The 288,358-nt window shown below is 46.0% G+C and overlaps 6 protein-coding genes across 11 annotated transcripts in view; 2 read left to right on the plus strand and 4 right to left on the minus strand.

The window, feature by feature from the left end:
- PDZRN3 (PDZ domain containing ring finger 3) overlaps positions 1 to 34,559 on the plus strand; it is a 397,145-nt gene extending 362,586 nt beyond the window's left edge. Inside the window, exons 5-12 of the mRNA XM_068100558.2 lie at positions 12,578 to 12,668; positions 13,533 to 13,631; positions 16,932 to 16,994; positions 23,373 to 23,474; positions 26,816 to 26,932; positions 28,553 to 28,792; positions 29,463 to 30,201; positions 33,181 to 34,559. Coding sequence (XP_067956659.2) covers positions 12,578 to 12,668; positions 13,533 to 13,631; positions 16,932 to 16,994; positions 23,373 to 23,474; positions 26,816 to 26,932; positions 28,553 to 28,792; positions 29,463 to 30,201; positions 33,181 to 33,638 — 1,909 coding nt within the window. The 3' untranslated portion in view covers positions 33,639 to 34,559. The remainder of the gene's footprint in view (positions 1 to 12,577; positions 12,669 to 13,532; positions 13,632 to 16,931; positions 16,995 to 23,372; positions 23,475 to 26,815; positions 26,933 to 28,552; positions 28,793 to 29,462; positions 30,202 to 33,180) is intronic.
- Positions 34,560 to 57,927: 23,368 nt separating this feature from the next.
- LOC137437550 (glucoside xylosyltransferase 1) lies at positions 57,928 to 89,478 on the minus strand. The gene is made up of 6 exons (XM_068131968.2): positions 88,869 to 89,478; positions 87,969 to 88,100; positions 82,973 to 83,224; positions 66,692 to 66,815; positions 65,014 to 65,186; positions 57,928 to 62,824 (listed from the first exon to the last, which is right to left on the minus strand). The coding sequence occupies exons 1-6, from the start codon at positions 89,046 to 89,048 to the stop codon at positions 62,636 to 62,638; spliced, it is 1,050 nt and encodes a 349-aa protein (XP_067988069.2). The 5' UTR covers positions 89,049 to 89,478; the 3' UTR covers positions 57,928 to 62,635.
- A 32,760-nt stretch (positions 89,479 to 122,238) lies between these two features.
- Positions 122,239 to 165,273, plus strand: SHQ1 (SHQ1, H/ACA ribonucleoprotein assembly factor). The gene is made up of 14 exons (XM_068100556.2): positions 122,239 to 122,346; positions 122,683 to 122,979; positions 123,062 to 123,126; positions 128,243 to 128,371; positions 130,260 to 130,303; positions 130,438 to 130,542; positions 131,115 to 131,227; positions 131,330 to 131,439; positions 131,692 to 131,846; positions 132,051 to 132,104; positions 132,285 to 132,408; positions 142,531 to 142,651; positions 163,930 to 164,047; positions 164,233 to 165,273. The coding sequence occupies exons 2-14, from the start codon at positions 122,837 to 122,839 to the stop codon at positions 164,527 to 164,529; spliced, it is 1,578 nt and encodes a 525-aa protein (XP_067956657.2). The 5' UTR covers positions 122,239 to 122,346; positions 122,683 to 122,836; the 3' UTR covers positions 164,530 to 165,273.
- An 11,684-nt stretch (positions 165,274 to 176,957) lies between these two features.
- Positions 176,958 to 216,156, minus strand: LOC137415002 (band 3 anion transport protein-like). 4 transcript variants are annotated; one of them, XM_068100555.2, is made up of 10 exons: positions 215,984 to 216,132; positions 212,520 to 212,668; positions 197,499 to 197,693; positions 196,710 to 196,916; positions 196,240 to 196,329; positions 195,369 to 195,538; positions 194,883 to 195,136; positions 183,246 to 183,415; positions 178,677 to 178,850; positions 176,958 to 177,697 (listed from the first exon to the last, which is right to left on the minus strand). In XM_068100555.2, exons 2-10 carry the CDS (start codon positions 212,649 to 212,651, stop codon positions 177,581 to 177,583), a joined length of 1,509 nt encoding a protein of 502 aa, XP_067956656.2. In that variant the 5' UTR covers positions 212,652 to 212,668; positions 215,984 to 216,132; the 3' UTR covers positions 176,958 to 177,580. The 4 variants fall into 4 exon arrangements, with proteins under 4 accessions (XP_067956656.2, XP_078622183.1, XP_078622184.1 ...); XM_078766057.1 differs by having other exon boundaries at positions 212,604 to 212,668; positions 215,984 to 216,002; XM_078766058.1 differs by lacking the exon at positions 197,499 to 197,693.
- An 11-nt stretch (positions 216,157 to 216,167) lies between these two features.
- Positions 216,168 to 235,242, minus strand: LOC144888361 (anion exchange protein 2-like). Its single transcript, XM_078766060.1, has 7 exons — positions 235,088 to 235,242; positions 229,835 to 230,015; positions 228,251 to 228,386; positions 228,027 to 228,141; positions 219,613 to 219,697; positions 219,299 to 219,483; positions 216,168 to 216,728 (listed from the first exon to the last, which is right to left on the minus strand). The coding sequence occupies exons 1-7, from the start codon at positions 235,187 to 235,189 to the stop codon at positions 216,447 to 216,449; spliced, it is 1,086 nt and encodes a 361-aa protein (XP_078622186.1). The 5' UTR covers positions 235,190 to 235,242; the 3' UTR covers positions 216,168 to 216,446.
- Positions 235,243 to 267,406: 32,164 nt separating this feature from the next.
- The window catches only part of RACGAP1 (Rac GTPase activating protein 1), a 59,057-nt gene continuing 38,105 nt past the window's right edge, over positions 267,407 to 288,358 (minus strand). For all 3 annotated transcript variants that reach the window (XM_068131975.2, XM_068131972.2, XM_068131973.2), the window contains exons 10-17: positions 281,624 to 281,788; positions 280,444 to 280,539; positions 280,076 to 280,274; positions 278,966 to 279,071; positions 277,380 to 277,512; positions 275,305 to 275,428; positions 270,326 to 270,440; positions 267,407 to 267,999 (exon numbers count right to left, since the gene is read on the minus strand). In XM_068131975.2, the coding sequence (XP_067988076.2) occupies positions 267,915 to 267,999; positions 270,326 to 270,440; positions 275,305 to 275,428; positions 277,380 to 277,512; positions 278,966 to 279,071; positions 280,076 to 280,274; positions 280,444 to 280,539; positions 281,624 to 281,788 (1,023 nt within the window). In that variant the 3' untranslated portion in view covers positions 267,407 to 267,914. The remainder of the gene's footprint in view (positions 268,000 to 270,325; positions 270,441 to 275,304; positions 275,429 to 277,379; positions 277,513 to 278,965; positions 279,072 to 280,075; positions 280,275 to 280,443; positions 280,540 to 281,623; positions 281,789 to 288,358) is intronic.

Genomic DNA, 288,358 nt, shown 5'->3' on the forward strand with positions numbered 1-288,358 from the left:
ACACCCGTGACTCGCGGCTCGCTCGGCTCCTGTCTGAACACCCAATATCCCTCTACCCAAACTTCCACGGAGCCGCACGGCGGAAACACAGGTTTGTACCACACTTTAGTTAAACGAACATTGCCAGGATTCTCGGATAGACGTTTAATTTCACAACACACATGACAAAAATCCGATTTAAATTCAGAGATCGCCGATCGACCTGGCACAACCATCTCAACGCGATGACGCCACGCCGCCCCCCCGTCTTGGCGCGCACCCTCGTGCCTCCACACGAATCCCAACACTCCCTGCACGCCGCTCTATTCGCGTTCGCGGCGGGGTTTACCTCGCGTTGGGACATGCAGTCGGCTGTCATAACAAAGTGCGAAAAGCTGTCATAACAAATCTGCGACCTGACATGTGAGCTGTCAGAACATTGAGCTGTCAGAACTCATCCCTAGCTAACAGGATCTCCGACGCTTGACCTCTCTGACCCAAAATGCACTATATGACACCAATTCCAAAGGTGAGCTGCCTCAGCGATACATCCCACACATACAATACACAATATCTGCCATTGAATGAACTCTTCAATTCAAGTAAAACACACATATTGATTCGAATTCTGCAACCATCTCCAAGAAACCGCTTCATATCAACAGTAAATCGACAAGGGCACTCCGGGTGCTTTCCTGACCCGATTTATATCAATTCGCTTCCCAAACAACTCCCAAACAGATGAAAATCCGGACTCAGTTCAGGACCTCGCCTGTTCTCTCGGATAGACGTTAAAATGGACATTCCCGGCCTGAATTTCCCCCAAGTCGAGCAGATCGCTTACAAAGTTTCACACCGAAACCCTCTGCTTTGCACATGACACACAGACAAACACATTGGCCAGACACACACGTCAATTAACATCCCAATATACATTCATTCCTCATTCATATACGAGTGAGTCTCCCATTCTTCGCGCGAAACTCAGATCGACTCAAATCATGCCTTTCTCCAGCCACTCCCAAACAATCTTTGCTCATTCATGTTACGTCTCTCATTCAAGGAAAAGGATTTTTGGGACGGGTTGGACGGGGGTTGGTTGAGGTGAAAGAAAAAAAAAAAAAAAAAAAAAAAAAAAAAAGGGAAGGCAGGGCGGGGTGTTGGGGTGTTGCCTAGAGCCCTGGGACTGAGCTCAGGTCTTGGGGGGGTGGGGGGTCTTGGTCTGGTATCTGGTCCAGCGGCATCACTCGCTGATTTACTTGTTTAACTACCTCCTTAATTGTTTTGTCCTGAACTTTGCTTCCTGAACTTGCTTCCTTTGGCTCTGAAGCTTCAAATTCCTACAATGCAGCTCCTGCTTCAATTTTCAATATTTCAAAACCTAACCTGTCCTTCTCACCCTGTGGCCACCTGGCCCATTTCCTGTGAGCTTATTTATTTTCTCTTGTCCACCAGATCCTGGCCTGCTTTATCTGGACCTCTTGTCTAGAACTTAGTCTAGAGCTTCCTGGCTTGACCTCGTAGTTGTCACTACCTTCTTGTCAAACCTACCTGGTACCTACGCATTTCACCCTTCCTGGCCATGTCCCTTTGGCCGTCTAAGTTTAGCCACAGCCCTTCGTTCCCTGGCATGCAATGGCATACCCCATCTTGTCTCTGGGCTGTTCCTTCCTGGAAAGTTCTCGGCCTACTCAACCTTTACGGCTGTCCGACCTCACTTTCCCCCTCGTCCTTGTTAATTATTACGTTACCCTTAAATAATATCCAGCGCAAATATTGTAACGTTACTCTTAAATAATATCCAGCGCTAAATCTATCCTTAGCTTTACTCTTAATGTTTATCCAGCGCAAATATTGTAACGTTACTCTTAAATGATATCCAGGTGATTTCAACAAAGACACGTCATTCTGTGGCCTGAAATGAGCCTCTACTTACAATTTCTGTTCGGAGAGCAGGCAGAGCAGAAGGCAGAAAGGAACGGGCTGAACCCGCTCCAGGAAGGAAGGTACGACGTGCCGGCGTCCCGGCGTTCGGACAGCCTTCCTTCTGTCGCTCGGGGTCCGCTCTCTCTGTCCTCTGTCTGCTGCAATCCGAGTCACGGCACCAAATGTCAGAATCTGTCTTTCTGATCGAAGTAGAGTTCCACCAACAGGCTTGAGAATGACGAGACCTTTATTAAAATAACACTTTATACGGATCCGGAGGAGACAGACATCTACAGCAAGCTACAGCAAGAACATGCCAAGTCAAGCCTTCCTGAAAACACATTGATTCTCATTCATTTATATATGAATACGATTATCAGAAAATCTCCGAGAGAACAAAGCGACTGGCGAGAGTCCCTCCCCGTCATTCCTAGCCCCCACCGTTATCCGCTCTGTCATTCGGGGGAGTGCAGCCCGCACCTTATCATTCGGACCAGATGTGATTTCAAAACTCCGACGAGGCAGAAAATATAACTCATTAAAGGGAGGGTGCATTCTTGGCTTCGACAAACCCATAAAGTATATGGGTTTGTTCAAAATGAGTAATTCAGAGCATGTTTATACAGAGTCAAGCGTCGCTGTGATTAATACAAAATATATATGGTTCACGATAGGTTTTATGTCTGCAACCTAAACATTCTGCTAGTGTTACGCAAAATCACGCGCATGTGAGCGTTCTCCTGCCCGCGGCTCGAGGCGCCGTCTGAGAATCATGATAGGGATTTTACGACCGGCCTTATCTAGCCTCGAAAGTGCACACGTATACAATTTGTCCAACACGACTGAAGCGAGCCTTTCCTCATTTTAAATGAAAGCGAAGCAAAAACCTCATTGTAACTCAGGCGTCACTGTCATTAAACAAAACAGTTAATGTTTTTGGCAATTTATCAAAGGATTTATGTCTACGATTCAAGCAGCCTACCTAAGGTTCGAATACATTTTATTAACTCATGAAATAACATTATAGAACAGCATTTTATAACATAGCTTACGTGGTAATACGTCAGTCAACCGGCATTTATAATTGAGCATTAAGCAGTAACAAATCTGAGGCCTGACACTCTCACTCGCACACCCAACCACGTGCCTCACTACCAATTCCAGCGTGCATTCCCACTCACGCTCTACCATTCCAGGTGTGCATCCTTCCATTCCAGGTGTACATCCTCGCTCACCTGTCACAACCAACTCACGCTCCGTGCCACTCTCACTACTCTCACCTCCACTCTTGACAACGCACTCGCCCTTACTCTTGACAGCGCACTCTTTCCTCATGCACCCGTCCGTTACACACCTCTCTCGCGCACACTCTTGCGCACACTCTCCCGTCACACCCTCTGTAACACTCACCACAGGCGTGCATTCTTCCTTACTTTTGACAGCGCACTCTTTCCCCATGCACCTGTCCGTCACACACCTTTCTCGCGCACACTCTCCCGTCACACCCTCTGTAACACTTACCACACCGCGCTTCCATGTGCTCCCTCGCACACGCGCTACGACCGACTCACTCTCGACAGCACCCTCACTCCTTGGCACGCACTTTTTCCTCACACACCCCAGAGTCGGACTTTCTCGCACACCTCCTCTTTCGCACACCAGACCTGTCGCACACTTCACCAACGGCCTCTCACGAACACCCGGGTCCATCTCGACCCCCAAGCTTCTTAAATCACCTGGCGCATCATACGCACGACCATATTGGTCACCACTTACACCGGGTCCTCTTCCTCTTCGCTTCTCCTCCATCACCTGCGAATCCCTCATCCGGTTAATGAGCACATCATCACGATCCGAACACAGACTTTGGACCAATTCTTTTACTTCCTCCTTTATCTCTTTCTTATCCCCTCTCCGTCGCTTCTTAATTTTGCTCACCCCTTCTTCCACTTCTTCTAATTTCTGCTTCACCTCTTTTATTTCCCGGTGCGTCTCCTCAAGCTCGTCCTCTAAGGCTACCTTGACCGTTTCCATGTGCGTCCTCACCTGCCGGTCCTTCGTCTCCATTACCTCTATCACCTCGTCCAACCTCGTTGTCAGTCCCTCACGTACCATCTGCCATTCCCTCTTCGTCGCTATCAAGTCGTCTTTTAGTTCTTTCTGTGTCGCTTTTAACCCTCCTAGTACCGCAGTGTTCCTTTGTACCTGCTCCACTAACTCAGTCTGTCCCACCGTCAGCTGTTCCACCTCCTGCGTCAGGTCCTCTATGCCCCCTTGTAACTTTACAGTCCCCTTTCTCACCTCCTTCTCCATGTGCTCCTTACAGTGCCTCACCTCCTCGCGCACTCCTCCGACCTCCTCACTCACACCTCTTCTGATCTCTTCTCCCATCACTTGCATCTCCTGCCCAGATGCCACCCTCATCTGCTCCATTTCCTCCCTGTGAGCATCCAGTTTGGTTTCTACCCCCATTCTGACCCCCTCTATCTGCTGCCCCATTTTTTAAACTTCCCTTTCCGCTTGGTTCCTCATGTCCCTCAATTTGCCTTCCATACTGTTTTCTAACCCCTCTAACCCCTTTTGCATCCCTTCCATTTGATTCTCTTGAGCGGCCATTCTGTTTTCTACCCCCATTAACCCATGTTTTAATCCCTCACCGGTACCCCTCGCTTCGTCCCTCATTACCCCCATTTGGCCCTCCAATCGCTCACCCTGAGCTTCTATACTGTTTTTCAAACCTCCAATTTGGTCTCCCATTTGTCCCATAAGGGCCCTCATTTGCAGGAAAAAAAAGGTTTGAATCCACCAACGGCGCTGCTACGGTCGCGGGCGCGGTCGCCGTGGCCATGTGCGAGGCGCCATTTTGCGCGCCCGTAACCTCGTGCGCGACGACGCTATTTTGCGAACCTGCCACCCTCACTGCTTCGCTCTCCTCATGTCCCTCAATTTGGTCCTGGATCGAACCTGCCTCACTCTCCTCTACCGGAACCCAGCCGTCTTGATCTGCCATAGCGCGAATTTCAAAATTCGTGTTTTTATTTTTGTAAAACACAATCAAATTTCGGTCACTTATAATTTTGAGCGCTTTAAGCGCGCTTCGGGTCCGATCTCACTCCTCGACACCAATTGTTACTCTAATAGTACAATTGGTGTTCCAAAATTTGGGCCTAACAAATTTAGTCCCAGGTCCGAATCCCACTCCTGACACCAATTGTTACAGACGCGGTGTTAGATGTTAGTTTACCGAGCGGTTTGGTATTACCGCGTCCGCACAGTTACTCCCCGATTAGAACCCTATCCCGCCCGATTCCACTCGAACGTTGGCCAAATCGCGCTATGCTAAATCAATGAAGGAAAGGACACAACGGCTGGGATTAATGTAACGACACAAGGGGTACAGTTCTCAAGACCTCCGGAGGAGGATATAATTGGTGATGCAGAAACGGGTAGATTACACGGTAAGAGGTAAAGCACAGCAAGATGGGCACTTAGACACAGTCTTATCTTATTCCCGACAGACCACAGACAAACGGGACAAGACTGACTTACACGGGGATTGATGGCTGGGAAGGACAGGCAGTCGATAGCTCAAGGTGCACCTTGGCTCAGGGACAGGATACAGCTCGGTCCAGTCCAGAGATGCGGGGAGGTATTCAGCGCTTGGAGGTGGCATCCTTCTCTCTCCAAGCTGAGGCGCATCTGACGTCACATCCGTCTTCCTGCGCATGCCCAGCGGGGAGTGACACGCCCTCGGCTCGTTAGCTCCGCCCCAGATGGAATTGGTCCGCCGCTTCTTATTGGGTGCGGGGGGTTACCGGGCTCCGCCCTTGACGAGGAGCTGACAGCGAGCCCCTGCATGGTAACCCCGTCGGAGCACATGTTCAATGGCGGCTAACCAAGCCGGAGTGAGGACGCACACTCCCCGCGCCGCCGCCGCTGTTGTTGTAGTTGTTGTTGTACCATGAGGAAGAGCTGCGGGGAGGTATTGGGAGGTCCTAAACTTTCTAACGGTGCCATACAATCACATTCTGGTGCAACGAAGAGTCAGAATTAATGGAAACGAGTCCTTAACTGACATAGACTAAGAATAACTAGCAAGATGTCCTATAGTTGTCTACGTGAGATGCGGTGAACCTGGGTGCGACATTTAATGGGGGAAATAGGGGAAGGTCGGGGCTACAGAGTGTTGTTTACAGAAAATGGGACTAGGGAATGGGGGATTGGGGATAGTTGGGGAGTATTGGGGAAATAGGGGAATATTTACAAGCGGATATGGATGGAGGCCAAATCCCATATCCGCAACAATATATATATATATATATATATATTTTTTTATTTATTTTTTTTTTTTTCCTAATGTGGATCAGCTCGCTGCGCTCGCCTCACCAAGCTTCGTTACTGAGGGACGGGATTGTTTTAGCTGAGGATAATGACTTTTTTTTTCTTTTTTCTTTTTTTCTTTTTTTGTATACAAGATCGAGGCTCGTGAAAGAGCTAACATTAATCACACAAAAAGTGAAACCGACACACAAAACACAAAAAAATAAGGGGAGCGGCATACAAGATGGGGAGAGAGGGGGAAGGACACAATCACAACATTTGAGCGCAGGGACAATGGGAGAAATGTGGGAGGGGGAGGGCTTTGGGGGAGGTGGGAGAGGTATAAAACATATGAACACTGCAAGGACTTCCAGGAAAGAAGTTGGAATTTCAAAAACAAAAAAAACAAGTATCTGGGGTGAATTAGCAGGGGGAAAAAAGATCAAGGTTTTGGATGGGGAAAGATAAGAGATGGTGGTGAATAGCTGTTTTAAAGACCTGGAGGGAGGAGTGGGATTTAAGGGAGTGGGGGAGTTTGTTCCAGAGGCGGAAGAAAAGGGGAATGAAAGAGTGAAGGTGAGCAGAGAGCCTAGATTTTGGCAGTTTAACCATAAGAGGGTTGCACGCAGATCTTGTGCGACCTGAAGGAATATTGGGGGGACAGAGCACAGAGAGAGCTGGGGGAGCAAGGCCGGAGATGAGTCGGTAGAAGACAGAAAGACCACCAACCTGACTGCGGTGAGTGAGTGAAAGGCCCTCAGAGTTAACTTCATCGCAGGAGATTCCAATGATTCTGAAAGCTTTGGTTTCAACAGCGTGAAGCCGAGCTAGGTGTGAGGCAGGAGCACCGGCCCAGAGCGGGGAACAGTATTCCATTGAGCTGCGGATGAAAGCCTTGTATGTGGAGAGGAGCTCAGGTGTGCCAAGGAAGGACTTCGCACGACGGGGGATGCCCAGTCGGCGACTGGCTTTGGAGGCCAGCTTGGAAATGTGGTTTTCCCAAGAAAGATCATGGCAGATAGTGAGACCCAAAAGCTTGAGTGACAGAACTTCTTGGAGAGGATTGTTGAGAAAGTAGATGGGAGGGTTTTCCAGTCGGTCCTTTCAGAGAGACATTGTAAGAGTGTGCGATTTGTCGGGATTGAAAGACATGTTCCACTTGTTTGACCAGTCTGTGATTTTTTCCAGGTCTGCAGAGAGTGAGGAGGCTGCAGACTGCCGATCTGAGGGATGAGGAATGGAGCGGCAGATAGTGGAGTCATCAGCAAAGAGATAGAGAGGATTTTCCAGAGAGTCGGAGAGATCATTGATGAAGACCAGAAATAGCACAGGGCCCAGAACACTACCTTGGGAAACTCCAGCCAGAACAGGAAGGGGAGATGAGAGAAATCCATTCAGGGCCACACGTTGCCTTCGACCAGAGAGGAAGTCCGCAAGCCATGAGTGGAGATTTCCATGGATACCATAGGAGGAGAGTTTGGTGAGCAGAGCTGGGTGCCAGACCGTATCGAAGGCACGTGATATGTCAAGTGAGACAGCTCTGATTTCCTGTTTGGCATTGAGGACCTCCATCCATTGTTGAGACAGCAGAAGCAACATGTCCAGAGTAGAATGACCTGGTCTAAATCCAAATTGATGATCAGAGATCAAGCCATTGGAGAAGAGGAAGGATTTGATATCCGAAGCAATGATGGATTCCATGACTTTGCTGATAATTGGAAGCAGGCTGATTGGTCTGTAGTTGCAAGGAACTGTTTTTGCACCTTTTTTGTGTAAAGCGGTAATGTTTGCTGATTTCCAAGATGCTGGCAGATGACCTTGAGCAAAAGAGAGGGTGAAAAGAACAGAGAGAGGGTGAGATAGAGCGGTCGAGCAGGATTTTAGGACCCGTGGGCTGATGCCGTTTGGTCCAGTTGCAGAATCAGAGTCGAGGTTTGACAGAAACCTCTCCACCTTGTCAGGAGAGAAGGACACAGAGTCCAGGAGCAGTTGGGTTCGACTGGGAAAGGTGGGAACAGAGAGTGATGGGTTTGGGCCACAATATTTTGAGGCAAACACAGAGTTGAGGCATTCGGCTTTGTCACGTGCAGTGTCAACTGTGTAGCCATTTGAGGTAAGGGAGGGGATGGAGGGGGAACAAACACCAGAAACGGATTTGACCAGACGCCACCATGATTTGGAGGAAAGAGACAGGTTTGAGAGTTCAATCTTGAGTGTGGAGAGATAGTGCTTCCTGGCACTCCTGAGGGTAGACACACACTTGTTCCGAGCTTGGTGGAAGGAACTGAGATTGCCTTCAGTTGGATTTGCCTTCCACGAGGCAAAGGCAAGTTGTTTCAGGGCAACTGCCTCACCACAAGATTCAGTGTACCATGGATGGGAGGAAGGGTAAGACAACTGAAGACGAGATGGGATAAATCTGTCCATGAGAGAGAGCAGTTTGCTTTGGAAGAATTCCCAGGAAGAATTTATGTCAGAGGCAGTAGAGATGGTCGACCAGTCCAGATGATTAATGGCTGCTTGCAGACCGTGCCAGTCAGCCTGAGTGAAATGCCAGACTCGTCGGCGCTGAGGAGGCTCTCTGAGAATGGCCAGAGAGATGTCCACTTTAACAAGCACATGATCAGAAGAACCGATTGGAGCAGAAGAAGAGCAGCAGACATTTGCAGGGAAGTTAGTCATAACCAAGTCCAGAAGAGAAGATACTCCATTGACTGAGATCCGGGTCGGGAAATTGACAGATTGTGTCAGTCCCAATGAGTCGCAGAAGTCCTTTGCTGAGGTGCCATGGCTGGTGAGAGATGAACCCACACCCAGCCAGCTGGCATGATGACAGTTGAAGTCGCCACATATGAGGAAGAGAGAGTTTGGATGAGTTGATAGAAGTTGGTCCATGTTGTCCGACAGCGAAATGTAAATGGAGTCATCACTGTTTGGAGGACGGTACAGAACACATATGAACAAAAGGTGTGAGCGGAGAGGAAGCCGTAGCCAGAGGTACTCCTGGGTGTGGGGTGGAGAGAGGGCAGTGCAAGGAGAGTGAGGAAGAGAGTTTTTGATAAAGATAGCCACCCCACCACCAGGACGAGGCTCAGGTCTCTCATACCGGAGGAGGGAGTAACCAGGAAGAGATATTAAGGAATCAGAGACATCTTGAAGGAGGAAAGTTTATGTTAAGCAGATCAAGTCTGGATTGTCAGAAGCAACCTGAATGGAGAGATCAATCAGGTTTGAGCAAAGGCCCCGGATGTTTGAGGTCCATACCGTTAATGAGGAGAGAGGGGGAGCATCGGGTGCAGGACAGGGGAGGAGAGGGGTAGGGTCAGATGAAGGATGAGGGGGAGGTAGGAAGAGCAGTTGATAGTGTGGCAGAGATTACAGAAGAGTTACAAGAAAGGGAAGGATGAGGAGGACGAAAGGTTTGATGGTGATGGGATGAGGCACAGTGAGGGGTTGTTTGAGAGGGGGAAGAGGAAGGTCGAAGGTTGGGGGAGGTGGAGGTATGAGATAGAAGGGAGATGAAGTGGGGAGGAGGCAGCTTTGAGAAGGAGGTGGGAGGAGGGAGAATTTGGGAGGGATGGTTGGGGGGTAAATTTGAAGGGGAGGGGTTGGGGGGGAGTTTTGAATGGGAGGGGCAAGGGGGGAGTTTAGGAGGGGAAGGGCAAGGGGGGAGTTTAGGAGGGGAAGGGCAAGGGGGGAGTTTAGGAGGAGAGGGGCAAGGGGAGAGTTTAGGAGGAGAGGGGCAAGGGGAGAGTTTAGGAGGGGAAGGGCAAGGGGGGAGATTTGGAGGGGAGGGGCAAGGGGGGGATTTGGAGGGGAGGGGCAAGTGGGGAGTTTTGGATGGGAGGGGCAAGGGGGGAGTTTAGGAGGGGAGGGGCAAGGGGGGAGATTTGGAGGGGAGGGGCAAGGGGGGAGATTTGGAGGGGAGGGGCAAGGGGGGAGTTTAGAAAGTGGATGATTAATGAAAGATGAACATTTATAACAAATTGGGTTTGTTGTGATTTTCAAGTTAGCGATCCATTTAAAAACGATGGAGGAGGGGTGGAATGAATTAGAATTTAGAGCATGTAGTGAGAAAGAATTATGAGAGATTGAATATTTTTTTGAAATGGAATGAGTTGAAGAGGAAATTGAAAGGAGCCTTTTAAATAGGAAGAAAAACAGCGTGTTGTGATAAACCAATGAATAAAACACTGAAGGGGAAAGTTTCAACATATTTAAACATAACCGTGAAGAACAATCTTATATTCACAAAAATACCAACGGGGAGAGTGAGGCGAGAGGGACACCACGAGTCACTTGAACAGGGCAGAAGGTGGAGGCAAGGGGATAATGGGGGCGGGGCGGGACAGCGCACATGGACAGAGGCGCACGATGGAACAAAAACACACGAGGAGAAAGGGAAATAAAATTGGGGGGGTGGGGGGGGGTTACAACGTTAGACAAAGAGTAGATGTTTGGTGAAGTTTGGGGGAGAAGGGAAAATCAAAAAACCTAGCAAAACAGCGAAGGAAGGAACAACCTTCGATGGGGGAAGCCTGAGGCTGCAAGGCCTCGCTCGCGACGCGGCAAACAAACGCTTAATTTATGAAAGATAAACACTGAGAAACTTCCAAGGGGCACACTATAGGTTCCCACACCGAAAGATAAATACAGTTTATACCGTGTGGAGCTTCAAAAATCCCTGCAGTCGTCTCCAAGATCTCGTGAGATGACTGTACCTGAGTTGCGGTGTTGTCATGATTTACACCAATCATAATATCATAATACAAACATTTATTTTGCACAAATTTATTTGTAATATTCATGATATTACATTTTTATAAGCAATTTAAGTTGAAGATTTAGACGGCACTGCACCAATTTAAGTGGTTCAGTGACGTGACGCGACGTAGCAGACGGCACTGCACAGATATGCGTACCATATATTAAATACTTTATCTCATCAACACGTAATTCAAAACACCTCAACACCAGAAGCAAACACCTCACCACCAGAAGCAAACACCAGATAATTCAAAACACCTCACCAACAGTTACACACCATGTTATCAAAAACACCTCACCACCACATTATTAAAACATTCTCACCTTCACATTATTATCCACTCCCACTGTGCAATTCAAAAAACGTCATCACACGTCGCTATAGAGATAGACTTGTTTTAACTGAGGATAATGACTGTATGTGAGTTGCTGTGTTGTCATGATTTATACCAATAATAATACAAACTTTTATTTTACACAAATGTATTTGTAATATGTGTGATATTATATTTTTATAAACGATTGAAGTTGAAGACTTAAGTTGAAAAAATTTTTTTTCAATTAACTTCAAATAAAAAACCTTCGGACTTACATACTGCAGAGGTCGGTGCTTACCAGAAGTAGGATACAATTTCGAATAAGTTTAAGGGAGCAGTTCAGTGACAAGTCAGGACAAAACAGACACTGCACAGATGTGTGTGTGTGTGTGTGTGTGTGTGTGTATATGTATATATATATATCTCCCAGTCCGTCACACCTTTCTCCAAGGTCCCCCCCCCCCCCCCCCTCCCTTGGTTCTGGAACATTTTGGACGATTGGGCCAGAGGGCAGAAATCTTCCTGCAATAATTCTCTCCATGTTCCAAAGACTAACCCAGATGCCCCAATCCGGCAGAGGGCTTTATATTATGTAGCGTAGGCCGATGAGCGTCCAGCTGTAAATAATTTATGTTGGTGTGCTGGACCTCGAAGCTACCCTATTTGTCAGATGACACAATACAAGGTGTCCAGGAGTAGGTTGCAGTGCGTGGCAGTCCAAGACACCCAGCACGAGATCGGTGTCATCATTGTCCTGCTCACCCATTGATCGTCAGTGCTGGATTTGACTATGTGCTCATTCTATGCCAAAAGACTTGTGACTCTAGACTTTTTGATTTAACGTTTTGGTAATTTATTGGATGTTGCTTGGTCCAAATCCACGTTATTGCGTCATCCGAGCTTGCGTTTTGCACTTTCCAGGTTTTAGGGGAATCATTTCATTTTTGCTTGTCCAAGCTCGAGTTTTTGTAATGAATAATTTTGCCATTTTGCATTGTTTTAGCTTTTGTGTTCATCGCTTCATGTTCTCCTGTTATTCTGTACTGTTCGTATAAAACTCTACCTCTATCCCTTTCTCTCCTCTTTTCTTTTACCATTAATGCATATACCACCTGCTTGTTTGTGTGCTTCCCCACTATCAGTACATTACCCTTCTACACTCTGTCACTTGTCTTCCATGAGCCTAGATGGTGTAAAATAAAGTAATATCAATATCTGAAATGTTCTTCTGTAATAACCAGTCAATGAAAACAGCATTTTAAATTCAGCCACCAGGTGCAAGATGATTACTTTGAAGACATTGACTGCCTTCCAAGCATGCACCAGGATGTGGAGAGAACTGAAGACCAAGAGTATGAAGTAAGAGATGACCTAAAGAGCAGCTCTTGTTCGATAAACAGTTCAGTGATTTTCCTGTAAACTTGTCTGATCTGTTTCATGGCTGAGAGGGTGTTTTGATATTAAAATGTGGAGAGAACGATTTCCACATTTTCACATACACCGATCACCTGACTTATAGGGCTTTGCAACAAAAGAAACCCAATAGCCCCAAATGCAGTTGAAGCAGCGTTTCAGTCTCTTTTTAATCTTTTGTAAATCTTTATAAAATGGCTATCTATTTATTACATATGCAAATGTTGCAAAAACATTCGTTCCAATCTTTTCCCTCCCCACTCCACTGGTATACTCCATAAAAGCCTCCTCCCCTGACTTCCATTTCCTCCCATGATTTTTCCCATATATCGGCACTCGTCCCACACTTGCCTGACCTTGATATTTCTATCGTCCTCACTTCTCTTCGTTTTCTCAATTTTAGTTTCCTCAAATCTGCATGTTTCAGTCTAGTGTGTGAACATTAATGAACTCTGAAGCTTAAAATAACATTCCCATAATATAACGCAGACAAATTTTCAAGTAATTTGGAAATTAATTTCAATTTGCTTTTTAATGCCCTTTCATGCCACATGCTGAAATAGTGAGCACATTATCTTCTTTCCCACCACAAACTATTATAATTCTGCATGAAGAGGAATTCCTTATTTGTAGCAAATGCTTGTGAATTTGTAATAAATATTCTGCCTTATTGCACCACTGCAGAGGTTTGTCTGTGAGTAGTACCTGCATGTTACTCTTACCTGACTTCGGGGTTAAGGAATGAAAGTCGTTAATTGAGTTTTAATAGTTATTTGCACTGGCTTACGCTTTGACTTACCCCACTCGCAGGAAGTTGAACTTTATCGCATGTTTAGCCAAGAGAAGTTGGGCCTGACCGTTTGCTACCGCACAGACGATGAGGAGGATTTGGGAATCTACATTACAGAGGTGAGCTTCTGCATGCTTGGTCTTTCTCAAAGACAATACTCTTAAGCTGTGCTTACACCTGCCAACATGTTATCCACAGCAAGTCACTAAGAGTTGTGTACATCATTTGTTCTACACAAGACAGGCTTTGGCAGAGTTTACCTTGGCAGAGTTCTCCACCCACGAAACTGCCATGCAGCTGAACTCCACATCCTATACCTTTAGCCAATGCCCAATGGTGCTTACGCAGTTTACCCATTGGCCAAATAACCAATGCCCAATGGTGTTTATGCAGACTACACATTGGCCAAATAACCAATGCCCAATGGTGTTTACGCAGACTACCCATTGGCCAAATAACCAATGCCCAATGGTGTTTATGCAGACTACACATTGGCCAAATAACCAATGCCCAATGGTGTTTATGCAGTTTACCCATTGGCCAAATAACCAATGCCCAATGGTGTTTATGCAGTTTACCCATTGGCCAAATAACCAATGCCCAATGGTGTTTACGCAGACTACCCATTGGCCAAATAACCATCGCCCAATGGTGTTTATGCAGTTTACCCATTGGCCAAATAACCAATGCCCAATGGTGTTTACGCAGACTACCCATTGGCCAAATAACCATCGCCCAATGGTGTTTACGCAGACTACCCATTGGCCAAATAACCAATGCCCAATGGTGTTTATGCAGTTTACCCATTGGCCAAATAACCAATGCCCAATGGTGTTTACGCAGACTACCCATTGGCCAAATAACCATCGCCCAATGGTGTTTACGCAGACTACCCATTGGCCAAATAACCAATGCCCAATGGTGTTTACGCAGTTTACCCATTGGCCAAATAACCAATGCCCAATGGTGTTTATGGAGACTACCCATTGGCCAAATAACCAATGCCCAATGGTGTTTACGCAGTTTACCCATTGGCCAAATAACCAATGCCCAATGGTGTTTATGCAGACTACCCATTGGCCAAATAACCAATGCCCAATGGTGTTTACGCAGTTTACCCATTGGCCAAATAACCAATGCCCAATGGTGTTTATGGAGACTACCCATTGGCCAAATAACCAATGCCCAATGGTGTTTACGCAGTTTACCCATTGGCCAAATAACCAATGCCCAATGGTGTTTATGCAGACTACCCATTGGCCAAGGACATATACAAGTAATGGTGAGATATTACATGTTGGACTTGAACCATGGCACACCACCAAGGTCCATGGTATATGTTGCCGAATGGCATACACTGAACAAATTTGTCTCACATGACACAAAAACTATATGATGAACTAAATAAAATTCATATACAGTACTCAAATCCAAATCAACTACTCATGCTTACACTTGTTTTGATTTTGACTTCACAAGATTAATTGATGCCAATCCTTCCCATGCCACGATAATGTTATCATATTAAAAATCATTCTCCCAAGTCGGATTACTTCAGACAATGCGTTAAGCCGACAGTATTACCTACTCGTATTAACTGAAGCCTACTCTGTGTACATGTATAAACTAGAACGGCACTCGGTAGAGCACATAACTCCGCCAGGCTGAACAGTTTATGTTTTGTAACCCACTGATAGGCTGAATCTGGATCTGGACCTGAACCAAAATCTATTTGGCTTGTTGTTGTCACCTAACCAAGTCATCCACCAAGTTTAGTCATGACTTTTTTAATATCATGTTATATATCGCTTTTCGCCCGATCTCTCAATGGTGAAGAATCACTGAAAAATTAAATAATTCTGGTATCCGAATCCATATTGAGATCTTCACCAAAATTGAATATATTTGTCCTTGTCACATACCCAACCTCTCTGCCAAATTTTGTCCCAATCCGTCCACAACTTTTTGAGATATCTTGTTCAGAGACAGACAAACAAACAGACAGGGGTGAAAACATAACCTCCATGCACCTTTGGTGGCGGAGGTAATTATCATCATAAAATCATTGAAAAACAGGAAATTTTAATGATGCCCTTCACAGCAACATCAGGTCCTCCAATGCTCTCCATAAGCTACAGAATAATAGCTTTCACTAATTATTTTTTTTTTTTAAATATTTGAGGCTGCTTACACAGGACAGACTGTGGCGGCCATGACTGAAAAAGAAAACCTGACACTTGTCAAATCAAAACTAGGATTCTGTGCCATGATGTGCTGAAACAATGGACATTATTTTAATTGGACATTGCAATCCATTAATGAATTATTTATCAGCACTCAACATTCTTCATTTACTGGGATATCACTTTGTTTTGTTTTCCCTGCCAACATATGCCATGATGTCTTTATAATGGATAACAAGAAAACCTTCATTCTAAACTGCTACTCCATATCAAGCTATGTGCGGTCTAGCCTGGGTTCGAATCGTGACGCAGCTATAAACTGTCACCCCGGTATTTCACAGGCATGGTGATTCAGTGTGTGTGTGTGTGTGTGTGTGTGTGTGTGTGTGTCTCTGTGTGCATGCCGTCCCTCTGATGGATGTCAAACTGGGTGTCCGCATTAGTTGGTAGATGTTAAAGATCCCACGGCATCCTTCGTGAGCCATCGCCGGCATCAAAAACAAGTTCCAAGTTCTTGCCCTAACTACTGCTGGGAGAGAGATGGCAAACCACCCAGCAGCATGGCCCCAGGCCAAGAAACGGCTTCGGCCGATCCAATGCTCTGCAACAGAGTATGGTACATCAGAACTTTATTTGTTTACACAGTCGATAGGATGGCTCTAAGGTAGCGCATTCATCTTTAAGTTGATTCGTTTCCGTAACAAGTTCTATCTGTCTTTAAACTAATTCCCTGATGCTTCGCCGGCACCACCTTGCATATCTTATCGTACACCGTCATTTATGGAGGGACGGTAAGCAAGCTGTCTCGTCTGTGAGCACTTATTGGTGGTCATAAAAGATCATGTGGTGCCTTTCAAAAAAATGTACAACTATCTGCTGGTGTCCCAGCCATATTCCAAACTGTTTCCTAAGCCACAAGCGAAGAGGAGATTGGCACCGGCAATGTTCGTTGAAACCCGTCAATGGTCACAGTAATGGTTACGGTCAATGGACAGACAAAGACAGATCACTAGGTATTGTCCTGATCACCTGAATTTGTCCACCGATGTACAATATTGTCCTGCTGAAATGTATCTGATTGATTTAATCACTCACTGCTGGCATACCTACCATTTGTGCTCTCCGCATCATCACCTTCTTACGGCTTTGTGCTCTCGGCATCATCACTTTGCCAACATCCCATCTTCAATACATACAATCCAATCATCATGCTTATTAGATTTGCCTCATCTCTAGATCGACCCAAGCAGCATTGCTGCTAAAGATGGACGCATCCGGGAAGGAGACAGGATAATGCAGGTAAATGAAAGCTTATATGATGTGAATTTACCACTGTATTGAATTGTCAAATACTGAGGCCTCCACATTTCCTGAATCTCCATGAAATACCCCTACAGGCTGGTTGTATCTACATCACCACACCGACGGATACCCGTCATGGGACACACAATGAAAGAAAGAAAATCGTTGACGAGGCGTTATGCGGAATATATATTTTTAATTTTGAATCTTGATTTTTCCCACATGGATAAAACATTTCTGAAGTTAGTCGAGATAAACATGACCTCCATTAGAAATGCCTCTCTTATAGGTTTGCAATGCTAACACATGTGGCTAAAAATCACAAATGAAGACAATGCCAGGATCACTGCTCACCTGCGCTCATTTGTTCCTCTTTTTCCCTCCTGTGGATTCAACTTCCACATCCTCATCAATCTCATTCTTCCCTCCAGGTCTTCAAGACAGATGTTTACCACCATCTCAGATCATCCCCAATCCAAAGCCATGATCTTTTCTACCCTTGTTAACCCCAACCCCAATCCCTCCTCCTTTTCTAGTTTTCCCTCCTGGGAGTTTCCTTCTGTGTCCATCTTTTCCACCCCATGCGTCCTCTCCTGCCGCCCATTCCTCCCCACACCCATTGTTTGTCCACCTCCCTCTGTCTTGGTGTTCGGCTCTGCTGTTGGTGTTTTCCCTTGTCTCTCACTACTGTTTATTTTGTCCTGTTTGCATCCTGATTCATTCAGTGTACTAGTACTAGCTCTACGAGCCTCGACTATGCATTTACATACACAAAACATGTTCAATAAACAGGATCATAATCTTTTATTTTCCTTATTAAAAAGCAATTTCCTTTTAATTGATCAAAGGCACATAAGAAGCTTATACATTGACTACTTACAGAACAAGGCTAATGGAAGGCAACTTTTACTCAAATGACAAGGACATTAGTAGACAATGACAAATCAACAATAGTATACATGGAGCTTGGCCCTGGGATTGTATCTCATGAGATACATGTTTAGACGCAGTTGTGAACAGGCCAAGCCAAATAGCCCTTGTGAGCCAGGCCCCAAAATTCTCATCATCGGTATCAATCAGATGGAGCAAGGCTATTTGTGATTTTTAGCAAAACTATGGTCCCTCGAGATGTAAAATGTATGATAGCAGTGTGTAACTCTCGGCCTTCTCTGTTTTATCACTCAATATACAACCTTGCCCCTAAGGTCGCAGGTTTCAGATTTCGCAGGTTTCAGATTCCAGATTTTCCATCCAAAATGTATCGGGTCATTGAGTTTATGATGTATAAAGAATGTTCACAAGTATTTTCACCAAAGCTTTGTATCTTATTGGCAATGACATTAAATTCCTCAAATAATAGTATAAAATGTATACACCAGTGATAAATATAATGGCCACAATGAACTTTAAAATATGAAATAAGTGCCCAAACTGCTCAAAATGAGGTTTTTTCAATCATATAGTTTTACATTTAATTACTTAAAGACATCATGCACCCAAATAGCATCATTCATCAATAATTAATTTGTCCCAGGAGACCTTTCCCAACATTTTAATACCATTTGCAATCTTATCTGATGTATGTTGACAAGTATGTGCCCCACTTCATACACTGAGCCTCAAATTGTGATTCTTGCCAATTTTGTGACTACCATTGGAATGCGATGCAGATGGCAATGTTGATTCAAAATTATTAAAAGTTTGGTGACCCAATGAATCGTTGCACTAGTCGGCTATCATATGGTGCACAAAGGTGGTGATTCCAACCTCAATATTATGCTACATTTGTGCTGAGACCAGGATATTTCCAGAAAATGACAATCAATTTGTGTATATCAACACTGTGTGTAAATAACTCACACTTATCATAGTTATTCTTTTATTAATGGGTGCCAGGGAATCATATTGCAATAGGTAAACAAGAAAGAGCAATCAGAGATTGCAAACCCTCACCAGGATGTATTTTCAGTGGTTTTTAAGGCTTTTGTGTTAAAACAAATATGGCGGCCGAACCACGTGACTGATGACGTCATCATTATTATTTTTCCGAACTAATTTATTCATAGATTATGCTCAAGAAATTTTATCTTGATCGGATGAAGTGTTGCACTTGTCGAATTATGACGTCATAATGGAACACATCATCATTAACATATTTTATTCCCCATGGAGAGTTCTTTACAATGAGCGATGTCTCAATTTTTTCTATTCAGCGCTTTCAGAGATATAGAAGTGCAAAGGTTTTCGGTTTTTCCAAGATGGCGGCTGAACCACATGATCTATGGCGTAATAATTATCATTAAAAAATTACACAGTTGGAGTTGCACCTATGGTGAAAATTTAATGTCAATCGGACAAACGGTTGCAGAGAAAATCATATTTATTCTGTGCGGACAAACAAACAAACAGACAAACGGACTCAAATGCAATACCCTCTCCTCTGGCGAGGGTAATAATGCACAAACTCCTTTTGGATGAAATATATATTTCACGAAATACAGTGGATGCATACTTCATTTACACTATTTCTTGCAGAAGCATTAATTGTATGGTTATAGTGTATATGTGCATGTAAAAGTGACATTTATCCTGATTTTAATATTTATATCTGTTTGTACAGTAATATATCTGTTCAACACAATACATGGATAGACATCAGTGGTAAAATATATAAATATAAGTTTATAAATTAAAAAGTAATAAATAAATACTTTAAAATATATACAAAATATATAAATTAATAAAGAAATACTTAAATACTATACATTCTTTATACACCATAAACCAACCATGACCCTAAACATTTTGGATGAAAAATCTGGCAATTCTCGACCTTTGGGGTAGGGTTGTATATGGAGCGATAAAACAGAGAAGGTCAAGAGCTACACACTGCTGTGACATATTTTCCATGTCTAAGGACACTAGCTAGCTTCGTTAAATAATCACAATTAGCCTTGCTTCCTCTGGCGGATACCGAGCAACCCCATTGGCTTTAATTTTAAAGGTTCTCCTTGAAACCTGTGAAATCGCAAGTTCATGTATTATTCATATGATTCGGAAAAGAGATTGATGTTGCAAAACAAGGGTCACCATCATCAGTGAGAAGTTTTGCCACTTTGAGTGGCTGGCCGTTATTGAGACGTTATTTGTGGAATGGAAGTTGTGGAGAGAAAATGCATGTCATTCGATTTATTTATTTTTGTGTGTCAATCTTGGTTTGCTGCCAGTGCTGTCCAGGAAGGTATCAATGTAAATGAGTTTCATCTAAACAGAGTGCTGTAGAGGTTCATTCACTTGATCATAGCTAAATAATCTACACCAAACAAAATATACGTATCGTTTATTATATGGCACTAGCTTACAAAAGGACGACAACAATATTTTAATGTAATTTTATGGGTCTAGACAAGAAGCAATGAATCTGTGGATTACCCTCAAGAAGGTACCTGGCATCTTCCATAAACCCACAGCTTCATCGTTCAGGTGAAATTCCAGGTTTGGTCTTATTACTACAAAGCTATTGATAATTAGCTCTTGCATGGGGTACTGAAATCAAAATTGGATTTTCCAATACTGTAGTTATTGCAATCTTGCAAGTTGCAAGTTGTATTGCAATCTGGATTCTGCCAAAGTAGTGGGTGGAGTTTTTTCTAAACCTTCAACAATTTTAAACCTTCCGTTACGTCCTGATCCGTTCAGTGTGCTCGCTCTTCCACGAGCCTGGACCATGTATACAAAAAAGAATTGACCAATTTAATTGCAGCTCAATTTGTAAGAGTTTCATGTCGACTTAACTTTATGAATAATCCAGAATCACCAACTTGTGGTTGACAAAGCACCAAAGTGTATTTCTTCCATACATTCTAAAATAAGCAGCCATTCCTTTCAAGCCGTGAGGTGCATGGGGGTGCCGAGGCCAAAAAATGATTGGTTTAAAAAATTGGCTGAAGAGTACAATTCTGGACGGGTTGCCACTCCGATGCAGGATCCTCGAACGGTATATTACCCCAGTAATCTGGTACTCATTTTGCCGAGCTCGGAAGGATGACAGGCTAAGTCGACCCACCTGATGTTATTTCAATAGCACGACAGAGGCTCAAACTCAAGACCCCAACATCTTAAGCCAGCCACCTTAACTGTTAAGCCAACGCCAGACTTTCGTCCAAGAACATGTTTGGTATCTCCCGCAATGAAGCTGATTCTGAGAGCCTTTCACTCACTCACCGCAGGCTGGTTAGTGGTCTTTCTGTCTTCTACCGACTCCTCTCCAGCCTAGCTCCCCCAGCTCTGTCTGTGCTCTTTCCCACAAATATTCCTGCAGGACACAAAAGATCTGCCAGCTACCCTCTTATGGTTAAACTGCCAAATCAAGACTCTCTGCTCACCTTCACTCCTTCATTCCTCTTCTCTCTCGCCTCTGGAACAAACTCCCTCACTCTCTTCAATCCCACTCCTCCCTCCAGGTCTTTAAAACAGCTGTTCACCACCATCTCTTGTCTTCCCCCTTCCAAAACCTTGATCTCTTCTATCCCAATAATACACCCCAAATCCACCTCTTTCAATCGCCAACTTCTTTCCTGAAATTCCTAGTAGTGTTCATTGGCTTTATAACGTGTACCCCTTCTCCCCTCCCCCCAGCCCTCTTCCCTCCACAGATCTACCGACGTCCCTGTTCTCTACTGTTGTTGTGCTTGTGTGCTTCCCTCTCTCTCCCCGTCTTGTCTCCTACTCCCTATATTATATGTTTTATATGTCCGTTTATGTTTTTTGTGTTTTATGTTATCTCTACCACGAGCCTCCATCTTGCATACAAAAACAAGACCAAAAGTCTAACTAGTAACAGCAGCGTAGCCGGGCTTGTAAAATATTCTAAACCACAAACACATATGATTAGCTTTTTTAACAGTCGCTGATGGTGCTTATAACATTAAACAAAGAAATTTGGAGGAATCTCGACATCCGTGAGGTAAGTTTTACTTACAGAACTGAGCGAAGAGCTACTGTGATCTATGTACCCCACAAGAGTTGGAGGTGTGCTCATTTACCAAGCAGCTAGCTTGCGCTTGCCAAGGCAGCTGTTCCTTAATGGTTTTGAATGGAGTGCTTGCTCGAATGCTTAAACCACTCGGCAATCTCTCCACAAGAAACTTGGTAAATGAACACATACCCAATGTTCTTGAGACCCGACCATATATCTACTGTAATCTATATACCCTAAAGAGGATTGACCCTTCCTGCCCCTCCCGTAGTGAGTGGGTGTTGGCCTACCAGTTAATTAAAATGTTGGTCAGTGGACTCAGCCGTCGTAATGACATCATAGACGTAATGATGTAACGGACACAAAACTGATATATTTTAACTTCCAGTAAGTTTGCAGTCACTACGAAGGGATTAGTGTTACGATTAGATTTACTATTATACTAACGTTACGTTATCATTATTTCGAAAATAGTATTACCATTAAAAACCGAGGCCAATTCCCTACTTCCTCGGTTATTAATATTGGTGCCGAACACTGCTTAGATCATTGATCATGAACCATACACCGCTTCAATCCATTAACTTTCCATTCACGACATTGGGACTAAAGTGGTATGGTTATATATACTATATTATTATTATAATTATTATTATTACGAAAACGATACGACTGAAACGACACACTACTGTATTAAGAAACCTGGGCTTAATTTGTCCGAAGCGGTCCGAAGATGAGTCATAATGCCTAAGGCCTATACGTACCATACCGTATTGTTGGAAGAGACGTAACGTCTATGCTTTCGATATTTCATGATCATTTTAACAATCGGTTTGTTTGTGTTTCACACTGAATGAAAAACATAAAGGTAGAGCATGGCGATTGTGATATATGACAGGTTCGACGAGATGTTCCGCATGAACGGCATATAAATCAAAATGGCGGAATGTGGAGAGTCAGCCGCCGTAATCGTAAATTTTGTATGTGCTATAGTTTTCAAATTATGATCTTGGAGCGATGTGGAGAGTCAGATGACATCAGACGTAATCACATCACCCTGTCATGTGACCATATCCTCAGCTCTGATTGGTATACATTTGAGGGGACATACATACGGATGGACAAAAACTGTTCTAGATGGCTTCGCCCGATGGGCTATGCCATAAGAAAAGAAAAAGAATAGAACATAACAATTTTACAAATCATAGAGTCGAGAGTGGTAATGGACTGAGTCTTGTGACACAAAATTTCACAGCTCATGTACTCCCTTTTGCCTACCTTTTCAACTGAAACGAACAAATTCATTTCATTTATCAAAAGTTTATCTTTCTCCATCCCTTCACTCATCTTAATCTCATATTTTCCTGACATTCTCTCTCTGTTCATGTGATGGGCAGATAAATGGTGTGGAGATCCAGGACAGGGAGAAAGCTGTTGCATTACTCACCAAGGAGGACAACCAACATGTGTCTCTTTTATTGGCTCACTCAGAAATGCAGGTGCGCAAGATAATCCTTCTGCATCTCATGTATGGGCTCAAATTATTTCCATATGGCCTAACACACAAGTAGAAAAAAAAATCAAATAATGGTGATTGTTGTTTTGTAAACATTAATCACAACACTGCTAATGAAATAAATGCTATCAACAGTCTTTTGAAGAAATCGATCCTCATATTAATCAATGTTTTTGATCTCTCAGTCAGCAATGTCAATATCTTTATGAGAATAAAATTCTGTTGGATGAATTAGCTAATAAACAAGCTTAAAATTTTGGCAGTACAAATCCTTTTATAGGAAATGGGCACGCTTTATAGCTTTTTCATTTCAGTCTAGAAAGTGTGCACAAAAATATTTATTAAATTATATATTTGCATCCTCTTGATGGAAAATTATCGACTAACCAAAAAGTATACTCTCCATAAAAAAAGAATATGTAGAATTGATAATGTGATTGTTGGAGAACAGTTCCAGCATTCATTGCAAGTGCTTTTTTGGCACGAGGGATGTGTAGAACACCTGATTGCAGGTTTCCATGTCATTTCATTGCTTCGTGCAATAATAGTTCACCACGTGCAACTCATACACCCGTAGCTTTTTAGAAGCGACACGAGGCATTCTGAGCAGATTCGAAACAGTCTTTCCGAGACACCAGCGTGTGGATCATCCAAAAAACACTGATTACATTATTTAAAAATCCATCACAATGCGACGTGTGTCCGAAAGTGAGAGGAATCGAATCATTGGACACCTTCAAATAAGGTCTTCCATTAGCCATGTTGCAAGGCTCTTTAACATGAGGAGAGTAACTGTTTATGACCTCAGAAGACGTTATCAAGCCACTGGATAAACACGAGATATTCCAGGAAGTGGATGACCCATGAAAACGACTCCCCCTCATTACCCATACATTTGCATGACCCATCTACGCAATCAGTTTCAAACTTCCCAGAGTACTGCAAACACACTCCCTGGACTTTAATGCGGTGATTGCAGCCGCAGGTGGACATACCCTATGTCAAGATTGTTATTTCCACATTGGGTCCTGATGTGAAAACATTTGCCACAATGCAACATGACATAATTAGGCCACAATGAAATGGACGTGTAATTCTTCAGCATTTTTCTCTGTCAGAGGTTTGCACCCCATCTGTGTCACATGATGTCACATAAATAAATCTCATTCACAACAATCACATGTTCAGTCTTTTACGCAAAGACTTTATGATGGAATATGAAAAGATTTACCTTTACATGCTCTTAATGTAAGATAATTATCAATAAATTCAAGATGAGGAAAAGAATAACATGAAGACAAGAACATTGGATGTGCCACAGCATGATTGGGGGTGAGTTGCGTGTGAAAGGGGGACATAGGGATAGCAGCACAAGCTCAGATTTACGAATGGGAGTGTACATGAGGTGGTAGTGGACAGTTGACGTGAAATCTTGGAGGGAAGAGCTCGAGACAACAGTCTCAGTAAGACAGTTTGAGAGGGTACATGAAAGAATGAAGGCGACCATTATGCTTAGATTTGAGAAAGGTAACAAGGTAAAGGGATTATAATATAAATCTTGCAACCTGGACAGCAATGATTGGACAGGGAGACGAGTGCAGGAGGAGCAAGAGCAGAGTAGTTAGTAAAATACTGCAAGGCAGACGACGAATAGCTGGACATTGTTTAGTGAACCTCGAGCTGAAGGGCTGTACATACCGTGATCTTCGACTCTCCATCTTACCTGACCTATGTAGTGATGTAATTTTAGGCCAGGATTTCATGAAACATCATGAGAGTGTTACTGTGCAGTTTGGGGGAGATAAACCACCACTCTCTGTCTGTGCGCTAGCTACCCTCTCCATACCACCTCCACCACTTTTCGCCAATCTCACTCCCAACTGTAAACCCATTGCTGTTAGTTTTGTTTTGTGAAAAGTTTTGGCAGAACCTCTGCATTGAGCATGACGCAGACCCTTAGACTCAGCCTCCAGTCACAAAATGCCAATGGCCAGGAGGCCCTACATTACACTTCCTCGAAGGGCTGTAGGGGGCTGAGGGGAAACAGCAGGACCAGTCTACAGGGAGAGCCATATTCCATGACACTTCAGACAAATACCTTCCGTACTATTATAAGTTGGGTACAGCAAAGGAATAATTCCAAGGTGGTACAATTTCAAATTTTAATTTGGGATTGTAAATATGTAATTATTTGGTGCACCACCCTTATTTGATTTGTGTCCTCATTGTAAACAATAGTTTGCTTTCTATCGGGAACCTAAGGATAATATTATTTAGTGCTTGGACATGAAAGAGAGCACGAGATTTTTGTGTTTAAAAATAAGAGAAACTGCTCCCCTTGTCCATCAGGAATTTTGCTGGTCTATGTGCGGTACGTATGCTAACCAGTCTCGCATCAGGCAAAGCTGATACAAACTCAAAGCTTCCCTTATTGTGCCACTCCATTTTTCTGTTTGTCCATTCCCGTAGCTGTAATGACATATTGTATATTTTGAGAACAGAATATTGTCGGAACGTCAAACTTCCCAGACACAATGGTTGTCCCATGGGGAGTGTCGAGAGGCTGGGGGCAATTTTGGTGGGTTTGGAGGGGGTGTTTTTTTTTAACAACTTACTTGATCGCCAAATTTAGCACAGATAACGAGGAAAGATGGAGAGTAAATATGAGGGTAGTAATTTTAGGTTTTCTACAATCGGGTCTTTATTATTAGTTCCCTACCGGTTTCACCGGAGTGGACTTTCGGTTTGCTCTCGGTCTGTCTGTCCGTCCGTCCCACCTGTGGTTGTTCAGACTTTTTTTTCCCATACCCTTCAACATATTCAACTGAAACTTGGTACATGGCTTTGTTATGGTAAGTTACAGAACAAGTTCGAGTTTCAGGGTGTTTCGTCAATTTTTCTTAGAAAATATCACATCGGTAGGGGACATGTATTGCAAAGCAATTCTCGCTTTTGTAAACATCAGCCATATAGGCCGCAATGCAACCAAACGTGGCTTACATAATGGGAACCAAGTGGGGGGTTTTTAGTGAAAAAAATGAAGTTATTAGCTTTTATATATTCTTTTATTTAGGGGGCATTCTGAATAGGGGGACCTAGATGTCTGTAACGGTTTGAGTGATCATGACCAAACTTGGTAGGGATAGTATAGGCCCCATGGGAGAATGGGGAGGTGGAGGTTTTGGGAAGGAGGTTGTGTTTGTTGCTTGAGGGTGTAGCATGTGAAACCCCCTATTGCTTGGCACTTGTTGCAATATTGAACTACTTCAAAAACGAAAGTCTCCTATTCCCTTTCGCCTCTATCCCGATTGTTTTTGATCGCAGCTGGATGAGGGCTGGATTGATGAAGATCACAACGACTTTCTTGAGGACCTCTGTGTAGACATGATAGAAAAGCAGCATGACCAAAGCCTACAATCGACAACACCTTTACTAGATACGGTATGGGCAACATTGTTTTGTGTATCTCCAACAGAAAGAAGTTTATTTTGGCAAATGTTCACTTCTTATTTTATTTCGTAAATTTTTCTACCCTTTCCGACAAATGCCATGAGAAACAATTTTATTAAATTCATTTTGAACAGCCTCTCTATGTCTACACACCTTAGTTATAATTTGGGTGCTTAAATCCAATGTCAATTTATTGATAGGATGGAGGTGGAATTCTCTACCAATCATGGCATAGTGTGTCCCTGAGTTATTCCATATATTGCTTACAGTCACTCTTGCAAAAATCAGGTGAATCAGGTGTATTATTTTTGGTTGGCTTAACGGTTAAGATATCTGTCTTAAGATCTTAGTATCTTGAGTTCGAGCCCCTGTTGTGCCATTAAATAACACTAGGTTGGTTGACTCAGCCTGTCATCCTTCCGAGGTCGGCAAAATGAGTACCAGCTTACTGGTAACAGGGGGCAAGGAAGGGGCAGAGCAAAGCAGAGCAGAGGACAGAGCTTAGCTACGCTTCCAGAAATGATGGAACTAGTAGCCACATGCAGCATAATAAATAGAAATAACAAGAAAGACGTCATACAGAGCACGTTACTTGCAAAATCCACCTCTTCAAAAAAAAAGTTGCCATGGATACATCAAATTGTCCATTTCATTAAGATTAAAATTGACGGTCTTAATCAAAGGTTGGGTCAATTTGATTAAAATGGATTATTTTTCAGATGAAAATTTATGATATTAGAAGTTTGACCTTGAGTTGAACTTTGACCTTTTGACCTCAAAAAATAGTTGGTTTTCCAATTCAATGATGCACTATGCAATTTTCTTCCATCCCCAGGTTAATCGGATGAAAATTGATGATTTTAGAAGTTTGACCTTGAGTTGACCTTTGACCTTTGGCCCAAAAAAGAATTGGTTTTCCAATTCCGTGATGTACTGTGCAATTGCTCTTTAATTTTCAGGTTAATTTGATGAAAAGTGATGATTTTTCTGATGAAAATTGATGATTTTAGAAGTTTGACCTTGCATTGACCTTTGCCCTTTTGACCTTAAAAATAGTTGGTTTCCCAATTCAATGAGGCACAATGCAATTGCTCTTTAACTTTCAAGTCAATCAGATGAAAGTTGACGATTTTATCGATGAAAATTGATGATATTAGAAGTTTGACCTTGAGTTGACCTTTGGCCCCAAAAATAATTGATTTTCCAATTCCGTGATGTACTGTTCAATTGCTCTTCAATTTTCAGGTTAATCGGATTAAAAGTGACGATTTTTCAGATGAATATTTATGATTTTAGAAGTTTGACCTTGAGATGACATTTGGCCTTTTGACCTCACAAAAGTTGGTTTCCCAATTTAGTGACTCATTATGCAAATGCTGTTCAACTTTCAAGTCAATCGGATGAAAAATGACAATTGTCGAAATTGTCCTTATGACGAACTGTACCATCTGGTGTAGTTTCGTGAAGATCGGATTAAAATTGTGACCTGTAGGCGATTGACAGACAGACAGACAGACAGACTAACGCACAAGACGAACCAATATACTTGAAAAATCTTGGAATTTGCAAGTAATAATCTACTGTTTCACAATACCACTTTCACCATTACAGAACAAACAACCAGAGGAAGATACTGTGACGAGCTCTTCCAACCAACTGGAGAAGGATAGTGGCCTCGGACGTACGGATGAAAGCACTCGGCTTGAGGAGAGTTCAGACGGAGGAGAAGAAGGAAGAGGTGTGATGCAGTGGCAGAAAGATCAAGACAACTCCTGTGATCATGAACCCTCAACCCCTATTAATATAAAGACGGCGGTGAACACTGCAGTTGAAGAATGTCGCCACTTTCAGGTTGATATAATATCGTCCCTCTTTTCAAGATATACCGTTGATAGTCAACCTTCCGTTTACCTAATGTTGAGGATCCTACCGATGATAAATTCATTAGTAGAGGTTGTAGTTTCCCTTTGTAGCTGAAGATGCTCGCTCAAATGTGACATGTGAATAGTTGTCGGCATGAACTTGTTCACAGTCTGGGAGTTGCAGTCCGCACAGCAAAGACACTGAGACAGCAAGCAATGTCACCACCTGGTGTCAACGAATATCCAAGAAAACCAAACTGTTTGCTACCTGTAATTTCGTGCGATTATTTGTAATATGGCAAGTGTGCCAGGGATAACTCGCCCATTCTTCCCCAAAAACGCTTTATAATCTTTAATGTCCACCAGCTAATCTCCAACTCCATCTTAACATCCATCTGAGGGTCAGTGAACGTTGTGATGTAACTGCGTTAAAGCACCAATTTGACAGTTTATAGTCAGGTTGGGAGTCGACCCAGACTTGACGGCTCGAAGATAAATGCATTACTTCTGCATCAACCAGTTGGACCAGTGTTATATAATGTGCTTCTGATGAATAATCTAAAAATGACAGAGCACTGGGTGATCTACTGTATGCTGGTGATATTTGTACCTATCTACAGGTGTATGTGCTTAGGCAATATTGCGTTCTCATCCGGCAGACTCTCCTGGAGATGAAATGTCGAGGCCCAGCCAATGGAGACGCCTTTCCTTGGATTTCTTCAACAAAGAATGCCGTTTTAAAAGGAGACAGTGACCAGGACCTGTCGCTCTTGCGTGAGGAACTACGGAGTCTCCGGCTTGAGTGTCGTAGCTTTGTCGGCCGTCGTAACGGCTGGGCATTCCGGCCTTCTGGAGAATGGCCCGGCACTCCAACTGCGACGCCCAGCAAAGCTGAACGTTCTGACAAAGACACTTCAAGTGCCTACAACACAGCGGAGAGTTGCCGCAGCAGTCCAAGATCTCCTCACTTGTTGCCCTTGGATGTTTGTAGTCGAGTGCTGCCCCTGTCCTTATCCGTGCAACCAGGACAAGATGCAAACATGAACTCTGTGCAGATGATTGAAGATGGAGAGATGTTCGCTGAGGATAGTAAGAAAGAATGCGTAGAACCTGTGGCAAAACCCCATACCACATTGGGTGCGTGGCAGTCACCATACCCCCATATGCACATCCCAGTGCATGCTCGTCACTACCGTAGCTACATGCAGCTGGTTCAGCAGCGCTCAGCTGTGGAGTATGCCCAGAGCACAAACAGCCTATTGACCACAGCAGGAAATGAGCGAACTCTTCCAGTTGCTGGCAATGGGATGGAGATGCGGAGTGAGTGGAAGGTAAAGATTCGCAGCGACGGGTCACGATACATCACCAAGCGGCCTGTCCGGGATCGCCTACTCCGAGGTAATGCATCCACCTGCACCATTAGAGCAATAATGTTAAAGGTTTTATTTTTATCAGCAGAAAATGTTAAGCTTCTTCTTCTTTGTTGGTTAGCTTATTTGTTTGTGTTAAACCGGCGATAAAGTCCTTCGCAATTTATTTGTCCAAGTTATTACAGGATTATATACTACTGTTGATCGAAAAGAAATAATCTACCCTACATGGCTGTCTCACCGGACCACACTTGGCAAGTGTGACGAGTGTGCGAGTTGAGGCCTTCCTCCTGCAGTGGAGTGAAAACAAGCCGAGATGTTGTAATTGTTACCAGCAGACACCCGTTGAAAAATCAATGAGCCTAGATGCTTTGAATAAAGTAATTTGAAATTTATAGGAGAAGAAAAGATAGAAGAATCAGTATGAAAACCTGAATAGAATAAACCGCTGGATAGAATAACTTGAAAACTGGATGTTATCGCTAAATAATAAATCAATGTCCCGGAAGTTATACAACTTGTCTGGGAGAAAAAAAATACTCCCTTTCCGCTCCGATAAGGCGCCGGTGTTTGTAGTAAATTGTAGTAGATCATCACAGCAGATTTCAGTCGATCACCGACTATGATGACTGGGACACGAAAATCGAAATATCGCGCTCCGTAGCAGGCAAGCCCCCCGGTTCTTTGAGACAGGTTGCGGTGAGCGAAAGACGGTGGGGAAGGAGTTTATTTTGGTTAACCGATAACCGTGCACTTTTTGCACATTATTATATAGATTATTATTATTGTTGTTTCATATACAGCACAAGGCTGCGAGGTAGCATCATTCATTTTTGGTGGAGGGTGCGGCTGTGCTGCTGATGCAATTGTGTAGGTTAGGGCAAGAGTTTTAAATTTTGGCCAGGATGCCGGCAATATAGTGCACTCAGAAAGTATTCAGACCCTTTCACTTTTTTCACATTTTGTTATGTTGCAGCCTTATGCTGAAATCGTTTAAATTCATTTTTTCCCTCATCAATCTACACTCAATACCCCATAATGACAAAGAGAAAACAGGATTTTAGAAAGTTTTGCAAATTTATTAAAAAGAAAAAACAAATATCACATTGACATAAGTATTCAGACCCTTTGCTATGACACTTGAAATTTAGCTCAGGTGCCTCCCATTTCTCTTGATCATATTTGAGATGTTTCTACACCTTGATTGAAGTCCACCTGTGGCAATTTCAATTGATGATGATTGATGAATCACCCTGCCTGTGAAACATCGGGATGACATTTTATAGCTGGGTCGGGATTCAAACCCAGGCTAGACAACTTAGAGCGAGTGTGCATATCTCACGGCCATCCTGCCATGGTGTGGGGATTCATTGCTTTGTAGCCACTGAAACCATTTTTCAATTCTCTCTTGAACTCATAGTTCACTTGTTGCTTTACCGCTAAATTATAATCCTCTAATTTATTTTGCCTTCCTAACTCTGGGGATGTCCCCATGGAGAAAGAGCCTCGGTATCGCCATAGAAACTTGTACAGATCGAAGCCTGAAGAGTGCTCACCAATTGGCGTAAGCACTTAAGCAAGCACTCAAACTAAACAGTTCACCCATCGCTTAGCTGAATATGAAGAAGGAGGGATCTTTCTCTTTTTTAAGTTTGATGGACTTTTCAGAGCCGCCAAACTCTATATACGTCACACGCCCAGTCATAACAGCAGTGAATGAAGGAGCCTTTATGTGATCCATAATAATATATGGATGTCCTACTCTCTTTTAAAAATCTCAGAATTGCCTTGCAGTCAGGAATGCTTCTGGTACAAATGGCCAAAAATGTTCGGCAGATCCGAGACACCAATCCCACCTATTTAATACTTTGAAATAGACGCAATCTGGATCCGTCATTTAGAGGGAATTTTAAAAACAGATGGTTCAAATATTTTGGTTTCCTTCAAGTATCGCAAGTCCCAATAGAGTGATACGCTATCCTATGGGGGTATGATTTAAGACAGCAGAGCAGGAGGTATGACAGCCTCCCTTAAATAAATACACATATATGTACTTAGTTATAAGAATCAGTATTTTTTTTTTAATTTTCAGATTTCACTCCATATTTCACAGGTTATTTAGTACACCAGCTCTGACCCTCAAATCAGAAGACATATACTGATTATATACTTTAATTGGTCCATGAGAGGCCATCATGGAAAATCACTTCATATAAAGCATAAAATTGCTCCAAGCTCATAATTTGAAAACTATCGCACATACAAAAGCGATGGATGCAGCGATTCGGAGATTTGAAGATCAGACATTTAATGATGGGAGTAATGAAAGTGAAAAAGTAAGGAAAAATACATTTTGAGCACTTCATTGTGCAGAATGAGATGTACCCTACTCTTTATTGAGTGTTGGTGCTGTCAAAGCTGTTTCTTTGCCAGGGTTATTCTGGGTAGTTTGCCATTGCCTTCCTAGCGGTCAATGAGGGAAGAATTAGTCATTTCTTCAGGGTGCCAGCAATAGCTCCACTATTCTTTGTGAAGGACACACCATGGGATCATCAACACCCACAGGCTAATGCTTGCAGTCGGGACGTCCAGTTTAGCGTCCATACATTGATGTCTAGCTCTGTCCACACTAGGATGACGGGTTATAGCTAGGCCAGGCTTCAAATACAGGCTAGACAGCTGAGAGGTGTGTGCATGCCCCTAGGCAATCATACTAGCCAAATAATTTATGTGAAAGCAACCATGTCTTGCCTTTGTGGTTGTCTGGCTATGTCGTTCTTTGGCTTTTTGGGTTGAAATGCTTATTAAGAATAACACGTTTTAGAACTCCAATCAGAGACCCACAAAGGCAAGACAGGGCTGCTTCCACATAAACTATTGGCAAGTGTGCATACCTCTCGGGTCTAGGCTATCCTGTGAGATAAGCATATCATTAAATTAAGTTGATGGACAAGAATGCATTCTAAAGATCACCTAACACTCCCTTTCCATTTTGATCAATACTCAGAGCGTGCCATGAAGATCCAAGAGGAGAGGAGTGGGATGACAACAGACGACGATGCCCTGAGTGAGCTCAAAATGGGCCGCTACTGGCCCAAGGAGCAACGCAAGCAGCATTTGAGCCGTGCACGAGAACAGCGCCGCCGCCGCGAGTTCATGCAGAGGAGTCGCCTCGAGTGTTTGCGAGAAAATCCGCATGAGGGCAGCGCCGGAGGCGGTGGGAGCAGCAGCGGTGGCGCTTCCGAAGGCGGTGGTGGCAGCGGAGACGGCGGTAGTGGTGGCAACAGGAGTGGCCAGCAGCGCGAGGTCAACATCATTGAGCTGAGCCATCGCAAGATGATGAAGAAGAGGAGCAAAAAGATACTGGACAATTGGATGACTATCCAAGAGCTCCTAGCCCACGGCAGCCGCAGTCCTGACGGCACTCGCATTTATAACTCCCTTCTTTCTGTGACAACGGTGTGACCTTCGAGCGGATTTTACAGATTTTGCCATCAGGGGCCACACACACACACACATACACAAACAAAAACTACTTACTCGGTGAGTTTACGAACTTTCACAAAATTTCACGGTGAGAGTGGACATCACGAGTTTGTTAGACATTTTATGCCACAATGCTTGGCATCGCATTTGGAGATCGCCAAACTCTTTTTGGCCTTATAGTCAGCATTTGATGTCAAGATTTTGTAACTGCATTTTTTCACAAGACTCATACTCTTGATGGATCGTCCCATTTTGAGCTCCAAGCCAAGGGTTTGCACTCTTAATGCTTCTCACGAAACAACCAAACTGCAAACTTTTTCCTGTTTTCAACTCCAGTGTTAAAAGCAGGAATCAGGGTATTGGGTGCAAAGTGAGCCTTCTATTTGTACGATTTGCTTAGAAAGTGTTGTGAATTTTTAATGGGTGGTTTATTCACAAGGATATTAAGTGTGTTTGTCATGTAAGTTAAGTAAATTTTGTACCATCATATTTATATATACTGCATCTTTCTAAACACTGCAAAATATACACATAAACACACACACACACACACACACACACACACACACACACACACACACAAACTGTCTCAGTGGCATGTATACAGACTTTAATATTTCAGAAATAATCATTAAATAGCAGAGAGAGGGGCGATGTTGAGTGTTACAAATATGGTAAGTAACAGCTGACTTTAGTGTGTCATCAGGCAGCTGTTACCCAAAATCAGTGCAGAATAACACGATAATATAGTTTTCGATATATAAAGTCTGTATTTTAGTGAGACACCCTGTGTCTGTGTGTGTACATATACATATATATATATATATAATTATATATATATACACACACACACGAGTATATATATGTATATATATATATATATACATATATATATATACACACACACACACACGAGTATGTATATATATATATATATATATATATATATATATATATATATATATATATATATATATATATATATATATATATAGGGTGAGCCAGAAATATGGTAAAGGTAATAAGAAGTTGTATTTCAAAATAAATTCTTACAAGAAAGTGGAGTACATAACATGCCATTTATTTGTGGAAAAAGAACAACGAGGAGATGCGCATCATTTCGTCTGACACATTCCTCCAATCTTGGACGCCAATTATTCATGATGTTCTGCAACATGGCCAAGCATTCCCTCACAAAAATTATTCAATCTCATCATCTTGGTTTAATTCCTGGACAGTTTGAATTTTATATGGATAAAAGTTTAAATCCTTATGCAATATGCGGCGTAGTGGCGTGTGAGAAATTATTTAGGCTGATGCATGCTTTCGGCTGGAGCGATGCGGACTTCTCAAAACTGACTCCCTTAAACGCTCAATGTTTTGTGCCGTTCTTACTAATTTGGGTGCTCCCGGCGGTTTCTCTTTTAAAGTTGGGCCGGTCCTCTCAAACTTCTGAACCCATAACTTGATAGCACGAACAGACTGCATTTTCATGACGTTGAACTTTGAAATGGAGTTTGAATTGACATTGTGCAGCAGTTGCACCATCATTATTCTTGTAAAAAGCTTTGATAGCGAAAGCGCGTTCTTCACCCAACGAGTTCCACATGGTCACAAGTGTTCTGCCTGTAAAAAAAAACAACTAAATATGTAAAAAATAAAAATAATAGAAATGCATGTTATGTACTTCAATATCATGAATGAATTTATTTTGAAAATACAATTTTTTATTTCCTTTACACGAATTTAAAAAATGACCATATTTCTGGATCACCCTTTATATATATATATATATATATATATATATATATATATATATATATATATATATATATACATACATACATACATACATACATACATACATACTGTGCAAAGTTTTGCGTGTCATCTGTTACTTTAAATAAACTTGTGTTATTCCATGAATAATGCAACACGTGAACACCAGCCAAAACAACAATCAATGCGATTTTTGAAATAATTCATTTTACACTTCAACAAAGTTTTTTAAATCTTCCCGAGACATTGTTGCTATTTTGTATCGATGTGACGTCGTGTTATATGGCCTGTGTTGTAAAACTTTGTTGGATATCTTAATAAAGTTGTTTTTAATGAGCATTGATTGCCGTTACACAATTGTCCTTTGCTAGAGTAAGTTCATACATTACATGCCATATACAGTGCATTCAGAAAGTATTTAGACCCCTTCACTTTTTTCACATTTTGTTATGTTGCAGCCTTATGCTGAAATCGTTTAAATTCATTTTTTCCCTCATCACGGAGGGAGAGACGGAAGCCTCTCCTCAGTGAAAGACACATGAAAGCCCACTTGGAGTTTGCAAAAAAGCACCTAAAGGACTCTCAGACTGTGAGAAACAAGATTCTGTGGTCTGATGAAACCAAGAATGAACTGTTTGGCTTCCGTCTGGCCACTCTGCCATAAAGCCCAGATCGGTGGAGTGTTGCAGTGATGGTTGTCCTTCTGGAAGTTTCTCCCATCTCCACACAGGATCTCTGGAGCTCAGTCAGAGTGACCATCGGGTTCTTGGTCACCTCTCTTACCAAGGCCCTTCTCCCCCGATTGCTCAGTTTGGCCGGGCGGCCAGCTCGAGGAAGAGTCCTGGTTGTTCCAAACTTCTTCCATTTAAGAATTATGGAGGCCACTGTGCTCTTGGGAACCTCCAATGCAGCAGAGATTTTTTTTTGTAGGCTTCCCCAGATCTGTGCCTTGACACAATCCTGTCTCTGAGCTCTGCAGGCAGTTCCTTCGACCTCATGGCTTGGTTTTTGCTCTGATATGCATTGTCAGCTGTGAGACCTTATATAGACAGGTGTGTACCTTTCCACATCATGTCCAATGAATTGAATTTACCACAGGTGGATTCCAATCAAGGTTGAGAAACATCTCAAAGATGATCAAGAGAAATGGGAGGCACCTGAGATAAATTCAAAGTGTCATAGTAAAGGGTATGAATACTTATGTCAATGTGATATTTCAATTTTTTCTTTTTAATAAATTTGCAAAACTTTCTAAAATCCTGTTTTCTCTTTGTCATTATGGGGTATTGAGTGTAGATTGATGAGGGAAAAAATGAATTTAAACTATTTCAGCATAAGGCTGCAACATAACAAAATGTGAAAAAAGTGAAGGGGTCTGAATACTTTCTGAATGCACTGTGCATGCCCCGAGTAGCTGGCAAGTAAAAAGGTCGGCCTTTAAAACAGCTGTTCACCACCATCTCTTATCTTCCCCCATCCAAAACCTTGATCTTTTCTACCCCCGCTAATTTCACCCCAATTCCACTTTTTTGAAATACCAACTTCTGTCCTGGAAGTCCTTGGTGTCCTTGTGTTTTATACTTCTCCCTCCCTCCCCCTTCCCACGCCTCCTCCCCCCAAGCCCTCTCCCTTCCACACATCTCCCTGCTCTCAAATGTTGCGTTTGTGTGCTTCCCCTTCTCTCCCCATCTTGTCTTCCGCTCCCTCTTTTTATATATTTTGTTTGTCTGGTTGATTTGTTTGTGAAGTAAATGTTAGCTCTTTCATGAGCCTCGATTCAGTATACAAAAAAAAAGAAAAAAAAGTGGAATCCAGTGTTTAAGAGACCAATAGATTTGTTTTTTTAACCTCCTAACTTCAGACGAGTGAGCCTCCTTTCTATCTCGAGCAGACCCCGAGTTTGAATGAACCAGGGGGTGCTCCATTCTATCCCTCTTAAAATGCCCCCTAACCCTTTTAAACTCCCTATCCCTGCCCTTCTGAAGCTATGCCCTACACTCTGGAAATACTTAGAATACCCTGAATAAAGTTTATTTATTTCCAAAATGTGATGAACAGGTGGGCTTGATTGAACCACCTTTAGAGGCCATTTTTCCCCGCAGAGCAGGGGTCGGCCTTTTTCGGGCACCCTGGTCCCCTTTTTGAAGCAATGTTTTATGGCCGGATGCCCTTCCTGCCGCCAACCCTGTTAGTCACGTCTTGATGTCAGTGAACTGGAGCTCAATTTGCCCACCTCAGAAGGATGACAGGCTGAGTCAACCCCCCTGGTGTTAATTACAGCGATCGACCGGGATTCTAACCCAGGATCCTAGGATCCCAAGCCGGCACCCGAACCGCTAAGCCAACACCAGGCTAAGACGAGCTTGATTGGAAGATTGTTAAAGAGCCAGCTGAAGTGTGCATGGACCTCGAGGAAGATGGAGTTGCGAAAAGAGCAGGTATGTTGAAAGATCGAGGCGAGAGAAGAGGTTTGCTCCAGTTGAGATGGGAAGACTATGTGAAGATAATTACAAACCTGGAGGTGGATGGAAAGTCGAGAGAGATGGCTGGTGATATAGGACGGTAGAGAAGTCTTGTGGACAGAGCAGAGCAACATCTCAGTCCCAGTCGGCCTCACCCATAGAAAGAGATTTTAAGGAAGAACTACAAAATATTTCTAAATCCCACCTGGACCTCCTCTCATGCGATCGGCCATTTTGGATAATGGCCTTCAACTGTGTCAGCAAACTGGCTCTGACTGTTTTGAACACTTTGGATGAGGCTCGACTCATGGATGCACTCGTGCATCGGTGTTGCCATCTGCCGTCAGCAGAAGTGTATCTGCCTCGACCAAAAGCGGTCACTCATGTTTGTCTCTCGAGTCGCTTCGTCCCTTTTGGTGTCGCTTCCAAGTACCCGTGCAGATTGCACTCCATCACCCCGTCGTTTCTTTTGTTTCGCTCTTCCTCGAAACCTCGGCTAAAGCGTACAAGTCCCTCTTCATCCTCTAGGCCCACTGCAGTAGGATTCGAGGTGAATTATGAAGCGTTACGTTTTTGGCAGGACTTTTCGTTCACAATGACGGCAAATTCGATATGAGGTCAACACGCAGGTCGATATTAGGCATGATGACAAATAAGATCGACATCAATTTGATTATCATCCCCAGCCAGACAATCGATCATTTTAATGGCTCTTCCAAAGGTCCAGTTATTAGGAGCAACGGGAGGAAACCGAATGCAAACGTTTTGAGAGAAAGAGAAGGGAAACAAATAAATGTTTGTAGCGGAAACCTCTGACCTTTAATCTTCCAAATCGTTGCCTCAGTCCCTCCGGGTTACAAACGTGATATTGGACAAACCCCCTCCTTGTGAACCACCCAAAATCCAGGCTCACTGCTCACCTCCACACTCACCTCCACTCCTCTGTTACCATCTCTCCTCCAGGACTACTCGTTAGCAATGCATCACCACCTCGAGTTATTCTACATCCCTCTCTGTGATCTTTTCTATCCTAATTACCCCATCTACAGTCCCCTCTCCCACCTTGCCCCCCCCCCCAATATACTTGTCTATCTCTCTCTCTGTTTCCCTCTGTCTCTCCCCCCCCCCCCCCCCCCCCCCTTCTCTGTATTTCTCTCTGCCTGTCTCTGGCTCTCTGTCCATCTCCATCTCTCTCTTCTTCTTCTCCTCCTGCCCTTTCATCCCATTGCTGTATCAACATGTTATCCCACTGTAACTCCCTCCCCACTCAGTGTATTGCCTTCTTCCCTCAATCAATCGCCTTACCCTTCCGTAAGCCAAGATTTGGTTATATCAAGGTGTGTTTACCTCCACCCCCAAAGGTGCATGGAGGTTATGTTTTCACCCCTGTCTGTCTGTTTGTTTGTCTGTGAACAAAATATTTCAAATAGTTGTGGACGGATTCGGACGAAATTTGGCAGAGATGTAGCGTATGTCACAAGGACGAAATGATTCGATTTTGGTGAAGATTCGGATCCGGCTACTAGATATTTAAAGTGATTTTTCACCATTGAGAGATCGGGCAAAATACGATACATAGCAGGATATCTCAAAAAGTTATGGACGGATTCGGACGAAACTCGGTGGACAGGTTGGGTGTCTGACAAGGACGATTTGATTCAATTTTGGTGAAGATCTGAATATGGATTCGGATACAATAATTATTTATTTTTTAAGTGATTCTTCGCCATTGAGAGATCGGGCGAAAACCGATATATGGCACAATATCTAAAAAAAGTTATGGATAAGTTTTGACTAAACTTGGTGGACGAGTTGGTTAGGTGACAATAACAAGCCAATTCGATTTTGGTTCAAGTCCGAATTCGGATCCGGCCTATAAATGGGAAACAAAACATACACTGTTCAGCCTGGTTTGCTCCTTTTATTAAAAAAATAAATAAATAAGGGCCTTGTGCTTTTCATTTTGTTTGGATAGATTCCATCCCTTTGGCATTTTCACACCACATTGATTCTCCTTCTCATGGACTTTGACAGGGCATCGGTTGTCGCCACTCCCACACCTGAAGTCATTACAGCAATTTTGAATTTGTTCAAGGTGCGTTGGTAGCTTACCTCGTCTTCACGAGAGACACAGTTGGATCTTCAACGTGTACCAACTAATGCCAGCAGAAGGGATGCCCAATTTATCGTCCATCCGAGGAACGGCACATGCATTGTTGAATCGCCAACATGAGGGGCTGTCGCTGGGCAGAGATAGGAATTCACTCTGGAGATCTTAGAGGAAAGTATGCGCACCTCTCGGCCACCTGCCAGCCACGCTCTCCTGCTCATTATATACTCTTTTATAGTGGGGCAACTTAGCATAACAATTGTGCATTTGTGAGGAAAGCACCAAATTTGGCACACGAGTAGACTATCCTATTATGAACAGATTTGGATATTGGGCCATCTCAGATTGGATTTTTTTTCTTTCTTTTTTTCAAGCCATTTTCCAAAATGGCCGCTAGCGGTTACTATAATTTCACAAACCCTTAGTGTACCAGTCGTTCAAAGGATACTAACACTAACATTGGTCTGAACATTTATTAAAAGCTGAATTAAGAAAAGCATAACCTGTAGCCACCTCAAGTTTAAAGATAGCCGCCATTTTTCAAGATGACCGCTAATTATTTGTTGTACCGGACGACTATCTCACTCATAGAAATTGATCGAGTTGTCTGATTTAAATGATTTTAGTGTCAATTTGCCAATGTTAGACTATTCTAAAACATAATATTTTAAAACTTGCATGCCACTAGAAAATCAAAGATGGCCGTTTTTTTTTTCAAAATGGCCGCCACTCATGGCATCAAGTTATTCACATACTAGTGAACATCTGTTTACTGTTTGGTATGATATCGGAATTGTTCTGAATCAGTGACACAGTCTGCTCTGGTTTTCTCCTCACCCATAGTCATATTGCGAATGGACCAAACCATTCGTTTTTTTTTTGTTTTTTTTTGGCAAGGAACGGGCACCCACGTACGGGCACGTCCTAGCTTATATATAGTACGGGCATGCCCTAGTAGTCATAAATACTATTGCCACTTCTACTACCAGGTGCCAAGCCAATAGTGCTCTGTATGTTTATCATTGGTTTTCATTCAGAATCTGTGTCTTAATTAGACTAATTAGTTCACTTTAACTTTTTTTCTCAACCAAATCAAATTGTCACTTTCTTTGACCATTATTGGACCTTTATTAGTAAATAAACCTTCACTGTCAACCTGCATTCCCCTCCAGTAAAGCAGATATGTATCATAACAGTAACCGCTGGCGGCCATTTTGAAAAATGGCTGCCATAGCCATCAGGGGCTGAATCTGAGATGGCCCAATATCCAGATCTTTTCATAATATGATAGTCTACTAGTGTGCCAAATTTGGTGCTTTCCTCACAAAATGCACAATTGTTATGCTATATTTAGCTTAGCTGCCGGACTATTAGGCAAAAATCCATATTCGACAATCCTCGAGTAAAAAAAAGAGTCTCACATGATGCTGAACTGCACACCTCCATCCTCTCCTACATATTTCCCCCAGAACCTGAGAGATGATTAACAAACGATAATTAAATTATATAATATGGAAAAGCATTCCTCCTCTAAATTAATGAACACATCAATTGCAAATTTCAGCAACAAATCAATGCTGTGTTGGACTTGCAGTTCTTCATGTTGATTCTGTAAGTGACAGCATTCATTTCATTCGCTAAATCGTCGATTTTAATCACTACTACCTACCTTAAATGAATCAATACTGTGATGAAAAGAAACTTTCAAAGTTTAAAATCCCCCAGAGTATAAAACACACATTTCACAGATTTCTATGCAGTCAAGCATCGATTCAAACTTTCATGGTCGGCAACTTATCTCCGGTAACCAGTTTGTAATACATAAGACTTCAGCAGGTTACAGATGTTAAGAGTCGGCACTTTACACGTTCAAACGATTTTTTTTTTCCAGCTGCGTGTACAGGTGAAGTCCGACCAGGCCAGCTGCATTGCAACTTCTCTCAGTGAGCTTGGTCTCACATAAGCACCCATCAGACTCCTGTGTCCACAGACCAAGCTGAGTGATGTTGATTATAGAAAGGTGCATGCTGTTAAACAACCCAATGCATACCAGCAGCTGCCAGCCCCGGCAAGGCGAGGTGTCCGTTTGGCGTTACATTTCACTCCATCGGTCGCTTGGCCTCCTCCTGAATCCGATGATGTTTTATATGTTTCATGCAAGGTCAACTAAAAAAGACCTGGCGTCTATACGTCTGCATTCTGTTGCCTCGGTGAATGGTAGAGCTTTGGTCCCGTCCAACTTGCTCTATAACACACCTCTGCCCCAGTCGATGTTTCTTTCTTGTGCAAATAGAGCTCAGACATTTTGCCTAATCACAGCTCTGTCTGCACCAATCAACGTGAATCAAAGCCCCCACCATCCCTTTATCACCACATTCCATTTCTCCCTGGCCAAGTCAGAAGTGCCTAATCTGAATGGAATACTGCTCTCCCCTCAATAGAATACTGCTCTCCCTCTGGGCTGGTGCTCCTGCTTCACACCTAGCTCGGCTTCACGCTGTTGAAAACAAAGCTTTCAGAATCATTGGAATCTCCTGCGATGAAGCTATCTCCGAGGGCCTTTCACTTACTCACCGCAGGCAGGTTGGTGGTCTTTCTGTCTTCTACAGACTCCTCTCCGGCCTTGCACCTCCAGCTCTCTCTGGGCTCTGGCCCCCAAATATTCCTACAGGTCGCACAAGATCTGCCTGCAACCCTCTTATGGTTAAACTGCCAAAAATCAAGACTCTCTGCTCACCTTCACTCCTTCATTCCTCTTTTCTCTCACCTCTGGAACAAACTCCCTCACTCTCTTCAATCCCACTCCACCCTCCAGGTCTTTAAAACAGCTGTTCACCACCATCTCTTATCCTCCCCCATCCAAAACCTTGATCTTTTCTACCCCTGCTAATTTCACACCAAATCCACTTTTTTGAAATACCAACTTCTTTCCTGGAAGTCCTTGGTGTCCTTGTGTTTTACACTTCTCACACCCACGCCTCCTCCCCACAAGCCCTCTCCCTCCCACACATCTCCCGATGTCCCTGCTCTCAAATGTTGTGTTTGTGCGCTTCCCCTTCTCTCCCCATCTTGTCTACCGCTCCCTCTTTTTATACATTTTGTTTGTCTGTTTGATTTGTTTGTGTGATAAATGTTAGCTCTTTCACGAGCCTCGATTCAGTATACAAAAAAAGAAAAAAAAAGTGGCCTTGAAAACACTCAAACAGCCGAGGCTTATACTGAGGGATTAACGTTCACTTTTAAAACCCCTTTTTACCACAGTACAACTTTTAACCTGCACCGGCTTCCCTTAAATTCACATTTCCATTTAAAATGGTATAATATTCATAACAATATTATGATGCAAAGATGAACTGATTAGATTTTAGGGTCAAAGGTCAGAGGTCATATTAAGTTAGAATTATTTCATTACCACGATAACTTAAAGGCTGCGGGGATCTAAGTCAAACTTGGTACAAGTATGTATAATGACACAAAGATTAACGAATTAGATTATCGGGTTAGGAGGTCAAAGGTTGGAGGTCCTGTTAGATATTTAAAATTCTGTTACCGAGCTAACTTGTGAACCAGTAATGGGATTTTGACCAAACTTGGTACAAGTATATATTATGATGAAAAGATGAACTGATTCGATTTTGGCATCAAAGGTCAGAGGCACCAGTGGAGTTTGGGGGGGGGGGGTGGGGGTGGGGAGGCAATGCCCCCACCTTTATTTTTTTTTCAGTAGTTTACAATTAAGATAAAAACATCCCGGATTTAAACGTGAGTAACAATAATGAACGTAAACTGTATTTGTGATTTCGCGTACACTGTAACTACACTAACAAACGGTAATTTTGGAAGTCAGACCTAGCTCCCCATTATTAATATTAAACCCTTGCCCCCCACAAATAGAGAAGTCAAACTACACCTATGGTCAGACGTCATTTCAGGTAATATGTGATACTTGAGAACAGCTGAAGAGCTTTAAATCAAACTTGGTACAAGTATACATATAATGATGTAATAATGTGGACGGAGTCATAATCGGTCGACGTCTCGACGTAGAAGAGTTCTGTTATAGTTATGTACAAGGTCTAAAGCTCGTAATGGAGCTGCCACTCACACACAGGGTGAAGAAGAGGCCAATGATATATAGGTATGTATGATGCTGATTGACACTGCGTTTTATGGTGATCAATAAAGCCTTAATCTCTGAAACTGACTCAGTCTTCTTACTATAGTGTATAAAGGCGATCTACAAGACTGCTTCAGTAGCGCAAAAGTTCTTTTTTTTTTTAACCATCTTTAAAATAAATTGATATACGTGGGAACATGAAATGCCCAGTCATGGTCTGGGCATGTAATTTTCCCACATATATCAATTTAATTATTTAATCCTGTTCATTAATCTGAGGTTTGAAATAATTATTTTATTAAAATTTAAGTATTTACTTCAACACTGCACCGGGTATCGTGTTCTATGAACTCTCTAATTGTGTATAGTTTTTGTCACCAGGTCTCAAGAAGGATGTAGCTACCATAATGAAGGAGACAAGACCTTTAACATTCGATAGATGATTATGACATGATCTGCGAGAGATGTTTTGGATATAAACAAAATATGTGCAGAGTATTTTTTCAGTAGAATGGACAGTGACATGATTAGGGGCCACAGCCTGAAAGTAAATGAGAGTTAGACATCAAGAGAGTCTTTCACTCAGATAGTTAATGCATGGAAAGGTAGTGGCAGCAGAAACAGTAGCTATGTTTAAATTTGAGTTAGATAGGGACCTCAAAACATTAGGGATGGAAGGGTACATCGATATTGGCAGGAGTTTTTGGTATATAGTGTGGGTATAGATCGTTAATTGTGTACGTGTTACGATTGTGATGTGTGTGAAGGGTTTCATCAAAACGTGGATGTGTTGTCAGTGTTTGGTCATTCCTCATCCTACAATAGTCTTCATAACCACCCTCGATTCCCCCACTCAATTTTTTTTTTAAGCACCATGGTGATACCCGTGTCCGCCCGTTCTCGGTATTGTCCATGGTAATATTAGGCTCTGCATACAAAGCGCAAATCTCTACGATCGAGGGACTACGTAATTTCTTACACTGTCGAACACGAATCGGAACACAAACCTGCATTTTAGCAGTAGTTTGGCAAATTGTATGGGATCTCATCCTGATCGCGCTTGCACACAGAGTAATGTAATCTTTTTTTTGTCTGCCCCAGGACTATGGTTTTCCCCCCTGTCCGTGTGTCCGTCCGTGCGTCCGTCCGTGCGTGCGTCCGTTCGTCTGGTGTGTGGGTGTATCTAGGCATAAGGAAGAACGCTATTGAAAATTGGGTCGCCACGTCAAAATCCAAGATGGCCGCCTTGCGTCTTCCACTTTGTCAACTCACATCACTTCACCGACGGGGGACCTAGGCGTAACGCTTGTTTTAATTGTCTGTCTGGCAGACAAAACAAAATTGAAAATTCCAAACGGGAAACTTACCGTTTTTAGGGACGTCATAAAGGTTACAAACAAGAGGCACGAAGAACTAATTTAACGTGTTAATATGGTGTTGTAAATGACGGTGCATCAAAGGTGGTAAACTTCAGAAAAAATACTTTTTCTACATTTTAAAACTTTTATTTTATTTCTATTTAATTATATATTTGAACAAGATAGAAAACAAATCGCATTTTAATTACCACTCCCAAAACCTCAAATTTTGCAGTAATAATAAATAAGAGCGAGAGTTGCTTTGCAATCAATACGTGTCCCCTGCCTGTGATATTTTCCAAGTTCAAAAAGGGCATAATCTTACTATAATTCACCAAATGTCTGTCCGCCTGTCTGTCTGTTCCCAGGTACCGCAAAAACGGCTGAACTGATCGCAACGAAATTTAGGTTGGGTAAGCCTGGGACCCCCTGGAGTAAAATGGCTATATTGTTTTTCCAAATTTTCCAATTTTTCCAAACACGATGGAATAATATTTACCGATATGAACAGTGATGTGGCTTTTATTGAAATTCTACAAATACTGTTTAGATTTTGATGATTTGTGTGTGATATGATTTAACGGATGTTTATATGAATCGTTTAAAATAAAAAAAGCCTTAAATTTCTGATATTTTGCCTTTTCATTTGGGCCTCCCAATTGAAGCCCACCCTGAGGGAGGGTACCGTTGCTAGTTGTAAAAAATTGACGAAAAGTCCTGAAACTCAAATTTGTTCTGTAACTTATAATAATAAGGGCATGTACCAAGTTTCAGTTGAATATGTTGAAAGGTATGGGGGGAAAGTCTGAAAAACCACAAGTGGGATGGACAGACAGACATACAGAAGGACGGAGATAAAAACCTATAGTACACTCCAGTGAAACTCGTAGGGGACGAATAACCATTTCTTTCACACTTTGGGGCACGTAGGATTTTCGAGGCAGTTTCCTTGGCTGAAGAGCGCAATCCTGGACGGGTTGCCACTCTGATGGAGGACACTCAAACAGCTTATTACCCCAGTCAGTTGGTACTCATATTGCCGACCTGAGTCAACCCACCTGGTGTTAATTCAACGGCACGACGGGGGGGAGGGGGAGGCTTAAACTCAGGACCCTTTATACTTAGGCAGTTAAGACCGAAAAATAGGGCGTATCGTTCATTTTTTCAGGAAAGCACCAAATTTGGCACAGATGTAGTATGGACCTATACAATTGTTTTCCTGAGGGGCGCCCAAAAATTCACAACCCCTGGTGACCGCCATATTGAATTTCAACATGACCGCCCTCTGTGACCTATTTCCCTCAATAATTTCTATACTATGAGCGATAACACCACACTTCCAGTGTCTTACCCCATGTTTTCATGGTCTCTGAATCCAATGGGATCAACTCCAACTTTCTGTCTTGCACCCATGCATCAGACATTGCCTTTACAGGCCCTTGCAGTTTCGGCACGAAGAGGTGTTTTGGAAAGCCATCAGCAGGCAACACACTTGTGTAGGTTGCAGGGAGTGGTTGAATTTGTTTGGGTCCCTCTTTCGATATTATCAATCTTCCACGGTCTTCTCCAGGATCATCCTCTGTTGGGTGCTGGCAGAGCGATATCGCAGTTCCATGGAAGGAATCCTTTGCAGTCACCGAGCTGGGATTGTGGTCGATATTATCTGCTTGTGCTGTCGTGAAAACGCCAGAGCGTAGCTTGGGAGGACAAACAACACCATCGGCTTCAAACTGTTGGATAGCAGCATTTGCAGCACTCGCTGACAATCCCAGGATGCGGTCGTACGACACACACAGTCCTAGACTATAGAAGCGATCTATGAGCTGCCGACTGCGCGTTTCAGAATGTACTTTTAATGCTATGTAGATTGGTACCGGATTTTCCCGGTCTCTGTTGTGGCGAACGGTTTCCCTTTCCTTTGCTGCTGATTTCACACTATTAAATGCAAGCAACTGTGCAATAGTCCTACCTGCTTTTGCAACTGACTCCTCTTTCCCTGTCTGATGCACAATGCTAGGACCTTCTAAAATCATGGTCACCAGAGCTAAGAGAGAACTTGGAATGCTGGCATCTGCGAAAGTCCCATCAAAACAATAATTCCCTTGAAAGATCTGTCTTCTCACTATCTGTGCTGCCCTGGCCAAGTTAATAGCTGCAGCATCGAAGTCGCTTTCGCAAGCTCTCTTCAGAGCATCCCCAACATCAGTGTCAAAAGCTAGCATCACATCATTACCCTTTTTACTGGCTGACAGGGATGGACAGTATGACAGTAAGCTGTCTTTCAAACGTGTGGAATTCACATTCACATCCTCTCCAACACCAAGGTCTATCAGTCGGTCTTTGTAGATGTTCACTAAATCTGCTAACCTAAAGACAGTGGCAAGACCCTGCTCACACTTCCGTGCCTCTTCAATGTAAGACAATAATTCAGCAAAGGCAATGCTACGACACCTTTGATCCTCTTCCCTGTCTGCTTTGTTAGATTGATGACCTAAGAACACTTTAGTTGTAAAGTGCACTTAGACACCGCTTATGATACCTAGCCTCAATAGCCACCATATCTCCTCCAGCAAGTTTTCTTAGCAAGTGAGTGTCTTTCAGCATTACAGCATAGCGTCGGACATTTTCGTCTAAACCAAATGTAGAAGCCCTATGGAGTCCAGCATCTCCACCCAGTCCATCACAAAATAAACAAGTTGGTTCCGATTGCTCACTAATGTGCGACAGATTGATGAGACGACGTGTTTTCACTGGACTACCTCCCTGCTGGGCTTCTGATCCATCTAATGTCCGCTTCTTGGCAGAGGCATACCTATCAATTTTGGAGACAGAAAGTTTACTTCTGCAGGGAGGTAGCTTATGCCATGCCATGATGCCATGATGCAGTGTTCGATATCAATGTGATTTCAATGCCATTGCCGTCATCAATGCGATCGAGGTCGATCTTGAATGGATCGTAGCCCTTTTCCTGTGCTAACTTCAGCTGACCATCCAACAACTTGTAGCTCACATCAGCATCCAAGCGTGTGCCCCTCTTTGGCTGTTGAAGCGATTCTGATGTCGTCTCTTGACAAAGGACACGTAGACTCCAGTCAGTTGATGGGATGTCTGGTGGATCATCATGGCTCCCACTAGGGCGAGGTTGAACCAGGGTGAACTTCTTGAACATTTTCTCAATCTGAAAGAAAGAAATAGGACTTGAAAAAAAATATATAATTCATACATAAAATAAAAGTGACATAATGGACATGTATTACACACAGATAAAGTATTATTATTATTGATTAGATTGTGATTAGATCAACTAATTAAATAATGGCAATCAAACGCTGTGGCAGACATGTCTTACATGGCATACGATAGTATCAAAACATTACATTTGGTGCTAGATGTAGTATGGACCTATACAATTGTTTTCCTGAGGGGAGTTCCAGTGTCTTACCCCACGTAACTTTGATTAATTAATACCATTCCATTGTTATCAGAGACCAATAAAACAATGTGTACCACTTGGAATTGAAATTTTACCTAAAATACTATGAGAGATTCAAGGAAAATGGAAACACCATGGCGGCCATCTTGAAATTAAAGATGATGGATGCCAATCTTTATGCAATTGATCCCATTGGATTCAGAGACCATGAAAACATGGGGTAAGACACTGGAACTGTGGTGTTATCGCTCATAGTATAGAAGTTATTGAGGGAAATAGGTCACAGAGGGCGGTCATGTTGAAATTCAATATGGCGGCCACCAGGGGTTCTGAATTTTTGGGCGCCCCTCAGGAAAACAATTGTATAGGTCCATACTACATCTGTGCCAAATTTGGTGCTTTCCTGAAAAAATGAACGATGCTTCCTCTTAACTGGCTAACTATTAAGCGAGCCACCTTAACCGTCATAAGCCAACACCAGGCTTCAATTTTCCAATACATGGACAAAAATTAAACAATTTAGACCAATCGAATTTTCCGCTTTGGGAAATATCGAGATATCGTTGGGGAATATCGTTGGGGAATATCGAGACTCAGACAAAATTGCGGCTCAGGGGAAATAGGGATCTTGAACAGAAACAACCAGAGGTTAAAAAAAACCCGAAGGGTATGCGAGACTATTGGTGTGTGTGTGTATGTATGTATGTATGTATATATAAAATTGTATGTATGTGTGTGTGTGTGTGTGTGTGTGTGTGTGTGTGTGTGTGTGTGTGTGTGTGTGTGTGTGTGTGTGTGTATCCACATCTATATATTTTTGCTTTAAAATGTTTTTCTCTACAACCGCCTGTCCAATTGATGCAAACTTTAAACATAGGAGGGACACCCCATGGAGAATAGTTTATTCCTAACTCTGACGTCATAGGTCACATGGTATGGCAGACGTATCGAATTAACGAAAAAAAATGGGACATAATTTTCTCTGAAACAGCTCAACAAAACAAATTGAAACTTCGCATATCTCATCAACTCCCAATGGGGTATCTCAGGTGATAACGGTGATGTCATCAGTGAAGTGGTATTACAGGCATAATGGGTTGAATTGAATTGTCGCGCGTTCAGTTACCGATGGTATTTTGGTTCAGAATGAACACGCGAGGCGAGACTATGCTCTCTACGAGTGCAGTTCTCGTTTTGACTATTTTTGGTGCATGTTTTAAAATCATAGATGTGTCTGTCGTTTTAAAAGTGCAGCAAGTAAACTGTTAATACAAGTTAGAAATTACACGAAAAACCAACCCGAGTTTATATGCTTCACAAATTATAACGTAATGAAACATCAGTCACATGAGTATGAAAGTCAGTCATTACCATCAACTTCATGTCTATTGATCGTCCTTACAAATCAGCTTTTAATTTATTTCACATCCACCTTAGCATGAAATGACTTCTGAGGACATGGCATCAATCATTGCACATGAGCATGTGGAAGGTGATCTTTAGAATGACATAAGTTGTTTTTGATGTTTAATGGGGCCACAATTATCCTATATTCTTATGGGGTTGGCCAGAGAAAGTCTTTCATAAACTCACTGGCCAGGCATGATGTTCAACCAAGTAGGTGAGGGCAGGAATTTGTAATTTGTTCATGGTGCAGCTCTTCGTGAAGGACACCATGGGATACATACCCTGAGCTAGTTAACATGCCCCATTCCTCGTAATGGGGACGAAGATACACCTTAATCCACCATCCGGGCTAAACAAATTCCCTACTTATTACATGGTGGTTCTTCTTCTTCACGACAATCGGTGCACACTAATCTATACAAACCTACCTGGTCTAAAATCATCACTGCCTACCCCCTACAAACGTAATAATATATATAAAAAATATGTGGATATATATATATATATACACAAAGAATTAAGTTAAGCACCCCTACACAACGAATTAAGGTAAGCACCCCCTAATATATATTCTTTGTGTATATGTATACATTGGCATATATTCTAAGGTATGTGAGATCAAATAATGATTGGTATGACATTAGCAATTATCCATTGATGAAATGCAGATGAGTGCACTCGTAGGGTTGAGTTGGGTTGAGTAGTGATCCGATCACGTGGGTCCTACACACGTTATTGACGCAAAGATCGCTAGAGGTCTTCTCAGAACAATGACTGTACGTTAGAAAACATAAACGTCATCCACACTGTCCGTGATGGACCTATAGCTCCATACTTAAATTGAGGTGAAAATATGCCTAAAATTCCCAAAAAATTTCACCTTAAATTATTCGGAATAAAATATTGAAAACGGCATGATTGTTATGTTTTTATGTGACCATAATATCACTTCTCCAGAAAATATAGCAATATCATGGGTATATTACACTGTTTTGACGACAACAAACTTGTAATGTGCGAGGTTGTAAAAAAACGGGGGGGGGGTGCTTAACTTAATTCTTTGTGTATATATATTGCGGTTTTAGAACCCCTCACTTGTAAATGCTTGTAAATAATAACTCTTGTAAATATTCTATCATTTAATAAGGTCGCACCCATAGTTAGTCCACAAGCAACACGTAGGACACCATAGGACTTTCAGTTATTTCCGTAATATGTGTTTCAGATAAGGCTGTGTTCCCAATAGTTGAATCTGCGTTGTATTAATTAAAGATAGGCCCCATTCCGTTCATTTTGCACTCTCTCTCTCTAAATTGGTTATACGGCCTTGCCAGCAGCGTTCGCTGCATTGAGCCTTCACTGCCTTAAGCGCTCGCCCCGGCCCCAATTACGCACGCGGTCAAGCTGGAGAAGAAGGGGGGCGGAGCGCCCAGAATGAGGCGTGGCCCTGTCAACGAACCAACCAGGGCTGAGGTGAGCTTACTGGTGGGCGTGGCGTGGCTTGATCTCTAAGCGCACTATATAGGCACACACGCCAAGCCCTTTCACGGACTGCGCGGGGACGGCTGATTGTGGAAGGACTGTGCAGCAGGGAGCGATCGATTGTCACGGACTTCTTTCAGCAGGCTCCGGTTTCATGAACTCGTTTGAAAGGAGAGAGGGAGAGAGGGAGAGAGGGAGAGAGAGAGACGCACATATTACGTATGCAGCAGTCCAGCCCTCGCATATGTAAAGGTCCGGTCACGCGCCAACGACACGCGAAGCTGCCGGCCGTTCTTCGCCGCGGACGCGGAGCCGGACTCGAGTGGACCGGAGCCGGATTCCATCGCCTGGACCATCTGCTTGGACCTTCCTCCCCTACCCATCACCATCCCGTGTAAGTCTGTCTGTTTGTCCTGGGGTTATGTAAGACTGTATAGATAAGCTTGCTCTGTGTCCTGCTTCTTCTTCTTCTTCTTGTACATTCTTCCCTTTCGTTTCCTCTTCTTTGGTTGTTGTAATAAATCCTTTGTTCTTCCTTACCTTTTGGTTTCCTCTCCATTCGATCGTCTTCGTCCTTTCTCTCCATTGAGTACCTGTGGCACGATTTGGGAAACCGCTCAGGATCGGGTTTAGTCCTTTGTTAATGGCTCGGGCTTCGGATTGCTAAACCGCTCGGGCAATTTCCATCTTGTCCGCGGTCCGAGCGGGAGTTATCTTCCTGCTTTGCGGTCGGATTGGCACTCAGGTATTTGGGACTCCATTGACCAATCACCCTGGCCAATCTCAACCGGGAAGGAGCGTCATAATTTCCAGGATTAGGGGACGGCCAGCTTACAAGACAAGGGGACTAACCCCCCCTTGATAAGGGGAGAGCCGACCCCCGAATATATTTTATATCTATATATATATCTGTGCAGCGTCTGTCCTGTGTTGTGTTGAGTTGTCCTGTGTTGTCCTGTGTTGTCACTGAACTACTTTCTCAAACTTTTGTGAAACCGTACCAAACTTCTGGAATGCACATATCTCTCCCGTCGGTATGTCCTAAGGGTATTTTTTTTGAAAAATCTTCCAACTTTTTTTTTTTTGGGGGGGGAATCTTTTTGGGAAAAAAATTTTTTTTCAACTTCAATTGTTTATTAAATGTGATATCACGTATATTACAAATACATTTGTGCAAAATAATTGTTTGAATTACGATTGGTTTAAACCATGACAAAACGGCAACTCGGGTACAGTCATTTATCTATATATCTACACATCTGGGCAGTGTCTGTGTTCTCACTTAACGACTCCCTCAAACTTTTGTTTCTGTGGTTGTGAAGTGTTTTTAATAACGTTGTAGTGGTTTTGAATCACGTGGTGGTGAGGTATTTTGAATTATGTAGTGGTGAGGTGTTTTTAAATGACATGCTGGTGAGGTGTTTTTAAATCACATGGTGGTGAGGTGTTTTTAAATCACATAGTGGTGAGGTGTTTTAATCACATGGTGGTGAGGTGTTTTTAAATCACATGGTGGTGAGGTGTTTTGAATTAATTGGTGGCGAGGTATTTATAATTACGTGGTGGTGAGGTGTTTTTAATTATGTGATGGTGAGGTGTTTAGAATTAGTTGGTGATGAGGTGTTTAGAATTAGTTGGTGATGAGGTGTTTTGAATTACTTGGTGGTGAGGTGTTTTTAAATGATGTGGTGGTGAGGTGTTTTTAATTTAGTGGCTGTGAGGTGTTTTTATTACGTGTTTTATGGCTGTGAGGTGTTTTTACTTTTGTGGTGGTGGTGTTTTTATTACGTGTTTTATGGCTGTGAGGTGTTTTTATTACGTGTTTTATGGCTGTGAGGTGTTTTTATTACGTGTTTTATGGCTGTGAGGTGTTTTTATTTCGTGTTTTATGGCTGTGAGGTGTTTTTATTACGTGTTTTATGGCCGTGAGGTGTTTTTATTTTTGTGGTGGTGAGGTGTTTTTATTATGTGTTTTATGGCTGTGAGGAGTTTTTATTATGTGTTTTATGGCTGTGAGGAGTTTTTATTATGTGTTTTATGGCTGTGAGGTGTTTTTATTACGTGTTTTATGGCTGTGAGGTGTTTTTAATTTCGTGGTGGTGAGGTGTTTTTATTACGTGTTTTATGGCTGTGAGGTGTTTTAAATTACTTGGTGGTGAGGTGTTTTAAATTACTTGGTGGTGAGGTGTTTTGAATTACTTGGTGGTGAGGTGTTTTGAATTACTTGGTGGTGAGGTATTTTGAATTACGTGGTGGTGAGGTGTTTTGAATTACATGGTGGTGAGGTGTTTTGAATTACTTGGTGGTGAGGTGTTTTGAATTACGTGGTGGTGAGGTGTAATCGTCCCAAACTTCCAGTCTGCACCTACCCCTCCCCTATGTATGTGCAGAGGGGTTCTTTCTTGAAAAAAAAACATTCAACCTAAATTGCCTACAAAAATGTAATATCACAAACACAACAAATACATTTGTGCAAAGTAATTGTTTGTATTATGATTGGTGAAAATCATGACAACACAGCAACTCAGGTACAGTCATTAGCCTCAGTTAAAATAAGCCCGTTCCTCAGTACCTGCACGAGCCGAGCCAAGCTAGTATATATATATATTGTTACGGATTCGTCACTTCCGTTGTTGTGGTTTTCATCCACTGTAAACATTTTTGATTCCATGTTCTATTATTGTTGTCCTAAGGGATAGAGATTACTATTTTCAAAAGGTAAAAAGTTAATGTTTTAAATGAAACCGGAACCGGACGACGACGAAGAGGAAGAGGAGAAAGAAAAGGCGGAGCGAGTGATTCGGAGAAGAAGCCGAGCTGCTTCAAGGTCTGGAGCGAACGATTGGCGAACGAGAGTCACGAGTGAACTTTGAGTTTCCCAGGAAAGGGATTCCTGCGACAGAGGTGTTATCGCTGTGACAGATCAACCTGCGTGTCAGGTTTTGCGGTTGATTCCGAGGAGAATCATCGTAGTGCCGTTACGCCTCGAGAACGGGCCATCGGCCATTTTGACCCGCGCGCTTTGCGCTTCGCTCAAGGTTTTTCACTTCGCTTTAACCATTTTTCACCGCATTCAGACGTTAATCTGGTGTGCGTGTGTCACGTGACTTTTGAGTGGGAAATCTGCGGTTCGCCGATTTGGAGCCATGGAACATCCATACCCGAGGGTGTGATTTCCCAGTCACCTTGAGGGCACCTTTGCTCAGCTTTGGCAGCGGGACTGTGACTGTCATCCAAACGGGATTCTGGTCTCGATAGGACATCGTTCTGACGATCGCTGGAGCGGATCGACTTTGGCTGGTTGTGCCGGAATAGAGACATTGGGGAATGTTCTTCTTTTCACTCACTTGGAGCACAGTGAGTTATATTGTACGAACCTGATGGTACCATCATAGGAAATATATATTGGTTGTACAATTGATTACTATTGTTGTTGTACTGTTATTCTTGTGTGATCCTAATACAATATTTGTTTGTTGGTAACAATTGGTGTGGCTTCACCATTGATCTTTGACCTACAGAATAACACATCTTTCTGCCGTGACTCCTCTCGGGGCTCGGATGTACACCGTGACCGGGGTTTTGGGAGGAGCACGTAACAATATATATACATACAGTAACGTGAAAAAGTAAGTACACCCCATGTAAAGTTTTGACTTTTTCAACATATTTCAACATACAGCTATTTGATCTTCATTTCAACAATATTGATAGAGGTGATATAATATGACAAATATCATGAAACATTTACATTTTGTAGTCCATTGTATAATTTAAATAAACATAAATGCAAATTTCGCATGTGGAAAAAGTAAGTACACCCCTACATTTATCACTACGTCAAATACCTAAAATTAGAATCAGGTGCACCAGCTCAGGTGCAAATGATTAGAACATCGTTAGAGAGGATCTTGGAGGAACCTGTCTTATTTAAACCTCAGACATTTAGTTTGGTTTGCTCTTTGTTGTTGAAGTGTGCGGCGTCACCATGCCTAGATCAAAAGAGCTCTCTGAGGCCTTCAGAAAGAAGGTTATAGATGCCTACGAGTCTGGGAAGGGATTTAAAAAGATCTACAAACAATTTGAAATTAATCATTCGACTGTCCAGAAGATCATCTACAAGTGGAGAAGATTCCAAACAACTACCAACTTGTTCAGGCCAGGCCGCCCCAGCAAGTTCAGCCCGAGAGCAGACCACAAGATGCTGAAAGAAGTCTCTAAGAACCCCAGAATGTCATCACCAGACCTACAGGTAGCTCTTGCCACTGTTGATGTCAAAGTGCACAAGTCTACCATTAGAAAGAGGCTGCACAAATTTGATCTACATCAGAGGTGCACCAGGAGGAAACCTTTGCTGTCCAGAAAGAACATCAGGGCAAGACTAAAGTTTGCCAATGAACACCTAGGCAAAGACCAGCACTTTGGAACAATGTGCTCTGGACAAATGAGTCAAAGGTAGAGCTATTTGGCCACAGTACCAGAAGACATGTTTGGCGAAAACCAAAGACAGCATTTGACCACAAGAACCTGATACCAACTGTAAAGCATGGTGGTGGAAATATTATGATTTTGGGCAGCTTTGCTGCATCAGGGTCTGGGCAGCTCACCATCATATAATCCACTATGAATTCTTCATTGTACCAGAGGGTGCTTGAGGATAATGTGAGGCCATGTGTCAGAAAGTTGAACCTCAACCGAAGGTGGACCTTGCAACATGACAATGACCCTAAACATACCAGTAAATCCACCAAGGAATGGCTGAAAAGAAAGAAATGGAGGGTTCTGGAATGGCCAAGTCAAAGCCTGGATCTAAATCCCATCGAGATGTTGTGAGGGGATTTCAAACGAGCTGTGCATGCAAGAAACCCCTCAAACATCGCACAGCTGAAAGAACTCTGCATGGAGGAGTGGGCAAAAATTTCTCCCAGTCGATGTCAGAGACTGGTAGACAGTTATAAGAAACGCTTACTTGAGGTTGTTTCTGCCAAAGGGGGCAATACCACCTATTAGAGCCAAGGGTGTACTTACTTTTTCCACATGCGAAATTTGCATTGATGTTTATTTAAATTATACAATGGACTACAAAATGTAAATGTTTCATGATATTTGTTATATTATATCACCTTTATCTATCAATATTGTTGAAATTAAGATCAAATAGCTGTATGTTGAAATATGTTGAAAAAGTCAAAATTTTACATGGGGTGTACTTACTTTTTCACGTGACTGTACCTACAATAGGGGTTTTTCCAGGACATGCAATCATACTTTTTCATAAGCAAGCTGTATTTAAATAAATTTATCTTTTATAGTGAGGGAGAATAGTGGAGCCAATGTGCCCTCAAAGATGAAAGACCTGCTTAAGCGGATTGAGGAGTTTTTAAGCTTCAAGAAAACGTCTTGACATCAGGGAAATGTCATCGACAGCTGTAATGACATCAAGTTGAACACTAATCCTATTATGGAGATACTGTTAGGTTTCACATTGATTTAATGAGAACATTTACAACAAAACACGATTGTAAGTGACATGACACACAATCGAAATATCCGCATTGCCTAGGGATCTCGTTTTGGGTGATGTGCTTGATGGCCTTGATTTTTGGACACATTTCAGAATGTTATTTATTGCAGATACATAAATGACATGGAAATCTAGACACTGCTGCTTCACTACCAAAAGTAACTGAAATATTGACCATCACCAAAACATATGCCGAGAGGATTTATTTTTCGTCTTTCTATGGGAACGTGTGAGGCTATGAGGTCGTCCACCAGCTCAAAATGTGACCAAGACTGTCCATGGGCATTTGTCGAGCCTAGAGCCAGATGTCCGCTGCAAGGCCTGAGAGAAATACTGCAAATTTTGTCTCAAAACTATTTTTTTGTGGTCGCAGACGCTGTATTACATTTAATTGGTGTGTGGACTCGCACACCCAAACACTCGCTCTCTCTCACCAACAGACAGATTACAACAGTCTCACCCATCACTTCGGGAATGTGTGAAGATAATAAGCAGGTATTGCTAGGCCAAATCCATCTTTCATATATTTCTTTCCCCACGGCCGACGTCTCCTGCATGGTGAAATGAGAAGAAAAAAATAAAACCACGCATACAACTAAAACGAACCATATTTTATTTACACTACGGAAAAACAAATCAGTGCTGCACAACCACAATAAATCAACCCATCATTACAAATCCTTAAAAACAATATGTCATGTCACTATGTTGCTGTGGCACAAAAGACCAGCACAGCAAGCTTTATTCAAAATTGGATGCACAACAACATTTTACTATCAGCCCTAGATTCGTCCAATATAAATGCATAATGCATCTTGAACTGAAAAGTGAGTTTAAAATGCTGTTGCCAAATTGGCAATGTCCACATCTATTGTAACCAAGACAGTCCAGAGCAGAAATGTGCTCAAAATGCAGATTTACTCGATTCAAGTATTTCAGGCTTGTAGTTGGTGAATTCCCTTTTCACGCTCACACACAAATTGTTGAATGAAATGAATGAATGATCGTTTTAAGGCCATTTTCCCCGCTAGAGCGGAGGTTAGCCTTGTAGCGGCCCCATGACAATCATGGTTCCCTGTTTGAGGCAATGTTTTTATGGCCGGATGCCCTTCCTGACGCCAACCCTTGGTCACGCTCTTACGATGCGCAAGGATACGGTGTACCTATTCTAAATCGGGGTACACACCGTGATCATTCATCCCAGCAATCTGGTACTCAATTTGCCGACCTCGGAAGGATGACAGGCTGAGTCAACCCCCCTGGCGTTAATTCAGCGATCGACCGGGATTCGAAACCAGGATCCTAGGATCCCAAGCCGGCACCCTAACCGCTAAGCCAACACCAGGGCATCACACACAAATTGTTAATAAAGCATTTTATTATCGACACAAAATGTCGAATTTTCATCTTCTGTGATGACATGAATGTTTAAGTCTTACAAGAGCACCTCAGAACAGAAAAATGGATACCTTTTGTTCTCCTGACAAAGGTGATAGAATACTTATAAAATAAAATAAAAAAACATGTTGGTTAGCATGCATATGCGTGCACATGACATGTTGGTGTGTGCGAGCACATGAGTACGCACGACTACATACAACCTCAAACCACCTTTCCATCACCAATGGCAGTGGTGTTACATCAGTGTTTGGCACCTGTGCATGAAGCACACCTTTCCCGTGAAAGGAATGTAAGTTGTTCATATCAAAAATGGCGCTAGCTGTGCAAAGGTTATCAGCAAACTTCAGGAGTGAGATCAGGGATCTGGGGAAGCGGGGATGAGGCCCTTGGAGAAGGAGATATGAGTGGGAGTAAGGAGTTGCGAGGAAAGAAGGGAAAACAAAGATTTTAAGAAAGGGCTTTGAAGGAAGTAACAGGAAGCACGTGCACACACTCTCTTCCCGTTCCAGGCCCCACACAGGTGCCGTTCGAGGCCCCACACAGGTTCCGTTCCAGGCCCCACACAGGTCCCGTTCCAGGCCCCACACAGGCTTGGCTACTGATTGCAGCTAAGGATCCAGGTAATGTAGCAAGTTTACGCCCCCGTGAGTACGTAGGTGCGAGAGCAAGAAGGTGCGAGACCAGTATAATTTCTGGCTCCACCCCTTAGAGCCCTGGTGCAGGGTCACAAGGTCAAATACCAAAATATGCAATTATGGGCACATTTTCATATATTTATTAAACTGTTTATGCAATAAATGTTGGGGAACGAAAAAAAGATGAAACTTTTTTTGCATTTAACCCCTGGTTCATGGCCCAGCGTTTTTTTTTTTTTTTGGTGTACTGAATCGAGGCTCATGAAAGAGCTGACATTTACTTCACAAACAAATCAACCAGACAAACAAAATATATAAAAAGAGGGAGCGCAAGACAAGATGGGGAGAGAAGGGGAAGCACACAAACACTTGAGAGCACACAACATTTGAGAGCAGGGAGATGTGTGGGAGGGAGAGGGCTTGGGGGGAGGAGGCATGGGAAGGGGGGGGGGGTGGGAGAAGTATAAGACACAAGGACACCAAGGACTTCCAGGATAGAAGTTGGTATTTCAAAAAAGTGGAATTTGGGTGAAATTAGCGGGGGTAGAAAAGATCAAGATTCTGCAACTGGACCTAACGGCATCAGCCCACGGGTCCTAAAATCCTGTTCTTCCGCTCTTTCACTCCCTCTCTCTGTTCTCTTCACCCTCTCTTTTGCTCAAGGTCAACCGCCATCTGCTTGGAAATCAGCCAACATCACCACTTTGCACAAAAAAGGTGCAAAAACAGATCCTAGCAACTACAGACCAATCAGCCTTCTCCCAATTATCAGCAAAGTCACGGAATCCATCATTGCTTCAGATATGAAATCTTTCCTCTTCTCCAATGGCTTGATCTCTGATCATCAATTTGGTTTCAGACCAGGTCACTCTACTCTGGACATGCTGCTTCTGCTGTCTCAACAATGGATGGAGGTCCTCAATGCCAAAAAGGAAATTAGAGCTGTCTCCCTCGACATATCACGTGCCTTCGATACGGTCTGGCACCCCGCTCTGCTCACCAAACTCTCCTCCTTTGGTATCCATGGAAATCTCCACGCATGGCTGGCAGACTTCCTCTCTAGCCGTCATCAACGTGTGGCCCTGAATGGGTTTCTCTCATCTCCTCTTCCTGTTCAGGCTGGAGTTCCCCAAGGCAGTGTTCTGGGCCCTGTGCTTTTTCTGGTCTTCATCAATGATCTCTCTGACTCTCTTGAAAATCCTCTCTATCTCTTTGCTGATGACTCCACTCTATGCCGCTCCATTCCTCATCCCTCAGATCGGCAGTCTGCGGCCTCCTCACTCTCTGCAGACCTGGACAAAATCACAGACTGGGCAAACAAGTGGAACATGTCTTTCAATCCTGACAAATCTCACACTCTTACGATGTCTCTCCGAAAAGACTGACTGGACAACCCTCCCATCTACTTTCTGAATAATCCTCTCCAATAAGTTCTGTCACTCAAGCTTTTTGGTCTCACTATCTGCCATGGTCTTTCCTGGGAAAACCACATTTCCACGCTGGCCTCCAAAGCCAGTCGCCGACTGGGCATCCTCCGTCGTGCGAAGTCCTTCCTTGGCACACCTGAGCTCCTCACCACATACAAGGCTTTCATCCACAGCTCAATGGAGTACTGCTCTCCCCTCTGGGCTGGTGCTCCTGCCTCACACCTAGCTCGTCTTCACACTGTTGAAACCAAAGCGTTCAGAATCATTGGAATCTCCCGCGATGACGCTATCTCCGAGGGCCTTTCACTTAATCACCGCAGGCAGGTTGGTGGTCTTTCCGTCTTCTACCGACTCCTCTCCGGCCTTGCTCCCCCAGCTCTCTCTGGGCTCTGTCCCCCAAATATTCCTGCAGGTCGCACAAGATCTGCCTGCAACGCTCTTATGGTTAAACTGCCAAAATCAAGACTCTCTGCTCACCTTCACTCCTTCATTCCTCTTTTCTCCCACCTCTTGACCAAACTCCCTCACTCTCTTCAAGCCCACTCCTCCCTCCAGGTCTTTAAAACGGCTGTTCACCACCATCTCTTATCTTCCCCAATCCAAAACCTTGATCTTTTCTACCCCCGCTAATTTCACCCCAAATCCACTTTTTTGAGGTGACTTTTGACTTCTTTCCTGGACGTCCTTGGTGTCCTTGCGTTTTATACCTATCCTGCCTCTCCCCAGGCCCTCTCCCTCCAAAAACATCTCCCGATGTTCCTGCTCTCAAATGTTGTGTTTGTGTGCTTCCTCCCCTTCTCTCCCCATCTTGTCGACCGCTCCCCTTTTTATATACTTTGTTTGCTTGTTTGTTTGATTTGTTTGTTTGATAAATGTTAGCTCTTTCACGAGCCTCGACTCTGTACACAAAAAAAAAAGGAAAAAAAAAAAGGTTTCGGATGGGGGAAGATAATTAGAGATGGTGGTGAACAGCTGTTTTAAAGACCTGGAGGGTGGATTGGGATTGAAGAGAGTGAGGGAGTTTGTTCCAGAGGTGGGAGAAAAGAGGAATGAAGGAGTGAAGGTGAGCAGAGAGTCTTGATTTTGGCAGTTTAACCATTAGAGGGTTGCAGGCAGATCTTGTGCGACCTGTAGGAATATTTGCGGGACAGAGCCCAGAGAGAGCTGAGGGGGACATAGGGCCACAGGTGTCTAAATAGAAGCATTTTTAAACTCCAAATTTGATATTGGGTCATTTCTGGTGGAACATTTTGGCATCTTTCAACTTTACTGTAGGTGGGAGGCGTGGGGATTTGCGATGGCGCGCCATCGACTTCGCTCTGTTTTTAAGGCCTTCTCTCTTGATTCTTGAAGAGATCAACTTATAAAATGGGTCGTGATATCCTGATGTCCGTCTGTTAACTTTTTGCTCTTTTTGCTACTCCTCCATTGTCACCGGGCTGATTGTTCTGAAACTTGACACATAAATACAAGACGGCAGGCCTCACAATCGCTCAGGCTTCGATATTTCGATTGCGGATCATGGGGACTCCCAGGGGGGGTTAACATCCAAACTTCGGATCCCTTATTTACCAACCAATTGCTGAAACCCGATACAGCCCTTCTACTCAATGGTCCACAGGATCGCCCGGTGTTAGATGTTTCGATTTTGTATCAGGGGGCCTCCCAAGAGATCAAGGGGGCCCCCCAAAATCAGCAGTGTTCTGAACTACAACCTCAAGAGATGACAGTCAGCCCACGCGGGGCTATTTGTTATTTTTGTCATGAGCAGAGATAATAACAAAAACAAACCCATCAGCCTTCAAAACATGACTGTTTTGCAAAAGGCCTCAACTTGTGGCCTAAACTTTGGAGACATCCCCAAATACGTCTCTCCGGCCAAACCATCCGGCCCTATAGCCCACGATAGTCCGGCGCAGACCCTGGGTGAACTGAGCTGACAACCGACCACACTGCGTGTTCTCTGCAGAAGAGAGTGCTTGGTCCAAAGGATCCAGGAGGTCTTGCACAACATCTCCACCCCAAGGAAACTGTACAGATGCACAAAGATGAAGAATGAAGATTTCTTACTGTGCTCTGGCAACAGGAAACAGCTGTGCACCACACTTTGAAAAATTACAATCACTTTGCAGTCTTGAGATAAAGATTAGCAAAAAGAACATTAACACACACTTGGAACACAGTGGATAAAAAGACACCTTTTGTCATTGTTTTTGCTTGTAGAATTTACCTGTCCGTTTAAACACGGGACAGAGCTTACCTCTTTCAACAAAGCAAAATCAAAGAGTTATCAGTTTAATATTGCTTTTAGATCCGATTGCTTCACCACATGGCATTCAAATTGATCGAGCAACACTTTAACCCAGAAAATGCAATATTTTGAGCGTTTAAAAATATAGTACTCCTCGGAACCAGATACTATTTGCTCAACTTGAAAAACATCGACACCTCAATATAGTCAACATAGTCCTCATCAATGTACCATACTCTTTGCAGAGAGTCACTACTGCTGAAGCATTGCCTGGGCAAGGGTTGCTTTAGGTGGTTTGCAGTTGCCTTCCCAGCCACAATTCAGGGCAGGAATTTACAATTTGACCAGGGTGTCTGCGAAACCTGGCCTACTCTGTGCAAAGGACACCATGGCATCTTTAACATCCACCATACTCATACTGGCACTGAAGCGCCTTACCCTTCCATGAGCCAAGATTTCGTTATATCGGGGTGTGTTTACCCCCGCCACCAAAGGTGGATGGAGGTTATGCTTTCACCCCTGTCTGTCTGTTTGTTTGTCTGCCTGTGAACAGGATATATCGATATATCAAAACGTTGTGGACGGATTCGGACAAAATTAGGTGGAGAGGTTGGGTTTGTCTAAAAGAATTTGATTTTGGAGAATATCTGGATCCAGATACTAGAATTTTTTAAGCGATTCTTTACTATTGAGAGATTCAGCCAAAAACGATATGTACCACATAAAACACAATGTCAGTTTGTGTGTTTGTACAGATGTCTGTCCCCCTTCATAAGGGTAGGTTTTAAAGGCCAATGTTTTAACATGAATGTGTGTTCGCTATGGTCTATTGCTGAGGATAAAACAAACTCGAAAAACATTTTCCATGAAAGAGTAATTTTGTCTCTTCTCTTGGAATTGTAGACGGAGGCTTGCAAACTGGGCCTCAAGGGCGGTGTACAGAAGAGTTTTTTTTAAAAACTGATAAATACAAGGTGCAGGGAGGTGAAATTTGCAGCAAGTGATGGGCAACATACGCAGAGTAAAACAAATGTTCATTTTCATCCATAGGATGTCTAATAAATAAAGAAGATATAAGCACACCTGTTCCCTGCTTGTCGTTAAAGGCGGCAAAAAGGGTTGGCATCAGGAAGGGCATCCGGCCGTAAAACATTGCTTCAAAAAAGGGGACCGAAAAACAACAACAACCACAGTTCCCGAAAAAGGCCAACCCCCGCTTGCGGGGAAAAATGGCCTCTAAAGGTGTTTTTTTTTTTTGGTTTTTTTTGACACTAGGCCGAGGCTTCAGACTTTGGCATGCTCAAGAAGTTGCACCATCGAATAGACTGTTCCAACCCGTAATTTTTAATGGGCGTTTTACTAGTACGGGCTTTTTACAAGTACAGCATGGTATTTCAAAAAGTTATGGATGGATTTGGATGAAGCTTGGTGGACGAGTTGGGTGTGTGTCAAGGAAGAATTTATTCGATTTGGGTGAAGATCCAAATCCAGATCGGGCTACCAGAATTTTAAATGATTCTTCACCATTGAGATATGGGGCCAACAATGATGTATATAATCACACGCTATCTCAGGAAGTAGCGGACGAGTTATGACAAAACTTGGTGGATGAGATGGGTAGGTGACAAGAACAAGCCGATTAGATTATGGTTCATGTCGAATCCAGAGCAGGCCTCTCAGTAGGATACAAAACGTAAACTGTTCATCCTCGCGGAGGTGTGTGCTCTACTAAGTGCCGCTCTAGTTTTTAGTTATTCTTCAAATTGACTGTGATAAAACTGAATCAAACCCACTGTCAGGCAGCACAGAGGCCTTGCTCTCCCATCATGGAAGATTACTTTGAGATAATTATGTTGTTTTGTATGTTAACAATTTTTCAACAAAATTCTCACCGTCTGACATCATGAAATGAGAAGCATTTCAGGAATGAATCACTATTTTTTCAAACTTATTTAAAGTGATACTTACATCTCGTAGTGCCTGATATATGGCACGAAATGCAGGATTCTTTGCATCGTAAAGCACGCCACGGTTTCCATGCAGCACGGACACTCCCTTGTCTTCAGCTGCAGGGCAAGCGCTTCCGTACATGCAGTGGTCTGGCCGATAGTTCCAGGCACAATCAAACTCATAGAGGAACTCTGGAATGCACAAGGGAAAAGCCAATGATGGAAGAGGATGTTTCCAAGTGAGTACTAGATCTGGCATCTTAAACTGTCCCCAAGTGATCGCCGTCAGTGTGATCTTAAAATATCCCGTTAGTTGTAATCTCCATTTGTGGATTTCAGAAGGTGGAACCGAGCCCTTCCTGGGCTCAAATAATCCACCTCCATTTTGGTTAGTATAGGATCACATTTCAGGAATAATACCAAGTTGATCTAGAAGCTAGTTAGGGCTAGGAGTTAGAGCTAGGAAGGAGCTAAAGCTACGAGTTAGGGATCTTTGTTCCTTTCACATTTCTTTCTACTTTTTCATATTTCTCCTTATTCATTTAAATTCTTGCTTATTTCTTTCTTTCTTTATCTACCTGTCGTTGGAGAAGTGAATTCTTGCAGATTTTTTTTTTTCTGGAAGGTTCACTTCGCTGCGCCTGGGTGGGTTTGAGGGTAGAGGAGTAGCGGCTGAAACCCGAATCATATCCAGATTCCTCCTGATGACTCAATCATTGCTCTTTACCTTTTTGTGGTTCCTTCTAATGACTACAATGCAGTATTTGGTTTTCTGTTTCATTGTGAAGTGTTTTTTTTGTTATCACAGGTTGTTTGTTCCCTTGTGGTTCCCCGTAAAACTGATTTCCTGCCAAACGTGCCTACGGCAGAGTGAGTGGTTGTTGGTTTGTATGCAGCCTGTGGCTGCTGGGCTACATCATTTTCTGGGGACGTGGCTGTGCTGCTGATGAAATGTCTCCTCCCCCCAATTACCAGTCAGTTGGTACTCGTTTTGCCGACCTCAGAAGGATGACAGGCTGAGTTAACCCACCTAGTGTTAATTCAATGAGTGGACAGGGGCTCAAACTCAGGACCCTAAGATCTCAAGCCAGCCACCTTAACCGTTAAGCCAACACCAGGCTTAGTGAGTGGATATCTCCGAGCGAGTACTGCTGTGGAATTCTTCAAAGGTGCCCACGTGAGTACTCACAGACAAATGTAAACACATTATTACACCCTAAGAACAGCATACTCTGGAAATACACTCAGTCTGAGCTATCCTGCCAGTCTGACATCAAACCCCCCACCAATCCTCCTTTCCATCTACTCTGTTCTACCAAAATACACGAATTGGCTATGGGGATGCTTTTTAGCGGCAGGGACTGAGGGACTTGTGGAAACAATGAAACAAAAAGAATAGAGAAAAGAATGAATGGAGCCAAATATAGGCAAATCCTTGAGGATAACTTGCTTCAGAGTGCAAAACATCTGTGGCAAAGATTTACATTCCAACAGACAATGACCCCAAGCATACAGCCAAAGTAACATTGAAATGGATTCAGAACAAGAACATGAACGTCCTTGAGTGGCCTAGACAAAGGCTAGACTTGAACCCTAACCCCCACCTCTTTCACATTCCTATACACCTTTAATTAATTTAAACAGATCCTTACATTTTGCTTGTCCTGGGTTGAAGTCCATATTTTAATCATTCACACCTGGGTTGAAGTGGAAGATGATGTTGATCAGGTCCTGATCACCCCATGTAATGTTGAAACGATATTTACGAAACAGCGGCCAAAGCACTTCATCCCAATGCAAGCGCAAAGGACTCATGTCAGTCTGCAAACAAAAATAAATAAATAACAATAACATGCATGCGCACAGTCCCGTAGCACCGGACACACATTTTGTTTCGTCATTTCTATCTCTAACCTTCTTATTTTTACATTTTAAGAACGGAATACAGGTGCAATAAAGGTGTACAGACATCATTTTTTGGGAGGCAATCACAGTGCAGCTACCCTCGCACAGCCAATCAGCAGCGTCTCATGACTTGTCGCCAAACCACGAGAAGCATAGTTCATGCTTACTTTGTCTGGACATTTATTGATGTGAATAATGAATGTTTTTGTCCAAAATCAAAAAAATATATTCATCCTGTACTGCACTTCACAATCAGCATGGTACCATTTTCAACTTTGTGTGATCAGTGGTTTAGGAGGAGAGTTGAAGGTAAATGGCTGAGCCGTTAAATCCGAAAATTTAAAATTTGGGCCGTTAAATCCGAAATAGAGGTGTTACTGAATATATACACATAAAATATTATATACACATGCGTGTATACAGTCATGTGAAAAAGTAAGTACACCCCATTTAAGTTTTGACTTTTTCAACATATTTCAACATACAGCTATTTGATCTTCATTTCAACAATATTGATAGATAAAGGTGATATAATATAACAAATATCATGAAACATTTACATTTTGTAGTCCATTGTATAATTTAAATAAACATAAATGCAAATTTCGCATGTGGAAAAAGTAAGTACACCCTTGGCTCTAATAGGTGGTTGTAGTGAAATCGTATTCGTATTAATGCTGAACCCAGGTGATGCTCGCTGCTCACTGACACCGCTAGGGGCGCGGCTATAAGACCCGATGCGGCCGGTGCTCAGGGGACTTCTCCTGTGACATGTTACACCTAGTAGACTCGCTAACGGTACGCCTGCATAGAATATTAAGCTTGCTTGCATTGAATGTTATGGATTGACCGATGTGATGCCAAACCTTATTCCTATTGCATTTCCTGTATTTACAGAATGATGTCAAAGGTCTTAATGGAATTAAACCAACAGATGGACTAAAGTTGTGGACTCGATTGGTTTTCCACAACACTTAATTCCATTAAAGATCTACGGACATGGCTGGCAACAAGACGCTGTTGGTCACACAATTCTGCGCCGACCCGCAAGCCTCGGACAGTGGATTGCAACTGAAGCACTGGCTGAAAACTTTGGAGAACCATTTCGCTGAGCCTGAGACCGAGCCGACGGCTGCCACAAAGCTAGCAACGCTGCACTCCAAAGTCGACTACAAGGTGTACAACAGTATTGCACGATGTGCGACGTATGACCTCCCTATTGAGGAGCTCAAGCGATTGTACATAAAGGAAAAGAGCCCGGTGTATGCTCGGCATTTGCTATTATCACGACGCCAGCAACCCAACGAGCCGATGGATCACTATGCCCAGGAGCTCCGGCAACTCCTGCTGAACAGCACCCGGGAGCCACGGACTCACAAGCAGGCTCAGGATGACCTTCTCCTAGACGCTTTCGTCGCCGGAGTCTCCTCTCAGGACCTAAGGCTCAAACTTTTGGAGAAGACCGACCTGACCTTCACGGCGGCACTCGAGCAAGGAAAGGTACACACTGAAGCGCGGTTGCAGTCGAACGCCTATGATCGCACGCGCCTCAGGGCGGGAACCTCGCTACACGCACGGCCGGAGAGTGCTACCGCCGAGGGAGCGGAACTGCTCGCGGAACTCCAGGATGCTCCGGAGGAGGATCCGGTCCTGATGGCTGCCGCTACGACCAGACCCAAAGCCGTACGCGGAGCCACATGCTACTTCTCTGGGGGGCAACGACATCTCCGGACAGTGTGTCCGGCTCGGGACGCCATATGCCATTTGTGCTCGCAAAAGGGGCACTAGGCAAAAGTGTGCCGGAAAACCGCACGTGGCTCGCGGCCGCACGCGACCTTGAATGGGCACATTGCAGAGCCCACGAGCCGAGCTCGGAACACGGCGCCTTACCCGGCTTTGATGGACAGGGTCCCTCCTCGCAGGCCCCTGGTCGCTCAATCGACCTTAGCGAGAGACACCGAACAGCCACAACAGTCTCATCCTCAATCGGGCACGGCACATGCGTCCTTGACCAGACTCCGGGCCACGCGAGGGGCTTTGGAGCCTCACCAAGCCCCAGCGGTACGTTCTCGTCATGTCTCTCAAGAGTGTACAGCGTCCACTGGCGGCGACACGAGTTCGGTACCAACTACGGTGGCCCATACTCGTCAAACGGCAATTTCGAATACTACGGAGGCCCATACTCATCAAACGGCGATTTTGAATCGCAAAGCAACGGAATGCATGGGAAAGCTCTCTGATGGCTTTAACGGATTCCCCATGAACAACGAATACTCCGGCAACGACCGCAAAACTGCAGATTGCATGGGAACACACCCTGACAACTTATAGGAGACTCCACGGGCACCCCCTGACGCCCGGAAAACTGCCGCTGGCATAGGATCCACCCGCGAGGCGAGGCCGACCCACTCGGAAGGTTCGGTCCCACTCCCAGCAGGCTCGTCCGGCCTGGCTCAAGCCCTTATTCCCCTCATGGTCGAGGGCCATTGTGTGCGTGCCTTGGTGGATACAGCGTCTACGGATAGTTTTATCGACCAGCAACTAGTGCACAGGCATGGTTGGCAGGTCTTGAGGTCTACGAGACGGATCTTCATGGCTTCCCAGGGACTTCGACTCAGCACGAAGGGGGAATGCCGATTGAAACTCATGATAAAGGGATGGGTTTTCCCAGATGTACACCTCATGGTCTTACCTGCTTTATGTGCTGATATTCTGTTAGGACACGATTTTCTTAAGCGACATGGACGTCTGGAAATGGAGTTTGGTGGGCCTGACACGCTTGTTGTGGGGGGCTGACGCGCTTGCTGTGTGTGCCCTAGCGAAAATGGAAATCCAGCCGCTTTCGCTGTTCCCCAATCTAACCTCCGACTGTACCCCTGTAGCGGTAAAATCACGGCGCTACTCTCGAGCAGACATGCAATTCATTGCGGACGAAACGGCTCAGCTCTTGAAAGACGGTATCATAGAACCTAGCCGGTCGCCGTGGCGAGCCCAGGTCTTGGTGGTGCGAAGCGATGCACACCGCAGACGCATGGTAATCGACTATTCCCAAACGATTAACCGCTTTACACAGCTGGATGCCTACCCCCTTCTGGGGATGGACGCGCTGGTGCGACAGGTGGCCCAGTACTCGGTCTACAGCACTCTCGATCTCCGTAGTGCGTACCATCAGATCCCTATCTCTAGGGCAGATCGTATCTATACCGCATTTGAGTCGGGGCAACGGTTGTACCAGTTTACTCGATTGCCTTTTGGGGTGACGAACGGGGTCTCCTGTTTCCAGAGGGCCATGGATGACCTCATTGCAAGGGAGAATTTAACCGATGTTTTCGTCTACCTAGACAATCTTACGGTTTGTGGGTATGACCAAGGGCACCATGATGCTAATTTGAAGCGCTTCCTCGAGGTCGCGCAGAGGTATCACTTAACCATGAACGAGGCTAAGTGTCAATACTCTCGACGCAAGATAGATCTTCTGGGGTACACCGTGACCCATGGCTCTGTCGCTCCGGATAAGGAGCGTCTGCGACCTTTGCTCGACATGGCCCCTCCCAGCGATCGGGCGTCCCTGAAGCGCGCCCTCGGGCTATTCGCCCATTACTCAAAATGGGTCCAAAATTTATCCGCGAAACTTCGCCCCCTTGTGGCCTGCGACACATTCCCTCTGCGTCCGGCCGCATTGGCGGCCTTTGGAGGCCTTAAGGCCGACATCGCCAGTGCCGCTGTGGCGACGATCGACGATCGCGGATCTTTCGTCCTCGAAAGTGATGCCTCGGATCAGGCCATCGCGGCGACCCTCTCCCAAGGAGGGCGTCCGGTGGCTTTCTTTTCACGGACTCTTACCTCCGCTGAGCGGAGACATTCGTCTGTCGAAAAGGAAGCGTATGCGATCGTCGAGTCTATTCGGCGATGGCACCCGTACTTACTCGGGCGATGTTTCCAAATCATCACGGACCAGCAAAGTGTTGCGTTCATGTACGACACCTTACACGCCCAGCGCATTAAGAATGAGAAAATCACTCGCTGGCGTATAGAGCTTGCCGACTTCTGCTACACTATCAAATACCGCCCGGGGAAGGATAACCAGGCCGCCAACGCCTTATCGAGACCGGTTACGTGCGCGGGTATCGCCACTTTGGAGGGCCTACGCGTGCTGCATGCCACTGCGGGGCATCTAGGCGTAACGCGTTTTGCTCATTTTGTGCGGCGCGGCAATCTACCATACTCGATTGACGATATCCGCCGTATCTGACGCGACTGCGCTATATGCGCGGAAATCAAACCGCGTTTCTATAACCCTCCCATGGGGACTCTGGTTAGGGCTACGAGGCCATGGGAACGCTTGGCGATGGATTTCAAGGGCCCATTGCCGGTGTCGAGTAACTCTCGCTATCTGCTCACTATCGTCGATGAGTACTCGCGATTTCCCTTCGCTTATACGTGCGTGGACATTTTTGTACGTACTTATACGTACGTGGACATTTTTTTTTTTTTTTTTTTTTTATACGTGTGTGGACATGACTGCTGCCACGGTAATGCGATGCTTACAGAATTTGTTGTCTATGTTCGGGTACCCGGCCTATGTGCATACTGATCGGGGTGCGGTCTTCTTGTCTCAGGAAGTGCGAGGCTATCTGCTCCAAAATAACATCGCTTCTAGTTACACCACGCCGTACAGACCCCAGGCAAATGGGCAGATCGAACGCTTCAACGGGATTATATGGAGGGCCATCATGCTCAACCTCCGGACCCTCGGCCGGGGCCTCGATAAATGGGCTTGGTCGCTACCTGCGGCGTTGAACTCGATCAGGGCTCTACTGTGTACGGCCACCAACCAGACTCCCCACGAGAGACTTTTCCACCACCCAAGGAGCACGGGGTGTATACGGTCTTTACCCAGTTGGCTCGCTGAGCCCGGGCCGGCCTACCTCAAACGGGCGGTTCGCACAAGCAAGTACGACCCCTTAGTGGACAAAGTGCAGATACTCCAGGCTAATCCTGAGCATGCTCGTGTGATGACGGCTGATGGACATGAGACCACTGTCTCCGTACGTCATCTTGCCCCATGTGGGGTCGCCGACCCTTGTAGGGAATCGGACGAACCGATCGAACCAATCTATGAGACTATGGACTCTTCTGACGCTTCCGTCGCTGAAAGTCTGCCGACCCTCCCTTCGCCACATCTACCCATGCCCGAAGGCTTGGCGGTACCCCCTTCGTCACCTGACTCCGGTAGCTCCTCCGACGCCGGGGTCTCTGGGATACGTGATGCCGTACCCGGGGAATTTCGGACGCGTGCTGGCAGAGAAATTCGCCGCCCGGACCGGTACGGTTGGGCCGACTGATACCATATTCCACACCCTGTTAATGCTGACGCTCGCTTGATTCTAGCCTCTCTGCAGTGTAATTCTAACGGTGGGGAGAATGTAGTGAAATCGTATTCGTATTAATGCTGAACCCAGGTGATGCTTGCTGCTCGCTGACACCGCTAGGGGCGCGGCTATAAGACCCGATGCGGCCGGTGCTCAGGGGACTTCTCCTATGACATGTTACACCTAGTAGACTCGCTAACAGTACGCCTGCATAGAATATTAAGCTTGCTTGCATTGAATGTTATGGATTGACCTATGTGATGCCAAACCTTATTCCTATTGCATTTCCTGTATTTACAGAATGATGTCAAAGGTCTTAATGGAATTAAACCAACAGATGGACTAAAGTTGTGGACTCGATTGGTTTTCCACAACAGTGGTATTGCCCCCTTTGGCAGAAACAACCTAAAGTAGGCGTTTCTTATAACTGTCTACCAGTCTCTGACCGACTGGGAGAAATTTTTGCCCACTCCTCCATGCAGAATTCTTTCAGCTGTGCGATGTTTGAGGGGTTTCTTGCATGCACAGCTCGTTTCAAATCCCCCCACAACATCTCGATGGGATTTAGATCCGGGCTTTGACTTGGCCATTCCAGAACCCTCCATTTCTTTCTTTTCAGCCACCCCTTGGTGGATTTACTGGTGTTTAGGGTCATTGTCATGTTGCAAGGTCCACCTTCGGTTGAGCTTCAACTTTCCGATAGATGGCCTCACATTACCCTCAAGCACGCTCTGGTACAATGAAGAATTCATAGTGGATTATATGGTGGTGAGTTGCCTAGGCCCTGATGCAGCAAAGCTGCCCCAAACCATAATATTTCCACCACCATGCTTTACAGTTGGTATCAGGTTCTTGTGGTCAAATGCTGTCTTTGGTTTTCGCCAAACATGTCTTCTGGTACTGTGGCCAAATAGCTCTACCTTTGACTCATCTGCCCAGAGCACATTGTTCCAGAAGTGCTGGTCTTTGCCTGTTGTTCATTGGCAAACTTTAGTCTTGCCCTGATGTTCTTTCTGGACAGCAAAGGTTTCTTCCTGGCACACCTCCGATGTAGATCAAATTTGTGCAGCCTCTTTCTAATGGTAGACCCGTGCACGTTGACATCAACAGTGGCAAGAGCTACCTGTAGATCTCGTGATGACATTCTGGGGTTCTTAGAGACTTCTTTCAGCATCGTGCGGTCTGCTCTCGGGCTGAACTTGCTGGGGGCGGCCTGGCCTGAACAAGTTGGCAGTTGTTTGGAATCTTCTCCACTTGTAGATGATCTTCCGGACAGTCGAATGATTGATTTCAAATTGTTTGGAGATCTTTTTAAATCCCTTCCCAGGCTTGTAGGCATCTATAACCTTCTTTCTGAAGGCCTCAGAGAGCTCTTTTGATCTAGACATGGTGACTCCGCACACTTCAACAACAAAGAGCAAACCAAACTAAATGTCTGAGGTTTAAATAAGACAGGTTCCTCCAAGATCCTCTCCAACGATGTTCTAATCATTTGCACCTGAGCTGGTGCACCTGATTCTAATTTTAGGTATTTGAAGTAGTGATAAATGTAGGGGTGTACTTACTTTTTCCACATGCGAAATTTGCATTTATATTTATTTAAATTATACAATGAACTACAAAATGTAAATGTTTCATGATATTTGTTGTATTATATCACCTTTATCTATCAATATTGTTGAAATGAAGATCAAATAGCTGTATGTTGAAATATGTTGAAAAAGTCAAAACTTTACATGGGGTGCACTTACTTTTTCACGTGACTGTATACTGTATACATATAATTACATATATACATATAATTACATATAATTACATATATACATAGTTATGTATATATGTCTGTCCTATATGTATATATGTCTGTCCTATATGTACACACACACACACACACACACACACACACACACACACACACACACACACACACACACACACACACACACACACACACACACACACACACACACACACACACACACACTGTTATGGTGGCCAGAGGTTCAAAATCCCGCTCCTGAACACCAAAAATGTTACAGCCAGGGGTTCCAAATTTAGACGGCCGAGCAACCGTTGGTACCCGCCGGGCCAATGCTAATTCTGTTACGGCCGATTGTTAACCTGTGTGCGAGCAATGGTGAACCAATGAAGGAAAAGACAATCACGGACAGAGAGAAAAGGAAACGTTTAACGATTTGATTTATTTACAAATAATTACAGTGAAACTTATCGGTAGGAAAGAAAAAGGGACAAGAAGCAGAAACTTGGCTTATTCTATGCCTTATTACGATTACAACAAATAAACACTACATGGGCCCAGCACACATTCACGGGGGAGGGGAGGGGAAAACGAACGTTGGAAACCTGTTAGCACAAAGGCCACTTTGTTCCAGATGCCTCTCCTCGCGACGGCCTTTGTCTCGACTCCACCAACGAACACTTGGCCAGCAAACGGCAGTTCCCAACACGAGCAGGTAATGGTGATCCCAGCACGGACAGGCAGGGGAGGTCGATCGTTAACACAGACTTGGGCAGATGAGGTCAATCGTCAGCACGGACTTCGGAAGGTGAGGTCGGCCGTCAGCACGGACTTGGGCAGGTGAGGTCGACCGTCAGCACGGACTTGGGCAGGTGAGGTCGTGCACACGTGCACCGAGAGGGAGTCCGGCAGCCAGCAGAGGGCAATCATGTGCAGAGGCAGAGGCCTGCGAGAGAGTTCAGTCGAGAGCGGATGCACACGTGCTGAATCAACCCGGCAAAAAGAGCCAAGAGCGAGTAATGCAGGCACGTGCTAGGTGAAACCTGGCAGAGAGAGAGAATGAACATGTGTACAATGGCTTTTTGTCCACCCTCACCGAGGGTGGGGGGGAATGTTCGAGGGTGTGTTGGCTCCTGATTTGTGGAGCCCATTACTCCGCCCCTCAAGCGCCCCTGAAGTTCCTCAGGCCCTGATTGGTGGAGTGTCGCTTCATCTCGTGGACTCCAGCGCAACAGGTAAATTTGAGCATAAACTTGGCTGGTGTGCTTTTGAGCCTGCATGCACTGCCTGGCAAACTATCCCTTATGAGGAGAGGTCCTGTCTTCCCCTTCGTTTTTACCTCAAACATAGTTGGTTTTCCAATTTAGTGACTCAATGTACAAATACTGCTCAATTTTCAAGTCAATCGGATTTAAATGCCGTTTTTAGAAATTTGACCTCCAGATGACCTTTGACCTCAAAATCAATAGGCTTCTCAATCGTCACGACCTCTACAACTTGGTAAAGTTTGATGACGATTGGTTTAGAATTGTGACCTGTCAGCGAGTGACAAACAAACAAAGACAGAATAACAAACGCAACCGACCAATATACTTGAAAAATCTTCAATTTTGCAAGTAATAAACCGAACATGTAGAATTAATAATGCAATTGTTAAAGGTCTTCCAACATTCGGTCCAAGTGCCTTTTTGGCACGAGGGATGTGCAGAACACATGATTGCAAGTTAACACCTAATGTAATTGCGTCATGCAATAATCGTTCAGCACGTGCAACTCATGCACCCTTAGCGTTGCATTAGGTGTTAACTACATTAGGTGTTAACTTGCAAATCGTTTTTTAGAGGTGACAAGAGGCCTTCTGAGCAAATTGAAAACAATCTTTGAGACATCAGCACGTGGATCATCCAAAAAACGCATCGGTTACATTACAATGCCACGTCTGTCAGAAAATAAGGGGAATTAAATAATGGACACCTTCAAACAAGACATTCCCAAAGGCCATGTTGCAAGGCTTTTTAACACAAGGAGAGGAACCACTTATGACCTCAAAATATGTTATCAAGCCACTCGATCCCAAGAGACATGCCAGGAAGTAGATGTCCCAGGATAATGCCTCCTACTCAGGACCAATACCTTCACACGACCCATTTATGCAATCAGTTTAAAGCAGCCCAGAGTACTGCAAACTCACTCCCTGGAGATCACACAATAAGTGTAAACACCATCTTGAGGTGGCTCCGTGCTCATTAACTTGTTCAGAATCCAAGACTTTCACCACGACACATCTCAGAATGCTTCCGGTGGTCATATCAGTGTGTCTGACAGACACGGGGGAAATGGACAAGTATTGCGTTCAGTGACAAATCCGGGTTTCTCCTTGAAAGGCAAGATGGCCGTGCACAGGTCTGCAGAAGACGCAATGAGCGATATGCCCCACTCTGAGTTCAGGAGGCTGAAAATTTTTGACATGGAAATGTCATGATGTGGGGCGGTATTGCTGATACGTTTCACACCAACTTTACCTGTATCCATGGCAATCTCACAGCAGAGCGATACATTAATGAGATATTGCAGTAACATGTGTTGCCGAACCCTTCCACTACATGCTCCAAGAATCATCTTTATGCATGATAAGGCTCCTGCTCACAGGGCCATTTGAACAAGGAAGGTTCTCATCAATGCAAACATTCATGTCATGACACCATGGCCTACCATCCCACCAGATTCAAATCCAATTGAACATTTCTTGGACATCATTGATCGTCATGTATGAACCATGCCAAGACAGCCATAGACCCTCAAAGACCTCGAACAGGAGCCGATTCAGGCATGGAATGCCATCCCCAGGCTCATATTTCAGTGCAATGCAGTGATTGCGGCCAGAAGTGGACATACCCGATATCGAGATTGTTACATCCACGTTTGATCCCTACATGAAAACATTCACCACAAAGTTGCATTACGATTAGGTAGCAATGAAATGGACATGTAATTATTCAGCATTTAACTACGTCAGGGGATTGCACCTCAGGATCTCGCGAGATCTTGGAGACGGCGGCAGGGATTTTCGAAGCTCCACACGGTCTCCACGTTTTTCGAAGTTAAGTCTGTTCACAATTGTATTTTGTCGAAACTGTATTTATCTTTCGGTGTGTGAAGTTATTGTGTGCAACTTTGGTTGTTTCTCGGTGTTTATCTTTCATAAATTGATCGTCTGTTTGCCGTGTCGTGTCTTGAGGCCTTGTACAGTGTGCACTGTACAACCTTGAGGCTTTGTTTTTCTCTCAGCGGTCCGTCTTTTGTGATCCAATAACTTTCGTTCTCTGTATTCCCAGGCTTTTCACCCATAGCCTACTTCCTTGTGTAAATCTCAACTCAACAAAAAAAAAAACAAAAAAAAAACATTTTCCTTCTCTGTTATCATTCGTTTATTCATTCTTATTCGTTCGTTCGTTCTTCGACCACGTGTTTCTCCCCCATTTCCCCAGATAGTTTTCACTCATTAACCTTCAATGTTTACACTTTCCCCTCAAGTTATGTATTCCGTCATATTTTATAACACCTTTTTCTTCTTCTTCTTTAAAAGGCTGCTTTCGACTTGCTCACCAAATCAATTCATCCCAAAAAAAATATCCATCTCCTATAGTGCCTTTTCTCTACATTCCCTAAACTCTCCTGCACTCCATCCTCCATCCAGCGTCCTTAAACGTATTTTTAACTCGAAGGTCACAAGCAACTCATTTTGCAATAAATGTTCGTTTCCCATAAATCGTACACTTTCAAAAATCCAATCTCACCCCTCCCCTCCAAATCTTCCCCATAACCCCTCCCCTCCAAATCTTCCCCATCACCCCTCCCCTCCAAATCTTCCCCATCACCCATCCCTTTCAAATCTCCCCCCTTGCCCCCTCCCTCCTAAACGACCCCCTCACCCCTCCCCGCCAAGACGCCCCCTCGCCCCTCCCCTCCTAGACTCCTGCCTCACCCCTCCCCTCCAAATCTCCCCCATATCCCATCCCTTTCAAATCCCTCCCCTTGCCCCTTCCCTCCCAAACTTCCCCCTCACCCCTCCCCTTCAAATCTCCCCACCCTCATTGCTTCTCAATTTCCCCCCTCTCACTCCCCCTCCTCAAAGCGTCCTCCCCGCTTCTTCCCCCTTCAAACTCTCACCTCCATCTCCCCCAACCTTCTGCCTCGCTCTTCCCCCTCCTCAAATAACACCTCATTGTGGCTCACCCAATCACCATCAAACCTTTTGTCCGCCCCATCCTTCCCTTTCTCCGAGCTATTCTGAAATCTCTGACACACCTTCAACAGCTCTCCCTACCTCTTCCACCTCTTCCACATCTTACCCTACCCCTCCTCCCCCCTGTTCTGTATCTGATGCTCCCCCTTCCTCTTCATTAACGGTATGGACCTCAAACATCCGGGGCCTTCGTTCAAACTTAACTGATCTCTCCATACAGGTTGCTTCTGTCAAACCAGACGTGATCTGCTTAACAGAAACTTTCCTCCTTTATGATGTCTCTGATTCCATAGTATCTCTCCCGGGCTACTCCCTCCTCCGGTATGATAGACCTGAGCCTCGTCCTGGAGGCGGGGTTGCTATCTTTATCAAAAACTCTCTTCCTCACTCGCCCTGCACTGCACTCTCTCCACCTCACCCCCAGGAATACCTCTGGCTACGGCTTCCCCTTCGCTCCCACCTCTTGTTCATATGTGTGTTGTACCGTCCACCAAACAGTGATGACTCCATCTACATCTCGCTGTCTGATGATATGGACCAACTTCTATCTACTCATCCCAACTCTCTCTTCCTCATATGTGGTGATTTCAACTGTCATCATGCCAGTTGGCTGGGTGTGGGTACCTCTCTCACCAGCCATGGCTCCTCAGCAAAGGACTTCTGCGACTCACTGGGACTGACACAATCTGTCAATTTCCCGACCCGGATCTCAGTCAACGGAACATCTTCTCTTCTGGACTTGGTTATGACTAACTTCCCTGAAAATGTCTGCTGCTCTTCTTCTGCTCCGATCGGATCATCTGATCATTTCCTTGTTAAAGTGGACATCTCTCTGACCATCCTCAGGGAGCCTGCTCAGCGTCGACGAGTCTGGCATTTCACTCAGGCCAACTGGCACGGTCTTCAAGCAGCCATCAATCATCTGGACTGGTCTCCCATTTCTACCACCTCTGACATCAACTCATCCTGGGAATTCTTCCAAAGTAAATTGCTCTCTCTCATGCACAGATTTATCCCATCTCGTCTTCAGTTGTCTTACCCTTCCTCCCGTCCATGGTACACGGAATCTTGTGGTGAGGCTGTTGCCCAGAAACAACTTGCCTTCGTCTCCTGGAAAGCAAATCCAACGGAAGGAAATCTCATTTCCTTTCACAAAGCCCGAAACAAGTGTGTGTCCACCCTCAGGAGAGCCAGGAAACAATATCTCTCCGTTCTCAAGACCGAACTCTCTTATCTGTCTCCCTCTTCCAAATCCTGGTGGCGTCTGGTCAAATCCGTTTCTGGTGTTTGTTCCCCCTCCATCCCCTCCCTTACCTCAAACGGCTACACAGCTGACTCCGCACGTGAAAAAGCTGAATGCCTCAACTCTGTGTTTGCCTCTAAATCTTGTGTCCCAAACCCATCCCTCTCTGTACCCTCCATACCCAGTCGTACCCTGCTGCTCCTGGACTCCGTGTCCTTTCCTCCTGACAAGGTGGAAAAGTTTTTGTCAACCCTCGACTCTGATTCTGCAACTGGACCCGACGGCATCAGCCCACGGGTCCTAAAATCCTGCTCTGCTGCTCTATCTCACCCTCTCTCTGTTCTCTTCACCCTCTCTTTTGCTCAAGGTCAACTGCCATCTGCTTGGAAATCAGCCAACATCACCGCTTGGCACAAAAAAGGTGCAAAAACAGATCCTAGCAACTACAGACCAATCAGCCTTCTCCCAATTATCAGCAAAGTCATGGAATCCATCATTGCTTCGGATATGAAATCTTTCCTCTTCTCCAATGGCTTGATCTCTGATCATCAATTTGGTTTCAGACCAGGTCACTCTACTCTGGACATGCTGCTTCTGCTGTCTCAACAATGGATGGAGGTCCTCAATGCCAAGCAGGAAATTAGAGCTGTCTCCCTCGACATATCACGTGCCTTCGACACGGTCTGGCACCCCGCTCTGCTCACCAAACTCTCCTCCTTTGGTATCCATGGAAATCTCCAAGCATGGCTGGCGGACTTCCTCTCTAGTCGTCGTCAACGTGTGGCCCTGAATGGGTTTCTCTCATCTCCTCTTCCTGTTCAGGCTGGAGTTCCCCAAGGCAGTGTTCTGGGCCCCGTGCTTTTTCTGGTCTTCATCAATGATCTCTCTGACTCTCTCGAAAATCCTCTCTATCTCTTTGCTGATGACTCCACTCTCTGCCGCGCCATTCCTCTTCCCTCAGATCGGCAGTCTGCTGCCTCCTCACTCTCTGAAGACCTGGACAAAATCACAGACTGGTCAAACAAGTGGAACATGTCTTTCAATCCTGACAAATCTCACACTCTTACTATGTCTCTCCGAAAAGATCGACTGGACAACCCTCCCATCTACTTTCTCAACAATCCTCTCCAAGAAGTTCTGTCGCTCAAGATTTTGGGTCTCACTATCTGCCATGATCTTTCTTGGGAAAACCACATTTCCAAGCTGGCCTCCAAAGCCAGTCGCCGACTGGGCATCCTCCGTCGTGCGAAGTCCTTCCTCGGCACACCTGAGCTCCTCACCACATACAAGGCTTTCATCCGCAGCTCAATGGAATACTGTTCTCCCCTATGGGCCGGTGCTCCTGCCTCACACCTAGCTCGGCTTCACGCTGTTGAAACCAAAGCTTTCAGAATTATTGGAATCTCCCGCGATGAAGCTATCTCTGAGGGCCTTTCACTCACTCACCGCAGGCAGGTAGGTGGTCTTTCTGTCTTCTACCGACTCCTCTCCGGCCTTGCACCCCCAGCTCTCTCTGTGCTCTGTCCCCCAAATATTCCTACAGGTCGCACAAGATCTGCCAGCAACCCTCTGATGGTTAAACTGCCGAAATCTCGGCTCTCTGCTCACCTTCACTCTTTCATTCCTCTTTTCTCCCGCCTCTGGAACAAACTCCCTCACTCCCTTCAATCCCACTCCTCCCTCCAGGTCTTTAAAACAGCTGTTCACCACCATCTCTTATCTTCCCCCATCCAAAACCTTGATCTTTTCTACCCCCGCTAATTCACCCCAGATCCACCTTGTTTGAAATTCCAACTTCTTTCCTGGAAGTCCTGGCAGTGTCCATATGTTTTATACCTCTCCCACCGCCCCCTTCCCACGCCCCCCCCCCCCCCCCCACTAAAGCCCTCGCCCTCTCTCAGATCTCTCGATGTCTCCATGTCTCTCGGTCCCTGCTCTCAAATGTTGTGTTTGTGTCCTTCCCCCTCTCTCCCCATCTTGTCTACCGCTCCCTATGTTATATGTTTTATGTGTCGGTTTGTCTTTCTGTGTGATTAATGTTCGCTCTTTCACGAGCCTCGACCTTGTATACAAAAAAAATAAAAAAAAATAAAAAAATCTGTGTCCCATGATATCACAAATAAATCGCATCGACAACAACCATGTGTTTGGTTTTTATGGCAGAGTCTAAAGGCTTGGTCGGGCTGGGGACAAATCGACAATATGGTAATGCTTTGCAGCACTCGGCTCTTATTACCTCCGCCACCAAAGGTATCTCACAAAGTTGTGGACGGATTCGGACGAAATTCGGTAGAGAGATAGCGTATGTGACACCGACGAAATGATTCGATTTTGATTCGGATCCGGACACTATAATTTTTTAAAAGTGATTCTTCACCCATTGGGAGGTAGGGCCAAAAACGATACATAGCAGGACATCTCAAAAGGTTGTGGACAGATTTGGACTAAACTTGGTGGACTGGTTGGGTGTCTGTCAAGGAAGATTCGATTCAATTTTGGTGAAGATCTGAATATGGTTTCGGATATGAGAATTATTAAATTTTTAAAGTGATTCTTCACCATTGGGGGATAGGGCCAAAAACGATACATAGCAGGATATCTCAAAAAGAAAACAGATATTTCAAAATGGTATATTGAGCCTTAGAGTCAACCTCCATGAGAACACTTTCAACTGACGGATATCCTCCAAACAAGTGTAGGGAATGTCATTCTGGAAGAGAAGACTACAGTCAATAGCAATAACCATCAAAATCACCTCAAGAGGGAAGATAACCATGTAATTGACTCCATGATACTAGATGGAACACATGTGACCTCTGTCACATTAAAACTCCATCGTGACAAAAGAAAGAAGTTTGAGGAGTCTCTCGGATGGCAGACAAGCACCAGTGGAGTTTGTTGAGCCTTTCATTCCATGCAATAGCCCAGAGCAGCCACACACAGGTCTGTCATCATTGTGGTCAACGCAAATGACAGCAAGGTATGGTGCAACAAACTGGCATTGTGGGGACTTCAAATGTTGAGACAGGTTTAGTATGACGAGTCTCAGCCAATTGTTAGGAAAGTCCAATTGCAGAGTCTGAGAGTTGTGGTGGACTACCAAATAAAAGACATATGGCAATGGCCACAGAATCTGGAAGGACTGGACAAACCTTGGAGACAAAATAGTGTCACATGACCTTTGGACGGGCTCAGTAATTTATACAATACTTGCATACAAAGCCATAGACCCCTGTGACTGCTCAAACAGCTGCAGCACAAAACATTAACTTCATTGTACTTCTATCATATGTCATGCTATCGACACCACATTAACCCAATTATTGTGAAAAATAATTTAGAAAAAAAAAACGTGCCCCACACACACGCATTCGCGTTTTATCAAGTCCATGCTTCAAAAAAGAAAATATATCTTGCTGGAGTAGGTAACCCAACGGTAACAAAGGGCAATACCTTGTAACTGGCAGCACGAAGGCGAGAAAGATTCATAAGCATCACACCAGAGTTCAGACCGGCACGACCATAGAAAGGGTGCCGCGCGAACCTCGCGTACCACCCAGCTTTGGGGTCTTCGTGCTCTGGCGCTAGCCCAGCGAGGTGCAGTGGGCCAAATTGGGCAAATTTAGACCAGAGCTTCTCTACAGGTTCCAAGAAAAGCACATCCGTGTCCACGTAGATAAGAGAATCTGTATCTTTCAGGAGGGACTGCACAAGGAATGAAAAGTAAAATGTGACAAAATGGGTCAGAAATCACAGAAAGGTTTTAAACCAAGATGTGATTGAATTTACTGTTTATCACATCTATAGTTTCAAGGTATCATAAAGGACATCCCAATAGTAATAATATGCTGATCAAATAATTCATGGACTTTTAAAAAGCTCGTGTAATGCAGGCAAAGTTGTGGCAATCAGTAAACTTAATAAAAGGGTACGGTATGCATGGGACCTTGGCATTTGGCCCGCAGCAGAGTACAGGGGAGCCTTGCCATTCGTGAGGGTTACGTTCTTGAAAATCCCCGTGAACCGCAAAGCACAAACTTCAGGGGTAATGAGGAAAATGGGGTTAGGAACTTTAAAATTTGTCACAACTTTTTGCCAAATTATACTCTTAATTAACATGTTCATGCATTGTTCTTGTGCTATTTATTTTCATGAATAAAAGAGTTATTAAGAACATAAAATAAAGTATGATTTTCCTGTATTAAGAACATAAAATAAAGTATGATTTTCCTGTATTAAGAACATAAAATAAAGATTCTTTTCCTGTATTGAGAACATAAAATAAAGTATGATTTTCGTGTATTAAGAACATAAAATAAAGTATGATTTTCCTGTATTAAGAACATAAAATAAAGATTATTTTCCTGTATTGAGAACATAAAATAAATATTCTTTTCCTGTATTAAGAACATGAAATAAACATTCTTTTCCTGTATTAAGAACATAAAATAAACATTCTTTTCCTGTATTAAGAACATGAAATAAACATTCTTTTCCTGTATTAAGAACATAAAATAAACATTCTTCTCCTGTATTAAGAACATGAAATAAACATTCTTTTCCTGTATCAAGACCATGAAATAAAGATTATTTTCCTGTATTAAGAACAAAAAAATAAAGATTCTTTTCTTGAGTTATTAAGCTCATGAAACTTACCTTTAACTAGATGGTATTCATAGAATACTTACCCTGCGCAGTCAACTTGGTGCAAGCCAACTCTTCTGTTTTTGAAGGTTTTTACAGCGTAGCCCATAGAGCAAAGCCGTCTAGAACAGTGTTTGTCCGTCTGTATGTATGTATGTATGTATGTATGTATGTATGTATGTATGTATGTATGTCCCCTCAAACGTATACCAGTCAGAGCTGAGGATCTGGTCACATGACAGGGTGATGCGATTACGTCTAATGTCATTACGGCAGTACGGCGGCTGACTCTCCACACGCCGCCATTTTGATTTATATGCCGTTCATGCTGAACATATCGTCGAACCTGTCATATATCACAATCGCCATGCTCTACCTTTACGTTTTTCATTCAGTGTGAAACACAAACAAACCGATTGTTAAAATGACCATCAAATACAGAAAGCATCGGCGTTACGCCTCTTCCAACAAAACGGTACGTACCCAACCGTTGTGGGGTATAATCTAGATTACAGTAGATCTTCCCTAAGTTTTGCAAGTAAAACTTACCTCACGGATGTCGGGATTCCTCCATATTTCTTTGTTTAATGTTATAAACAGCATTAGCGACTGTTTAAAAAGCTAATCATGTGTGGTTGTGGTTTATAATATTTTACAAGCCCAGTTAGACTTTCGGTCTTGTTTTTACTTGATCCAATATGGCTGTCCGACCACGAGAGCGATGACATCATAAATTTATATTCTCCAATATAATTGTTGCATAGATCACGCTGAATAAATTTCAAACTGATCAGACTAAGCATTGTTCCTGTCTAATTATGACGTCATTATAATGGCATCAATGATGTCATCGTTAACACCTATTCCCCCTATAAGAGTTCTTTACAATGAGCCATGTTTCAATTTTTTCCATAGATCGGTTTTGGAGATATAGAGGTGCAACATTTTTAGCTTTTTCCAAGATGGCGCCTGTACCACATTACATATGACGTCATGATTATCAGTCAAATATTCTACAGTAAATGCTCCTATGGTGAAAATTTAGTGTCCATCAGACCAACAGTTGCCGAGATAAAAAAATTCATAATGATCGGATAAATGTTGTACTTGTCGAATTATGATGTCATTACGAAGGCACCGATAACATCATTAACATATCTTATTCCCCATGGGGAGTAGTTGACAATGAGCCAGGTCTCAAATTTTTTCCATGGAGGGGTTTCAGAGATATAGAGGTGCGAAGGTTTTTTTGCCAGATGGCGCCTGTACCACGTGACCTACGGTCATAATCATCATTAAAATATTCTACAGCAGGAGGTCCTCCGATGGTGAAAATTCCGTGCCAATCGGACCAATAATTGCAGAGAAAAAAAAATTCATACTGATCGAATCAAGCGTTTTACTTGTCGAATTATGACGTCATCAGTACCTTAATTATGGCATCATCATAAACATATTGACGTGCGACTGCGGTTAACACCAGAAGGTCGCGGATGGACCGAAACGGATTTATTCGGAGGCAACAACCAAACACGGATTTTACTATGTCGCGCAGGAGGAAGGAGGAAAATGGAAGCTGCGCAAGCGCTTAACTGCGGACACTCCGGTCCTGTAGAGGGATTAACTCAAGCGGGCACAGGTTTTGAATGGGAAAGGAAAATAATACACGGGTTTATTGCAAAGAAAATCGGGACAGGGAAAAGCACGCGCCGGTAATATATCCTAATCGGGACGTCCCCACACACAGATTTCAGAAACAAGACACAGGAAGATGAATTAATAAAAAGAAAAACGTCTATTATGTAATTGTAAAATGTTCTGCGGATGCGGCCTCATCTTGTCTGTCGTCTTGTGTCCCCAAGCTCCGCCGCACACCATGAGGCCCCTCGCTCCAGCACCACAGCACCGCGAAGGCCCGAGCCACCGCCCACTCTGTTCGCACACGAGGACCCAAAGCAGGAAAAGCAGTGCGTCCAACGCAGGCTAGCAGCTCCAAGCGAGGCCGATCTTCACACATGATCAGCCGGCCACGTCCCAGTCAGCTTTCCCGAAGCAAACGTGAAAGAAGCCAGCGAACTCCACTCGGGCTATGACTCAACTCAACTCGGGCTGCGCAAGACGAAGAAGAGCTGCAATAGCGAGCTGCGCTAAACAAGAACCGGATGTGCTCTCTCTTAAATGTCGTTCGGCGCGCGCTAATATATCCTTTTCGGTGACGTCAACCTTGGCGCGGTACCAACCAGCGACTTCCACCGAACCTTCCAGCTTCACGCCTCTCGCACTTGTTGGCTGGAGGCTCGCGCCCAGCGCGCCGACCAATCACAGGACCGTAGCGTGGCGATAGCTCGTAGCATGTAGCATGGTGATAGCACGTAGCGTGTAGCGTGGTGATAGCACGTAGCATGTAGCGTGGTGATAGCGCGTGGCACTCGATGTGGTTAGGCCTGTCGGAGGTGTAATTGGCGGCGGCCATCATCGGCGGTGCCCCGGCCTGGTTTCTTTGCCTGTTCCTTCCGAAATCACTGTCAGGGAAGGGAGTCATTTAATGTTGCACTAAAGAGATCCTAACTAAGTGTCTATGTTGGTGTGCATTGCCATACGGGACAAAGGTTTGGCTGACCAGGTGAGACATACAGGGGCTTTATTCTTTAATCCCTAACTCTACTTATCACTCGAACATCCTGGTATGTCCACAAGTATACTTACCCGACAAAACACCTACACATGAAACTACAGACGAAGCACGTTACCTACACAGATCTATCTGGCTCTACATATCACTACCCTACCGACATAACAATATCTTATCCCCCAAGGGGAGTACTTGACAATGAGCCACGTTTGATTTTTCCCATGGAGCAGTTTCGGAGATATAGAGGTGCAACTTTTTTCGGTTTTTCCAAGATGGCGCCAGTGCCACGTGACCTATGACGTCATAATTATGAATCAAAAAATTTGACAGGCAGAGGCACTCCTATGATAAAATTTCGTGTCAAACTGACCAACGGTTGCCGAGAAAATGAATTTCTAAAATGCAGACATGCACGTACGCGACACACGCAACCGAACGCCAAACCTTGCTTTTCGCTTCGCGAGCGCAAAATAATAATGATGACAAACCTTATCCAATAATGCAATGGCGATGATAGACGGGTTAATGGAGATGGTGGTGGTGACGATGAGTCGGGGAAGTGGGCGGGAGGTTAGGAGGTTATAGTGTTCATGGTGAATAAATGTGAAAAATAGTTTGGCAATCCACAAACCTTGCCTCAATAAAATAATCATGAGAGAGTGAATCTGCGAAGGGGAAACCACGGACGGCAAGGCCCTCCTGTACGCACGCTTACTATACAGCATGCACCCAATGCTAAACGGGGAATTTTGCCAGTACAGGGTTCTGCAAGTGCACTGATTTTTTTTTCCCCAAAAGACAGTTTTTGTGCACAACAGAAAGATTGTGTGATCTTTAGCAGTCACAACAAAATGCAGGACAGTTGCCTGTAGCATGCCAAACCAGAATAGAAGCACTTTTATTATTAAATAAAGACAGACTGCATCAGGGACTACCCCCAGACAAGATAACTCAATGACAAGCATGTGATCAAATTAATTGTTATGCCACGACATTAATTCCAATTAATCAAAGGACTCAAGGCATTCGTTTTCTTACCCCCGACCCACCTCCCCAACAAGATAAATATACAAATGCTTTGTCCACAAACGTTTTTGATTGCCCTGCACTTTATACGTGGAAGTGCAGGTATTGCATCGACATTGTGAATTTTAAATAGATTGCTCTGCATACCGGCAGGAAAAGGCGCTCAGAAGCACACAGCTTGAAGAGATGTCGCCACTCTTTATCTTGCCCACCAGGGAAGGTTATGGGGTACAGGGAGGCGTTCATCCGACGTCGAAATGTGTCGGGCCATTTCTCCAGCTGGGAACCAGAATGAGCTGTTATCCAATAAATCACAAACATCACCGAACAACACTGATAATCCTGCCAAAGGCATTCATAACAAAACACAATCACACGTGTGCGCATGCACGCACACGCACAAAAACACATGCACACACAAACAAACACATATGTACGCACAAACACACATGCACACACACAAACACACATGCACGCACAGAAACACACATAAATGCACACACAAACACACACACAAACACACATGCATGCACACATAAACACACATGCATGCACACACAAACACACATGCACGTACACACAAACACACATGCACACACAAAGAAACACACATGCACGTACACACAAACACACATGCACGCACACACAAACACACATGCACGCACACACAAACACACATGCATGCACACACAAACACACATGCACACACAAACACACAAACACACATGCATGCACACAAACACACATGCATGCACACAAACACACATGCATGCACACAAACACACATGCATGCACACAAACACACATGCATGCACACACAAACACATGCACGCACACACAAACACATGCACGCACACACAAACACACATGAACGCACGCACACACACACACACACACACACACACACACACACACACACACACACACACACACACACACACACACACACACACACACACACACACACACACAGCCTATGTACTCGTACAATGTTTCATCACCGGCACAGAATCACTCCCTTTACACAATCCCACAGTTCCAACCTACCAAATCTGAGAGGCTCCTGTGCAACGATTCATCGGCAAAGATGTGCACCTTGATTGGGTGCTGGGCAAACAGCACAGCAGACTTCAGCATCGTCATTGTCCCTTCGACACGTTCACCACATGTCGCCACTGCCAGCTCCACAGGTGTAACTAACGGCAGTACTTCAGGATCACTGTACATGAGGATAGAGTGGTAAATGTATGCTGTACAAAGGCAAAGACAATATTACTCCCTAATAGAACGACTTAAGATTGAATGCTTTTCCCATTGATAGGAACTAAGCAGCATTCGTAGACATCACAAAATCGTACAACGTCTAGTTGTCTTTGGCCTTGTCCGACACAATAAAGGTGGTAATACACTGCACGTTTACCCAATATGTTGTACAAAATGAGTTTGGGTCATGCAAAAAATTGGCTCGTGGATATAATATAAATGTGTCTAAAAGTAATGGTAACACTGAACATTGCCCCTCTATTTGCTACTTAATTAATCTTTATGGTTCGGTGGATGTGTGGAGTATCGTTGAGAGAGAGGAAGACAAATGACGAATTGCGAAAGATGATGGGAATAGAGCCTGTGATTGATGCTGTGAAGAGAAACAGTTTGAGATGGTTTCGTCATGTGTTGAGGAAGGATGAAAGTGACTGGTTGAGAAGAGTGATGGAAATGAATGTAGAAGGAAGTAGAGGACGGGGAAGACCGAGAAAGACTTGGCTAAAGATGGTGGAAGAAGAAATGCGGTCAAGGGGGTTAACAAGGGGAGATGCAGAAAATAGGGCAAAATGGAGAAGATTGTCATGGGGACCGCAAGGCTAACCCCCACTCTAGCAGGGAAAATGGCCTTAAAATGCATGTTATGTTATTGTTGTCTACATGTTAACATCTGTCTACAGTAGGAGTGAAGAGGATGGATGAACTGAGGGAGGAGATTGGTGTGCAGATGAGATTGATGATATGCCACCCGAGATGGGCTGGACACTTGGAGCGGATGGAGGAAGAGAGAAAGGCAAAGAGAGCGGATAGGTTGAGGAAGCAAGGTCCGAAGAAGAGGTAGATTGCGGTTGAGATGGGAGGATTTGGTGAGGAGGGATATCAGTAAGGTATGGGTGGTTGGAGAGTGGAGGAAGTTGGCCGCGGACAGAGGGAAGTGGAGGAGCATCGTGGTCAAGGCAAGGCAGAAGATTTGTACAGTTGGACCCCTCACCCCTTATGAAGGGAAGAGGAGGAGATTAAGAAATAATAAAGTCTGTCTACATTTTATTGAGACAACTTGTAATATGTTGGTTATGCACCCGATTATGAAATGACTCCAAAGGGATTTATAAATTCTAAATCTATAATAGTAAAAGAGAGTTTGTGTCCGTCAGTCAGTCAGTCAGCCAGTCTCCTCCATAACTCCAAAACCATGAAACGTAGCGGCCCCAAACTTTGCACACACAATTATCGAACTCCGAGGTAGTGCATGAATGGAAACTGGGTTTTGGGCGAGTGTTAAAATACCCTTTTCGAAGATGATCAACGATCTTATTTAAGTAAAACAAAAAAAAAACCTTTATCCTTGGTCAATCAAACGCTCACAGGGGTTTAATGCTTTTTCGGCCTACTCAAAAACGCCTTTCCTTGGAACAGGCCAAAAAGGTTTCTGCACGATTAAGCGCTCAACATTTATTTTTTCACTTTCCTCACTCACATGATTGTATGTCTGATCTTCATACCTATGAATCGCCATATACAGTCACGTGAAAAAGTAAGTACACCCCATGTAACGTTTTGACTTTTTCAACATATTTCAACATACAGCTATTTGATCTTCATTTCAACAATATTGATAGATAAAGGTGATATAATATAACAAATATCATGAAACATTTACATCTTGTAGTGCATTGTATAATTTAAATAAACATAAATGCAAATTTCACAGGTGGAAAAAGTACGTACACCCCGACATTTATCACTACTTCAAATACCTAAAATTAGAATCAGGTGCACCAGCTGAGGTGCAAATGATTAGAACATCGTTGGAGAGGATCTTGGAGGAACCTGTCTTATTTAAACCTCAGACATTTAGTTTGGTTTGCTCTTTGTTGTTGAAGTGTGTGGCGTCACCATGCCAAGATCAAAAGAGCTCTCTGAGGCCTTCAGAAAGAAGGTTATAGATGCCTACGAGTCTGGGAAAGGATTTAAAAAGATCTCCAAACAATTTGAAATTAATCATTCGACTGTCCGGAAGATCATCTACAAGTGGAGAAGATTCCAAACAACTGCCAACTTGTTCAGGCCAGGCCGCCCCTGCAAGTTCAGCCCGAGAGCAGACCGCAAGATGCTGAAAGAAGTCTCTAAGAACCCCAGAATGTCATCACAGGACCTACAGGTAGCTTTTGCCACTGTTGAATTCAAAGTGCACGAGTCTACCATTAGAAAGAGGCTGCACAAATTTGATCTACATGGGAGGTGTGACAGGAGGAAACCTTTGCTGTCCAGAAAGAACATCAGGGCAAGACTAAAGTTTGCCAATGAACACCTAGGCAAAGACCAGCACTTCTGGAACAATGTGCTCTGGACAGATGAGTCAAAGGTAGAGCTATTTGGCCACAGTACCAGAAGACATGTTTGGCGAAAACCAAAGATAGCATTTGACCACAAGAACCTAATACCAACTGTAAAGCATGGTGGTGGAAATATTATTGTTTGGGGCAGCTTTGCTGCATCAGGGCCTGGGCAGCTCACCATCATAGAATCCACTATGAATTCTTCATTGTACCAGAGGGTGCTTGAGGATAATGTGAGGCCATCTGTCGGAAAGTTGAAGCTCAACCGAAGGTGGACCGTGCAATATGACAATGACCCCAAACATGCCAGTAAATCCACCAAGGAATGGCTGAAAAGAAGGAAATGGAGGGTTCTGGAATGGCCAAGTCAAAGCCCGGATCTAAATGCCATCGAGATGTTGTGGGGGGATTTGAAACGAGCTGTGCATGCAAGAAACCCCTCAAACATCGCACAGCTGAAAGAATTCTGCATGGAGGAGTGGGCAAAAATTTCTCCCAGTCGATGTCAGAGACTGGTAGACAGTTATAAGAAACGCCTACTTGAGGTTGTTTCTGCCAAAGGGGGCAATACCACCTATTAGAGCCAAGGGTGTACTTACTTTTTCCACATGCGAAATTTGCATTTATATTTATTTATATTTTAAAAAATGGACTATAAAATGTAAATGTTTCATGATATTTGTTATGTTATATCACCTTCATCTCTCAATATTGTTGAAATGAAGTTCAAATAGCTGTATGTTGAAATATGTTGAAAAAGTCAAAACTTTACATGGGGTGTACTTACTTTTGCACGTGACTGTACATCGCTATTGTAGGTGTTAATGTTTTCAAACTAAGCTTTTAACCATTTTATGCATTATATCATGCAATTTTTCACAACATCCTCTCACAGATTAATTAAAGTATATAATCAAATTTCTGATATTGTTAAAAGAGCGGTAAAGCTATAGAGTAATTACATAAGATAAAGGCTCCTCCTTCGGCACGGGTCGCCGACACCCACAAATGTATCGGCTTTTAATGAATGTGCTCACGAAGATGGAGGCAAGCGAGTTAGGGAAGAGGATTGAACAGAGAATATGAAATTTCTGGCAAATCAAAACTCAAATCCTGATTGCGCAGAGTATCGTGATTGGTTGCCAAGGAAATCCATCGTAAAAGTAAAGAACACCTTGGCTGCAAGAAGCTTTTAAATGAATGATGCTGTCAAAATTAGATAATTCACAGATTATATACTGTGCATGCAGGCCTAATGAATGGTACACTGAAGGTACACAAAAGCCTCCATTACAGTTGGAAAAGTTTTGTCCAAAGATGGAAAATACCTTGGAGCTTGCATATATACATATAATGAATGATATGTGGGACAAGGACAATATAAGGCCACTTACATTAGCATAAGCAATGGACAAATCCAACATTTTATGGGATCAACCTGAGATTCCAGCCACTTGAACAAAGCAATTTTTTGGAAATGCCAAACAGACCAACCCAAAATCATATTATGAATAAAAAACTATTAGGCTTTGAGTTTGGCTCTTAATTACAATTAAATTCAAACGCGTTACAATGCCAAAAAATGCTTAAGCGCCCATCGCAAAACAATTAGGCCAGTGCGTTCTGAAGTTGAGGATTAAAGTTCGCTGTTGGAACGTGGTCGGTCATCCCGGATAAAGACACAGACAGGTGCATTCAGTGTGCATACAAAAAAAAGTCTCAAAATACTTTCACCAGACACCATATCGTAACAGCTGGTAAAACATATGGTCGTTCCCATATCAGAACCAAGCTGGGAGCAAACAAGACAAGAGGTGGGCCTCAATAAATCTCAGCCTTCCGTGCACAAGTGTTTGCTTTCCTCACAATTCATTTTACATTTGCCAAGCAAGTATTTAAAAAAAGAAGCTAAATCACAAGTTCTAAACCTCGAGAATTGAGGAAATTCCATAAAACAGCCTCACACAACCTTATACTTACACAGCTATAGAAGGACATTGAAAATAGTTTGCTGAGCCACAGCTGCTTAAAATGACAGCTCAACACGTCAAGCTGCTTTGTGGCAAATTATGTGTGTGTGGGAAACATTTAAAAAAAAAAAATTATTGCTTGAAAATAGTGAAAAGTTGGATGTCTTATTAGAAATGATAAAGTAGTGTATATGAATTCGACATAAGTAAAAAATATTGTTATGTTTATTGGGTAGGGAGCAGTAGTTTATAGAACCTTTGAACCTGTATTAAGGATACGTGTTACGGATTATTGTCTGGTGGATGGCCCGCGTGACCGACAGGCTTTGTCGATTTTAGACTAGAGAGGTTAAGGATGTGCTGTCACATGTATCTTTTCCTGAACTTGGCAGAAGTTAGGAGAGAGGGAGAGAGGTGCTCTGTCCCCCACATCGATGCCACGGCAGTGTTCGTTTGTGTGTTTGTGTCTCCCCGTCTGTCTTTCTTGCCGGCTCTCTCTGACTGACCATTGAGAGGGGTATGGCACACTCCAAACCGTTGTATAGTATTTTACCACCTCCTCCATCACGCTGTCATTCAGAGAAAAACTGCCACCCCTAACTATCCTGCTTTGGACCAGTGGGCGAGAGGGAGGTGCTCCGGGTGTCCACCATATCTACACCATGGGACGCCTTCACAACCTCCCCCCCCCCCACATTTTTGGAAGAGGTGCCATCCCTTGGACCTCCCACCAATAAATGACTCCTGCTCCTCCCCCTGCTCCTCCTCCCACAATGGCCACCCAGGATTCGCAACGAGCAAATGCGCTCATGATCAGCTCCAATGCTTTGTGACATTGGCACAATCAATTGCCCAGGAGAATGGTGCTATGTATAGGCACAGCACAGTACAGTACAAGTATACACAGGCATCCAGAAAATAATACAGTTACGCTTTAAGGCGAGTAAGGAGGGGTGGGGGATGGACATCCGTAAAGATTGGAGGGGGGAGTTTAATTGCACTTTAAGCCCTGCATTGGATCGCAATAGTGCTGAACCTCACCCTGAGTCAGCTAAGCCTTTAGCAGAGGCAGTTCGGAGGTTTTTATTGGATGATGCATGGAGGGTTCAGCACCCTAAAGAGTGCGGGTTTTCATGGTGTAGATGTGTAAGAAGCATTGTCACGTTAGCGAGGTTTTATGTTAATAAGCAGATGATGAAGGATGTTTTGAGAACAGATATTCCCTCAGGTTTCTCAGACGCTGTCCTAGTTTTTAGACCAACGTCCCGGGAGTTTGGGGGGAAGGGGGGGGGGGGGGAGAGGAGGGAGTCCTTCTTATTGGGAAAAATTAAATATAAATATTCTCAGTAATACTTACTTCGAAGAAGCCTTTCTGGTTGTGTGGCAGGACCTCGTTTGCAGAAGAGATATTTAGGCAGTTAAGACCGAAAAATAGGGTGTATCGTTCATTTTTTCAGGAAAGCACCAAATTTGGCACAGATGTAGTATGGACCTATACAATTGTTTTCCTGAGGGGCGCCCAAAAATTCAGAACCCCTGGTGGCCGCCATATTGAATTTCAACATGACCGCCCTCTGTGACCTATTTCCCTCAATAACTTCTATACTATGAGCGATAACACCACAGTTCCAGTGTCTTACCCCATGTTTTCATGGTCTCTGAATCCAATGGGATCAATTGCATAAAGATTGGCATCCATCATCTTTAATTTCAAGATGGCCGCCATGGTGTTTCCATTTTCCTTGAATCTCTCATAGTATTTTAGGTAAAATTTCAATTCCAAGTGATACACATTGTTTTATTGGTCTCTGATAACAATGGAATGGGATTAATTAATCAAAGTTACACACAGTTGCAGTTTTAACTTAAAATATTGTGGGCACTTGAAAGGTGGAGGCTCTCGCACAGACGCGTAGTACTACAAGCACTGTCCATCGCAGTCACACAGTGATGTGCAGGGCAGATTTGCCCTGGAGCATTTACAGTTGCCTTTACAGGCCGACTTACAATGGCAGCTTGTAAGCTCTGAACATGCCTCCTGTATCAGTGGTATTGTGGTCCAAATTGGTGTCCAAGAAGTCCCTGTTTTCATCCAGCCCCAATCAGCTGGTGATGGAAGTTCTGGGTAGGGCACAAGTGCCTGACTCCATACGTGTCCAGCCTGAAAACATGCACGTTTTAGGTGTTGTTCGAAGGCGTCTGCTGTTGGGGGAATGTGATCAATTGTTCTTGCCTTCTTCGTGAACAAGTGTCGGCGCATGTCATTCACTGTCTTTATCTCGGTAGTCCGGTCATAGAGGATGGCAACATATCTTTCTATGCTCTGTAGTTCCATAGCAATAGCGTCCACAGATGGCCTATAAGCGAGAGCATGAAAGGTCTGCGTGATGCTGGGGTATGCCTCCCAAGCCTTCCAGGCTGTCTTTTTCCCAATTTGGGCAAAAAATGACTGTCGCAGCCAGTGAAGGCATGAAATAATGGCAAAGACTCGGACTTCCTGCGGCCAAGGCCAGTGGCAATTTTATGGATGGCAAGGTAGCGGTAGCTTTTACCAGTGCCATTGGCAATCCAGAGTTCCTCCACACCATGTGACTGGTAGGTAAAGTAGTGTGCTATTGCCAAGACCACAATATCAGAATCTACAGTTCGAATCAATACCCGTTTTCTCCCCCTTTCCGTTTCTCCCCATTACAATTGTTTTCCTGAGGGGAGTTCCAGTGTCTTACCCCATGTAACTTTGATTAATTAATACCATTTCATCGTTATCAGAGACCAATAAAACAATGTGTATCACTTGGAATTGAAATTTTACCTAAAATACTATGAGAGATTCAAGGAAAATGGAAACACCATGGCGGCCATCTTGAAATTAAAGATGATGGATGCCAATCTTTATGCAATTGATCCCATTGGATTCAGAGACCATGAAAACATGGGGTAAGACACTGGAACTGTGGTGTTATCGCTCATAGTATAGAAGTTATTGAGGGAAATAGGTCACAGAGGGCGGTCATGTTGAAATTCAATATGGCAGCCACCAGGGGTTCTGAATTTTTGGGCGCCCCTCAGGAAAACAATTGTATAGGTCCATACTACATCTGTGCCAAATTTGGTGCTTTCCTGAAAAAATGAACGATGCTTCCTCTTAACTGCCTAACTAAGATAGCTTTGTTAATTTGCGAATTTGGTGGGACAATGCGAAGGCACAAGTTGCGGTGTTCTGCCAACAGTTTCAAATGTTTACCTCAAAGCAAGGAAGAGTAGAGAAACGAGTTTTGGAAAGAGCGATTACAAATTTGCATGGAAATTTAGCTAAATAACTAGGTGTGCAGAAACACAAGCTATTGGTGGAGAAGCAATCACTTCTGAAAGAGATTGTAAATTACGAGGCAATGGGTGCTATGATTGGACTTGGGACGGATTGCTTATACAAAATAAATACACCCACGAACTACTTTTGTAATATGAAAAAGCAGTTTTCATTTTTGGTGTTAAGTCCTTACCTGGTTTAAGAAAAGAACCGCCTTTGGCCAATTATTTGTTGGCTGAGGCAAACAAAAGTCAGATGTTTATCCGAGAGAGATTCCAATCTATTGTTGCTTTTGAAGACTCTTGTGGTTACTAGGACTAGCAACGGTACCCGCCCTATGGGCGGGGCTTCAATTGGGAAGCCCAAATGAAAAGGCAAAATATCGGAAATTGAAGGCTTTTTTATTTTAAACGATTTATATAAACATCCGTTAAATCATATCACACGCAAATCATCAAAATCTAAACAGTATTTGTAGAATTTCAACAAGCGTTACGCCTAGGTCCCCCGTCGGTGAAGTGATGCGAGTTGACAAAGTGGAAGACGCAAGGTGGCCATCTTGGATTTTGACGGGTCGACCCAATTTTCAATAGCGTTCTTCCTTATGCCTAGATACATCCACACACCAGATTAGAAGTTGCTACTTCGCTTATTTTTCAAGATATTCCACTCACAAGGTTCAGACATATATATGGTGGTGGCCATCTTGGATTTTGACGTGGCGACCCAATTTTCAATAGCGTTCTTCCTTATGCCTAGATACACCGACACACTAGATTAGAAGTTGGCAGTTCGTTTATTTTTCAAGATATTCCGCTCACAAGGTTCAGACATACATGGCGTCAGACATACATGGTGGCGGCCATCTTGGATTTGGACGTGGGTTGCACCCACACACCAAATTAGAATTCGGTCCTTCACTTACGCACGCACGGACGCACGCACGGACGGAGGGGAAAACCATAGTCCCCCTTTCGCTTTGGCCGCGATATTCTTGCATAAAGTTGGAAAATATCGCATACAATTTTGGCCAGAGCGATAAAAAAAATCGCATAGAGCGTGTCAGTTGTCGCGGTAATAGTTTTCAGGCGAAACAGGCTCAAATCGTGTACTTACTACTGCTTTTGTCAGGTCTGGAAGTCGTCAAAGACGAAGCTAATCCAAACTGTAAACAGACCGTAGCCATTTTAATTTCGCTTTCACGCTTTATGGTAGCCGTGCCAATGTTTTGTGGCATTAAACGACGGCTTTTCGGCAACCACGTGTTCGCTGTCTGCAGTAGTTTCTGGATTACACTTTTTCCGAAAATGCCGCCGAAAAAGAGACCTCCGCAACCACAGCCTGATGGGCAAAGTATAAAACGATTCTTTATACTTTATAGGTACCAGCAGTAGTTCTAACACCGAGGACAACCAGGATGATCGAGCTAGTGACCGTGTGCAGGGTGAAAGCGGGACAGTGGCCATGGACGCCATAGTGCAGACAACTACTTTCGGCAAAACTTCAATAACGTTTCAAGACAGCTGGGTCCTTAAATTCGGAGACTGGCTGAAATATGATGCTGATCAGAACAAAATGTATTGTTCACTGTGTAGATCGGAGAAGTTAGTCAACTAGTCAGGTTTAGTATGTCCAGATTTAAAGTTTCGTTGGATTTTTTGGGGGATTTGGAAAACTATATATTTTTGGAAACTATATTGTATAATCAGTCAGAAAACCAATGTTGCTATTTGCACAGACACCTGTATGGCGGCCATCTTGGATTTTTCAAAATTGCCACCATAGAACTAATTTTTCTCAATATCTCAGCTTCTAAATAACATAGAGCTTTGATTCTAATGGCTAAACATACATTTTCAAGGGCCCCGAATCCAATGGTAACAAGTTCGATAAGCTAGACATGACCACAGAGCTCCTATGTGGCGGCCATCTTGGATTTTTCAAACTGGCCGCCGTAAAATTGATGTTTCTCAGGATCTCATCTTCTAAATAAGACGGAGCTTTGATTTTTCTAAATCCCCAAAACAATCCAACGAAATCTAAAATCTGGACATGCTGAACCTGACTGTGTTGACTGTAATGAGAAATACTATTCTACTGCGAGTGTTTTGCCCTTTGTGGGCCTTTGTGGCATACTGCCAAATAACACACAGATATTCCTAATGTTCATGAGAACTTAAAATCTGTTTACGGGTGGACAAGCTACTAAAGTAATGTTTGATCCCCAGGGTACAGCTGAGGAAAATAATTAGTTTACAGCGTGTGTTTTTGTATTATTTATATACTGAGCAATATACCTGATATTGTGGTGATGGTGGTAGTGTATTTGTAGCCTATTATACATCAATATGTCTGTGGTGGTGGTTGTATATATCGGTGACGGTTCCCTTTGCTTTGCTGTCTTTGCAGGTTCTACATGTCACATTATGAGTGAGATGCAACAAGATGGTGAAGGGGCGGGGCAAGCCCAGGAGTCCACGAACTGTAAGCAGTGCATTTTATGCAAGGCTGATTATGTCAAGAAAGGATCCTTGGTGTTAAACCCCAGAATAGATTCCTACCAACATTTATTGAAGACAATAGAAGAAAGGGCCAGTTTGCATGATGGCATCTACGTTCAAGTCCATAAACGACTCCAAAACAGCACAAAAGAAACACTCTCTACAGAGAAGGCAGTTTGGCATCGCACTTGTTACTCCAGTGCAACTAACAAGAGCGAGATACAACGTGCCAGAGACCGCCATGCGCATGCAGTAACAACTGGACACTATACTGCAAAAACACGCGGACAGAAGAGAGGAAGCACAGAAATGGACGAGCCAGGCTCATCAACATCTGATGCAACATCCCCGTTCACACGCTCGTGTACAGTGCCACTGGATAAAGAGCAGTGTTTCTTCTGCCAAAAAGATGATGGCCAACTACTCTACCAGGTTAGGACTGAAAATGCTGGTTAAGAGCTTAGAGAGGCTGTAGAGAAGTCCCAAGATGCATTATTGAAAACACGATTCAACACATGTATCTCACCAGGTGATGCACACGCAATTGACCTTCGGTACCACAAATCTTGTTGGAGAAGACATGTGTTCCATGTAGTATGAGACAGACCTAGCGCAAACAGAAGCAGCGCAGACAAAGAACTATTGCTGCAACGGGCAAGTCTGATTGAGATGATCAACCTGATAGATGTCAAAACACAAAACCAAGCTTATCTCTCCATGGATGACATTGAAACCACTTATGTCAATATGATTGGTGCAGAACACTTGGAAAAGCATGTACCTACATTCAATAGAAAGTGGCTGAAAGAAAGAATCGTCACTGAGTTGCCAAGCGTGACATCTTTTCTCCAAAAAGACCGAAGAAAATCGGCCATCCTCTACTGTCCAGATGCATGTGAGGAAAGCATGGTTCATTCTGCAATCACAAGTGATGGCGATGACGAGAACAACATGAAGACAATCTACAAAGCAGCACAAGTGATACGGAAGAGCATCGCAGAATTCATTAAGAAGGACCAGGAAGCAAATACCATACAGGTGTCCAGCGATATCAACGATGTTCCGGCTGAACTATACACCATGATCCGCTGGGTAATGGTAGGGCCTGTCGACAAGCTGGAAACTGAGAAGAGGACCAGTGTTGTTGACAGATCAACACTCACTGTGAGTCAGAACATCATGTATGGATTCAAATCCAACAGACAGGTGAAGTACAAACCAAGCAGCGAATCCGCAACATTCAGGCCACCCCATTCAAGAGAAAACCCCCAAGTCCTGGGATTGGCTCTGACTGTCCATCATGACACACGCAACAAAAAGCTGATGGGACTTCTCAATGCACATGGCTACTGTGTTTCGATTGTCCACGCCCTCCTCATGGAAACTGCTCTTGCCAATCCTGTCGTAGAAAACACCAGGCAGTTTGAAGGTCTGTACGTGCCACCATTCCTGAAAAGGGGAGCCTTTGTTTTCTTTGCTGCAGACAACACGGACTTTGCCGAGGATACTCCTGACGGGAAAGGAACCACTCACGCAACGATTACTGCAGTGTACCAGAAGTCAGATGTCCCTGGAGAACCAGTTGCGCAACCTCTGATCATCGGTGATGCACAGAGTCTATCGGTCACTCCATACCATGTAGATGTGCTGCACTGTGACAAGCCGAAACCACAGCTTACGAAGAGAACAGAGGAGTTTGTCATCAACAAGGGGGTCTCCAGATCCTATCAACTGACACAACTGGGATGGGTTGTTGCTTCTGCTCTATCCAGGATGAAAGCGAGGGAACACTCCAGCAAGATTCCAGGTTGGGCAGGATACAACTCGCTCTTGTCTGAACGCCAGTCCATGACTCGGGTTGGTGCCTTGCCACTACTTCCAGAGGTGGCGCATGAGTGGCCAACCCTACTGACCGTGATCATGCAAGCCAGTCAGCTAAGGATGTTGGCAGTTGGTGAAGATCATCCCACTGTAATTTCATTTGACATGGCCCTCTACGAGAAGGTGGTGCAACTGCTGGATGCAAGACCTGACTTGAAACGCACAGTCGTCCCCAGACTGGGTGAGCTGCATGTTGTCATGGCGGCTCTCCGAGCCCTTGGAGCCTCCATGGAGAACTCAGGCATTGATGATGCTTGGGTAGAAGCTGATGTCTATGGTCCAGCCACGACGCGGCAAATCCTGAAATGTACACACTACAAGCGGTTTCTCCGTGCCCATATATATTCATATGTAGCACTTTATGAAATGGTTCTGGAGGAGTTCTTGAAGGACAACCCACAAGTAAAGGATGTGTGTTTCGAGGCAACAGAGGGAGTAGAAGCTGCCTATGCTGAGACGAACAAGTGCACGAAAGCTGAATCTGTAAAACAAGCAAACACCAAACTCCTTCAAGTCTTGACATCTGATGGGGTGGTGACGACACTCGAGGAGTGGGAAGCACGGAGATCCAAAAATGCAATGTTCAAGTCAATGATGAACTATCTACATCGGGTGGAGACAATCCTGTTATTCGTGGCAGCATCACTGAGTGCTGACCTGGTGCTTCACCTCCAAGCTGGAGAAGAACTGAGCAAGTTATTATTTGCCATGGACCGGATCAAATACAAGCGGCTCTGGCCCCGATACATCGCAGACATGTATGACCTAAGAACCAATCACCCTAGGACCTGGGAAGAACTAGGAGCTGGCAATCTATCAGTAACCAAGAATGACATCCCGTTTGTATCCATTGGACCAGATCATGCATGTGAACATCTGAACAAGCTGATGAAGATTCACTCTGGACTGATTGGCATCTCTAACAATGCCAATGCTAGACAGAGATTCTTCATGGTTACACCAGAATTATCACGCCTGTCAAAAGACTTCAAGAGTCAGTTTGGCCTGGAAGGTGACAAGATCACAGAACATCATGACCTTGGTCCAAGTGCAGTCAAGAGGGAGCATGAAGCAATCAACATGATCAAGGCTGCGATACTGAGTCACAGGAATCCATTTGACACTGAAGGTGACAAGCTGCACAATGTGATAACGAATGCTTACATCCCAGACGGGTATGTACCACAGATCTTGAACATTGATGTCACTGGTCAGAAGTTGTATGAAGACTACGTGTCGGAGCGTATCAATGGAGATGTTAGCCTCTGGGCACCAGTCAAGAAGGAGAACAACAACATGTTCACGTCTGGGAACAAGAGAACCACAGTGAAACTCAGAGACAGGACTGTGGATCTGAAGGAGACTAAGGAACTGTACGGAAGGCTCATGGTCCTTGCCGAGTCAAACAGAGACGTCAACCAGAAATATGCCATGGGAAATTACGAGTTCACTGTGACACCAAGAGCACTGTTCGCTCCAGATGGGACAATTCTTCCATGCACTGACAAGTCGAAGTTAATTCATCTCCTTGACAAGTTAGCAAGAGCAGAAATTCACCCCGAAGATCAGCAGCAGACACCAGCTGCAAGTGTTCTACAAGAAGATCCAATGGACACAAGAACTATGGCATCCACATCTAGCAAACCTACAAGTCGGAAGATTGCACTGGTGGATGGGATGGTACTTGTGCATAAGCTGACAAAGAAACCAGCCACTGTAGTGAAAGTCAACGATCTGGGTGAATGCTTCAATGACAGTCTCATGTCTCTAACAAAAGATTGTGATGAGATCATACTGGTCTTTGACACGTACAAAAACGATTCTCTGAAGAGTGCTACCAGGGCTAAAAGAAGGCAAGGAAAGGATGCAGTACAGTATCAAGTCAGAGATGACACCAACATCAAACACATCCCAATGAGCAGATTCCTTTTCATGACAAAACAAAGGCTGATCTGACTGACTATCTGGCAGCGAAAACTCTAGAATACAACAGTCACTCATCCAAGTTGATCATCACGTCTGCTTCAGGGCGTACGAGGAGCAACAGTGACCTGCTCTTCGAGGACAACAACCATGAAGAAGCTGACACCCTGTTGATCCACCAGGCCGTGCTGGCATCCCAGCGAAACCCACATGATGCGCAGTTGGTGTTCTTCTCTCCCGACACAGATGTCCTGGTACTAGTCATAGCAAACTATGACCTACTGCTGAGGAATACATCCATTTCCATGGCCTCTGGAATACTTCAAATAGAGCCACTGTGGACAGCTCTAGGGGTCAAAAGAGCAAAGGCGTTGCCAGCCTTTCATGCTTTCACAGGGGCAGACAACACTGGGAGGTTCTCTCGAATAGGCAAAGCAACCTGGCTGCATGTCTACCTCAAAGCAAGTGAAGATGTCATAGACACCGTGCGAATGCTTTCAGATGCAACTGAAGTGACGGAGGACATGTTGTCCACACTAGCTAACTTTGTGTGCGCTGCTTACTCTCCAAATGGCATCCACATCGACAGCATCCCCGAACTACGATGGTATCTCTTTTGCAAACACATGGCAGAAAGTGACAGGCTTCCTCCTACTCTTGGAGCTCTCAAGCAGCACATCCTTAGAGTCCATATCCAAGCCGGAGTGTGGGGTCAGGCAAGCATTGCTCAACAGGATCCTCAGCTGAATCCCCTGCAAAACGGCTTTTACAAAGACACGGATGGACAAGTGAAACCAACCACAACTGAGGAGCCTCCAGCCCCCAAGGCCATCATTCAAATGGTTAGATGTCAGTGCAAAACAGACTGTTCTTCATCTAGATGTTCCTGCAGAACAAACAACTTGGCTTGTACAGACCTTTGTCAGTGTGACATCCAGTGTCAAAATGATGAGGACTCTCAAGATGTGATGAACGAAAGCGATGATGAGGATGATGATGACTTTACTCAATGATGAATCAAAGCTCTGTGCTCTTTAGAAGGTGAGTTACATCAGTTTTACGGCGGCCAGTTTGAAAAATCCAACATGGCCACCACATAGGAGCTCTATGGTCATGTCTAGCTTATCGAACTTGTTACCATTGGATTCGGGGCCCTTGAAAATGTATGTTTAGCTGTTAGAATCAAAGCTTTATGTTGTTTAGAAGCTGAGATATTGAGAAACATCAAGTTTACGGCGGCCAGTTTGAAACATCCAAGATGGCCGCCACATAGGAGCTCTATGGTCATGTCTAGCTTATCGAACTTGTTACCATTGGATTTGGGGCCCTTGAAAATGTATGTTTAGCCGTTAGAATCAAAGCTTTATGTTGTTTAGAAGCTGAGATATTGAGAAACATCAAGTTTACGGCGGCCAGTTTGAAACATCCAAGATGGCCGCCACATAGGAGCTCTATGGTCATGTCTAGCTTATCGAACTTGTTACCATTGGATTCGGGACCCTTGAAAATGTATGTTTAGCCGTTAGAATCAAAGCTTTATGTTGAAGGAGCTTGGGCTCCCACGTCGATCGGAAGAATGGACGCGACAAAAAGCTGGAATTCGTCCGAGTTGCTTTATTCAAACAAAACACTCAGGTACTCTGAAAAGCCCGTTTTACGGGCAGCAACATATATACACACATTATCCCAGAGCGTTTGCCCAGGAAAGGCGAGAGGGGGCGTGGCCGAGCGTCCCGACCGAGGCCTGGCAAGTTGAGCGCGGGCCTGCCCGGGCGTCCTGGACGAGCCCGGCATGGTGATCGCTCCGCGTCCTTGATAGGTGCAAGGCGATTGTGAAAACCCAGCGGTAGCCGCTACACACGTCCCCCCCAGAATCGACTTGCACCGGCAGGGTCAATTTAAGGGGGGTCCTGATGACCCGGCCGAAGCGACCCCTGGCGGGTCGTGGGGGGGGGGGTCTGGTGTGGTGGTGGGCGGTCGAGTGGGGGGCACCGTGGACGGGGAGCGGCCTCGCCGCGGCGGAAGGGCCACCCGTGGTGGTTGGTCGACGTCCACGTGCGCCGGCTTGAGGCGGTCCACCGCAATCCGGTCCGACCTGCCGCCGATGTCGATGACGAACGACTTGTCGTCCCGTCGCAGGACCCGGAAGGGTCCGTCGTACGGCGGCCGGAGTGGCCCCCGATGTGCGTCGTGACGCACAAAAACATACTCCGCTGTGTGAAGTGCTGAGGGGACGTAGGACTGGGGGTCACCGTGGTGGGATGTTGGCACGGGGGCAAACCGTCGGGCAGCCTCCTGGAGGTCCGATCGCTGGTGAGCTGCGGACCAGGGACTGGTAGCGTCGGGCACGAATTCGCCCGGGACGCGTTGCGCCTGGCCGTAGACAAGCTCGGCGGTGGATGCCTGGAGGTCCTCCTTGGGGGCCGTGCAGAGACCCAAAAGGACCCACGGCAGCCGGTCGGCCCAACCGCCGTCTTGAAGGCCGGCCATGAGCGCGGCCTTCATGGAGCGGTGGAATCGCTCGCACAACCCGTTTGCTTGGGGGTGGTAGGCCGTAGTACGGTGGAGCTTGACCCCCAGGTTGCGGGCGACCGTGCCCCACAGCTCGGAGGTGAACTGTGGTCCGCGGTCTGACGAGATGTCCGCCGGTGCGCCGAAGCGGGCGACCCAGGTGGCGATGAAAGCCTGCGCCACGTCGGCGGTGGTGGTGGAGACGAGGGGAATGGCCTCCAGCCACCTGGTGGTCCTGTCCACCATGGTGAGCAGGTGTGTGAACCCCCGTGACGGGGGGAGGGGGCCCACCAGATCCACGTTGACGTGGTCGAAACGTCGTTCGGGCACGGTGAAAGGTGCCAGCGGGGCCTGGGTGTGTCGGTGGACCTTGGCCCGTTGGCAGGCTGTGCAGGTGCTGGTCCAATCGCGGACGTCCCGATGAAGGCCGTGCCAGACGAATCGCGCCGACACCAGCTTCTGGGAAGCTTTCCGGCCCGGGTGGGAAAGGCCGTGGAGGGAGGCGAAGATGCGGCGTTGCCAGGTGACGGGCACGATGGGGCGAGGCTGGCCTTGGGAGACGTCGCAGAGCAGGACAGTGTGCGCGAAGGGGATGTCGGCCAGGCGGAGGCCCGTGTCCACCGCCCGGAGGGCTTGCACCGTGGTGTCGGTGGTTTGGTCCGCCGCCATAAGCGCGAAGTACACGCCCAGGTGGACCATGTTCGCGCTGGCCCGGGAAAGACAGTCGGCCACGGCGTTGTTTTTGCAGGCGACGTGCCGGATGTCCGTGGTAAACTCCGACACGGCGGAGAGGTGGCGCTGTTGGCGGGCCGACCACGGCTCCGTGACCTTGGCCATTGCGTAAACCAACGGCTTGTGGTCAACGAACACCGTGAAAGGTCGGCCCTCCAGGAGGTGGCGGAAATGGTGGACGGCCAGGTGTAGACCGAGGAGCTCACGGTCAAACGTGCTGTATTTGAGCTCGTTCGGCCGGAGCTGCCGGCTGAAAAAAGCGAGTGGCTGCCAAACCCCGTTCACCCATTGCTCATGTACGGCGCCCACAGCGTAGTCTGAGGCATCCGTGGTGAGGGCGATGGGAGCGTTGAGCACCGGGTGAGCGTGCAGTGTTGCGTCGGCGAGGACCCGCTTTGAGCTTTGGAAGGCCGCGTCCATTGCTGCGGACCAGGCGATGTCGTGCTTGGCCGGCTTGCCCCGGAGGGCTTCGTAGAGGGGCCACATGAGTTGAGCAGCGCGGGGCACGAAGCGGTGATAAAAATTCACCATTCCCAGGAATTCCTGCAGGGCCTTTATGGTGCGGGGACGCGGGAACGTGGTGATGGCCTCGACCTTGGTTGGCAGCGGCACGGCCCCGTTCTTGGTGATGTGGTGCTCGATCCCATGCCGTACTGCGACGGTCGAAAACGTCGGCCGCGTGAGGGCCGGGAACTCCGTGAGCAGGCGAGCAAACTCGTTCGCCGCCGGGAGGGCGCATGCCAGCTCGGTCGGCGCGGAGCTGCTCAATGTGCATACCAGGGAGCTGAAGGTTTCGGCGTTGATTAAACGACGCCGTTGGACGTCCACCAGCAGTCCGTGTGCGCAGAGGAAGTCAGCGCCTAGCAGAGCCATGGGCACGTTTGCGGTTACAAACGTCCAAGCAAAGCGTTGGCCGCCGAAGCAGAGGGTGACGTTGCGCGGGCCGAAGGTGCGGATGGCCGATCCGTTGGCCGCAACCAAGGAGGGGCCGCAAACCACGGACTGCCTGTCCTGGTCAGAGGCGGGTATGACGCTCAGTTGGGCGCCGGTGTCGCACAGGAAGCGCCGTCCGGACGCTTTATCCGTGATGAACAGTAAGTTGCCCGTGTGGCCGGCGCTCATGGCTGGTAATGAACGCCGGCCCGGCCGTTTCCCGGCCTGCCGAAGGTGCACGGGGGTCGGCATGTCCGGGCCTTCTGTCCGAACCTGGCATGATAGTAACACCATGCTTGGTCAGGTGGAGGCCCCGGTTGTCGTGCTGGAGGTGGTCGGCTCGGTGTAGCGGCCGCCAATTGCGTCGGCAGTTCGGTCGTCGACCGTGCCGGGTGCTCGGGCGCCATGGGTGTTGCGTCGGACGGTGGTGGGCCCCAGGTCGCTGCTGCGATGCGCTGGCCTGCGGCGGAGATCTTGTCGGCTTCCCTGGCAAGGGCACGGGGATCCGTGATCGTCGTGCTTGCCAGGGCGAGGCGTACCGGGCTAGGCAGCTGACGGAGGAACAGCTCCCAGAACAGGAATGCCGGAGAGTGCTCGCCGAGCAGCGAAAGCATGTAGTCCATTCGCTCGGAAGGGCGCGTGTCGCCGAGCTCGGGCAGGTCGAGCAGGTGCCGTGCGCGTTCCGCCGCTGGGAGGGCGAAAGCGTCGAGGAGAAGCTTTTTAATCGCGCCGTATTTGTCAGCGGCTGGCGGGCTCTCGAGGAGGATCAGGGCGCGGGCCGCGGTGGCTGAACCAAGCGCTGCTACCACATGGTGGAAGCGGGTGTCGTCGTCCGTGATGCCTCGCAGGGCGAACAGGGAGTCCGCCTGTGCGTACCAAACCGCCGCGTGAGCCTCCCAGAAGGGAGGCAGTTTAAGGGCCACTGCCGTGTCCATGTCGGTAGGTCACCAATGAAGGAGCTCGGGCTCCCACGTCGATCGGAAGAATGGACGCGACAAAAAGCTGGAATTCGTCCGAGTTGCTTTATTCAAACAAAACACTCAGGTACTCTGAAAAGCCCGTTTTACGGGCAGCAATATATATACACACATTATCCCGGAGCGTTTGCCCAGGAAAGGCAAGAGGGGGCATACCCGGGCGTCCCGACCGAGGCCTGGCAAGTTGAGCGCGGGCCTGCCCGGGCGTCCTGGACGAGCCCGGCATGGTGATCGCTCCGCGTCCTTGATAGGTGCAAGGCGATTGTGAAAACCCAGCAGTAGCCGCTACAATGTTGTTTAGAAGCTGAGATATTGAGAAACATCAAGTTTACGTCGGCCAGTTTGAAAAATCCAAGATGGCCGCCACATAGGAGCTCTATGGTCATGTCTAGCTGATCGAACTTGTTACCATTTGATTCGGGGCCCTTGAAAATGTATGTTTAGCCGTTAGAATCAAAGCTTTATGTTGTTTAGAAGCTGAGATATTGAGAAAAATTAGTTCTACGGCGGCAATTTTGAAAATCCAAGATGGCCGCCATACAGGAGTCTGTGCAAATGGCAACATTGGTTTTCTGACTGACTATACAATATAGTTTCCAAAAATATATAGTTTTCCAAATCCCCCAAAAATTCCAACAAAATTACATAGTGAACCTGACTAAACAGTCTAAGTCAAGGTACTGTGGCGGTTACCTTATGTGCAGGTAACCGCATTTGGCAGTTACCTTATGTGATTACCTTATTTGGGCATAATACACGTGCACGGGCCTGTTGGACTTGTGGTTGTGCGGACGTGACGCACGCGCGGTTGCCGGAGCCACGCCCTCCGAAGAGGGCTTTTGGCTTTATATAAGCGTGCTGACTTCCGTTCGAGTTTAGTGTGCTGGATCTTGCTGTTACAATAAACCATCTTCGAACCCTACGAATGGCCTCGTTCTCTCGCCTTCCGCGACTCCTAAAGTACAAATAATTTCAAAACGACAACAATAACCCGACATATATCGTCATCTGGAAACTGGTCAATGTCGATGATGATGATGATGTCGATGATGATAATGTCGATGATGATAATGGCGATGATGATAATGGCGATGATGATAATGTCGATGATGATAATGTCGATGATGATGCTGATGTCGATGATGATGATGATGATGATGATGATCAGATGTCGATGATGATCAGATGTTGATGATGATCAGATGTTGATGATGATGATGTCGATGATCAGATGTCGATGATAATGGCGATGATGATAATGTCGATGATGCTAATGTCGATGATGATAATGTCGATGATGATGCTGATGTCGATGATGATGATGATGATGATCAGATGTCGATGATGATCAGATGTCGATGATGATCAGATGTCGATGATGATGTCGATGATCAGATGTCGATGATCAGATGTCGATGATGATGATGATGATCAGATGTTGATGATGATGATGTCGATGATGATCAGATGTCGATGATCAGATGTCGATGATCAGATGTCGATGATCAGATGTCGATGATGATGATGATGATGATCAGATGCCGATGATGTCGATGTCGTCGTTGTCGTCGATGTCGTCGATGTCGTCGATGTCGTCGATGTCGTCGTCGTCGATGATGATTTGCTGTCTAAGGTTAAGAACATAGTTTCTTGTCTCATGATAACAATCTATCTTCAGGGAGGCGGACATCGTCATGTGATCAAACAACATGACTTTTGATGTTTTCAATCAGTATTATTAAATGTGATCAAATGTGCTAATTCATGGCAACTTATGCGTTAAACTTATCTGTGGCATGGTTCATCGTTTACGCAATAAAAGCCACAGGGAGTGAGATAGTCTATTTGAATACAGAAAGAAACACAAGTCTTTGTTTTCTTGACCATATTTATTTTTAATTAACACCCCGAGAATAATGAGATTTGACGAGCGCGAGTAAAATTTTATCTCCAAACAATTTTGTATAATCCCATTGTGTTTGGAAAAAATCTCATTGATTTGTACACAGGGAGATTTTCTCCCATTGATAAAATCCTCCAGGATAAACCCTGATAGAACCGTACCCACCCCGGAGCAGGGAGCCGTACCTACCCCAGAGCATGGAGCCGTGCTACCTACCCCGGAGCATGGAGCCGTGCTACCTACCCCGGAGCATGGAGCCGTGCTACCTACCCCGGAGCATGGAGCCGTGCTACCTACCCCGGAGCATGGAGCCGTGCTACCTACCCCGGAGCATGGAGCCGTGCTACCTACCCCGGAGCATGGAGCCGTGCTACCTACCCCGGAGCATGGAGCCGTGCTACCTACCCCGGAGCATGGAGCCGTGCTACCTACCCCGGAGCATGGAGCCGTGCTACCTACCCCGGAGCATGGAGCCGTGCTACCTACCCCGGAGCATGGAGCCGTGCTACCTACCCCGGAGCATGGAGCCGTGCGTGCTACCTACCCCGGAGCATGGAGCCGTGCTACCTACCCCGGAGCATGGAGCCGTGCTACCTACCCCGGAGCATGGAGCCGTGCTACCTACCCCGGAGCATGGAGCCGTGCTACCTACCCCGGAGCATGGAGCCGTGCTACCTACCCCGGAGCATGGAGCCGTGCTACCTACCCCGGAGCATGGAGCCGTGCTACCTACCCCGGAGCATGGAGCCGTGCTACCTACCCCGGAGCATGGAGCCGTGCTACCTACCCCGGAGCATGGAGCCGTGCTACCTACCCCGGAGCATGGAGCCGTGCTACCTACCCCGGAGCATGGAGCCGTGCTACCTACCCCGGAGCATGGAGCCGTACTTACCCCGGAGCATGGAGCCGTACCTACCCCGGAGCATGGAGCCGTACCTACCTCTGACCAGAGCAGAGGCAGAATTGAGTTGGAAAGGTCCAAAGGCAACGAACTGGCCTGTCCCAAGCGCGGCAAGCAACCATTCTCTCCGCGATCTTGAGGCTGCCCCGGGCAAGCCTGGTCCCGAAAATGAATGTCCGTATCTCCGGCGGAGGGAGTAGAGCAACAGGTACGCGATTATCAATCCAGCAAAGCAGAGAACGACACGAAGCGGCCGCATCGCACGAACCATGCAGAACAGAACACAAGCTCGTTAGCTCCGCGTCCGCCCCCTACGTGAAAACTCTCCCGTCCCGTCGCTCCGCCCCTAATTCTCACTGCCACGTGGCTCCGCCCCCCATTACCATCGCGCAATCATATTATGCGCGTTCAAGGAAGTGCAACAGGTTGCCACACCAGTGACACCACACCCCTTCTTCTCTGATTTCATTTGGTTATTATTCATCTTCTTCTGATAACGAACTGTTGTATATGTTCATGATTATATATATATATGTATATGGTAATTATGCGAATGTATGGGCATTATATCTGATTTAACTGTTCTTTGAATGACCCCAATGCATACCTGTCAACCCAAACCTGCTTGAAGGAGTGAGAATATTTCGTAACCAGGGTCTTGTAGGTAGCATGAGAGCGCGGGGACCTTGAACCTGCAAAGGTGGGGCAGGTTGAGACATGGTTCAAGGTGCCCCACCATAATATGTACATCTCTTACAAAGAGGCAAGAATACTCGAGCATCAGCAGAAGAGGAAGAAACTCCATACGATGGGGAATTCTACAGAGTCGAGAAAAATGACTGGATGTTTTACTTAACCAACTATTAGTAGGGTGGCTTAGCAAAATTACCGTTACACGGTGGACAAAATCACCAAATTTGGCATGAACACTCCTAATGACCTATTAATCAATATTAGCCGAGGAGCCCTCGCGAATTTTTACGCGTATTCGTGTAAAACCAAAAAATCCAAAATGGCCGCCATCCAGTAATTAAAAACACATTTCCCGGGTTATATAAGTCATGGATAGCAAAAATTGGTATCAAAATATAAATTTTTAGGACACTGAATGTGTATTTTGATATTACAATATCACCAGTAAATTTAAAGGGACATTCAGTGATTTCATGTGAAGGGCGCCCTCAATGTTAGGGGGGGGGGGGGGTAAGCTTTTGGCTTGAATACATTACTTATAACTCCAGGTCATCAATTATTGCGAATGATAAGCTGTGAACATTGTACCCTGGAAATACAACATTATCATTAGGAGTGCAAAATATCGAGCCCAAGAATTGGGCGTGTCGCTTATTGGATGTCACGCCTACCATTACAATCAGTATCCACTATAAACCAATGAGAGGTTTAGATTAAGACTTAAGACCTGTTATCATCCAGCGTCTAAATGCGACAGGGTTTCCTGTGAGTCCAATACAACCACCAGAGCCTTTGACTTTCGCGTTCTCCTGTTCATGAGCTTGGTCAAATGGGATAGTAGAGAATATTTTGCTGGTTTTAGAAAGGACCCAGTGGCATGTTTTCTCAAACTCTTCCTTGATAGGGTCAGGCAGAGACTTCATATCTCTTATGTGAACAGGCATCCATCTTGAATAGTTCACATGGTCCAGGGCAAAAAACAAAGGTGTCAGCTGCTCCAAGACATCTACATACAAAGGAAAGTTCTTTTCTCTGTGAGCCCTGATGAAGATGAGAATAAGGGTTTCGTATCTCAGGATAAGGTCCCAGTACATAAAGGTGGGACTCTTCTTCAGCATGTCATTCCTCCAAGCTTCTGCAGATTGATTGTCTTTAGGTCTCTCGGAGAGCAGGAAAGCCTTTCTTTGAAGGTTATGGAGAGTAAGGAGGGTGATTTGATGGGCATGCCTGGTTCGTGTGTTAGAAATGTGTGACATTTTCGTGTGTGACACCTTCAGAAATGAGTCGGCTATGCCAGTGAAAGCCACATCTGCCTCTGTAAGGGCGGTAGTCCAGCCAGAACTTTCCAGAATATCTCCAAGTGTGTTCCACAGTGCCATTTCTGTGTGTAAACCACCTAACATAACAACATGCACTTTTCCCCCATGAGTATCAGGCCATTTCCACTGTACAAACTTTGCCAGGGCAAATAGAGGCTGATCAAAGGTAGTGACTGGAATTTGTCCTGGGTTGAGATACTCAATCGCTTGTCTCTGGACATCCATGCCGTGCTTTATCATTGCGGCGGTGGAAGACTTTTCGTAGAACATAGGCAGTAGTGAACACACAGCTGGAGGGTCTTCTATGGGAGGTTGCTGCGAAGCATGATAGGCAGCCCAGACGATGGCATCTTCATTGGTGACATCCTCCTCTAACAGTGCTAGTGCATGTTCGACCCAACTATTTTCCTGGATAAGTGCCTCATTTAAGTAGGTCTTGGTTGGCTCTGTGTTACTCTCAGGTACTTCAATTGCAGCGGTTGTTAAAGCTACAGCAGGGACAAAAGCATAACTGACCGGGAGAGACTGCTGTGTTGCACCAGAAGGGGGTATCATAGTAGGTGGTCTGCTCTCACCAGGATCAGTTTGTGTTGGAAACTGAAAGAGACTAATTCCAGTCCCATGAAAGGAGTCATGTGAAGTGGTTGAGCTAGGGTTATGGTCTAGGTTGTCTAGGGCACCAACAGTAAACAACCCTTTCCGGAGAAAAGCAGGGCATACAACGCCGTCTTCTTCAAATCGCTCACATACAGATGTGGCAATACAGTCCTCAAGGTCCATAACCCTGTCATATGAAATGCTGATACCCATCTGATACAATTGCTGGATGAGTTTCTTGCTTCTTGTCAGTCCATGAATATTGAGACCAATGTAAATGGGGAGAGGTGGCTCACGCTCCAGAGTATGTCTTGTTTCAACAGCTGATTCAGATGGAGTTTTCTTCTTTGTGTTGTAGAGAATGGTCTGTCCTATAGTGAGGCAAGCCTGTGATTCACATCTGTCTTGATCTTTCAAGTTAAGGCCATTAAGTATAAAGGAGACAAGTGATTTGAGGCTTGGGGGCATTGAATTTTCTTGACATTGTGTTGGGAAACAGCCAGTGAATTTGAAGCATTGATGGTTGAAAATGTCTTTGCGGATTATCGTTGCAGCTTTTGCTAGAATCTCAGCGTCTTCTGAGAAATCCCGTTTTTTCAAAGCTTCCTTCAACATATTTCGCATTCCTTCTTTGAAAACAATAACCGTGTTTCTACCATCGTTCTGTTCCTGTGCCTCTGGGAAGTGTTCCAGCAGTTGACGCTTCAGCCTAGTCTTGTTGACTTCTTTGTGGATACCCATGTCCTGAAGACGATTCACATAGAGTGAATGAATCTCTGAAAGCTTAAAGAGGAAAGTCCCAGAGTCTACAGCTATCTCAATGTAGCTTGTCAGCTCTACAAACACTCTAGACTCATTCACTTTTTCATTTACATTTGGTGATTCCCGACTCAACTTTCTGACGAGACTGCGGTAACGATTTCGCAGATGGGTCAGGCATTTTAAATGATACTTTGCTTCCATCGCAATCAAATCTCCTCCAACAATTCGAGCAAGAAGCTGTGTGTCATGTAGCTCTGTGATCATGCATCGTATATTGGTATCAGCATCATATGTTAAAACTTGAGAGAGCTCACCGTCCTCATGTCCTTTGTCACAGAAGATGCACTTTGCTGTGTTTATCGTTTGGCGCTTACTTGATCTCCTTTGAGACTCGACAGTGTTGGGGACACCCCTTTTCTTTTCTTGCGTCCTTGTCAACTTGGAATTGTTATATTTCAAATGGCAAGATTTATGCCAAGATGCATGGTGGGTTACAAAATCTGCAGCAGTAACATCACTGCCAAAGTAGATGTTAGTTGGAAGTGCATCAATGTCTCTGAACTGTTCTACATTTGTCAAAAATGATGTATAAGCATCTGTCATGTCACGACTTGCTATAGGATTCTGCAAAGGGCATTTCAAAGGTTCAGATGTGTGTTGCTGACAAATGATACAACAATTCCAATCTAGATACATCTTGTATACGGGCTCGTCTCTCTTGGCACGATGTCTGAATCCAATCCGTACCAGCAGTTTCCTTGGCTTTCAATCGGTGCTCTGAAATTGAGAAAAAAGTATATATTATTCACATTAAAATAATATCAATATAAATAACTTAAGTTGAGTTTGGCAAAAATATAAATTTTACTCAAGTAATATTAATCCAGCTTTAATTTAGCATTCACAATGGATGTCCTATAATACTTTCCATATGGAAAATTTATTGTGATAACAAAGAGAAAAAAAACACATAATCAATCACATTTATTTTCAAGTCAAGATAGGACATCTGATTTTTTGTTTTCACTAATGATGTCCTATAATGTCTTCCGTAGTTTTAAAAATGGCCTGGGCAACAGCATTGTTTAACAGTTGCTTTTTATTATATTTGATTTATACGTATTAATCATTATCATGGGTAAAGTTAATAAGTGCTATATAATGCAGTATAAAAATATCTAATTAGCCAGAATTTTCTAAATTCCTGATATAGTGCACATTGTGTTGATTATTTTGCATAGGCCATTATTTATAGGAGTGTTTAAGCTTGTCTAATTATGATGATTGTTACCAAATGTACATAAACACATACTTCTGTTTAGCTAAAAAAAAACTGACTTGATCACTGAAGTTCTGTAATTAAAGATAACTAGGGCATGCCCGTACTATATCTATATCTAAAATTATATCCCCCCCTCTATTTACATGAAATGGTTTGGTTCATGAAATGTTTTGGGCTATTCGCAACGCCAAAGCGAACGGCGAACGCTTTACATGAAATGGTTTGGTGCATGAAATGTTTTGGTTCATTCGCAACGCCAAAGCGAACGGCGAACGGCTTGCGAGTACAGTGACAATCCCCCCGGGGTTTTAATTAGTTTTAAAACATCGTTTAACGCCAACATAGCGCCAACATAGTTTGCAAACGTGAAATAAATGAATACGCTCTCAAATGTGCCATCCGAGGCAGAGTGTGTCCGCCACGTTCGGCACACGCGATAGCTCGCTGCTCTCTGATTGGTTGAATCGTTTTTTGGACATAGCTCGGTAAGTAATTGTCCGATTAATATGAAACCTTGAAAAGGCACATCCTCGGGTCCCCATCAATATACCTGGCAAGTTTCAAGTATATCGGACCCGTGGTTGTCGAGAAACAGCGGTCACAGACAAACAAACGTACAAACGTACAAACGTACAAACGTACAAACAAACACACAGAGATTACTGGAATTATAGATAGATAACTTGAAAAGTTGCTTACTTACCATAAAATATGTAGATTGTTATCAAAGGAGGCCAGAAAACTTTCCACCAATACATGTGCTTAGCAGTATAGTAAAGACAGCCTGTAGTCACAATGTCGCCCTCTAAATTAGGTATATAACTACGGATACCCACAAGGGTCACATTAAGGTTAGGATAAAAGCATAATTAAAACATTCACATTATTTCCATGTTCAAACCCTTGTCTCAAGAACGCACTATCTTGAGAAAAAATAGTTTAGATCACTTTTAAATTCAATTAGTTTGGATGTTGCAGTCAATATTATGTAGTTTGATTTCTTTGATCTTTAGACCTATGGGAAATAAACAACCATGTTGTCCATATGTGGTAGGTTATTTGTGTATCTTTTTTAAAAATAGGGCTTCAATAAAAATATTCTGGTATAATATAATCATACTTTGGTGCAATTTAGCCATCGTATGACCGCTAAAAACCAAGGAAATTGCTATTTCAGCATAAATGGCGGCCATTTTGGATTTTTATGTTTTACTTTAATATTTCAGGAGGGTGACCGAACATGTTGAGGACATGGTTCTGATATTTAAGTAATATTTTGATACAATTTGGCTTTCCTCTAACAACTACAACCCAAGAAAATTGGTATTTTATCATGAACGGCAGCCATCTTGGATTTGTTTGTGTTACCATGGTTACGTACATATTTCGAGAGGGCTCCTCGGCTAAAATCAACTGATATACCCTAAGGAAGCCTCACACCAAAAATGGCGCTTTTGTCCGCCCGGTAACGGTAATCTTGAAAATTGACCCCAAGCCACCCCGCTATATTGAAGATAACTCCAAGATTGTGACAGGTGACATTTTGTCATGTGCCTTCCGCAATCCCTCACCACAGGCAGAGCCGGATTAAGCCTTGCTAGGGCGTGGTCTCAACATGAATGCCACACCTGGAGAACAGGTTGTTTGTGGTTGAGTCAAGAATCTCTCGTCTCTCTGGATTATTTAGATTTACAGTTGGAGTAATAAAACTTACTAAACTTCTCCCCCTAACCTTCCCCCCCCCCCCCCAAAAAAAAAGTAATAAAAAGAAAATAAATAAGTAGTAAATTAAATTAAGTAATAAAATAAGTAGTTGGAGTTTACGGATTAACAAAATAGGTATTTTTATTTTGCTCATTTAATTGACTACCCCCACATATAAACATGGAACTCATGGGCCCCCCTAAACCTGTTCACTCACTCGGAACAACTCATTGCCTACCTTACACTGTTCACTTGCACGGAACAACTCACAGCCCTCCTTACACCGTTCACTTGCACGTAACAACTCATGGCCTAACTTACACCGTTCACTTGCACAGAAAATCTCATGGCCGACCTTACACCGTTCACTTGCACGGAACAACGCACAGCCCTCCTTACACCGTTCACTTGCAAAGAACAACTCATGGCCTACCTTACACTGTTCACTTGCACGGAACAACTCATGGCCTACCTTACACCGTTCACTTGCACAGAAAATCTCATGGCCTACCTTACACCGTTCACTTACACGGAACATCTCATGGCCTACCTTACACCGTTCACTTGCACGGAACAACTCACAGCCCTCCTTACACCGTTCACTTGCACGGAACAACTCACAGCCCTCCTTACACCGTTCACGTGCATGGAACAACTCGCAGCCCTCCTTACACCGTTCACTTGCACGGAACAACTCATGGCCTACCTTACAGCGTTCACTTGCACAGAAAATCTCATGGCCTACCTTACACCGTTCGCTTGCACGGAACATCTCATGGTCTACCTTTCGCCGTTCACTTGCACAGAAAATCTCATGGCCTACCTTACACCGTTCACTTGCACGGAACAACTCACAGCCCTCCTTACACCGTTCACTTGCACAGAAAATCTCACGGCCTACCTTACACCATTCACTTGCACGGAACAACTCATGGCCTACCTTACACCGTTCACTTGCACAGAACAACTCATGGCCTACCTTACACCGTTCACTCGCTTGGAACAACTCATGGCCTACCTTACACCGTTCACTTGCATGGAACAACTCACAGCCCTCCTTACACCGTTCACTTGCACAGAACAACTCATGGCCTACCTTACACCGTTCACTCGCTTGGAACAACTCATGGCCTACCTTACACCGTTCACTCGCTTGGAACAACTTATAGCCCTCCTTACACCACTCACTCGCATGATTCACCCAAGTTTTCCTTGATGGCTCCATCATACCATGCTATTTTAGTTAGAACAGAACAGCTTACCAAGTTTGGACCATGTCCAAACAGCTATTTCCATTTGTAAAAAGAGAAACTGCGTAAAAACAATTTATTCACTTTTTGGGGGGCGGGGAGCTGGCCAAGATCTGGGACCAGGAGCAAATGCCCCATTTGCCCCCATTATAATCCGTCATTGCCTGCAGGTGGTACTAAGAAGGTGGCATCCATGATGAAATTCAATGTAGATCTTCGGGAATATAACTGTCAATAGCATATAATCAATCTTGGGACTTGTGTATTAAACAAGGTTTTGATGGTGACAATCTTTGCACCTCTTGCTATGCCATCTTGATTTACCATGACAGGGAGTGATACACCATGACAGCGGACAGTAATCGGTTTGGAGTCAAAGATATGTCACATTTCAATATGTTACGCTGTTTAGAGTTCACTACAAGGTTGTAATTACCTTAAATTATTGTCTTTTTTACTTAATTGCTGATTCCAGGACATGGTTCAACCTACTCCCGTCCAAGGTTCAATGTACCCCGCACACAGGGCACGTTTAACCACTTCGGGGTTTTTACATAAAACTTGGGCGTGTTGGAAAAATGCTGATTTGTGTTGCGTCTGACAGAATTTAGCTTAAAGTCAAAACATATTTTTGGCCTACAATGGAAGTAGGCCTCCCCTCCTCTCAACGCCCGAACCCTCCATTCTCCCCCCAACCTCTAAATCCACCTTTCTCCACCTAACCCTCCCCAACCTCCTAATCCACCATTCTACCCCTAACCCTCCCCAACCTCCTAATCCACCATTCTTCCCCTAACCCTCCCCAACCTCCTAATCCTACCTTTCTTCCCCTAACCCTCCCTCAATAATCAAGTAAATAACTAATATATTGTAGTGGTTATCTTATTCACATGTCGCGGTTACCTTATTCACTTGTCGCGGTTAACTTATCCGCATGTGACGTTTACCATTACGATGGGTTTGTTCTAACCCACGCACATGGGCGTTTGGTTGTGTCGTCGTGACGCACGCGCGGCTGTTGGAGCCACGCCCTCCGAATAGGGTTCTTGGTTTTATATAAGCCGTTACGACTTCCGTTCGCTAGCAGTTGCTGGAGATTTCTGTACAATAAACAACCTTTTGTACCCAACGAAATGGCCTCTTCTTGTCGTCTTCGGCAACCGCTAAACTGGTGACCCCGTTGCCCCCGAACGTATTCGGGGGCCAAATGAACACGGCAGGATTGCGACCGCAATTTCTTCCACAAGACCTAAACTCGAACTGCCGGAGTTTTAGCAACGACGAGCGGCCATGTGGTTCGCGCATCGCGCTCGGTTCCTCCTCTACGACTAGAGGGGCGAACCAGCTCCGGGACCCTCCGAAGGAACGCCGTTACGGGGCGTTGGCGGCACGGCTACTTCGTCGCCTTCGCGCACACAGGCCGAGTACTGCTGCTCGTCGCCTCCGCGCACACAGGCCGGGCACGGCTACTTCGTCGCCTTCGTGCACACAGGCCGAGCACCGCTGCTCGTCGCCTCCGCGCGCACAGGCCGAGTACTGCTGCTCGTCGCCTTCGCGCACACAGGCCGAGTACTGCTACTTCGTCACCTCCGCGCACACAGGCCGAGTACTGCTGCTCGCCACTCCTACTACTGCTCCTACGGCGGATCCCGAGGCTGATACTGCTGCAACTACAATGGCTACCGCTGCTCAGCACCCGCGGCCCGGCTCTGTTCCACCCGCGAACTACGTACACGCCCGTGGCGTGCCTTCTGGGGGGTTACCTTATTGTAGTGGTTACCTTATTCACATGTCGCGGTTACCTTATTCACTTGCCGCGGTTAACTTATCCGCATGTGACGGTTACCATTACGATGGGTTTGGTCTAACCTAGAGTCCTTGTATATAGAGAGTTGTGTCAACTCAAATTTGGACGCCATTTTGTGTCTAAGTGTGTCGGATTAGATATACATGTACATTCGCGATATGGGGTGATATATTCTAAACCTGCTAAAAAAAATTTTACTACACATATTTAGTCTTATTATTACATACAGGTGATATTTGTTTTGTCAAAAACTCAGCTATTGCCATGAAAAAGAGCTGTGTGGTGATATTAAAAGTGGTATGGCAATGCATATTACAAGCCAACACTGCATATAAGAGCTAACATTATAAGTAAGACAAACCAATGCTGTCGTTCTCTGAATTTTAATAACTTTTAGAAAGGAGTGTGGGCATATCCAATATTTTTTAAAGGGTGCCGAGAGCAATTCCGGTGTAGGACTTCCAGCCGACATATAGTCTAACACACTTAAAACAAATTCTGTACGTGGTATTGCCATATTTCTATAGTGTACAACTTTAGTTTTATCGACATTTATATTCAATTTCCATTGTAATGATTTAACAAGCTGCAAGTCAGCTTCTGTCTCTGACATAAGGAAAACGTCATCGGCATCTAGTAAGATTGAAACGTTCATTTATTACTACACCCTTGCCCAGAACTCTGATGGATATTGCCTGATCGATTAATATGTTTCATAGCTGGCGACTTAATTAACACTTAATTTTCGACTGCGCCAAGCCGTAATTAAACAGAGAAAAAACTTTTAAAAATACCTGCAGTGTGCACGGTTCGTCTAGTCGAACAGATATGGAAAAGCACAGATAAGACGTCGTATTCACCATAACTTGTTTAATTTCCCAAAAATGTCCCAAATTTGTCTTCTGACTTTATCACTTGGAAATCTATACATCTTATATTTCCCAGATTGGTTTGAACAACCAAAAGCAGAACCAGTCATTTTGTTTGGCAATAAACAACATTCCCGTACCAAGCTGACGTTCACGCACGGTGAAGTTAGACACAAAATGGCGCCACGAAATCACGTGACCAGAAATCTCGGGTCAGCGCATGGCGCAACTCTCTTTATACAGGGACTCTAGTCTAATGCTTCAGTCACATTTGGCTCGGCGGCCGTAGGGTCTAAAAAATCTACGGCCACTAGCAATTATAGGGCGGCCGCAGTATTTCCACGGTCACACAATGTAGCAGTCACATATGTTTTTATTTTTCGGGTAGCCGCACGGGGTATTTAGAAATTGTGGAGACCGAAAACGTAGGGGTGCCGTACGGTCTTTGATTTGATGTCGCACGGTGACCTTAGGGTGTCCCTGCGGCGGCCATAGAATTTTCAAGGCAGACGCAAGGTAGCCTCAAGGTGCCCGCAAGGCGACCGCAGGGGGGCCCTAAGGCGAACGTGCGGCCAGACGGACGGTAACGAGTGGGTATATATACCAGTTCTTTTTCATATGTATAACAGCACTTACAGTTGTCATGGCTACGGCTTGTCGAATTGCTACGGCCGACCTAGAAATGAAACAAGTTATAACTCCGCGCTATAATTCCACGGCGACCCCTGCGGCCTGTAAAAGATAGCCATACGCCCTAGGGCCACCCTGAGGCCACCTCAGAAACTCTGCGGCCGCCGCACGTTTCTGTCAATTTAGGGGGGGTACGGCCGCCGTATCCTAGCCGTAGAGCAAATGTGACTGAGGAGTAACCCACGCACACGGGCTTTTGGTTGTGTCGTCGTGACGCACGCGCGGCTGTTGGAGCCACGCCCTCCGGAGAGGGTTCTTGGTTTTATATAAGCCGTTACGACTTCCGTTCCGTTCGCGAGCAGTTGCTGGAGATTTCTGTACAATAAACAACCTTTTGTTCCCAACGAAATGGCCTCTTCTTGTCGTCTTCGGCAACCGCTAAAATATGTTGAATTAACTACAGACTCGGTGACGTAATGATTTTTACATCGTCTGCTCTGAGTCTGAGACTTTACAGCTTACACGGTTATTTCGCAATACTAACGCAGGCATTGATGGACCTAATGACCTTCTTTTGGGTTGAAGTTCGTTATAAAGCAACTAATAGCATGGTGCTGCCAATGCGCAGGGCATTGTGGGTCAAAATACCTCCTGTTGTGTCCAACTTCCTTAGCTACCTGGAAAATATTTACGTGTCCTCTATAGATTCGTGCAGATCTGAGAACGATAAATTTAAGTTAATTTATATACTATATATATTAATAAACAAATTAACAGCTGAGTATATTTTATAATTTTCCACAGCACTCTGAAGGAATGAATACCTTTGGTGCCACGAATTGAATGACGATGAACCACGTGATGACAGTTTGAATCCGGAAGTGAAGCGCCGCCATCCATGTGCGTGTTTGTTCATTCTGGTTTCATAACGGAACGCTCGGTGTAGGCCATTCCTGTCATGATTACGCCATTCTTCGAGCTGAAGCAGGAACCGGACTTTTTGTCTCTGTCCATCCGCGTCCCGTATTCTCGGGCCGGAGACTTCGACATCAGCGTCGATGGACACGACTTCCATTTCTACGGCAAACCCTATTTCCTCCGGTCAGTCCTTTTAAAACCGTTAACTCTGCTTGATCGTTCGTCTCATCATACGTTTTGATAACTTTACCTCATGCATTTGCAGCCTCAACCTACCTGGCCCAGTGGTGCAAGATGGCAGAGAACGTGCGGCGTACGACACGGATTCAGGTAAGGGAGGGTTTGGTGCGTCTCATCACTGACATCAACCATCACCCAACAGGGCAGGAAGACCCTCATTCCGACAAAGCTACGAAGGGATTTCCTGATTATTAAATTCGTTTTAGAAACATCCCTTTTACAAGTTCCATCAGGTGTTCCCCACAGGTCACTTCTCGGGCCCCTGTTCCATCAGGTGTTCCCCACAGGTCACTTCTCGGGCCCCTGTTCCATCAGGTGTTCCCCACAGGTCACTTCTCGGGCGCCTGTTCCCTCAGGTATTTCTCACAGGTCAATTCTCGGTCCCGATGTTCCCTCAGGTGTTCACCAGGTGTGAATTATTGCGCCTCTGTTCCCTCAGGTGTTCCTCACAGGTCAGTTCTCGGGCCCCTCTTCCTTCAGGTGTTCCTCACAGGTCAATACTGGGTCTCCATGTTCCCCCCAGGTGTGAATTATTGGGCCCCTGTTCCCTCGGGTATTTCTCTGGGGTCAATTCTCGGTCCCCTGTTCCTTCAGGTGTTCCCCAGGTGTGAATTATTGGGCATCTGTTCCCTCAGGTGTTCCTCACATGTTAGTTTTCGTGCTCCTCTTCCCTCAAGTGTTCCCCACAGGTCAATTATTGGGCCACTGTTCCTTCCGGTGTTCCTCACAGGTCAATTCTGGGTCCCCATGTACTCTCAGGTGTGAATTATTGGGCCCCTGTTCCCTCAGGTGTTCCTCACAGGTCAGTTCTCGTGCCCCTGTTCCCTCGGGTATTTCTCAGGGGTCAATTCTCAGTCCCCATGTTCCCTCAGGTGTTCCCCAGGGGTCAGTTCTCAGGCCCCTGTTCCCTCAGGTATTTCTCAGGGGTCAATTCTCGGTCCCCATGTTCCCTCAGGTGTTCCTCAGGGGTCAGTTCTCGGGCCCCTGTTCTCTGAGGTGTTCCCACGTGTCGGTTCTCGGGCCCCTGCTTTGTAATGTTTTTACCTTTGACTTGCCACTCTGTGTCCAGTCTTAGGTGCGACAGCATGCTGATGACCGTGTCATTTACATAATCATCTCTGGTCATGATGATGATGATGATGATGATGATGATGATGATGATGATGATGATGATGATTTCACTCTGTAGAATGATTTACGTCAGATCATTTGGTGTTCTTTTAATAGGATGAAACTTGATGTTGATAAATGTAAATTGATGAGCCTCACCTGTTCTAGAAACCCACCCAAACCAGCTTACACGATCGGTTCTCAAACTCTCGAAATCATGGACAATTACAAATATCTGGGCTTGTCCATTTCCAGGAATCTCACCTGGAAGCTTCATGTCGATACAGTTGTCTCGAAATCAACCAGAATGACTGGGTTTATGAGGACTTGTTAATTGTGAAGATGCCCACACGCTCATGAAGCTTTACTGTGATCTCGTTAGACCCATCCAGGAGTACGCTGAACCCCGTTTGGTGCCCGAGTATTCTCTTCCAGAAATCCTGTCTGGAGGGAGGCCGGAGGAGATTATCCCTATCCTTCCTTGGTCTCCCGAGGAGATGTATACCGGGTCATGGTGATGACAATATTGATTTATTTACCCGATCCTGTCTCGGTCTACCTTGGCGATGTATACCGGGTCATGGTGATGACAATATTGATTATTTACCCGATCCTGTCTCGGTCTACCTTGGCGATGTATACCGGGTCATGGTGATGACAATATTGATTATTTACCCGATCCTTCCTTGGTCTACCTTGGCGATGTATACTGGGTCATGGTGATGACAATATTGATTATTTACCCGATCCTGTCTAGGTCTCCCTTTGCGATGTATACCGGGTCATGGTGATGACAATATTGATTATTTACCCGATCCTGTCTAGGGCTCCCTTTGCGATGTATACCGGGTCATGGTGATGACAATATTGATTATTTACCCGATCCTGTCTAGGTCTCCCTTTGCGATGTATACCGGGTCATGGTGATGACAATATTGATTATTTACCCGATCCTTCCTTGGTCTACCTTGGCGATGTATACTGGGTCATGGTGATGACAATATTGATTATTTACCCGATCCTTCCTCGGTCTACCTTGGCGATGTATACCGGGTCATGATGATGACAATATTGATTATTTACCCGATCCTGTCTCGGTCTACCTTGGCGATGTATAACGGGTCATGGTGATGACAATATTGATTATTTACCCGATCCTGTCTAGGTCTCCCTTTGCCATGTATACCGGGTCATGGGGATGACAATATTGATTATTTACCCGATCCTGTCTAGGTCTCCCTTTGCGATGTATACCGGGTCATGGTGATGACAATATTGATTATTTACCCGATCCTGTCTAGGTCTCCCTTTGCGATGTATACCGGGTCATGGTGATGACAATATTGATTATTTACCCGATCCTGTCTAGGTCTCCCTTTGCGATGCATACCGGGTCATGGTGATGACAATATTGACGATTCCCTCAGTTGCTCCCAGCTCTTTTTGTCATTCTTGAAGAACAGGTTTAAATATTTGTCTGTTATTTTTGTCCTAGAATGTTTGTATGACAGATTTGATGTTCCATTTTAATTTTTTTTTTTTTTTGGGTTCATACAGGTGTCCATAAAGTTACATTTATTCATCACTGCTCGACAACAAAGGCTTTATATTGATTTTACAAAGGGTTTATAAAAATTCCCTCGTCTGTGGGATACTCTTCCCACCGATTTTGTGGACAGTTTTATCTTTGGTCTAAACTTTTTACGCCTCTGCTGACAGTCACCGGAGGCATCATGTTTTCGGGTTGTACGTCTGTACGTCCATATGGGCTAAACCTCGTTTTTCTCTGCAATCATATGTCTGATTGAGACGAAACTTTCAGGGTTGGAGAGACAGACCAATATGCCACCCATGCAGAATGTTTTTATGATAATTGTGACATCATAGGTCACGTGGTATGGTAGCCATCTTGGATTAAAAGCAAATAATTAAAACAAATTCTCGGAAACTGCTGAATGGAAAAATTTAAACTTGGCACATTGTCAAGTACTCCCAATGGGGAACAAAAGCATGATAATGATGACATAGGTGAAGTGGTATACCAGCCAAAAATGTTTTAATCGAATTCCTCATCCTAAAAATCTGAAATTGCATGCACATGATCTATCACCTATATGATCTATGACTCATTTATGTCATCGTCGGTTACATAGTTTGGCAGCCATATTGGATTGAAGGAAAATATTAAATAATTATATCTCTGAAACCGCTCACCCTATCGATGCGAAATTTTACAAATATCATCTAACATGATGTCAAGGTAGACCATGTTAACGTTCTAACGTTGCGTATAGTTTGAAAATGATGTCATAGGTCACGTGGTTTGGCAGCCTTCTTGGATAGAAAAACGAACCTTAACCGAGCAACACGAAACTTCACAAACGTGATCCCCTACCCATACATATGCAGAGTGATGGCATCTACCCATTGTGGGACTGCTAAGGCATATAGGCGACACAGTCGCATTGTTCTAGTTTTTGTCCCCCGTCGCACCGCGGAGCGAAAGGGGGACTATGGTTTTCCCCTCCATGTGTGCGTGCGTGCGTGCAAAAAAAAAGAAAAAAAAAAACCTTTAGAGGCCATTTTCCCCCACAAGCGGGGGTTGACCTTTTTCGGGGACCGTGGTTGTTGTTGTTTTTTGGTCCCCTTTTTGAAGCAATGTTTTACGGCCGGATGCCCTTCCTGCCACCAACCCTGTTTGTCGCCTTTTTACGACACACAGGGAATTACCAGTGAACTGGTACTCAATTAGCCGACCTCGGAAGGATGACAGGCTGAGTCAACCCCCCTGGCGTTAATTCAGCGATCGACCGGGATTCGAACCCAGGATCCTAGGATCCTAAGCTGGCACCCTAGCCGCTAGCCCAACACCAGGGATCACACGTGCGTGCATAAACGAAGGACAGAATTCTAATTTGGTGTGTGGGTGCAACCCACGTCAAAATCCAAGATGGCCGCCGCCATGTATGTCTGACGCCATGTATGTCTGAACCTTGTGAGCGGAATATCTTGGAAAGATAACCAAAGTACCAACTTCTAATCTGGTGTGTGGGTGTATCTAGGCATAAGGAAGAACGCTCTTGAAAATTGGGTCGCCACGTCAAAATCCAAGATGGCCGCCTTGCGTCTTCCACTTTGTCAACACACATCACTTCACCGACGGGGGACCTAGGCGTAACGCTTGTTTTTATTAATAACCTTAACAAGCATTGGTTGTTGCCAGATGTAAACGATCCCTCGACATAACTTTCCCAATTTGTACGTCTGAATGTAATTTCCAAGCTTTCTCCTTTTTTCATATACTTGTGCAAATTTTACATTTTTTACCTTGTATTTAATGTGTAATTTCTTTTTTGTTTGTCTAGCACCAGGAGAGCTATTCTCGTGATTCGATTCACGTTTTAGCAACCCTACAGGGGTGCAATGTACATCTTTATGTACCTGCAAAATAATAAATGAAATGAAACTAAAATCCCTTGTTACGCTTAAACAGTGATTCTCCGTTGATTGTGTTGCTGTCGTAAAATATATAAATGGAGACAAATCCAAGAAAAACAGTCAATTATTTGATTATTTATATATTTTGGTGGTGATTCGAGCATGGAACGGGACAATCCGCTAGCAAGATAACTCTGATACTGATATGGATCACACCGTCAGGGATTACAACACAGCTTAAGATTTGTGAACAGATTCCTAACGTACAACTCCCAAACGGTATGTTCCGGTGAGTCTACTTTGTGTTATTTGATGTAGCTCTTGTTATTATATGTAGCAAAGGCTGTTTTAATTAATCTCAAATCAGGATACGGCTTTGTAGTTTTGACTGTGTGGTGTTTGTTGATTATACCAAGCCTGTATTATGCAACCGCCCTGTTACGTCTTTATCCCAGGATTGTTTTGATAGATTCAGCCAAATTGTTGAGAGATTGTTAATCTCTGTAACTCGTCGATAAAACTGACATAATTGTGTGAAGTTCTCGGTTGAGATTTATTTAGCCAAGATGAAAGCACTCATCAGATTCTGATATTTTCAGGTTATCATTGACTGAAGCTGTCACTCTGTTTAATAACGCGTGTCCCGTCCTTGTCACAGGAACTTTGCATCTGAAACTGCCCAAAGCAACTCCTGGGGAGCACTTTAAAGGGTTGGACATGCTGACTGCCCTGTTGGCTCCTCGAGGGACGCGTCACATCCCATCTTTGCCCGAGGAGATCGGAGGAGGTCTTTACTTATTTGCACTACTTGTCCCAAAATTAAAATCTTCACATTCTGATATGTTGGGCCACTGTGGCCTTTTGTGGTTGCCTGAATATGTCGTGACGTCACTTCCACAAATTCTTGCTTCATTTTCACTGCAATAATCTCTCTTCTTTCAAAGTTTCATTTCTAAACCTACTTGATTTCATACTCACAAAGTTGTAAGAACCACAGCGTGGAAAATGCACAAACACAACCAACGCTTTTTTCATCACAAACTATGTAAAGCTCACGAAGTCCATCCAAGTATTGTTTTTTTCATCGGTGGAACATCTGATATGTTGAAATTACAGTGCAAAGCATATGCATTTCATGCTTTATCATGTTAAACGAGATTTCACAAGATCACATGGAGGTACGCATACTTTCCTCAAAACTGTCATCCCGGTGTTTCACAGGCAGGGTGATTTTATTTATTCTTACGCAGCCTGTGGAGCTTGGTGTTGGCTTAGCAGTTAGGGTGCCGGCTTGGGATCCTCGGATCCTGGGTTCGAATCCCGGTCGATCGCTGAATTAACACCAAGGGGGTTGTCAGCCTGTCATCCTTCCGAGGTTGGCAAATTGAGTACTCGTTCACTTGTAATTCCCCGTGTGTCGCAAGAGGCAACTAACAGGGTTGTTGGCAGGAAGGGCATCCGGCCATAAAACATTGCTTCAAAAAGGGGACCACGGTGCCCGAAAAAGGCCAACCCCTGCTCTGCGGGGAAAAATGTCCTCAAGGTGGTTCTTCTTTTTCTTCTTTACGCAGCCTGTGGCTCATTGGCTGCATCATTTTCTGGGGGCGCGGCTGTGCCGTTAATACAATGCCCCCTTACCAGCTAGCTGGTAACCATGTTGCTGGCCCTGGGAAGGATGACGTGCTGAGTTGACCCTGGGCTTTTAAGCAACACCAGGCGTACAGGCCATGTGATTCATCAATGTGTGTGCTGTCCTTCGGATGGATGTTAAACTGGGTGCACCGTCTGCCGACATTAGTTGGTGGACGTTAAAGATTCCATGGTGTCCTTCGTGAAGTTTAGGCGAGCTATCGTGGGCACCCTGAACGAATTACAAATTCCTGTCATAACAAGCAGAGGGAATTGCATCAGTTGCGTAGCCAATGATGCAACGCCGCAGCCTTGTGCTGCATACGAACAAAGATGTCAAACGAGCCACAAATAATTCTTTGTTTCGTCAAATAATTTGATACCTCACTGTTTGATATTTATCCCCACACTTTTATTTAAAAAATGGGGGGATATTGTAATCGGCTCTGTCTGTCCCACAATCTCCTCCTAAACGATTGTGCAGAAATTCACTAAACTTGGTAGTTATGATCTGCACATGACAAAAAGTGTGAGAGTGTTATCATTATGGCCCCGTCTCTTGGCGTAGGGTCAAAAGGTCAATTGCCAAAAAATATCATTTTGGGCACATTTTTGAACATTTTAAAAAATGAAACGGTATATGCAATCAACATTTGAGAATATGTGGAATATTTAACGGAGTTTTTGGATTTAACTTGCAGTTCATGCTCCAAGGGGGTGGAGACTTGGGTTCATAGGGGTCAAAACGGAGGAAAGTCTTTAACTCAAATTTGTTATTGTCACTCCTGGTGGAACATTTTGCCATCTTTCGACTTTGCTTTTGGTGGGAAGCATGGGGATTTGCGATGGTGCGCCATCAACTTCAATCTGGTTGAATGGTCTGTTGCGACTTTGAAAGGTCAGAAAAATAAATTGCTTGTCTGCAACAAAGGTGTATTCATTCAGGTAACATCTTCCTGTGTTTGAAGTGGATGACTATATTTGATGGATTTCAATCATCCGTTCATGTTCACACGCATGAAACATGCCTCTCTGTTCCTCGCCAGACATAGAAGAAGGTGCAGAATCTGAGGACGAATTTGACTGGCAGGTAAATAATAAATATGGTTTGATCTTTCTGCTACATTTGATGTTTTGAGATATGGATGAGGCCACCTTTGAAGTGACAGAGCACTTTGTTTGACATTGTTTGTCTACTGACATTCAACCTGCTGGTGTGTGTAGTGGAAGCAGGAACTCTACAATGAGCACGAAAAGGATGAGCTTTGTCTTCCTGGGTGTGGCTATGGCTTTGGAAACCTTAGAAGCGGAGTGTTTACTCGACTTCAGGTGGGCTTTCCACGGCCATTGCTTGCAAGCTTTCCTTTGTATTCTGTAGCAACAGGCGAAATAATACTATTCCTGTGAATAGGTATTTCATGTATATGCATCCATTTTAAATGGTGCTTTTCACGTTTTGAACTTGATTGCATTGAACACAGGGCTGGCAGGATGGCCTAGAGGTACACACACTCACCTCAACTGTCTAGGCTGGGTTTAAATCCCGACCCATCTATAAACTGTCGTCCCGGTGTTTCACAGACAGGGCGATTCATCAATGTGTGTGCCGTCCGTTGGATGGACGTTAAACCATGCGTCCCGTCTGCTGGCATTAGGTGTTGGACATTAAAGATCAAATGGTGTTCTTCATGAAGAGTGGGCGAGATATTGCCAACACCCTGAACAAATTACAAATTCATGCGGTAACTAGTGTTGGGAAGGCAATGGTAAACCACCCAGTATAACCCTTACTAAGAAACTTGGATAGCTCCGAGTTCGGCCAAAGCACGTTTAAATATGTTGAATGACGTTTAAAGGTTTCAAGAAAAATAATTGTCCGTGTTCGTTTTCTTTTCACCCAGGATGAACTGAGCGAAGTTGCAGATGTAAAAGACCCAGACCGGACCTTTGTTTTAGAGCGGCGTCATGCAAGGCTACAGGCAGAGGATGCCAAGTTTGATTCTGATCATTACCTGTAAGTGTACTGTGCAAGCTTTTGGTGGATTTTGTGCTGCATTTGTGCAAAATATTATTGTGATGTTATATCTTTGTTCCCCTTCTTTTGCTATCCCTGCAGTGCTGATCTTTTTGAATGCAGCTCATTCCCTGACTTGATGCTCTATGAGCCATGGTGGAAATTGTCCAGAAAGTCTCAGCTGCTTGGTTTGGAAGAGGATGAGAAACTGAGTAAGTTCCCATGTTATCCTCATTCCCTGGCGATGCTACGTAACACCGGCAATTATTGTCCTTTTTTTATGGTCGCGGATCATCGAAGAGTGATGTTGAGGTTCCTATAAATGTGGCCACAGCCAGCCTGTCAGGCAGATGTTACTTTAATAATAATAATAATAATGCATTTATTTTATATAGCGCTTTTCAGGAAGCCCAAAGACGCTTGGTGTACTTTATAGGTTTTCTTCTTAATCTCTCAAACCGTAGTCCCATTTGGAGAAGAAGAGAAGGAGGCCATGTTGAAGCTGCCACGACGAAAGCCCTGTCTTTTAGGGCAGGCTCGCCAGGAAGCTTTGCTTGGAATGGTGGACATCCTACTGGCATATGCATATGATGCACGAACCACAGAGGGAGAACCCACGGTAAGGGTGACTTATGGAATGCTGCTGATGCCTTTGTGCATGTATTTAGCATTTTTTGTACGTTCATCCTTTTTATTTCTGAAGTATTGGCGATGGAATAGTGGAATTCTTCTTCTTCTTCTATGCCCCCTTTTCTTAATTTATCAGTATTCCTGAGGGCTTTTATGTTAATTGTCAAGTCACACGTGCCGTGCTGCCTTGCAGGTAGAGTCCCCATGGACTATCCGAAAACTCAGCGGTACGCTTTGCTGGTTTGAGGTATTGTCACATTTGAAGTCGAAATACCTCATTTATATATTCCCTCTGTTGCATCACTTTGTAGTTAAGTTTGTAAAACTTTGTTGTTGTTTAACACAGAAATTTCCTGCAACTGTTATTGCGCGATATTTTGTAGTTCATTTATTTATTTATTTTGTCCTCCCGACCATTTGTTGGCAGACTTTTCATAGTCTGCATGAAGTCCTTGTGTGCTTTGTACGCCGAGTGGTTTGCTACCCCTTGTTTCGCCGCTTTGACCTGGCACTCCAAGCTGTAGCAGATGCAGCCGACATCCTCAAACTAGGTAAGTACAGTATTCTTGAAATATGGTCGACACTGGAAGTACGGAGATCTCATTTGAACCTTGTTTTGGGCAAAATTATGAATGAGTTTGGTTTATGGTTTGCCTTTCATGGTAATATCATTAAGCCCTGTTGTTTTCTTTCAACAATGAGAATGGCTCAGATCATCATGGTGTTCTGTTTGTGGAGATGAGACGCATGAAATAAAGTAAAGATTGTAATGTCATTGTTGTTGGTAACCTAATGGTGAAGATTCTGTACTGCCACACAAGAAGTAAATCATTGTAATGTCAGTTGTTGGTAACCTAATGGTGAAGATTCTGTACTGCCACACAAGAGGTTACGAGTTCAAATATGTTTGAAAGTGGCAGTTTTAAGGATTCTTCCTCGATTTCGACTTCGGCGACCAGTAACAGATGACAACTTCTTCTTTGACGATATTATTCGACGACTTCCTCCTCTTCGACGTTTATCCAAGTTCATGTTGTTAATGTGTTCATACAGCTGATTCTGGAATTGTTCTCGGTGTCACTACTTGCGACACTAGCAGGGAGGTTGGTCCAATCGGGTATGGAACGTATATGTTTAAATAAATGGGAATAATTGTTGTTGTGAGCTTCAGGAAACCGATAAGCCTTCAAAGGTGAATTACCATGTCACTATAGGACCGGCTGTAAAATCCCAGCTGTCTCGTCAATTATCTTCACGAAGGAGGAAGTCTGGCTACCCTCCTGGTCGAGCTTACATATCATGCCAGTTGACAATGTGGTTCACTCTTAATACATACAGGACACCTGGGACCTCTGCAAAGGAAGAAAAATGCCCTGAAAAGTCGAAATAAAAAAATACAAAAGATGCACACAAGGAAATCCAGACACAGGAGAAAGCCACTGACCCATGTCTGTGGGATATTCATTCTATCCAACTGGTCAATATTACCGTTCTACCTTCTATTTCAATTGTATGTGGTTGTTTTATAATTTAGAACTCTCCTTAGTGGCTGATTTTCCTTTACATCAATCATAGTGGCACCTATGCTACAAACGTACATTTAATGTTGAACTCGAAAATCACGAGGTGACTAAGAGTGCAGACAGACTATTTTTACAGGATGTATACAAAAGATGGTGTGCTTGTTAGGGTACCACATGCCTTTCAGTCTGCGGAACACTATTGTTTTAAAGACTATTCTTATTTATTTTTATGCCGTTTTTTGACTTCTTTTTTTTTTCTTCTTTGAAATTCATTTTCTCTGCAACCGTTGGTCCAATTGACACAAAGTTTTCACCATAGCAGCGTCTCCTGTATAATTTTTTGATGCTAATTATGATGTCATTGGTCACGTGGTATGGGCACCATCTTAAAAAAAAAATACTTTTCACCTCTATCTCCAAAACCGCTCCATGGAAAAAATTGAAACTTGGCACATTGTCAAGAACTCCCCATGGGGAATAAAATATAGACTTGGCATTTAATATGGAATATTTTTTTTGTGGGGGTGAACTTACTTTTCAAGATGACTTAGAACCAAAAGTTCATTGGAATTATGTTGAAATTATTCTAGATTTTGTTAATGTGACCTTTAAAAGAAACAAAAACCACATTTGACATTTCGAAGCAAATAAATTGATCCTTGAAAGTGATGTAAACTGATATCGAACTCTATTCACGGACAGTACTGTGTTAAACTTCTGTACATTTTCCAGAAGTATCTCTTTATTTTGCACATTAGCCAATTTTTTTTTCAACAAAAACAAAAGCTAAATTATGACTGGGATTACGGACAGTAAAATTACAGTTCAGTACTTCGTGTAACCCCCACGAGCATTCAGGAGAGCATGTACACGTCGAGGCATGCTGTTCACGAGATTTGCTAAGGTTTGGACAGGAATCGCTTGCCATGCAGTGACAATAGTCTGCTGCAATTCACGCACAGAGGTCGGCTGCTGGTCCAAGTGGTCGATTTGACACGTTAATTCTGCCCACAAGTTCTCTATCGGATTCATATCCGGGGACATGGCAGGCCACTCCATATGCTCCACACCACGGTCAGCAAGAAAGTGTTGGTTCATGCAAGCACAATGAGGCCGTGCATTGCTTTTTTTTTCTTCTTTGAAATTCATTTTCTCTGCAACCGTTGGTCCAATTGACACAAAGTTTTCACCATAGCAGCGTCTCCTGAATAATTTTTTGATGCTAATTATGATGTCATTGGTCACGTGGTATGGGCACCATCTTTAAAAAAAAAACTTTTCACCTCTATCTCCAAAACCGCTCCATGGAAAAAATTGAAACTTGGCACATTGTCAAGAACTCCCCATGGGGAATAAAATATAGACGGCATTTAATATGGAATATTTTTTTTGTGGGGTTGAACTTACTTTTCAAGATGACTTAGAACCAAAAGTTCATTGGAATGATGTTGAAATTATTCTAGATTTTGTTAATGTGACCTTTAAAAGAAACAAAAACCACATTTGACATTTCGAAGCAAATAAATTGATCCTTGAAAGTGATGTAAACTGATATCGAACTCAATTCATGGACAGTACTGTGTTAAACTTCTGTACATTTTCCAGAAGTATCTCTTTATTTTTCACATTAGCCAATTTTTTTTTCAACAAAAACAAAAGCTAAATTATGACTGGGATTACGGACAGTAAAATTACAGTTCAGTACTTCGTGTAACCCCCACGAGCATTCAGGAGAGCACGTACACGTCGAGGCATGCTGTTCACGAGATTTGCTAAGGTTTGGACAGGAATCGCTTGCCATGCAGTGACAATAGTCTGCTGCAATTCACGCACAGAGGTCGGCTGCTGGTCCAAGTGGTCGATTTGACGCGTTAATTCTGCCCACAAGTTCTCTATCGGATTCATATCCGGGGACATGGCAGGCCACTCCATATCATCTCTACACCACGGTCAGCAAGAAAGTGTTGGATCATGCAAGCACGATGAGGCCGTGCATTGTCATCTTAGAAGACAAAGTTTCCTCGAAAGTGTTACGGATCCCGGATTTAGAGGAGTTACTATTCATGTCATTGCTTATTAATGTTTATTCTATTAAAGGTTGTTGTGGTTAAAGGGTTAGAGAGGCTCCGGATAACAGGAGACCGGAAACGGGATAGTGAACCGGAAGAAGAAAAAGACACGAGGTCCGGGAGAAGCGGCGATCTTCTTCTTCCTCGCCCAGCTCCGACGCGAGCGGTGTCGATATTGAGCAGCGTGGGGGACGCTGCGTTTGAAAGCCCGTCTGGCGAAAGGAGTTACCTGCGCGGGGTAATTACCGATTACACGTCAAGTTGCCGTGGGTTCGTGCACGGAACCAAGCGTCCGGCACAGTTCGCCTCAACGTCTACAAGGACACGTACGGGTCGCACCTTGGGCCTCGCGCGCTTTGCAAGCCGCGCTTTGCTTTGCCCGCTTTGCTTTGCAAGGAGGTGTGCGCTGCAGCAGCTGTTCCCGGTACGCGACGTGCACGTTTGGAACACGTCAGCCAGGGGTTCGTTCAACCGCCCGTGTGCGGAGAAGTCGACCTTCACCTTGGTCTGGAGGGGCCCAGAGACATTGTGAGGGAAAGTGACCATTGAGGGGTCATGAGTGGGGAAAGGGGGGGAATATATGAGATGGCCATCTTAGTAAGATTGTTGATGGATTGTTGATTGCTGATGATGGATGGAGAATATATTATTAAGTAATCCGGATCCTTGGTGTGGGGTTTCTTATTGACTTGAATTATTGTGTCTTTCATATTGATTGCGCTACGAAAGCGTATAAATCAGAGATCTTTCTGGCGGGGTCCTCCCACGGTCTGGGGGTCACCAAGACCAGGTAGTTACCGGGAGGACCACGTAACAAAAGGCTGCACGAGCAAATGGAAGCAATGTTTCTTCCAGAATGACCCTGTACTTGAACTGGTTCAGGTTTCCATTCAGAACAACCAGGTCAGTTTTGCCCCCTGCATGAAAAGCAGCCCAAACGGTCACCCCACCACCTCCAGCTTGGACTCTTGGCACTATAGAATCTTCGTTGTGGGCTTCATGCACTTGTCTGCGCACTCGGGCGGGCCATCTTGACGATAGACCATAAATCTAGACTCGTCACTGAAGGTCACGTGATTCCAGTGTCCTGGCTGCCATTGACGGTGCTCTCTGGCCCACTGCAATCGGCGCTGGCTGTTTTGTCTGGTCAGGCGTGGCTTTCTCAGGGGACGCCTGGCACGATAGCCTGCTTGAACCAGTCGTTGGTTGACTAGCCTTCTGGATACAGGCACATTTGTCAGTTGCTGCCACTCAGCCCTAAGCCGATTAGCTGACTTGGTACGGCCATTGCAGACTAACCGGTGCAGCTGGCGATCATCTCTCCTTGTGGTTCTGCGTGGATGTATTGGCCTCGGTTTTGGAGTAGGGACACCCCTCTGAGCATTTCGTTTCAGGATCTTTGACACCTGACCTTGAGTGATGCCATACTGCCGAGCAATAGCACGCTGTTTCATGCCGGAATTTCGTAAAGCCACCACTCCATGACAAACAGCATTGTCAAGTTGACAGACCATCTTTTTATTTATTTATTATTATTATTATTATTATTATTATTATTATTATTATTATTATTACTAGGGCATGCCCGTACTATATATATATCTAAAATTATATCCCCCCCCTCTATTTACATGAAATGGTTTGGTCCAAAGCGAACGGCTTGCGAGTACGGTGACAATCCCCCCCCTCTATTTACATGAAATGGTTTGGTCCATTCGCAAAGCCAAAGCGAACGGCAGTTACGAATCGCAGTTACGATGAATCGCAAAGTAGTTTTAATTAGTTTTAAAACATAGTTTAACGCCAACATAGTTTGCCAACGTGAAATAAATGAATACGCTCTCAAATGTGCCGTCCGAGGCAGAGTGTGTTCGCCACGTTCGGCACACGCGATAGCTCGCTGCTCTCTGATTGGTTGAATCGTTTTTTGGACATAGCTCGGTAAGTAATTGTCCGATTAATATGAAACCTTGAAAAGGCACATCCTCGGGTCCCCAGCAATATACCTGGCAAGTTTAAAGTATATCGGACCCGTGGTTGTCGAGAAACAGCGGTCACAGACAAACAAACAAACAAACAAACAAACACACATACAGAGATTACTGGAATTATAGATAGATACAGAGTCGAGGCTCGTGAAAGAGCTAACATTTATCAAACAAACAAATCAAACAAACAAGCAAACAAAGTATATAAAAAGGGGAGCGGTCGACAAGATGGGGAGAGAAGGGGAGGAAGCACACAAACACAACATTTGAGAGCAGGGACATCGGGAGATGTTTTTGGAGGGAGAGGGCCTGGGGGAGGCAGGATAGGTATAAAACGCAAGGACACAAAGGACTTCCAGGAAAGGAGTCAAAAATCACCTCAAAAAAGTGGATTTGGGGTGAAATTAGCGGGGGTAGAAAAGATCAAGGTTTTGGATTGGGGAAGATAAGAGATGGTGGTGAACAGCCGTTTTAAAGACCTGGAGGGAGGAGTGGGATTGAAGAGAGTGAGGGAGTTTGTTCCAGAGGCGGGAGAAAAGAGGAATGAAGGAGTGAAGGTGAGCAGAGAGTCTTGATTTTGGCAGTTTAACCATAAGAGGGTTGCAGGCAGATCTTGTGCGACCTGCAGGAATATTTGGGGGACAGAGCCCAGAGAGAGCTGGGGGAGCAAGGCCGGAGAGGAGTCGGTAGAAGACGGAAAGTCCACCAACCTGCCTGCGGTGATTAAGTGAAAGGCCCTCGGAGATAGCGTAATCGCGGGAGATTCCAATGATTCTGAACGCTTTGGTTTCAACAGCGTGAAGACGAGCTAGGTGTGAGGCAGGAGCACCAGGCCAGAGGGGAGAGCAGTACTCCATTGAGCTGCGGATGAAAGCCTTGTATGTGGTGAGGAGCTCAGTTGTGCCAAGGAAGGACTTCGCACGACGGAGGATGCCCAGTCGGCGACTGGCTTTGGAGGCCAGCTTGGAAATGTGGTTTTCCCAGGAAAGATCATGGCAGATAGTGAGACCCAAAAGCTTGAGTGACAGAACTTATTGGAGAGGATTATTCAGAAAGTAGATGGGAGGGTTGTCCAGTCGGTCTTTTCGGAGAGACATCGTAAGAGTGTGAGATTTGTCAGGATTGAAAGACATGTTCCACTTGTTTGCCCAGTCTGTGATTTTGTCCAGGTCTGCAGAGACTGAGGAGGCTGCGGACTGCCGATCTGAGGGATGAGGAATGGAGTGGCAGAGAGTGGAGTCATCAGCAAAGAGATAGAGAGGATTTTCAAGAGAGTCAGAGAGATCATTGGTGAAGACCAGAAAAAGCACAGGGCCCAGAACACTGCCTTGGGGAACTCCAGCCTGAACAGGAAGAGGAGATGAGAGAAACCCATTCAGGGCCACACGTTGACGATGACTAGAGAGGAAGTCCGCCAGCCATGCGTGGAGATTTCCATGGATACCAAAGGAGGAGAGTTTGGTGAGCAGAGCGGGGTGCCAGACCGTATCGAAGGCACGTGATATGTCGAGGGAGACAGCTCTAATTTCCTGTTTGGCATTGAGGACCTCCATCCATTGTTGAGACAGAAGAAGCAGCATGTCCAGAGTAGAGTGACCTGGTCTGAAACCAAATTGATGATCAGAGATCAAGCCATTGGAGAAGAGGAAAGATTTCATATCCGAAGCAATGATGGATTCCATGACTTTGCTGATAATTGGGACAAGGCTGATTGGTCTGTAGTTGCTAGGATCTGTTTTTGCACCTTTTTTGTGCAAAGCGGTGATGTTGGCTGATTTCCAAGCAGATGGCAGTTGACCTTGAGCAAAAGAGAGGGTGAAGAGAACAGAGAGAGGGAGTGAAAGAGCGGAAGAACATGATTTTAGGACCCGTGGGCTGATGCCGTCAGGTCCAGTTGCAGAATCAGAGTCGAGGGTTGACAGAAACTTTTCCACCTTGTCAGGAGGAAAGGACAAAGAGTCCAGGAGCAGCTGGGTACGACTGGGTATGGTGGGTACAGAGAGGGATGGGTTTGGGACACAAGATTTAGAGGCAAACACAGAGTTGAGGCATTCAGCTTTTTCACGTGCGGAGTCAGCTGTGTAGCCGTTTGAGGTAAGGGAGGGGATGGAGGGGGAACAAACACCAGAAACAGATTTGACCAGACGCCACCAGGATTTGGAAGAGGGAGACAGATAAGAGTTCGGTCTTGAGGAAGAGAGGAAGCGGCAATAACTTTTGTAGACGTGCAGCAGTTGTTTTCCACTAATACAGAACGCAACAACCCTTATATACCCGATTGTGAAGCCAATCGTCAAATGTACCTGTCCTTACATTTTGTCACGCCACCTGTGATATAATCCTGTTATTGATTTCTTGCTGCGAAAGACAATCAGTGACATGGTTCTTTCAACAAAGACATCACCGAAGGGTAAAAGAAACTCACCAGATTGATATACTGAGTTTCAGAAAGTAAACCCAAGTCAAGGAAAAAAAAATATTCCATATTAAATGCCAAGTCTGTATATGTTGACGATGACATCACAGGTTCCTCCATTATGATGTCATTAGTTGACAAGTATAAAGCTTGATCCGATCTCTATGAAATTTATTGAGCGTGATCTACACAAATTGTATTGGAGAATTAAATTGATGACCATCAGTCAGGTGGTTCGGCAGCCATATGGGATTGAAAATGCAAATCTTCAAAATTGTTGTTCTTCAGAATGGCTTACTATATCAATGCGAAACTTTACACATATGATCGATTAACCTTGGGAAATGTATTTTGCAAACAATGAAGTCATTGGTCACATGGTCTGGCAGCCATATTGGATGTTATGCAAAAAATAAAGAATACATTTCTGAAAGCGTTGGATGGATTGTTGTGAAATTTTAATCATATGTTCGACTCCCCGTTGAGATGTAATGTTCAAAGAAAGAGGAAAAAAAAAAAAAGTCGTCGGTCACACTTATCAGGAAACTGATAAGTCTTCAAAGGTGAATTACCATGTCGCTATAGGACCTTCCGTAAAATCCCAGCTGTCTCATAAATTATCTTCACGAAGGAGGATGTCTGACTACCCTCCTGGTCTAGTTTACATATACATGTTTCAGAAATAGAAAGCAGCCACATTGGATTTAAGGAAAATATTCAAAAATTATTTATATGAAACTGCTTATCCTAGTATCGATACAAAATTTTACAAATATCACCTCACATCATTGCTGCACATAGAGGAAATTATGTCATACATTGTTTGGCAGCCATCTTGGATGGAAAAACGAACCTTATCTGATTAATACGAAACGTCACATGTGATCCCCTACCCAATCTTAGCCAGAGTGTAAGTTTTTTGATATCATTGGTCACGTGGTTGGGCAGCCATATTGGATCAAAGTAAAATAAATAACTATTTCTATGAAACTGCTTAGGCTATTGAAGCCAAACTTTACAAGTATTATCGAGGCGTCAAGGGGAATACATATTTAAAATTTCAACGTGATCGGTCACACGGTCTAGCAGGCATAATGTTTTAATTATTTGAATAAAGAATAAATAGAAACTACAATTTTATCTTAACGGTCGATGTGAATCTTGTGAATCATGTGATTGATGCTGTGAAGAGGAACAGGTTGAGATGGTTTGGTCATGTGTTGAGGAAGGATGAAAGTGACTGGTTGAGAAAAGTGATGGAAATGAATGTAGAAGGAAGTAGAGGACGGGGAAGACCGATAAAGACTTGGCTAAAGATGGTGGAAGAAGAAATGTGGGCAAGGGGGTTAACAAGGAGAGATGCAGAAAATAGGGCAAAATGGAGAAGATTGTCATGGGGACCGCAAGGTTAACCCCCGCTCTAGCAGGGAAAATGGCCTTAAAATGCATGTTGTGTTTGTTGTTGGTCGATGTGAATCTTCACGCACATTATCAATGAGTTTTGGAATATAGTTTGCTAATTTAAAGGTCATCGGTTGGATCGTTTGGCAGCCATTTTTTAAATTTATTTTAAATCTGAGTATTTTTTTGAATTCCTTTGAATTGAAATTTTAAAATCGAATTCTGAATCCATTTTTTTGTTTTAAAGGACGTCGTGGGTCGCATATCTGATCAATGCGGGTTGTATGAAAGTGGGGTTGTTTCAAAGCGTGTACTTTATAGGTGTATAGGCCAACCCCTTCCCCCCTCCCCCACCCCCCTCATAGCTCTGACCCCCACTCCTCCACTCCCTATTTGTACTTCAACTCATCAACCCCACACCCATATCTCAAATTACTCCCCTCCCCCATCCCCGACTCCAAGACCTTTATCCCGACTCCAAGAACTCCATGCCTCCCCCTCGACCCCAAACACTCTCACCCCCTCCCCTCCACCCCCTGAGCAGCCAACTGCCCCGACGCTAACTTTCTCCCCCACCCTCAATCCGAGCATATTCGTCAGGACAAAAGAATAAAGAGGAGGTTATGGGTCACATGTCCGATCAAAGGGGGGGTTCTATAAAAGCGGGGCTGTATCAAAGCGGGACGTCTTGGTACCCGGTCATCACTGCCAGCAGTTATAAAGTGGCAGTTTTAGTTTTCACCCCTCAGCCCAAATTGGGATAAGGGGTATTGTCGTCCGGGCGTCCGTCAACTTTTGGTTTCCGTCAATTTCAAGGAGAACGGCTTGTCCAATTAAATCCATTTTTGCAGTGTGTGTTTGGGTCGAGTAGAGGAAGGTTCCTTTCGAAAATGGGTGCGCTGCGATTTTCAATATGGCCGCCATGACAGCCATCTTGAAATTGGTTTCCGTCAATTTCGAGCAGAACGACTTATCCGATTAAATCCATTTTTGCAGTGTGTGTTGGGGTTGAGTAGAGGAAGGTTCCTTTCGAAAATGGGCACGCTGCGATTTTCAATATGGCCGCCATGACAGCCATCTTGAAATTGGTTTCCACCATGCATGGGCTGAGGGGTTACGCCCGCTTTGCGGTGCTATTTATTATTACTGTTATTCATTTGAAGCAGAGGAAACTAAATGAAGCAGTTTTAAATGTACTACCGCATTTGTTCAGCTCTCGCCTAAAGTTGAATACAACAGGACATTTCACGTGAATCACATCACTTGTGACGTGCAGGGCGACGTGCTTCATTGAAAGCCTTGCTGGCCGTTCATCGGTTGTTCCGGCAGAATGACCCGGCTTATATTCTCAATGACCTGTACCTTACAGAGTACTGTGTGTGGATACAGCACCTCAGGTGAGTCGTGAGACTGCGTGCCATTGTCTGTTTTGTGTATGCCATGCCTGTTTGTCAAATATTGTGTAAGAGTTCATTGAGAGAAGCATTTAAATCCCAAATTTACTTTCATAAGATCTTGAGAGCAACAAAGCATATCTGCCAACCTCAGAATATATAAAACGATAATGTTATTGTCCTTTTTTTTTATGTAGTAAAATGCTGGTTTTGTATTATTTTGGCTAATTTTATAATCAAAATATTACTCCATGATGTCATGCAATATGTCTTTCTTTCAAGCATTAAAGCAATAAGCCACGCAATATAGACACCTCAAACTTAGAACAAAACTGTATGAAATGGTTTGATTTCGGGTCTAAATGTGTGTCGTGCCCCGGAAATGCACAAACAACAAGTTCTCACACAACACCAGATCACGAGAAAGTCATAAAAAGAGCGGAGCAGACCATCGATGGATGATGTGATTTGACTTTCATTGCTTCAGGTCTGGCAAAACAAAAACATTCCTCCATTGAACTGGCGCACCGGCAGGTGACCGGAAATGGGTGGTTGCCTAAGGTATAAATAATAAAGGACACGTGCCGAGGCACGGGGTCATTTAGCCTGAGCAATCCTGCTGGGAGGTGAATGAAATGTCGCCTGAGACCGAGTCTGCTCTGGCTTGTTTATCAGCTCACATGTAACGTAGTTCTGGGGAGCTTATGGGATGCCGCGTTGTCCATCCGTAAATATTGCAACTTCTTCTCTGAAACCGCTGATGCGATTGTGACCAAACTTGGCAAAAATGATATTTGGTCATGGCATTTAAAAGGTCGGGGTTTGAGGGGGTCTACTGGGGGTCAAAATGGATCCAGGTTTTCCCCTCTCAAAATAGGAATTCGATTTTTCCTCTGGAACTACACACATTATTTCGATGAAACGTGACCACAACCGTCATCACCCTTGATGTACCAATGTTTGTTCATGGCATAAAAAAAAAATCGTGGTCCACAGGAGGGGGGGGGGGGGGGGGGGGGAGGTTATCGTGGTTTAAAATGCCGTGATACTGTTTAAAATACCTTTAGTCATTGTAGTATACTGCTTTATTCTGCTCGGTGAGCACCCAAGGGTATTGCTCCTGCTTTGATTGATTAAAGGGATGGTCTAGTTACTTTTTTTGGTTTGATGTTCCTTTCTTACTTAAACATACACACATTATTAAACTAAAACTGCTCTTCTGACCCTGAATATGACATGACACTGACGTCATACGTATATAAAAACCACCGCATCATTTCCAAACGAGGATGGCTTGTTCCCTCACCATGTTCGGGGGATCAATTCAAATACTGTACATATATATATATATATATATATATATATATATATATATATATATATATATATATATTGTTGCGGATATGAGGACTGTATATTTTTTTGATTGTGTGCTTTATTATTATTATTATTATTGTTTATTCTGCGCCCCCTGCCTCCGGAGCTGTGTAAAGGTGAAAGGGCATCCCATAATTAGTCCACAAGCATACACGTCAGCCAATAATAGAATACCCCTGTTCGATAGTTATATCTTATTCTGTGTTTTAGAGTAAGGCTGTGTCTCCCATTAATTGAAGTACTCCATTGCACCAGTGAAAGAGAATAGATCCCCTTTCATTCCCATCCCCAAAATCTCCATTTCCTTTCACATCCCCTTTCATCATTGCCGAGCCTCGATTGCCAATTACCTCCCCTCCAAAACCACCATTGAACAAGTGCTCGGGTCGGGGAAGAGGGGCGTGCCCGCCCGTCGTCATCAAGGGCGGAGCCAGAGGGTCGCATGACCAACCAGGGCCGAGGTGAGCACACCGATGGGCGTGTCCTGAAGGCCGGCGGCTTGATCGCTGGAGGCGCTATAAAGGCGCGCGCGCAAGAAGCGTTGGGTGGTCAGTTGGTTGCGTTGGTTGCGGTGAGGAGTCGGTGGTGGTGGTCAGTTGGTTGCGTTGGTTGTGGTGAGGAGTCGGTGGTGGTGGTCAGTTGGTTCCGTTGGTTGCGGTGAGGAGTCGGTGGTGGGGTTCAGTTGGTTGCGTTGGTTGCGGTGAGGAGTCGGTGGTGGTGGTCAGTGGTTGCGTTGGTTGCGGTGAGGAGTCAGTGGTGAGGAGTGAGTGGACCAAGAAAGAGTTGAGGGTTTGGACCAGACGAGTCAGACAAGTCCTGGGAAAGCAGCGGAGGCCACAGCAGCAACAACACCCAACAGCCACTTGGGGCCTGGACGGCGGTTTTGAGCAAGGCCGTGAAGGAACGGCGGCTGCTAAACGCGCCGATCGTGCTGCAGGACCCCCTTGGACCTTCCTCTCCCTCCAGCCATCCACCTCCTGCCTTTCCACCCTTCTTGTGTACGTGAGTTTGTTTTGTTTGTTCTGTCCCTGGGTTAATTAAGTCTGTATAAGCTAGTATTTGCACTGTGTCACCTGCGTCTTATGTGTTGTAAATAAACGTGACTGCTTTCTTTTTGCTTGTGTGTACAATAAATCCAATTACTCTTCTGTCCGTCTTCTCGTTTTATTCCTTTTCCTCTTTGCATTTCGTCGTTTTAGAGTTTTCCAGATTGGGGAGCTGCGGTGCGTTACGGCCAAAGTTCTGGGTGAATCGGGTGAGTCGGGGAACAACTGTTCGGTCGCGGAGCCTTCGCTCGGCAAAGTAACATCTAAACCGCGATCAGTAACAATTGGTGTCGGGAAGTGGGATTGGACCCGAAGCGCGCTTAACGCGCTCAAAATTACAAAATACCGAAATTGCTTTTGTTTTACAAAACCCGAATTTTGAAATCGCGCCATGGCTGGTCAAGGCGACGGGATGCCGGTGGGAGAGATAGACGGGGTAGAATCGACCCAGGACCTCGGGGAAATGTATGTGGAGGAAGGAGAGGAGGAGAACATTGGCAATGTGGTTGAGGGGGTATCAGGTGCACAAAATGGCGTGCTCGCGCACGTGGTTGAAGAGTCCCAAAATAGCGGCGCAGTGGAGGGCGAGCCCGCGGTGGCGGCTGGGGACGCTGGGCAAACCGGGTTTGACCTCAGATTATTCTTGACCCAACTGAATGCAAAAATGGATAGGATGGGGGGCCAAATGGGAGAGATGGGGGGCCAAATGGGGGCAATGAGGGACGAAGCGAGGGGTACCAATGCCCAAATCGGGGAATTAGACAAGAAATTTGAAGGGATGAAACATGGGTTAACGGGGGTGGAAAATAGAATGGCTGCCCAGGAGAATCAGAGAGAGGGGATGAAAAATGGGTTAATGGGGCTAGAAAATAGCATGGAAGGCAAATTGCGGGAGATAGGGGAGCAATCCGCCCGAGAAATTAAACAAATGGGAGAGCAGATAGAGGAGGTAAAAATCGGGGTAGAAACCAAATTGGATGCTCAGAGGGATGAATTGGGACAGATGAGGGTGGCATCTACAAAACAGATGGAGGAGATGAAAGAGGGGATACGACGAGGTGTGAGTGAGGAGGTCTCGGGGCTACACGAGGAGGTAAAGCGAGGTGAGAAGCGTATGGAGAAAGAGGTGAGATATGGGACAGCAAAGTTACAAGGGGGAATAGAAGATCTGACGGAGGAGGTGGAACAGCTGACAGAGGGACAGACGGAGTTAGTGGAGCAGGTTCAAAAGAACACTGCGGTACTAGGAGGGTTAAAAGCGACACAAAAAGAAATAAAAAATGACTTAATAGCGACACAGAGGCAATGTCAGATGGTACGTGAGGGACTGACAATGAGGTTGGATGAGGTGACAGAAGTAATGGAGACAAAGGACCGGCAGGTGAGGATGCACATAGAGACGGTCAAGGTAGCCTTAGAGGACGAACTAGAGGAGACGCACCGGGAAATAAGAGAGGTGAAGCAAAAATTAGAGGAAGTGGAAGAAGAGGTGAGTGAAATTAAGAAGGGACGGACAGAAACTAAGAGGGAGATAAAGGAGGAAGTAATGGAATTGGTACAAGGTCTGTGCTCGAATCGTGATGTGCTGCTCACTAACCAAATAAAAAGTTTGCAGGTGGCAAAAGAGGTGCGGAGACGAGGTGCCAAGGTGAGTGGCGATATAATCGGAAATGTACATGATGTGAGGAAAGCTTCAGTCGGCTTGGGGATTGGTTTGGATCCGGGTGTTCGTGAAAGGCCGTTGTTGAAGTGTGCGACAGGTCTGGTGTGCGAAAAAAGAGGTGTGCGAGAATGTCCGACCATGGGGTGTGTGAGGAAAAAGTGCGCGCCGACCAGTGAGTGTGCTGTCGAGAGTGAGTCGGTAGTAGCGCGTGTGCGAGGGAGCACATGGAAGCGCGGTGTGGTAAGTGTTACGGAGGAAGTAACGAAAGAGTGTGCGCAAGAGGATGCGCGAGAAAGGTGTGTAACGGACGGGTGCATGGGGAAAGCGCATGCTGTCAAGAGTAAGGGAGAATGCACGCCTGTGGTGAGTGTTACAGAGGATGTAACGGGAGAGTGTGCGCAAGAGTGTGCGCGAGAAAGGTGTGTAACGGACAGGTGCATGGGGAAAGAGTGCTCTGTCGAGAGTAAGGGTGAGTGCGCGACCGAGAGTGGAGGTAAAAGTAGTGAGAGTGACACGGAGCGTGAGTTGGTTGTGACAGGTGAGCGAGGATGTACACCTGGAATGGAAGGATGCACACCTGGAATGGTAGCGCGTGTGTGGGAATGCACACTTGAGTTGGTCGTGAGGCACGTGGTTGGGTGTGCGAGTGAAAGTGTGAAGAAGCAGCTCTTCGTTTGGAAAAGAAATCCACAAATAGCCTGAAAAATGACGCAGCTTTTTATTAAAACCAACTTATACAGATCCGGAGGAGACAAGACATCTACAGCAAGAACCAGCTTCATGCCAAGTCAAGCCTTCCTGGAAACACATTGATTCTCATTCACTTATATATGAATGCGATTATCAGAAAATCTCCGAGAGGACAAAGCGACTGGCGAGAGTCCCTTCCACCGTTATCCCTAGCCCCCACCGTCATCCGCTGTCATTCGGGGGAGTCAGCCCTTCCTTATCATTCGGACCAAATGTTTCTCTGGGCTCCGAGAAAACAGAAATGTAACTCACAGAGAGAAGAGTGCATGCTTGGCCAAACAAACCCAGAGCAAATATATGGGTTTGTTCACATGAGTAATTCAAAGCATGTTTATACAGAGTCATGCGTCGCTGTGATTATATGGTTTTAACGATAGGTTTATGTCTGCAATCTAAACATTCTACTAGCGTTACACAAGATCACGCGCATGTGAGCGTGGTTTTACGACCGGCCTTATCTAGCCTCGAAAAAGCACACGTATACAATTTGTCCAGCACGACCGAAGCGAGCCTTTCCTCATCCAAAACTAAAACGAAGCAAAAACCCTTTATTAACTTTATGAAAATAGCATTTTTAAACAACATTTAAATCATAACACATTAGCAACCAACGTCTATAACTGAACTTTAGGCAATAACAAATCTACAACTTGACATTCCTTCCTCTTGTCTCGTCGAGACAAAGTATCTTAAGAGACAACGTGCCACATCGGGCTTTATTGAAAAATAATTGTGTAATGCGGGTATCTCCCAAGGGCATATCGTGCGCCCAAAGCGCCTCGCCCGTGCATTTGGCGAACGTGTCGTGTGGTGCGTGCTCGGAGCCTGAGGGCTCAGAACATGAAAGTCCATTAACGTTTCGGATCCACAACGAAGGTGTCTGGTCCAGATGAGGTTCTGCTCCGCCAGAGGGCCACCACCTCCCCTGCGGAACTTGCTCCCCCCACCCTTTGCAGACCCAGTCCTTGCAGATCTTCGAAGTTAATCAACGATCATGCCCATGAGGTCCCTCACGTGCTGCTGTTCTGGGGAATACATAATATTGTCAGTATCTTGTGTCTCAATTTCCTGGTCAGGGTACAGAGCGTAAAAATCCGATTCACTTGAAGCATTTGAACTTAATACATATGAAGCAAAGAGAGGAACTTCCTTTATGTCAAAGTCTCCCTTGGGCGCCTGGTCGGCTTGCGGGTCTAGGATATCCACGTCGGGTCCCTCGACCGCCAGACCCAGCGTCGCAATCAGATCCATAGTTGGGTTGAAAGGGGGCGTGCAGCTGTCAGCTTGTAATACATAAGCAGCGTTAGCCAGTACACGCAAGGGGTTTATAGCACAAGTATCACAGTCATCACATACACCGTTACAGGCAGCAGCCAGTTCCCACATGGGATCCACACAAGTATCACAGTCGTCACAAAATTCAATACAATTTTCTGGAGCGTTGGTCGCAACTGCCTTGTTGAAGGACCCGTTCAGGTCGACGGCCTCTGTGGTCAGAGCCATAGTCGTTGTCGGCGGCTTCTTCACTTTCCATCCTGTAAAATACTTTCTCATACAGAGGAGGACTAGAGATTTCATTAGTGCCCCCCAAATTACTACCCCGATTATCACAGCCAGTGCGGTCAATAACCACTTCACTATGGTGCCCGTCCATCCCCGGAACCAGTCAGTGAGCCAGCTAAATGTATAAGAATTTTCGCGCGCGATCCGATCGATCGTCAGGGCGTGGCTAGTTTCCCTTAGTCTCACTATTGCGGCTGACACTCCTTCAGATGGATCGGGTATGTAAGTGCAACATTTTCCCTCTATAATTCCGCATACCCCTCCTTTCTCTGCCAGGAGCATGTCCAAAGCCACCCGATTCTGCATCACCATTGTACGCATGTGAATTACCGTGTCCAATAGTATGTCATGAGCCGTAGCGGTGTCGTTTGCCACCTTTTCTAGGGTCAAAGCCAATTTGTCTATCCGGAAACTATCCATGACTGTGCCCGCTCCTGGGAAGAAGAAACCAAACACCTTTTCCCATAGACTCCCGTGTAGTTTAGTGGTTCCATCTTCGTTCATGACTGACCTCTTATAACGCCTGTCCAAGGACTTTGGGTCTAGCTCATCCAGTATCTCAACGTCAGGAAGGACTGAACCCAGATAACATGTGCCCCCCCAATTATTTGGTAAATAGGGGTAAGCCTTGTCGCCGCATATAAACATTGTCCCATGGGGTGGGACCAGGTGGGTGGATAAGCACTGGAGTCCCTTTACCACCCCATTAATCCTACTAACCCCCCTAGAGAATGTTATAGCCGTTATGTTGTGGTTGTGTTTATCTTGCAGTACTATTCGTAATGTAATCCCCGAGCTCCCTTGTCCCAGCTTCCCGGGGAGAGTGTAGGCGCATTCTGATTCTCCCATACGCAAGTGGCCGGAACCCTGGAGGCAGACCCTCCCTTTCTGTGGTTTGACCCAGACGGGGGCAGGCCTCTCGGCCACATGGGCAATCATTGGCGGGCGATAATTAAATTGTCGATTGCAACTCTTGCCGTTGTCAACCCCTTCTCTTTCCAGCGTGGTGACTAAACATGGGGAATCGATAGGTTGTGAGCAGAGGTCATTGAGGGACAAGGGTAGCACTATCATGTGTATTCCTGTGGTGCCTGCTTGGGGAAAGCGCATGCACGACCAGCAGTGTGTCCTATTTTGAATTGTTGCCACTTCCCTGGCCACTTTCCAATATGTGTTTTCACCCTTCTTTGGGGCCTTATTCTGGGGTTGTGGCGTGAGTATGTATTCGATGCATGGTATGTAGTTCTTTTCGCCACCGGCCGCGCCAGGGGTCCAGACGCTGCACCGGACCTGCATGGTCATGTCTTTCCCTAGGCGTGTGCGTGTTTGTAGCTTAAAATCAGGGGTTCCCCATTGGTATCCTGGTTGGGCCAAGGTCTTAATGCTAGCTTGCCCGTCTTCCCGGAACTCTCGTTGCTTTTGTAGTACCATGCCAACGCGTCCAGGCCCTGCCGACAGTGCTAGCCAATTTATGTTCACCCAATTTGTGTGCAGGGCTTTCTGTTCGAAACATGGTAGTGATACTCTTTGTCCCCATGTTACGGTGAGGTGTCGGGTTTCGTTTTCGCATCTATTGGAATCGGAGTTTCCCCTAGCTGCTGTCGCTATCAATAGTATTGTACCTATGATTAGGCCCATCCTTACTGTGGTTGCTGTGGTGTAGTGTCTGGTGCTTGTATGGCCAACTTACAGTGCGTGGCGTGGATCCACGAAGTCTTGCCCTCGCAAAAGACTGCCGTTGGTGTAGTCAGCAACACCTGGACTGGTCCCTTCCACCTTGGTTCCAAGGCGTTCTTGCGGGTGAAGTGTTTTACGAGCACCTGGTCTTTTTCCTCTGGTGGAACACCTGGTCCACAAGTCTCCTGGGAACGCCTGGTCTACAGGTCTCCAATTCATAGATTCAATTCATTCAATTCATAGTTTCATAGAACACCTTTTCTCCAATTTCCTTATCCACTTTTTTCAAGTGGATCCAATTTTATCCAATATTCAATTTTTAAATTTAATCCCATTTAATCCAGTCCAATTCAAATTAAATTCAATCCTTCTCTCAGCATCCCATTACCTGTTTCCAACATCAATAAAAATAAAATTATAAAATTAATAAAAATCAATCATCTCAAGTCTCAAATCAAATCAAAAAATCAATAAAATAATAAAAATAAACGAAAATTACTTCAGCTAGAGTTTCAACTAGAATTAACACAAACAAACCACCATTAACCTCCATTAACACAAACAAACCACCATTAACCTCCATTAACCTCCCCCTATTATTTATTTATTTTCACGAATAAACAAATAATAGAAATAACCTGGTCTACTTCCAATTTCAATTCTGGTCAGTTCTGGTGTCTGGTCACACACAATGTTTTCCTCACCCACTGTGATTCGCTCAAAATAGATTCTCACTGTTATGTCTGAAATTCGTCTCATGAAAACCCATTCAAGAGTCCGGTGTAACAGATAGCCAAACACATAGACACGCCGAAGACCCCAGGGTACCCATCAAACTAGCTTGTCCCCAGATCCACAACACAGCGAAACATGTAACTTTACTAAAACTAGAACGGGCACTCGGTAGAGCGCATACCTTCGCCGCAGCTACTTTTGTTGCCAAAATAAAAGACTACAAGATCTGTGTAGCAAAGCCACACCTACGTTGTCATGCGGGAAGATTTGTTTCAAATTAAACCATTCTATCCCGCCAAAAGTTTGATATTGTAATCACATCCATGACCTTTTCATGACCTTGACCTTGACCTTTGACCCGATCGATTCCAAAATCTAATCAAATGGTTCCCGGATAATAACTTATCATCCCACCAAATTTCATGCGAATCGGTTGAATACTTTTTGAGTTATGCGAATAACATACACATACACACACACACAGACATACAAATACACAGCGATCAAAACATAACCTTCCGCTTTTGCGAAGGTAATAATCACTTACTCATAACTAATACTCATAATAACTCATAATTACTTATGTAATTACTCATACCAATACTTACTTAAAATAATGTAATATCCCAATCTTCACCCCCTATGCAAATCGAAGCACCCCGGACGATCCACAACCAATATCAACCACTGTAGCCGTCTTCCCGACTCCAGGCAGCCACACGCAGCCACATACATCTCCATCCACGTCACACAAGACAACAGCCAACGAGTGTGTCCACCACACATAAACCTTTGGCAATGCAACAACCGAACTCCCAGACAACCAACAACAAAACCCAATCCATCTCCATGGCTCATCAAGCAGTTCCAACTTAATCCAGCTTCACATACCGATTTCCCCAAAAACTCGTGAAACTTCACCCCCATTCTGGAAAAACCCTGGACTAAACCCTGACACCCTAAATAACTTCAGACCCATCTCCAACCTACCCTTTCTGTCAAAAGTTTTGGAACGTGCTGTGGCCACTCAACTCAAACATCACCACTCTGCCAATAACCTGTATGAAACATCCCAATCCGGATTCTGCTCCAGCCACAGTACTGAAACTGCTCTCCTCAAAATCACCAGCGACCTTTTCTCTCCTCTGATGCCGGCAACCTCAACATTTTCATCCTCCTCACCTCAACGCCTCCTTTGACATCATCAATCACACCATCCTCCTCACCCTGTTTAGACCAGCTTGTGCCTATTAAACCCAAATCAGTTCACTCCCAAGCCTACAAGGACCACCTACAGCACTGCAAAGATGTCCTCTACTCCACCTACTACCCTCAAATTATCCACTCTGGCTCCGGAATCCCAAAAGCACTCTTCTCTACAATAAACAAACTAAATAAACAAACTTTACAACGTGAACAAACTCCTCAGCGCCCTGGATACCACCACCTGTCATTCAGAGTAGACAACAGCATCTCCTTTCTGGCTTTCAGCATCTCCTTTCTCCTTTCTGGCATCCAAATAAAATTCTGGCTTCAAATCAACTTCCTCGAACTTAACTATGATAAATCTAAATTAATCTTCGTTTGCCCAAAACCACTCACCAAACCCACCCATAACTTTGCCCCCAACATCGATGGTCATTTGAACACAAATTGAACAAAATTAATCGAACAAAACACTTCCATTAACTCGACATTCTTTTCACAGCACAAAGTTCACTTGAACATCTTTTTCCTGGATACTCCCTCTTTATTTTTATACCATACCATGCTTCTCCACTTGCAACCCAAATATTTTCCATGAAATAAATAAAATGAATTTTATGAATCTTCTCATTATTCGAAAGTTTACAAAATGTCCCAAATCTGTATATTATTTTCTACTGTGGTTATATTAAACCATTATTTTACAAAATCCAACTTTCAATAAACTGAAAAATGCTTCGCCATGGAATAGTCCACCACTCATATAAATAATCATAAGAGTTCTGCGAAACATCTCCATCTTTAAAACTTAGCCAACCAATTTTAAACCACATGTTTTCCCCCCAAAAAACAAGTCACATTCTTGGTATATTGCCAACATTGTTCATCGTTTAAGTATCATCCAGAACTAAATTTTTATAAACCATCAACTTGTAGATGCATTTATTTATATCCCATTAACCCAAGAACTCTCAATTGCTTGGTTATATTTTAGTAATGTCATATATCCATATTTCTTTTCCAAAATGTTCCTGATATACACATTAATCCCATCTGTCTTTGTTTCCAGATGAACTCAAATCAGGAAATCAACACAAATCCTTATTACCTCCAATCAATTCAAATTAAATCAAACAATTCAAAACCAGATCGGATCAGCGATCAAAAATCACTTTTCCAATCAACAATTCATTCAAAGACCAAGCTTAAAAACACAACTCTCATCTTACTGTGACAAATAAGCAACCAACCTACTTCACACTAAAACAAATAACTTTTCATCACCCCTTTCTTCTCCACCGCCTCTTACACTTAAACAGATCATAATTACTCACTCATACACTGTTGCCCATCACCCAGTTGCCCCAGACCCAAACACAGGTTTGAAATCCCAGTAGGTTGTTCTTCAATCCCAACCATCATGTGATCCCAACATCTCTCCATTTATTTCGTTCCTCATGGGGTTGGTGTTTTATGGCCTTTACCTCTTACCCAATCACACTGCACATCATTCCCCGTCCTTGATGGATAATTTTACATCCAGATGGGCACAGCATCCCATTTTTGGCGACCCAGCCCTGAAACAAGCCCCTGGACTCCTTGCAGGCTGGACCAAAACCCCTGGACGAGGTTGCATCCCAGTACTGACTCTGCTGCCTTCTTGCAAACCACTTCAACTCCATGAATTTTACATGTTTCGTGAACAGAACAAAGCCCTCTGTAATCGTCAGATTGAACCTGCCCCAAACCCGTCCATATAAACTCCATTGTTGTCCTGTCCATCTCTCTGTGTTATATTTACATTTTGTGACTCACAGCTCCACATCGCAAAATGCTAGCTTCTACGAATCCAACAACCGTATAACTCCACAGACAGGCAAACACAACCACATCCTCCTCGCGCCCACACCTTGGCACAAGCCAAGCCACACCACATACCGACAGTTGAAACTGAACGTCCGACTTCCTCGGATAAGCGTTTTGTTGAAAACGTGACATTTCTGCTCAAATTATTGAATTTTAATAACTTAACCTTACCAGCATCGCTCGCCAGCAAACCCTTTGTCCGGCGCATCGATCAACACAAATCCTTCGATGCATCTTCCAGCCGCCACTCCGCACTGTACCTCACTTACTGTTACTGTATGAACAAGACTTCCTGTTGGAACTTGTCACCGGAAATTAATTACTCTGTCTTGAAATCGTTTATTTTAGCGTTTAGAAAATCATTCTAGAAATCGAATTTAGTTTGGAAATCGTTTCTTCCCCTTATATAAATCCATTTTAAATAACGTATTCCTTTTGTGACATTGCATGGCATGTATGTCGCAGGTGCCCACTATTCTGACATGGCTCATGACTCATGTCTAATTCTGACATGAAGATGAAGGACAAGAAGATGAAGGATGAAGGACATGACATGAAGAAGAAGATTCTGACAAGATACTGACATGAACGTCCGACATCCAGCAAAGTCGAAATGACCCACAATGCATTTGGGCACACATCCTCCTCTGAGAGTGGGCGAGTTATCGCCGGCACTCTGAGCAAATCTCATACAGCACACCCGTGACTCGCGGCTCGCTCGGCTCCTGCCCGAACGCACAATATCCCTCTACCCAAACTTCCACGGAGCCGCACGGCGGAAACACAGGTTTGTACCACACTTTAATTAAACGAACATCGCCAGGATTCTCGGATAGACGTTAATTTCACAACACACATGACAAAAATCCGATTTAAATTCAGAGATCGCCGATCGACCTGGCACAACCATCTCAATGCGACGACGCCACGCCGCCCCCCGTCTTGGCGCGCACCCTCGTGCCTCCACACGAATCCCAACACTCCCGCCTCGCGGTTTCCTGCGAGGCTCGTAGCCGTGGCAACCAAAACTGCGCGCCGCTCTCGAATGAGGGCCGTCATAACAGTGAGCTGTCAGAACTCATCCCTAGCTCGTAAACATCGCAAAAAAACAGGATCTCCGACGCTCCACCTCCCCGACCCCAAAATGCACTATATGACACCAATTCCAAAGGTGAGCTGCCTCAGCGATACATCCCACACATACAATCCACAATATCTGCCATTGAATGAACTCTTCGATTCCAGTCAAACACACACTTCGACCCAAACTCTGAACCTCCAGTTCCACAAACTCCAAACCTCCGTCCGACTGCCGCTCGAAAGACAAAGCAGCCCATCCTGCAACCATCTCCAAGAAACCGCTTCATATCAACAGTAGGTCGACAAGGGCACTCCGAGTGCTTTCCTGACCCGATTTATATCAATTCGCTTCCCAAACAACTCCCAAACAGATGACAGACAAATACCTTGGCCAGATACACACGTCAATTAACATCCCAATATACATTCATTCCTCATTCATATACTCATATAAGTCTCCCAGACTTTGCGCGAAACTCAGATCGACTCAAATCATGCCTTTCTCCAGCCACTCTCATGTACAATCTTTGCTCATTCATGTTACGTCTCTCATTCAAGGAAAAGGATTTTTTTTGGGACGGGTTGGACGGGGGTGGGTTGAGGTGAAAAAGGGAAGGCAGGGCGGGGTGTTGGGGTGTTGCCTAGAGCCCCGGGACTGAGCTCAGGTCTTGGGGGGGTGGGGGGTGTTGCCTAGAGCCCCGGGACTGAGCTCAGGTCTTGGGGGGTTGGGGGGTCTTGGTCTGGTATCTGGTCCAGCGGCATCACTCGCTGATTTACTTGTTTAACTGCTTACTTACTTGTCCTCTGGCCAGGGATTATTTAAATCTTTAGTTAACACAGCCCAGTCCTTTAATGGTCTTACCGCGGCAAAATGATGCCTCTTAAACATGAAAGATGCCGGGGTTCCCTTAAGGGGTTCCCCTTCTTTCATTAGCTTGCTTCCCATCTTATTGCTCTGGGCTGATCCTTCCTGGAAAGTTCTCGGCCTGGCTCAACCTTTACGGCTGTCCGACCTCACTTTTCCCCCTTCCCTTGTACCGAACGTTATCTTCACCAATATCCTGCGCAAATCCTTTTACTGGCCATGTTTTTATGGCCCTTCTAAGTTAGCCACAGCCCTTCGTTCCCTGGCATGCAATGGCATACCCCATCTTGTCTCTGGGCTGTTCCTTCCTGGAAAAATCTTGGCCACCTGGCTTCAGCCTATATGGCTGTCCGACCTCATTTTCCCCTCCTGGTGCTAACTGTAACTTTAAGCTTACTGTTAAGTCCTTACTGGTATCCTTACTTGTTTATCCTGGCTTTAACAAAGCCACGTCATTCTGAGGCCTAAAATGAGCCTTTACTTACAATTTCTGTTCGAGTGCAGGCCGCGCGGAGACAGGGAGACTAAACCCGCTCGAGGGAGGAAGGTACGAATTTGGAATAATAGCCCTCTGATATAAAACAACTCCCACCTTTAATCAAATCCGCGTGCCGGCGCCGGCCTCAGTCAGCCTTCCTCCTGTCCCTCGGGCTCCGTTTCCCGTCGTCCGGTGCTGACCCCACTCCTGGTACCATCTGTGAAGAAGCAGCTCTTCGTTTGGAAAAGAAATCCACAAATAGCCTGAAAAATGACGCAGCTTTTTATTAAAACCAACTTATACAGATCCAGAGGAGACAAGACATCTACAGCAAGAACCAGCTTCATGCCAAGTCAAGCCTTCCTGGAAACACATTGATTCTCATTCACTTATATATGAATGCGATTATCAGAAAATCTCCGAGAGGACAAAGCGACTGGCGAGAGTCCCTTCCACCGTTATCCCTAGCCCCCACCGTCATCCGCTGTCATTCGGGGGAGTCAGCCCTTCCTTATCATTCGGACCAAATGTTTCTCTGGGCTCCGAGAAAACAGAAATGTAACTCACAGAGAGAAGAGTGCATGCTTGGCCAAACAAACCCAGAGCAAATATATGGGTTTGTTCACATGAGTAATTCAAAGCATGTTTATACAGAGTCATGCGTCGCTGTGATTATATGGTTTTAACGATAGGTTTATGTCTGCAATCTAAACATTCTACTAGCGTTACACAAGATCACGCGCATGTGAGCGTGGTTTTACGACCGGCCTTATCTAGCCTCGAAAAAGCACACGTATACAATTTGTCCAGCACGACCGAAGCGAGCCTTTCCTCATCCAAAACTAAAACGAAGCAAAAACCCTTTATTAACTTTATGAAAATAGCATTTTTAAACAACATTTAAATCATAACACATTAGCAACCAACGTCTATAACTGAACTTTAGGCAATAACAAATCTACAACTTGACAAAAGCACACCTGTGATTGTCACAGAGGAGGTGACCGAGGAGGGGGCGCGAAGAGGTGTGTTGGTGAGGTGTGCGAGCGACGAATGTGTGCCAAGGTGTTCGGTGGTCAGGTGTGTGACCAAGTCTGTGAGCGGAATGAGTGTACCGAGGTGTGTAAGGAAAGGTACGAGGAGCATGGGAACAGCTGGAGGTATGAGCAAGAAAGGGGTAGCGTATGCGTGTAAGCATCCAGGTGAGGCATCGACGGTAACCGGGTTAGCGGTTAGAGCGACTTATAGCCGAATCGGGCCCTCGGTGCGTGCCGGGCTTCGCGTGCCACGAGAACCAGCGGGGATCCGAGCCACGGCGGGTTCGAAAGGACCGCCGTACGCGATCCACGCTGGGCCTCGCTTGGAACGGCCGCGTCCGTGCTCAACTAGGCGGAGCGGGCAGCTCGATAGGAAGGGTCGTCATGGCGACCACTTTTTGTTGAGACGTGCCGGCAGGTCGAGATCGGGACATTGGATGGCTCCACGCCGAGGTGGTGCGTGGGATCTCGGCCCGGGTAAGCCCCCGTCCCTGCCCCGAATGCGGGACGTATCCAGCCGCTGGCACAAAACAACCCGCGTTCATTGCTCGGCTGTACGAAGCCGGGCTGTAGACGTGAATTGGCGCACCGAGAGGATCTAATAAGTAGACGGGTGATGAGGATAGTGTTTTGGACCCAAAATTAGAAAAAGGCGAAATTTGATGATTGGTACGGTGATTAGCGGTAAATGGCAAATTTTTGATTTGTTGGATTTGGACGAGCGAAATTGATAGTAGGACCTCCCCGATGTGGTGGGATGGCAAATCCACCATCCCTCACAGACGCGGGGGGCAAAGGAGCAATAGTTTATGGGGTGTATGGCAGTGAAAACTAGCCCGGGTGGGTTAGGATATTGTGTGTAGGGATCTAGAAGAGATGACATTAGGTGACGGTAAGATTAGTTAGTGACTGACACCTGTAGTGGGGACGCAGGTAGAGTAGAGTGGATTATAATGACGTGGGAGCGCAATAGTTTAAAGGGACGACTGGGAAGCGCAAGTTTCAGAGGGGAGTAGTTAGCTGAGATGATGCCGTGTGTTTGAGGATTGAACAGGTATGATTGCACAGGTGTGCAACTGAACAGGTGTGTGGAGCAGTGTATGAGTGAGTGATGGTGATGTGTGTTGTGTTGACCAAATGGTCCAGGAAGAAAGGAGGGTGCAGGTGGCACCAGGTGTGAGTGCACAGGTGTGCACCAACAGGTGTATGGAATAAATGGTATGGAGTATTGGAATGGATGGTCGTGGAGTGAGTATGATGGAAATTGTGGAGTGGAGCGGATGGTGCGGAGGTGTGAATGGGGGAAGAGTGGACCCCCATCACGGATACCCGGGGCGGGTAGTGTAAGTGTTAGGTAGAGGGTATAGGTAAATTGTGGTTGGATATTGGCATCTGTGGTGCGGGTGGAAAAATGGTGATTGGATGGGTGCATTAGTGTTGTGGAAATGGCTGGGCGTGTAGCCTGTTAGTGTGTGTAGTTGGTTTGGGCACTCCACCACTGTGAGGATGTCGGCCAGGTGAGGCCGCAGGTGGGCTCTGGGAGCCGGTAGTTGTGGATGGGGCCCGAGGATCCGGAGGACGGACCCGGGTAGCCCAGTGCCAGAGGGCACCAAGGGGTGACAGAGCCAGGAGGGGCCTTCCCAAATTAGATAGGTTAGGTAAGGAGCTAGGTAAGCTCGGGTGGCAACTACAGTGGTGGAGGTGTGCAGATGGGTAGACCTGCTGGGAGAGCTACACGTCGCAGCCCAGAAATTGTGCGAGGGCACCGGGAGATGAATCGGGGGAGTGAGACCCCAAATTGAGAAGCACCACAGTTTGGTCAATGGGAATTGGTTTTTAGAACCCATAGTGTAAGTTGGCCAATGGATTGGCAGGGAAAGACCCCGGGTAGTGTAAAGTGTGTTAAAGTCATTTAGAGGATAGTTAGGATTGAAGTCTCCTCACACCATCTGCATCCACTCACCTGAGGTGACAGGAACTCCACACCATGCCATGTTTTGATTATTTTTTACAGTGCAAATGTTTGGATTGTGAGACGCATCATGACGTGGGTGTGACATTGTGCTTGATGTTCCATCTCTTCCTCCTTATGAGGATTGATGACGAATTGGGTGATGGCAAATTTTGGATAGAGGGATTGTGGTGACGAATGTGGTATAGGAGAAATATGGGGAAGACGTGACAGTAGTGACGAATTGGTAATGTGTAGATTTTGTACATATGGGGTAAGGGCAAGGGTAGTGTAGGTGACAGGGGGGTGACGTACGGTAGGGACGAGCTTTCTCACTTCGCCCTCCGTACGCATTTCGCCTTGCATTGCCTTATTGATGTGTACCCTTGTGACCTTACCCCTCGCTCAATTGTCTCTTTTGTCTCCCACATGACCTGTGCGCCATTGGGCGCCGAGGGGAGCGTGCGTGGGTCGGCCATTGTGCGCCCGAAATTCCCAGAACCAGCTGTCTGCATCGATGCACCACATTATGGACCACATGCCGGTGGCCGAGCACCACTTATGGACCCCATGGGTTGGGGCATGGCCCCTCTGCTGGAACCGGCCATGAGGGCCCGAAATCTTGCTGGCGGACCTTGGCCACAGGGCACCGATGCCCCACAGGTGAACCACACGTAGTCGGCCCTGTGGGCCATAAATAAAGATAAATAAAATGGACACGTTTGGGCAAGCTTTATTGCAAATAGGCCGCCAGTAAGAAAATGAAAGAATGACAACATCTGGAAGACCAAATAATAATAACCAGCAGAGGGAGCCGAAGAGCAAGAGATCACCTGCAGGGTTAGGGGTTGTTGATTTTATTTTTATTGAACATGCATTGAACACTGATGAACTATGGTGACTGCACCGATTGGTGCTTGGGTGTGTATTGGTGCGTTTTTGGGTGCTTTAATGGTGCATTGATGCAGAGCAGACTGTCTCCCCCCCAGAAAGAACAATCACAGGTCCTGGGTTAGTTTTGTAAATAAAAATAGCGTCATTGTAAATAATGCTTCCCACCGTCAGTGTGTAGTTTGAAGACCATTCCGCAATTCGGTTAACTGTGGGCGTAAGTCTGTTAGGCAGGGTGCAATGGAGCAGCGGGACACATTTATTTATGTTTTAAAACTGTCGCACTCAGGGTCAGGTTAAAAGTAGAGGGAACTACACCTACGTGTCACACTAAATAAAAGAAAGTTGTAGGCCCGGGACGTGCCTAAGAGGAGGAGGGTGCAGTGTTGCGGATATGAGGACTGTATATTTTTTTGATTGTGTGCTTTATTATTATTATTATTATTGTTTATTCTGCGCCCCCTGCCTCCGGAGCTGTGTAAAGGTGAAAGGGCATCCCATAATTAGTCCACAAGCATACACGTCAGCCAATAATAGAATACCCCTGTTCGATAGTTATATCTTATTCTGTGTTTTAGAGTAAGGCTGTGTCTCCCATTAATTGAAGTACTCCTTTGCACCAGTGAAAGAGAATAGATCCCCTTTCATTCCCATCCCCAAAATCTCCATTTCCTTTCACATCCCCTTTCGTCATTGCCGAGCCTCGATTGCCAATTACCTCCCCTCCAAAACCACCATTGAACAAGTGCTCGGGTCGGGGAAGAGGGGCGTGCCCGCCCGTCGTCATCAAGGGCGGAGCCAGAGGGTCGCATGACCAACCAGGGCCGAGGTGAGCACACCGATGGGCGTGTCCTGAAGGCCGGCGGCTTGATCGCTGGAGGCGCTATAAAGGCGCGCGCGCAAGAAGCGTTGGGTGGTCAGTTGGTTGCGTTGGTTGCGGTGAGGAGTCGGTGGTGGTGGTCAGTTGGTTGCGTTGGTTGCGGTGAGGAGTCGGTGGTGGGGGTCAGTTGGTTGCGGTGAGGAGTCGGTGGTGGTGGTCAGTGGTTGCGTTGGTTGCGGTGAGGAGTCGGTGGTGAGGAGTGAGTCTACCAAGAAAGAGTTGAGGGTTTGGACCAGACGAGTCAGACAAGTCCTGGGAAAGCAGCGGAGGCCACAGCAGCAACAACACCCAACAGCCACTTGGGGCCTGGACGGCGGTTTTGAGCAAGGCCGTGAAGGAACGGCGGCTGCTAAACGCGCCGATCGTGCTGCAGGACCCCCTTGGACCTTCCTCTCCCTCCAGCCATCCACCTCCTGCCTTTCCACCCTTCTTGTGTACGTGAGTTTGTTTTGTTTGTTCTGTCCCTGGGTTAATTAAGTCTGTATAAGCTAGTATTTGCACTGTGTCACCTGCGTCTTATGTGTTGTAAATAAACGTGACTGCTTTCTTTTTGCTTGTGTGTACAATAAATCCAATTACTCTTCTGTCCGTCTTCTCGTTTTATTCCTTTTCCTCTTTGCATTTCGTCGTTTTAGAGTTTTCCAGATTGGGCAGCTGCGGTGCGATACGGCCAAAGTTCTGGGTGAATCGGGTGAGTCGGGGAACAACTGTTCGGTCGCGGAGCCTTCGCTCGGCAAAGTAACATCTAAACCGCGATCAGTAACAATATATATATATATATATATATATATATATATATATATATATATATAGATAGATAGATAGATAGATATAGATATATATATATATATATAGATATATATATATATATATATATATATATATATATATATATATATAATATATATATTATATATAGTATATTATATATATATACGTATATATATTTATATATATATTATATATATATATATTATATATATATATATATATATATATATATATATATATATATATATATATATATATAATATATATATATATATATATATATATATATATATATATATATATATATATATATTGGCACCCTTGCACTTTTTAAAAAAAAATGCACCATTTCTTCCAGAAAATTGTTGAAATTAAAAAATATTTTGGTATCCACATTTGTATTTCTTTGGTTTGCAGTGGAACAAAGCAAAAAAAGCTGAAAAAATTACTAAACTTAGTTTATTCCACACACAAATCCTAAAATGGCCCAGACAATATTATTGGCACCTTTTAGAAGTTGTTAAAAATTATTAGATTTCAAGCAGGTGATTCTCCTTTACTTTGGAATTGAAATCACCTGTGGTGAGTTGAAAAACCACTCATTCAACCAGTTTGAAAAGAGAAAAGGAGTCATTCTGCTGTTTTGTGTCACTGTGTGTTCCGCAATGAGCTTGGAGAAAAGAAAGAAAACCAGAAAATTGTCTGAGGAGGTCAGACGCAAGATTGTAGCCAAACATGGACAATCTCAAGGCTACAAGTCCATCTCCAGAGACCTTGATGTTCCTGTGTCCACTTACGCAATGTTATCAGAATGGTTAAAGCATCTTGCCAGCACCCTATATTTTTTTTTTTAAGATAAATGGAGAATTCAACCAGCAAGGAACAAGATCTACTCTGCTAATCTAGTAATAAACAAGCAAGAGCAGATGCAGTCTCTGGCGATGTTCGCTCACTTCCCAGCTGACTTCCTCAGGCCTATAGACCCCGAGCCTTGGCACATGTCCGCTTTTATTCCCAAGGTTGCAATTCGTTACTGGTCACGTGTCGGAGTGAGAGGTCAATTGAGGAGCATTTTTATTTTGCCGAACCTTAAGTAACAAACGTCAGTCACATCAGCGATGGTCTGCTCTGCTCTTTTTGTTTTTCACTCGTGATCTGGTATTGTGTGTGTGGGCATGTGTGCTCGTTCTGGTGTTTGTGTTTCCTGGACGCGAACATGGCTGGGTTCATGTCCGGTTGGACTTGGCGACGTGTGGGTTGCATGATCGGTGTAGTTTCCTTCGGGTGTTCTGCAAGTCTGAGCGTGATGTTGGAGACAGTGTTGTTGTTGGTTTTTTCCCCTCAACTTGTCCAGCTGTTTTACCCTTTGTGTCTAGCAGTGTATTGTGGTTGTATGTCATACATAACAATAGTATTGTGCTGATCATGGTGCCTTGATCATACAGTTCCAAAAGGCTGAAGAGCTTTGGGGAGGCTGTGAGCTCAGAACAACTGTGCAAGGAGGAGCTGGGATTTGATCTCGAGTTACTGGAAGCAGCAGGACTTGCCACTCTGCATGAGCAGGTGAGTCCAGTGACCTTTATACCTTGATGCATCCATCTGTAAGTTATTCCATTTCAGTGCAGGGACTGTTGGAGAGTTTGAAATCATCTTCACTTACACTGTAAGTAAGGTATTTGGACAGCAACTAATTTTTGTCACCTTTTGAAGGCATTTTGTTTGGCGATGTCGAACTTTTTTCTCTGCAGGAGCAAGGCTTGAGCAATGAGGCTGCTCGTCTTCAGACGAGCCAAAGTGGAACACCTCCGAGTGATAGTGATGAAAGCGATTCTGATGAAAGCACTAGCAGCGACGAATGCAGTGACTCGGAGAGCAGCAGTGATGGAAATAGCGACCCTGAATTGACGACCAAAGTTTCCAGCAACAATGATTGTGATGACGTCACAGCTGTTTTAACGCAGCTCCAGCTGGATCGTCCTGGAGCTAGTTGTGCAGCAAGTGATGAAGCCACAGCAAGGAAACCTCTCATTGAAGAACTGGATTGATACGCAAGTACCAGGTGTTCATTTTCAACATTTTCCAGAGAATGTCACTTTTATGATGCCGTTTGTGACGTTTCCCTTTCTCCTGGCTGTTTGTGACTCTGAGAATGACAGGTAAACTCACATGAAAATTCTGATCATTACATTGTCAAAATAAGAGGCGAATCATGTGTGCAATGTTAACCATGCCGTGACCTATCAGAACAAGGAAAATACTTGGATGAGTCCATGTGAGAATGTTTTATGTTTGTGGAAGCAACAGCTGACTGCACACAGCTGCTGCTGAGGAAGATTGCCTTTCAAGGTAATTACATGGGCTTTGTTTCTGATTACATTCCACAAACTCCACCACAACTAACCCAGCTTACATTTTACCACTGAGACCCAGCAGAGACGGGGGATGCATAAAGCTCGACTTCTCGGCCTTGAAAGGCAGAGTCAGCTGACTTTTTGAGGCAGTGGAGTGGGTTTGAGTCATCACGACATTAAAACATATCGGGAAACGTTTTTTTTTTTCCCCTCCGGGAAAGGTTTTCCTGAGCAGATAACAAGAGTTTCAAGAAAAGGTGTAATGTTTAAATAAAATTATATGAAGTCTATGCTCGTGATTCATAGGACAGGGGTGGAGACTGGGGAAGATAATGCTGTGACAGTATGGCAGTTGAGATTACATGGATGCAACAAGTTAAGGGATGAATGAACTGGAGGAGGGAATATGGAAGTAAATATCGCAGCCTATTGTTAAAATATATATATATATATATATATATATATATATATATATATGTTGAAAGCTCCAGTCACGGCCTATATAGTCCTCATCGAGGCCAGGCCTTAAATAAAAGAGCTGAATTGATAAAGGTGAGGAGTAAAACTGAGTAACAAAGGTGTTTGATTGAGGTTACACAATCGTGACGAGAGAAACAAAGACGTGGACCCCTGGATTTGGGGAGATTGACATTAGCGTTACATTGAATCGCTAAAGTGTTTTCGTATTGGCCCCCACAAGCTAAAGACAACCATCTTAGTTCGGGGGCGTGGAGACAACGTCAAAGTTTTAACTCGCTTGCCTCTATCCTCGTAAGAGTGAATAAGACATACTGTCTCGCATTCAGAAGTGTTGCAACTGCCCTGAAAGATGAACAAACTGTCGTTTTTGTTCTGATCTTGTGCGGTCATAGACAGGATAGCTAAATCTTTTGGTTTGGTTTTGAGATTTTGAGGCCAATTCTGAACAGCAGCATAAGATCCAGTTGCAAACTGTCATCCTGGTGCTCAGCAGGCAAGGTGTTGTAACATCAAGTACAATGTTCTTGACCCATAAAGTGCTGCATTTACTGGTTCGTAGCACAGAAATGCCTATTAGATCGAGGGGGTATTTGCACATGAATGTTGCATATTTGGCCCGACTCGCTTTATGGGTTAATTTAATAAAGCTTGCTATCTTGGCTGATAGTCAGGATGGCTTATGGGTACTCACACTAGCTTCAAAGCCGTCTAGCCTGGGTTCGAATCCTGACCCAGCTATACACTGTCATCCTGATGTTTCACAGGCAGTGTGATTCATCAATGTGTGTGGGCCGTCCCTCGGATGGACGTTAAACGGGCATCCCGTCTGCTGGCGTTGGTGGACGTTAAAGATTCCACGGTATCCTTTGTGAAGAGTCGGTGAACTATCTCCGGCACCATGAACAAATGACAAATTCCTGGCCTAACTTTACTCGAACGTCAGACCTGGCCAGCCTGTTCGTGAACGACTTGGGCCAAGCTTCCCCCGGCCATCCTGACAATAACATGGGAATAATAGTTTGCCATAAAAGAAGATCTCATCTGATAGCACACATTGGAAGTCGTATCGTGGACTTAAGGTAATTCCTGCTTTGTACTTACACTGGAAAGGCAATGGCGAACCAACTTGTATAAAACATTACTACAAAGTTGTCGGGATAGTGGAATTGTAGGAAGAACATTGGACTGCTATCCGATTGTTTGTGAGTGCAGATTCAACTATTAAGGAGTTGGATTATCAGTCACCCAACTGGCTCACTAAACACCTCTGGGGCAGGCACTGGCATCACTAGAGGGGTGCGGGGGGTGCGGACCGCACCGGGTGACACTATCAGAGGGGGTGACACCAAATTTTAGCAGAAATTTATTAATGTTTATAAAAATATCCCTGTAGTTAGTTATAACAACAAAAACATTTTCCGTAAGCCCAGCTTACATGTATCAATATACCTACAAGGCTAAAACTCTATGCTAATTTACTTTTTGAACCTTCTAATGCGCTCCGGTCAGAGCGGTCATTATTACCCAATTACAATGACGCTTCGAATCACGTGGTTTCGTCTGCACTCAATCCATGCACGTGCGGTTTTCGTTGCCGCTGGTGTTTTTATAGTCCTGCTTTTGTCAAATTTTCTGGTGTTTTAGCTAAAATATTGTGGTAATTAGTATTTGTGAACCTATATTGGTTCACGAGTTATCAAACAGAGTGACCACTATATTCGGTGTGTGTGTGTGTGTGTGTGTGTGTGTGTGTGTGTGTGTGTGTGTGTGTGTGTGTGTGTGTGTGTGTGTGTGTGTGTGTGTGTGTGTGTGTGTGTGTGTGTGTGTGTGTGTGTGTGTGTGTGTGTGTGTGTGTGTGTGTCCGTGTCCGCAGCATAACTACCCGATGATATCATCCGATCCTGATGAAACTTGGGTGGGAGGTTGATATCATGATCTAGTTGTGTCCTGCCGAGAGTGGGCATATTGCGCCCATTGTGGGCGGAGCCACGCCCCAAAAAGATGTCTTTTTAGGGGGTAATCGAGTTCAAGCTACATCTTCTCCGAGGGAGTTGGTGGAATCTGACAGGGGTTTTGGTATTTGGTTAGGCCAATGTCACGTGTCTAGTCCCACGGAGCTCGGTTTTTCATTTTTGGTCCAAGGTCACAAGGTCACGAAAATTAGAAAAGTCGATTTTTGATGGTTTTATTACATTGTTCGCTTCCTGATGGGGTGAAATGTCGTACATGATCTTATATTATCACATACATCATGAAATACAAGTTTCCCAACAAATTTCAGAATCTTCGACCTTTGACCTTTGAAGGTCACAAAGATCAAATTTTCGAAGTTGTTGGAATCGAACCGAATTTTCGGTATTGTGTAGCTAACTAACCTCATAACTGATTATACATTATTTTCTATCTCATTTCAAGGTCAGTAACCTTCGTTTTGATATTTCAAGGTCACAAAGGTCAAATTTTCAAAGTTGTCGGAATCGAACCGAATTTTCTAAATCGAACCGAAGAATACCGCTCGCTCGTGAACCATCGTCGTCTCCTGACTTGTCAATAACTTTTTTGAGAATGAAGTAGTAATTAACGGAAAAGAAGGAGTAATAAGAAGGTGTAATTTAAATTTTGCGAGTTGTTTATGTCACTACTATTGCCATTACATTCAGTGATATACGGGGACTTACGATTTAGGTGTAACATTAGTACAAAAACATTACTAAGGATTCTGTATGGTCTGGTACGGGAGGAGGTCCATGGGGGTGGGGGGTGGGGGGATGACACCATGAGTTACCGCACTGGGTGACACCAACCGTAGTGATGCCACTGGGGGCAGGGCTAATCCTGCTCCCTGTTGAGGTGGTTAGTTCACATTTCCTGGTTTACTTTACCTGCTCCGACATGGCAGTGCAGCTTTGGATGGGTATTAAAGTGCTGCTTGCACTTTGTTGCTTGCACTTGCACATAAGTGAGTATGAGCTGGTTTAGCAGCATTTGCCCTTTTACCAAAGAATGGGACAGATCACGTGAGAATGTAGATCCATTGACCTGACTGTGCTTATGGGTGTGACCGACATTGAAGTTGAACACTCCCTTGTTAAACCAGTATATGCTCAACGTTTATGGGGTGAAAATACTTTTGTAATTACAGATTTTGAAAAATTGCTCATGCTCATGTGATGTTGATTTTGAAAAATTAATAAAAACCCAGCTTGTGATTATTATTGCTCATGTAATGTTGAGTACCGTGTATTAATAAAACTTTTATTTTTGTTTTTGAAACATTAATTAAAACCCAGCTTGTGATTATTGCCCTCGCCAGAGGAGAGGGTATTGCATTGGAGTCTGTTTGTTTGTCTTTGTCCGCACAGAATAAATGATTGTCTCTGCAACCGTTGGTTGAAACCAAAAGTTGAAACCAGGGGACCAAAAAAACAACAACAACCACGGTTCCCGAAAAAGGCCAACCCCCGCTTTGCAGGGAAAAATGGCCTCTAAAGGTTTTTTTTTCTTTTTCTGCAACCGTTGGTCCTATTGACAGGAAATTTTTACCAAAGGTGCAACTCTACCTGTAGAATTTTTTAAATGATAGTTATGACGTCATAGGTCACGTGGTTCGGCCGCCATCTTGGAAAAATCGAAAAACTGCACCTCGATATCTCAAAGTGCTGAATAGAAAAAATTGAGACATGGCTCATTGGAAAGAACTCTCCATGGGGAATAAAATATGTTGATGTCATAGCTGCATCCATTATAATGATGTCATTCGACAAGTACAAAACTTTATCCGATCAAGATGAAATTTCTTTAGCATAATCTAGGAATAATTAGTTTAGAAAAAAAATAATGATGACGTCATTGGTCACGTGGTTCGGCCGCCATATTTGTTTTAACACAAAAGCCTGAAAACCCACTGAAAATACATCCTGGCAAGGGTTTGCAATCTCTGATTGCTCTTTTTCTTGTTGCTCATGTAATGAGTACCATGTATGAATAAAACTTTTATTTTTTATTTTTGAAAAAATAATAAAAACCCAGCTTATGATTATTATTACCCTCGCCTGGGGAGAGGGTCTTGCATTTGAGTCAGTTTGTTTTTTTTGTTTTTTTTGTTTGTTTGGTTTTTACTTGTTTGTCTGTTTGTTTGTCCGCACATAATAAATTTGATTTTCTCTGCAACCGTTGGTCCTATTGACAGGAAATTTTCACCATAGGAGCAACTCCACCTGTAGAATTTTGTAATGATAATTATGTCGTCATAGGTCATGTAGTTTGGCCGCCATCTTGGAAAACCCGAAAAAAAAATTGCACCACTGCATAGAAAAAAATTGACATATGGCTCATTGTAAGGAACTCCACATGTGGCATAACATCTGTTAATGATTGTCATAGGTGCCTCCATTATGATGTCATAAGTCGACAAGTACAAAACTTCATCGGATCAAGATGAAATTGCTCGAGCATTATCTAGGGATAAATTGGTGGAGAAAAAAAATGTCATCGGTCATGTGGTTCGGCCGCCGTATTTGTTTCAACACAAAAGCCTTAAAACCACTGAAAACACATCCTGGCGAGGGTCTGCAATCTCCGATTGCTCTTTCTTGTTGCTCATGTAATGTTGAGTACCGTGTATAAATAAAACTTTTATTTTGTTTCGAATTTGATCTGATTATTTTTTCTTTGCAGATAAAATCTTTGCAAATCTTTCCTCTTCTCCAATGGCTTGATCTCTGATCATCAATTTGGTTTCAGACCAGGTCACTCTACTCTAGACATGCTGCTTCTGCTGTCTCAACAATGGATGGAGGTCCTCAATGCCAAACAGGAAATTAGAGCTGTATCCCTCGACATATCACGTGCCTTCGATACGGTCTGGCACCCCGCTCTGCTCACCAAACTCTCCTCCTTTGGTATCCATGGAAATCTCCACGCATGGCTGGCGGACTTCCTCTCTAGTCGTAGTCAACGTGTGGCCCTGAATGGGTTTCTCTCATCTCCTCTTCCTGTTCAGCCTGGAGTTCCCCAAGGCAGTGTTCTGGGCCCTGTGCTTTTTCTGGTCTTCATCAATGATCTCTCTGACTCTCTTGAAAATCCTCTCTATCTCTTTGCTGATGACTCCACTCTCTGCCGCTCCATTCCTCATCCCTCAGATCGGCAGTCTGCAGCCTCCTCACTCTCTGCAGACCTGGACAAAATCACAGACTGGGCAAACAAGTGGAACATGTCTTTCAATCCTGACAAATCTCACACTCTTACGATGTCTCTCCGAAAAGACCGACTGGACAACCCTCCCATCTACTTTCTGAATAATCCTCTCCAAGAAGTTCTGTCACTCAAGCTTTTGGGTCTCACTATCTGCCATGATCTTTCTTGGGAAAACCACATTTCAAATCTGGCCTCCAAAGCCAGTCGCCGACTGGGCATCCTCCGTCATGCGAAGTCCTTCCTTGGCACACCTGAGCTCCTCACCACATACAGGGCTTTCATCCACAGCTCAATGGAGTACTGCTCTCCCCTCTGGGCTGGTGCTCCTGCCTCACACCAAGCTCGTCTTCACGCTGTTGAAACCAAAGCGTTCAGAATCATTGGAATCTCCCGCGATGACGCTATCTCCGAGGGCCTTTCACTTACTCACCGCAGGCAGGTTGGTGGTCTTTCCGTCTTCTACCGACTCCTCTCCGGCCTTGCTCCCCCAGCTCTCTCTGGGCTCTGTCCCCCAAATATTCCTACAGGTCGCACAAGATCTGCCTGCAACCCTCTTATGGTTAAACTGCCAAAATCAAGACTCTCTGCTCACCTTCACTCCTTCATTCCTCTTTTCTCCCGCCTCTGGAACAAACTCCCCCACTCTCTTCAATCCCACTCCTCCCTCCAGGTCTTTAAAACAGCTGTTCACCACCATCTCTTATCTTCCCCAATCCAAAACCTTGATCTTTTCTACCCCCGCTAATTTCACCCCAAATCCACTTTTTTGAGGTGACTTTTGTCTTCTTTCCTGGAAGTCCTTGGTGTCCTTGCGTTTTATACCTATCCTGCCTCCCCCCAGGCCCTCTCCCTCCCACACATCTCCCGATGTCCCTGCTCTCAAATATTGTGTTTGTGTGCTTCCTCCCCTTCTCTCCCCATCTTGTCGACCGCTCCCCTTTTTATATACTTTGTTTGCTTGTTTGTTTGATTTGTTTGTTTGATAAATGTTAGCTCTTTCACGAGCCTCGACTCTGTATCCAAAAAAAAAAGAAAAAAAAAGCCTCTTATGGAAGAGCTTGCACGTTCAATATTAAAATGTAAGCTAAATAAAACAGCACAACATGACAAAAGCTAGAGGCTGTTCTTTCACATTCTTCCTTCCAGTGGTTCAAGCAGGCAATGTATGACCTACAACCTCAATTCATCTCCCCATCCTGACCCATGATTCAATTACCCTGATTAACTCTTCTTACCACAACCCTCTTACTTGCTGGTGTCTGTGCTTCCTTTATTCTCTTTCTTTCTTTTCTTTCTCTCTTTTCCTGTTTGTTTATCCCCTTACCAGTTGTGCCCAATTGTTGTCTCGCTACCCCACTGTCAATTTTGCCTTGTTCTTCCATGAGCCTCTCTCAGAGAGACTGAGAAACACACAAAGACAAAAAAAAAGAAGCAGTTAAGTAGGCCAAAGTCTTCGTGTTATTGTTTTGACGCTGCCCACGTCTGCCCTCTGTCAGACTTGTGAGGGTACTGACATCCTTGGGTCCAAGCTTGGCCGGACCACTAAAGTGAGGAGAGGAATACACGGCTGTCATGTTGGAGAAAATTGAATTCCTTGTCACTTGCCTGCAGGTCACAATTCCAAACCAATCGTCACGAAACTTCAAGTTGTAGAGGTCGTCACAATTGAGAAGCCTATTGATTTTGAGGTCAAAGGTCACCTGGAGGTCAAATTTCTAAAATCGCCATTTTTAATCTGATTGACTTGAAAATTGAACAGCATTTCCACATTGAGTCACTGAATTGGGAAATCAACTATGAGGTCGAAAGGTCAACTCGAGGTCAAAGTTCTAAAATCATTCTTCATCTGACAAATTATCTGACTGACTGATTATCTGACAAAGTATTGACATGGGCATTGAGGAAGTTAGGAGTGGAGGAATGGTTGATCAGAGTAGTGATGGCAATGTACAAAAGAGCACGCACAGCTGTAAGGACGAAGGACGGGAACAGTGGTGAGTTTGAGGTGAAGGTGGGAGTGCATCAGGGGTCGGTACTAAGTCCACTACTATTTGTAGCTGTGATGGAGGTGCTGGCTCAGAACGTAAAGGAGGGTTTACTGTGGGAGTTGTTGTATGCAGATGATCTGGTGTTGATTGCGGAAAGTATGGATGGACTGAAGGAAAAGATGAACAAGTGGAAGGAATGTATGGAGACAAAAGGTCTGAAGGTGAATATCGGAAAGACAAAGGTGATGGCAAGTGGTAAAGCATGTGGTGAGGTGGAAAGAACTGGGAAGTGGCCGTGTGCTGTGTGCAGGAAGGGTGTCGGAGTGAACTCCATTCAGTGTACAATGTGCGCTGAGTGGGTTCATCAAAAATGTAGTGGTCTGAGAGGGTCATTAACCAGTGTGGCAGCTACATTCAAATGTAAGGTGTGCGCAGAGGGAGCTGCAGATGGAGGAAATGTTGAGTTGGATCTTGGAGATGGCGTGAAGCTGGAAGGTGTGAAAACATTTTGCTACCTCGGAGACATGCTGAATGGAGAAGGTGGATCAGACTCGGCAACGGTTGCTCGAGTGAGATGTGCACGGAAGAAGTTTCGGGAACTGAGTGGCATGCTGATGAGGAGAGTGTCGCTGAAGCTGAAGGGAAAGGTGTATGCTACATGTGTGAGAAGTGTTATGATTTATGGGAGCGAGACATGGGTAATGAACGTAGAGCAGCAACGAAGGCTGGAAAGGGTGGAAATGCGAATGGTTCGATGGATGTGCGGAGTATCGTTGAGAGAGAGGAGGACAAATGATGAATTGCGAAAGATGATGGGAATATTGCCTGTGATTGATGCTGTGAAGAGGAACAGGTTGAGATGGTTTGGTCATGTATTGAGGAAGGATGAAAGTGACTGGTTGAGAAGAGTGATGGAAGTTAATGTAGAAGGAAGTAGAGGACGGGGAAGACCGAGAAAGACTTGGCTAAAGATGGTGGAAGAAGAAATGCGGGCAAGGGGGTTAACAAGGAGAGATGCAGAAAATAGGGCAAAATGGAGAAGATTGTCATGGGGACCGCAAGGCTAACCCCCGCTCTAGCAGGGAAAATTGCCTTAAAATGCATGTTGTTGTTGTTGACAAATTATCCATTTTCATCCTATGAACCTGTCGGTCGCTGAATTAACGCCAGGGGGGTTGACTCAGCCTGTCATCCTTCCGAGGTCGGCTAATTGAGTACCAGTTCACTGGTAATTCCCTGCTTGTCGTAAAAGGCGACAAAAAGGGTTGGCGGCAGGAAGGGCATCCGGCCGTAAAACATTGCTTCAAAAAGGGGACCGAAAAACAACAACAACCACGGTCCCCGAAAAAGGCCAACCCCTGCTTTGCGGGGAAAAATGGCCTCTAAAGGTGGTTATTTTTTTATTTATCCTATGAACCTGAAAATTAAACGGCATTTGCATAGTGCATCACTGGATTGGGAAACCAAGTAATTTTGAGGTCAAAGGTCCAAGGTGAAGTCAAGGTCAAACTTCTAAAATCTTCAGTTTTAATTTTAATGAAATGGACAATTTGATGTCAACTTTTTTCTGGAGGGAAGGGGGGGGGGGGTGGATTCTGCAAGTATTGTGCTCTGCACGTTGTCTTTTGTGTTATTGCCTTCTCGATGAAATATCTCAAGTCATGCATGGTTTTTGTAAAATTACACTTTTCTGCAAAGGCAAACGAGAGTGAAGTCAAACGAGAGTTCAAGACCGAACTCTCTTATCTGTCTCCCTCTTCCAAATCCTGGTGGCGTCTGGTCAAATCTGTTTCTGGTGTTTGTTCCCCCTCCATCCCCTCCCTCACCTCAAACGGCTTAACGGCTGACTCCGCACGTGAAAAAGCTGAATGCCTCAACTCTGTGTTTGCCTCTAAATCTTGTGTCCCAAACCCATCCCTCTCTGTACCCACCGTACCCAGTCGTACCCAGCTGCTCCTGGACTCTGTGTCCTTTCCTCCTGACAAGGTGGAAAAGTTTCTGTCAACCCTCGACTCTGACTCTGCAACTGGTCCTGACGGCATCAGCCCACGGGTCCTAAAATCATGTGCTTCCGCTCTTTCACTCCCTCTTTCTGTTCTCTTCACCCTCTCTTTTGCTCAAGGTCATCTGCCATCTGCTTGGAAATCAGCCAACATCACCGCTTTGCACAAAAAAGGTGCAAAAACAGATCCCAGCAACTACAGACCAATCAGCCTTCTCCCAATTATCAGCAAAGTCATGGAATCCATCATTGCTTCAGATATGAAATCTTTCCTCTTCTCCAATGGCTTGATCTCTGATCATCAATTTGGTTTCAGACCTGGTCACTCTACTCTGGACATGCTGCTTCTGCTTTCTCAACAATGGATGGAGGTCCTCAACGCCAAACAGGAAATTAGAGCCGTCTCCCTTGACATTTCACGTGCCTTCGATACGGTCTGGCACCCTGCTCTGCTCACCAAACTCTCCTCCTTTGGTATCCATGGAAATCTCCACGCATGGCTGGCGGACTTCCTCTCTGGTCGTAGTCAACGTGTGGCCCTGAATGGGTTTCTCTCATCTCCTCTACCTGTTCAGGCTGGAGTTCCCCAAGGTAGTGTTCTGGGCCCTGTGCTTTTTCTGGTCTTCATCAATGATCTGTCTGTCTGTCTGACTCTCTTGAAAATCCTCTCTATCTCTTTGCTGACGACTCTACTCTCTGTCGCTCCATTCCTCATCCCTCAGATCGGCAGTCTGCAGCCTCCTCACTCTCTGCAGACCTGGACAAAATCACAGACTGGGCAAACAAATGGAACATGTCTTTCAATCCTGATAAATCTCACACTCTTACGATGTCTCTCTGAAAAGACCGACTGGAAAACCCTCCCATCCACTTTCTGAATAATCCTCTCCAAGAAGTTCTGTCACTCAAGCTTTTGGGTCTCACTATTTGCCATGATCTTTCCTGGGAAAACCACATTTCAAATCTGGCCTCCAAAGCCAGTCGCCGACTGGGCATCCTCCGTCGTGCGAAGTCCTTCCTTGGCACACCTGAGCTCCTCACCACATACAAGGCTTTCATCCACAGCTCTATGGAATACTGCTCTCCCCTCTGGTCTGGTGCTCCTGCCTCACACCTAGCCCGTCTTCACGCTGTTGAAACCAAAGCGTTCAGAATCATTGGAATCTCCCGCGATGAAGCTAACTCCAAGGGCCTTTCACTCACTCACCGCAGGCAGGTTGGTGGTCTTTCCGTCTTCTACCGACTCCTCTCTGGCCTTGCCCCCCCAGCCCTCTCTGGGCTCTGTCCCCCAAATATTCCTACAGGTCGCACAAGATCTGCCTGCAACCCTCTTATGGTTAAACTGCCAAAATCAAGACTTTCTGCTCACCTTCACTCCTTCATTCCTCTTTTCTCCCGCCTCTGGAACAAACTTCCTCACTCTCTTCAATCCCACTCCACCCTCCAGGTCTTTAAAACAGCTGTTCACCACCATCTCTTATCCTCCCCCATCCAAAACCTTGATCTTTTCTACCCCCGCTAATTTTGGTCCCCTTGTGTTTTATACTTCTCCCACCCCCCCCCCCCCCCCCTTCCCACGCCTCCTGCCCCCAAGCCCTCTCCCTCCCACACTTCTCCCTGCTCTCAAATGTTGTGGTTGTGTGCTTCCCCTTCTCTCCCCATCTTGTCTTCCGCTCCCTCTTTTTGTATATTTTGTTTGTCTGGTTGATTTGTTTGTGAAATAAATGTTAGCTCTTTCACGAGCCTCGATTTAGTATACAAAAAAAAAAAAAAAAAAAAAAGTCGATGCCGCCTCATCACAAAGCCACACGATTCCCACCTAAAGCAAGGTTGAAAGATGGCAAAACGTTCCACCAGGAATGACCCCTGGGGCATGAACCAGAAGTCAAATCCAAACAAATGGTGGAATATTTCTTGTGTGCTCAAATGATTATTGGATATACAAAATTTCATTTTAAATGTGCCAATAATTGCATTTTTTGGCATTTGTCCTTTTGACAGTCGTGCATGGTTTTTGGGTTGGCGGCAGGAAGGGCATCCGGCCGTAAAACATTGCTTCAAAAAGGGGACCAAAAAAACAACAACAACCACGGTCCCCGAAAAAGGCCAACCCCCGCTTTGCGGGGAAAAATGGCCTCTAAAGGTGGTTTTTTGTCCTTTTGACGCCTCCCCAGGAGCCGGGGCCAAAAATGACATTGCGCTCGCACCTTATTGTCATGCCATAGACAGAGAAGAATCACATGTACCAAGTTTGGTGAATTTATGCACAACTGTTTAGGAGGAGATTAGAATATCTCCCCTTTTTAAAAAGTGTGGCGATAATGATGCAGGAACCGGCAGCATGGAAGCTCTTGGTAATCATTGTTTAAAAGTTTTGTTTTATTTATTTTAAAATCCCCATACGAGTGGAGCATTCAAGGAAATACAAGAAACTTTGACAGGAGGGGAGGCCTTTTGGTCCATCGCTCGGCTTTTTTATTTTATTTTTTCACAGCTGCTATTAATATAGTAATATGATTACAGACAGATCCAAAACGGCACATGCACCATATATAAGCCTACTATGTATGATTGTATGTCCAGGAGTGCAAATACAACAGGCAGCTTGCTCCAAGTACATTTCGAGCATTGGAACGCTGTCAACCGCCCAGGTGAAGATATTTGACACCATTTGTCCTTGTACATGCGTTTTGGTTTGCTGTACACAGGACAAAGAACGTTCGACGAGCAGCCTCGGATCGATGTTAACGCAAACGCCACAGGGAAAGGACAATTCAAAATGCAACAAAGAGTACAATTGATACAAGATCGTAAATGCGGAAACGGTTCATCCAGAGCAAGAAGAGCAATAGTTGTATTTAATTTGTCGTATTAAACCTTCAAATTTCAATCAAACGTAAACTGTTCAGCCTGATGAAGGTTTGTGCTCTACCAAGTGCTGCAAAACAAGACGATTTAGACAAATGGTTTGTGGAACATTTGTTTGTGATATGGAGGAGTTTGTATGTGTATGCATCTACCTATAACAGCATTAGACATTAACTCCAGCACAGAGAGTTAAGATAACCCAAAAGCGTTACTACAGTGATGTCGGTAGTGCAGTTTTCCTGCCACCGTCTTGTACATACATTGTTCGAAGCTTGTGTTGTTGCTCAGCATCTTCATCAAATGTAAGGCCCATATCTTCCCCGTCAAGCTGTAGGACCAGGATGAAAGATCGTGGATGAGTGGAACGTCAAATGGAACAGGTTATTCCTAAGTTTCTCAAATTGAGCTTAGATTTTTATTCTGATTTTTCTCTGGAAGAGATCTTCTTCTTCTTCTTTTTTTGTGTGCATGCCAATCTGAAAACACCCACGTGCCTATCCGACTACCAGACCCTCACTATACTCTCTATTCGTCTTTGTCCTTCCAATTATTAAATCCTTGTTATTAGTCCCCTACCGGTTTCACCAAAGGGGACTATAGGTTTGCTCTCTCTCCACCTGTCTGTCCGTCCCACCTGTGGTTTTCCAGCCTTTTTGCCGTTACCCTTTAACATATTCACCTGAAACTTGGGACATGGTTTTATTATGGTAACTTACAGTACAAGTTTGAGTTTCAGGACGTTTCACCAACTTTTCACCGAGTTATGGCCTTTTCTGACTTATAAAATATCACGTATTATATATATATATATATTTTTGTTGTTGTATACTGAATCGAGGCTCGTGAAAGAGCTAACATTTATTTCACAAACAAATCAACCAGACAAACAAAATATACAAAAAGAGGGAGCGGAAGACAAGATGGGGAGAGAAGGGGAAGCACACAACCACAACATTTGAGAGTAGGGAGAAGTGTGGGAGGGAGAGGGCTTGGGGGCAAGTATATGGGTCAGTTTTCCAGATTTTTCACCTGTAACTGTTTTTGCCGTTACCCTTTAACATAGGATTAGCCCATTAACAGAAACTGCAACTTATTCTGCAGCTTTGCAATCCTAAAATAATTTGTCCTACTGTGTATGGCTCACGATTGCTAAATGCTTGGAGCAAAAACATTCATTGGGACCGGTAGGGGGACATGTATTGGAAAGCCATATTGTCCCTCTTGTTATGTTACATTCTCTACATCCCTCCCAAACATCATCGTTGATTTCATTGAAATGAAGCAGGTGAATGTTCCGAGCTGCTTACTGCCTCGAGCTCATGTGATGAGTAGAACCTCGGCAGGATCAACCATCGTGCGGGAATGGTGAGGATGAGCACCAAAGGAAATGCAATTGCAGCTGGGGAGAAACTCATGCCCGTCAAGATGGCCACGAACAAAGCCTGCGCCACCGTGAACATGTGCATCCTGATGGTCTTCACCTGTAACAGGTACAACCAAGGAACGAATTAAGATCTTATTGGACGAAGCGATCATGAAAAAAAAACATTTCCGTTTCAGATCAATTTTGCCCTAAAATTATTTTAACCGTAAAAATCTGTTGTTACCTTCGCAAAAGCGGAAGGTTATGTTTTGATCGCTGTGTATTTATTTGTATGTCTGTGTGTGTGTGTGTTAATCGCATAACTCAAAAAGTATTCAACCGAATTGCATGAAATTTGGTGGGATGATTGGTTATTATACGGGACACATTTGATTAGATTTTGGGAAACAGATTTGCTCAAATTCTGACTATTTTTAACTCGATCGTATTTCACTCAAAGTTATGAGCGACTGAAGAAGAAGATGTCCATCCAGGACGTCATCACTATAACGCGATCTCCCGCGATCATTTCAACCTCAAAAAAAATTATAATTGCAGATTTGACAATAGATGAGGCATATTAACAAACGAATGAAACAGATTTGCTCAAATTCTGACTATTTTTAACTCGATCGTATTTCACGCAAAGTTATGCGCGACTGAAGAAGAAGATGTCCATCCAGGACGTCATCACTATAACGCAATCTCCCGCGATCATTTCAACCTCAAAATAAAATTATAATTGCAGATTTGTCAAGAGATGAGGCATATTAACAAACGAATGAAACAGATTTGCTCAAATTCTGACTATTTTTAACTCGATCGTATTTCACTCAAAGTTATGAGCGACTGAAGAAGAGGATGTCCATCCAAGACGTCATCACTATAACGCGATCTCCCGCAATCATTTCAACCTCAAATGAAATTCAAATTGCAGATTTGTCAATCGGGGAGGCATATTAACAGACGAATGAAACAGATTTGCTCAAATTCTGATTTTTAAAAATCGATCGCATTTCACATAAAGTTTGAGGTACTAAAGAAGAAGAAGATTCGTTTAGCTTCTCAGATAAAATAAATAATTCTGTCTGCAATTTCAGGTTAATTACCTTCGCAAAAGCGGAAGGTTATGTTTTGATCGCTGTGTATTTATTTGTATGTCTGTGTGTGTGTGTGTGTGTATGTTATTCGCATAACTCAAAAAGTATTCAACCGAATTGCATGAAATTTGGTGGGATGATTGGTTATTATACGGGACACATTTGATTAGATTTTGGGAGCAATCGGGTCAAAGGTCAAGGTCAAGGTCACGAAAAGGTCAAAATCGTATTTTTGTTGTTCTGTTCCCTACACTCCCATGCCAAGTACAGAACAGTAGCTGCGGCGAAGGTATGCGCTCTACCGAGTGCCCGTTCTAGTTTTCACTTGTGATGCTCAACCTTGATTGTTCGTCATTATATCATGGAAGCACCTGAGGCTTTTGCGAGACAGCAGGTCTTGGTAGAAGGAGCTGCAATGAACATTCTACCTGGGGAATTGATTACCCAACCCAGACGTGTTTAAATAACTCCATCGCAGCTGGATCGAACTGAATGAATGGATCTAACTGATCTCATGCTGAATGGAGAAGGTGGATCAGACTCGGCAACGGTTGCTCGAGTGAGATGTGCATGGAAGAAGTTTCGGGAACTGAGTGGCGTGCTGATGAGGAGGGGAGTGTCGCTGAAGCTGAAGGGAAAGGTGTATCCTGCATGTGTGAGAAGTGTTATGATTTATGGGAGCGAGACATGGGTAATGAACGTAGAGCAGCAACGAAGGCTGGAAAGGGTGGAAATGCGAATGGTTCGATGGATGTGCGGAGTATGGTTGAGAGAGAGGAAGACAAATGATGAATTGCGAAAGATGATGGGAATAGAGCCTGTGATTGATGCTCTGAAGAGGAACAGGTTGAGATGGTTTGGTCATGTGTTGAGGAAGGATGAAAGTGACTGGTTGAGAAGAGTGATGGAAATTAATGTAGAAGGAAGTAGAGGACGGGGAAGACCGAGAAAGACTTGGCTAAAGATGGTGGAAGAAGAAATGCGGGCAAGGGGGTTAACAAGGAGAGATGCAGAAAATAGGGCAAAATGGAGAAGATTGTCATGGGGACCGCAAGGCTAACCCCCGCTCTAGCAGGGAAAATGCCCTTAAAATACATGTTGTTGTTGTTGTTGCAGCTGGATCTAACGTATCAACATTGTCCTTGCTGCAAATGATCATCTTCCTGAGTGGTTGGTAGGATAACCCAGAGGGATGCACACTCACCACTCAGCCGTCCAGCCTGGGTTCGAATCCCAACTCGGCTATAAACTGTCAATCCCGGTGTATCACAGGCAGGGGCGTTCATCAATGTGTGTGCCATCCATCGGTTGGGTGTTAAACGGGCGTTACGTCTACCAGCATTCGTTGGTAGGCATTAAAGATCCCACGGTATCCGAGGTGAAGCACAGTTGAGCTATCGCCAGCACCATGATCAACTTACAAATTACCGCCCTAACTACCACTGGGAAGGTGACGGTAAATCACCTGGTATAACTCCAGCCAATAGACACATGGCAGCACCGATCTTCTGCAACAGAGTATAGTGCATATTACCCTTTAAATTTTATAATCGCCCTTTAGAATGATCCTTTAGAATTACCATTTAGAATGATCCTTTAGAATTACCATTTAGAATGATCCTTTAGAATGACCCTTTAGAATTCCATTTAGAATTACCCTTTAGAATTACCCTTTAGAATTACCCTTTAGAATGACCCTTTAGAATTACCCTTTAGAATTACCCATTAGAATGACCCTTTAGAATTACCCTTTAGAATGATCCTTTAGAATTACCCTTTAGAATGACCCTTTAGAATGACCCTTTAGAATCGCCCTTTAGAATCACCCGTTAGAATTACGCTTTAAAATTACCCTTTAGAATTACCCTTTAGAATCACCCGTTAGAATTACGCTTTAAAATTACCCTTTAAAATTACCCTTTAGAATTACCGTTTAGAATCACCCGTTAGAATTACGCTTTAAAATTACCCTTTAGAATTACCCTTTAGAATTACCCTTTAGAATGATCCTTTAGAATTACCCTTTAGAATCGCTCTTTAGAATCGCTCTTTAGAACTAGAACGGGCACTCGGTAGAGCGCATACCTTCGCCGCAGCTACTGTTCTGTACTTGGCATGGGAGTGTAGGGAACAGAACAACAAAAAATACGATTTTGACCTTTTCGTGACCTTGACCTTGACCTTTGACCCGATTGCTCCCAAAATCTAATCAAATGTGTCCCGTATAATAACCAATCATCCCACCAAATTTCATGCAATTCGGTTGAATACTTTTTGAGTTATGCGAATAACATACACACACACACACACACACACACAGACATACAAATAAATACACAGCGATCAAAACATAACCTTCCGCTTTTGCGAAGGTAATTACCCTTTAGAATTACCGTTTAGAATCACCCTTTAAAATTACCCGTTAGAATTACGCTTTAAAATTACCCTTTAGAATTACGCTTTAAAATTACCCGTTAGAATTACGCTTTAAAATTACCTGTTAGAATTACGCTTTAAAATTACCCTTTAGAATTATGCTTTAAAATTACCCGTTAGAATTACGCTTTAAAATTACCCTTTAGAATTACGCTTTAAAATTACCCGTTAGAATTACGCTTTAAAATTACCCTTTAGAATCACCCTTTAAAATTACCCGTTAGAATTACGCTTTAAAATGACCCTTTAGAATTACGCTTTAAAATTACCCGTTAGAATTACGCTTTAAAATTACCCTTTAGAATTACGCTTTAAAATTACCCTTTAGAATTACCCTTTAGAATGATCCTTTAGAATTACCCTTTAGAATCGCTCTTTAGAATTACCCTTTAGAATGACCCTTTAGAATGACCCTTTAGAATGACCCTTTAGAATGACCCTTTAGAATGACCCTTTAGAATGACCCTTTAGAATGACCCTTTAGAATGATCCTTTAGAATCACCCTTTAGAATTACCCTTTAGAATCACCCTTTAGAATCACCCTTTAGAATCACCCTTTAGAATCACCCTTTAGAATGATCCTTTAGAATTACCCTTTAGAATCGCTCTTTAGAATGACCCTTTAGAATGACCCTTTAGAATGACCCTTTATAATCACCCTTTATAATCACCCTTTAGAATTACGCTTTAGATGTGGTGACCTGTCGTTCATGCTTGTATTTTACTACACATTTATTTTACATCAAACAAATAAATTGTACACACGTTGATGGGGAAAAGAACATAAATTGATCAGACGACCTTCGCCAAGCGGTGGTACAGTTTTAATCATGAGCAAAGCACATTTTACTCAGTTGTGGACAAGGTAACAAAAACCACATGCAGAAGGTTCCATTCTTGGAGAGCCACTTTAGAATCCCCTACAACTGAGTTTCATCGGCGTAGTATATAGCAGTGCTAATTACATCAGCATTACCTTGGAGGTGAAGGGAAAGTCAGGATGGTACTTGGCAGGTGTGAATAAAAGTAGCGCACGCTGGAATAGCTGCACCCCACTTAAGGAAGTAACTCCCATGTAGAAAAAGATCCCAAATAGGACAGCCAAAGGGATCTGCTGCAGCACAGTGCCAAGAACCACAGAAAGGCCTAGGAGGACAGAAGGAAGCACAGACGGTCATGACACAAAGTAAGTGTGAGACGATCATGTGCACAGAAAGAGGCTGGAGTGTATGAATTTATCTAACTGGTATAAAGAATGGTTGCTTGGTGAATTGGTCCTTACAAATGCTGCTTTTGCACCATCAATGGGATGCTTTTTGGGAGTTGTTATCAGACCACGTGCTCACCATCTTCAAGACCGTAAGTCATGTCTTCACTTTTTTTTTGTATACATAAGGCAAGGCTCATGGAAGATCTAGTATTGAATGCAACAGGACAAAAGCAACAGCAGAGAGAGGGGGGAAACACCAACAGCAGAGCTGAAGCCTATTGTTGAGGAAGACTCAGACAACCAATGGATGTGGAGGAAATGGGGGCAGGAAAAGACAAGACGGGTATAGAAAGGAAAAAGAGGGAACAAGTAAACGAAAAAACGTGTTTTAGGGATAAACAACAACAAAACAACCACCTTTCGATGCCATTTGTCCCTGCAGAGCAGGGGTTGGCCTTTTTTGGGCACCTTGGTCCCCTTTTTGAAGCAATGTTTTATGGCCGGATGCCCTTCCTGCCACCAACCCTGTTGGTCACCTCTTGCAACACACAGGGAATTACCAGTGAACTGGTACTCAATTTGCCTACCTTGGAAGGATGGCAGGCTGAGTCAACCCCCTGGTGTTAATTCAGCGATTGACCGGGATTTGAACCCAGGATCCTAGGATCCCAAGCCAGCACCCTAACCGCTAAGCTAACACCAGGCCTGATGTTTTCGGGATACACACTTTAATTATTTTTTTTTTCAAGTTTAAACTTTTTAAAAAAAATTAAATTTTGATAGATGAAAATGTACCAGAAAAGAGGACCGTGGGCTAAATTTCAGCTCTCTAGGACTAGTGGGGGGGCCAATGTAGCAGATTGAAATGCCCGGTGAAATTGCTTGTTAATTTTTGGACACTGGTTGGGCTGTCTTTAGGGATGATATAAGTTCTAGAAAAAATATGTCTCCAATTGTTTCAAGTTCTTTATGGCGGCCATTTTGGATTTTCAAAATGGCGGATGTCGAAAACGTAAAATTCCATTATCTTGGCTTCTAAATGACCTAGAGTTTCGATTCTGGTGTCCAGTTGTACATTTTTGGGGATAGAGAATTGAATGAAACCTTCTTTAATAACCTACAAGGGATAAAAATAGGTTTTTATGGCACAGCCGAACCAGTGTCCAAAATCTAACTTAATGCACATCTATCTTAATTGTTATTTGTTCTTTGTATGTTCCAGATTCGTGACCCTGAGCTATGATGGAGCCAAAAAGCAAGAAAACCAAGAAAGAAACTGATTTCACACTTTGCATTCAGTGCCAGGATCCCCAAGGTGCACTAGTGACTGAGCCAGCACTGGGCTCATATGCAAAGTTTCTCCAGTTCATCCAGGAGAGGGCACGCACGATATGGTGATGCCGACTTCAAACAGATCAGCGAACGATTAAGCTGTTTCACTGCCACTGACTTGAGGAACAATAAAGCAAAGTGGCACCGGGCATGTTATGGATCTACATGCAACACTGCTCACCTGGAGCGTGCTAGAGTTCGCCACCAGAAAGCCTGCGAACATGGCGACACCCAGCATCTTCATAAGAGGTGTGGACGTCCTTCTTCTGCACCTGCCGCTGCAAGTACCTCAGGTTCTACGCAAGACGAGACTCTTCGCTTCACACGTTCATCATCAACTCCATTCAACAGAGACCTTTGTTTCTTCTGTCAAGAGGTCACTAAGGAAAGTGTACATGTTGTATGCACGTTCAACGCAGGTAAACAGCTGAAGAAAGCTGTTGAAGAAGGCAGCAACCACAAGTGGAAAGTTCAGCTGAGTGCTGCCATCAATGCACATGATCCTCATGCGATCGACGTCAAGTATCATCTCCCATGCTGGGTGCAGAATGTCCAACGTGCTCCCAAGAGTGGGACATCAAGTGATGACAAAGAACACATACTGCAAGAAACTAATGTTATCAAAATAGCCGCAGACATTGAGTTTGTCAGCCTTGTTCGCTCTCTACTCCAAGCTGGTGAAATTCTCAACATGTCTGACCTGAAGTCGGTTTACTCCAGGATTCTTGACAATAATGGTGTGCACAATGTCCCATCACCTACTACCCAAGGCATGAAGGAGAAAATCAACTCTCACATTGATGACGTTCACTTCATGAAACCAAAACGTCGAAACGAGTCAGACTGTGTATTCTCCACTGCCGTGCGTGATGCAGCTGTCGAAGATGCAATGACGAAGACAAATGAAAAAAACATCGAACAACTGTTTGAGAGTGCCTCTGTTCTCCGCAGTGCCATTGCTTGTCAGAACAAGCACCCATGGCAATTTGAAGGAGAAATGAACACTGATGATGCTGAAAAGCATGTACCCAAAGTACTCTATGCTTTCCTCCGCTGGCTACTGGAAGGACCAGCCACGAGCATTGAGCCAGAGACTATGCGCTCAGCCACTATTCATCGAGATGTTATAACCATCAGTCAGAACATCATGTACGGCTACAAGTCAAAACGCCAAGTCACGTACAAGCCCAAAGAGCCAGATGCACCATTCCGCCATCGCTTAGAATGGCCACAGCAGCTTGCCGTTGCCATTGTAGTCCATCAGTCCACCAGAAACAAGAAGCTTCTGGATTTCCTGCATGGGTTCGGTCTGTCTGTTGATTATAGTCGGATCTTGCGGTTGGAGACACAGCTGGCCAACTCAGTCATAGAGTCTACGACAGAACAGGGTGTATACTTTCCAAGAACCATGCGCATAGGGACGTTTGTCTTCTTTGCAGTGGACAACAGTGACTTCAATGAAGACACACCTGATGGGAAGCGGACACTCCATGCTACAGCCTGGGCACTCTACCAACGACGGGAACATGCACCCTCCACAGATGAACATAGAACACTGACACTACATGACCGAAAGGCCAGACACCGCTCACTCAAGGTTCTGACTGCTCCAGACTTTGTTCCTTGCCAAGCACCAAACAAACAATCTGCCACAGGTACCACGTATAGCTTCAAGACACGGTCAAACCCAGATGTCACCAAGCCGTACTCTGCGACGGACACAGTGTGGCTACTTTCACGCACAATCATGCGAACAGCTGAAGCTGAGGACGTACAAGACGACATCATCCCACCAGATGACCAGCTGCAAGCTGCAGAACCCCAGCATGCTGACCCTGTTGGGTCACTCGTCCACGATCCAAAACAACCACCTGGCAGTAGGATCAAGCATCACGATATCCCAACTTGGACAGCCTACAACTCACTGCTCTCCTCTTCGAAGCCTCTGACAGAGGTCAACGCCCTGCCATTGGTAGCAGCACCAGCCCATGAATGGCAAACACTGATAACAGTCTTGAAACAGACACAGCAAATCAACTGCATGGTCATGGGTCCCGATAGGAAGACAGTGATCACCTTAGACATGGCCCTGTATGAGCGAGCCAAACAGCTGGAGATGACCAGAGATGACTGCAAAGGCAAGTGGGTACTGCGACTAGGGGAGATGCACACTGTGATGGCTGCACTGAGGGCTGCTGGGAATGCCATAGAGGACAGTGGTCTTGACGAGGCTTGGTCTGAGGCTGATATCTATGGCCCAACAACGACCAGACAAATACTGGAAGCCAAGCTCATGAAGAGGGCTTTGGAGGCCCACATCACCACTGTCCAAGCCCTCTTCGACCTCTATGTGGACGAATTCTTCCAAGAGCATCCCCATCTGAGGGGCCCATGTACCCAGTCAGCACAACAGGTTGCCCAGAGCTGTCATCTACACAACCGAGAGGAGATGACAAGCGCGCAGAACAACATGCTAGCTGTCCTCGAGTCAAACGAAGTCCTGGAGGCCATGGCAAAGTTTGATGAGAGGAAAGAAGCCAAGAGTCCACTGTTCAAGTTTGTGCGACGCTACATGCGGATGATAATGCTGATATACACATTCATCCGTGCCACCCGTGATGGACAATTTGAGCTTCACCTGTCTTCACTGGATGAGATGTGCATATACTTCTTTGCACATGACAAACAGAAATATGCCAGGCTGACTCCCCGGTACCTTGCAGAGATGAAGGCCCTGAAGATGACAGATCCAGGGATCTACCAAGAGTTCATGGATGGGAACTTCAGTGTCCATAAGAATGAAATCCCCTTCTGTGCTGTAGGTGTGGACCATGCACTGGAGCACATCAACAGGATCATGAAGGTGACAGGGGGTATTGTGGGCATTACCCAGAATGCCAGTGCCCGCGAAAGGTTCTTTCTGACAGCACCAGAGCTGAGTAGGCTTGCTGAAGAAGCCCGTCAGATGGCTGGCTCACAATCAGCTACACGCAAGGAGCACCACGACCTATCAACCACAGTCTGGGCTCGGCAGGAAGACAGCATTCGTCGACTGAAGAATGTGATCAGAGAGTCCATGAATCCCATGACGCATGAGGGTGAAGACCTGACGACTATCATCACCAAGGTGGTGATGCCAGCTGAAGTACAGAAGGATGTCTGCAACCAAGATGAGATTGGTCAGAAAGCGTATAACACGTTTGTTGCAGAGCGCATCAACACAAATGAAATCAACCTTTGGGCCAGAATGGGAAAGGTCAAACTGAAGATGTGGAAGAGTGCCAGGAAAGCTGTGAAGCACAAACTGGCAGACAAGGTTGTAGAGCTGAAAGACGACAGGTCACTGTTTGCGCGCATGCTGATCGTGGCCCGCTCACGACCAGAGATCAACTTGAAGGATGCCATAGGTCAATATGAATTCACCGCGCTTCCACGAACCCTCTTTGCAATGGCTGGGACACTACTACCATGCACAGACAAAAGCAAGCTCATGGGCATCCTAGAAGATCTACCCAAGAAGTCAACTGGCACTGGTCAGCAGCCAGACGACGACAATCCTGAACATACTCCACCCCCTCCCAAGAAGGTGACTGTCATAGACGGCATGGCATTAGTGCAAGCAATGGGTAAGCCACAATGGGTCAAAACATGTGCCCAGTGGGCTGGCCATTTCAATGCAACACTGGACTGCAAGACCAACGGGTATGATGAAGTCCACCTCGTGTTTGACCGATATGATCTGCCAAATTCACTGAAAGAGGCCACACGGGAGAGGCGCCAAGGTGGCAAGCCGCCCACTGCTTACCACGTTCAAGACAGCACCCCGATTGGGAAACTGACAGCAAAACAGTTCCTGTCGCACACCAACACCAAAGATGAGCTAACTGTCTATCTGGCAAAGAAAGCTCTGTGTCACTTTGAGGGGACTACCAAGGTCTTCATCGTCACTTCAAGGCAGGATGTCTTCTCCAACTGCATGGATGTACAGCATCTCCGTAGCTCCCAGGAGGAGGCTGATACGAGGATCTTTCTTCACAGTCTAGATGCCGTCCGAAGAGGTGCAACACAGCTGTACATTCAGTCACCTGATACTGATGTATTCATCCTAGCACTCCACCGGTACCATGAACTATGCAAAGACACATACTTCATCACGGGTGTGGGGAACAAGAAGAGGCAAATCTCACTGGAACCAATAGTACATGAACTTGGTGTCAGGAAGGCTGCAGCCCTACCAGGATTCCATGCATTCACGGGAGCAGACCAGACTGGTCGGTTTGCCGGCAAGGGAAAGCTCACATGTTGGCAAGCCCTCAATAGGTGCTCTGTTGAGGTGGTATCTGCGTTTCATGACCTTGGGGCCTCTGAGGAGCTGAGAGCTGACACAGAAAGTGACATTGAGGCATTTGTATGCCAGCTGTATGAGCCTCGTACTACAGTTGTGGATGTGGGCAAGCTGAGGTGGAGACTGTTTACCAAGAAACAGCTAGAGGCACAGAAGCTGCCACCAACACGGGGAGCTTTACATGAAGCCATTGCTCGTGCACATTTCCAGGCCATGGTGTGGCATCAGGCTGATGTACCGGACCCCCAGCTTCCACAACCAACAGAACATGGATGGAGAACAGAAGGAGATCAGCTGGTGCCCATCACAACCAAGGACCCTCCAGCCCCAGCTGCCATCACACATCTAATCAAATGTAACTGCAAGAAGACCCAATGCATGTCTCACTGCTCATGCAGGTCTCAGCATCTCAACTGTTCTGAGATGTGTATGTGTGGGGCAGATGAAGAGGTGTGTGGTAACACGGGTCAGGAGCGCCCCATGGGAATCGATAACACTGATGATGAGGAGGATGGAGATCCTTCAATGTAACAATGAACACTGCCAACTAAAAATATTGCACAAAGACATTATAAGTGTACATTTGAACACTAAAGTCCAGCCTTTATGTGATTTAGAAGTGAAAATGATGGAAAAAAATATATATATGTGTTGGCATAAGTGCGTGAAAATCCAAGATGGCTGCCATAAGAACCCTTTTGATCATATGTAGGTGTATAAATGTGTGTTTATTGGATTAAGTATCCGCAAATATGTACATTTGGACACCAAAATTAACACTCTAGGTCATTTAGAAGCCAAGATAATGACAATTTCGGTTTTCAACAAACGCCATTTTGATAATCCAAAATGGCCGCTATAAAGAACTTGAAAAAAATGGAGACATATTTTTTCTACAACTTCTATCATCCCTAAAGACAACCCAACCAGTGTCCACAAATTAACATTTGAATTCAACGGGAAAACATTGGCCCCCCCACTAGACGTATGGGACCTATAAAACGAACGGCTCAAAGATTTGAAATGGGACAAACAAACAAAGTTCAGATGAATTTGAATAAAAGTGTGTAATAATAATAAAAATAGAAAGCGGCAATTCCAACGGGCTCACCTCGTAAAATAATTAAATAATTACTCATTGTTCCCGATCAAAAATATTTTTGCGCCTGCGAAAAACCGAAAAAAACCATGATGGGAAACCCGCGAATACGCGAACCACAGAGCCGCGAATGTAGAAACGGGTCAAAATTTGACAACAGCTAATACGAGGTGTCCGAGAATGTTGAACCAGCAAAGGTTGAGGTCGAACAGTATTTAAAAATATATATGAGGGTCCTCTGGGTCTTAGAGGTCTTAAGGGTCTTGGAGGTCATTAAGGGTCTTCAAAGGTCCAAGCCCTAAGGGGACTCAGCAATCTAACTAAAGGGTTGAAAGGTACATTCCAATAGCACGTAATTAATAGACATTATGCCACTGAGTCCAAAGAGTATGTAATTAATAGACATATAGTCACACAGCTGGATAAGATTACCAGGCAACCACTGGTAAGCGTGAATAATCCACAAAATAAGTAACAGAGAAGAAAGTAAATACATATTTTGGGGATAAACACCTATTATTATTTTCATGCCGTGAACAAACTTTAGTACCTCATGGTTGATAAAGGTTGTGGTCAAGTTTCATCGGAATTGTGTGTGTAGTTTTGGAGAAGAAAAAGCAAATACCTATTTTTGGGGGGGTCAAACCTTGACCCGGTAGAACCTCTTAAACCTCGATTTTTTTTTAATGCCGTGAACAAACGAGTTGTAACACACCAAATATCATTTGTGCCAAGTTTTGTCACAATCCCATCAGCAGTTTCGAAGAAGTTGCAAGTGTTTACGGACTGACGACGCGCCATCCCATACGTTCCCCGGAACTACATCAAGCTGAGCAAGATGTGAGTCAGGGGGGCCAGCCCAGAGGAGAGAGCAGTACTCCATCAAGGTGCGGATGAAAGCCTTGTAAGTGAATAGGAGTTCAGGTGTGCTAAAAGGAAGGACTTTGTACGATGGAGGATGCCCAGTCGTGGTGTACCCCCGCCTACCATCTACACAATCTGGCTTTGGAGGCCAACTTTCGATTGTGGTTTGCCCAAGAATGCACTTAACCTATTTCTTTGCTCCAGAAGAATACTTTGCTGTCTTCATGCACTGAGAAATCCCCTGAAGAATGTTGCACACCGCTCATTTCCTATGCCATGTCCAGGCGCTGCATAACGTCATTGCCGGGCACCGAATGGGACTCGGCAATGACGCACGCTGAAAGGGAGTACTCAGTTTTCACTCTGGTTGTTTGTTTGTTTGTTTGCTTTCTTGTTTGTCCGGGCGATATCTCAGCCATCATTTGAGCTAGGAAGGTGAAATTTGAGCACAATAGTGAGCAAGTACTTTGTCAAAAACGGTATTTTTGTTTTTTGATTAATCAATTAATTGAGTAGTTACTTAATTACTATCGATTAATTAAGTACTTATATGGTACTTATAATTAAGTACTTATTAATTAAGTATTTTAAACCTGGTGTTGGGCTAGCGGCTAGGGTGCCAGCTTAGGATCCTAGGATCCTGGGTTTGAATCCCGGTCGATTGCTGAATTATACGCCAGGGGGGTTGACAGCCTGTCATCCTTCCGAGGTCGGCTAATTGAGTACCAGTTCACTGGTAATTCCCTGTTTGTCATAAAAAGGGTTGGCGGCAGGAAGGGCATCCGGCCATAAAACATTGCTTCAAAAAGGGGACCAACAAAAACAACAACAACCACGGTGCCCGAAAAAGGCCAACCCCTGCTTTGCGGGGAAAAATGGCCTCTAAAGGTGGGTTTTTTTTTTTGGTTTTTTTAATTTTAAATTAAGTACTTATATATTTCCTTTCTCGTCTGGGCAATATCACAGGCACCTTTTGAGTTAGGAAGCTGATATTTGGACATACCAAAGACCAAGTGATTTGGCTGTAAAGGCTATTTTAGATTTATTGATTAATCAATTAATTATTTAATTTTTTCGATTAATGACTTATTTAATTAATTTTCAAAAAGTTACAGCTTCGGATGAAGCACTGGTGGTTTAGGTATGCTATGAGACAATTGTTTTTTATGATCATTATTTCTTGATTTTAATTTTGCAATTAATCAATCAATTAATGTACACCTCTTCCTCCCAATACAGTCTCTATGCGCTGCATGGCAGTATTGCCGGGCACCTAAGGCGCCCCGGCAATGCCGCGCTACAGTATGTTATTTATTTATTCGGCACGGGGCGGTGAACTTGAATGCATCTGTACTTGCTGGTGTTATTGTATAGTCCTGTACAGTTCTCTTGAACAAGCCTGCAGCACGGAGACAGCTGGTTGATCTCCTAGGAGCACCCAGAGATCCTCTACATACAGGATGGTGTACCCCCGCCTACACAAAATCAGAGTCACGACAGAGTTGGAGAGAGAGAGACAAGAGGGAAAGGGCTGATCAGCACTCTGGCCGTGATCGCGGTGATCTGACGAATCCAGGAAGCAGGGAAGAATGGGGAAGATTTGGCCTCGACTTGCATTGGGGGGTACAACCACCGCGAAGAGGCATCCCTGATACGTGTTGTACCACTTCGTAATTCAAGGTGCTTTAGATCACTATATCCAGTCACGTGAAAAAGTAAATACACCCCATGTAAAGTTTTGATTTTCTCAACATATTTCAACACACAGCTATTTGATCTTCATTTCAACAATATTGATAGATAAAGGTGATATAATATAACAAATATCATGAAACATTTACATTTTGTAGTCCATTGTATAATTTAAATAAACATAAATGCAAATTTCGCATGTGGAAAAAGTAAGTACACCCGTGGCTCTAATAGGTGATATTGCCCCCTTTGGCAGAAACAACCTCAAGTAGGCGTTTCTTATAACTGTCTACCAGTCTCTGACATCGACTGGGAGAAATTTTAGCCCTCTCCTCCATGCAGAATTCTTTAAGCTGTGCGATGTTTGAGGGGTTTCTTGCATGCACAGCTCGTTTCACATCCCCCCACAACATCTCGATGGGATTTAGATCCGGGCTTTGACTTGGCCATTCCAGAACCCTCCATTTATTTCTTTTCAGCCATTCCTTGGTGGATTTACTGGTATGTTTAGGGTCATTGTCATGTTGCAAGGTCCACCTTCGGTTGAGCTTCAACTTTCCGACAGATGGCCTCACATTATCCTCAAGCACCCTCTGGTACAATGAAAAATTCATAGTGGATTCTATGATGGTGAGCTGCCCAGGCCCTGATGCAGCAAAGTTGCCCCAAACCATAATATTTCCACCACCATGCTTTACAGTTGGTATCAGGTTTTTGTGGTCAAATGCTGTCTTTGGTTTTTGCCAAACATGTCTTCTGGTACTGTGGCCAAATAGCTCTTCCTTTGACTCATCTGTCCAGAGCACATTGTTCCAGAAGTGCTGGTCTTTGCCTCGGTGTTCATTGGCAAACTTTAGTCTTGCCCTGATGTTCTTTCTGGACAGCAAAGGTTTCCTCCTGGCACACCTCCCATGTAGATCAAATTTGTGCAGCCTCTTTCTGATGGTAGACTCGTGCACTTTGACATCAACAGTGGCAAGAGCTACCTGTAGGTCCCATGATGACATTCTGGGGTTCTTCGAGACTTCTTTCAGCATCTTGCGGTCTGCTCTCTGCCTGAACTTGCTGGGGCGGCCTGGCCTGAACAAGTTGGCAGTTGTTTGGAATCTTCTCCACTTGTAGATGATCTTACGGACAATCGACTGATTGATTTCAAATTGTTTGGAGATCTTTTTAAATCCCTTCCCAGACTCGTAGGCATCTATAACCTTCTTTCCGAAGGCCTCAGAGAGCTCTTTTGATCTAGGCATGGTGACGCCGCACACTTCAACAACAAAGAGCAAACCAAACGAAATGTCTGAGGTTTAAATAAGACAGGTTCCTCCAAGATCCTCTCTAACGATGTTCTAATAATTTGCACCTGAGCTGGTGCACCTGATTCTAATTTTAGGTATTTGAAGTAGTGATAAATGTCGGGGTGTGCTTACTTTTTCCACATGCGAAATTTGCATTTATGTTTATTTAAATTATACAATGGACTACAAAATGTAAATGTTTCATGATATTTGTTATATTATATCACCTTTATCTGTCAATATTGTTGAAATGAAGATCAAATAGCTGTATGCTGAAATATGTTGAAAAAGTCAAAACTTTACATGGGGTGTACTTACTTTTTCACGTGACTGTATGTATATAATTTTTTTTTTCATTTAAATGCCGAATTTGGTCCTCATTGGTAAGATGTTTAGATGTCTATACAGTATGCCATCCTGATGAGGGTAAATAACCCCGAAATCCGGATCGGCAGTTGTGTTTGATGTTTAACCAATTACGACCAAAGAACTAAACGTTCCACATGGTTGATTTGATCTCTGCCGATCACAGCACACCCCCTGGTTTTGGTTTGCAGTGATAGGAACGATGGTATGGGTGGCAGACAGGCTGTTCGTTCTTTGCGGATTATGCAGTTTTTACCGTGTGAGACATAATCCATGGCTGGTGCTCACCATTTAAGCCAGAAGGTGCTGTTATCAGTGGAGGGTGGGGAGCCAATAATTCCACCATCTTTTAATGCAACGTGTTTTACAAGAAACATGGTGGTGGTGGGGTATTCGTGATGAAACCTTACCGAGAAGTAGTGATACAATGAAAGCAGTAATGCGTTGCTCCTTGATCTCTCCATCTGCTGGACGTTCATCTGGCCTGGTACGTTGATTTGGCACCTTGAGGGCATTGAGGTGTGTGATTGTGCGGATGGCAGCTGCTGTGAGCCATGGTAGGCCCAGCAGGGTGCAGGTACCACCCATGAGAGCGAGCAGCAACAGGTCCAAGTGGATTCCAGAGCCCTTCACAAACGGTCGGCTGCTTTTGCTGACGATGAGACTGGTAATGAAATAATGAAGGGTGTGAGGTGAGGAGAAAGAGGCAGAAAATGTTCCCCGGCTGACTCAAGGTGGGAAAAAAAGAGGTCTTTATAAAAAGTCACATGTGCATTGCTCTCACTGTTTCCCACCCGACATATATGACAATATACTTAGGCTGGGGATGGTAACTGATTGCTTGATGTGGCATGGTTTTTTTGTGAGAGTGTGCCATTGCACTGAGTATCACCTACGCAGTAATTTGAGTCTCGATGAATATCAAGATGAAGACGAGAAAGGCAGGTATGATGGCAGCCATCATCATCCACAGTGGAAAGTTCTTGTCCCGTCTACCCCTGGGATCAATGAACCAACCACGTATTCCTGAATCTGTAAGCTGGAATCCAGTGGGAACTTCCAGCTTCTGCACAGAGCAGCACAACACACCAAATATTGAATCTTTCCAGAGCAAATGGTACCTTGATGAACCTTTCCACACTTCATTGTATTAAAAACTAGAAAGTAGAATTTGAGGGGAATCCGCCAATGGATTTTCCTCCGCCTGTGCTAGATGTCAACCCGCTGTTACACATGATCACAATTAATGATCACATGAAAAATTTAAGATCCCTTGAGAGAGATTAATTTTGCCGGGAAGGTAACATGAGATTTGGACGCAAGGACCCTGCCTAAATTGTCTCAGACTGCATCTGTGGTTGCTTAGCAACCCATCATGCCGTGGACATATCTGCGGCTCATTACCTTCAGGGTCATAGGTCAGGAAGCGGCTCTGAGAAGCCCCTCGCGACCCAGACCGGCGGAACCTGTAGCAATATATTTAATCTTCGTATGCAAAATTGAGGCTTATTAAAGTGCGAGGGGATGGAGGAGTAAGGCAACGGAGTGAGTGAGTTGGAGGAAATGCACCGACAATGACACCACTAGTGGAAGCAACAAGCAGGGAGATGAATGGACAGGAGAGAGGGAGAGATGTAGTGACGTGCAAGTAGAGGTAATGAGAGTAGAAAAGAGCATGGATAGGGATGGAAGATGACCTGTGATGTTATGATAAAAGTATATTAAATCTACTACCCATTCACCATCAATGAATGAACTTCCACTTGCCTGCAGGAACGTGTTGGGAGCAGCTTTTGATATGAATACCATGAAAAGAATAGCAATAGGAACTCCAAAATCACCAACAAGCCTTCGCATCTGCATCCCGCACATCACGTCACAAAATGGCCATGCCCCGTCATGCTGAATCTCAAGGTGAATTGTGTGCAATGCAATGTGACGATACCACATGATGTGACGAGTGGCATCATAAACCACATGTAATTGTGTCTTCTGAATTGAGAGTACATTGAAAGTAGGGGTCACACTACCATACAATTTGTGATTCTGAAGGTTCAAATGCAGCAACATGCTTTACCTGTCAGGCTAATACATGACCTACCTGCCGACCAATGTGACTGCTATATTCTCGGAGAACTCCTTGTCGATGCGCTTAATGGTCACAGGCATTAAAAAGAACGAGAGGTGGTGCTGAAAAATCAATACTGGGAATCGAGGAGTGCCAGCCATGGACTTGCCTTTCCAGGCAGGAAGTGGCTGTTTTTGAAGGAGCACAGATACAGTGCAAGACAGAAAGTCCCCACAGTGAGAGCAGTCGACAGCAGCGCCGTGTTTGGCTGCGGTGTTGCACCAAGCGCTGGCGTCGAGTTGGTAGCACTTGTGAGGTTAGGAACTTTTCCGGAGGTAAATGAATAGGATGGCAGCAATGGGTGATTTTGGAAAATCTATGAAGGAAGGAAGGTGGAAGTTAAGTTTAAACTTGTTTCAAGCAGAAGATCCTTACCTGTAGCTTTAGAGCAAAGGAAGCTTACTCCAATGGTGAACGTCTCTTATCTTCACCTTCCCTTCTTTAACTCTACCTGACATTATAGTCGTTAATGGTTATCCTTATATCGTTGTTAACGGAATTGCTATTGTGTGTAGGAACAAGTTCCGTAGCAAATATCTGCTTCAGCAACTTGGGTATGATAACTGTGGTTAACCAGACTCCCTTGTGAGAGGAAACTATCTTACTTTTAAGGATGTTACCTTCTCACTACTTTCCTTCAGTATGTCAGTAGCAGTGATTTGGTTCTTCAATCCTTGGTCGCCATTCCCAACATTCCAATATCAATTTTATAAATTAATGCTACAAAAGACTGTTTGAGATTCCTACACACTAAAAAAAAGTAGCTCCCAGGTTCCGCTGGTTCAACAAACTGTTGATTTTCCCATTGTCTTGTCACGTGATACAAGTACACGCTGCACCTTGAACATAAGACGTGAAAACAACGTTCATGAACAGCTCTGAGGCTGAGGTACTGGACCTGATGTAACTTGGCAAAAGTCTCATAGATGAAGATGATGGAGATAAACGAGGAGAATATCTCTTGGGTAAAGCGGGAGATGAAACGGACAAGGATGCTTCCCTCCATTCCGACAGAAACCACCGCAATGAGTGCCAGCCACAACCCAATCCATACCCGAGCGGTCAGGTAGTCCACACCTTGATCCTTGCAAAACTACAATATAACAATACTCATTGATGACAAGTTTGGTGTTTAGAAGTATTGGACACATTGTTTGCTTTATCATTTGAATTTCTCAATTTAAAACATTGTATGTGGAGCAATCAAAAGTTTCTATAAATAAGATACTCACAATAGTCCAAGACACACCAAAAAAAAAGAAGAATATATTATTGTGGATCTCCCGAAGCCCGTCGACGTACAGAGGGCGGGTTAAACCCCTTTTCCCCCTCGGGTCTTCGTGTCCACGAGGCCGAGTCGCCACTCCCGCAGCGAGCGTGGAAAAGGGTATCGGGTCGATGCCACACGTACCTTTGGTACCCACGCTGCCACGAAAACGGGGACCGGACCTCGCACAAGCCACACTAATCGAATACGCCCGAGCGGTGTGCATATCACGTGACTCGTGCCGTTACCTTTTATTGAACCCGATTCGAGCGGTTCTGTTAGTGCGATGCTAAGCCAATTGTGAAATGACGGGAACGATCAAATAAGAGGAAGAACACGGTTTATTTATAATGGACAGGGCGATGAGACACAGAGCAGGCACTGAAGCAGTCTTAACCCCCCAGACAAAGGGCCCAATCACTCACGCGGGGAAAAGGAGGAAGAGCAAGTTCGCGTGCCAAACGCGCCTTGCCGTCGATCGCTCCCGGACAGCTCGCCCGGCGTGGCCCTCTGGTGGTCATGGCACGTATGCAGGGAGCCCAGGTCGGAGGTCGGCGGCGTAGATGGCTCCGGGATGGATAGTCTCCACAAGCGCGATTAATACAGCCGCAGAGCACAGGGCACAGGGCAGTGGGGAATTCGTGTACAGAGAGGCAATAACAAGCAATTCAATTCAAGCACTCCGACTCGTTCAGGGGCTGGGCGACTCTGACGCGTTCTGTCGATTCCTACTTGTCTGCTTGGGGGGTTCTGAAACGGGGGGCTCGGGGCAGGGTTTTATATGGCCCCTCCCCGGTCTTACCCGAATGTTCCAAGCCCCTCCTCTCGTTGCCGTGGTGAGCCACTCCCCTCGAGCTCTGATTGGCGGCTCGCTGCTTACCGGCCACTCCCTGCAGCTCCTCCCTTCGGCCTTGCCAGACTTGTTCCAGGCCGAGCACACGGCATTCTAGCCCAATTGAGGCCTACCCTTACTGGCCTGCTCAATGCAAACTAACACAGGAAAGGAGACTACGCTTACATTTACTAAGAGATAACTGAACTACAGCGAGGCTACATGTTGTGGTACGTCTACCTATGAGGGGGGGTCATCCTTTATTCCCACAACCGCAACACGACACCCCTCTCTCACCAGACTCTGCCCGAGTCGACCCCAACAATGGAACGACCGGTAGAGCCTGGCATGCAAATTTAACCATTACTTTTAAATGTGACACGTAGGTGTAATCCCTCTGGCATTTACTCTGACCCATATGTGCGACATTTTTTTAACACTAGATATGTCCCCCCTATTGTGTTGAGCAGCTACTCCAACAGATTCACACCCACAACTACCCGAGTATTTCCGTAATTTCAAACTAAACACATAGGGCACAATGGGCACATTCTTATCTATCTATAATTCCACTAATCTCTGTGTGTATGTGTGTGTGTATGTATGCGACAACGATTTCTCGACAACTACCGGTCCGATATACTTGAAACTTGCCAGGTATATTGCTGGGGACCCGAGGATGTGCCTTTTCAAGGTTTGAAATTAATCGGACAAGTACTTACCGAGCTATGGCGATTTAGCCGTTCGCCGTTCGCTTTGGCGTTGCGAATGGACCAAACCATTCCATGTAAATAGAGGGGGGGGGTTCTGTGGTCGTTGCGAATGGACGAAACCATTTCATGTAAATAGAGGGGGGGGATTGTCACTGTACTCGCAAGCCGTTCGCCGTTCGCTTTGGCGTTGCGAATGGACCAAACCATTTCATGTAAATAGAGGGGGGGGATATAATTTTAGATAGATATATAGTACGGGCATATATATAGTACGGGCATGCCCTAGTCTATCTATAATTCCAGTAATCTCTGTGTGTATGTATGTTTGTTTGTCTGTGACCGCTGTTTCTCGACAACCACGGGTCCGATATACTTTAAACTTGCCAGTTATATTGCTGGGGACCCGAGGATGTGCCTTTTCAAGGTTTCATATTAATCGGACAAGTAGCTACCGAGCTATGTCCAAAAAACGATTCAACCAATCAGAGAGCAGCGAGCTATCACGTGTGCCGAACGTGCCGAACAGACTCTGCCTCGGACGGCACATTTGAGAGCGTATTCATTTATTTCACGTTGGCAAACTATGTTGGCGTTAAACTATGTTTTAAAACTAATTAAAACTAATTTGCGATTCTTTCGCTTTCCTGCGCGTTTGTGCACGCTATGGCGATTTCTTTACCAAACTCCGCAAGCCGTTCGCTTTGGACCAAACCATTTCATGTAAATAGAGGGGGGGGATTGTCACCGTACTCGCAAGCCGTTCGCTTTGGACCAAACCATTTCATGTAAATAGAGGGGGGGGGATATAATTTTAGATATAGATATAGTACGGGCATGCCCTAGTATTTACAATGCACATAACTTACTTTATTTACAATGCTATGACCCAGGACCTGTACTTTAGGAAGAGAGAATTGGAGGGGAGAAGAACACAACACACTCATAAATGGCACTTGCTGCTTGCATCTTGCATCTTGCTTCTTCTGTGTGCGGCTAACAAAACCGGCTGGCCCTGACCGGCATACAGGCCATTTGAAGCATCAGGGCCATCTAATCTTACACATCTTCGTCATACCTAGCACACAATAGTAAATAATGCTTTTGATTGGCCAGCAGGGCCACTCCCACGTGGTCCAACTGCGTGGCATCAGTGCCACTCAACAAGTGGTCCGAAGGTGCAAGATGATTTTTCAGCAAGATGCTGCACAGCAGAGGTGCAAGGCCACAAGGCTTGTGGTCCATAAGTGTGACAAGGTGCAGCAAGGTCGTTTGTGGCAGCAAAAATGCTGCACAGGTCGGCTGCACAGATGTAATAAGGGTGCAGCAAAAGGACTGGCAGCAAGGTGCTGCACAGTTCGGCTGCCCAGGTGTAACAAGGGTGTAGAATGGATGCTGCTCAGGTGCGATGGTGCTGCACAGTTCGGCCTCCAAAATGGTCCTGGGGCGGGGATTGAAGACGAAGCGCAACAAGCAAAACGGAAAGGACACAGTGGCACACGAAAAACAAGGCGACCAGGCACCACCATGCCTGGTGCGGTGCGAGGGACGCAGTAGAGCGAGCAGAGCAAACTCGTCCCTAACCGTCCGTACCCCCCACCGTTGGCTACACTGCCCTAGCCCCCCTTGTATTCACAATCCGTCTCTACGTCTTGTCTCCCATATCCCCCTCTATGCCAAATTTGTCCCCAACTCCCTCCCAGGAAGGAAGGGATGGAACACACACAATGTCTCATCACGTCATGATGCGTCTTACTACTCAATCGGCTTGCAGAGCCCTGATGTGAAGCTCGTCCTCCTCTGTGACTGGCTGTGGATGGTGCGAAGGGATTTCTCATTCTAACTACTCTAATGACATTACACATCTAAACTACCTGGGGTCATACCCTGCCAATCACTTTAAACTATGTGGTTCTAAGAACCCGAATTCCCATTGCCAACACTGTGGTGCCCTCCGGGTTTGGGTCTCACCCCCACAAATTTTCACACTGTGCCCTCGCACAATTTCGGGGCTGGGTCGTGTGGCCCTACCAGCAGGTCTACCTACCTGCGCACATCCGCCACTGAAGCCGCCTCCCGAGCTTGCCTGCTCCTCACGACTACCTAACTGGGGAAGGCCCTCCCTGGCACTTACCCCCTCTATGCCCACCTTGGCATCGGGCAACCCGGGTCCTCTCCTTGGATCCTCGGGCCCCACTCACACTCTACAACTACCCTAACCGGCTCCCAGAGCCTACCTACGGCCTCACCTGGCCAACAAACTACCAGTGGCGGAGTGCCCCAATAACCATACTCACCAATTAAGCCACACGCCCAGCCATTCCACAGTCTTATGCACCCTACAAAACACTTCTTTTCCACTACCCGCACCACAGGTGTCAATATCCATACAATTTACCTATGCCCTCTACCTGGTTTGACAATTCCCCCCCCCCTCCCCCCCCCCCCCGGGCTTTCGTGAATGGGTTCCACCTCCCCCCATTCAGTCCTTCGCACCATGCATTCCACACCACTTACTTCCACACCAATACTTTCACACACCATTACACAATTCCATCCACACTACTACACAACTCCTTTTATCTTCCACACACACTTCCTCAAACACACAGCATCATCTAACTAACTACTTCCCCAACTCTCGTGCTTCCCCGTCGTCCCTTTAAACTACACACACCCTTTATTAACATCCACCTAAACTCTCTACATCCCCTCTATAGTTCAGGTGTCCCTACTTAAATCTTGGTCCCTAAGGTCTTCTAAATCCCCAACATTATCCTAGCCCTCCCTCGGCTAGCTTCGGTGCCCCATGGAGGCAGCCATTGCTGGCCCCTCCAGGGGGCCTAACACTGCCATCCTCCTAAACTAATGCTCATGGGCCCCCCCATGTGAGGAATGGTCAGTACCATTCCCCCACGGGGGTACACTACTCTCAGTCCTCTACACTACAAGCCCCTCCATGTGGAGGTATCTTGTCACAGCTCGGCCTCAAAGGGCCGAGCGATCCATGCGGGTGGTTGGTCACCTGTTTGGGGTGTCCGTCCGGCATTTTTGATCCAAGGGGGGAGGGATTGATGGGCCCAGGTTCAGGGCTCCATCCCTGCGTGGGGCCTCGCGGTCCCACGCACGATGACCCAACCGGCCACGGTCGGAGCACCGCACCCGCTAGGGTGCGTGGCTCCGAAAACTTCTACCTCCCCTTGAACCCGGCCGATCGGCCTTGCCGCCATACAGCGCCAACCATACTGTGCGGGGGCCGGAGGCACGAATCATGCACGCCGGTCCTTGCGAGACCAACGCGGCACCGATCCCCTCCGGTCCCTGCAGCACACAACTCACCGGGGGCTCACGTACGCTACCCGTCCCGCTACGCGCTACCCCGGTCGGTGTCGATGCTTGGCCGCGTCCTCACACCTCGCGACCCAGTCCACACTCGCACACCCAGGCGCACACGCGCCCCCTACACACTTCGTTCTCGCACACTCCGGTGCACACTCTTTTCCTGCACACTCCGGTGCACACTTTTCCTCCACACACTCGGCCATCGCACACTCCGGTGCACACTCGGACCTCGCACACTCTGGTGCACACTCGGACCTCGCACACTCAGGTGCACACTCGGCCATCGCACACTCTGGTGCACACTCGGCCATCGCACACTCCGGTGCATACTCCTCTTTTGCACACTCAATCATCGCACACTCCGGTGCACACTCTTTTTCTGCAAACTCCGGTGCACACTTTTCCTCCGTTACACACTCAGCCCTCGCACACTCTGGTGCACACTCCTCCGTTACACACTCGGCCCTCACACACTCCGGTGCACACTCTTCCGTAACACACTCTCGCTCCACGCACTCCCTCTCACACCGCACAATGGACCCTTCGCAAATCGTACCACCCTCATTCGTACACCGTACAATGGGCCCATCGCGAACGCCCGGGTCTCGCCTCTCTCCCAAGCGCGCCGAGCACCCGTTTGCGCCAAACACATTCGCGCCATTTGCGCTATTCACCCCGGGGCCCTCCTTCTCTGCCAGAACCTGCAAACTTTTTATTTCGTTAGCAAGCACGGCATCACCGTGTGAACACAGACCGTGTTCATGCAAAATAACCTCCCTCCGTGATTTATTTTCTGTTTCTCCCATCTCTTCAGCCCCAATTGTTTCTTCTTTTTCCCTGGTTATCTCCTCTAACTCGAGGATCGTCAGCGTCCCCAAAATTTCCTTTTTCCAACCCCGCCTTCGCCAGCGCCCCCAAAATTTTCGTTCTCAATTCGACGATCGTCGGCTCCTCTACACCCCGCGTCGCGACTCCCATAGCCCCGGTCAACTTGGCTGCCCTTCGCTCAAGCTCGCTCCCCACGCGTTCTCCGCACCGGGTCACCTCATCGCGTACCACCGCGACCTTCCCGCTCAGCCTGCACCCAATGTCCTCCCCCATTGTGTCCCTGTTGCACCTGGATTTGTTTATTTTGGTGGCCATTTTTTCACTCATACTGATCATGTATTCCCTGCATTGTGTCATGAATAATTGCATGTCTTCAAAACTCCCTTGCACAACGGGTTTGGCCTCCGCCGCCACGTGCGAGGCGCCGCCATTTTCGTTACCAACTGCTGCACCCTCTTCTACTGCCTGCACTACCAACTGTCCCTGTTCGTCCTGGGCCATTAATTCCTCATCTAATACTTCCACCAGCATTTGACCGCCTTGGCCAGCCATCCGTCGAATTTAATTTTGATTTTACAAACTACATTTCGTTCGCTCGTAATTTTGAGCACGTGAAGGGCACTCTAGGTCCAATTATCCCACTCCCAGACACTAATTTGCTGCGGATCTCCCGAAGCCCGTCAACGCACAGAGGGGGGGCGGGGGGGTTAACCCCTTTTCCCCCTCGGGTTTTCGTGTCCACGAGGCCGAGTCGCCACTCCCACAGCGAGCGTGGAAAAGGGTATCGGGTCGATGCCACATGTACCATTGGTACCCACGCTGCCACGAAAACGGGGACCGGACCTCGCACAAGCCACGCTAATCGAATACGCCCGAGCGGTGTGCGTATCACGTGACTCGTGCCGTTACCTTTTATTGAACCCGATTCGAGCGGTTCTGTTCGTGCGATGCTAAGCCAATTGTGAAATGACGGGAACGATCAAATAAGAGGAAGAACACGGTTTATTTATAATGTACAGGGCGAAGAGGCACAGAGCAGGCACTTAAGCAGGCGTAACTTTTCCCAGACAAAGGGCCAACTCACTCACGCGGGGAAAAAGAGGAAGGAAGTCATCCTTTATTCCCACAACCGCAACAATATATATTGTTACAGACGTGGTTTTAGATGTTAGTTTACCGAGCGGTTTGGTATTACCGCGTCCGCACAGTTACTCCCCGATTAGAACCCTATCCCGCCCGATTCCACTCGAACGTTGGCCGAATCGCGCTACGCTAAATCAATGAAGGAAAGGACACAACGGCTGGGATAAATGCAACGACACAAGGGGTACAGTTCTCAAGACCTCCGGAGGAGGATATAATTGGTGATGCAGAAACGGGTAGATTACACGGTAAGAGGTAAAGCACAGAAAAGATGGGCACTTAGACACAGTCTTATCTATCCCCGACAGACCACAGACAAACGGGACAAGACTGACTTACACGGGGATTGATGGCAGGGAAGGACAGGCAGTCGATAGCACAAGGTGCACCTTGGCTCAGGGGCAGAATCAACACGGTCCGGTCCAGAGATGCGGGGAGGTATTGTAGCGCTCGGAGGTGGCGTCTTCTCTCTCCAAGCTGAGGGCGCATCTCACGTCACCTCCTTCTTCCTGCGCATGCTCAGCGGGGAGTGACACGCCCTCGGCTCGTTAGCTCCACCCCAGATGGAATCGGTCCGCCACTTCTATTGGGTGCGGGGGGTTACCGGGCTCCGCCCTTGACGAGGAGCTGACAGCGAGCCCCTGCGTGGTAACCCCGTCGGAGCACATGTTCAATGGCGGCTAACCAAGCCGGAGTGAGGACGCACACTCCCCGCGCCGCCGCCGCTGTTGTTGTTGTTGTTGTTGTTGTACCATGAGGAAGAGCTGCGGGGAGGTATTGGGAGGTCCTAAACTTTCTAACGGTGCCATACAATCACATTCTGGTGCAACGAAGAGTCAGAATTAATGGAAACGAGTCCTTAACTGACATAGACTAAGATTAACTAGCAAGATGTCCTATAGTTGTCTACGTGAGATGCGGTGGACCTGGATGCGACATTTAATGGGGGAAATAGGGGGAGGTCGGGGCTACAGAGTGTTGTTTACAGAAAATGGGACTAGGGAATGGGGGATTGGGGATAGTTGGGAAGTATTGGGGAAATAGGGGAATATTTACAAGCGGATATGGATGGAGGCCAATCTCATATCCGCAACAATATATTTGTTTCTGTGTGAAGCCTTTTCTTTAATTATTATACAAATCCCATATCCCGAGGTCGATTGACCGAAATTTGTTCCACCACATTATTGGTCAACATCACATTAAAAAAAAATCACGTGCTGGGAGAACATTACATTAAAAAGACAATTGATAATCAAATCGATGTTAGAACAAGAAATAATGCCTCCCTCTCCGATTGGTGGGTGGTAAGTGGGGAGGAGCTTAGCTTATACGTCAGCACTTCCATGTTGCATTTGAAGGTGAATTCTTTGTCAGGAATCAAAGCAATGGAATTTAATGATATAGATTCCGTATGCAGAATGGAAATTAATATACAAAAGGTGCACAAACTCCATGGGACGATACAACGCACAAGTAGTCATCACACGATCATATACGACCTCAAACAAGGAAATGAGACCATTTGGCCCATCATTGCCATGTTGAACTGCCGGGTTTATTTTTGCTGCAGATTTTAACATCAATTCTTGATTTTTTTTGCTAAAGTCTAAAAAAAAACTCATCTTTGTCAGGTGACACAATTTGTGGACTGATATATTGAAAAAAATAATTGGCGTATCTCAGACCATTGGGATTATCTCCTTTCTATAATAACCATTGAAACCCCCTCCCCTCCTCCTCCCCATGTATGTATATATATTGTTGCGGTTGTGCCATAAAGGCAAACCCCCTATAGTCAATTGCACTACAACATGTAGTCTGCAGTAGTTAGTTATGTCTTATTGAATGTAAAGATTAGCCCTTTCCCATTGTGTAGTAATCAAAACCAAATATGCGTTGAGAGTTAGGCTTCCAAAAGGATAAGGAAGAAAGTGAAGATTGACGAAATGCAGTTTGGATTTATGCCAGGAAGAGGAACGACAGACGCGCTTTTTATTGTGAGGCAGTTGCAGGAGAAGTACATGGAGAATAGGAAGAGGTTTTTTCTTGGGTTTGTTGATCTGGAGAAAGCAGTCGATAGGGTTCCACGTGAAGTAGTGACATGGGCATTGAGGAAGTTAGGAGTGGAGGAATGGTTGATCAGAGTAGTGATGGCAATGTACAAAAGAGCACGCACAGCTATAAGGACGAAGGACGGGAACAGTGGTGAGTTTGAGGTGAAGGTGGGAGTACATCAGGGGTCGGTACTAAGTCCACTACTATTTGTAGCTGTGATGGAGTTGCTGGCTCGGAACATAAAGGAGGGTTTACCGTGGGAGTTGTTGTATGCAGATGATCTGGTGTTGATTGTGGAAAGTATGGATGGACTGAAGGAAAAGATGAACAAGTGGAAGGAATGTATGGAGACAAAAGGTCTGAAGGTGAATATCGGAAAGACTAAGGTAAGGGCAAGTGGTAAATCATGTGGTGAGGTGGAAAGAACTGGGACGTGGCCGTGTGCTGTGTGCAGGAAAGGTGTCGGAGTGAACTCCATTCAATGTACAATGTGCGCTGAGTGGGTTCATCAAAAATGTAGTGGTCTGAGAGGGTCATTAACCAGTGTGGCACTGTGGCAGCTACATTCAAATGTAAGGTGTGCACAGAGGGAGCTGCAGATGGAGGAAATGTTGAGTTGGATCTTGGAGACGGCGTGAAGCTGGAAGGTGTGAAAACATTTTGCTACCTTGGAGACGTGCTGAATGGAGAAGGTGGATCAGACTTGGCAACGGTTGCGAGAGTGAGATGTGCATGGAAGAAGTTTCGGGAACTGAGTGGCGTGCTGATGAGGAGGGGAGTGTCGTTGAAGCTGAAGGGAAAGGTGTATGCTGCATGTGTGAGAAGTGTTATGATTTATGGGAGCGAGACATGGGTAATGAACGTCGAGCAGCAACGAAGGCTGGAAAGGGTGGAAATGCGAATGGTTCGGTGGATGTGTGGAGTATCGTTGAGAGAGAGGAAGACAAATGATGAATTGTGAAAGATGATGGAAATAGAGCCTGTGATTGATGCTGTGAAGAGAAACAGGTTGAAATGGTTTGGTCATGTGTTGAGGAAGGATGAAAGTGACTGGTTGAGAAGTTGATGGAAATGAATGTAGAAGAAGGTAGAGGACGGGGAAGACCGAGAAAGACTTGGCTAAAGTTGGTGGAAGAAGAAATGTGGGCAAGGGGGTTCGGGTTAACAAGGGGAGATGCAGAAAATAGGGCAAAATGGAGAAGATTGTCATGGGGACCGCAAGGCTAACCTCCACTCTAGCAGGGAAAATGGCCTGAAAATGCATGTTGTTGTTTGTTGTAGTTAGACAGGATCTTCAAACCTTCGTTGGGTAAGGGAAGCCATTACTAACGGGCAGGAAGGTGTGGCCAAAAGCACGGCCCACGTGACCAATGGCGAGCCGGGAACCCGTCGCCATGATGCGACAAGCCTCAGCCAATGGGGGGCTGTGGAACATTTTTGCATGCATGGGCGGATCTGGTAAAAGCCCACGCGGACCGCATTTTCGACCTCTTGGATTTCGCAGCGCACAGGACGACATCTCTCTTTGCTTTGGGATTTTCCTGCTCTACGGCCTCCTGTTCTGAAGTCTTGCATTTCGCCTCACCATGTGGACGACACCCCTCCTGGACTCTGCCTCGCCGACCATAGTGCTCTTGCATTTTCGCCTCGCCACGTCGACGACCTCCTGCTCTGTACTCTCTTGCTTTTTTGCGGCAACGCCCGAGACCCATCGCTCTTCGCCGATCCCTCTTGCATTTTTCGAGGACACTCCTTTGCATTGGTGCTTCGACGACGCCTCCTGCTTGTCCAACCTGTGCTGAAGTTCGTCTGTGCCGACTTCGAGGCGGTGGTTCGTCCTTTGGACCTGACCTCGTCCAGGCTGCACGTCACGATTGTGCTGCGAGCTGCGCACACCAGACCACGTGGCCCACAGCGAGGCAATCCAAGCACGTACATCGGTACGATAATAACCAGTGTCTTTTCCCCTGCGTGTGTGAGAGTGTGAAGGTGCCTGTGGGGTTTATTATTAGGTAAGAATTGATAAGCTGTATCTTTTGTCTATTCTCTGTGCCTTCAAAATAAAAGGCTGTACATTTCGTTGTTGCATTCCAACCTGTTCGGCACGTCCTTTCTCCATTGGCCTAGCATCATCCGAGACCGAATTTGGCTCGAATCGGGTTCATAAATCACGTAAGGTAACGCCGCTTTCCACACCATGCAAATCCGCTCGGCACGCAATTGAATAAGGTGTGTGAAAGCGAGGGTTCGATCCCCGGTTTCTCCGGTCATGTGTCTTGAAGGTATTTGGGAATATTGACCAGTAAACTCTTCGATGCGTGGCTGGGAGATTGGCGATCGGAATTGCTTAGCAATCCGTCAACCACGAGTTTTGTAGTCGTGGCCGGCGGCCTCAGTGGACCCGGAGTTTGAGGGGGAGCGGGGCATAAACCCCCCTTAGTACATCGACGAACCCGGGATCCGCAACAATATATATATATATATATATATATATATATATATATATATATATATATATATATATATATATATATGTATATATGTATATATATATGTATATATATATGTATATATATATGTATATATATATATATATATGTATATATATATATATATATGTATATATATATATATATGTATATATATATATATATATATGTATATATATATATATATATGTATATATATATATATATATACGTATATATATATATATACACACACACACACACAGTGGCCTGCAAAAGTATTCACCCCCTACTAATAATGCCACATTTAGATCAATTATGAATTATGCAAAAACAATTTTTCCAAATTAACTTCGTTATTCATAACTGAAGTGATGAAACATTGTTGTGATGATAAACAATGTTATGGCAGAAAGAGGTTATGTGTCAGGAATACCTGCAAAAAACATGTACGAATTAAAATTCACTGGTTGAAAGGTTTTCACTAAATATTCTCTTGTACTTTGCACCATCCATTGTCCCTTCTATCCTGACAAGCTTGCCAATCCATGCTGATGAAAAGCAGCCCCATATCATGATGCTGCCACCACCATGCTTGACAGTCGGGATGGTGTTGACTGGGTGATGGGCAGTGTTAGGCATGCACCAGACATAAAGCATTGACTTTAGACCAAAATGTTCATTTTTTGTCTTTTCTGACCACAAAACCTTTCTCCACATACCTGAAATATCATTAAGATGCTTTTTAGCACACTCCATACAAGCTTCCAGATGCATCTTTTTCAGTAATGGCGTCTTTTTGCCACTTATCCACAGAGGCCAGCTTTGTGAAGCGAACGGTATATTATTAATTGATGGACACTGACCCCCATCTCAGAATAGAGCCTTGCAGATCTTTCAATGTCATTGTTGGATTTGTAGTGACATCCCGAACTAGTTTCCTGCTTTCCCGGGTGCTAAGTTTGGATGGGTGACCTGATCTGGGTAGAGTCTGGGTGGGATGATACGTCTTCCACCTCTTGATGATGGATTTCACCGTACTCAAAGGATAATGAGTGACTTTGAAATCCTCTTATAGCCCTCCCCTGAATGGTGCTTCTCCACCACTTTATGTCTGACTTCTTTGGAAAGCTCGTTGGTCTTCAGGTTCGTCTTGTTGGTTGACCAAGTGAGTTGTATCTTTACTCATTAGATAAGTGGGGAGCTTAAAGTTAAACTTAAGTTAATTTACAAGTTAAACCACTGATTACATACATGTGAAACCTATTACACTTATTTCGTAACCTTTCAAACAAAGAAAGTGCTCTTGAAGTGATTTAGGGTTCATTAGGTAAAGGGTTTGAATACTTATGCAACTGGGAATCATCTGATTTTCTCTGTTAATCTAACGTCTAACTTATTCACTTTTTATCTGCATTTTTAGCTTTATCACTTTGGAGTAGTTTGTGAAGACTCCATATATTAAGTTTGATTTGAAAGCATCATGAAATAAGCTCAGGTGACATTAAAATGTGAAAACTTTGGAAGGGGGGGGGGGGGGGTGGCATACTTTTGCAGGCCACTGTATGCATATATGTAAACACACGCACCTTCATGTCAAACCCCTAACTTTATGAAGCAGCATAGATTGAGTCCCATCACAGCACTTTCTGCATGACCTGTTAGTAACAAGAGTCATCTGAAACACAAACACATTGTCTCTGCCCTGCTGATCACCAGTTAGGAGGTTGGCGGTCACACTGACCCTCACGTCCACATAATTTATGTGTACGACATCAGTGCCATGTCATAGGGTCAGTGTACACCTTGTGTTATATGTATATGTATATATATATATATATATATATATATATATATATATATATTGTTATGTCGGTGGGGTGAAGATACTTTAGACCAGGTAGATTTGTGTAGGTAACATGCTCCGACTATCGTAAAGAAGAAGAACCACCACCATGTAAGCAGTAGAGGACCTGTTTAGCCCGGATGTCGGATTAAGGTGCATCTTCGTCCCCATTAGGCCACTTAGGCTCTTGCTCCAGTGGCCATTAGGAGGAATGGGGCATGTTAACTAGTTATAGGGATTATGTTAACTATTTACCTGTTCGTCGTTCCCTATGTGATTGATCCTTTGTCCCTTATGGCACCGCAATAGACACTAGTGAGAATGGCCATTAATCCACACTAAATAATAAAACCAACTGGAAGCCAGTTCTGAGCAATGCCGATGGGACGGCAACCAGCTACATCACCACGAAGGCCGAAGACACGCCCGAGGAGCCGTGATTGGCCAGGGCGGAGCAAGAAGGCACTCGCTGATTGGTGAAACAACGGCGAGCAAGAAGCGGCACGCTGATTGGTGGAGAGCTGGACAATGTAGTGGTGGCCTGCGGGGATTGGTGGAGAGCCACAGATGACGTCATGAGACGGTCACTAAAAGAACGGTCTGACAGGCATTTTATTGCTCTTGCTCCATGGTCGTTCTTGCGCTCTGGTCTTCTTCTGCTGTTCTCCTGATGATCTTGTGCCTGCTCACGTTCTGGGTGATGGACGGCAGTGCGCTGACAATTCTCCCCCCTTGTATTCACGTTCGGGACCTCGCGAGCGATTTTGCGTGGGTGAGTGTGGCTTGACTGGAACACCATGAGGCTGGGGTGAGCGAGATGCCCGGTGAGGCCTAGCAACGCGCGAGCGAGGCAGACTCAGGCCTACTTCCCGCCAAGGCAGGGACCGCGTCCGGATTCCCGCGCAGGAACGGGGGCCTGAGACGGGTCTTGACAAGGTGCCGGGACAGCCGATTGAGCTAAGTGCACGATAACCCCACATATTTATTTTCATTTATTCTTCCCTTCATCTGTGTTCACGTCTGGTGTGGGGGACGTCCCGTTTAGGAATCTAGTTTACCGTCGCGTTTATCAGCATTCCATTTTAATAAACCTGTTTATTTTTGTACATTTTAGACCTGTTTTTCGTTTGAGATATTTTCTTTGCAGGCTTTTGGACTGCCGGCGGACAACAGGTAAGACCCTTCATCTTCCCCTCCCCTTTCTTCCTCCGTAATAAAATCCGCATTTGATCAGTCGCCTCGGAGTTAAAAGCTTGCTTTGGCTATCCGTGATCCCTGTGGTGTTCACCTGGGGAATCACACGACAATATATATGTGTGTGCACATACCTACAATTTCTGAGCATTTTTAATACAGTAGAGGATTTAAAAATCTTCAATTCAGAACATTAAAGCTGCAACTGTTATGCCATCCACTCTGCCATACTGTAAAGAATGCCTCTTCAAAAACAAGCAGAGGCCCAGTGAAGCCAACAATAAGAAGAGGCTGGGCAGAGAGAAAAGCCATCACCAAGCCCTGAAGTGCTGTCGACATGATGAGTTCAGAGACCCCAATCATGTTCTTTGTTTTGTCAGCTGTGGAAAATGGATGGCAGGAGAAAGCAGAGTTTTCATTTTATGAAAGGTGGCGTACATGCACGAGTCATTTGGCTGCATGCGTTACGGCAACCAAACAGTTACACGCTATCCAATGCAGCAATTAATGATTCTATATTATGTTGAGGACATGATCAAGTGAAAGCCATTGGTATCTGGTTGTAATCGGACAAGGGGGAGCTGAGGGCCAGATATGGTTTGGGGAAAAGTAAGAATAACGTGGATGACAGGTAGTACATTGCTTCACGAGCATCGATTCGATTCTATTGTCATGCTTGACTTATTCCTTTATAGTTTATTCATTGACACTTTGGCCTAGCACTTTATTGTAGTGGCCTCTAAGGTCTTTATTCTACAACTAGCAGAGTTATCCGGCATTGCCCGGAAAATAAATAGTCATTTACATGTGTAGTGGGCTTTTTATAGTCAGAGGAAGCCACGTCCCTTGGTCGTGCCCCGCCCCTTGGGCACGCCCCGCCTCTTGGGCATGCCCCTCGTCTAAATCTGATGCGCCCATGTTTTTTGTCGTGAAAAGTAACGCCCCATGGATCCCCTCTTCCCTCTCTAAGTCACTTCATTAGGCTCTCCATGAGGCACAACCGAACAAACGGACGTTCACAAATAGGATAATATAGATTATAGATGTAATAATTACATTAAATAAGTAAAATTTGAAAGTTTTTAAAAGGCAATCATAAAAAAAACAAAACACTTCAGCTCCAAACATGCAAATAATTTTAAATATTTTTAGAAACAGCATCCTTCATTTTGTACAAACTATCTGCCTAAGACTGCAGGGTCCAAAGAAGAAGAAAAGGAACCATTCCTTTCATGTATTCAGACGCATTGGGCAGCTGAGGAAGTTTTCCATTGCCTACGGGACAATCCTGGTTGGGTGACCACTCCAATACTCGAATGGCTCATTTTTCCCCAGTAAGCTGGTACTCATTTTGCCGACCTCAGAAGGACGACAGGCTGAGTCAACCCACCTGGTGTTATTTAATGGAATAACAGGGGTTTAAACTCAGCACTCTCAGAAGAGACATATATCTCATCTCCTCTTCCTGTCCAGGCTGGAGTTCCTTAAGGCAGTGTTATGGGCCCTTGCTTTTTCTGGTCTTCATTAATTAATGATCTCATAATTTCTACCTCAAATTGAGTGCTACGTCGCATAATGCCAGAAATGATTTCACATTGATAATTTCACTGGGAATCACTGGGTTATTGGATTCGCTGAAACCAATAATTTTATTAATAGTTTACAAACTTTCCTTCAACATTTTCCTTCATTCCCACAACTGTGTACTACACTGGACCTTTAACAGGGAATGGAAATACATGTAATACTGAAAAAGGAAGGGACACCGAGTTAATAATGTAAAACTAGTGGATTACAGCAAAGTCTTTCCATCGAGTTTTCAAATTTCTGGTGAAAACTTTTTCAAACTTCTGGGACGGATTACAGCAAAGTCTTTCAAACGCATCCGGGCACATCCAGGTTCTCCAAGCTCGGTTGCCCCGAATGGTGATGGCGGACAACCTTTGTAATGTGGCCATCTGATTTGTATGCGCTGAATGGGGAGCGCACAGTCCATTTGGTAGATGTAAGCCTATGTTATTAGATTTACATCGATAGCATTTTAGCTCACCTGGACTTTAGTCCGGTGAGCTTATGTGATTGAGCAGTGTCCACAGGTAAGTCAGTCAGTGAGTGAATCTGTAAACACTTCAGTCATTATCACTGAACCAAACACGATTTTGATGAAACTTGGCCCCAAGCTTAATATCTGATGCCGAAATAAGGTACCGCATCAAAATCTGCGCTCAATAAGGGGGTTAACGGAGGGGAGGGGGGTTTACCCCCACCCCAAAAATAGGTATATTTGCTTTTTTTCTCCGAAACTACACACACGATTTCGATAAAACTTCACCGCAACCTTCATCACCCGTGACGTACCAAAGTTTGTTCACGTCATAAAACTGATGCTTGGACTAATGCGTGGAGTGATGCGCGGACTGATGCGTGGACTGATGCGCAGAGTGATGTCCAGACTGATGCGCGGACTGGTGCTCGGATTGATGTGCAGACTCGTGCGTGGACTGGTGCACGGACTGATGTGCGGACTCGTGCGCGGACATGCTCGGACTGGTGCTCGGACTGATTCGTGGACCGATGCGCGGACCGATGCGTGGACTCGTGCAGGGACTGATGCGCGGACTTGTGCACGGACTCGTGCGTGGACTCGTGCATGGACTGGTGCATGGACTGATGTGCAGACTCGTGCGCGGACTCGTGCGTGGACTCGTGCGTGGACTGGTGCGTGGACTGATGAGTGGACCGGTGCGCGGACTGATGCGCAGACTCGTGCGTGGACTCGTGTGTGGATTAGTGCGCGGACTCGTGTGCGGACGCTTGCGCAGACTGCTGCACGGACTGATGCTTGGACTGGTGTGCGGACTCGTGCATGGACTGATGTGCGGACTCGTGCGTGGACTGATGCGCAGACTCGTGCGCGGACTGATGCGCAGACTCGTGCACGGACTGATGTGCGGACTCGTGCGTGGACTGGTGCATGGGCTTATGTGCGGCCTCGTGCGCAGACTGCTGCATGGACTGATGCTCGGACTGATGCGTGGACTGGTGCATGGACTGATGTGCGGACTCGTGCGTGGACTGGTGCACGGACTGATGCTCGGACTGATGCGCGGACTGGTTTGTGGACTGATGCGTGGACTGATGCTCGAACTGATGCACGGATTGATGCGTGGACTGATGCGTGGATTGATTAGCGGACTGATGCGTGGACTGATGCGTGGATTGATAAGCGGACTGATGCGTGGATTGATGTGCGGATTGTTGCGTGGACTGATGCGTGGACTGATTAACGGACTGATGCATGGATTGATTAGCGGACTGATGCGTGGATTGATTAGCGGACTGATGCGTGGACTGATGTGTGGATTGATTAGCGGACTGATGCGTGTATTGACTAGCGGGCTGATGCGTGGACTGATGCGTGGATTGATGCGTGGACTGATGCCCGGACTGATGCCTGGACTGATGCGTGGACTGATGCATGGACTGATGCGCGGACTGATGCGCGGACTGATGCTCGGGCTGATGCTCGGACTGATGCTCGGACTGAGGCTGCTCCTTTTAGTAATAGAAGATACAGTAATCACCAGAATATTGTTCTTTATAATCGGAAGCATTCAGGAAGGAAAATTAATGCACAAAACAACAGCAAAAATGAAATAAATTATATTGTTTCCAAGGAATAAGATGTTCCTCACCAAGAAGACCACCGAACGTGATGGAGGAGGAAAGAGCGGCAAAGTACACAAAGATGGAGACAGCCACACACTGGATGCTGAGACCATTTCGAAGGCTGCTCAGGTACTTAGGATAACACCTGGCCACGTCACGCAACAGGCCCCCAAAAGGGCGTCTGGCATGTGCAAGTTGATCATCGGGTGAGGGAAACAAACAACTGGGATACGGTTGAGATGATGCTTCTGTGGAGGCTATGGTGATAAAGGATGAACAGAACAGAGATTGGTATAAGATGGTTTAAATGTTCCTGAAATATACTTTTAATAATGCACAAGTTTGGATCATATTTAGAAGAAAAAACAAATTTAGGAAAAAAAGTGAAGAAAAATAAGTGTGGCACGTGATATCGTCATGAGTGAAACTCCAGCGATTTTTTTTGTTTGTTTTTGGAGACAATTGTCAGGATTGGACGGTGGGTAAACATCAGGTAGGTTGGTGAGCAAATGACGCACAAACGGGATCGGACACTGACGGAGGATACGTGAGGACGGCAGGTATCACTTTGACATCGGTGAGCGCTTCTGGGTTCTCAGCAGGTTCTTGATACTTGTGTTGCAGTGCACGGCGTGGGTTGTAGACGGGATAGAGCACTTCACTTCTGGCCTCGAGTCCTGATGACAGCAGCAAACTGTAGTCCAAAAACTCAACCAGGGCTGCCGTCAGGTCTTTTTGATTGCTTACCTTGTATGCTGCCAACTGGAATGTCTGGAACATGGCGCGCAAGGGATTGGGCATAGTGATGATCAATAATGATGTGAACAATAGTGATGCTGAAGAGCATGGAAATCAAGAATAGCAGTCATACTACATGATGCATACACATGGATCACAACTTCCATCGAGGAACCAAGATAAACTGACAGACATTCTGCCCTGAAGGAACTTGGCAAACCTTCAATGTGCATGTTGGGTTCAGGTGCATCAACACCCCGTTTTGAAAATATTCTAATATTCATCTAGTCAAATGCTGTTTTTTTCACATTAGGCCCATATAGGATTTCTGTAAAATATTTCGGATTTTCGATTTTGTTTCCACCCCGGGCAACAGGATCTGGTGAAAATTGGGTACCCTCGCTAATGGGCACCATCTGCTGCACCTCAGCTGACACCTGCTCATACGCCGGACAATATGGACTCTCTCAAGGCAAGAACACTGATGACAACGCAACAGGCCAGTGTTGTGTTCTGTCTGGGCAGCGCCATCAATAAGGAGGATGCACAGGTAACAGGAATACGTATCCCAATCTTCCGTCAAGTACTTCCGTTTACTACTTAGATCAAATACTACTTCCGTCAAATACTATTTCCGTTTCCGGTCCCTCGAGCAAGGAAGCGACCGACCTCTGCACAGCATCAAAGTTAAAGTATTTTCCCATTTGTGTCTTTGTCAAATTTCCACTAGTTATTTTATTGTGTATGTGTTACTGTGTGTTTCTAGTTAGTGTTGGTTTGTAGTTCGTGCAAACTTGTGTATAATTAATCGTTTTCTGTTCGCACCGCGTGCGCGGCCAGGTAACTTGAGGCTTCCCTCCCCCCCATCGGTGTTTTGTAAAATTAAGTTGTTTCCTTCGCTGTATTGCTTATTTCTTAGATTTTCTCTTCTCCCCCTAACTTCCCCGAACATCTACCCTTTGCCTAACGTTTTAAATACAAAAAAAAAAAAAAATCTTCCTCGCCCATTCAGCTTCTGAACACCAACTGCAAGATGAGGGAGATCCCGGCCACGCGTAGATCAACCCCGGACACGCTCGCCACGCTGCAGGCCATGGAACAATGACGATGTGACCTTCCGGTTGTGGCCGGCCAACATTGAGCACCTGGTTACAAACCCAGAGGATCGCCTGTTCCTACAGTCGATGAAGACTGACCGCGTAGCATCTTTCAGCACCTACGACGAGGTCCTGTCGCAGATGGTGCACGGTCGCCAAGTTCGTGAGCAGGCCGAAGAAGAACCAATCAAGCGGAGGGTGCAGAAAATTGGTGCTGCTAGTTCCATCATTTTGTTGGCAGACAACAGTGAGGCGGCAGCCAGCAGCAACGATCAAAGTGATGCGACCGCCTCTCAGATGACTATTGTGACTTCCACTCGGAGCCATCATCGCAACGAGCACACCGGAACTCCAGGGTTCATCCCCCACGATATCCTACGCCATCCGAAGTTGGTTTCCCTGGCCACTCAATTCAAGCTGACACCGACACAACAGGCCAGCTTCACGAAGGCCATCATTTATGAAGCCGGGTAAATCCCACCAATGTATCAACTTGTCATGTTTCAAAGAGAGAATAATAAAATATTTGAAAAATTATTCTTTTTTTGTTTGTAGATACTCAATTACTCAATTTCCCAAAAATTGAACTAACATTCTTTCAAATTTTGATCACATCACCTTTTCGAGGCCATTTTGGAATCAGTGACCCTGAATTACTACAAGAAAGTGTTCTTACTTTTATAAAGTTCGAAAAATCTCACATTCGGCCAAAGCAACTCATTAGTGGGAATGCCCAATTTTTACCCGATCCTGGTGGGTAGGGAGGAGGGGGGTGGAAGGGGAGGGGAGGGGTTGAGGGGGTAGTCTAACAAAAACAACGTATGACAAGTTCAATATGAGAATATTTTCTGAAAACGGGGTGTTTGATGCACCCTAATGTTGAGGATGGTTTATTTCCTGCCAAAGTTTGATAAACATGATTTTACAGTCAGGGATTACTACAAATGGCATGACAAAAATTTTGAAGAAAAATATATCAGAGATATTTGTTATTCTTGCAGCGAGTGGGAATAAGTATTACGCAGAATGTCTCACAGGTACATGGCTGGGGCGACAAAGCAGGTAGCATTTTTTTTACGTGCTTTTGCTGCGGTGTGGTCCTACCTGCCTTGTGTATGGCCCTTACTCTTTCCAATGACCTATTCCCCTACCGCCCCATTTTTTCACCTTTTATACCGATACTATAACCAGATTACACCAATCAATGAACAGCAACAACCTGCCGCTGTCAGGATGTTGGTGGAAGTCTTGGATTTGTGATGTGCTGTTTTGGAGTAGAAATGCACATTTTCTGGTGATGTATTAAGTTGAGGATGCAGCACAGACAAGATGTGGCTCGAATTGCCTTATTTTTGGATATCCAAAAAAATCCTTGTCAATATATTTCACTTATTTTAAATTGTTTTGTTGATTTTTTTTTTCTTCTCAAAAGAGTGTTCCTCTTAAATAAGTCTCAATGATATATCATGCGTTGTGAAGACCAGGTGCTTTAAAACAATGATGTACCTGGTCGGCGAGCAGGGCAGCCATGCAGCGCCCAGCCTCATCATAATCGAGGTTGGCATCCATCGGTCCCATGAACAAAAAGAGGAAGCGCAGTGGGATTGGAACCTCAATAAGGGCTGGAAAATGGCAGCCCTGACCGAGACGCACCAACACCATCACCGGGTGCGACAGGAAGGATACGCAACCTGCAAAGTCATCGGTGACACTTTCAGTATTTGTGACTATCTAAATGAATACAAGAAAAACCAAAGACCCATTTGTAAATCTACAACTCCTTCCTGCTTCTCGTGCACATTTCCTTGCTCCTGATGTACCTATGAGAACCAAAGCTGCCTCGGATCTTGAGAACGTCTGGAGGAAGCGCGACCTGGTTTCCAAGCCAGAAAAGCTGCGATAACGCTGCACACACAGCACCAAGTTAGAGGAAAACATCTTTCAGAAGAATAATTTGTACATTTGCGGGAAGGGGATTGCGTCAGACAAATAGAGACAACAAAATAGACGATGCAAACGCCAATTGATGCAAAGGCCGATAAAGTAATGCAATGTTACTTTTAACATAACCAGAGGTACGCAAGATACCTGGGTCATCCAACAGGTTATTAATACATCTGAAAAGCATAAAAGCTGGAAAATGTGATTTACTAGCAAATAAGGAAGCAAATATCTCATTCCCTTAATTGTCATCCAATAAGTATCCTTCAAATAATGAGGTTTTGGGGACTTTTGTAACCACTTGTCAGTATCAGATGTCATCTCTTCTCAATCTTCTTCTATCACCGACTACCAATCTATGTTTAAATGTGGTCAATATATGACTTGGAAATGCAATTATTCCCGACTTAGCAATAATTGCAAGTTTGCTTTGGATCACAAGGAAAATATGTGATTTTAATTATTTATTTTTGGACAGTGTGCCATGCCATCCTGTTCTTGCCAAACAACAACGAGCGATTGCTGAGGGTCTCTTCCTCATCTCATCCTGTTCCTGTTGTAGTTCAACGAGGTCCTTTACTTTTGATTAATTATATTAATAAGCCGTTGAAAACTTTTCTAGCAGTCTGTTGGCCTTCAAGGAATATTGCACTCAACTTTCTGTTGTTTTCAGTGAATCTGAAAAAAAAAACCATCTCTTGCTGATTCACTCAACTTGTATCTTGAAAATATCGTTACTTTCATGGCAGAGGTCAATAGTTAGAAATTAAGGTCTTGGCATCGATTGCGTTTCGATAGCTTATAGGTGTTTGTGTAGACTTTGAGCGTGTGCTAAGGACAGTTGGTAGGGATAATCGTCACGTATCTCACGTTGAACCCAGGTGAGAGTGAAGCGATCTGGGTGTGCGCCATATTCACACGAATGCACTGCAGCTCATGGGTGTGCACGTCATGGAAGAGGAAGAAGTACTGGCCCTTGAACCCCCCCATCGGTGAGGAGTGGGTCCTCCCGCATTGCCACTCATGTTTGGCGGCCATATTGCCCATTGGTTCTGCAGCGGCATCATCGATTGGCTGAGGCCAGTGCCCATTTAATGTGGGGAAGGAACCAATAGTCCATAATGATGGTTTATCTGGGACTCACGTGCTCTCTGACTTTGACTGCCCCTCGAGAGGGGTACACAAAGTCCCCAAGCCACTCCATTGGGAACTTCACCACCTCCAGCATCATTCAGGAATGAAGTGCCAGCCTGAATCACATGTATAGTTGCGGTTAGTTCCTTCATTATCTGTAAAGTATCGTCTTTAATAATCATGTCTATTTTGTGTTTGGGATTTAGTGCTGTCCTGTGTTTATGAAATTATTTAGCTTTATTAAGCCACCTGTGCATGTGCGTTCCTTCCATCTCTCCCGTACGGATGATTTATTTAATTGAGAATCCTTGGAGGGAAATAAATTAATTCGGGTAATCGCTTTGTTTTGCCTCTTGCATGTGTTAGATACATATGAGACTAGACTAGAGGCTTCACACAACTACCGCATAGGTGGTGCAAGTTGAGCCTAAAGTCAGTAAATCTCGTTGTGTGTATTCCCCACCTTTAATTGATTGCGGGGCTGCACACGTGACCATATTTGGCCTTCTTCATGGAAAATGTTTGATTCAAATGTAAACTTCTTGCCATTTCTTCTGCATAAAGAGACTGAGAATCCAACTTCAGATTGATGCTGAATTAAGTATCAAGTTTCCTGACATTGCGTGATATTGCCCTTTGTAGTGGCATCTCTTGGAATAATCATATTTCAAAGCTGGAAGCAAGTCGACTTTTTGCTATTTCTCGTTGGGGCAAATATTTTCTTGAATAAAACGGTCTTTGTTGTTTAGACAGAATTAATCCACATTTGAATTATCTCTCTGCCACCAAAGTTGGACGGATGTTGTTTTCAGCCATCATTGTCTGTCTATCTGTTTGCGAGAGGATATCAAAAAAGGTTGTGGACCGATTCAGACGAAACTTGGTGGATAGGTTGAGTGTGTGACAAAGATGAATTGATATAATTTTGGTGAAGATCTGAATATGGATTCGATTACGAGAATTATTTAATTTTTGAAGTGATTCTTCATCATTGAGAGATCGGGCGAAAAGCAATATCTATCTATATATACATATAAATGTGAACGTGTGGCGTACACGAAAGCCCACTGGTGTAGTGACATCATTCCGCGCACCAAGTGGGCGGCGGCCACGCCCAAGGGGTAGGCGTGGCCTCAGGATATCCGGGCGCGCAGCCCGGAGCACGCCAGTGCTACAGTGACCTCTTTGGAATAAAGAACTATAAACTTACCGCGTTGTCCGTTTCCTCCTTGGTAGCAAGTCGCGCGCGTAGCACCGCGTGCTACATTGGTGACCTCCGACATTCGAGTCAGCCGTCGCTGACTACCCGAAACCGCCGCAACAATGGCTACCAACGCGGTCTCCATCAAGCTCCCCGAATTCTGGGAGTCACAAGCCGAAGTTTGGTTCCTGCAGGCGGAAGCCCAGTTCCGACTTCGAGGCATCACGGTGGACGAGACCATGTACTGCCACGTGGTCGCCGCCCTCGGGCCCGGCACGGCGACCCGCGTCGTATCGGTCCTAAGGGATCCACCTGCCGACGGCAAGTACGAGGCGGTCAAGCGTCTCCTCCTCGCCACGTTCGGCCTTACGGTGGACGCACAGGCCGATCGCCTCTTGGACCTCCCCGAGATCGGGGACACGCGACCGTCGGTCCGTATGGACCATATGCTGGCGCTCATGGGCGACGAAACCCCGAACGCTCTATTCCGGGCGTTGTTTCGACGCCAGCTGCCAGCACGAGTCCGCCTCGCTTTGGCTGGTTCTGCGTTAATGGAACCCCGTGCGCTCGCTGCTGAGGCCGACAAATACTACGCGGCTTTGGACACGCAGGCGAGTCTTGGCGCGGTTGCCGCTCCCGAGGCTTTCCCCGATGCACCGCACCTCGTGTCCGCCGTCACGCCCCGCCCACCACCACCGCCGCCGCCGCGAAGAAAACCGCGGCCTCCGACGCCGCAGCTGCCCGCCTGGTGTTTCTTCCACGCCAAGTTCGGCCACGAGGCTCGGCAGTGTCGCCCGCCGTGCTCATTCGGCAGGTCGGGAAATGGGCGAGCCGGCGCTCGGTGGCAACGGTGAGCGCCGGCAATTCAAACAGCCTTCTGTATATAACGGACACCTTGTCCGGGCGCCGTTACCTGTGCGACACGGGGGCGCAGGTGAGTGTCGTTCCTGCCGGTACGTCCGACAAGCACACCGCGGGCCGAGGTCCCGCGCTGCTTGCGGCCAATGGTACGTCTATACGCACGTACGGAAAACGCTGTCTCTCCCTGCGGTTCGGAGGTCAGGTTTTCCGTTGGTCGTTCGTTACGGCCGACGTGCCCATGGCACTGCTCGGCGCGGACTTCTTATGTGCTAATGGCATACTGGTCGATGTAAAGCGCAGAAGGCTTGTCCAGGCTGAGACGTTCAGCTCGCTCGCGTGTGCGCTGCCCGCCTCGTTGAGCAGCTCACAGAGCGGCTCGCCGAGCGGCTTGCTGACCGGTTCCATTCCGGCCAGGTTCATCTGTACGCTTCCGGCAGCGGACGAATTCGCCCGCCTCCTCGCGGGTTTCCCGGCCCTCACGCGGCCCACCTTTTCGGCGGGGACCGTCAAGCACGGGGTGGAACATCACATCCCCACCGCCGGGCCACCGGTCTACGCCCGGGCACGCCGCCTCGAGCCGACGAAGCTCGCCGTAGCGAAAGCGGAGTTCGCCACGCTGGAGCGGCTCGGCATCGTGCGGCGCTCCGAGAGCGCGTGGGCGTCCCCGCTCCACATCATACCCAAGCCCGGCGGGGGATGGCGACCGTGCAGGGACTACCGGCGCCTCAACGACACCACCACCCCCGACCGCTACCCCGTCCCCCACATCCAGGACTTCTCCGCCCGGTTGGCGGGGATGTCCTTTTCAAAGGTGGACCTCGTACGCGGCTACCATCAGGTCCCTGTCAGGCCGGAGGACATCCCGAAGACGGCTGTCATCACGCCGTTCGGGCTTTTCGAATTTCTTCGGATGCCCTTCGGTTTGAAAAATGCGTTTCAGGCGTTCCAGCGCCTCATGGACAGCGTCTTGCACGGCTTGGATTTTTTGTACGTCTACCTGGACGACATCCTCGTCACCAGCGCGTCCCGCGAAGAGCACCTTCGTCACCTCCGCACGCTCTTCGAATGTCTGGGCCAGCACGGCCTGATCGTGAACCCCGCCAAGTGCCGGTTCGGTGTCGCTGAAATCGACTTTTTGGGGCACCGCGTCACCAGGCACGGGGCCGTCCCCCTACCGGCCAAGGTGGAGGCGGTGAAGGGGTTTCTGTGCCCCCGCACGATCAGGGGGCTCCAGGAGCTCCTGGGCATGGTAAACTTTTACCATCGGTTCCTGCCCCGCATCGCCCAGCTCCTGCGCCCCTTACACGAGGCCCTTCGAGGGAAGCCGGGCAAAGGTGACGTTACCTGGATCGAGCAGATGGACGCGGCGTTCTCGGGCGCGAAGCTCGCCTTGGCCAACGCCACCATGCTCGCGCAGCCGCCACCCGATGCACCGATCGCCCTCACCACCGACGCCTTGGACTACGCGGTGGGCACGGTGCACGAGCAATGGGTGCGTGGTGCTTGGCAACCGCTGGCGTTCTTCAGCCGGCAGCTTTGCCCGCCCGAACGCCGGTACAGTACCTTCGACCGTAAGTTGCTCGGGCTCCACCTGGCGGTCAGGCACTTCCGCCATCTGCTCGAGGGCCGTGCGTTCACGGCCTTCGTCGACCACAAGCCACTGGTTTTCGCGATGGGCAAGGTCGCCGAGCCGTGGTCGGCCCGGCAACAGCGTCACCTCGCGGCCGTGTCCTAGTACACGACGGACATCCAACACGTCGCGGGAAAGGACAACCCAGTGGCCGACTGCCTTTCCCGGGCCGTCGCCCACGCAGTCCACCTTGGCATCTAGTATGCCCGGATGGCGGCGTTCCAGGCCACCGACCTCGGGGTCCAGGCCTTGCGGACCGCCGTCACGGGCCTCCGCGTCACCGAGGTGCCCTTCGACGGCGCGGGCACGGCCCTCGTTTGCGACGTCTCCCTCGGGCGGCCTCGCCCCATCGTGTCCGCAGGCTGGCAGCGCAAGGTTTTTGACGCCATCCACGACCTGTCCCACCCGGGCACGAAGGCCTCCCAGAGGTTGGTCGCCGACAAGATTGTCTGGCATGGCCTCCGGAAGGCCGTCCGCGGTTGGACCAGGACTTGCCTCGCGTGCCAGCGCGCGAAGGTGCACCGGCACACCCAGGCCCCCTTGGCCCCGTTTACGGTGCCGGAACATCGGTTCGACCACATGCATGTGGACCCAGTGGGACCTCTGCCCCCCTCGCGGGGTTTCACCCATGTCCTTACCATGGTGGACCGCACCACCCGGTGGCCGGAGGCCGTGCCTTTGGCGGCGGCAGACGTCGCGCAGGCGTTCATCGCCACCTGGGTCGCCCGGTTCGGCGCCCCCTCGGACATCTCGTCCGACCGCGGCCCTCAGTTCACCTCGGAGCTCTGGGCCGCGGTCGCGCGGGGGCTCGGGGTCCAGCTGCACCGAACCACGGCCTACCACCCCCAGGCAAACGGCCTGTGCGAGCGATTCCACCGCTCGTTGAAGGCCGCACTCCGGGCCACCCTCCGCGACGGCGGCTGGGTCGACAGGCTCCCCTGGGTCCTGCTGGGCCTCCGGACGGCGCCCAAGGAGGACCTGCGCGCATCCGTGGCAGAGTTGGTCTTTGGACAACCGCTGCGGGTACCGGGCGAGTTCCTCCCCGACCCCACGGCATCTTGGTCTGCGGCGCAGGAGCGTTCTGCGCTGCAGGAGACCGCCCGGAGGTTCGCCCCGGTGCCGACGGCGCACCACGGGCACCCTCCTACACACGTCGCCCCGGAGCTTCGCACCGCGGAGTACGTCTTCGTCCGGCACGACGCCCACCGGACACCACTGCGGCCCCCGTACGACGGGCCTTTCCACGTGCTGGAGACCGGGGTGAAACATTTCACCCTGGACATCGGCGGCACTCCTGACCGGGTCTCCATAGATCGCCTCAAGCCGGCCCACCTCGACGTGGACCACCCACCGCCGGTGGCTCGGCCCCCGCGTCGGGGCCGCCCCCCTGCGGGCGGACCCCCGGCACCGCCCAGCACCGCAGGCACTCCGCCCCCCGGTCCGGCACCCATCCCGGGTACAGCCGGGGGCATCCCACCTGGCATCCCTGCACCCCGGCCGCCGCCGCTCGCCAGAGGGCGCTTCGGCCGGGTCATCCGTTTGCCCCGCAAACTGGCCCTCCAGGTGCGCGGGAATTCTGGGGGGGCGCGTGTGGCGTACACGAAAGCCCACTGGCGTGGTGACATCATTCCGCGCACCAAGTGGGCGGCGTCCACGCCCGAGGGGTAGGGGTGGCCTCAGGATATACACCGGGCGCGCAGCCCGGAGCGCGCCAGTGCTACAGTGACCTCTTTGGAATAAAGAACTATAAACTTACCGCGTTGTCCGCTTCCTCCTTGGTAGCAAGTCGTGCGCGTAGCACCGCGTGCTACAAACGTCTGTTTGTTCGGGTGTGCCTCATGGACAGCCTAAGGAAGTGACTTAGAGAGGGAAGAGGGGATCCAAGGGGGGTAGCTTTTCACGACAAAAAACATGGGCGCATCAGATTTAGACTAGGGGCGTGCCCAAGTGGCGTGGCAGCAGGGCTTGCCCAAGGGGCGGGGCAGCAGGGCTTGCCAAAGGGGCGTGGCAGCAGGGCTTGCCAAAGGGGCGTGGCAGCAGCGCGTGCCCAAGGGGCGTGGCAGCAGGGCGTGCCAAAGGGGTGTGGCTTCCTCTGACTATAAAAAGCCCACTAGACTAAATTGCGTGACTGACTATTTATTTTCCGGGCAACGCCGGGTAACTCTGCTAGTATGACATATTTTCAAAGTTGTGGACAACTTATGACACAACTTGGTGGACGAGTTGGTTAAGTGACAAGAACAAGCCGATTCGATTTTAGTTCAGGTCCAGATGCAGATCCGGCCTAATCAGTGGGATACAAAACGTAAACTGTTCAACCTGGCGGAGGTATGCTCTCTACCGAGTCCCGTTCTAGTTGAACATGCTTCTCCTCCTTGTTCAGGGGCACTGGCTGCTTCTCTAATACATTTACAGTTGGTTTATGCCAAGACAATGGCCATCATTTGGAATGATCTTCGCCGTCTTCTGACCGTCTTCGACCGACCGTCTTCTACAGACTCCTCTCTGGCCTTGCCCCCCCAGCTCTCTCTGGGCTCTGTCCCGCAAATATTCCTACAGGTCGCACAAGATCTGCCTGCAACCCTCTTATGGTTAAACTGCCAAAATCAAGACTCTCTGCTCACCTTCACTCTTTCATACCTCTTTTCTCCCGCCTCTGGAACAAACTCCCTCACCCTCTTCAATCCCACTCCACCCTCCAGGTCTTTAAAACAGCTGTTCACCACCATCTCTTATCTTCCCCAATCCAAAACCTTGATCTTTTCTACCCCCGCTAATTTCACCCCAATTCCACTTTTTTGAAATACCAACTTCTGTCCTGGAAGTCCTTGGTGTCCTTGTGTTTTATACTTCAACCCCTTACCACGCCTCCTTCCCCCAAGCCCTCTCCCTCCCACACATCTCCCTGCTCTTAAATGTTGTGTGCTCTCAAGTGTTTGCGTGCTTCCCCTTCTCTTGTCTTCCGCTCCCTCTTTTTATATATTTTGTTTGTCTGGTTGATTTGTTTGTGAAGTAAATGTCAGCTCTTTCACGAGCCTCGATTCAGTATACAAAAAAAAAAAATCGCATGGGATGTTCATCCTCATCTCCTTTTATCTCATCATAAACTTATCCAGGGCCTGTCTATTCCAAATTGTTTTACTTGTTCTCCTTCAATGTCATCAGTCAACCAGAGGCTGTTTTGAGAAGTGGATGTTCTCCTTCTCTCCTTTCTTGAATCTCTTCCCGGCTCATATCTCATAAATTACCTGCATTCCTTCACTTCATTGCCAGTTATCAACTTACTACTCCCTCCACAATCTTGGGTAGGCAGCATGCAATTGTCCCCTGAACCACCCAGATAATCATTGGCTTACAGGAAGCTATTTGGTAGAGACTGCGTTGACTGAGATATACAATATATGTATTAAAGAGCATGTTTATGGAAGGAGATTATGACAATGCGAATATCCTTAATCGATCGATACCTGTCCAGGTTGCTGGATGTTATGGTTATACAGTCGGTGCCAGCTGTCCAATGTTGTCCGGAACGAATTGAATGCCAAAGGAGCAAATTTTGTACCATTGCTGACATTGGGAGTCCTGAAAAGAGCGATAAGTATGGGACTTGGCAAGTGCTTTTGGATTATTAATTAATTTATTGAGTTCGACGAAACGTGTGTCGGATGTTGATGTGATGCATCAAGCTTACGTGTGCGATAACAGCAGTGCGTCAAGTAATGCTTTTCCTTCAACAGAGTTCAAGTGCTGTGACGTCTCCAGTCCTTCGACCATACGCAATGCAATGCTGGCAAAAGTTCCAGGCCTTACCTCCAGCAACAGGCAATCTAGTGGGGATTGGGAGGTGTTCAAATCCATCCCATTCTGGATACAGTGTTACCCGATTGGTGAGTGCATTCCTCTAACATCACAGACATTCTGGATTGAAATTCAGCTGAAAACAGAATAATTCTATTAAATATGTGGATGGAAGCTTCTGGAAAAATTTAGCTATTCCAATGGGACTTACCCTGTTCTATCAGATCGTCAGTTGAAATAAAAACTCATCTGAATTATCTTACTACTGTATAATTCACCAAATGTCTGTCCGTCTGTTCCCAGGTACCGCAAAAACGGCTGAACCGATCACAACCAAATTTTGGGTGGGTAATCCTGGGACCTCCTGGAGTAAAATAGGCTAGATTAGTCAGGTTCACTATGTTAACAAATATAATTTCGTTCAAAATTTTGGTGGATTAGCAAAACTATACATTTTTGGAATATTCAGAGCATGAGGAATCCAAAAATCAATGTTGGCATTTGCACAGACACCTGCATGGCCGCCATTTTGGATTTTGAAAATGGCCACCATAAAATACATATTTTGCGCGATCTCGGCTTCTAGTCAACCTAGAGACTTAATTAAATATGCTAATCCTATGTTTTCTGGGTCAAGGAATCCAATAAAGGCCTCAAAATAGTGCTCAGGATTATAGAAAAGCAACAAACAAAGGTAATTGAAAACCATTGTCTTTATATTTGTGATATAACTGTATTACATAATACATGATATTGCAAGTCCTTTGAAGTTATAGGTTGTTATAGGAAGTTATAGGTAGTATCAGATTGAACAGGATCTACGAGGTCTATACCGTTCAGGAATATGCTTTTACAGATCTTCATCACTGTCCTGAGTGTCATTTTCGCAAAGGTGTCTACGCAAATGTAAACATTAATTTTTGGATTCCTCATGCTCTGAATATTCCAAAAATGTATAGTTTTGCTAATCTACCAAAATTTTGAACGAAAAAACATAGTGAACCTGACTATATTGTTTTTCCATTTTTTTTCAAATTTTCCAATTTTTCCAAACATGATGGAATAATATTTACCGATATGAACAGTGATGTGGCTTTTATTGAAATTCTACAAATTCTGTTTAGATTTTGATGATTTGCGTGTGATATGATTTAACGGATGTTTATACAAATCGTTTAAAATAAAAAAAGCCTTCAATTTCTGATATTTTGCCTTTTCATTTGGGCCTCACAATTGAAGCCCCGCCCGTAGGGTGGGTACCGTTGCTGGTTCATATAATTGACCTTTTGGGAGGAGGTAATCTGGTTTGATATAGTGGCGGTGAACCCTTTCGTGGCCCAAGACAACTTGCAATCGACACCAGAATGCGAGGAAACACCTTTACAAAATTCCACAAACCAAATATATATATATATACTCTTGGATTACATCATGGTCTCTCATTCCACACAACAACAGCTCTCTCAGACCTTCTTACCAGTGGCAAAATAGTGGTGGAGCTTCAACAGGGTGTCGAAAGACAACGAAGCAACACGGCGTTTGCGCCACCTCCTTGTTGCCTCATCGAATACTTCTTCATTCTGAATCCACCTGCCAGCCTCATGCCAGCCACCCTGGCCTTTGCCATCCAATGACAGCCGGTTGAGCTGCACGAAGAGCTAAAGCGGGTAGGCGTTTGGATGTAGAAGGGGAAGAGCTTCAATAAATATCGACTCAATTTTTAAAGGTGAACAAATACATAAATTTAAAGGCAGATGCAATAAATTTTTCATACAAATTCGTTGTGATAATTTCCTGAAGAAATCCATTGTGAAATTCACCAACGTGAGAGACAGGAGGATATTGAAAAAGCTGGTTTCAAATCATGGTGAACAGAACACACACATACATACAGTCACATGAAAAAGTAAGTACACCCCATGTAAAGTTGACTTTTTCAACATATTTCAACATACAGCGATTTGATCTTCATTTCAACAATATTGATAGATAAAGGTGATATAATATAACAAATATCATGAAACATTTACATTTTGCAGTCCATTGTATAATTTAAATAAACATAAATGCAAATTTCGCATGTGGACAAAGTAAGTACACCCCGACATTTATCACTACTTCAAATACCTAAAATTAGAATCAGGTGCACCAGCTCAGGTGCAAATGATCAGAACATCGTTAGAGAGGATCTTGGAGGAACATGTCTTATTTAAACATCAGACATTTAGTTTGGTTTGCTCTTTGTTGTTGGAGTGTGCGGCGTCACCATGTCGAGATCAAAAGAGCTCTCTGAGGCCTTCCGAAAGAAGGTTATAGATGCCTACGAGTCTGGGAAAGGATTTAAAAAGATCTCCAAACAATTTGAAATCAATCAGTCGACTGTCCGGAAGATCATCTACAAGTGGAGAAGATTCCAAACAACTGCCAACTTGCTCAGGTCAGGCCGCCCCAGCAAGTTCAGCCCGAGAGCAGACCTCAAGATGCTGAAAGAAGTCTCTAAGAACCCCAGAATGTCATCACGGGACCTACAGGTAGCTCTTGCCACTGTTGATGTCAAAGTGCACGAGTCTACCATTAGAAAGAGGCTGCACAAATTTGATCTACATGGGAGGTGTGCCAGGAGGAAACCTTTGTTGTTCAGAAAGAACATCAGGGCAAGACTAAAGTTTGCCAATGAACACCGAGGCAAAGACCAGCACTTCTGGAACAATGTGCTCTGGACAGATGAGTCAAAGGTAGAGCTATTTGGCCACAGTACCAGAAGACATGTTTGGCGAAAACCAAAGACAGCATTTGACCACAAGAACCTCGTACCAACTGTAAAGCATGGTGGTGGAAATATTATGGTTTGGGGCAGCTTTGCTGCATCAGGGCCTGGGCAGCTCACCATCATATAATCCACTATGAATTCTTCATTGTACCAGAGGGTGCTTGAGGATAATGTGAGGCCATCTGTCGGAAAGTTGAAGCTCAACCGAAGGTGGACCTTGCAACATGACAATGACACTAAACATACCAGTAAATCCACCAAGGAATGGCTGAAAAGAAAGAAATGGAGGGTTCTGGAATGGCCAAGTTAAAGCCCGGATCTAAATCCCATCGAGACGTTGTGGGGGATTTGAAACGAGCTGTGCATGCAAGAAACCCAATCCCCAAAGTTTTGGGGAAGGGGGGGGAGGGGGGGTGGAGGGGGGGGGGGGGGGGGGAGGGGAAGGGGGGGGGGGGGGGGAAGGGGGGGAGGGGGGGAGGGGGGAGGGGGAGGGGGGAGGGGAAGGGGGGGGGGGGAAGGGGGGGAGGGGGGGAGGGGGAGGGGGGAGGGGGGACGGGAAGGGGGGAGGGGGAGGGGGCGGGAAGGGGGTGACGGGAAGGGGGGGAGGGGGAGGGGAGGGGAGGGGAATGGGGGGGAGGGGAGGGGAGGGGAATGGGGGGGAGGGGAGAAGAGGGGGGAGGGGAGAAGAGGGGGGGAGGGGAGAAGAGGGGGGAGGGGGAAAAGGGAGGGGGAGGGGAGGGGGAGGGGAGGGGGAAAAGGGAGGGGGAGGGGGAAAAGGGAGGGGGAGGGGGAGGGGAGAAGGGGAGGGGTAGGGTGGAGGGGGGAAGGAGGGCGAAGGGGGAGGGAAGGGGAGGGGGAGGGGAGGGGAATGGGGGGGAGGGGAGAAGAGGGGGGGAGGGGAGAAGAGGGGGGGAGGGGAGAAGAGGGGGGGAGGGGAGAAGAGGGGGGGAGGGGAGAAGAGGGGGGGAGGGGGAAAAGGGAGGGGGAGGGGGAAAAGGGAGGGGGAGGGGGAAAAGGGAGGGGGAGGGGAAAAGGGAGGGGGAGGGGGAAAGGGAGGGGGAGGGGGAAAGGGAGGGGGAGGGGAAAAGGGAGGGGGAGGGGGAAAAGGGAGGGGGAGGGGGAAAAGGGAGGGGGAGGGGAGAAGGGGAGGGGTAGGGTTGAGGGGGGAAGGAGGGCGAGGGGGAAGGGGGAGGGAAGGGGATGGCCAGTCAACAATGACGTTGCAGTTCTCATGGTCGGAGAGCAGCACAACAATCGGACATAGTCCTGCATATTCGCAACAGCACGAAGCGGATTTTGGAGACTCACCGATCCTGTGACGTCCTCCAGTACCGGCGTTGCCGGGCGGGGGAAGGGAGACCCGTACATTCCCAACCCGTACAATCGCCCTCTCGCCTCAAGCTCACTCGGACAAAAGCCTCGGACAAATTACACCGTGAAGGCCCAATGGTCATGTCTATGCCACAAATCACGGGCGCACTGAATTGAAAATATATAGAACGCTCATACTCCGTGAAAAGTGAAGCCGCCCTGTCGCCATCTTGGTCAGCACTACTCGACCAACTCGCTTCGCGGATCTCGTTTTGTGCGGCAATAAACTGCTCCAATCGGTTACGGAAGGGTTGTGGAAAGACGTTTCACAGCTGTTTCAAAGACATTTAATTCATATCGCACAAAATCGATACAAAACACGATCGCATAAAAGGTGAAAAACGTGTGACGGGATGGAACATCACGTGATCGCTCTGAGCGAAACGGCTCGACCAACTCGCTTCGCGGATCTCGTTTTGTGCGGCAATAAACTGCTCCAATCGGTTACGGAAGGGTTGTGGAAAGACGTTTCACAGCTGTTTCAAAGACATTTAATTCATATCGCACAAAATCGATACAAAACACGATCGCATAAAAGGTGAAAAAACGTGTGACGTGTGACGGGATGGAACATCACGTGATCGCTCTGAGCGAATCAGTCTGGCGGCGGAAATGGAACATCACGTGATCGCTCTGAGCGAATCAGCGAGCTGATCTGGAACCGGCTGAGATTAGCGGGTACTTCGCTGAAATGCGCTGAGGTAAATATGAATAAAAAATATGGATCGTCAAATATTTTGAGTTCGGCCATGTTCGTCCCAGGCTCAATGGCCATGTCTATGTCAAATATCAAGCACGTAAGCCTCTCCGTTTAGGAGTCTATCGGTAACATTACACACACACACACACACACACACACACACACACACACACACACACACACACACACACACACACACACACACACACACACACACACACACACACACACACACACACACACTGTGTTTTATAAATATAAATATGTCATAATTTGACAGGGACAACACTTAGTCTGATCAGTTTTAAATTTATTGAGCGTGATATACTCAACAATTATATTGGAGAATCTAAAATTATGATGTCATCGCTCACATGGTCTGGCAGCGACATTGGATCAAAGAAAAAAAACCTTCAAAAACAGAAGAGTTGGCTCGCACCAAGTTGACTGCACAGGTTAAACATTCTGTGAATACCATCTAGTTCTGAGAAATATGGACCATGTTTGTTGAGCTTGTCAGAGCTTGCTAGCTAACTTAACTGCACACATTACGTACATACATCAGTACATGTACATGTCATGTCTTGCGGCGTGAGCAAGCGTACTTACAGACAAGATCAATTTAATTTGCAAGAGTGCTAGGCCTATAGGGACCGTGAAATAATTATTGGTCTGGGTCCCAGACTCCAGCAACAAAAATAAAAGAATATATATTTTTTGGGAGATCTCGACAGAAAATAGTAAATATTTTTTTAAAGGAAAATGTCAAAAATGAAGTGGGACGAAAAGATAAACTAATAATTTATTTTACTTGGCCGAAACGCTCTAAACATCCCCAACAGCTATCGTGCTTTCTCACCAGAACTCACCAGAACACCATATAGCTCACCAGAACAAGAGTCTGAAAAACCACAGGTGTGATGGATGGACGGACAGACAGATAGAGAGCAATCCAATAGTTCCCTCTGGGTGGGGCACTAAAACTGTATTGCAGATGCACAGGGATTTGTTGATCACACCATGTGTCTATGGATCTGCCGCACGGTGTGCCTGACGACACAATCAGTTCAAATAATCTTTGGCCACCAAGATCTCCTCATCTTTCACCTCTCTATTATTTTTGTGGGGAGCATGAAACCGTGAAGTGTACAAAAACAATCCCCACACTCATGAGGAGCTCAGGGAGGCCATCATCAATGCCATCCACAATATCTTGCAACTTGAATTTTGAGCCGTGATTTTAGGAACAAAACAAGACGACTGGTCGGATACATGTCTGCAAATTCGTGGAGACCATTTCCAACATGTACTGCAAGCAGAACAAGCTAAACAAGAGGGAGAATTTCTTTGCAATACATGTCACCGACAAAGTTTCAGTTGAATATGTTAAAGGGCAAGGAGGAAAAAGTCTGGAAAACCACAGGTGTGATGGATGGACAGACAGACAGACAGACAGACAGAGAGCAAACCTATTGTGACGGTTAGACAGACACACAGATAGAGAGCAATCCTATTGTGACGGGTGGACAGACAGACACATAGAGGGCAATCCTATATTCCCCTCTGGTGGAACTTGTAGACTAATAAAGCCATGTACCATGTTAAAGTTGAATATGTTAAAGGGCATGGCAAAAGAGTCTGAAAAAACACAGGTGTGATGGACGGACAGACAGACAGACAGATAGAGAGCAATCCAGTAGTTCCCTCTGGGTAGGGCACTAAAACTGTATCACAGGGATTTGTTGATCACACCAAGTTCATGACAGAGCAATCATTTTTCTCCCATCACTACATCAACTTTAAGGTCGTCTCCAGTGGCTCGAACTCAGGTAAGTCATGGGTGGCAGCGAAACCAAAAACATATAGCTCACCATCAAAGGCTTCCTCACCTTAGTGCAGGGGCTATCCATCCAAAGCAGGGCACCACAGATGGGGACAGCGAAGGCACGGCAAGGTAAGAAAAACAGGTCACCTTTATACAATCTCTCCATGGTTTTCTACGGCACATTGCACCACGCCAAAGACACAAGCACACCTTTGTGCCCACAAATGCATCGAGAAACAAGATATGCCAGCAGGATGTGAGCAAACAAATGCGGTCGTGCATGGCCACTGGCAATGCACAAAGGTCTCCATTGTCCCACACGTGGCAAGGAAAATGCTATTAGATTCCATTGCAATTCCCAACAGGTAAATGAAATTCCACAATAAAAGGTCCTCTCCTTTTGGGGATTCTTGCTGCCGTGGTTTATAATCTGGGTCCGATTCCTGGATGGATGGAATCCAGCGAGAAACAAAACAGAGCATTTGTCAATGCAGAGCCTTGCTGGGGTACCGTATGTAGATTACAGTAGATCTGAGCTCACAACAATCACTGTTACAATAGCTTTTTGTGTTCATTAAGCAGCACACGAAGCCAATGTTATATAAATTCCCACATCCATATATAATATATATCATGAAAAATACATTATTGCTTCGTACACATCTCTTTTTTTTTGTATACCAAGTGAAAAGATCATGGCAGAAAGTGAGTGAGAGCCAAAAACTTGAGTGACAGAACTTCTTCGAGAGGATTGTTGAGAAAGTAGATGGGAGGGTTGTCCAGACGGTCTTTTCAGAGAGACTGAGTGAGAGTTAACTTTTTATCAATGACTAGCTGAATGCACTCGGCGTTGCCCGGGTTCTTTTTGAATGAATTTAATATTCTGTTATAGCACTGAAATGCTCGGGGCTGCGCGCCCCGTGTATATCCCGAGGCCACGCCTACCCCTCGGGCGTGGCCGACACCCTCTTGGTGCGCGGAATGATGTCACCGCGCCAGCGAGCCATCGTGTCCACCACACGCGCCCCCCCAGAATTCCCGCACACCTGAAGGGTCAGTTTGCAGGACAAACGGATGACCCGGCCGAAGCGCCCTCTGGCGGCTGGCGGCTTCTGGGATGCCGGGACGTCATCTGGGATGCCCTCGGCGGCACCTGGGATGGGTGCAGGACCGGGGGGGGGGGGGGCGTGCCGGCAGGGATGGGCGGTGCCGGAGGTCCGCCCGCCGGGGGGCGGCCCCGACGCGGGGGCCGAGCCACTGGCGGGGGGTGGTCCACGTCGAGGTGGGCCGGCTTGAGGCGGTCCACGGAAACGCGGTCAGGAGTACCGCCGATGTCGAGGGTGAAGTGTTTCGCCCCGGTCTCCAGCACGCGGAAGGGCCCGTCGTACGGGGGCCGCAGCGGTGTCCGGTGGGCATCGTGGCGGACGAACACGTACTCCGCCGTGCGAAGCTCCGGGGCGAGGTGCGTTGGCGGGCACCCGTGGTGCGCCGTCGGCACCGAGGCGAACCTCCGGGCGGTCTCCTGCAGTGCGGAGCGCTGCTGCGCCGCGGACCATGGTGTCGGGGAGGAACTCGCCCGGCACCCGCAGCGGTTGTCCGAAGACCAACTCCGCCGCGGATGTGCGCAGGTCGTCCTTGGGCGCCGTCCGGAGGCCCAGCAGGACCCAGGGGAGCCTGTCGACCCAGCCGCCATCACGGAGGGTGGCCCAGAGCGCGGCCTTCAAGGAGTGGTGGAAGCGCTCGCACAGGCCGTTGGCCTGGGGGTGGTAGGCCGTGGTGCGGTGCAGCTGGACGCCGAGGCCCCGCGCGACTGCCCCCCAGAGCTCCGAGGTGAACTGGGGGCCACGGTCGGACGAGATGTCCGAGGGGGCGCCGAACCGGGCAACCCAGGTGGGGATGAACGCCTGCGCGACGTCCGCCGCCGTCGTCGCCACCAAAGGCATGACCTCCGGCCACCAGGTGGTGCGGTCCACCATGGTGAGGACGTGGGTGAAACCCCGCGAGGGGGGCCTAGGTCCCACCAAGTCCACGTGAACGTGGTCGAACCGACGTTCGGGCACCGTGAACGGGGCCAACGGGGCCTGGGTGTGGCGGTGCACCTTCGCGCGCTGGCACGAGAGGCACGTCCTGGTCCAATCGCGGACGGCCTTCCGGAGGCCATGCCAGACGAACTTGGCGGCGACCAGCCTCTGGGAGGCCTTCGTGCCTGGGTGGGACAGGCCGTGGATGGCGTCAAAAACCTGGCGCTGCCAGCCCGCGGGCACGATGGGGCGAGGCCGCCCGAGAGAGACGTCGCACAAGAGGGCCGTGCCCGTGACGGCGGTCCGCAAGGCCTGGACGTCGGGGTCGGCGGTCTGGTCCGCCGCCATCCGGGCTTAGTCGATCCCGAGGTGGACCGCGTGGGCGACGGACCGGGAAAGGCAATCCGCCACCGGGTTGTCCTTTCCCGCGACGTGCCGGATGTCCGTCGTGTACTAGGACACGGCCGAGAGGTGATGCTGCTGCCGGGCCGACCATGGCTCGGCGACCTTGGCCATCGCGAAGACCAGGGGCTTGTGGTCGACGAAGGCCGTGAACGAACGGCCCTCGAGCAGATGGCGGAAGTGCCGGACTGCCAGGTGGAGCCCGAGCAACTCGCGGTCGAAGGTGCTTACTGGCGTTCATGCGGGCGAAGCTGCCGGCTGAAAAACGCCAGCGGTTGCCAAGCGCCACGCACCCATTGCCCGTGCACCGCGCCCACCACGTAGTCTGACGCATCGGTGGTGAGGGCGATCGGTGCATTGAGCGCCGGGTGCGCGAGCATGGTGGCGTTAGCCAAGGCGAGCTACGCGCCCGCGAACGCCGCGTCCATCTGCTCGGTCCAAATAACGTCACCTTTGCCCGGCTTCCCCCGGAGGGCCTCGTGCAGGGGGCGCAGGAGCTGGGCGACGCGGGGCAGGAAACGGTGGTAAAAGTTCACCATGCCCAGGAACTCCTGGAGCCCCCTGATCGTGCGGGGGCGCGGAAACCCCTTGACCGCCTCCACCTTTGCCGGTAAGGGGGTGGCCCCGTGCCTGGTGACGTGGTGCCCCACAAAGTCGCTTTCGGCGACGCCGAACCGGCACTTGGCGGGGTTTACGATCAGGCCATGCTGGCCCAGGCGTTCGAAGAGCGTGCGGAGGTGGCGGAGGTGCTCTTCGCGGGACGTGCTTGCGACGAGGATGTCGTCCAGGTTGACGTAAACGCAATCCAAGTCGCGCAAGACGCTGTCCATCAACCGTTGGAACGCTTGAGCCGCATTCTTCAACCCGAAGGGCATCCGAAGAAACTCGAAGAGGCTGAATGGTGTAATGATGGCCGTCTTCGGTATGTCCTCCGGCCTGACGGGGACCTGGTGGTACCCGCAGATGAGGTCCACCTTAGAAAAGAAGGACATTTTCGCCAACCGGGCGGAAAAGTCCTGAATGTGAGGGACCGGGTAGCGGTCGGGGGTGGTGGCATCGTTGAGGCGGCGGTAGTCTCCGCACGGCCGCCATCCCCCGCCGGGCTTCGGCACGATGTGCAGTGGCGACGCCCAAGCGCTCTTGGAGCGCCGTACGATGCTCAGCCGCTCCAGCGTAGGGAACTCCGCCTTCGCCACCGCGAGCTTGTCGGCTTGAGGCGGCGTGCCCGGGCGTAGACCGGTGGCCCGTCGGTCGGGATGTGATGTTCCACCCCGTGCTTGACGGCCACGCCGAGAAGGTGGGCTGCGTGAGGGCCGGGAAGCTGGCGAGGAGGCGGGTGAACTCGTCCGCTGCCGGAAGCGTACAGACCAACCTCACCGGGACCAAACCGCTCAGCAAACCGCTTGGCGAGCCGCTTGGTGAGCCGCTCAGGGAGCTGCCCAACGAACTGCTCAGCGCGCAAGCAAGCGAGCTGAACGTTTCGGCCTGGGCGAGGCATCTATGCTTCACGTCCACTAACAACCCGTTTGCACATAGGAAGTCCGCACCGAGCAATGCCATGGGCACGCTGGCGGTTACGAACGTCCATTGAAAGCGTTGCCCTCCGAACCGCAGGGAGAGGCAGCGCTTCCCGAATGTGCGTATGGGTGTACCGTTGGCTGCAAGCAACGCGGGGCCCCGGCCCGCGGTTCGCTTGTCGGACGTGGAGGCGGGGATAACGCTCACCTGTGCGTGTGCGCCTGTGTCGCAGAGGAAGCGACGCCCGGACAAGGTGTCCGTGACAAAAAGGAGGCTGCCGGAAAGTCCGACGCTCAAAGCCGCTACCGAGCGCCGGCCCGGGTGTTTCCCGACTTGCCAAACGAGCACGGCGGGCAACAATTCCTAGCCTTGTGGCCAAACCTGGCGTGGAAACGGCACCAGGTTTGCGGCGGAGGCGAAGGCCGCGGCTTTCGCGGTGGTGGTGGACGGGGCGTGGCGGCGGCCACGAGGTGTGCATCGGCATCAGCCTCGGGATCCACGAGGTGTGCAGCAGCATCAGCCTCGGGAACCGCGACGGCCGCACCGACTCTCGCCCGCGTGTCACAAGCCGCGAAAAACTTGTCGGCCTCGACAGCCAGAGCGCGGGGTTCCTTTATTTTGGAACCGGCCAACGCGAGGCGTACCTGTGCCGGTAGCTGGCGTCGAAAGAGCGCCCGGAATAAAAAAATCCAGGGCTTTGTCACCCAGCAGCGACATCATGTAGTCCATCCGGACCGATGGTCGTGTGTCGCTGAGTTCGGGAAGGTCCAGGAGGCAGTCGGCCCATTCGCACTCCGTGAGGCTGAACGTGGCGATGAGGAGACGCTTGAGCGCCTCGTACCTGTGGTCGGCCGGTGGGTTCCGCAGGACGGACACGACTCGGGCGGCTGTGCCGGGCCCGAGGGCGGCGATGACGTGGTAATAACGTGTCTCATCCGCCGTTACGCCTCGAAGTTGGAACTGTGCCTCGGCCTGCACGAACCATACCTCGGCCTGAACTTCCCAAAACTCAGGGAGCTTCACCGCTACCGCGTTGTTTGACATGGCGCATTCTGTTGGTCAGCGGCAGCTGAACCAGCGTCGAGGTCACCAGTGAAGTGCGGTGCTATGCGCATGACTTGTTTGCCAAGAAGATAAGCAACAACGCGGGTAACCAAAAAGAGCCGGCGTTGTGCACCTGTTCCAAAGCTCAACTATAGCACTGAAATGCTCGGGGCTGCGCGCCCCGTGTATATCCCGAGGCCACGCCTACCCCTCGGGCATGGCCGACACCCTCTTGGTGCGCGGAATGATGTCACCGCGCCAGCGAGCCATCGTGTCCGCCACACTGTACATAGGTCTGACGCGAGCCCAGTATCAGTTCGTGCTCAACGATTCCTTGTTCTTTCTTCTGTCGGGCCCCGCGAGAGAGAATTTTGAAAGCAGGTGTTGCAATCAGCCAGATATTCCGATTAAGTGCATAAGTTGTACTTCAAGAGAATTTTGAAAGAAGAAGAAGATTTTTTGCAAAATGGGCCCAGGCCTCGACCAGCCTCGCCACATAGCCTATAACCTATAACCTTCCCGGGGCCCGTCCTGACATTTTTGGTTATTTTTGAATGAATTTACTACGATAATTCAGCTTTTACTCACAGCCGAAGAAGATTGACTACTATACTTCAGCTCAGATTTATTGCGAAATGGGCCCAGGCCTCGACCAGCCTCACCGCCTAGCTTATAACCTTCCCGGGGCCCGTCCCGACATTTTTTGTTTTAGAGGTTTCCTCCTATCTTTCACCGTTCAGGAGATTAGCGTGTGCAGACAAACAAACAAACAAACACTTTCTTTATATATTGTTACGGATTCGTCACTTCCGTTGTGGTGGTTTGCATCCACTGTAAATATTTCTGATTCCATATACTATTATTGCTTTCAAAAGGTTTATTGTCCATGAGCTGTTTTCAAAAGGTAAAAAAGTTAATGTTAAAAGAAACAGGAAACCGGATCGGGAACCGGAGGACGAAGAGAAAGAAAGGGCGGAGCAAGAGAGTCGGACAAGAAGGAGCCGAGCTATTTGCGGTCTGGAGTGAACGTTGGCGCACTACAGTCACGAGCGAACTTTCGGGTTTCCCAGGGAAGGGATTCCTACGACAGAGTGGTTAGCGCTGTGACAGATTAATAATAATAATAATAATTCATTTATTTTGTATAGCGCTTTTCATGAAGCCCAAAGGCGCTTTGACAGAGTGCAAAACATAATGCATAAAAAAACATGAAAACAACAATTGCAAAAAGACAAGAATCAATAGGGAAATATTTAAAGCAAAAGGAGGGAGAAAGAGAAGTGATAGTCAGGGGTTAAATGCTGTGGGTTGAATGTTGAATGCAGTGCTGAACAGGTGGGTCTTGAGTGATGTTTTGAATGTGGTGAGTGAGGAGGAGTCTCTGATGGTGTGAGGTAGTGAGTTCCAGAGGGTGGGAGCAGCGATGGAGAAGGCCCTGTCCCCCCAGGATCTGAATTTGGTCCAGATGGGGGGGGTCAGGAGGTTGGTACCAGCAGAGCGGAGATTGCGGGTGGGAGTGTGTCTGGAGAGGAGGTCAGCCAGGTAGGATGGGGCCAGGTTATGGAGGGCTTTGTAGGTCAAGAGGAGGATTTTGTACTGGATTCTCTGGGAGATGGGGAGCCAGTGAAGCTTGTAAAGGACGGGGGTGATGTGGTCACGGGTCCGGGAATGGGTGAGTAGACGGGCAGCGGAGTTCTGAATGTATTGGTGATTGTTGAGGGTGAACCATAGAGGAGGCTATTGCAGTAGTCCAGACGGGAGGTGATGAAGGCGTGGATGAGGGTTTCTGCAGCCGTGGAGGAGAGGGATGAGCGGAGACGGGCGATGTTTTTCAGGTGAAAGAAGGCTGTCTTTGTGATCTGTTTAGTGTATTTGTCGAAGGAGAGGGTTTGGTCAAAGATGACGCCAAGATTCCGGATGAGAGGGGAGGTGGATACTGGGATACCGTCGATGTTGAGGGCAAAGTTATGGGTGGATTTTGTGAGCGTTTTTGGGCCAATGATGATTATTTCAGATTTATCACAGTTAAGTTTGAGGAAGTTGATTTCAAGCCAGGATTTTATTTCAGAGATGCAGTTTGTCAGGATAGAGTGGGTGTCGGTGGAGACGGACTTGGTGGAGATGAAAAGCTGGATGTCATCAGCGAAGCAGTGGAATTGGAGACCATGACGGCGGATTAAGTGACCGAGGGGGGACAGGTAAAGGATGAAGAGGAGGGGGCCAAGAACTGAACCTTGGGGGACACCTTGGGGGAGGGGAGCAGTGGGGGATTTGCAGTTATTGATGGTGTCATTAAACTGCGTGTCAGGTTTTGCGATCGATTCAGGAGAGAATCAGCGCCGTGCCGTGCGCCACGAGACCGGGTCGTCGGCCATTTTGACTCGCGCAGGACTTGTGCTTCGCTCGCGGTTTCGTCTCTTTTCGAACATTTTCACCGCATGCAGACGTCGATCTGGGGCATGTGTGTGGCGTGGTTTTTTGAAGGGTACTTCGTCCATACCCGAGGGTGCCTGGAGTCGTTGCCCGTCGTCGTCTCAGTCGCCTGGAGGGTGCCTTTGGATTTCCCAGTCGCCTTGAGGGCGCCTTTGTACAGCTGCGGCTGTGTGACTATTTGCCATCCGCACGGGATTCTGGTCTCGATTGGACATCGTTCTGGCGATCGCTGGAGCGGATCAACTTCGTCTTGGGGCCGGGAATAAGAGACATTGGGGAATGTTCTTGTTTCACTCACTTGGAGCACAGTGAGTGAGTTATATATTACAAAACTGATGGTACCATCATAGGACATATTGATTGTACTTTTGAATACTATTGTTGTTGTGCTGTTATTCTTGTGTGATCCTAATACAATATTTGTTTGTGAGTAACAATTGGGGTGGCTTCTCCATTGATCTTTGACACACAGAATAACACATTTTTCTGCCGTGACTCCTCTCGGGGCTCGGAGGTACACCCTGACCAGGGGGTCGGGAAGGAGCACGTAACAATATATATATATACGTATATATATATATATATACATATACATATATATATATATACATATACATATACATATACTGTACATATATATATACATATATATATACATATACATATACATATATATATACATATACATACATATATACATACATATATACATATATACATATATATATATATATATATATATATATATATATATATATATATATATATATATATATATATATATATATATATATATATATATATATATATATACACAGTATATATATATATAAGATAGAATAGATAGATAGAAGATAGAAGAAGATAGATAGAAGATAGATAGATAGAAGACTAGCAGAAGTACCCGGCGTTGCCGGGTGGGGGATGGGGGAAAAGGGGGAAGAGGCGGGAGGGGGGGAAGAGGAGGGAGGGGGGGAAGAGGAGGGAGGGGGGAAGAGGGGAGAGGAAGGGGGAAGAGGGGAGAGGAAGGGGGAAGAGTGGGGGGATGGGGGGGAAGGGGAGGAGGAGGGAGAAGAGAGGGAAGGGGAGGAGAGTGGGGGTGGGGGGGGGGAGGGGAGGGAGGTGGAAGGGGAGGGGGTGAAGAGGAGGAAGGGGGGGGAGGGGAGGGAGGTGGAAGGGGAGGGGGTGAAGAGGAGGAAGGGGGGGGGGGAGCTCAGCCGTCCGCTCAGCTCTTTCTGCGAAAAATGGCGAGACACACACACACACACACACACACACACACACACACACACACACACACACACACACACACCAACATCTCTCTTATATATAGTAGACTAGCTGAATGCACTCGGCGTTGCCCGGGTTCTTTTTGTTAAATGAATTTAATCTTCTGTACATAGGCGCCCGCGGAACTACGTAACTTCCGGTTAGTGCACCCTTCGCGACAACAGTCACGTGATGGATACGTTGAAAACAAACCACAAAAGGGCACATGTTACAGCCTACTTCCGGTAGTCTCGCCCTCACCTATATAAACTTGCGGCTCCGAAGTAACATGGCAGCTGTGCAAAGCGACTGAGAAACAGGTGTAGCGGCCGCTTCCGTGTTACAGATTCGGCGCGCACTCTTCACACATAAACGTGCGACTGAGAAAGACGTGTCGTGGCCGCTTCCGTTTTGCAGAATTGTCTTTTTTTCAAAATGGGCGCCATGTACTGTTTAGATTTTGATGATTTGCGTGTGATATGATTCAACGGATGAATATGAATATATGAATAACGGATATGAATGAATATATAACGAATATGAATAACGGATATGAATCGTTTAAAATAAAAAGGCCTTCAATTTGTCATATTTTTCCTTTTCATTTGGGCCTCCCAATTGAAGCCCCGCCCATAGGGCAGGTACCGTTGCTAGTATAGATAATTAATTAAGCATCCCTCTGTAGGGTAAAGGGGCTTATAGCTCTTCTGGGTTTGTTTATACAATTAGTGACCCCAATTTTTATGGTACTGTACCACAAATATTCCTGGACCCCTTGGAGTAATACCACCAATTAGGTTTTTTTCCCTACTTTTTTCCCCCAAATTCCGAGCTCTATATCGGATCTGGTTGGGACTTTCAGAATGAAATTTTGCATCAATAAGGGAATAAAATGGAGGCGGTTGACACAATTTTGACCTCGACTCAATTGCAAGGTCATGACCCAATTACAGACTAACATTTTCACTAAAACTCAGCGATGGTTTGTGCATTCAGAACGAAATTGAACTCTAGATAACCTAGAATCTAGAGCAAGCTGCATTTACACTTAATTAACATCATACACTGCTGGGTTAAAGGTCAAGGTCAAATGTAGGTCTGAAAAAAATAACGCAACAACCAAAAAATCAATCGCTCAATTTTGCCAATGTGGAATTTCAAAGACCGCTTGGCCTTCCAAGATCTTCTTGCATCATAATAATGTATCTGCGCTGAAGTTGTGCACCTGTTTGATTTGGCCTTGACGTACTTTCTTCAGATTGTGACCTAATTTACACAAAACACCTTTTTCATCATAACTCAAGAAATCTTACTCCGATTTTCATGTTTGATGGATAGATTGTAGCTGGGGCCACATTTTACACGCTATCCGCAAATGTTTTTTTTTGTTTTGTATACAAGATCGAGGCTCGTGAAAGAGCTAACATTAATCACACAAAAAGTCAAACCGACACATAAAACACAAAATAAGGGGAGCGGTAAACAAGATGGGGAGAGAGGGGGAAGCACACAAACACATTTGAGAGCAAGGACATCGAGAGAACTGTGGGAGGGAGAGGGCTTGGGGGGAGGTGGGGGAGGTATAAAATATATGGACACTGCAAGGACTTCCAGGAAAGAAGTTGGAATTTCAAAAAGGTGGATCTGGGGTGAATTAGCGGGGGTAGAAAAGATCACGGTTTTGGATGGGGGAAGATAAGAGATGGTGGTGAACAGCTGTTTTAAAGACCTGGAGGGAGGAGTGGGATTGAAGGGAGTGGGGGAGTTTGTTCCAGAGGCGGGAGAAAAGGGGAATGAAAGAGTGAAGGTGAGCAGAGAGCCTAGATTTCAGCAGTTTAACCATAAGAGGGTTGCTGGCAGATCTTGTGCGACCTGTAGGAATATTGGGGGGGCAGAGCACAGATAGAGCTGGGGGAGCAAGGCCGGAGAGGAGTTGGTAGAAGACAGAAAGACCACCAACCTGCCTGCAGTGAGTGAGAGAAAGGCCCTCGGAGTTAGCTTCATCGCAGGAGATTCCAATGATTCTGAAAGCTTTGGTTTCAACAGCGTGAAGCCGAGCTAGGTGTGAGGCAGGAGCACCGGCCCAGAGGGGGGAACAGTATTCCATTGAGCTGCGGATGAAAGCCTTGTATGTGGTGAGGAGCTCAGGTGTGCCGAGGAAGGACTTCGCACGACGGAGGATGCCCAGTCAGCGACTGGCTTTGGCGGCCAGCTTGGAAATGTGGTTTTCCCAAGAAAGATCATGGCAGATAGTGAGACCCAAAAGCTTGATCGACAGAACTTCTTGGGGAGGATTGTTAAGAAAGTAGATGGGAGGGTTTTCCAGTCGGTCTTTTCGGAGAGACATCGTAAGAGTGTGAGATTTATCAGGATTGAAAGACATGTTCCACTTGTTTGACCAGTCTGTGATTTTGTCCAGGTCTGCAGAGAGTGAGGAGGCTGCAGCCTGCCGATCTGAGGGATGAGGAATGGAGCGGCAGAGTCGGAGAGATCATTGATGAAGACCAGAAATAGCACAGGGCCCAGAACACTACCTTGGGGAACTCCAGCCTGGACAGGAAGGGGAGATGAGAGAAATCCATTCAGGGCCACACATTGACTACGACCAGAGAGGAAGTCCGCAAGCCAATGTTGAAAGTCAAGGTGATATGGCGGTCCCAAAAAAATATGGCCATCTTTGGATCGTGGGTAGCAGGGGAGGCTTACGTTTGGCGATCGCAGATATCTATTTTTAGATGTGAACTTGCACGACTCTCAGCACGCAAACATCCTTTTGACAGCAATACAGACGTATATATAGACAGAGTGAGGAATTATAAAACACAGGATGTCTGTAACCTGAACATATTGTACGAGGGGCATGCTGAAAAGTACCACCTCCTATTCTTTTTCTCCAAAACAGTTAGTTTCGGGATTCTGGCACCAGATGTCTCAGCACTTGTTCGTCAAAATGCAGAGGATAACACAATGTTGTCAATAGTGTGAAGCATGAAGCGCTGGAGACGAGAGTTGTGGTGACCGACTGGAGACGAGAGTGTTGGGGTGACAGACTAGAGACGAGAATTGGGGTGACTGACTGGAGACGAGAGTGTTGGGGTGACAGACTAGAGACGAGAATTGGGGTGACTGACTGGAGACGAGAGTTGGGGTGACTGACTGGAGACGAGAGTTGGGGTGACGGACTGGAGACGAGAGTTGGGGTGACGGACTGGAGACGAGAGTTGGGGTGACAGACTGGAAACGAGAGTGTTGGGGTGACTGACTGGAGACGAGAATTGGGGGTGACTGACTGGAGACGAGAGTTGGGGTGACCGACTGGAGACGAGAGTTGTGGTGACCGACTGGAGACGAGAGTTGGGGTGACCGACTGGAGACGAGAGTTGGGGTGACCGACTGGAGACGAGAGATGGGGTGACTGACTGGAGACGAGAGTTGGGTGACTGACTAGAGACGAGAGTTGGGGTGACGGACTGGAGACGAGAGTTGGGGTGACTGACTGGAGACGAGAGTTGGGGTGACTGACTGGAGACGAGAGTGTTGGGGTGACAGACTAGAGACGAGAAGTGGGGTGACTGACTGGAGACGAGAGTTGGGGTGACCGACTGGAGACGAGAGTTGGGATGACTGACTGACACGTGCACCATTACGATTCTGAGAGTAATGGCGCTTTTCCACCGAGGTACCGTTCTGTACTGTACTGTAACCAAAATCCGTTTGTTCGTTTTTCCATTGCCAAGCGAACCGTACCGTACCTTAATACCCGTGCTAAACCTGGTTCCTGCTATGGATAGGTACCAAGCGAACCGAACCCGGACCTATGGGTGGAGCTAGCAATACTGCAGACCGTTGATTGGTCAATCGTAATCGTCAATTCAGGAAGAAAGTGAAGGGTAGTCGTAATGTTACTAGCTATATATTGTTACAGACGTGGCTTGGATGTTATTTCCCGAGCGGTTTTATGGTATGACCACGTCTGCACAAGTTACCCGATTGTGCCCGAACGTTGACTAATAGCGCTATGCTAGACCAATGAAGGAAAAAGAAGACACACGGCTGGAATTAATACGACACGACACCAGGGATACGGTTCTCAAAGGTTGTTATTACAATAATGCGGAAGGTTTAGATTACAGGGACAAGAGGGAAACATAGGAAGGTGGGCACTTAAACACGCTTATATTAACCCCAACAGACGACAAATAAACGGGACAAGGCTCACTCACACGGGGGTTTGATTGCAACGAAAGCGGGTAGCGATCGCTCCAGGTGCACCTGGGCTCAGGGCAGGATCACGTACGGTCCAGTTCGGTCCAAAGATGCGGGGAGGTATCGTCGCGCTGGGGGTGGCGGTGGCTTCTCTCTCCAAGCTGAGGCGCATCTGACGTCACATCCGGCGCGGGGCCGCGTATATCCGGCGGGGAGTGACACGCCCTCGGCTCGTTAGCTCCGCCTCGTGGAATCGGCACGTTGCTTCTCATTGGGTGCGTGCGGGGGGGGTTACTGGCTCCGCCCCCGACGAGGAGCTGACAGCCAGCCCCTTCGGGGTAACCCCGTGGAGCGCATGGTCTGGAGCTAATCGAGCCGGTGTGAGGACGCATCCTCCCCCGCTCCGCCGCCATCTCCTCTGTTGTTGTTGTAATTGTTGGTGTAGTTGTTGTTATTGTTGTTGTTTGGGGAAGAAGATGGGAGGAGGTATGGGAAAGGTCCTAAACTCACTACTGATGCCATATAATCACATTCTGGTGCAACGAAGAGTCATAATTAATGGAGACGAGGCCTTAACTGACATAGAATAAGAATAACTAGGAAGATGTCCGAAAGTTGTCTACGTGTGGTGCGGTGGACCTGGGCACGACATTTAATGGGGGAATAAGGGGAAGGTCGGCTCTACTGATTGTTATTTACATGCAATGGGACTAGGGAATGGGGGATCGGGGAAAGTTGGGGAGTATTGGAGAAAATAGGGGAATATTTACAAGCGGATATGGAGGCCAAATTCCATATTCGCAACATTGCACCCTTCTCTACCCTCGGGGCGTCCCGACCCGATAAATTTTTACCTACTTTAGTGTGGCACGCAATGTAGTTCCCTCTACTATTAACTCTACCCTGAGTGCGACAGTTTTACAGATATTCACAAATGAGTAAATATGTCCCCCTGCGACGTTGCACCCTTCTCCTCACCAGAAACACACCCACAGGATAACCGAATCCGGAAAGAATTCTCAAACTAAACATACAGCCGGTAGGGAGCATTATTTACAAGATTACGCCGATATCTACACTACGATCCAGGACCTGTCTTTGGAGGAACACATGCAGATGTTATGCATAGAGAGAGCGCGCTTGCCAACATCGATACACCAACCCACGAGTGCTCTGTGGCCGACGGCCTTTAATAACGTGCAGAGCACCCTTCCCGAGCATCAACAGCACCACCCCACCACCAATCGGTGCAGTCACCATTGTTCATTGGAATAAAAATAAATGCGACAACCCCTAACCCTGCAGGTGTCTCTTGCTCTTCTTGTGGTGCACTTGGTGTCAACTAAAAGTGGTTCACCTGTATGGCATAGGTGCCACGTTGACCCATAGGTCCATCCCCGGGTGGTGCTTGGCCGCAAACGAACTGCGGTCCATTGTGGGTGGCCACAAACATTGCGGTCCATATGGTGTATCGATCCCGGCAGCAAACAGCGAAAGTGCAGGCCCACAACTGCGCAGCCAGCACCTCTCTCTCCTCTCTCTCTACCCCAAAGCCAGATCCTCGGAGGTGGGAGACAAAAGAAGAAACAAGTGAGTAAGGTGGTAAGGGCGCAAAAGTGCACGCAATGTAAGGTGATGCACACTGGGGGCACATGGGAACCAGGTGAGACAGGTACGTTCCTATCGTACGCCCCCCCCCCCCACCAGGTAACCTACATGGCCCCTCCCTTACCCCTTACTGTATCCACAAAACACAACACTACCCATAAACATCTACTTTACAAATCAACAAACATCCCTACTGTCTTCCCCGTTCCTCCCATAAACCAAATTCGTCTTCTCTCCCTCCTAACCAATCAAATTTGCCATTTTCAACTCTCATCAAAATTTGCCATCTCCAACTCAACATCATAATTTGCCATTACCAATTCATCATCAGTCCCTCCTAGGGAGGGAGAGATGGAATCACCCCAATGTCTCATCCACGTCGTGATGCGTCTCACAAATCCACACAGCGATTCATCTCCTGCAACAAAACAAAGAAAACACAGGTGTGGAGTCATCATCATCACCACAGGTAAGTGGCTGCGTATGGTGCGACAGGTTCTTCAATCCTAACTATTTCCTAAATGACTTTAACAACTTTACACTACCCGGGGTCTTTCTCCGGCCAAACCATTGGCCCTCTTACTCTATGGGTTCTAAAAACCAATTCCCATTGGCCAAACTGTGGTGCTCTTCAATTTGGGGTCTCACTCCCCCGATTCATCTCCCGGTGCCCTCGTACAATTTCTGGGCTGTGGCGTGTACCTCTCCCAGTGGGTCTACCCACCTGCACACCTCCACCACTGTAGTTGCCTCCGAGCTTACCTGCTCCTTACCCTAACCTATCTACCTGGGGAAGGCCCTCTGGCGCTCTCCCCACTCCGTGCCCTCTCTGGCACTGGGCTACCCGGGTCCATCCTCCGGATCCTCGGGCCCCATCCACAACTCTACCGGCTCCCAGAGCCCACCTGCGGCCTCACCTGGCCGACATCCTCACAGTGGTGGAGTGCCCAACCAACTACACACACTAACAGGCTACACGCCCCGCCATTTCCACAACACTAATGCACCCATTCACAACACCATTCTGCAACCGCACCACAGATGCCAATATCCAACCACAATTTACCTGTACCCTCTACCTAACACTTACACTACCCGCCCCGGGTATCCGTGATGGGGGTCCACTCTTCCCCCATTCACACCTTCGCACCATGCACACCACTCCGTACCACTTACTCCAACTCTCTCCACACACCTGTACTTGCACACCTGTGCTCTCACACCTGGTGCCACCTGCACCCTTCTCTCCCCAAGCGCATTCGCGCTGATCCACACACTCACTACTCACACACTGCTCCACACACCTGTCCAGTTGCACACCTGTGCAATCACACCTGTTCAATTCTCTCACACACAGCATCATCTCAGCTAACTACTCCCTTCTGAAACTTGCGCTTCCCAGTCGTCCCTTTAAACTATTGCGCTCCCACGTCATTATCATCCATACTAATCTACCTGCGTCCCCACTACAGGTATCAGTCACTAACTAATCTTAACGTTACCTACTGTCATCTTCGCTAGATCCCTATCAATATAACCTAACCCACCCGGGCTAGTTTTCACTGCCATACACCCCATAATCTATTGCTCCTTTGCCCCCCTATGGGAAGGGTGGCAGGGATGCCATCCCACCACATCGGGGGTCTCTCACTACCAATTTTGCACATCAAATTTCAACAAATTAAAAATTTGCCAATCACTGCCCATCATCTGCCAATTACTACTGCCAATCCCTTGCCAATCATCAAATTTTGTTTTTCTCTAATTTTGGGTCCAAAACACTAACCTCATCTCCCAGTCTACTCACTAATACCTCTCGGTGCGCCAATCCCTGTCCAAAGCCCGGCTTCGTAAAGCCAAGCCATGAATGCTGGTTGTTTTGTGCCAGCGGCTGGATGCGTCCGGCACTCGGTGCAGGGAAGGAGGTTTACCCGGCCCGAGATCCCACGCACCTTCTCGGCACGGAACCATCCAATGTCCCCATCTCGACCTGCCGGAATTCCTCAACAAAAAGTGGTCGCCATGACGACTCTTTCTATCGGGCCGCCCGCTCCGCCTAGTGGAGCCTGGACGCGGCCGTTCAAAGCGAGGCCCGGCACGCACCGAGGGCCCGACTCGGCTATAAGTCGTTCTAAACTCTACCCCGTCTAACGTCGATGCTTCACCTGGACGCTTACACCCCGCAGCCCGTTCCTTGCTCACACATCCAGCCGTGCCCATGCTCCTCGTACCTTTCCTTACACACCCAGGTACACCCATTCCACTCACAGCCTTGGTCACACACCTGACCACCGAACACTTTGGCACACATTCGTTGGTCGCACACCTCACCAAAACACCGCTTCGCGCCCCCTCCTCTGTCACCTCCTCTGTGACAATCACAGGTGTGCTCTCATTCGCACACCCAACCACGTGCCTCACCACCAACTCCAGCGTGCATTCCCACTCACGCTCTACCATTCCAGGTGTGCATCCTTCCATCCCAGGTGTACATCCTCGCTCACCTGTCACAACTAACTCACGCTCCATGTCACTCTCACTACTTCCACCTCCATTCCTGACAGCGCACTCACCCTTACTCTTGACAGCACACTCTTTCCTCATGCACCTGTCCGTCACACACCTTTCTCGCGCACACTCTCCCGTTACACCCTCTGTAACACTCACCACAGCTGTGCATTCTTCCTTGCCTTTGACAGCGCACTCTTTCCCCATGCACCTGTCCGTCACACACCTTCCTCGCGCACACTCTCCCGTCACACCCTCTGTAACACTCACCACAGGTGGACACTCTTCCTTACTTCTGACAGCGCACTCCTTCCTCATGCACCTGTCCGTCACACACCTTTCTCGCGCACACTCCTGCGCACACTCTCCCGTCACACCCTCTGTAACACTCCCCACACCACGCTTCCATGTGCTCCCTCGCACACGCGCTACGACCGACTCATTCTCGCCAACACCCTCACTCCTTGGCACACACTTTTTCCTCACACACCCCAGAGTCGGACTTTCTCGCACACCTCCTCTTTCGCACACCAGACCTGTCACACACCTCACCAACGGCCTTTCACGAACACCCGGATCCAAACCAATCCCCAAGCTTTTTAAATCCCCTGGCGCATCATACGCACGACCATATTGGTCACCACTTACACCGGGTCCTCTTCCTCTTCGCTTCTCCTCCATCACCTGCGAATCCCTCATTCGGTTAATGAGCACATCACGATCCAAACACAGACTTTGGACCAATTCTTTTATCTCCTCTTTTATCTCTTTGTTATCCCCTCTCCGTCGCTTCTTAATTTCGCTCACCCCTTCTTCCACTTCTTCTAATTTGTGCCTCACCTCTTTTATTCCCCGGTACGTCTCCTCAAGCTCATCCTCTAAGGCTACCTTGACCGTTTCCATGTGCGTCCTCACCTGCCGGTCCTTCGTCTCCATTACCTCTATCACCTCGTCCAACCTCGTTGTCAGTCCCTCACGTACCATCTGACATTGCCTCTGTGTCGCTATCAAGTCGTTTTTAATTTCTTTTTGTGTCGCCTTTAAACCTCCTAATACCGCAGTGTTCCTTTGAACCTGCTCCACTAACTCCGTCTGTCCCACCGTCAGCTGCTCCACCTCCTGCGTCAGGACCTCTATGCCCCCTTGCAATTTTACAGTCCCCTTTCTCACCTCCTTCTCCATGTGCTCCTTACAGTGCCTCACCTCCTCGCGCACTCCTCCGACCTCCTCACTCACTCCTCTTCTGATCTCCTCTCCCATCACTTGCATCTCCTGCCCAGATGCCACCCTCATCTGCTCCATTTCCTCCCTGTGAGCATCCAGTTTGGTTTCTACCCCCATTCTGACCCCCTCTATCTGCTGCCCCATTTGGTTAACTTCCCTTTCCGCTTGGTCCCTCATGTCCCTCAATTTGCCTTCCATACTGTTTTCTAACCCCTCTAACCCTTTTTGCATCCCTTCCATTTGATTCTCTTGAGCAGCCATTCTGTTTTCTACCCCCGTTAACCCATGTTTCACTCCCTCTATCTGATTCTCTTGAGCGGCCATTCTGTTTTCTACCCCCGTTAACCCATTCTTTACTTCTTTTATCCCGTTGTCTAACTCCTCAAAATTATTGTCTAACTTCCCAATTTTCTTGTCTAACTCCTCAAAATTATTGTCTAACTTCTCACTGGTACCCCTCGCTTCGTCCCTCATTACCCCCATTTGGTTTCCCATTACCCCCATTTGGTTTTCCAATCGCTCACTATTCTTTTCCATAAGGGCCGTCATTTGTATAAAAAAAAGTTCCAATCTTCCCAGCGGCGCTACTTCGGTCGCGGGCACGGTGACCAGCGAGGCGCCATTTTGCGCGCCCGCTTCTTCGTGCGTGACGGCGCTATTTTGCGAACCTGCCGCCCTCACTGCTTCGCTCTCCTCCTGTCCCTCATTTTGGTCCTGGATCGACCCTACCTCACTCTCCTTTACCGGACCCCAGCTGTCTTGATCCGCCATAGCGCGACTTTCAAAATTCGGTTTTTATTTTTTTATTTTCGTAAAACAAATTGAAATTTCGCCGTTATAATTTCGCGCGGGAAACGCGCTCCGAATCGATTTTCCCTCCCAAAATTTGGGCCTAACTAATTTAGTCCCGGGTTCGAATTCCACTCCTCGACACCAATTGTTACAGACGTGGCTTGGATGTTATTTCCCGAGCGGTTTTATGGTATGACCACGTCTGCACAAGTTACCCGATTGTGCCCGAACGTTGACTAATAGCGCTATGCTAGACCAATGAAGGAAAAAGAAGACACACGGCTGGAATTAATACGACACGACACCAGGGATACGGTTCTCAAAGGTTGTTATTACAATAATGCGGAAGGTTTAGATTACAGGGACAAGAGGGAAACATAGGAAGGTGGGCACTTAAACACGCTTATATTAACCCCAACAGACGACAAATAAACGGGACAAGGCTCACTCACACGGGGGTTTGATTGCAACGAAAGCGGGTAGCGATCGCTCCAGGTGCACCTGGGCTCAGGGCAGGATCACGTACGGTCCAGTTCGGTCCAAAGATGCGGGGAGGTATCGTCGCGCTGGGGGTGGCGGTGGCTTCTCTCTCCAAGCTGAGGCGCATCTGACGTCACATCCGGCGCGGGGCCGCGTATATCCGGCGGGGAGTGACACGCCCTCGGCTCGTTAGCTCCGCCTCGTGGAATCGGCACGTTGCTTCTCATTGGGTGCGTGCGGGGGGGGTTACTGGCTCCGCCCCCGACGAGGAGCTGACAGCCAGCCCCTTCGGGGTAACCCCGTGGAGCGCATGGTCTGGAGCTAATCGAGCCGGTGTGAGGACGCATCCTCCCCCGCTCCGCCGCCATCTCCTCTGTTGTTGTTGTAATTGTTGGTGTAGTTGTTGTTATTGTTGTTGTTTGGGGAAGAAGATGGGAGGAGGTATGGGAAAGGTCCTAAACTCACTACTGATGCCATATAATCACATTCTGGTGCAACGAAGAGTCATAATTAATGGAGACGAGGCCTTAACTGACATAGAATAAGAATAACTAGGAAGATGTCCGAAAGTTGTCTACGTGTGGTGCGGTGGACCTGGGCACGACATTTAATGGGGGAATAAGGGGAAGGTCGGCTCTACTGATTGTTATTTACATGCAATGGGACTAGGGAATGGGGGATCGGGGAAAGTTGGGGAGTATTGGAGAAAATAGGGGAATATTTACAAGCGGATATGGAGGCCAAATTCCATATTCGCAACAATATGAAGGCTAACGTAACATACTGTACCTGTATTATTTGTTTGCACCGACGAACAAGGCCCAAATCTTCGTTCTCGGTCTTCATAATTGTCTGCAAAAGTTTCTTTCTCTTTTTATCTGTCCTCTTTCTGGCGTCTTTCAGCTTATTCTCAAACACTTCCTTCTCAAACACGTCCTCTCTCGTTTTGCATTTCGCTAAAAAATAATTTTGTTCAGATATAACCAAAACCAGATGAAGACGTAAAACACAGCTTCAAGTTCCTCCATAGTTGCGGAGCTGTTTACAGTTTAGTGTCGCAGGTAAAAACTAGAACGGCACTCTGTAGAGAGCATACCTCTGCCAGGTGAACAGTTTACGTTTGTATTCCAGAGTAGACCAGCAAATCACAATACAGAATCACATTTAATCAAAATTATCCGTCCACAACTTTTAAAATCTAATCATTGGCATCATGTCGGTCGTGTCACAAGTCACGTTCTTGTCACTTGTCACATCATGATGTCGCATCAATCTTCACCAAAATCTAAGCATTTCGTCCTTGTCACATACGCTACATCTCTGCCAAATTTCGTCCGAATCCATCCACAACTTTTTGAGATATTTTGTTCACAGACAAACAAACACTCAAATGAAAAATCACTCATGGAGCGACACTTGGCAAAACAGAATAAAGTAGAATGGCAGTCAGTAGAGCATCCTTTTGACCTCAAAAATAATTAGTGGTAGAATTCAGTGACCTGATAAGCAAATCGTCTTCAAAGTTTAAGATAATCGGACGAAAATTGACAATTTTAGAAATTTTGCCTATGTTGACCTTTTGGCCTATGTTGACCTCAAAAATGGTTGGTGGTTGGTTTCAGTAAGCTGATATGAAAACCCGATTTAGATTTCAAGTCAATCGGATGAAAATTGAGGATTTTAGTAATGCGAAAAAAAGTGGTTGACCTTTGGCCTATGTTGACCGTTTGGCCCATGTTGATCTCAAAAATAGTTGGTGATTGAATGCAGTTGGCTGATATGAAAATCCCATTCAAATTCCAAGTCAATCGGATGAAAATTGAGGATTTTAGAAATTTGAAAAAAGTAGTTGACCTTTGGGCTATGTTGACCTTGTGACTTATGTTGACCTCAAAAATAGTTGTTGGTTGAATTCAGCTACCTGATTCATAAATCCCATTCAATTTTCAAGTGAATGGGATGAAAATTGAGGATTTTAGATATTTGAAATTGTTGACCTTTGGCCTTTGTTGACCTTTTGGCCTTTGCTGATCTCAAAAATTGTTGGTGGTTGAATTCAGTTCGTTGATATGTAAATCCTATTCAAATTTCAAGTCAATCGGATGAAAATTGAGGATTTTAGGAATTTGAAAAGAGTGGTTGACCTTTGGCCTATGTTGACCTTTTGGCCAAAGCTGATCTCAAAAATAGTTGGTGGTTGAATTCAGTTAGCCGATATGTATATTCTATTCAAATTTCAAGTCAATGGGATGAAAATTGAGGATTTTAGAAATTTGAAAAAAAGTGGTTGACCTTTGGCCTATGTGGACCTAAAAAATATATAGGATTTTGGTTGACAACCTATATATATAAATTATTTATATATATATATATAAATATATAGGTTGACCTAAAAAATATATAGGATTTTGTCAGACTGCGAACTCTACCATTTGGTGAAGTTTCGTGAAGATCGGTTTGAAATTGTGACCTGTAGGCAAGTATAAGTGAGCGGAAAGACAAACACACACACAAACCGGAGTGATCAACATACGTACTTGGCAAAAAAAAAAAAAAAAAAAAATTTGCCAAGTAACAAACGGACAGACGGGTGAAAAGATAACCTCCATCCACCTTTGGTGGCGGAGGTAATTACGTCACCACAGCGGTCGCGTTTTTTTTCGTCACTTCAGATAACTCCACCTATTTTCACGGTTCTGTTGTGCGATGGAAAAACGACACAGGGATTACCGAACCGTACTGTACAGTGCCGTACCGTGCAATGGAAAAGCGCCATAAGAAATAGTCAATGGAATATCACCACAAAGGATCACCATCCCAGAATGTGCTCCGTCAGATTTTCATCTCTTCCCAAACTTAACACCTTCGTGGAGAACATTTCTCTTCTGACGATGATGTCAAGGCCGCTGTGAAGCGCTGGTTAAGTCAGCAGGATGCAGTTATATCATGACGGCATCGCAAAACTACTTGAATAGTGGCAGAAAGGTGTGGACCGTAGTGGTGATTGTTGACATCTAAACATTAACCATGCAATAAAGATTGATGTTAGTATCTGTGTTTGTTTCATTCGGAATATCTTTACCTGTTTTGGAGAAAAAGAATAGGAGGCATTACTTTGCAACACACCTTCTACAATCATGGTTAAAAAAATTAATTTGTGGTTAAATTAGTCAAAAATATTATGGTTAAATTAGACAACTGCCAAACCATTCAGGGCCAGCTGGGCATGGCAGTCTAGCCTGTAATCCATGCAGCATTCTTCAAATCACGAACAGTGCAGGCAAAAACACGTGAGTGGATGGAGACAACTGAATTTGCATACTGGATGATTTTTTTTTTTTTTTTTTTAAATCGAGAACAGCACTGACGTCGAGACGTCGACTGATATGCCTCTACCCACGTTATTAGACTATTATACATACTTGTACCAAGTTTGATTTAAATCCCTTCAGCCGTTCTCAAGTATCACTTTTTACCTGACATGACCTCTGACATTTGGCTTTTTTATGCCAAAATCTAATCAGTTCATCATCATTATATATATATAATATATATATATATATATATATATATATTATATATATATATATATATATATATATTATATATATATATATATATATATATATATACAGTATATATATATATATATATATATTGTTACGGACCGCGGACAAGATGTTGTTTGCCGAGCGGATAGCGCCGCGGCCGAACAGTTACCCCGACTAACCCGATTTCTGAACGTTGGCCAAAATCGCGCCACAGATATTCAATGGGGAAAAGACTAAAGCGAAGGATGTGAAGAAGAAGAAAGACAAAGGGTAAGGAATACAAATATAATTTATTTACTATATACAACCAAAAGTAACCAAGGAAGAAGGAAAGATAAGAAAATAATTTACAGAAGATATTAGAGACACAGTGCAACGCTAGATTACCTACAGTCTTAATTAACCCAGGGACAGAACAAACAAGGACAGACTCACGCGGGGAATGATGATAGGACTGGCAGGAGGTGGATGGCTGGAGGGAGAGGAAGGTCCACGGATACTGCAGCACGATCGGCGCGTTTGGCAGCCGCCGTTCCTTCGCGGCCGCGCTCAAAACTGCCGTCAAGGCCCCAAGCTGCTGTGGCTGAAGCTGCTGTGGCTGCTGCTGCTGCTGATGAAGCTGCCGCTGTTGCTGCTGTGGCTGCTGCTGCTGCTGCATGGACGTCGCGTGCTTTCTCCAGGACTCGTCTGACTCGTCTGGTCCAACCACTCAACTCAACCACGTCCTTGCTTCTTGCGCGCGCGCTTTTATAGCGCCTCAGGCGATCAAGCCGCCGGCCTTCAGGACACGCCCATCGGTCAGCTCGCCTCGGCCCTGATTGGTCGGTACGGCCCTCTGGCTCTGCCCTTGATGACGATGGGCGGGCACGCCCTTCTTCCCCGAGCTGAGCACATGTTCAATGGTGGTTTTGGGGCGAAATCAGCAACCACAGCTGTAGCAAACCTGGCAAACTGCCCAGTGCAGTTGGCAATGGAGGCTTGGAGGGGATGTAGCTGGCAATTGAGGCTTGGCAATGGAAGTTTTGGGAGTGGGAATGGGGAATGAAGGGAATCTATCTTATTTCACTTGGGGCAATGGAGTGTCATCTTAATGGAAGACAAGGCCTTAACCTAATACACATAATAAAGATAAAACTATCAACAAGGGGGAAATCTATGATTGGCTGACATGATTGTTTATGACCTAATTATGGGACGCCCTTTGACCTTTATACATAACTGGAGTAAGGAGGGTCCAGAATAAAGCAATAATAATAAAAAAACACAATAAAAAACACAATTCTCATATCCACAACACTGCACCCTCCTCCTCTTAGGCACATCCCGGGCCTATAACTTTAACTTAGTGTGACACGTAGGTGTAGTTCCCTCTACTTTTAACCTGACCCTGAGTGCGACAGTTTTAAAACATAAATAAATATGTCCCGCTGCTCCATTGCACCCTACCTAACAGACTCACGCCCACAGCTAACCGAATTGCGGAATTGGTCTTCAAACTATACACCGACGGTGGGGAGCATTATTTACAATGACGTTACTTTATTTACAAAACGCAACCCAGGACCTGTGATTGTTCTTTCTGGGGGGGGGGGGGGGGGGGGGAGACAGTCTGATCTGCATCAATGCACCATGAAAGCACCCAAAACGCACCAACACACCCTCAAGCACCATTCGGTGCACAGTCATCACTGTTCATAAAAATAAAACCAACAACCCCTAACCCTGCAGGTGGTCTCTTGCTCTTCGGCTCCCTCCGCTGGCTATTACTATTTTCCAGTTGTTGTCATTTTCTTTGCTGGCGGCCTATTTGCAATAAAACTTGCCCAAACGTGTCCATTTTTATTTTATTTATGGCCCACAGGGGGCCGACTAGTGTGGTTCACCTGTGGGGCATCGGTGCCCTGTGATCAAGGTCCGCCAGCAAGATTTCGGGCCTTCATGGCCGGTTCCAGCAGAGGGGCCATGCCCCAACCCATGGGGTCCATAAGTGGTGCTCGGCCACAGACATGTGGTCCATAATGTGGTGCGTCGATGCAGACAGCTGGTTCTGGGAGTTCCGGGCGCACAATGGCGGACTCACGCACGCTCCCCTCGGCGCCCAGTGGCGCACAGGTCCTCATGTGGGAGACAAAAGGGGGGAAAGACAGATGAGCGAGGGGTAAGGTCACAAGGGTACACATCAATCAAGGCAATGCAAGGCGAAGTGCGTACGGAGAGCGAAGTGAGAAAACTCGTCCCTACCGTACGTCACCCCCCCTGTCACCTACTCTACCCTTGCCCTTACCCCATATTTACAAAATCTACACATTTACAAATTCGTCACTACTGTCACATCTTCCCCATATTTCTCCTACACCAAATTCGTTCCACAATCCCTCTAGCCAAAATTTGCCATCACCCAATTCATCATCAATCCTCATAAGGAGGGAGAGATGGAACAACAAAGCACAATGTCACACCCACGTCATGATGCGTCTCACATTCCAAACATTTGCATCAAAAATAATTAAAACAACCTGGCATGGTGTGGAGGTACGTCATCCCAGGTGAGTGGATGCAGATGGTGCGAGGAGACTTCAATCCTAACTATCCTCTGAATGACTTTAATACACTTTACACTACCCGGGGTCTTTCCCTGCCAATCCATTGGCCAACTTACACTATGGGTTCTAAAAACCAATTCCCATTGACCAAACTGTGGTGCTTCTCAATTTGGGGTCTCACTCCCCCGATTCATCTCCCGGTGCCCTTGCACAATTTCCGGGCTGGGTCGTGTAGCTCTCCCAGCAGGTCTACCCACCTGCACACCTCCACCACTGTAGTTGCCACCCGAGCTTACCTAGCTCCTCACCCTAACCTAACTAACTGGGGAAGGCCCCTCCTGGTTCTGTCACCCCTTGGTGCCCTCTGGCACTGGGCTACCCGGGTCCGTCCTCCGGATCCTCGGGCCCCATCCACAACAACTCTACCGGCTCTCAGAGCCCACCTGCGGCCTCACCTGGCCGACATCCTCACAGTGGTGGAGTGCCCAAACCAACTACACACACTAACAGGCTACACGCCCAGCCATTTCCACAACACTAATGCACCCATCCAAATACCATTCTTTCACCCGCACCACAAATGCCAATATCCAACCACAATTTACCTATACCCTCTACCTAACACTTACACTACCCTCCCCGGGTATTCGTGATGGGGGTCCATTCTTCCCCCATTCACACCTTCGCACCATCCACTCCACTCCACAGTTTCCCCCATACTCACTCCACGACCATCCATTCCAATACTCCATATATTCCACACTACCATTTATTCCATACACCTGTTCTTCATTCACCTGTAGTTGCACACCTGTGCAATCTCACCTGGTGCCACCTGCACCCTCCTTGGTCCCTGGACCATTTGGTCAACACAACGCACAATCACCTTCTCTCACTCATACACTGCTTCACACACCTGTTCAGTTGCACACCTGTGCAATCACACCTGTTCCTCACACACTTTTCACAATACACTTCTGAATACACCTCCAACACTCACACGACATCATCTAAACTACCTGTTGCCCTGCTAACTTAGTGCTCCCCGTCTTCCCTTTAAACTAAGCACATACCACGTCATTATCATCCAAACTACCCTCTCTACGTCCCCAGCTACCTGTCCAATGTAGCTACCTAACCTTACCGTTACCTATTGTCATCTTCTAGGTCCCTACACATTATCCAAACCCTCCCGGGCTAGTTTTCACTGCCATAAACCCCATAACACTAGTGCTCCTTTGCCCCCGGTTGTGAGAGATGGCAGAGTTGCCATCCCACCACATCGGGGACGTCCCACTATCAATTTTACTCGTCCAAATTCAACCAATCAAAAATTTGCCAATCATCTGCCAATCATTCTACCAATCATCAAATTTTGTTTTTTTTAATTTCGGGGCCAAAACACTATCCTCATCATCACGTCTACTCACTAGAGCCTCTCGGTGCGCCAATTCACTTCCAAAGCTCGGCTTCGTACAGCCGAGCAATGAATGCGGGTTCTTTGGTGCCGGCGGTTGGATGCGTCCGACACTCGGTGCAGGGAAGGACGCTTACCCGGGCCGAGATCCCACGCACCATCTCGGCACAGAGCCGTCCAATGGCCCGATCTCGACCTGCCGGAACGCCTCAGCAAAAAGGGGTCGCCATGACGACCCTTCCTATCGGGCCGCCCGCTCCACCTAGTGGAGCACGGACGCGGCCGTTCAAAGCGAGGCCCAGCGTGGATCGCGTACGGCAGTTCTTTTGAAACCGCCGTGGTTCGGATCTCCGCTGGTCCTCGCGGCACGCGAAGCCCGTCACGCACCGAGGGCCCGATTCGGCTAAACGTCGTTCTAACCGCTAACCCGGTTAGCGTCGATGCTCCATTCGCATGCTTACACCCCGCAGCTCGTTCCTTGCTCATACATCCAGCCGTCTCCATGCTCTTGGTCATTGCACCTTCCCTGACACACCCAGGTACACTCATTCCACTCACAGACTTGGTCACACACCTGACCACCGCACACCTTTGCACACACTCGTCGTTCGCACACCTCACCAACACACCTCTTCGCGCCCCCTTCTTGGTCACCTCCTCGGTGACAACCACAGGTGTGCTCTCACTTGCACACCCAACCACGTGCCTCACTACCAACTCAAGTGTGCATTTCCACACACGCGCTACCATTCCAGGTGTGCATCCTTCCATTCCAGGTGTACATCCTCTCATTCCAGGTGTACATCCTCTCTCACCTGCCACAACCAACTCACGCTCCGTGTCACTCTTACTACTCTCACCTCCACACTCGGTCGCGCACTCACCCTTACTCTCGACAGCTTACTCTGTACTCATGCACCCGTCGGTTACACACCTTTCTCGCACATCCTCTTGCGCACACTCTCCCATTACTCCCTCCGTAACACTCACCACAGGTGTACACTCTTCCTTACTTTTGACAGCGCACTCTTTCCTCATGCACATGTCCGTTACACACCTTTCGCGCTCATCCTCTTGCGCACACTCTCTCGTTACTCCCTCCATAACACTCACCACAGGTGTACACTCTCTCATTACATCCTCTGTAACACTCCCCACTACGCGCTTCCATGTGCTCCCTCGCACACGCGCTACGACTGACTCACTCTCGACAGCACACTCACTCCTCGGCGCGCACTTTTTCCTCACACACCCCAGAGTCGGACATTCTCGCACACCTCCTCTTTCGCACACCGTACCTGTCGCACACTTCACCAACGGCCTCTCACGAACACCCGGATCCAAATCAACCCCCAAGCCGACTGAAGCTCCCCTCACATCATATACATTTCCACGTATATCGCCACTCACCTTGGCACCTCGTCTCCGCACCTCCTTCGCCACCTGCAAACTCTTTATTTGGTTAGCGAGCACACCATCACGATTTGAGCACCGACCTTGCACATATTCCATTACTTCCTCCTTTATCTCCCTCTTAGTTTCCCTCCGTCTCTTCTTAATTTCACTCACCCCCTCTTCCACCTCCTTTAACTTTTGCTTCACCTCTTTTATTTCCCAGTGCATCTCCTCTATTTCGTCCTCTAACGCCACCTTAACCGTTTCTATGTGCGTCCTCACCTCCCGGTCCTTCGTCTCCATTACTTCTGTCACCTCGTCCAACCTCGTTGTCAGTCCCTCACGTACCGTCTGACATTGCCTCTTCGTCGCTATTAACTCGTCTCTGATGTCTTTTTGTGTTGCCGTTAACCCTCCTAGTACCGCAGTGTTCTTTTGTACCTGCTCCACTAGTTCTTTTTGTCCCACCGTCAGCTGTTCCACCTCCTGCGTCAGGTCCTCTATGCCCTCCTGTAACCTAGCCGTATTATTCCTCACCTCTTTCTCCATACGCTTTTCACCTCGCTTTACCTCCTCACGTACCCCCGAGACCTCCTCGCTTACACCTCGTCGTATCTCCTCCTTCATCTCCTTAGTAGATGCCACCCTCATCTGTCCCAATTCATCCCTCTGAGCATCCAATTTACCTTCTAACCCAATTTTCACCTCCTCTATCTGGTTCCCCATCCGTTTGATTTTCCGGGCGGATTGCTCCCCTACTTCCCGCAATTTGTCGTCCATTGTGTTTTCTAACCCCCTTAACCCATTTTTCACCCCCTCTATCTGATTCTCCTGGGCAGCCATTCTATTTTCCACCCCCGTTAACCCATGTTTCACCCCTTCTATCCCATTGTCTAACCCCTCAAATTTCTTGTCTAACCCCTCAAATTTCTTGTCTAACCCCTCTAAATTATTGTCTAACCCCTCAAATTTACTTCCCAACTGTTCGCTGGTACCCCTCGCTTCGTCCCTCATTGCTCCCATCATTCTGTTTTCCATTTTCTCACTATCAGCCCTCCTTCTGTCTTCCATTTCTTCACCCGACTTAACCATAAGGGCCCTCATTTCAGCCAGAAATAATTGCATGTCTTCCACCGTTGGTACAAAGGGCGCGGCTCTATTTGGTGCCGCTGTAACCACGTGCGCGAGAGCGCCATTTTGCGCACCTGAAACCTCCTCAACCACATTGCCATTGTTCTCCTCCTCCCTTTCCTCCACATACATTTCCCCAAGGTCCTGGGTCGATTCTACCCCGTCTATCTCTCCCACCGACATCCCGTCGCCTTGACCAGCCATGGTGCGATTTCAAAATTCGGGTTTTGTAAAACAAACCAAATTTCAGTAGCTCGTAATTTTGAGCGCGTTAAGCGCGCTTCGGGTCCGTTCCCGCTCCCGACACCAATTGTTACCGCCAATAGTATAATTGGTGTTCCAAAATTTGGGCTAAATAAATTTAGTCCCAGGTCCGAATCCGACACTGCTGACACCAATTGTTACGGCCCACGGATAAGATGTTGTTTGCCGAGCGGATGGCGCCGCGGCCGAACAGTTACCCCGACTAACCCGATTTCTGAACGTTGGCCAAAATCGCGCCACAGATATTCAATGGGGAAAAGACTAAAGCGAAGGATGTGAAGAAGAAGAAAGACAAAGGGTAAGGAATACAAATATAATTTATTTACTATATACAACCAAAAGTAACCAAGGAAGAAGGAAAGATAAGAAAATAATTTACAGAAGAACTCAGAGACACAGTGCAACACTAGCTTACCTACAGTCTTAATTAACCCAGGGACAGAACAAACAAGGACAGACTCACGTGGGGAATGATGATAGGACTGGCAGGAGGTGGATGGCTGGAGGGAGAGGAAGGTCCACGGATACTGCAGCACGATCGGCGCGTTTGGCAGCCGCCGTTCCTTCGCGGCCCCGCTCAAAACTGCCGTCAAGGCCCCAAGCTGCTGTGGCTGAAGCTGCTGTGGCTGCTGCTGCTGCCGCTGTTGCTGCTGTGGCTGCTGCTGCTGCTGCATGGACGTCGCGTGCTTTCTCCAGTACTCGTCTGGTCCAACCACTCAACTCAACCACGTCCTTGCTTCTTGCGCGCGCGCTTTTATAGCACTTCAGGCGATCAAGCCGCCGGCCTTCAGGACACGCCCATCTCGCCTCGGCCCTGATTGGTCGGCACGGCCCTCTGGCTCCGCCATTGATGACGATGGGCGGGCACGCCCTTCTTCCCCGAGCTGAGCACATGTTCAATGGTGGTTTTGGGGCGAAATCAGCAACCACAGCTGTAGCAAACCTGGCAAACTGCCCAGTGCAGTTGGCAATGGAGGCTTGGAGTGGATGTAGCTGGCAATTGAGGCTTGGCAATGGAAGTTTTGGGAGTGGGAATGGAGAATGAAGGGAATCTATCTTATTTCACTTGGTGCAATGGAGTGTCATCTTAATGGAAGACAAGGCCTTACCCTAATACACATAATAAAGATATAACTATCAACAAGGGGGAAATCTATGATTGGCTGACGTGATTGTTTATGACCTAATTATGGGACGCCCTTTGACCTTTATACATAACTGGAGTAAGGAGGGTCCAGAATAAAGCAATAATAATAAAAAAACACAATAAAAAACACAATTCTCATATCCACAACAATATATATATATATATAACCAAGTTTGGTCAAAATCCTATCACTGGTTCACAAGTTATCACAGTAACAGAATTTTTACCTGATGGGATGTCTCGACCCCATAATGCAATTCATTTATCTTTACATTATACATACTTGGACTTGACTTCATTCCCTTCAGCCGTTCTCAAGTTATCGCGGTAACAAAAACCTATTACAGAAGCCGACCTTTAACCTCTTCACACAGAAATCGAATCGGTTCAGAAATCCACTAAAGCTGGCATGTTTGTGGACGAACGGACGTATAACCATTTGGGGATGGGTGAGGCTCATTATCACCAATATTCAAACACCGAATGAAGCCCAACATGATTGGGCAAATGGTGTACACATCGTAAAATCCCCATTTGGCCTCGACTCTCAAACAGACTATAAAAAGTCGGATTGATCCTTCACAGGCAGCATGTTTCATGACGATGTGTGCCGTCTCTCCGAGGTACTGCATCTTAAGGTGCCACAACTTCTGGCATGAAGGGCGGATATTTCATATCTCATCTTCTCAACCCCCTGTCGTATCTTTTGTGAAGTGCAGGCGGGTCAGGCGCCAACACCGTGGCAAAACTCTAACAAATGATTGCCCCGTTGACGTTCGGTGGAACATCACAGCTAGTTTGTGAAAGACCTGGGCCAAGTCGTTTTTGTTACACTGCATGAATGAATGATCGTTTTTAAGGCCATTTTCCCCGCTAGAGTGGGGGTTAGCCTTGCGGGCCCCATGACAATCATGGTTCCCTGTTTGAGGCAATGTTTTTATGGCCGGATGCCCTTCCTGGCGCCAACCCTTAGTCTCCTCTTACGATGCGCAGGGATACGGTGTACCTATTCTAAACCGGGGTACACACTGGGATCATTCATCCCAGCAAGCTGGTACTCAATTTTCCGACCTCGGAAGGATGACAGGCTGAGTCAACCCCCCTGGCGTTAATCCAGCGATTGACCGGGATTCGAACCCAGGATCCTAGGATCCCAAGCCGGCACCCTAACCGCTAAGCCAACACCAGGCTGTTGGCTGCATCATATAGTCAAATCCATTGGGTAAATTCAGCCAGTTGTTCCTGTCTCTTCATTTGATATTAAGATGATGCAGATTTCACTTTATATTTAGAAAACCGAGACGGTGGCATCGTAACCAGGGTTAATTCTCAGCCATGGAACGCTCTTGATATACTCGCTGGCGTATGAGGCTCTTCTTCCATGGTATTTATATACGAGCAAGTACCCATGGATAAAAACAGAGGCAGCATTGTTGAATTGAGACATGTTTAATTATGTGGTTGTGCAAATTACATGGCGTATATCAAGCCAATAGCTTTGAGAAATGTTAGTTCAGAATATGATGGCCAAGGACTAGTTCACACATTAAAAGAAATAATAAAAATAAGGCCCACAACTAGATGGAGAGCAATGCAATTATAATAAGCCAGTTGTATCTTCTTCTTCTTTTTTCAATGAAATGGCGAATTTTTCAGCAAAAGTGCATCAAGACGTGAGAAAGAGCCAAAAAATGCATATCAACAGTACCTTGGTCGAAACATTTAAAATAACCAACTGAGTGTAAGGAAGGCCTACAAGTGGAACCTCAATGTGCCAGGTGCTCCAACTTAAGAGTCAATGAGGCACCAAGAGAGTGAATGGCTAACCTCAGATAGAACAATCAAAGATAATGCTATCATGGAAGCAATTTACAATGGCAATTACAAGGCTTCTGGGAATACAAAGTTAATATGTCAGGCCAGTATAATACACACAACTTAATGCAGGAGTGGAGACTCGAAATAAGTGGCAGCCTTCCGCTGAGCTTGGGCATGGAGCGGCTGCTTGCTGCGGCTACCAAACCTGCACACAGAACGAAAACACAATTACATGCAAATGCTGGTAGGGATGATTCTGCACATCGTTACAGGAGTTAGACGTTAGAGTATAGCTATAGGCACAAAACAAACTTCAACATTGGAAACAGGCAAACTACAGAACATCCAATGAGGTCCTGACACGTTTTAAAAAGGTAATAAGTCACAAATTAGGTACCTCCTGTTTAGCCATGTTTACACCGAGCGATATCCCTATTCCATGAATGAAGTGATCTGGAATCGATTTGATGCTGGTCTGATAAATGGAACATGTCCTCTAATCCTGGAAAATCTCAATGTCTCCCCTTCACTCCTGCAGTATCGTCAAACTAACCCATCTATTTCCATGGTCAACCACTGGAAGAGGTTCAGTCTCTTGAACGGAAAGACCTCACAATCAACCATGAACTCTTACAAATAAAAAATGACCCCCAAAGCCAGCCGCAGATTAGGCATTTTCCGATCAAAGTCTTTCCTTGGAAAACCAGAGCGACACACAGTCTACAAGTATTTTCTCTGTGGCTCAATGAAAATAAATTCTAAGGAGACGCTGTATTCATGAGCCAAGATCACAAAAATAAATGTCAAAGGAGAACTTTAAAAAAATGAAGACACTCAGGGCTTATAGAAGACATGAACAAAATATGAGGATTTCTCAGAAAAGTGGGAGAGAACGAGCAGCCAGGATTGACGAGCAAAATGGTGTGGAATACAAAAAGTGCACCGAGAGACGACGGTTAGTATTGTGAGAGAAGACTATGAAGGTTGTGAGAATATTAACAGATTGGACGTGGGGCCCTTCCCAAAATTGGAAATGGTTTTCAGCCCTGTATGTTTGTCTGTGAACAAGATATCTCAGAAAGTTGTGGACCGATTCAGACAAAACTTAGTGGACAGGTAGCGTGTGTGACACGGACAAATCAATTCAATTTTGGTGAAGATTTGAATACGAATCCGGATCAGAGAATTTTTAAGTGATTTGTCACCATTGAGTGATGGGGCTAAAACTGATATGTGGCATGATATCTAAAAAAAAGTTGTGGACGGATTCTGACTAAACTGGGTGGATAGGTTGGTCGTGTGACAAGGACGAATCGATTCGATTTTGGTGAAGATCCAAATCTGGAATAAGGATTTTAAAAGTGATTCTTCACCATTGAGTTAAAAAAAAACAACTATATACAACATGATATCTCAAAAACTTGATGGATGAGTTGGGTACGTGACAAGAACTAGCCGATTCGATTTTTGGTTCAGGTCCGGATCCAGATCCGGCCAATCATCGGGATACAAAACAAACTGTTCAGCCTGATGGAGGTTGTTGTAAAACCAGAGATACAACATTGTCTCTCAAGTGGAGTTTAATCGTGATCAATCTCAGACAGCATCTATAAATAGAATCAGCAATCATAATATTAGTATTAATACAGGTGATACAGGTAATCTCTAGTCAAGCGAGCATGTAGCGCACAATGCAGAATCCTTACGATTCTACGGAAGCTCGGAGGTGCTATAGAGTTACATGGCACAGAACTGCCCTCGGCGCGGAACGACAGTCTCTTTATAGTCAGCTGCGGAGTCGTCGCGTAGTGGCAACGCGTAGAATAACATCTGGGTCATACCTTGGCTTGACAATTTCATCACAGAGGTATCTAACAACTCTCCACCGAGTACCGTTCTAGTTTCTAAATATTGGTGGATAACGAATGATGGATATTTTGTTCCAAGTCAGCCGATAGGCTGTGGCTGAAAACTTTTGCATCAAGGAACTGCAGCAAAAAAAATAAATCGCATCGTCGTCAGTAGTATCTGACTTCATCCATTAATTGTTCACTGAAAGTCATTAATCAAGCGAGGTGCAACACGCCCTCTTCAGACCGTATGGATGTTTCGTGAGCAGTAAGATTTCAGATACATGTGATTTGTTTGAAGACCATCCTGACCTGTTAGTTGAACGTGAAATCTTCTAAAGTTTACTGAAGCAGCAAAGGTAGCATGTACTTGGTGCTCAGATCTTCTCATTCGGAATTTGAGAAATGGCTTAATGCAATAATTCATCCTGTACCCATGCATAACATGAGTGGATCGTTTTTTTCTTTAGTTATTTTCAATAGTACAAGCAGCATACAGCCTCAGCCAGGGAGACCACATTACAAATTATGAGAGAGATTATGTAACATGATGTTAAACATCTGGCAAAAATAAAGAAATAAATAAGTGCATTATGTGGGTTACACAACAAAATCGATTAAGGTTGAGGGAAAGAAATACAGCACCAATTAACAAGGCCAAAGGGTGAGGAGGAGACTCACTTGGGAGTGGTACGTCCGAGAGTCGAGCGAACCATTTTGGAGAGAGAGCTCGTAGATGAGGTCTTCGCGGTTGGAGTAAATGTTTGCGGCGTTGACAAAGGGTCCAACATGCTTCCTGTCAATGTAATCAGAAACGTTTGTAAAACTTCAAACCAAATTCACTCATTCATGTGCAGCACATGGTTGATGGTTTGCATAATTGTTCTGAGCATAGCTGTGCACCCCCTGTAGGTTAGGCCGAGAATTTGCAATTTGGCCAACAGTTCGTTCACAACTATCCCCTGTTCATCTTAAGTAGCATCCTGTCTACTTGCATTCATTGGTGGACGGTAAATATCTCAGTGTCTTTCATGAAGAGTAGGCCGGCAGAAATAATAAATTTCAAATTTCTGCCACATTTCAGCTGAATATTAGGCCTGGCCAGTTTGTGCGTATGTAATATTTCTTACAATGTCACCCCCATACACCCTTCTTTCTTTATGCATATGTAATATGTAGCTAATGCATCTTTACTTGATATACTTCTTCCGTTTCCGGTCTTGCTGGCGAGGGTTCGTTTATTCTCAGCTCTCCACGCTTCTCATCGAAATCGAAGTTAAGTATTTGTTCCCATTTGTATTTTCGTTATAACTGTATTTATTTTATGGTGTATATATTGTCTCCCGACGAAGATTTTCGGTGCAAATCTTTCATACCTGTATTGAAAATCGTGTTAATTCGTGTCGTGTCTTGAGGCCTTGTACAGTGTACACTGTACAACCTTGAGGCTTTGTTTTTCTCTCAGCGGTCCGTCGTTTGTGATCCAATAACTTTCGTTCTCTGTTTTCCCAGTCTTTTCACCCCATAGCCTACTTCCTTATGTAAATCTCAACTAAAAAAAAAACAAAAAAAACAACATTTCCTTCTCTGTTCTCATTCGTTTATTCATTCTTATTCGTTCGTTCGTTCTTCGACCACGTGTTTCTCCCCCATTTCCCCAGACAGATTGTCAAATTTCAACTCGTTATTTTATCGTCCATGCGTTATTGTTTGATTTATAGTTAGTTTTGGTTTGAATTTCCTGTAACTCGTAATTAATTAATCGTGTTCTGCTCCTCGTGTGCGGCCTTGTAGTTGTACCCCCGTCGGTGTTTGTTAACTTAAGCGTGTTTTGCTTGGCTCTTAGTTTTTTCCCTTCTACCCCGAACATAATACTCTAACGTTCTAAATCCCCACCCCCCCCCCCCACCCCCAAAAAAACAAACAAAAAAAACCCAAAAACATTTATTATCCTTTCTCCACGTGTTCTGTTGTCTCATCCTGTATTTTCTGTCCAGGTGTGCTGTTCGCCCCGTCCCCATTATCTCCTTGCCATCCACCATTTGCCCTGTTCACGTGACTCGTGGTGGTCCCTCTCGGCTCTCCCCCCGTTGGTATTTTGTGCATATAAGATTGTTCACGGTTCTGTTTAAATATTATTTAAATATGTTTAACCTTTCCCCTTCAGTGTTTTACTCAGTGGTATTTTACAACACGCTGTTTTTCTTCCTATTTAAAAGGCTTTTCTCAATTTCCTTTCCAACTCATTCCACTTCAAAAAAAAGAAATTCAATATCTTATACGTCTCCCTCACTACATGGTCTAAATTCACATTCATTCCATCCCTCCTCCATCGTTCTGAATCGGATTGCTAACTTGAAAATCACAACAAACCCAATTTGTTTTCAATGTTCGTCTTTCATTAATCATCCACTTTCTAAACTCCCCTCTTGCCCCTCCCATCCAAATCCCCCCCCTTGCACCTACACTCCTAAACTCCCCCCTTGCCCCTCCACTCTTAAACTCCCCCCTTGCCCCTCCACTCCTGAACTCCCCCCTTGCCCTTCCCCTCCTAAACTCCCCCCTTGCCCCTCCCCTCCAAATCCCCCCCTTGCCCCTCCACTCCTGAACTCCCCCCTTGCCCTTCCCCTCCTAAACTCCCCCCTTGCCCCTCCCCTCCAAATCCCCCCCTCGCCCCTACACTCCTAAACTCCCCCCTTGCCCCTCCACTTCTAAACTCCCCCCTTGCCCCTTCCCTCCTAAACTCCCCCCTTGCCCCTCCCCTCCTAACCTCCCCCCTCACTCCTCCCCTTCAAAACTCCCCCCCCAACCCCTCCCATTCAAATCTCCCCCCATACCATTCCTCTCCAATTCTCCCTCCTCCCCCCTCCTCCTCAAAGCTGCCTCCTCCCCACTTCGTCTCCCTTCGATCTCATACCTCCACCGCCCCCAACCTTCTACTTTCCTCTGCCCCCCCCCTCAAACAACCCCTCACTGTGCCTCATCCCTTCACCATCAAACCTTTCATCCTCCTCATCCTTCCCTTTCTTGGAACTCTTCTGCAATCTCTGACACACTATCAACTGCTCTCCCTACCTCCCCCTCTCATCCTTCATCTTACCCTACTCCTCCCCTCCCCTGTCCTGTACCCGATGCTCCCCCTCTCTCTTCATTAACGGTATGGACCTCAAACATCCGGGGCCTTCGCTCAAACCTGACTGATCTCTCCATACAGGTTGCTTCTGACAATCCAGACTTGATCTGCTTAACAGAGACTTTCCTCCTTCAAGATGTCTCTGATTCCTTAACTTAACAGCTCTGCTCACCAAACTCTCCTCCTATGGTATCCATGGAAATCCCCATGCATGGCTTGCGGACTTCCTCTCTGGTCGTAGTCAACGTGTGGCCCTGAATGGATTTCTCTCATCTCCCCTTCCTGTTCAGGCTGGAGTTCCCCAAGGCAGTGTGTTGGGCCCTGTGCTTTTTCTGGTCTTTATCAATGATCTCTCCGACTCTCTGGAAAATCCTCTCTATCTCTTTGCTGATGACTCCACTCTCTGCCGCTCCATTCCTCTTCCCTCAGATCGGCAGTCTGCAGCCTCCTCACTCTCTGAAGACCTGGACAAAATCACAGACTGGTCAAACAAGTGGAACATGTCTTTCAATCCTGACAAATCTCACACTCTTACTGTGTCTCTCCGAAAAGATCGACTGGACAACCCTCCCATCTACTTTCTCAACAATCCTCTCCAAGAAGTTCTGTCGCTCAAGCTTTTGGGTCTCACGATCTGCCATGATCTTTCTTGGGAAAACCACATTTCCAAGCTGGCCTCCAAAGCCAGTCGCCGACTGGGCATCCTCCGTCGTGCGAAGTCCTTCGGAGGCACACCTGAGCTCCTCACCACATACAAGGCTTTCATCCGCAGCTCAATGGAATACTGTTCTCCCCTATGGGCTGGTGCTCCTGCCTCACACCTGGCTCGGCTTCACGCTGTTGAATCCAAAGCTTTCAGAATCATTGGAATCTCCCGCGATGAAGCTATCTCTGAGGGCCTTTCACTCACTCACCGCAGGCAGGTAGGTGGTCTTTCTGTCTTCTACCGACTCCTCTCCGGCCTTGCTCCCCCAGCTCTCTCTGTGCTCTGTCCCCCAAATATTCCTACAGGTCGCACAACATCTGCCAGCCACCCTCTGATGGTTAAACTGCCGAAATCTCGGCTCTCTGCTCACCTTCACTCTTTCATTCCTCTTTTCTCCCGCCTCTGGAACAAACTCCCACACTCACTTCAATCACACTCCTCCCTCCAGGTCTTTAAAACAGCTGTTCACCACCATCTCTTATCTTCCCCCATCCAAAACCTTGATCTTTTCTACCCCCACTAATTCACCCCAGATCCACCTTGTTTGAAATTCCAACTTCTTTCCTGGAAGTCCTGGCAGTGTCCATATGTTTTATACCTCTCCCACCCCCACCCTTCCCATGCCTCCCCCCCAAAGCCCTCTCCCTCCCACAGTTCTCTCGATGCTCCATGTCTCTCAGTCCCTGCTCTCAAATGTTGTGTTTGTGTCCTTCCCCCTCTCTCCCCATCTTGTCTACCGCTCCCGATGTTATTTGTTTTATGTGTCTGTTTGTCTTTCTGTGTGATTAATGTTCGCTCTTTCACGAGCCTCGATCTTGTATACAAAAAAAAAAAAAAAAAAAAAATACAAAGATGAGAATCCACCATGTGTTTTGAGTGTAAGAGTGGCGTTTTCATAACTAGGCCACACAAATCACTGCAGCAGTCAAGTGAAAGAAAGCAACTCCCTAACCTGGACAATGTCAACGCACAAGGGTCATTAGCAGACCGAAAGACATTCCAACAGGAAACTACAAAGTGGAATTTGCTGCATACCTCACCCAACGTTGGATGTCAACCCACTGTTACGTTTGATCTAAATTAATGAATGAATGAAAAAAACAAAAAAAACTTAAGGTCCCTTGAGGGAGATCACAAGAAAGAAAGACAGATAAGTAGGCGAGACAATATCAGATACTAATTCGAGTTATGATCTGCAAAATTATTTTCAAAGAGCACATGACCTTTGACCTGCTCAATCTAAAATTGAATCAGTTCATTAATGTGTGAAGTATGGCTGAAATCTCTCGAGTGGTTAATGAGTTATTGCAGTAATCGATTTTCAATGAATTAGCAATTAACCTGAGGCCTTTGACCTATTGAAGACAAAATTTTATCACTTCATCTTTGTATTACATCCATTTAGGCCAAGTTTGGTCAAAATCCCTTCAGTGGTTCACAAATTATTGCGGCAGCGAGAATCTGCTACTTTCAGCTCAAAGGTCAGATGACCCTTGACCCTCAAACTTGATTATTTCATTATTGCATCGGAATACACCTTTGTGCCAAGTTTGGTGAAAAAAAAAATCCCTTCAGCTGTTCACAAGTAAACGCGGTAACAAAAATTGATCACGGACACAGATGCACGGGATGGACAACTAAAAACACAATACCTCCGGTGCCAGAGGGGTAAAAATGCCCAACTTCCTGCTTTAATCAAGCACTTTCCACTACCAGGCTCTCAATGACATCCTCCACAAAGATTTCTGGGTAGAACGAAGTATGTGTTGATTCTTCCTTGCAATGCATCCCTCAAAGACCAGCAGAGAAAGTCAGACTTACCAACAGGTGTGCCAAAGTTTTGAGTGCCACGGCCATCCAAATTAGGAGAGCCACAATTCTCCTTATTCATCGTGAGGAACCTGGACCAGTAATCCTTTGGGATGGAGAGCAGCCGCTCAATGACCTGATGGTGAAATGATGGTGAGATGCATATATCATACTGTACTACACATATAAGTTTAAAAGATGCATATATACCGTACTGTACTCCATGCATTTAATTGTCCCCAAATTACAAACATGCATGGGTGAAACTGCAGAAAAAAAAAAAAGGTAAATTACTCTTCATAGAGGTGGGGGGATCCGGGGGAGTGCCCCCCTCCTCCCCAGACAATTTTTATATATTGATGTCAAAATATGCATTTCGAGGGTGATCTTGGCCAATGTGTAACAATTTTAACCATGCAAATTAAAAAAGTGATATTTGGGATTTTTTTTTATTTCACCTGAACATCCATTGCTCGGAAGATTATCTATATAATAATAGCGTAAGGACTCGACTTTGTTATCCCTTTTACGCCGCACCCAGTGACCCGATGCCCACGGCACTAATGGATTTACGATCTACGAACCGCGCTCTTTGTTTATCACCTACAGCCATACTCGAAAAATCTGAATTAGCCGACGTTGGGGCCCAAAAGCATCCGATTAACTGCCGATACGACGCCATCTTACGACGCCATCGTATTGGCGTCTGCTGGGCGAAGGCGAAGCAAGCCGTCCGCTGATTGGACAGGCGAAGGCGAAAGCAAGCCGTCCACTGAGTGGACAATCCAGAGCATGCATTTGTGCCGGTGTCGGCGATCGTTGTTCATATACGCACTCTTCATTCTCATCTTTCTTCCTAACTCTTACTCGGACAAGCAAATCCCCTATGCCATCCATATGCCATCCATCCATAATCCCCATACACCACATCCTCCCTTCCGTGGATGTTCCACGGGTTTCGGCTAGTTTTTAATTAATAACAGCATTTTGTTATTATAAAATAAATGAATACTGAATACCACATTCCGTTCCAGGACTTTTGATACACCAGTGGGCCCCTTGGTCCAAATTTTCATTGGTCTTTATGGCCTGGTGTAGCATACATGCCTGCTGTACTACTTGATCATTAACTTACCTATCATAAAGCCCAGATGTGTTTGGGCCAAGGTGGGAGGATTATACATTTATTATTCGTATCGCCAAATGATGTTACTCTTATTGTTGTTAATATTATTATTAATTAATAAATGCTTTGTTACAATGTTATCATTCCTTTTGTTATTTATTTTGTAATTGTATTTGCAGTGCAGTGGAAGGACCTATTAAATTGCTCTATACACCTTAACATGGCGTGCATTTAAATCATGGGAATTCTCCCGGATTATTTGTCATTTTGGTGCATCACATTCCACATCAGAATTAGAACTCCACAAAAACATGACTGACTGACTGACACACACACACACACACACACACACACACACACACACACACACACACACACACACACACACACACACACACACACACACACACACACACACACACACACACACACACACACACACACACACACACACACACACACACAATTTGTAAGCAAACACGAAGCCAACAAACCAGAGGAGGTCTGCTTAACCCACCGAGCAAAAATAATTCCAAAGACAGGAATGTGCGAATGGAAGATGTCACACAAGAAACTGAAACAACAATGGGTACAACCCCAACAATTGCAAAAAAGAAAAATATAAACCGAAATATCAGATATATACCGACAACTGGGAAAATGATAAAAGAGCAGGAAGGTATTAAAAAATCAAACATAAATCTCCTGCTTGAAGGACATCTGATCACGGAAACGCGATTGCAAGATTTTGTACCCGGATAACTTCGACACCAATCTACACGGTTAAGAAACGAATCAGCACATCGAAATAGCACCTCAATTCCCCAAAATCTCGGCAAGCCTTTCTGATGACGAAAATACAGAAACCTCAGTATGGGTCGTTACAAAAAATATGGAGTTCCGTGCTATACAGAAGGAGTTTCGCACATGAACATGCGTGGCTGAAGTATGTAGAACTCACAATGGGCTGACGTCGAGCATCATGCAACATGGTATTTTGATTCGGATCAGCTGTCGCATGACCCACGAGTGTAGGCCCAAAAACCCGTGCCAAGTTTGATACACCCATTTGGCACACTTCACTCGCAGCCACCCTGGTGTAGCACAGTTGGGACACAAGCAATACATCAAAGCCCACACCTTGGAACAATTAAGTTATGGACAAAACGTTTGTGAAATCAGCAATTGTCAATTGCAAAATACAAACATGCTATAGAAGTAAAGTAAAGTCTGTGTAAAGGCATGGTATAGGAATGCTTTGTTGCATCAATTAGAACACAGACGGTGACAATGAGAGAGAAGGGAGTGACAGAGAGCAAGAGAAAAAGAGATTTCAGGTTCTGTATAATCATCAAATTTTAATTAGCAGTTAAGTAAAGTTTATAAACTATTCGCACATAACATGGCGGTCGTGTTGGCTAATCGGCCTGGGTCACACCGAGGGCCTACATGTACCTTCACCTTGCTCAATTTGGTATGCCCAGAGTCGATCGAGCAATGTGTCGGTCCGGTCATCTTCCGACACCCAGCCCACCCATATTGGCGACTTGAGCAGTTTGTCGCACCCGATAGGGGAGAGTTTGAAATGAATGCAAATCGGTCCACCAAATCAGTCCTTTACAGGCCATATAAAGCCAAGCAGTTTTATTGATCATGCTAACCAGTGAATTCATGCATATATTAGATAAATGGGGATGGGGGAACAGGGAGCACAGGAGCATTTTATATAACAGTTTAATTTAGAAATAAATATGTGCCCAGGTATCTCACATAAGGAAGTTCTCATCAACTAAGCCTTATTGGGCCCACCCAATCACACCAAAGGAGAGAGACCAGGGAGAAATGAACAAGACAATGGAATACCAGTCGCATCCCAAACAAGAGTCACATGACCGACCCCAACACGGCTTAAATGGCAGGAAATGAATGGGCATCTCTACGACAGCAGATCAGGACCTCAGCAGCTCTTTCTGGCCCTGTTTTACTCCTGGTCCAACGAGTATGGCCAACAACTGAACAGGCAGCAAAGCAACCGTAGAATGGAAACGGGGGCAGGGAACCACAAACCAAAGAAGAGAAGACACGTCCCCGGATGGGCGTGCGTGGGCTTTTATCTGCTTCTGCAACTCCCCGCCCCGTGACATGGTTCCGCCCCAATTGGCAAATCAAATCAAAGGGAATTCCTCCCCTGAGCCTCTCAAATGTGCAGGAAAAATGTTCGAGGTGCCCTTTGCGCAATAACTTGTAACTTTGCGGTGTTGTGAGGCCAATTCTCCCCAATAAAAGTACTTTTTGAACGGATTACAAAAGAAAGGACATTATAAAAAGGATTTAAGGGAAAAATGGGTTTAGACAAACATGAGAGGGAAGAGGACAGCATTCTATACAAATAGTTCTTTCACAATTGATTTATTTCATGCTTACACTAAAACGCGCATTATGAAAATAACTATTGCTAAGCTATATACAATTTTAACCCCTACAAGCCATTTCCACGGTGATGTGGATGCGGGTTGGGGTTGCCTGGCATAAGAAGAAAGTCCTCACTTTTGGAGATGAATTATGAGGAAGGCAAGGGTGTCCTGGCTGGCACAGGGTAGCTCTGCTACAACTTGGAGTATGGCCGCCTTGCTATTATCTTCATCTGTGATCTCTGCACACCAGCCAAAAAATGAAAACGGTTTAAGAGAAATAAGACAACCGTATTTCTCTAATCTCAATGTTAACTAACTATGTTAACTCTATGTTAATCTAACAACTCTATGTTACCATGATACTCTTCCCACTTGGATGTGTTCAATCTCAGCTTAAGAGTGAAGGTTTCTTTTGTGCAACAATGCCAAATTAATAGAGCAATCAAAACTGAGAAATAACTTCTCACTCTCATCCCTGGTGTTGGGCTAGCGGCTAGGGTGCCGGCTTAGGATCCTAGGATCCTGGGTTCGAATCTCGGTCGATCGCCGAATTAATGCCAGGGGGGTTGACTCAGCCTGTCATCCTTCCGAGGTCGGCTAATTGAGTACCAGTTCACTGGTAATTCCCTGGTTGTCGTTGAAGGCGGCAAAAAGGGTTGGCGTCAGGAAGGGCATCCGGCCGTAAAACATTGCTTCAAAAAGGGGACCAAAAAACAACAACTACCACGGTCCCCGAAAAGGCCAACCCCCGCTTTGCGGGGAAAAATGGCCTCTAAACGGTGGGTTTTTTTTTTTTCTCAGTTCAAAGTATTCATACATCAGTGTTCTTTCAAATCAAATCATAAGATAACAAACAAATAAATAATTTGCCCCAAATTGACAACCCAGTTCATTTGCTGAGGTTCCTCTGGAGGTATGAGTCGATGCAAAATTCCAAACGCGAAATTTAAACCGACAATTCAAATCAGGCAAAGCCATTAACAGTTCTGTAAACATCTTGATTACTAATTTGGGAGGAAAATAAATAAATAAAAACAGAGGAAATCTGGTAGTTTTAGCTCAAGAGCTGTAAATATGCCATGTGCAGTGAAAAGCTATAACTGCACAACTCAAAATTCTTCTAAAAATAAATTATAACGATTCCAGTGCCAAAATCAACATGTTGTCTCATTTGAGATTACGAAATGAAAAATGAAAACTTGACCAAATGCCGGCAAAAGATCAACACTGGTGAGGCACCCACCGGCGGCAGAGAGGAAGGCCGGATGCAGGCGGTGGGTGAGCAGGGGCTCACGAAGGCGACGCAGAAAGTCCTTAAGCAGGCCACATACGACATTGATATCTTGAATGCGTGACAGCGGAGGAAGAGCACGGTTCTGAACAAACTGCTCACGCATTTCTTTTATGGTACGGTCGCACCCTGGCACACGATATATCCCAATCTGAGAGAGAAAAATAAATAAAAAGAAGACGGTCATTAACACACTGCAACAGTTAAATACCAACAAAACCACAAAAAGTGTACACCAAGGAGAAAGTGGGAGTGTGTAAAGAAGGTAGTTTGATGAGAATGTCCAAAATAAATAAATAAAGAGCTAAAGTTCAACAAACCTCAGTGAGGCCCCTGTGTTCGATCTCACTCACACATTGCCGCACCAGTGGAGGCACAAAAGGTGGGCTCACAGGGACAAAATCAGCGAGTGTACCCTGAAATGGGCAACAAACAATGTAACCAAAAAGTTTCTTTGTCATCAGGACAGGGTACAGGAGAAACATGAGAATATGTAGAAGAGTAAAAACAAGATATAAAAGAAAATTCCAAATAAAATGAGAATCACAGTAATCCTCAAGCTGATACAACACATCTGCAACACCTGCCCCTCTTACCCCCCCCCCCCTCTCACCCCCACCACTCCACCCCAATCCATCTTCACTCCCCTGTAAATTAATTTCAAAAATAAAACACTGGATCAATGTGCACTCGCTTTAGTCTGAAGGGACTTTAGCAACTTTTTTAAAGCGGTGAAGTTAAAATTTGGCTATGTCCATCTGTCAAAAATAAAGAACCACCTTTCTAACCCACCGTGTTCAATTATACAGTGTTCCAAACGGTAATTCTACAAAAGGGTGATTCTAAAGGGTGATTCCAAAGGGTGATTCCAAAGGGTGATTCCAAAGGGTGATTCCAAAGGGTGATTCCAAAGGGTGATTCCAAAGGGTGATTCCAAAGGGTGATTCCAAAGGGTGATTCCAACGGGTGATTCTAAGGGTGTTTCTAAGGGTGATTCCAAGGGGTGATTCCAAGGGGTGATCCTAAAGGGTGATTCTAAAGGGTAATTCTGTGCAGGTCGGGTCCACATTGGTTAAAGAAAAAGACTTGGCATGCCTAGAACCCTAATTTTGCGGCCATTTTAAAACTTTTTTCTGCTGTATAATCCCATAAACTACTCAAAAGCTAGGATTATCTACATAATATTGTAGGGGCTGCTTGAAAGCACCATTGCGCCAAATGTCATCTCTATCGACTCAAATACAACAAGGCAAGACAATACACGTTTTTTTGCGTTTCACCTTTGACCCCATGAAATTAGAACAGGTACCAAAAAAAAAGAAAAAAAAAAAAGAAGGCGTCTGGGTGTTTTTGTCCAAAGCACCTCCATGCAAAAGTTGGTGAGGATTTGCTTAGGAATGAAGGAATGGTGTGCAATTGTAATCGTTGTAAAGAAAGAAAGAAACAAAAGTAGGAAGAATGAGCTGCAGGAGGGAAGACAGAGCAAACAAACACACAAACCAGGTTGAGACGCATGCGTGTGCCCAGTTCCGTCGGGTTGCAAGGTAGCGGGCAAAGATCCCGACACTCCATGTGAGAAATAATCTTACAGTCACGGCACTTCAACGAGGCCTTTCCAAACTTGATCCTTTTCTTGCAAGGCACGCAGCTTTCTGACTTGATAACCTTAAGGTCACACATTCAGACATCAAGAAACCATCACGATTATCCTAGCAACACAGGCCATGCTTTTCATGCAATTAAAGTGAAATTAAATAAATAAAGCAAAAATAAAAAAGTGATGACGTTTCAATAAATCAGATTTACCAAATCATATCCCCCACACCCAGATTCAGTAAGATTTGTAAGGTGTTAGAAATCCGAAGGTGCATTTTAACCCAAATTTACAGAACTTTTATTTTTTGGGGCGAGAAGCATTGAGAGGGTGCAGTGAAGAGAGGCAGAAGGGGTGGGGGGGGGGGGGGGGGGTATGAAGCCTTGAGTGGGTTTATGCTATTCCGATTCCATATTCCCAGCTTTGACAAACGAAGATAAAGGTAATGGGATGGGAGATAAGAATGCTTATTAAAACGAACGGAGAAATGCTGCGCTGTGTGAGCAGGAGTGATGGGTGTGGGAAGGGGTCGGGAGGAGGTTTGTGGATGACGTGTACAACAGACAATCACATCAGAAAGATAATCCTTTTGAAGACCAAGAGATATATTGTGGTGGAGAAGAACAACATTTGGAGCATTTATGAAAGAGATACAAACATTGAAATGCATTCTCAAATATATATATACTAGTGGGGTCACTCGTGGGAATCCCATGGACATGGACGCGTATGTGACATTTCGACATATTGAGTTAGATGCTGCACCTGCAGTTTCACAATAACTAACTAACTAAACTAACTAACACACACACACACACACACACACACACACACACACACACACACACACACACACACACACACGCAAACACACACACACACACACACACACACACACACACACACACACACACACACACACACACACACACACACACACACACACACACACACACACACACACACGTACACACATGTACATGCACATATACACACACATACATACACACACACACACACACATGTACACACACACACACATGTACACACACACACATACATATATATATATTGTTGTGGATATGAGAATGTTTTTTTATTTTATTGTTGTGGTAAAATGTTGTTGTAAAAGGTTGTTGTAAAATATCACCCCTCCTCCCTCCGTTGTGGTTGTATAAAAGGTCAAAGGGCGTTCCCGTAGTTAGTCCATAAAACATACATGCAGGACACGATATATCTTTTTTTTGACAGTTATATCCTTATTATGTGTATTAGCGTAAGGCTGTGTCTTCCATTAATTGAAATACTCCATTGCACCAGGGAAAGAGAATAGATTCCCTTTCCTTCCCATCCCCAAAACCTCCATTTCCATATTACATCCCCTCTCGTCACTGCTGAGCCCTCGATTCCCAATCACCTCCCCTCCAATAACCGCCATTGACCATGTGCTTTGAGTCGGAGAAGAAAGGCGTGTCTCCACCTCGTCAGAGGGGAGGAGGGGCGTGCCCGCCCGTCGTCATCCAAGGCGGAGCCCGAGGGTCGCGCGACCAACCAGGGCCGAGGTGAGCACCCCGATGGGCGTGTCCAAAACGCCGGGGGCGTAATCGCTGGAGGCGCTATAAAAGGCGCAAAACGGAAGTGGTCGCGAGGAGTTGGTCAGGGATGCACAAGGAGTTGGTCGCAAGGAGTTGGTCTGAGTTGGTCTGAGTCGGTTGCGTTGGTAAGGAGTCGGTGGTCAGTTGGTTGCGGTGCGGAGTCGGTGGTGAGGAGTGAGAGAAACAAGAAAGAGTTGAGGGTTTGGACCAGACAAGTCCTGGGAACGCAGCGGACGGAGGCCGCAGCAGCAAGAGCACCCAACAGCCAAAGGGGGCCTGAACGGCGGTTTGGAGCAGGGCCGAAGAGGAACGGCGGCTGCTAAACGCGCCGGTGGTGCTGCGGGACCCCCTTGGACCTCCCTCTCCCTCCAACCATCCACCTCCTGCCTTTCCACCCTTCTTGTATACGTGAGTTTGTTTTGTTTGTTCTGTCCCTGGGTATTTAATTAAGTCTGTAGGTAAGCTAAAATTTGCACTGTGTCACCTGCGTCTTATGTGTTGTAAATAAACTTGATTGTTCCTTTTTGCTTGTGTAAATAGTCAATAAATTCAGTCGTATTTCCAAACCTTTCTTGGCCTTCGTTTTCCTCTTTACATTGCGTCGTTTTTGTCTTTTCCCTCATTGAGCAGCTGTGGTGCGATACGGCCAAAGTCCTGGGTGAATCGGGTGAGCCAGGGATCCTGTTAGGTCGCGGCAATACCAAACCGCTCGGTAACTAACATCTTAATCCGCGATCTGTAACAATTGGTGTCTGGGAGTGGGATTCGAGGCCCGAACCAAATTTTTAAAACGAAAAAAAAAAAAAAAAAATTTGGTCAAAATTACGAGCTGCCGAAATTTGTTTTGTTTAAAGCAAAACCCGAATTTTGAAATCGCGCCATGGCTGGGCAAGGCGACGGGATGCCGGTGGGAGAGCTAGAAGAGGGGTTAGGAGTAACCCAGGATCAAATGGAGGGGAGCAATGAGGAGGCGGTTGAGGGAGTATCAGACGCACAAAATGGCGCGCTCGCGCACGTGGTTGAAGAGTCCCAAAATAGCGGCGCCGCGGAGGGCGAGCCCGCGGTGGCGGCTGGGGACGCTGGGCAAACCGGGTTTGACCTCAGATTATTCTTGACCCAACTGAATGCAAAAATGGATAGTATGGGGGGCCAAATGGGGGCAATGAGGGACGAAGCGAGGGGTACCAATGCCCAAATTGGGGAGTTAGACAATAAATTTGGGAAGTTAGACAATAATTTTGAGGGGTTAGACAACGGGATAAAAGAGGTGAAAAATGGGTTAATGGGGTTAGAAAATAGGATGGAGGACAAATTGCGGGAGATAGGGGAACAATCTGCCAGGGAAATCAAACGAATGGGAAACCAGATAGAGGAGGTGCAAATCGGGTTAGAAAGTAAACTGGATGCTCAGAGGGATGAATTGGGACAGATGAGGGTGGCATCTACAAAAGAGATGGGGGAGATGAAAGAGGAGATACGACGAGGTGTGGGTGAGGAGGTTTCGGGGCTACGCGAGGAGGTAAAGCGAGGTGAAAAGCGTATAGAGAAAGAGGTGAGAAATAATACGGCTAAGTTACAAGGGGGAATAGAGGGTCTGACGGAGGAGGTGGAACAGCTGACAGAGGGACAAACTAAGTTAGTGGAGCAGGTTCAAAGGAACACTGCAGTACTCGGAGGGTTAAAGGCGACACAAAAAGAAATTAAAAACGAATAAATAGCGACACAGAGGCAATGTCAGATGGTACGGGAGGAACTGACAATGAGGGTGGACGAGGTGACAGAGATAATGGAGACAAAGGACCGAGAGGTGAGGATGCACATAGAGACGGTCACGGTAGCCTTAGAGGACGAACTTGAGGAAACGCACCGAGAAATAAAAGAGGTTAAACAAAAACTAGAGGAAGTGGAAGAAGAGGTGAGTGAAATTAAGAAGGGACGGACAGAAACTAAGAGAGAAATCCAGGAGGAGGTAATGGAATATGTACAAGGTCTGTGTTCAAATCATGATGAGGTGCTCACTAACCAAATAAAAAGTTTGCAGGTGGCAAAGGAGGTGCGGAGACGAAGTACGGAGGTGAGTGGCAATGTATATGATGTGAGGAAAGCTTCAGTCGGCTTGGGGATTGGTTTGGATCCGGGTGTTCGTGAAAGGCCGTTGGTGAAGTGTGTGACAGGTCAGGTGTGCGAAAAAAGAGGTGTGCGAGAATGTCCGACCATGGGGTGTGTGAGGAAAAAGTGCACGCCGAGGAGTGAGTGTGCCGTCAAGAGTGAGTTGGTCGAAGCGCGTGTGCGAGGGGGTACATGGAAGCGCGGTGTGGTGAGTGTTACGGAGGAAGTAACGAGAGAGTGTACACCTGTGGTGAGTGTTACGGAGGAAGTAACGAGAGAGTGTACACCTGTGGTGAGTGTTACAGAGGATGTAACGAGGAAGTGTACGCCTGTGGTGAGTGTTACAGAGGATGTAACGGGAGGGTGTGCGCGAGACAGGTGTGTAACGGACGGGTGCATGAGGAAAGAGTGTGCTGTCGAGAGTAAGGGTGAGTGCGCGGTCAAGAATGGAGGTGAGAGTAGTGAGAGTGAAACGGAGCGTGAGTTGGTTGTGACAGGTGAGCGAGGATGTACACCTGGAATGGAAGAGCGTGTGTGGGAAGGCACATTTGAGTTGGTAGTGAGGCACGTGGTTGGGTGTGCGAATGAGAGCACACCTGTGATTGTCACAGAGGAAGTGACCGAGGAGGGGGCGCGAAGAGGTGTGTTGGTGAGGTGTGCGACCAACGAATGTGTGCCAAAGTGTTCGGTGGTCAGGTGTGTGACCAAGTCGGCGAGCGGAATGAGTGTACCGAGGTGTGTAAGGAAAGGTACGAGGAGAATGGGAACAGCTGCATGTATGAGCAAGAAAGGGGTAGCGTATGCTTGTAAGAATGCAGGTGAAGCGTCGACGGTAACCAGGCTAGAGGTTAGAACGACTTATAGCCGAATCAGGCCCTCGGTGCGCGTCGGGCAGCTTCGCGTGCCGCGAGAACCAGCGGGGATCCGAGACACGGCGGGTTCGAAAGGACCGCCGTGCGCGATCCACGCTGGGCCTCGCTTGGAACGGCCGCGTCCGGGCTCCACTAGGCGGAGCGGGCCGCCCGATAGGAAGGGTCGTCATGGCGACCACTTTCTATTGAGACGTGCCGGCAGGTCGAGATCGGGACATTGGATGGCTCCACGCCGAGGTGGTGCGTGGGATCTCGGCCCGGGTAAGCCCCCGCCCCTGCCCCGAATGCGGGACGCATCCAGCCGCCGGCACAAAATAATCCGCGTTCATTGCTCGGCTGTACGAAGCCGGGCTGTAGACGTGAATTGGCGCACCGAGAGGATGTAATAAGTAGACGGGTGATGGTGATAGTGATAGTGAATTGATTCGAAATTTCGAAAGGTGGGTAGAATTGGCAGTAAATGGAAAATATTTGAATTGGTTGGAATCTGGACGAGCAAAATTGATAGAGAGACCCCCGATGTGGTGGGATGGCAACTCTGTCATCCCTCACGTGGTGGGGCAAAGGAGCTATAGTTTATGGGGTGTATGGCAGTGAAAACTAGCCCGGGTGGGTTAGGATATTGATAGGGCCCTAGCGAAGATGACATTAGGTAACGTTAAGTTTAGTTAGTGACTGATACCTGTAGTGGGGACGCAGGTAGATTAGTGTGGATTATAATGACGTGGGAGCGCAATAGTTTAAAGGGACGACTGGGAAGCGCAAGTTTCAGAGGGGAGTAGTTAGCTGAGATGATGCCGTGTGTGTGAGGATTGAACAGGTGTGATTGAACAGGTGTGATTGAACAGGTGTGATTGCACAGGTGTGCAACTGAACAGGTGTGTGGAGCAGTGTATGAGGGAGTAGTGGTGATTGTGTGTTGTGTTGACCAACTGGTCCAGGAAGAGGAGGAGGGTGCAGGTGGCACCAGGTAGGATTGCACAGGTGTGCAACGACAGGTGAATGAAAGACAGGTGTATGGAATAAATGGTATGGAGTATGGGAATGGATGGTCGTGGAGTGAGTATGGTGGAAATTGTGGAGTGGAGTGGATGGTGCGAAGGTGTGAATGGGGGAAGAGTGGACCCCCATCACGGATACCCGGGGCGGGTAGTGCAAGTGTTAGGTAGAGGGTATAGGTAAATTGTGGTTGGATATTGGCATCTGTGGTGCGAGGTGAAAGAATGGTATTTGGATGGGTGCATTAGTGTCGTGGAAATGGCTGGGCGTGTAGCCTGTTAGTGTGTGTAGTTGGTTGGGCGCTCCACCACTGTGAGGATGTCGGCCAGGTGAGGCCGCAGGTGGGCTCTGGGAGCCGGTAGTAGTTGTTGTGGATGGGGCCCGAGGATCCGGAGGACGGACCCGGGTAGCCCAGTGCCAGAGGGCACCGAGTGGGGTGACAGAGCCAGGAGGGGCCTGCCCCAGTTAGATAGGTTAGGGTGAGGAGCTAGGTAAGCTCGGGTGGCAACTACAGTGGTGGAGGTGTGCAGGTGGGTAGACCTGCTGGGAGAGTTACACGTCGCAGCCCAGAAATTGTGCGAGGGCACCGGGAGATGAATCGGGGGAGTGAGACCCCAAATTGAGAAGCACCACAGTTTGGGCAATGGGAATTGGTTATTAGAACCCATAGTGTAAGTTGGCCAATGGATTGGCAGGGAAAGACCCCGGGTAGTGTAAAGTGTGTTAAAGTCATTTAGAAAATAGTTAGGATGAAGGATCTCCTCGCACCATCTGCATCCACTCACCTGAGGTGACAGGTACTCCACACCATGCCATGTTTTGATTATTTTTTATGATGCAAATGTTTGGATTGTGAGACGCATCATGACGTGGGTGTGACATTGTGCTTTGATGTTCCATCTCTTCCTCCTTATGAGGATTGATGATGAATTGGGTGATGGCAAATTTTGAAGTAGAGGGATTGTGGAGACGAATTTGGTATAAGGGAAATATGGGGAAGGCGTGACGGTAGTGACGAATTTGTAATGTGTAGATTTTGTACATATGGGGTAAGGGCAAGGGTAGT

This window comes from Myxine glutinosa, chromosome 12, assembly GCF_964187855.1.
Source record: "Myxine glutinosa chromosome 12, kmMyxGlut1.1, whole genome shotgun sequence".
Lineage (NCBI taxonomy): Eukaryota > Metazoa > Chordata > Myxini > Myxiniformes > Myxinidae > Myxine > Myxine glutinosa.

Excerpts from the sequence above, each read along its gene's own strand:
- LOC137437550 (XM_068131968.2), bottom strand. The coding sequence starts at position 89,048 with ATGTACAGTGATCCTGAAGTACTGCCGTTAGTTACACCTGTGGAGCTG. Across the intron at positions 83,225-87,968 it reads CTGAGCGCCTTTTCCTGCCG|TCCCTCCTGAAAGATACAGA; the intron begins GTATGCAGAGCA and ends TTCCTTGTGCAG. Across the intron at positions 62,825-65,013 it reads TATATCAGGCACTACGAGAT|TTTCCTTGGGGTGGAGATGT; the intron begins GTAAGTATCACT and ends GCATCTGTACAG.
- SHQ1 (XM_068100556.2), top strand. The coding sequence starts at position 122,837 with ATGATTACGCCATTCTTCGAGCTGAAGCAGGAACCGGACTTTTTGTCT. Across the intron at positions 128,372-130,259 it reads GCCCGAGGAGATCGGAGGAG|ACATAGAAGAAGGTGCAGAA; the intron begins GTCTTTACTTAT and ends GTTCCTCGCCAG. Across the intron at positions 132,105-132,284 it reads GTACGCTTTGCTGGTTTGAG|ACTTTTCATAGTCTGCATGA; the intron begins GTATTGTCACAT and ends ATTTGTTGGCAG.
- LOC137415002 (XM_068100555.2), bottom strand. The coding sequence starts at position 212,651 with ATGATTGGGGTCTCTGAACTCATCATGTCGACAGCACTTCAGGGCTTG. Across the intron at positions 178,851-183,245 it reads ACTTTCCCTTCACCTCCAAG|GTGAAGACCATCAGGATGCA; the intron begins GTAATGCTGATG and ends TACCTGTTACAG. Across the intron at positions 177,698-178,676 it reads CATCACATGAGCTCGAGGCA|CTTGACGGGGAAGATATGGG; the intron begins GTAAGCAGCTCG and ends CTGGTCCTACAG.
- LOC144888361 (XM_078766060.1), bottom strand. The coding sequence starts at position 235,189 with ATGGAGAGATTGTATAAAGGTGACCTGTTTTTCTTACCTTGCCGTGCC. Across the intron at positions 230,016-235,087 it reads TGGATAGCCCCTGCACTAAG|CTCTTCGTGCAGCTCAACCG; the intron begins GTGAGGAAGCCT and ends TACCCGCTTTAG. Across the intron at positions 228,387-229,834 it reads CCACCACTATTTTGCCACTG|ATTGCCTGTTGCTGGAGGTA; the intron begins GTAAGAAGGTCT and ends AATCCCCACTAG.